A 284768-nucleotide genomic window follows, 5' to 3' on the forward strand; every position below is an offset into this window, starting at 1 on the left:
CACATGCTTTAAAACATTACTTTTTTCAAATATCCCACAAATTCACCTGAAATTCCTTAACATTTCATAATTTTATAATTTACATTCCGCATCATTAGATCTCACCATTAGACTTAACTATTGATATAATTAGTTTATGATGTTGAATATAGTCTCATTGTAATTCTTGACCATCAAAACATAGGGGTAAATATCACCTATTGTGATTTATCATGTTTGATTCAAGAGATATGATGGAAAATACATAATTTGGTTATGGCGGAATCCAAAATGGCCGCCACAGCTGTCTAAAGGCCTTCATTTATGTTGCATGTGGTATCATTGTAATCGTTGACCATCAAAACATAGGGGTAGACATCATCCTTTATGCAGTTGAATGTTTTGTTCAGGAGATATCATGCAAAATACATAATTTGGCTATGGCGGAAAGTAAAATGGCCGCCGCCGCCGACATGACGTTTTTTTTGCGATGGCTAACGTACTTTTTTGAAAGAGCACTATCCAGTGAGTAATTGTGCCAATTTTGGTGCTTGTATCCACAAGTGAACGATTTCCATAAAAAATGGCACTTAGCTGCTCCACTACCACTGCAGCAGGGACATTCTAAAACGCTTAACATGAAAAAGCTTAACATGGTTTAATCTACCTAAACAATGATCAATCAGATATCAGTCAGTTATCAGTCAGATAACGTCCATAATAATTGGACTTAGATTTTTTGACAGTTTTCAGTGGTTATGAGGAGCAATATGAGATAGAAATTTGGTAATCATTGATCATTGTTTAGGTACATTAAACCGCGTTAAGCTTCTTCCTCGCCATAGGCGCCAATGAAGAAGAAAACGTTAACGTGAGAGAACTTCTATAATCGTTGAATTTCGGTTTAGTTTTTTGACAGGCTAAGTGTTCATGACAAGATATGGCCATGAGAAATATGGTGATGGTTAAGTGTTTTTTTTTTCTTCATGTTAACCGTTTTAGAATGTCCCCTGCAGCCTGAGTTAAAGCAAATATGGTAGTGTATGTTTTGGTCATTCGATTTTCATTTCATGAAATACATAAATGAGGCAATACATATAAACATATGCATTAGGGTTTCCAAAGTAATTTTAGCCTGGGCTGAAAGCACCACCAATGGTAGGCTACACTGGCGCTGTTGCCGTGGAAATGACAACACCCGGTCTCTGAATATGAAAAATTTCTATTTTCGAGTGATTTTATTTTTTGTTATATGAAATAGAAAATGAAAATCAAAGTATATTTTAAATTTCTCCCATCCCCTTTTGACCATGAAAAGGAAAAAATGCCTTGTATTTCAATTTCAAATTTTGTATTTTAAAACGAAAATCAAATAACCATTCGTTTTTTGTTTTTTAATACCTGTTTATGAAATGAAAATCGAATGAACGAAAAAGTACACGGACCCCTACATCATCAGTTTCTATCTAATGTGAATCAAGAGGCTATATCAGCTTCGCTACCAGGCTGTCTTTTTTTTTTGTCTTCAAAAAACTTTATTATTCAAGTACAGATCCATAAAAATCCATTGAAAACATTAAATGCATACATACATACACGAAAAAGGGGCGCATGAAATTTACATTAAAGAGGTTGTAAGGCATTGTAAATGTTCAGAGTCCGGGTGGCTTTCTTATTTGTTAGTCCTTTTTTAAAGTTTCAAAATATAATTTCATGTCATTTTTAAATTGGTGAACAGCCTATCCGGTTCTTTCAGATCGTTCACATTTATAGATATAAAATTTTCAAATAAAATTAAAAGATTAAAAATAAAAAACATGGCATTTATCCAAATCATGTTCTTCATAGTAAAAAAATTCTACCAGGCTGTCTCATGGATGTATTAAGAGAACTGGGCCGTCTTCGTCCGTTCGAGCGTATGGGGAGTGACGTAAGCAAAGAAAAATGGCTGACTTGAGTGTGGGCGGGGCTTGATGTCAAGCCCCGCCTTCCCGCAGACTGCAGCGAGATACACTTGGACATTTTGGAATCGGTGTAAATTCTTAGATGGCCGAAACACAAATCTGAAGAAAATTTCAAAATCAGTTGGCTGAAAAGTGAGTTTCTCTTCAAACTTTCTTCCTCTGCAGCACTAGGGAGATTACATTTACATGGGAGGGCTACATTCTATTATTTAAGAAGAAAAAAAAAAAAAAAAAAAACCCATGTGCCCACCGTCTGAATAGGTTACGATAAGACATTTTCAAAAAAATCCTGACTGAAGCGCGATTTTTCATGTGATCTAAAAATAAAGTTGTACTTGTAGATACTTGCCCAAAGTATGTTGTACCAGATTAACACCAATCAGAACCAATGTGGCATCTTTCATTATACTAAATATAATCTGCACAAGCGGTTCACAATCCACCTCCATAACAGACAAGCAGGTGTAGTTAGAGCAATATCAGTTTATTAAGACATTGATACAATTCTGGGAGAGAAAATCTGATAGAGGGGCAGGGGGAAGAAGCAATATACTCTGGTAAGGGTATCACATGTCAGGAATTCTGAGAGAGCAAGTGGGATTAAAAAAATATGGTATATTAAATTAACACATTCACAAAAGATAAAAGGCAAGTGAACCTACAGTAATACATAAGTCTATTAAGCAGTCCCACAATACATTGCACATATGTTAGCATAACATAATTTGCAGACTTTATACAGCACTTATACCTTTTAGTCCACAAGTAAATTACTAAATGATGGAGAACATCGAATACACACATCTTAATTGAACATGGAAAAAAATACCTGATAAGAACCTTTAAGTTTACAGACCCCATAGCTGTGTAGCGCCAAACAGCCACCTGTCGAGGTTAGAATCTACAACTGTCCGAGAGGGACCACCATAGAAATCACCTCGCTTTTAAACACATACCAAAATTCTGATCCAAGATTTAGCATTGAGAAGTTTTTCCCCCTTTGAATAATATAAGCACAATGCAAGTGGACGATCGCTATCACTGCGTTTTAAAAAAAAATCTCAGGGATCAAATCAGGTCTGCCACATTCATGGGCATCTCCTCCACGGTAGTATTGTAAAACGTCTCGATATCCCGAAGAATCCTCTTGTCTTCCTCAGTGACGAAGTTGATAGCAACTCCTTTTCTGCCAAAACGGCCACCACGACCAATTCTGGAGGGAATAAGATGGGCCACATTAGACTCGAGGAGACTGAGGTGCACATAATGGTGCAATATATGATGCAACTTACCTATGAATGTAGTTCTCTCGGTTTGTAGGAAGGTCATAATTAATGACCAGGGAAACCTGCTGGACGTCGATCCCACGAGCCTGAGCAAAAGAAAGAAATTTAAATGACATTCTAGTCTAAGATGGATGGCTAAATCATTGTGCACGTCAATGTCGCTCGTATATAAGTAACAGATTTCTACAGTAGAAGAACCCATTGTGGAGAACGAGCCCTAATCTCCCAAAATGTTTGACTGCTTGGTCATAACAGGACTGTTGCAGAATTTAAAACATTTGGGGTTAACTTTAAAACCAATTATGACATTTCTTATGTTACCCATCACATTACACCTCATACTAACCAGAAGATCAGTAGTAATCAACACTCTGCTTGAGCCAGACCTAAACTCTCTCATAATCACATCACGCTCCTTCTGGTCCATATCACCATGCTGTAAAAGAGTATTTTGGTAAGGAAAATGTGCAGCATTATTACTGATGAGCCTTGACCATCACAACAGTGTATTGATCCAACAGTTTTAGAGCCAAGCAGGCAAACCGATCGTACCAGAGCAGAGACGGTGAAGTCTCTAGCATGCATCTTCTCAGTCAACCAGTCAACTTTTCTCCTGGTGTTGAGGAAAATGACAGCCTGGGTGATAGTCAGTGTTTCATACAGATCACACAGGGTGTCCAGCTTCCACTCCTGTTGATATCCATGAAAAACAAGTTATGCATTGTTAACTGAACAAAGTTAAGCTGACAAGACAAAAACGCAAGCCTGCTTATCAAGCATCTATTAAACTAAGGAGTAGCTAATGTGTAACACAGGATCTTGAGACGAAGGACACTGGACATTAAGAAAGAGGTCCCCCACAAGCCTCATTTCTGATACTGTGCATTTTAATCTCCTTCCCTGGTGTACCCATGCTTACACGGCCACATGAGCTAAACCTGTGAGGTTTGGCTCCTGCAGTTTCAGCAGGGTGCTTTAGAGAGAAGGGACAGATGACATTCCTAACAGTGAGATGCAGCTTGCTGAAATGTTACCGACTAGAGTGTTGCGGATAAGTAAACCCACCTCTCGCTCCACATTTATGTAGAATTGCTTGATACCCTCGAGGGTAAGCTCTTCTTTCTTCACCAAGATGCGAATGGGTTCTCGCATGAACTTCTTGGTCACCTCCAACACCTCTGCTGGCATGGTGGCAGAGAGCAGGACCACCTTTAGAAGATGAACAACATATCACCATAAGATCCAAGAGACAAGTCATCAATCAAGTCAAAACTTGGTGCAGTTTCGAAAGTACATTTTATACAATTCAGACCTACATGTGGCACTGCACCTTGAGACAGTGGCCAACGAACATTAAGAAAGAGGTTCGACCACATCTCATTTTCAGTGCAGTGGGTAATAATCTCCTTCCACCCTATACTCTGCTAGCATTATTGTATGAAACAAAGTCTGGACCACACAATTATAGCAAAGTTCTGTTAATGCAGAAGGGTTCCATATTAAACATTTCATTCATGTCGGTGTTGTGCTTGTATCCAAAAAGTTCTTACTTGAATGTTTGTGCTCTGCTTCTGGAAGATCTCATAGATTTGATCTTTGAACCCTCGACTCAACATCTCATCAGCTTCATCCAGAACAAACATCTTGATACATTTTGCAGCTGCACAGAAGTGTGGCGTTAAAAGTCAAGCTTTTATTTGTAAAATAAAATCACCCAACTGTTTGAGAATGCTTTTTTGTTGATCCAGACCTCTCATCATACTTACACAGATGTCCCCTGCTAAGCATGTCGTACACACGTCCTGGTGTGCCCACCACTATGTGAGGGGCCTCAGCCTGGAGCTTTGATATTTCAGCACGGAGATCGGTCCCCCCGATGCAGGCATGGCATGCTGCCCCCATGTAGTCACCCAGAGCCAGAATGACCTTCTGGATCTAATGAGGGGGAGATGGGAGCAAAAAAACCAACACTGCTTTAGGATAATGTGTGGTACAGATGGCAACGATGGCAGATGGCAAGACAGGACATTTGTGGAATAACTGTTCAAAGTGATCAGTAAAATCAAAAAGTAATCTCCATTATAGAGTCAGTCCCGAAAGATGGTATGCCATCACATCACCCAGTTTTCCACAGCAACATATGAATGTATTTAAACCACAATCATTCAATTAAGCCAGATTTAGACCGATGCAGCCATGGACAGAGACTACACCAATCTTAAGGATACCGTTTCACAATTTCTGAATTTTGAAAAGTTTGAAAAAAATGGTACCTTAGTAAATGAATCAGTGTCCTCAATATGCTGTCTAGGTCTGAGATACTGTGGAGGTCACTGTGACCTCAGAAACAGCATACCTGCTGAGCCAGCTCTCTGGTGGGAGCCAACACCAGAGCCTGAGTCTCCTTCACCTCTATGTCCAGTTGCTGCAAGATAGAGATGGCAAACGTGGCCGTCTTGCCAGTGCCCGACTGGGCCTGGGCAATGACATCATAGCCTACAGACAAATATATTTACAGTAAGAAGATATTTCTTCCAACTCAATCATTTAGGATTGAGAGAAATGTGCATTCCAAATTCTATACAAAAAATCTGACATTATGTCAGGTTTGATTGCACGGCAGTTATAGTTAACAGTATTGAGTGATCAGTTGGAAAAAAAGTTATCCCCATGAATGGGTAAGTCCCGAAAGATGGTAAAGCATCACTTCACTCACAAATAAAACAATCCACTTATCAGTTAAATATGGTTTTTGTACCTTTGATGCAAGGTATGATTGCCCTTTGTTGAATGGCAGATGGCTTTTCAAAACCATATGCATATATCCCCCTGAGAAGAGTCTCTTTCAGGCTCATATCATCAAAGTTGTCGGTAATCTCATTCCAGTTACTCTGAAGTAAGAAGAATAGTTTGAGAGTGTAAGTAAGTATACACATTCAATGCTAAAGCTGTATCAACAGCTGGGCAAAGACTATTGTCATTTTGTCATGCACTTACCTCGATAACACCATCAGGCTCCATTCCGTCTGGCCCCCCATGGTCTTTTGAGCTGTAAGAAAAAGGATAGGTAAATTTCACTTGAAGTTAACTTACAATCATAAAAATGGAAAAGCTCTTGAGGACAGACTACTAAGAACAGGCAACTACAACAATATGATACCACCACGTGTCGTGATTGATCAAGAGACGTAATGAAAAACCTAACGTTAACCTTTCACGTTAATATTAAAGCTGTAACTTCTATGCTCCAGACCAAAACTCAGCACAATTCCATTGTTTATTTAAATAGAAATGCTTAAATCAACCAGGACTGAAACCTAAGTGATTGCCACTTTAATCGCCTAAAACGTAACGTTAACAACTACGTCAGATGTGTGGCAAGCGGTTCTCACCGGGTTACGCCCAGAGTATCTCACTACAGATGGGTCCGGGGCTTCGCTGGGCGCACGTGTCAAATCCCACAAGTAGGGCTCAACTAACGTTACCTGGTGCTCCTAAATCCCACTTTAAGGGATCTGAAAAGGTTGTCCAGACTGGTTAAGACGCCCACTGTGATTCATGTCAATTTGAGTATCAAAAGAGTTACCGTTAGCCAATATGTCGAATAGTTGGGCCTGTGACGGCTCCTGCTGCCTGAGAACTGATGTTAGGCCGAGCTGTAACATAAGCCTAGTCCCACGGTTCTCACAACTACGACAGCAAAACGTTTTAAAATTATAACCCAGTTTTTAAATGAATCACACATTCGACATAAGAAAGAACATTTTATCAAAATAGCTAGTAAAAATTTGGAAATGCGGTGTAGCTGGGCAGCTAACTGCACCAAGCTAGTTAACTAGCTAGCTAACTGTTAGCAACCCCATAGCCCTCAAAGCGGTCGGGGCCTACTACCTAGCTAGCTATATAATAAATAATTCCGCATCAAACATAGTTCACACCACCATGGCAGGTTTAAGTAAACCAAGCTAAACATCGAGTATTGTTTTCAAAATAAGACGAAATGAAAGGTTCTTACCTGTTAAAATCAGCAGAATCGCTAGACATGATCCGTTCCTAACTTCAGCATGCGACTGGAAAGATCGCTGATGGCGATGCCCACTGCCTTTATGCAGCCGCACTTTTTTCACTGACTAACTTAAAATGCTCCGTTTCGTTGACAATATAGTTTCAGTTGACTGACTTAATGTTTGGATCACAATACATTGTATTCTCTATCTGCTATATACAAATTATGTTTCAATAACCGATAAAAATGTGAAAATTAATCCAGACTATATTTCTCAGCGGAAGGATATTGCAGTGATAAGTAGTGCTTAGGTTTCTACAGTGTCTCTGACAGGTCAAAACTTGTTCTGACTACGGATCTGACAAGGTTGTGCAATATCTTGAAGAGGGTTCGTGTAAGGCCGATACAAGAGCAGGTCATGATGTACAACTGAAAGTAAGAAGAAAAATACGGTAATAATGTAATACAGGAGCCTAAGAAAAAAATGACAAAAAGAAAGATTTACATCCCAATCATGAAACCACTTTTAGTTGCCAAAAAGTTTAGTGAAGGGAATGCAGGAGTAAATGCAGTGTTTTACATGATGTGTTCTTATATTATGTATTCTATCTTAGGCAACTTTGAGATAGCAGTGAGTGAGATAACTATGAACCAGAGTTCTGCTTACATTCTTTCTTTCAGAATGTCGGAGACAGGTTTTCAAACATAACAGTAAATGACAAGTATACAATCCCTCATATGTTGGCTAACTGGAGTGTGTAATGAAAGAGGTGGAGTAGAGAGAGACCTGGTATGTTGCACATCCTCAAGAAACCTGATTGGACAGACAAGCATGTCTCACCATTCTTTATGTGGCATGATCTGGTAAAGAAGTTGGGCAAGGTTTTTTCTTGACACCAGACATTATATTGTAAACTTCCACTACTTACTGACTTGAGTAGCTCTAAATTGACATAAACAATGTATTTTTCTCTGCAGTTTTCTGGTCACCTCTCGTTTTCACACTGATCCTTATTACACTATAATAACCAACATGATGTATTATACTCTTGTGTTTTCCTATTTCGTGAAGTGTTGACTTTAGTCCACTGTGACCAATTAACATGATCAGTTTCTTTCTGTATTGCCCTGTGTTCTCCAATTTCCAAACGTCTGTTTGTCTGGTGTCTCACCCCTGTGGCCATCATTTGGTAATTATTTTTATGAAAGAGTCAGTTTCTGAATTAGTCATAATAGGCCCACTTGGAGGACCTGCACCCTCTAATTTTTTATAACCCATTTAACCGTGAGTGTGTCTGCAAATTGTCCCTTTTAATGTTTTGACCTAGATGTGGATGAAGTTCATGTTAATCCCTGATTGACAAATCGTGTGGACGGATTTCCCTTTAATATCAAAGTTTGTACACTTTTTAAAACTCAACTGGAATCTGAACATTTGATCCCTCCCCCACCAGCAACAGCAGGTTTATTACCAGTTCTGCTGAGTGCACTGATTTGTCTTCCTGTAAGTTTCCGTTACGAGGCAGTGGTGGAAAGGAACTTAGCACATTTAACTAAGTACAATTTTAAAGTACTTGTACTTTACTTGAGTAGTTCCTTTATTACTTTAAAGGTTAAAGCTTTCATCCAAAACATATGAGCGCCTTTAGTACCATTTAGATTATATATAGGCTAACATATAGTTACTACCAGCAGTATTAGCTCCTCATCACAGCATACACATACATCATGAATCCAATAATATTGCCATAGCGACGACACCGCATGAAACTGCTGTGACATCATCTTCAATGCAAATTGCGGACGCTATTGAGCTTAACTATTTAAAAAATGCGGGTTTGCGCAGGATGTCCACTGTTGCGCTAGAGATGATTCTCTCTAATCAGTGGTCTGCAGTGTTTTAACTCCATCTTTTAGTATTGGCTCAGCTCTCTTGGAACCTTGAGGTGGTGGTACCAAAAAAAGTACCAGGTACCAACCAGGCACTATCTACAACTTTTGTCAATGGAAAACCAAAAAAGAGCAAGTCAAGTGTTGCAGTGAAAAAAGGCATTTGTTCGAAGTTAAGTTAAAAAATACAGAACCAAAAGAGTTAGGCCTATTCAAGGGGCCAGTGTTAGTACTCAAACAACTATCCAAGGGGGGCACATATATATATATATATATATATATATATATATATATATATATATAAAAAAGATTATTTTAGGCCTTTATTTGATAGGACAGCTTGGACATGAAAGGGGAGAGAGTGGGGGAATGTCATGTAGCAAAAGGGCCACGGGTTGGAATAGAACCCGCTGCAGCAAGGACTGAGCCTCTGTACATGGGGTGCATGCTCTACCAGGTGAGCTACCCAGGAGCCCCAAGCTTTAAGGATTAAAATGATGCTCCTATGGTGTACTGCAGGCATCATATTTGAAAAGCCAACACCACAGAACCAGCAGTATTTTAGGGAAAGGTCACCATTTAGGTAAAATAAATTGTATATTACAGATAACCCCATTCATTTGCTATACATTTCTATTTGAGGAACGTTATATGAAATTCCAACACCACAGAACCAGCAATATTATGGGAAAAGCTCACCATTTATGTATAGGCAGGCACAAGTAAGTAGCCTATGCTTTAAAGATACCTCCCATTTATTTTCTATACATTTCTAATTGAGTAGCCTATAATGTTACATAAGGCAGGAGGGCAACTGTTGGGTGTGTGGTGCTGCTTTTCTTAGTTGGCTGCCAGTAGAACACCAGTATAGCCACTGGGAACAAGCCATCTCATTTCATTTTTAATTTTTTCTTTAAGTGGGTGAAAGTCACAAAAAGCACATCTAATCATAACTCTTTGTTAATGAATTGCTGTTGTTAGGTTTACGTAACAAGTTAAGTTTTATGACCAGTAGACCTAGATGTCAGTAAACATCTGCTCGAATGCTCCCTTGTGTCCCCTTTGGAGCCGGCACTGCATGGGGCGGTTCGCTAGTCACTGGTGAACTGTCTCTGTTAAAGATTAACAAATCCCCTACTGTATATTAATGCTATTCCAACACTGCATAAGTCAGTGGCCAACTTGGGCCACCCCAGTCAAAAAAGTCTGGACACACCACTGTGCTCAGGTCTGTTTCCCTGGCCCAATTAACCTTGGTTCCTTCTATATATTTCTTAAAATACCCTTCAACACTGTCAAATAAGAGCAGTTTTGTGTCTGGCTTACAATAATTCATACAAGACATGTTTGCTTTTATTCCAGTGCAATGCTGAATGTACACAATTATTTTTCCCCTTAGGAAGACAGACAATGATAGTATTGTTTTCTTCAGTTCTGACACCAAAGCAGAACAGCAGAGTGTACTTTGACTCTAATGCACAATGGTGTAGTAGTTGGAGAAGAGTTCCTCCCCTACTGTAATGTCTCTGAGTGATACAAGGACAACACAGCGTAGAGGCCTCTGTGTGTCATGGCTGTAGTTGACATTAGGCAGATACAGGCGGAGCTCGATGGGAAATGTGTCCGGCACGTCATACTCCTGGTAGCACACGTTAGCAGGCAACTCATTAGAGCAGTTGTTCACATACTGACCAACAGCAAGTGGGTTTTGTGGACTGGCTGTCAGCCAGCTGGTGTCACTCATCATGAAAGGCCCTATTCTGTCCCTGCCACTGCATGACTTGAACACCATTTTGGATATGCCTTTGTCATTTCCATCAACCAAGACACCATCAATACACCTGAATAAAAAAGGGTTTCTGATGGACTGGAGGAGAATTGGCTCATAGGCTTGATATACTGTACCAGGGTACATGGCCACTGTAGCTCCTTTGGGTACAAATCCTTTGGTAACAAACACTCCAGTTCCTGCAAAGGGCAAAGTGCTAGGTTTCCGGTCAATGCAGAATCCAAGAGACTGTAACATGGCATCATCTCCACACACTGGATTTCCTCCACACTGGTGTTCTTCACTTGTTACCTGTCTGAGAAAGTGAGTTTGAGCTGCTCGGAGTCCCCCCGTATTTGCCCCATTACTGAGCAGGACTCTGAAGAGCTGCAGCAGGCTCTGTGAAACCTCCTCATCTGGGACCTGTTTGTCTTTCGAGCGCTCCTTTACCTGCCGCAGCGTTTTCTCATTTTTAGACAGGTTCAGTACAACCCATGGGACAAATCGGTGTCTGTACGATTTCCATTTGTTCTGAAATCTTTTTAGAGCAGTTCTAAACATCCAGATCGACGTCTGAGAGCTCGGACATGGAGGAAGAAGCTTAGTTTTAGAGTCTCTTCCGTTAAGTTGCTCCAAAATAAAAAGCACACTTGCTAATATCCAAATTCGTCTCAGAACTCTCAAACTTTAATAAAGTTTTTTTTTCACTTTACGACAAATGTGTATAATGTGTTAAATAGGAAAAACATCGAACAATTTAACACTTTAAGATATGGCTAAATCAAGGAGCGACCAAACCTATGCTTTTATTTTTGATATATGATGCTTCAACCGGAAGAACTTTTTAAGTGACTCGAAAAAACTTTACATGCATTAGCCAGCTGGATGGGAGGAAAGGGAGTCGGGCAAAGACAAACATGGTAAGAAATTACTGTTTTTATTCTGGTGCCGTGATGTAATCATAAACTATTACTTTGGGGTGATAAATATAATAAAAAAAGCTGCGCTAATGACCTTGTATTCCCTTTATATAATGAAAACAAACGTAGCTCTCGACGTTAGCATTAGCTCGCCTAGTTAGCTAGCTAGCTAAGCTTGCTAGCCTTTAAGCCAACTGACAAACAAAATTGGCCAACGTTACACACACTGCAGCAGCGTAAGCTATGTGTTGTTGTCGACAGGATTTTATGACTAGCTGTATTGTTCAATGTTATCATAAATGTAAAGATATTAGCTAGCTAGCTAGCCAGCCAGTCAACACATTGCAAGTCGGTGTATGCTGTCAGGATAGCATGTTATTGCTGTTTTTTAAATGTGTTAAACCATGGTTCGGTGTTTATGTAACATTAGCTAACAACTAGCCTACACTTCGTGGTTGTTTTGGAGTTCTGCAGTTGGAAATTTCGTTGTTAGCAACTGATATAAATGGTTATTCCAATAGATAAGTGATGTGTTTGATTTTGCTATTGCTGTTCTTTACGTTAGACCATTTGTGTGTTATTGCAACAAGTGTTTTGTGTGTCTTTGTGCAGAACAAGCTGAAGTCCTCACAAAAGGATAAAGTTCGTCAGTTCATGATTTTCACACAATCCAATGAGAAAACTGCACTGACCTGTCTGTCACAAAATGACTGGAAACTAGATGTTGCTACTGACAAGTTTTTCCAAAATCCAGAGCTCTATGTTTCAAATCTAAAGGGGGCCTTAGACAAGAAGAAGCTTGATCAGCTGTACAACAGATATAGAGGTATGGAAAGCTTATTGAATGTGTAAGAATAAAGCTCCACAGTTATAGTCAATGCAATTTTCAGCTTGTTACAGTAAAGGGATTCTATCACAGTGGAACACTGAAAATATTGAGTGTTATTTATTGAAAATTGTCCATCTGGCTCTGAAGTAAATGACAAAAGCACTCTTCACACTCTGATACTTAGATCCTCATGATGACAACAAGATCGGCATTGACGGGATCCAGCAGTTCTGTGACGACCTGGCTCTGGACCCAGCCAGTATAAGTGTCCTTCTCATAGCCTGGAAGTTCAGGGCAGCAACACAGTGCGAGTTTTCAAAACAGGAGTTCATGGATGGCATGACAGAACAGGGGTGAGAATGTATTTTCAGATGGCACCATATACTTTTTTTCTGTAAAGTGGTACTTATTATCAAACTTAACAGTGCTACTATACTATATATAATACGCTATGTACACATAGAGTTTGCTGTAAAAAAGTTTATCTGTATAGAGGTTCTCAGCTTTGTTTGGAAGATGTCAAATAAGTTACCATTATACATATGCATGCATCTTATGAATAGCTTAGTTTTACAACAAAGATGAATGTACTCCACTGAAAAAACATTCCTCTTCTTCCAGCAAAACACAAGTCTGCTTTTGTGTCTCCCCAGGTGTGACAGCGTTGAGAAGCTAAAAGCTCAGCTGCCAAAGATGGAGCAAGACTTAAAGGACCAAGGGAAATTTAAGGACTTTTACCAGTTTACATTTAATTTTGCAAAGAATCCTGGCCAGAAAGGTTTGGGTAAGAACCTTTAATGCTAATCAGCATCAACCGTCTGTTTGTTATGTTATTGTTGAATGTTTATTGACCTATTTTTGATTCTCTTACAGATTTAGAAATGGCAATTGCATATTGGAATTTAGTACTGGCTGGAAGATTCAAGTTCCTGGACTTGTGGAACAGTTTTTTAGTTGTAAGTTGATAATCACACTCAAGATTACTCTACAAACGCAAATATAATCATGTCTCATTGACTTGCTTCAACTTTGCCCAACATCTTTTGCAGGAGCACCACAAAAGATCAATTCCTAAGGACACTTGGAACCTCTTACTAGACTTCAGCACAATGATCACAGATGACATGTCGAATTATGATGAGGAAGGTTTGTACAGACACTCAGCTGAAAGTGAACCCGTTTATCACTGTGTGCATGCAAGCGCCTATGACCTGTAATTGTTCCCTCACAACTTATTAGATGAAGGGCCTCTACCCTGCTTCACACAGGCCTAGTATGTTTTTTAAGTATTAAAATATCAGATCAGTCCAGTTCCATAATCATGTCTTCTTCCATGGTAGAGTCAATTAATTTAATTAGTTTTGTGTGTTCATTCAACAGGTGCATGGCCTGTCCTTATTGATGACTTTGTGGAGTTTGCACGACCACACATCGGGACCAAAAGCACGGCAGTTTAAAGGCTGCTCTCACTAAAGGAACATCCATGTGAGGTTTCCAACAAACCACAGTGCGCAGTGAACGGAGGACAAGGGGACCGCACTGAGCTGAGAACTATGTTGCCTTTTCAACCCTCAGGACTGAAATATTTTACACAGCAGAGACTTTATATATGTGTGTGTGTATTTACATATATAAAAAAGGCATATCTCTTTGTTGGTCAACTTGTGGTGGTCTGGAACTTTTATCTAAAGTATTGGCTTTTTTGTGTGCGCTCAAGCCAACTAGAGAGGAGTCACCTCCGCTCAAAAGCAGGTAATATTAGACACACTTTTGAATTATAATCTAAACAAGAGGGTTCACGAGGGGATGTTGTTCTTTAAATATTGAATTTTAATACTCGTGTGCATTCCTGATTTTGTTTTTGTTTTGATACATTTGTGCGATAAGTCAGTATAAAACATTGATTGTAATTTTTTAAGCATAATGCTGTTTGTTTAAACAGAAATGTATAAAGATAAAATAAATGTTTCAATTTGGTATCTTTAAAACTACCAGGTCTCTGTCTGTTTCTGTGTAAAAAAAAAAAAATATATATATATATATATATATATATATATATATATATATATTCATAGAAGTCATTCTCAGTGACCCCTGGTTAGTGAATATTGTTGGTTAATATGATTTAGGGCCTGTGTGAGTTGAATTGCTATATGAATGTTATGATTTAAATTAGGAAAAATGGAAGATGTCTTTGTTTCTCTCACTGCAATACAAAGCTGCTTTGTTAATGATTCAGTAGAGCTTATGGTTTATCATTAGCAGGTCCTTAACTATTTCAATACTCTTTCAAGTTGGAGATGTCTGTATAACAGATTTTTAAGCTGAAAGTAGACATGGATTCTTGCATACAAAACCTATATATTATAGTTAATCATTCAGTAATGTTGACAGGGAATGAGCTAGATATGTTTTGAAAAGCTCAATAATGAAAAAAATGATCTGCCAAGAGTGATTATGCTTTTAGGGAGATACCGTATGCATAAGTTTAGTTAGGGTAGTGACTTTTGTATGCTTTTCAACATACCTAGCCATCTTTATACTGTAGATATGTATAATAGGCTACGTTTTGAGTTACCTCAGAGTATTGTATGAGTTGTATAGGTCAACAACGTTAATGTTGAATGCTTTTGGTATGTTTATATTAATGAAATTGAGACGTAAAACAAGACTTGCGGCACAATGTGAGGTGATGTGCTGCCTCCCTGTGGTGACAACATTTTAAGGCACGTACGGTTGCTAGGGGTGACTGACAACAGACAGCGGTTGCAACAGTTAGCAACAGCAAACTGGAGAAAGCAACAACTGATTAATTATAATCCAGCGGAAACCATTATTACTTTGAATTCTTTTGTTAGTTGTAGAGGCTTAGCTAGTCAAACTGCAGGAAAATGCCGAGCATTATTAATACAGTTTTATCCGAGATGGGCTGGGATGAGCGATTTGCTATCCCCGAAACTAACGCTAAAAACAAGGCTTTGATAGAAGAGGTGAGTGTGGCACAGTTATATTAATTTATGACACCACTACTTTATTTCAGTAACGGTTACAAAGTAACTGATGTGGTCATTGGATGTTTGACATTTAAAGGAAGTTAAATTTCTTTCAAAAATGACTAACCTAACGTTAGAATAAGAGGTTTTACTGTAAATGATGTTTATTTGACAAAACTAATTTAATGAAAAGTCACTTTAATGTTTTTAGTGTGACCAAAGATTATAGTTATATACTCTTTGGTGTGACATAATGACTCATGATTAATGTAGCTAACGAAGTTTAATATTTTAATATTAATATTTTTCTTCTTATAAATTAAACAACATGCAACACTGTTAAAAATATAAATAAATCAAGTGTCTCAGGAATTAATGCTGAAAACTGGCAGATATAGCAAGCTAAACTTTTAAAACGTGGTTCCTGTATTACCAACATGTTTACATGTTTGTAGTGTACATATTTAATGTTTACATATTTGCGTAGTTATTAGGTGAGAAAAAAACTCCTTATATTTCTGGCAGTCATGTTTCTCAGTGGTAGGCTACTGAACTGTGGCCAGTGTTGCCTGTTTGAACCTTTGTCTAAAGTAGGTTCTTCAAATAATGGAATTTGGAATTGATCAAAATCTTTGAGACCTATATTGCTCTACACTGCAACCATATTGTAACAATTACATTGTAAGCATTTAAACGGCATGGCTCTAATGCCTGGTTGTAAAGTTTTATGTCAACATGCAATGGGCAACTGACAGTGTTTTTAGGTAAATGGTGAATCTGTTCATGTGTCACAGACAAATGTTTCTAACTGCATGTAGTGAAAGGCAAATCATGCGAGATAGCTCACAAGAACAAACATGCTGCAGACTGTATGTCCTATATGTTATTATGCTTTTAATCTGATGACCTTCTGAACAACAGATTCGTCAAAAAGAGACCGAGTCGGTGCATCTGGAGAACAAACTTGAGAGAAACAAGGATCAAAAGCAGTTAATTACCGAATCCCTCACAAACGCTAAACAAGAGCTGGAAAATACTGAGGTAGGTATATCAAAACATGTTTATTATTTATGTGTCAGACAGGTGTGTGTTTCTTCTGGTAATCGGGTTATGGTTAGGGTATGGTATGGTATGGTAGTAATTTCTCGTTTTGATTTTTCTGCACATAGGCTCTGTGCAAGGCAAAGGAACAAGATGAAGCGTTGGAGAAACACCTCACCTCCCTCGCAGAAAGAGAGACAGGTCGCCTGGCACAAGAGATTTCTAAAATGGAGAATGACCATAGATCTTTAGCAGAGAGGAGGAACATGCTCGAGGTCTATACCATCCACAACACTTTAAACATAGAATCAACTATAGCTGTTGATGCCAAAATGTGCTAGTTAACCTTTGTCCATATCCTCAGAACCATATCTTCAAGACCAAACAGAAGCTAGAGGAGTTTAGGAACCAAATGAACTGGGACCAGCAGACCATGGATGGCTTTTTAGAGGAGTCAGTACACAAAGATGAGGACACAATGGCCATCATCAAGTACGCTCAGCAAGATGAGCAGAGGATCAAGGTGAGGAGAAAAGGGCTGTATTAAATAATTCTGTAATTGTTTACAACATTGACTTATCCTGAGCTAACACCCATATAATCTCTCTCGATACAGTCACTCACTCTGGCTATAGAGAAGAAGACACTGGAGGCTAATGAAAAGCGCAAAGCACTTGACAAAGAATTGACTGAGACTATATCTGCACAGGTACTGTAAGACCACACTGTACATTCTCACTGTTCATATGGCTGAAATGTGAAGTCTTTGAGCCGCAGACTGTCACAATGTAGATAATAATAATACACTACTTCTGCTTTCTGAACAGATTGCTTTGGATAAAACTACAGAAAATTTGCAGCAGGCCCACCTGGAGACACAGCAGCTCATCCACCAGTGGGAAAACACCATCAAGCAGATGAAGCAACGAGACGCTGAGATGCAGCAGTGTGCTCTGGTAAAGTCTGTGACCTTGCACTTCTGCTGATAAAAGATGTGCTGACTCAAACTAAAGCATATAAACCTCTGAACAATAAAAGCTGATGGATGTGAACGCACACTGAACGGTACACAAGTGTTTGTATTCCTGTCTTTTTTCCTTTATCCATCCAGCAACTTGCCCAAGCCAATCAGAACATCAGGGAGAGGAATTGCACCATTACAGAGAGGAAGCACTTGCTGGACACTCAGAGGAACAACAACAAGGAAACGGAGAGGAAGATGACAATGGCCAACCGACAGGCTGTAAAGCTGCGGGAGGATTTGAAGGAGCAGGAGAATAACTGCAGCAGGCTGAAGGACGAGGTCAGCGTTTCAAAGCTTCTGAACTACCAAACTTTTGTTATGAGAAAATCCTGTTAACAAATATTTTCAGTTGTGGGCACAGCTGAAAGAATTTTCAATTTCATCAGAAGAGTGAGCAAATTGATTCTCATGTGTTTTGCAGCTGGATAGTTGCAAAGGCACACTGGACAGAGCAACCTCCGATGTGGAGTCGGTGACGTCCCACATAGCCAGAATGAAAAAAGACATCCAGGATAACAATGACAAGTCAGTGAAATCTTACAATGTGTGTCTGTTGCTAAATTACCACTCTAGCTTTAGTAGACAAGCTCTGTCTGTACATGTGTGTGTTGTAGACTCAAGCAGGCCAGGGCCTACAATGTTGCGCTGGAAGAGAAGCTGAAAGTTGTGACTCAGACCGCCCTTAGTGAGGAGGAGAGAGCTGCACAGATGGACCACCTCCTCAAGGATGAGGAACACGCCATCAAGGTAAGCAGCCTGACAGTTCTGAACCATAAACTCTTACTCTGCTTTGTTGGCAACAGAGAACTGTTGTTGTACATGTTACAACTTTTTTATTTTTTCAGTTCTTCATCTCAGGACTATTTTGCATCTCATTTTTGCTGATGGCTTTTGGACACAATCAAAATATCAACTTCTGTATTATGTTGGCGTAGCCATGAATTTAAAGCTGCACTGAAAGCTCAATACATTACTCAAAATATGTTTAATGTATATTATGATTAACGGCTAATATTCTCTTAAAAAAACACAAGGATTGACCATCAAAGATGAGACAGTAAAGAACCATGCTCCTTGCTGTGAAGACACAAATACATTACCTAAACAAACTAAAACTAAATGTGAACTAGAAGATAGGGCTGGGCAAAATATATTAATATTATATCGATATCGTGATATGAGACTAGATATCGTCTTAGATTTTAGATATTGTAATATCGTAATATGACACAAGTGTTGTCTCTCCTGGTTTTATAAGCTGCATTATAGTAAAATGATGTCAGTTTGTGAACTTACCAGACTGTTCTAGCTGTTCTATTATTTGCCTTTACCCACGTAGTCATTAAATCCACGTTACTGATGATTATATATCAAAAATCTAATTGGAAAAATATTTTGTGAATGCACCAAATGTCAACCCTACAATATCGCCGCAATATCGATATCGAGGTCAACAATATCGTGATATTTGATTTTCTCCATATCGCCCAGCCCTATTAGAAGACCCTGAACTTCACACACTGCACCAATTAAAATGTGTTTTTGGAATATGCGCTACATATGACAAGGCCATTTTTATTGTGCTCAAAATTATATAATACTGTAATACAACTGTGTAACCCTGTTTTGGCCTGTGCTTTGCTATAGGAGTTGGATGTCCAGCTGCGTGACTGCAGGGAGGAGCTTTTTTCTCATAAAGAGCGTTTACAGGCCCTCAAGACCAACGAGAAGAATTCTATCGCTCAGGTTTCGAGGAGTAAATCCACCATCACCAGCCTGGACAGCCAGCTCAGAAAACTGGAGAAGGAATTAATAAGACAGCAGATGATCACGAGTCAACAGGCATGCTTAACAAAAAACACACACTTTTCTACAATCCCACTACCCAGCTTTCCCTAGGTTGGTGCTAGACTCTGCAATATGTATATATTCAGATTTTCCTTTCACTTTGCTTTATTGTGTATAGGACTCCCAGATTGTCAGCCTGGGTAGAAAACTGGCACGGCTGCAAGGTGAAGCTCACTCGGATGATAAACAAATGCTAGACGCAAAGATCGCTGAGCTGACCAAAGCCCTAGAGGAGAAGAAGGAGACGGCCAAGATGCTTACTAACACAGTCAAGGAGTCTGAGGTCAGTCTGATTGTTTGTCACCTCACCATACTATTCTGCATTTTTCACACACTGAACCAGTGAAATAATTCCATCACACACGTGTCTTTGTCCCTGACAGAATGATATTCGCTATTTGAGGAAAGAGATGGAGAAGTCAGAAGCTCAAAGGAGAGATCTGACCAACAAGGTGGAGGAGCTCTTGCTACTCCGTAACACCAATGAAAAAGAGCTGAAGAGACTCAGGCTCAGGAAACAGGTAACTGATGTCACAGCAGGTGTCATGAAATCACTTGAGTCCCTGACGTGTCGACTTGCTGTGTTCAAATTGTGTTTAGGAGATTAAACACAAATGCTTATTTTCACACAATTGGATTCAAAGTTATATCTCCCTTTGGAAGGTCATTCTCTTTATATATAAAGAATTATTTGATTGACAGAAAATGAATTGAGGCTCAGTTAGGCATTTATCAAGTAAAATTACCAAACATTTAGTGGTTACAGCCACCCAATTGCAAAATAATTTATTTTTTATTTTTCTCTTTTTCATATAATTGTAAATTAAATAGCTTTCAGTAGGTCTGACAAAATAAGTAATAATCATTTTATTTTGAGATTCCGTTTTGGAATCTGCCAACTATTAATGGAGAAAAAGTACCTAGGGCTGCCTGAAACTAACAATTATTTTCACTATCAACTATTCTGTCAAATATTTTTGGGATCAATCAGGTTGCCAGGGCCTTAGGTGACACCATACATAGTCCCAATGCCCAATTTCATTTTATAAAGATATAAAAACAGCTGATCCTCACATTTTAGAAACAGGAACCAGCGAATGGATTGGCATTTTTAGTCAGGCTAGCAGCGTAGGCTCTACGGATTGCAATGTCAGCCAGTTGCTCGGTCTAGACTGAAACTGATTCCATTAGTTAACCAGTCGCCAGGAAACCATAACTTCTCCCGGATAAGAAATAGTCCAGCACAGAAATCCATGTCAATTGCATAAAATTCACTTTTACATTTTGGTTATTGTACAGATTAAGCTAATGAATAAGCTAAGCTAACAGGCTGCTGGCTTCAGCTACATATTCACTGTATATTGACACAAGAGTCGTATTGAGCTTCTCATCTATCTCTCGATGAGAAAGCAAATAAGTGTTGTTACCAAAATGTTGGATCCTTTAAACAATAAATCGTTTATTCAAATTGTTGTCAGTTAATTTTCTGTTGACTGACAAATCAATTAATGGCCTATTCAGTTCAGCACATTATTATTTATTGACATTTTATAGATGAAATGAGTAATGACAAAATAATTAGATAATGTGATAATCAGAATAATTGTTAGTTACAACTGTAATTATCACTATTTGAATATCAATGCAAGCTGCCCAGCACTCAACCACAGATGTCAGCTGTATCTGTAGACACCAGATACCAAATAGCTGACGTCATCAGAATGATGTTTTTACACAGAAAATATCATCAACAGTATCCATAAAAAATGAGCAACCACTAAGCACTATGTTGACTCTATATGTTCCTCATCAGGACAACATGGTGGAGCACAACGTCATGAAGATAGAGGTCAAGCGTATGAGGGATCTGCTGTACAACAAGGCGGGCAGCGTGCTGTCCCTGGAGAAGAGGAAGCTGGAGCTGCAGAAAGCCATAAAGGACAGGGAGGAAGAGGTCAAGGTCTACAGAAAAATGCTCAGCCAGCAGCTCAAGATCAGTGAGCAGGAGAGACAGAGACTCAGGTAAAAACCCAGCTGTGACCCTAAATCTCACTTTTCTGCAGCCTTTGCTCATCTAGCCGACTATTGTCCATACAGTCAAAGAGATAAAACGTTGCTCTCCGTTGTGAATCATGTCATACTTGCATGAGTTTGAGAACATTTCTACATAAATAAGATCACTTTATTTAGCGATTGATTCTGTGTCAGTGCTGAGCTGAATGAGAAACTGTCCAAGATTGACATGATGAAGAAACGCTTTGAGGTCGTGATGCTTTCACTGGCGGCTCCTGAGGGGGAAGAGGAGAAATCACAGGCTTACTACATCACAAAGGTACAGTAAGAGGTCTTTAAACACACCACTGTGTTACATACAGAGTCTGTTGAAGCTAAACTGAGTTAGATGTGTTCCTGCAGTGCACACAAGCACTTTGAATCACTGCTGTGTGCTTTTCATCAGGCTGCACAAGAGAAAGAGGAGCTCAAGCGGAAGGGAGACGGTCTGGATGCTAAAATCCGCAAGATGGAGCTGGAAAATAGAGCTCTGGAGAACACCATTCAGTTGTTCAACAACAGTAACTCAGCATTTCGCAAATCCCTCAACAAAGTAAATGAATCCAGTACGTATGACCAGGTAGACTGAAATAAACTAAACTAGGAATCATCAGTAGGAAGTTATGGTATTAATGTGGTTTATTTCTCTTCGTCTGTTAAAATCAACAGAGCAGCGATCATTGATCAGAAAGTAATTCAGAGTGTTTTTGTTTTAGGTCCAGAGCACCAGGAAAAACTGAAGCTGGAAGAGCAGTTGAGGGCGGCTGAAGAGATGCTGAAGTTTAGGAAAAGACAACTCCAAGAGCTCCAACAGGACTTACAGGTGATTCCTTTTTATAGCCAGTGTAGAGCGCATTACAATTACTTCCTTAATACCAAATACCTCATCAGACACTTATCCCATAACAATACTCCTCTATTAGTGTTACATTAAGAATCCCTCCTCCAAAAGTTGTCCTACCATGGTACTGTCAACAACAAGTTATTATTTGTTGCCTATTCCTTATTTATTACTAGTATAATAGTCAACCTTCTGAAGCTCATAATAGTTAATAGTATAAAGTAAGTGTTTATGTCCATGAACAAGAATTCAAAGTTACTTACTGACCACTAAAAATGTGTGAAACATCCCTCTTTATTCTGGATTAGGTTGCATCAGCTATTTGTAAATCCATCACTAAGTCTGTGTGTAAAGTCCTGTCTAAGTTATTTTTAACCACTAACTGGTTCCAAACTAGTGATTTACTTAAACTCAGGAAAATTCTTAGCCAGTAAAGACTGTGATCATGTGTGCATTGGTTGCTAGGAAGTACTCTGTAGTGTGGTCCAATCAAAAGCAATCAACTATGTAAACAGGAAGTCACTGCAGCTGTAACATAACTTCCAAAATAATAAATTCAGTAGGCCGAACAATATATTAAACTCAATGCTAACTGCTAATGACTTTGTTCTATTCATATAGTATATGCGTACAAGGAGAAAATGTCTGAGTTAACAGATAATATAATTTTTAGGTATATTTGTTATGTATGTGAAATGTAATTCAAAAACTTCCTATTTTATATTTAAACAGCATGTGTCGACTATATCCAACTTCACTCTAAATAGGTTACACTATAGCAAGCTGACGGCGATTTTTTTTTTTTATTACAACCCAACCCATTTTTTTGCATAAATTATTTATAGTTTAACATTAAATACGTTAGGAAATAATCTTTAACATTTCCTGCGTTCTTTCAATATATACTCTTCATGTATTTTTTATTTGCCATTTTTGATGATCTTCTTTCTCTTCCTTCCTGTCTCTCTTCTTCAGTATTATACAAGTAGCTTATTGTCTTGTTTAGGTGTGTCCCTGTGAGACGATTGGGTCATGAATAAACTAGCTCAACAACTCTATCTGATCAAGTCATCCAGTAAAGTTGACCTGGTGTGTGTGTGTGTGTGTGTGTGTGTGTGTGTGTGTGTGTGTGTGTGTGTGTGTGTGTGTGTGTGTGTGTGTGTGTGTGTGTGTGTGTGTGTGTGTGTGTGTGTGTGTGCACCGCTCTCCATTTCTAGGACATGAACAATACATTGGAGAGTCTGCTGCAAGAAGAGCAGGTGGAGAAAGATAAAATAGAGCACAAACAGTCACTCATCAGTAAACTGAACAAAGAAATTGCTTCCCAGCAGGAGAAGGTTGTCAGAGCCACAAAGCAGGTTTGATGTCTCCCTGTCCCACTTTCTAAAGGAGCAATGTTGTGTGTGTATATACAGTACAGGTATCCTTGACTACAAACATTTATTAGCAGTCACCATAATCACATTTTAATTTTGTGTTGTCGTCTGTCTGTTTGTTAGTGCTCTAAGCTTACCAAAGAGATCCGCTCGGCAAAAAACACCAAAACTGAGACTTTCGAGGAGAAGGACATTAAGCTGAGGGAGTTAAAAGAATTTAATAAGAGTATCAACAAGATGCTGAATGTGGCCATGGATGACACCCCTGACCTCAGATCAGTGTTGGAGAAATACTTCTTGCAGGTATAAAACAATTGACACTGTTGTTTTTTATATTCAGAGGATTAATTAAGCAAAGGTCCCATATCATGCTCATTTTCAGGTTCATCCTTGTATTTTGGGTTTCTACTAGAACATGTTTACATGCATTAATGTTCAAAAACATTATTGTTCTCGTACTGTCTGTCTCAATATACTTCTATTCACCCTCTGTCTGAAATGCTCCGTTTTAGCGCCTGTCTTTATAAGCCCCCACCCACTCTGATTGGTCATCATTTACAGGTTTTCCACATCTGCGCTCTTGGCGTCTCTCTGGAGTCATTGCAGCCGGGCAATGACTGTAACTGCACTGTAACGGCACTTTCTACCTCTATATAGTATAGCTGTGAGGACCCAACCATACGGAAATCCTGATGGCTTATTTAAAGGCACCATGTTTGAATACAGGCTGTGTACATTTCTCTGTGGAATGAGTGTTTTGATACCTTCACAGAATTTCTATAGCACTTAGACCTGCTTTATAATAAAAAAAGGGATGGGAATCTCACTTTTTACAATATGGGACCTTTAAGTGATGACAGGCTGTGGTCATTTATAGTCATTTATGGAGTTGCAAAAACATATATGCCTTAACTTTGAGTGTTTTTCTCTCTCAGGCCCATTTGTCTCTTCCATCTCCGTCTTCTACTCCTTCCAGCCATCGGAGCTCCATAAGCTCTGCCCGCAGCTCTGCCTCTCTCAGGTCAGACTTGATCAATTCTTAATAAAACCTCTTCTCCAGAGAAGTGATAGTGGAGGTTAGAGAAATAATGAGGGCTTGTTGTCAGATGGTCGTGAGTTTGAACTATTAGACTGATTATAAACATGAGCATGAGGAAAATAATTGAATACTGCTCTTGTCAATGGAATATAATCTGTCAGCTGAGAAAGACTGTTGCACTGGTATGCTGCTCCACATTCTGATGGAGAAATATCCTGGAAAAAGATATTCACTTTTCTTTATCTGTATGAATAAATCACATATATATGTCACCCTGTGTACTTCTATCATGCAAAAGATTGTTGTGCTGATCTTCCTCTGTATCTTTATGGTGTTTTTCTCTCTGTACTGCAGGTCTTCTGCGTCCTCAGCCAGCAGCAGCCCCAAGGCCTCTGCACTTCACTCCCCCATGCTGAAGACTGTGCAACTGGGCTTGGATCTGGCCATGACCTCCCCTCCTCTCACCACCTCCGGACGTTCCAGTTCTGCGAGCATCAGCAGCAGCAGCAGCAGCAGCAGCAGAAAGTTAAAGAACCCATAATGATGGCCGATTTATTCTTTATTTACGGATGTCATGTCATACTGTATTTTAATGCATTAAAAGTCTGTTGTTGTTAATTTGGTCTTATTCGGTAACACTTTAAGATAAGGTACACAAATGTGTACACAATTTGAGTTGTTACAAGGAAACAAATAAGGAATAACCAACTGCTAGTGAACCATTAGTTAATGAGTAACTCCTAATCAAATTTTACAGAGCAGCTAATGCTCAGCTATGATCAGTTAATATGTCCTTTTAATGAAAAAAGAAGAAACATGATCCTTGTTTTTTCTTTCCTGTTTTTTGTTGTTTGTTTTGCACAGATTGGAAGAAGTACGAACAGTAATGTTACAAATGGTACATCATAGTGGTGATTATTGTTACAGTTTCAGAAATAAAACACAAATAATCCAAATGGATGAATATCTGTCAGTTGTCACAGCACATTAATAAAAGCATTTAATGACTGTAAATGAGATGCATTCTCTCTGGATGAAACGTTCACAGCAATAATAAAATAAAGAGCAAGCTAGTTGGGCTAGCCAGGTAGATTAGTACCTAATGAGACTAGTTTCCTAACAGCCTAATTACTGAAATTAGTTTTTACCAGCATTACCGCGGCACAATGAAGCCTACACGCTTAACTAAACATGCAACGTCATGAAATACAGATAATCTAGTATCTAGTAAACCCGCAATTTCAAAATAAAGGTATCTTACAGTTTTTTTAAAACTGCTTACACACACAAACTCTTTACATGTTGCACGATCTTTGACTAAGTTTTCAATTGCAAAAACAAAACGGCGCCAACCTGCACTACGAAACATAAACAGTGTTCCAGCCAATAACCGACAAGAAGGATTCGGGGGTGGGGGTTGGGGGGTTAGTACAGGGAAGGGAGGGGCGAGCTAGCCTCGTTTTGTTTGAAAATACTTCGAACATCAACAAGAAATAACGTCACCCAACATCGCTTAGAGCACCTTTAACTGATCACAAACCAATCACTGCTTTAGTATAGACCTATACATAAGTCAAAGGTCAGATTACCTTTTTTGAACAATGTGATGTGAACAATGAACCAAGTGAAGAGAGTAGAGAGTGAAGGGAGTAGGAGGGAGAGGCAGGGGATGACGAGGACAAGTTCTAGGAGGAAGAGTTGAAACAAGAGGAGGAGGAAGAAGAAGAGGACGAGTTGAAAGAAGACAAGCAAAGAAGAGAAGGAAGGAGAGCCATCTCTGCTGAGATCAGCGCCACACTTAGTGATCATGTGATCAACCCCGGGTTGACCATGAGAGAAGCTGGACTGAGAGTCAAGACAAACTTGAGTCGCTTTACAGTGGTGTCCACAGTGGTTTTGTTTTCAACAGTAATGTTTTGCCAAATACATATTTTCTGTTTCAACATTGCATTGGTGTTTACAGTGAACATTTCAACCCCTGTCAGCAGATTACTTTCAACACTTAACTTTGTATGGAAATGTAGATATATGCCTATGGAAGACAGAGCTTTAGATTTAGAGCAACAGTGTGTACATGCCATGATATATCCAAAAATGTACTATTATGAAAAAAGTGTTTCCCATTTGATACAAATGCCTTATTTTGAAGGAGATTTAAGGCATTTTGCATTTGTGTGTGTGCAGTTTTGGGAATTGTGTGTAGAGTTTTGAAAAACACGTGTAAGCAGTTGTAAAAAAAAACTAAAGTGAGGTTGTAAAATTCTTCATAATAATTTCGTTTAATAGTGTCTAAGTATAGTATATTTTGAGTCTAATAAGGCATTATATGCAGTTTCTAACAGCAAAATTTAGGCATATGGTGTTTTATTAGGGTAGCCTATAACTGTGTTTGTTTAATGTCAATAAAAACCAGGCTACATTATTTCCAGTTTTGGTCGAGTTTGATACAAAGTGCAGCTATTAGGGTTAGGGTTAAGGAGCAAGCTTGTGACCGGGAGGTCGTCGGTTCAATCCCCAGACCGACAGGATAAAATCTGGGTGGGGAAAGTGAAAGAGCAGCGCTTGTCCCTCCCTCATTACCACCACTGAGGTGCCCTTGAGCAAGGCCCTTAATCCCAACTGCTCCAGTGGAGCTGCTCAGTGGCCACAGATCAGAATGTGGTTGTTCTGGGCAGCTTCCAGGTATGAATGTGTGAATGTGACAGGTCGTCGTTGCAAATGAGAAATTGTTCTCAATCGACTTACCTGGATAAATAAACATTGAATAAAAAATAAAAAAAATAAAAAAAATTAGACTTACTAGAGTTGCTACCTTTAAAAAAAAGGTGTGACTGAAAAAGGTTATTTTAGAGCTTACAAAACACACAGAGGAAGTGTAACTTCATTCTCTGCTCAGAATGCAATGCAATTTCTCCATAATATCTGTATATAGAAAAAGCTCGTGGCCACGAATTAATCAAAACGTGGGAACTAATTGTATATCGTGGCCATGCAATAGCATTTCTGGCCTTGATATATATGTTCGGCTCCGTACAAATCAGTAATCACAACTTTAGAAAGCACTTGCTAAAAAAGGCGAACTTTTCATATTTCATTAAAGAGTAAAGGTTTTGTTTAACCTTTGTTACCTGCTTGAGTCGCTCCTAACAAGGTTGTTCTTCGAGGTGTTTTGTTCAGGTGTTTAACTGCCACACCCTCTGAATAATAAGGGTATCGCTTCCTGATACAGAACAAAGGTAACCAGCGACTCTCAGAAAGCAGACGGAACACTTTTCCACTACAGATTTCACTCTCTTTTTTGGAATAAACTTTCAACATGCTGCTGCTGATCCTGTTTGCTGGATGTCTGATCACATGTGCCGCACAGACAAGTAAGTACACAGGCTGAAATCATTGGGAAATCTAAATGAGTTAAAAAAAACAGTGTATACTGTAAGTAGGCTACATTTATTAAGCTAAAGTTTGTAATAACAAGTTCAACCGTCTAGATTTAAAATGTGGTCTTATAATTTCTTTTAATATTTTCCCAGCCAACTCCTTCACCACTGACATGAGGTCACTTCCTACTCCCTTTACGTCTCCTACGGAGCCAGTCCAGGCAACATCAGTCGTGGCACTTGGTTTAAACGGCGATAGTAAGTGTGTTTTAAGCTCGCACAATATATTTCAACTTGATGTCCAACATGATTTTAATGAATTTCCTTTTAAATATGTCCCACAGTTGTAGCATTCCTCCAGGCAGCTGTTACATCCGATCATGAGCTAAATGAAACAACAGTAGCTCCAGCCCTGCTCCAAGTAACTACCTAACCTTGTTCTCTGTCTTCACAAATCTCATGTCCTATTCTGTCTTTCATTTCTATGATAAAACATTCATAAAACTAGTTTAATATTGATTATGTTATCTAATATAATCTGTGCGGAACACAATCTGAACACATTGTAGTTAAGTGACTGTATGGTTGAGACAGACCTGAATATGATTATTTAAAAATTATTTGTATCTTTCAGCTGCACACCCTTATCGGGCTGCTCCGACCAGGTGTGGACATCAGGTTAACAGTAAAGAACATCACCAGAGTCTGAAACCTCAACTCACAAGTGTCTGTGTTTGGCAAGACTTGAAAAAATGTGATTATAAAATAATAATATCCTCTATGTGTATGAGGACGATCCTCAATGGAGTTTCTAATTTCACTTTTGGAGATACCCCTGAAAATGCAACATGCGTACTACCACTGAGGACAATATGTGAGTCTCGTTTAATTGACAAAATTAAATTGAACAAGGCCTGATTAGGTCTAAAATTATAAAAGTACAGTTACTGCATTTGCTTTGATCTATCAAAGAGAGGTATGTAAAAAGGAATAAAGTCACAAGTTTAAACGATCAGAATTTAAATTAGGATGTTTTAAACAAGACACACACATTTCCTGTGATAATGATTGTTGAAATAAACCCTAACCCCACTGTGATGTACAGGAGGGAGCTGCTGTAAAAGACACAAAAGTTATGCACCCATTTAGATGTATCCATTTTTCTATTTAAAATGTGTAAATGTAAAGACAAAGACAACTGTTTTGTGTCTATTTTATAAAAAATAACTTAATCAACTTAATACTTTCTGTCAATTACAAACAAAGTAATGCAGCTATATTTCCAGTAATATATATCAAATCACCTTCTAATTGCCAAAGACACATGGTCATTGAGATGCAGTAAATTCCAATAGTATGTAAGTGCATTGAAGAAATAAATCAGTAGCCTCATAATCAGACTAAATTGTCATTTTGTTTCACTTCACTTCTACTACTCGTATCGCTGAACAATTTGGGCAGCGATTCAGAGATGTTAAACCAGGCTAATACATAAAGATAATAAGGTTTTTTTGTATTAAAGGAGACATATTTTGCTAATTTTTTAGGTTCATACTTGTATTTTGGGTTTCTACCAGAACATGTTTACATGCTTTAATGTAAAAAAAGCAACATTATTTTCTTTATACTGTCTGACTCTATATCCTTCGCGTTCCACTTCCGGGATTGCTCCAGTGCTGCAGGAAATTCCACTGGGTGCATGTATTTTCCATTTCCTTCCGCTTTCTTTGTGTTGGAATTTTAAATTCGGTGGATTAATGAGGACTATTGACTGCTCCTCAGATCTATGCATGGTAAATTGAAACAGCTAGCTAGACTATCTGTCCAAGCTGAGTTTTCTCTCGCAAGACTATTTTGCAGTGGCTCTGTGCGGAGCTTAGCACCGCCCATGACGATTGTGATTGATTTAAAGAAATGCCAATAAACCAGAGCACATTTTCCTCCCATCCTCGAATGCTGTGTGGAGTAGCCAGACTCTCCTTCAGCGCGCTTTGGAGGAGGGTCTGGCAAAGCGAGACTAGTCTCACTATACCTGTATTCACCTTCTGTCTGTAATGGTCCATCTTAACATCAGTCTCTTTAAGCCCCCGTCCCGACAAAGCCCAGTCTGCTCTTTTTGGCTTGCAAGAAAACTGGCACACCCTTGCAAAGTTAGTTGTCAATTCGTGGGTGAAGATAAATTGACGGGGGTTTAGTATATTCTAATGAGGCCGTGTTCGCACTCGTTCCGTGACTTCACGTTCTGTACTATTTGCGTCTTTACATTGATTTTCTATGGAATCACCAAATTTGCAGGAAACGCGTTTGGTGGGAACACGCCATTAGCCTGCATGTGACTTAAACTCACATTGTACTTCATTGTGCATTGTACTGAAAAGTCACTTTTACTCATTAAAATCCAAATAGTTAGTTTAAATTCAGAACCAGGAAGTATACAACAGTGACACAACGGTTGTTTACCAGACGGGACCACAGTCGTCAAACAGATACAATTTCCAGAAACACCATGTTGTGGTAAGATGAGACAAAGGGAAAGCTTAGACAACATCAGGTGATTCATAGGTCACAGGTCAGGGGACGAGAATACGAGAATATTCGGCCAGTCTCTAACAACCAAACCTGTTCATGTATAAATATGTTAGTGTATCTACATATTCTGGGAATCTGTGCACAGAAGCTGTGTGTGAGAAGGGGAAAAAGGGAGGGGCGTGCGGGGGACAGTTCACCTCTGCGCTGCAAAGCGGTTTTCTGTTATCACCCATTTCACTGTGTGGGGAACTGGCAAATCGGCGCCCTCCTTGCAGCTGCAGGCGCCCTGCTTGCACCCCCTACTTTCACAATGAAATGGACTAGTCCGTAACGGTGCGGGGCCCGGCGCGAAAGATAAACACACGGTGACAGGACAACTCGGAAGTACACAGAGACGCGAAAATGAAACAAAGTTACCCAAGCGGCTCAAATAAAAGAAAAAAGCGAAAAGAAATGTTTTCGGCAGTAGCAGGACCTTCATCAGCTCCCGTGGCTGATGATAGTGGTGATGGTGTCGGTGTAGGCGGCAGTGACATCCACAGTGAGGAGGAGACTCAGGAGGAGAGAGACAGAGATAAGGGAGTGAGGGTAGAACCTGCGGTAAACACAACTCCCCTTAAAACACTTTGCCCCTTGATAAAACTGAGCCAAAAACTGAGTGGTGGACAAAACACTACAACAATAAAAGACGTAGGAATGCTTTACTGTATGATTGCATTAGTAGCCTATATAAACTCATGATAGACCTCTTAGATTAAAGCACAGGATCTCTTGAAATTATATATATATATATATATATATAGCTTGTTTTATGATTCATGAGGAGTATACCGTTTTATTAATTTATTAATCTTGTAAAATTTTTTATTGTATATATTGTTGGCACATTTATGTATATAGTGTATATTGATTTTAAGTTCTGATAACCTATACTGTCATATTTTGTGCAGAATTGTGTTCATTGTGGAGATTGTTCACCTTAAAAAGTGTGTTTCCTGTTGTAATTGCAATAGTTCAATAACTGGATTCTCTTAAGTGTGTTTTTCAAATGCTCTAATGAAGGATTTGTGCAATTGAGAAATATAATTTTCTCTTTCATTTATGTTGTTGGGGGGGGGGGGCGCTCGAAGGGGGTCTCGCCCTGGGTGTAATTCAATGTAGAACCGCCCCTGAGTGGACCGACTGAATGCGTAAGGATTTAAAAAGATCTACTTAGGACCTACTAGTCACTCCACATTTTTACAAAGTTGTACACTCTGTTTTAATTGCTTTTAATATGCTTGTTTTATGTGTTAGTTGTATTGCTGTATCTGTTTTTATGTGCTAAATGTGCTGGTTTTACTGTAAAGTGTCTTTGAGTAGCCTATAAAGAACTATATAAATAAAATGTTTTATTATTTAGCCTACTTTGCCTTAAAAGTGAGCAGAGGGAATTCATGTTCCTCGGGCAATTTACCCTAAGGACTAGGCTTAATTTCAAACCCTTATTCATGTGAGAATATGTTTTACAACCATATGCACAAATCTCTATAAGCTATGTCTAATTCTAAATATCTTTCTACAATTAATGTTCATACAAAACAAACATGACTGGACAAAAACTAGAAAAATAAGTAAGTGACTTCAATACACACTGTAAGCATATCTGTAAAACAATATATTATTATGCATGTTTTTTTTTCTCATTCCCAAGCTCCAAGATGCGTGACAGCACCAAAATAAAAAGATTAAGAAGCTTTGTGGCGTTCCAACACATTCTCACTCCCATCTCGTAAAATACGGACGTTTGGTCAGGTGCCATTGTCGTCGTTATTGACGCTAAAAGTCTCTTTTAGAGTCCGCTGCACGGTGTGGGAGGATCCCCCTGCCTCCCCCCGCCTCTCCACGTTGCACGGGGCAAATTCACGGGGAGAGCAGCGGAGGAAAAGCCCATGTCCTCCGCATTGTCCCACTTTATCTCCAGTGCATGCAACCATTTCTTACCATCCAAACAACTTCAATAGTAGGATTTAAATCAAACTTGTGACAGCAGTAGTGAGAAGTAATGCATGTTAATAAAAAATAAAGCAGAACACATTCAGAAGACAACGGAATAACTGTTAAACACGTTTATTTCGGATTAGAGCGGCAGCTGATTTAGCACATAAGACTCCAGGATTAATCTTAGCTGGCTGCAAAGAATAAATCTCCACTGGCTGGGTTTAATTCAACCTGCTTTTGTGCAACCAAATCAAAGCTAAATTCATCCAGGATAACTTGAATATCCCGGCTTAATCCCTTATCCTGGTTTTGTGCAACAGGCCCCTGCTCATATTATACCTTTTTACCACCCAATACCTAAAACAAAGTGTATTGTTTACACCATTTTTTTTCATTCAATTCTTTCGTTTTTACACCTCTCAGTACTCAGCAGTGTCTGTTCACTTCAGAAGGATACAAAGGAATCTTTTCTGTGGGCACAGTCATGGTAGCGCGTCATGCTCCATGACAAATGCTGAGCTGAATCTGTGTCATGGTATTAAAACAACACAAACTGGTTGTAGTCAGTGTTAGAACAAAATAATCTCTTCAGTCCAAAAGTCAATGCTGCTGTCGCCATTTAGAAAACACACCTCCAATTACATTAAACAATTGTTATGATTTCTTAAACAAAGATTATTTTAAGATCAAAATACATTAATAAGAATGTTCTACACACTTCTTGACTAGAAGTGTGTTTAAGGCTGAGTTAAAAGGGACACTCCAATAGACATCCTGATCCAGATTTTTAGTCCCTATACGTAAGGTTCGAAAAACATTGGAGCCTACGTTTCCCATGATGCAAACACATTTGTAACTCTAAGTTTTTAACACAGGCTTTCTCTTAAAAGTGGTCTCCAAGCTCAGAAAGGTCCTCTAGAGCCACATAAATCTGTCTCACAGTTGATAACTTTCTTCAGTTCCCCTTCCACGCATCTGAAGTCTGTTATGCATGTGAAGTGTGGAAATTGAGTTGCATGAACATATCCATAAGAAAGAGGCCATGTCTTCTGTACCAGCTGAAGATTCTTTCTAGTTCTATTTCTGGTTCTATTTTTCTTGTCGCTGATTATAGAACTTATGTTCCCGTGCTTGAATTAGGTTTGTAATTGATATGAATCTAGGTCACTGTTAGGGAGGCTGTACCAGCAACAACAACAAACAAACCATTGACTTAGGTAAGACTTCTGTCAAAGCATTCATTTTATAGTATTTATCTTTGTCAATGTCAACCATGAAGAGCTTCTTTAGGATTTAAAGACAAATAATTATCATTTAATCCCCTGCAAACCTGAAGCTGCCATAACACATATTTCTTATGAAGTATATTTGTCATAGAGAATTGTCTCCTGACTTAGCAGTTCCCCTCAGATATGGAACGATTTAGCATCTTTCAGCTCATTGTTTTGGTGTTATGGCCGCACAACTGTTTTGGTTCACTCTCACCGCTTCATGTTGTTTCTAGCCGCAGCAGGCAGCTGTTTTCAGCAACAACAACAAAAACCGACCCAGCACCAAACAGCAGGAAAGGTTAGCGAAGAGCTGGTGAACGTGGTAAAGCATTTAGCAAGCAAAAGAGCCAGGGAAGTCAAATAGAAGAAGAAGACAAATATCTCAAAACCTGCGCAAATAATACCAAAACTATCTGCATGTACACACCACTAGAGGTCGGTGAGATATGTAATTTACTCATTGTGATGATACTGTGTTTTACTCAAGTTCCACTTCTCTGTAAGTTCAAACTGACTTTATTGGACAGCAATGGCTGCAAACGGTATGAAATCGATCTAAAAACATTTTATTCACCCATTTTTTAAATGGTTACACAATCCATAGTTGAAAAATCTAATTGTTTAATAAAATAACTTCATCTGTTACTTCTGTTATTGATATGTTCAGTTTCCTCCACTTTCTTTCTCTCCCATGCTGTGGTCCGTGTTAAATCAATGTTGTACTGTCCTCTTTTCTAGTTTTCCACATGACCCGAGTACTGCTCTTTTAAGCCCTCTGGACAGATTGAGGCGACACTCAGAAGACGTCCACACACTTGACCACACACTGTATTCAGGCCTCATCTACAGTACCTGCCTTTAGAATGGACCTGAGATTCCTGTTTGTAGCTTCAGCTCTCCTTCTGGGGACCACACTCACCATTTCAATGGCGGACCGCACCTCACAGTGCAAAGTCAAATGGTAACGTATATTTTATTTTCTAGTATTTGTAGGTTTGATCAACTTGTGTTGAATCTAAACTGTATGAGTGTACTATGAGTGTACTGTGGGTGCCTTCGGGGACTCTTTCAGTGAAGTCTCTGTATTTTTCAAGTCCATGCTGCAGCTGTTAATGTTCACAGAGCAGATGCTGCATCATGTGGCCAGCTAGACATAATGCTTTATGATGGTGATTGGGTAGCATACAATTCCACTGTGTAAAAGGATCACATGCATGCATGTTAGACAAGGTGCTTATGAATCCAATGTTTTGTGCAGCCTGATTTCTCACACATTATCTTGGATATGGGGAGGCTACAGGACTCACATGATTCACATTAGTCATGTTTGTGCAGAGAAATAGAAAGTTATGATGACTAACATCATTTAAAATAAATCTTTTATTGATTTCTCTGGTGTTTTTGAACAGTACATGAGCCTTCAACTGAGTATTACAGTAACAGATCTAACGCTCACTGCTCTGCTCTGCAGGTTGTTTGGAATCTCGTGCGAAGATGTAACTGGAAAGCTGGTGAGCCAGATCAAAGCCTGGCAGATCGGGCAAAGATGTTTGTATGCAGGAGAGAGGTGCTCGTACGAGGTCAGAAACATCTCAGTCAACTCATTTATTGTTGAAGTAAAATAAACGTTATTTCTGTGAAAGGAATTCAATTTTCATTCAATTAGTTTAATTTAGAAGCAGGATGCAGGAAGCCAGTAGATGGATGCTAACATTTTAGAATTTCTTTAAATAAACATAGAATAACATTTTTGTTTTTAAGATTTTACACAGACCGTAATGCCTTTGGTCACTTGCCATTAACGTCTGTAGAAGGTGATGTAACAGCTAAAATGTATCAAATATAAACTTATCCTTTCATATCTTGTGAACATGCAACAGATATAGAAAAATATTGATACATTTCTGGGTAACACTTTACTTTAACACCACTATTTAGCTTGTATAAGTAGTATTTTAAAAAAAATTATAATGTAGTTGTTAGCAGAAATAAGTGTTTATTAATGTATTGCCAAAAAGTAGCATTTGATTGCCCCTACTGCAGGCAAGTGGATGCTAGGCATTATGATCAGTAGTAGTTGATGCACGGTGTAGAAAATATCCTTGACTTGACTGATTTTGAAATGCTCTGCAGCTTGTGTCGACAGCTCCATACCTGATCAAAGCCACACACACGTCTCCAACAACTAAAAAAGTCAACGACCTCCAGTTTCTTCTAGAGCAGTCAACTGTTTGCAAAATGACTGTAAGTTTTTTTTCTGAATGAGTAAACAGACTGATGCAGCTCATACAAAACCTAAACTGTGTCTTTACTTCAAAGCTACTTCCTCCTCCTCAGCTCTGTTGGACAAACTTTCAAATCATTACAGGAAGACACCCCCAGGACTTGGTTTATTTCAACTGAATGCCAGATTTCATCATGATAAATTTGATTTAACGGTGCAAGCATAAACATGTTAAAGTCTGGGTTTGTATATTTAACACAGTGTACGTTTCTTATGGCTTTGACAAAATGTTGAAACAGATAGAAAATGTGCGTGTGATGTTTTCACACCGTGAGTTAAAATGTTATTTTTCTGACTTTAAAGCTGCAGCTGGTAACTTTTATTAAAATATGTTTTTGTCATATTTGCTCAGACTGTCACTATATCGTGACAGTAGAACATCAGTCAGATAAAATGTGAAAAAATCCTGTTCCTCTGCCTCCTCCTAGTGCTTCTAATGGCAAAAGCTAGTACCCACCCCTGAAGATACAACAACCAATCAGAGAAGAGGAGTCTCTTACGCAGTGTCAATGACTGTTCATAAACTGCAATCAAACTGTAAAACTAGCAGCAATGATCAAATATGCATAAAGATTCTGTTACTGCATTGCCTATTTCTTGCCTCAACTGTTTTCAGAAACATATTTTAGGTGAACCTGGTCTGATTTGTAGTTTTCCTTCAGGCTTGGTGGAATCTTGCAAATGCCATTAGGAGCACTACGGGGAGGCAGAGGAACATATATTTCACAAATTATCTGTCTGATGTGCTACTATCACGATATAGTGACAGTCTGAGCAAATATGGCAAAAGTATTTTTATTGGACATCTGAACCTTTAAAGCTACTCAAAGAAAAATAAAAGAGCAGAAGGTTAATCAGCTTCAGTCACTGGCCAGAGGGGCTGTACCTCAAACTTTCAAACTTGTATGTGTCTGTCTGGCTTTCCTCTTTGAAACACTGTTTTCCTTCTGATGTGCAGGGAGATGCAGTATCAGAGTTCTCCAAAGATCCAGCTGATAACAGCACAAACTACTGCAGTCTCCAGAACCTGATGGATGGTAAATAGGAGTGGATTTTGTTGTATCATCTATTTCAGTGTTTAAGCGCAATAATGAATGCCTGTGTACTTTTCTCTGTTCAGGAAGTGACCTCATCAATGCTGAGGGATACAAACAGTTCAGCAATAAGTGGATCTGTCCTGGGTTTGACACTGCCAACTGCACCTTATCTTAGATGGAGATAGACCTCGCTCGCTCCAAATGTCACTTCCTGTGTGGAATAACTTTAAAATTAGACTTCAGCGGAAACTGGTTCTTAACAGTGCATTTATCTTTCTGTTTATGTGCGTTCATTATGATTTGTGTTAATATTCTATAACATGCTTTAGAATTGCAGTTAAAAGGATTTAATAATAAACTACAATTTTCTCTGAAACCAGTTGTTTTATTTGACATGAATGCAATGATATGAAACTGCAGGATGTTTTAACAGCTGATGCCCCTGAACAGTGTTAAAATAATGCATGAATGAGGTGTTTTTACAATAAATCAATTAAATAAAAATAAAAAGTACTGCTAATACTAATATGTGTGTGGTATGAGGTCTACCAGTCAATATCGAGTTTATTTAACAACTCATCTTTCATGTGTGTTCCAGTCTGGTCAACTAGCAATACATTTGTATTCATTGCAAATCTGTAAAGAAATTAGCAATTTTTAAGTGGACAGTGACTTTTATAAAATGGTTCTAATTAATTAACTAACATGATGCATTACAACATATGCAGTTTAATCACAAGACAAAATAATAAAGAAACAGAGTATTTAAAACAGATACATTCAAAACAAACTAAACGTCAAACTATGTCTTGCAGTTCATAACAGAACTAGAGAATGCAGTGCAGTAGGCTGTTTGTACATACTGTAAAAATCATGCATGATTAATGTGATGTGATTGCTGGTGGAGATGTTTTAATGCGAGAAGGGAGGCTTTTGAGAGAAAAGGAGACTCTGAAAGTGTTTCAAGTTCAAAGTATATTTATTACTGAATTTGGTCAATCAGCACTTAAACATATGAAAACGTTGACAAGGAAACTATAGAAAACATTTATTTTAATCCAACTGATTTAAAACAGATTATACTGAACTGGAAAATCTTCTCTTTAAAGATTATCTGGCTGTTTTTTGAGAAATGTGAGGCACAAAGTCACATACATACCATGCTACATCTTATAAATGGTACCATCAAATTGGTCCATTATCATTTGCAACGTATCCTCATGCAATGGTTTGTATGATATCTTATAAAAAGTTATGCTCAATTTCTGTGCGTTGTGCCACGAATGTCAAGCAACACGAGCGATCGGAATTTAAAAAAGTAAGAATTATAAAATAAGTTTGTTACATAACTTACGTACGGGGTATCGTTGGGCAAAAATTCCATAATCATTTTCAGCATGTTGAAATTCAAGTGGTCTGAGAGAAAACTACTTCTCCATCTCCTCTTGGCTCACTTTTCACTCTTTAGAAAATCTAACCTGTGACGGGAGACTTTAGCCAATCACAAGTCATTTAAAGCAACACTAGAGAACTTTTCCCGCTTCGGTCAACCTACAGGTTGGAAGCGGAATTGTCCATTACATTACATTATGCAAAATTGCCAGATCGGGTAGCAGATCTGTAGTTCGAATCAACTGGACAATGTAATGTAACGAACAATTTCAGTTCCAACCTGTAGGGGGACCGAAGCAGGAAAAGTGCTCTAGTGTTGCTTTAAGAGAGAGTGTTCCAATTGGCTGTTGTGCGCATGCATTTCCTGTGTGACAGAGCAGGGAGAGGGAGAGCTGCAGGAAGAAGTCTCACTCTACTTCAAATTCTGGCTTTTTTTTCTTTCTACCCACTGTAGCTTTAAGTACGTAACGTACGTAAAAAAGTAAAAAAAAAAAAAAAGTCAATGTTGACTTTTGCTTTCACACAGGACACGGACATGGGGCTCCTGGATGGAAGTCCTGTGTTTCTTTGACCCCATGCCTGTTGGTCATGTGTTGTTAAAAGCATAATTAAAATGGTCAGAATAAATTCCTATCTAAAAACAGCAACACAGAAATACATTAATGGTGATTATGAAGTTGTATTTGTAAAACCTAATATTGAAATCAACCGTTTTAATTGAAAGAATAATGACCCGTAAACATGGCACTTAACTTAAACTGCTCCACAGTGAAGCTGCACAGGAACCAATCCCAGAATATTGGTTAGATAGTAGTTATAAATAGTTTTTTTTGTTTTACATTTGCATATAGTAAGGTACATATGGATACCTTATTAAACTTAAATATTAGATCCTAGATAGGATGATTGAATCCCAGCCACATAATCATCATTTGATATATTTGTTTTAAACAATGTCAGGCAGAAAGCAAGTTACGTCTTCTAGTCTAAAAAATTAAATGTTAAAGGAGCTCCATATTTCTTCCATAGTTTTTTGAAATCCTCATAAAAGATATTCCTTGATCTCTGTAGAAAGGGGCATCCCATTTGTAGAAGAAAGCAACAGTTTCTCAAGTGCCTGCTCCTTCATGGTGAGTCATTTGAGATGTCAGGCCTTTTTTAACTTGACCTTGGAGAAGTAATCCTCACAAATGTTGCGGGCCTGCGCCTCGCCACTCTTTCCATGCAAGGCCTTGCTTTTCTGCGTTTGGGGAGCAATGAACGTCAACATATGGACAAGGCTGAGGCCTCAGGCAGAAAGCTGATGAGCGACGGATTGTCTGCAGCTCACTGCGTTTTACCGTCGGCTTGTGCTTCTGTCTCAGTGTCAAATTCAGTCAGGCAGCAGTAGAGCAGCATCTGGGCGTATTTGGTGACAAAGGCTGGAGGAGGAAAAGAGGTGAGATGAGGGAAGATGTGGAGGAGCAGAGGTCAGTTACAGCTGACTGTGATAATCCAAGATGATAAATGCTGTATTTTGAAAGTGCTATAATCATGTGCTACAGATATTTGACAAACTGGGAGAAGGGTGTATGATTGTGCAATATTAAACATAATAATCTTATGTATCATGTACAGGAAATGTCTTCCTTTTGTCACCTCCTCTTAACATGTTTGAACAAGGGTCAACAAACACAGGACAATAACAAGACATAAGACATTTCAGCCTAAAACGTACTGTTTAACTTGCGTATGAATTTGGGCCTCCTTTCGTCAGGCAGGTAAATGGCGACGTAGTAGACCGGCACCCCAGACAGTGCAATGCCAATTCCTATGAGAGAATTGATGGTGTCTCCGTACAGAGGGACGATGACTAAGAACAGGCTACACAGACAGTAGATGAAGGGGAAGAACAAGCTCAACTGTGGAGAGAAAAAGACACAAATCGGGTTAGTTTGTAAGCTGATGTGATGTATTATTCAAGACAATATGTAATCTATGGAAACTGTATTAACAGTGCTTCAGGTTATGTTCATAAGAGTAGGCACAACATGCAGGGGCGGATCTAGAAAAATATTTATGGGGTGGCGAGAGGGGGGAAGGAATTTTTGAGGGGTGGCAACATATGGCAGACTTATATATACTGAATTTTATCACAGTTTGATGAGAAATAGTCTGTACACACTACAAAAGGGCACAGGCTGCCATTTACAAACTCAGACAGACAAACTTAATCTCATGCAATCAATGTCCTGCATTTGAGGTTTTATGTGAAACCGTTCATATTAGGGATAAGTGACCAGACGATGTGATCTCACTTAATAGGAGATAGAAGTATGATAGAAGTAAGGAGCATCATCACAGGAAAGGCATTAAGGTAAGACCCAGGTGATGAGAGGGGAAGCAAACAGTTTTGGACTGTGTCAGAGAGGCAGCGTTGCAGGTAGCATTTGTACAAGATTAGGAACGGTCATTGATTAGTTCTAACCATCTGACTGTGTTAACACACACTAACATGTTAGCCTGGGAGAGTATTTTAGGTTAATTTGTTTATTTTTTTATTTAATCTGAGCAATAGATCTAAAATACATTCTACACAAAATATAAAAACTCATCTCCCCATCTCATCACACTTTCACACTGACAACTTTCCCTAATTATTCATATTTAAGCAAACATGAATTTTTATATTTATTTGATGTTGTTCTTATTCATATGTAACTTAGTATATATGCAGCAACAGTTTCCATACCATGTGGACCAGCTCGACTGGAGCTCGGTGATGGCCCAGGCACTCTGCTTTCCCTTTCACTGTCTGAGCCCTGCACGGTATCTTGTCTCTCTCTTTCTCCCTCCTCATCTTGGTGATGCTCTCCCTCCATATCTTCACCGCTGTGGTGTTCTCCCACCTCCTCCTGTCCCTGGTCGTCTTGGCCTTGTATTCTATCTCTGTCACGTTTCTGTTGCCCTTTTCTCTCCACCTCGTCTTCGTCTTCTCTCTCTCCTTCCACCTCTTTTCTTTCTCCTTCCACCTCTTTTCTCTCTCCTTCCACCTCTTTTCTCTCTCCTTCCACTTCATCTTCTCCGTCTACCTTGCTCAGTTGTTCATTTTCTATTTCTCTCGCCTTTCTCTTTGGTGAGAAAAAACTACATATGCTACCTTTCCTCTTCATTTCTGTAAGATTAAAAGTAATTTTACAATGTTTTCCTTGACCGACGTTGAATCAATATTAGCTTTTGTAGCCGACTTTACACAGAACAAACGTCAGACCTAACTAACATTATATGTATAGTTAGCGAAATAACGTTCTTCAACCTGATTTTTATCATCTCAAAATCAGCATCGCAACTATGCTAGCACTGTTCTTTCGTTATAATTTCATTTCTTGATAGATTGTTAATCCGTTTTGACCTCTTTCCTCCTGTGTCTCCTTTCCTCACGACTCCTGGCTCCCTCGCTTTGCGCCACTCAGTTTTCCAAACAAATCAGGCTCTTGCCGCTCTGGCGTCATCTCGTGCTGCATTCACTGCAGTCGGACATTGGAGATTCGCGCTCATAAATTGTCAAATTGGCCATAACTTTTAATTCATTGCTGCCAACTGGGGTGGCAGCAGGGGTGGCAAGGCTTTCTTTTAGGGTGGCATTTGCCACCCTATGCCACCCCGGTAGATCCGCCCCTGACAACATGACAGACCCACTAAACCTTCTCCTCAGTGCCGTAGTCATATTTCTTTGTTCATTTTACACAAAAAGATCACTGAGTTTGGGCTGTAACAAGCTCAGTAAGTTGAAGAAGATAAAGAAAAAGCTTCCTCGCTTCAGGCCAGCAGCATGCTGAAGTCTCTCCTCTGTATAGCTGCACTAACCTGCACATTTGCATATTTGTATCAAGTTTGTACAAACGTGTATTGTATAACTTGACTCAAATGTGGTACATATGCCACAGTTGTGAGTCAAGTAATACAGCTACACTTACTTTTTACATTTTTATATACTGAAACATTGTACAGCCCACCTACACACTGGGCCAAAATACACTTTAACGTCTTAATAGGCTACTAATACTACCTATATTTCTTTTTTCTATTTCTTAGTTTAACTCTTATTCTAATTATTATTCCCTTTTGCGCAGCCTTAATAGTATGCCACCCTGCTTTTCATTGTATGAGCATGTAACAAATAAAACCTTTGAATCTTGAATCCAAATGTAACTGTAGATGTATCTGCATATGATAGATATGGGGTTGAAAGTTAAATTATTACAGAAATGATCGCTTCAAACCAGAAAAAAATATTTGAAATACCCACAGGAACTGTAGAGTTGTGTATGAGCATGTGTGTGTGTATTTCAGGCCTGTGTGTAGTAATTTCTAACAAACAGAGTGTAAATTGTAATTTCCCCACTGTGGATCAATAAACAGTATAAATTATTAAAATTATAAATTATTATATGTAAGTATATTCAGTATAATCTGAGCAATGAAAAAAGCAGCACCTTCACAGGCCTATGTCTGTCTGGCTGAGTGATGCGCAGGTAGATAAGGCCGGCCACAGACAGACCCACGTAGAGCCAGTAACTGAAGCTGAAATAGTTGATGAGCTGGAACACGTCCTCCACACACAGGAAGATCAGACCCATTAACCCCTGCAGAACATAAATTCACATATTTATGTGTCTAGTTGTGACATGTGAACATTTTTTGTCTCTTTAAGGTGGCATGCACGTGTATGCATTTGATCAATCTGACGTCCATTTGTATTTTAGAGTAAGATAAATGGTCCTCACATTGAAGAGCAGTGCAGGTATTGGTGTGTAGCGCCGCAGGTGAATCAGACTCAGACTGTTTGGGAGGTGGCCCTCTCTAGCTCCAACGAAAAACAGCCTGCATGATCAACAAAGATGGAAAGTTTTTGGCAAAACATTCATCATGATATCACTATAAGTCAGGGTCTGTTCAGTACTTCCTAATTACCGTGAGGCAGCAATGACAGAAGCATTGAGTCCTCCGTAGCAGGACATGGCCACTGAAACAGGCATGATCCACCTGAACGGCCCCAGGGCTGCATTCCCAAAGGTCTGTGAAGAAGGAAGAAGAAAGAAGCACTTTATTAATCCCTCAATTGGGAAATTCAATTTTTACACTCTGTTGTTGTTACATTACACACGTAGGCCTGAAATACACTCACATGCAGTGCCTTGCTTAAGGACACCTCGGCAGTGCCAATACTTAGTCCATACTTTGGCTCGGTCCCCAAGCCTGAGCTACTCCCATTCCATGGTGAACATGGTTTATTACAGTTTCTGAAGTCAAAGTGCAAAATGTCCTGGATCAACAATTTCATAGTCCAAATCAATGGAAGTACATTTCCAAGATAAAGCCTGACAATTTAAATAGCTCACGATACTGTATTGTGTGAACAATTAAGTTTATTTAATATTTTATGTTGAATTTCTTTTGCGGGGTGCAAATGCAAAAACAAGTTCCTTCCTGAGACCATTTTGCAAAGCCACTGTCACTGTGTCCGGAGCTTAGCACTACCCAAGACGAACAATTATGATTGGTTTAAAAAATGGAAACAACCCAGAGCGTTTTTTTTCTCCTATCCCAGAATGTATGTGTGGTGTAGCCAGACCTATTTCCACAGCGCTGTGGAAATAGGTCTGGCTATGTGAGACTAACCATTTCAGGACTATATTTAGCAGCAGAGTAAATCATCTCTCTCAGGTGACTGTTTGTGTCTTACCACAGCAACGGCGTCACTGGCCAGCAATGATGGCATATCCAGAACCACATAATACGCCACGTTGGTCAGCAGGTAGATGATGGTCACTATGGGCATAGAAATGGCAATGGCCAGGGGCAGATTCCTACAACAACATCAAAAAACAACACAGAGCATTGTCTGACTCACTGAAAAGATGCAGTGACAGATTACAGGGGGTTCATGTTCAACATTTTACTCAAATTGCAATTCTAACCTTGATAGCCCATTATTTAGGATGCCAACAAAACAAACAAAAAAGGATAAAATCAATAAGTTGGAGAATTGCATGTGGCTGTGCTATAACATGTCTGATAAAAGTAATCTGAAAAGACTGATAACCTGCAATAACTGATATTTTGGCAACTTAAGGGTGGCAGACACTGTAGCTGTAACATCAGTCCTCCGAAGAGCTGAGGGTAACATAGAGTCATCATAATTCTCTGTAGGTTCATGACTACAAGCAATGCTTTTCACAAATACATCGTCATTTGATCCACTGTTAATATGAAAATATTGATTTTAGCAGCCTTAAATAATGCATAAACAAATGACTGACTCTTACTTTATTCAACTTTTACCGTTCTCTCTGACCACTCTGACTGTACACAAAGAAAACTGTGAGCAGATTTGTTGCCAGTGAGCCAGAAACAGGAAGTAAAATCAAGTCTAAAGTTTCAGACGTGTCTCTTTTTATGTCTGTGAATGTATGTGTTACCTCTCTGGATTCCGAATCTCCTCAGTGACAAAGTTGAGTGTATCCCAGCCGGAGAAGGAGAACAAAGCTGAGTAGAGGGCCAAAGCAATGGCTCCGGGATCTGTGGAGGAGCCCTCAAACGGACTATCGAAGCTCTTTGATCCTCCTGCACAAATAGAAGTCAAAGTTTAAAGCACATATTTATTTGTTTTTTCACTGATGCATTCATACTTTTTACATAATCTTACCAGTAGATATTTTCATTATTCCTACAATAATGATGAGGCAGAGCGCCATGAGTTTGGCGTAAGTGAAAATGTCCTGGACCAGAGTCCCCCACTTCACATAGGCACAGTTAATGAAGATGAGCATACCTGGGAAAACCAGAGGAAAAGGGCAATTAATGAGTCTTCCTCTGCATGATTGAGACATTCATTTAATGTATATAAACAAGGCCTAATACAGCTTCTGGTACAACTTCTGCTTTCCTGTTAGGTTGCATTTGCAAAGATAAATCATTCAGGAAACAATGGTAAACCACATTGGTTTGTAAATTCTGTAATACTGTACGTTGAATTTCAAAAGCTACATAGCTATTAGAAGCCTGCTGTGTCTCAGCCCCATGCCCAAGATAGCTGATCATCTCCTCTGTGTCATGTGGCGTGGGCCACAATCTCTATCAGTGTACAGAAACAGAAACTGACTTCTTAGTCAGACTCATGGCATTGCTTCTCTCTCACCTAAATACCACTTCTGCTAAAAACATTGTTGACACCACAAAGCCAGGCTGTACAGTCTAATTATAGTTGATGCCAGTTCCACACAGGGTTACTGAGTTCTGGGTACTGGGATCCATGGATAGCTAAATATGTGCTAGGGCTATAATACCACTCCAGCACTTGGTTGTGCCCATGTCATTCTTAAAGGAGCAGTGTTCTAGTGTTCCAGCATTGTTTCCTGTGAATCCCTCTTGTGTACGAAGGCAATTTGAATCCAGCTTGTGAATGGAAGACTCTGCCACTAACAATAAAAGCCACTCTTTAGAGAGGTAATTACTGAATGTAAATAGCTTTTTTTCCAATTCAGACCATAAATAGTATTAAACAGATATTTGATCTAAAGGGAATCTTAAGGATTGTAACTTTAAGTGTAAGGGATTTGTTTCAGCCTTTCTCAATCTGCAGCACAATAGTGAAACATGCTTCTTGGGTTGATCTAGGGGTTGAGCTGACGTCAGGAACTGGGGTGAGGCCAAAGTGGGCATCAGAGCATACATTTCAAACACTAGATGGCAGTAAAGTGAGTTTTTCCTGCCTGTATTGTTCTGCTAACCATTGCAGACTTTTATGTGTCATGAAGACAAAGCTCATTTCTAAGTCCTGCATTCTATTTTTCTGGGTGATGAACTATATACAGACACATGCATGTTCCTCACAGAGGCAGGCTGCAGCGATAAGCCGGACAGCATCATATGGCGGTTGACAGGTGGGGTAGAAAGCCTCCACCAGGTAGTTGGCGAAGGTCAGTGAAATCACAGCCTGGCTGGCTGGCTCGATCAACAGGATGGACGTCCACAGACGGATAAATGCAAGGAAGCCTCCGAACGCCTCCAGGATGTAGGCATAGCTGGCTCCAGACTTGGTGATGGTGGTGCCAAGTTCTGCATAGCACAAAGCTCCAAACACTGAGAAGATGCCTGCAAAAGCCCAAATCAGCAACGACAGGCCATAAGAGGCACTGTGCATGAGTACACCCTTCGGTGAGATAAAGATCCCAGAGCCAATCATGTTGCCAACAATTAGGCAGATTCCATTTATGAGGGAGATTTCTCTCTTCATCTGCATTTTCTCCACTTTCCCATTATTCTGGGCCTTTAAGTCCTCATCAGATGGAGTCCGTAAACCTGGGCATATTGTCTGTGACATGACATCAATCTTGTGCCTCAGATCCTCCATTAGTCCAGGGCTGGTGTGGAGATGATAGGGCAATAATTAAAGTGGATTATTCAAATATAACAGTCAAAACATACTGTTGTTCCATATAAATAGGACATGATTTGTCTTAAATATACTTTATAATATAATATACTATACCTTTAATGTCTAACTACACTTCTCAAGCCTGAAACATTAAACCAAAAATGTCCAGTGTACAAGAAAAGGTCATGCATGTGGCCATTCTTTCAGTAATGATTCCTCACGCTCTTTATGCATCCAGACATGAACAAATCATACAACTAAGTTGTTGTAATTTAAGACATAAAAGGCCAATTTGTAAAAAGAACTTACTTTATTTGTTTACGTATAGAAGATCAACAGGTATAATTTTTCCTACTGAGTCTCCCTCAGATCCATGCTGCTCCTCTGAACCAGGCAGTGAGACATTGGTCATCTTAGATGTAGCAACAGGACGGTCGATGTTGCAATCACTGTTGCCCAGCACAACCACAACGGGTGTTTTTCCAGCACCAGGCGAACCACACTCTCGTGTTCCCCCCTGTGCTATTTTCAGAGACAAGCAGATCTCGTCCCTGCCCCTTGCAGCCCTCAACAGCTTAGACAGAGGGAGCCAAGCTGCTTCTGGGTTACAGACAGTCAAAAGAATGTATGATATAAAACAGATTGTGGCATATACTGTCATTAAAGAGTATCTAATGCACTGTGATTGGCCCAGCAGCTGCTTCTCTAATGGTCACTCAGACAGGTTGCTATACATGTGTATGAGACAATAGACCTCTGGCCACGGACATGTAAAATTCCCGGTACCCCTTCTACAAAGGAGCAAGACAGCCAGACTGAAAGAGACACAAACAACTCTTTGCCTCTCGTTGAGGTCGTTTTGCGTCTGTGTTCTTTTTGTCTCTTTGTGGTTGTTCTGCATCTCTTTGTAATTGTGTAATTGTGTAATTGTGCACCTGGGTCCGTCCTCAGTAGGACTGTTCAGTAATCTACATCTATACATAACGCCCCTTGTTACTTGCCATTCAAATCAGAAGCTTTACATAGATGATAACATTATGTGAGCCAACTGTTCCAATAACGTAAATATTGCACTTGGATTAATGCTACATAAACATAAATCAAGAAGACAGTAGAAGAAAGCAGGCAGAAGTTAAAACTGAGAACCCATTTTAATGAAGAGGTTGATACAATATATGAAAAATCTAGTTTCTTTTGAAACCACAGCTACATATCAACTGAACGTTCTGTACGTCTATGGTTCTGTAACACATTATGACACCGATAATGACATGAGCACCAAATGAGGCCGCTATTTTGAAGAAGGTGATTCTACGAATATCAAATCATCACTTAACAAAAACAATGCATGAGTTTTTACCAAGAGATCACAAATGAAAATATATATAAAAAAAGATGAAACTATCATCTACAGTAAAAAATATGTTACAACATATTTAAGCTTTTTAGCATTTTTACTCAACGTTTCTTGATATGTGTAAAACGCTTTTGCACATTTCTATAGTTGAGACCAAAAGCAGAATATGAGGCACAGTTATCAAAGACAAGGCAACATTATGGAAACATATCGACCTTGCTTGGCCTTCCTGTTGTCATTTAAATGACATGATATACGTAATTGAGAAAGAATGACCTGCTGTGGCTCATTTCCCACAGTGTTTTTTAAAGTTCTTTATTGAACTGAAAATAACTTTGAACCCAATGATAGTGAACAATACAAAGGTTATTGTGTGGGGAATTTGTGGATGTAATGACAGTAAATGACACAGCTACACTACTGTATCTATTTTACTACTGCTACCCAGGAAGTAGGAAGTAAAGGCAGTGATGAAGACAGTAAGACCCTTAATGAGATGTATACCTGCACACAACATACACACTAGAGCTGAAACAGTCAGTTGATGAATCAATTTGTTAATCAATTAATGTGAAAATTAATCTTCAACTATTTTTTTTAAAAACAATTAAGTTATTTTTAAGCAAAAATACCAAATATTCACTGGTTCCAGCCATTTATAAGTGAATAGTCTTCTATGACAGTAAACTAAATATCTTTGGGTTTTGGACAAAATATGAAGATGTCACCTTGGGCTCTGGGAAACATTTTCTACCATTTTATAGACCAAACGACTGATCAAGAAAATAATTGTCAAGGAATTGTTAGTTGCAGTCCTATTACACACACATATACAAACATGGCTATAAGGAGGACTGAAAGTAACACCTGTGTCATGGAAACAGAAATAATTTGTTTACAATGCATGAAGTAATTCAAAAACTGTATTACTCAGTATTACTTATACAAACAATCTGGTGCTACTGTCTTAATGTGAAAATGTGTATTTTCTTGCATTAAGCCTTGCTAAATGTCACTGATCTCTGTATATGAGAAACAGAGTGAAAATGATTTTATAAACAGGTGTCTGTCATTTTGAGCAGATTAGGAAGCACAGCTACAATAGAAAACGTACGAGTCTAGAGAGTGATAAACTGAGCATTGGCTGCTTAGAGTGCACTTTATAAAGCAGGTAAACTAAAGGTTGCTACAAGCAAAGTCTGTTTGATCTTATATGTTCATGTGTTGCATTTCTCCTGCAGAGCAGCTCAGCAGCATCAAAAATGTGAAACCCATCGATAAACTGCAACTCTGGAAGTATCCAGATGAGTCTGAAGTGTCACTATTAAAACAACACTATTAAAAATACTGAGAGGTGAGGCCACTACTGAGAAGACCAAAAGAAATTAGATCACTTTGGTCCACTTTTAATCTAGACAAAGACATGCAGACAGACACACATCCCTCTCATTCTGAGTGTTATCTTACAATGTCAACTTCCTCTTTACTCAACGTCCCAGCGACTCTCTTTAGTTCAGCAGTAAAAAGAAAAGGAGGGGGAGGAAAAAGAGCCCGGGGAAGGGTCAAAAACTTCCCATGGGGTCACAGTCTATCAAAATCACAACTCATTCCAACACTACAGTTAGGTGAAGCTGTTAATGTCCAAGACTACATACTTAGCTTCAATACAAAGACACTGAGGGCCACATGCTCGCTCACTTTCTCAGGCAGTAAACATTATCAGGAGAGTTCACCAACATTAAGATTGAAAATGGCCACACACACACACACACACACACACACACACACACACACACACACACACACACACACACACACACACACACCTGAGCTTTGGAGACAAAAGCAAAGGAGGAGAGAAACTCTGCGATACATCCACTCAGAATGAAGGGACTTATAAATACATTTTCTCAATAAATCCATGACATTGTTAAATAAAATCATTGATTCCTTCAAACTTTTGATTCTGATTATACAGAATAAAACATTTTGTCTCTCGTGAGTGGGTATTCTTCAAAGCCAAAAGCTTAGTTTTGTACCTGTGACTCTTTTTGCTCACGCAGCCCTCAGTTCCTCCTTCTCTTTGAGGGAAAGACTGACAGAAACCACAGTGACCATCTTGACGACAAACAGAACAGGTAAGAGTTGTAGTGTAAAGTTGGCACAGTTAATAATCTGGATTGTTTTCATTGATTGGCTGTGACTGCTGCTACTTGTTCCTGGGGATATTGCAGGACGTGGACAGCAGCGGTGTGTTGGGGACGAGTGTAGGGGAGCCGATTTCAGGTGGGAACGGCTGCAGGCCCATTTGCTTGTTGTCACACAGCTTGCGGACGACAATGCGGCAGAAGTCTTCGTTGTGTCGGTGACAGTTGTCCAGGAGCTGGCGGACCTTAGCAGTGCGCGTCGGCTGGGTCTTCACCAGCTCGTAATCCTCCCGCATAAGCATGGTTTGGGCCAGCAGGGCATCCAAGCTTTGGTTCAGACAGGCCTCTGTCATCTGGGAGACAATATCCTCACGCCGTGTCGCGATCCACTGGGCAATTGGGCCTTGTGAGGGAGGGGAATGCCGCAATGGAGGAGAGTTATCTGCTGAAAAGGAGGAGAGAGAGGAGTGATTCAGATTTTGCTTGTACATTTTGGCAAAACAGTAAAAACATTAAATGTAATTCAACTTTCCAGAAATGTATGATCATTATCACCAGGGTGCGATTTTACGGGGGGGACAAAATGTATCCCTCACTCAAAGTGATCAATGCTACTTCACCAATACCATATATTATATACCTAAAACAGAAGTATTTTAAACTAAGTAAAGCGCTGTAACGTGAACAGTCTAGTGCGATAGAATGATAAAATCCCAGTGGCAGTTGCTGGTGGTGTTTAGCTGCTACAGAGCTCCGTGACGCCGGCTACAGTGCTCCGTTGTATCAGTGGCAGTTGGTTGTGTGTTAGCTGCCAATAGGCGACTGTGAGTCGGCTACAGGCACCGCCAGATGACGGTCCAGGGGCCATGGTAGCTGAGTTTAGCCGAGAAAAAGGGAGCATCATGCGGCAACGAGAGTTAAGTTCATCAGGTTGTGCTATTTCATTTTGAGATTTTCCATTGAATATTGAAGTTCATAAATAAGTGTTTTGGCATGGCTGGGAAGAGGGATTAAATTCTTGCATGTTTTGATTTGCATGTCATGATCAAAAAACATCCACCCCTCTGCTTCTTTCACAAATTGCACCCTGATTATCACCCACTACATCCATTATGCTTTAACTGCTTGTACCTTGTTGCTGAGGCTTGAGGGTGAGGTTATCCAGCTGTGTCTCATATTCAGTGACAGGCAGGCCTGGTTTGATGGGTATGTTCAAATAGTTAAGGGGCCTGGCACTCTGGTAGCCATTCAGATTGTTGCCTGTGCAGTTGTCTATCAAAGACTCAGGACGCTCTAGAGTATGAGCCAAATATGACGACAGATGCCCCTCTACATCAGAAAGAGTAGAAAAAGAGATGAGACAAAGCATATATTGTATGTTTACATAAAACCTAATGCATGGTACTGTGAGCTTATTCTTTTTTAATAGCCAGGAAATGATGCCAATACACAAGATGCCAGTTATAATAACCTTTAGAAGGTGCAGCATTGCTGCTGATGAGGGCACCTGGTAGAGATATGTCTGTGTCCTGGGAGGAACAAGAGCCTGAGCCTGAGGTGGAGCTCTCCTGTGGCAGAACAGACAGTGATGTTTAATTTACATTACTACACAGACATTGAAGACATAATACAAAAAACAGACAAGGCCTCAATGTAGAAGTGCATCCCCAACTTTATCCTGATATTTCCACAGACATTTCAGCTACTGACCGGCCAGGGGCTGAGCCTGTCCTTCAGCATGTTCAGGGATCCCTCCTCGCTTCTCTTCTCACTCACTGACTGGGCTGAACAACAGGCCGATCCTTGCTTCAACTGTGGAGGAACAAGTAAAAAGCGGAGAATGAGTCATACTGACGAGGATGATTAGTGGGGAACAATCAAATATGCCAAAAAAAAAATCAGCTATTAACCCAAATAAGACACCCTCATAAATGACTATAAATGACTTACAGCTTGTGGAGCACGGGTGCTTTCATTTTTTAGACCGAAAAGAGGAAGGATATGATGAGGGGAAATTATAAAGTTATATGTTTGACCCGTGATTCCCTCGTAGTCATAAATGTAATAATAGTAATAGTGTCCCGTTCTGCATCAATCTCTAAATCACATTTAGAAGAATATTCAGTTAAAACTGATCAGTGATGCTGTTTTGCCCTAATTTTTCTCTGTGAAGTTTGCTAGAAGTCATGTAATTTAACCCTGGTGCGTTTTATGTGGAGCGATCACTGCAGTGGACTCTGTTTAAAATATTTCCTTTTAAATGCTACATTGCTTGTTAGCAGCCGGTCATATGGTAACTTAAACCTCACCCTCTCTTGCATGTCGTTCCCCAATTTCTCTCCCTTCATTTCCCGTCATGTCTCTGCTGTCTATTAATGTAAGCATAAGTACCCTAAACACTTAAAAAAAAGAATTGTGGGAAGACAAGTGACTAACCTTTGACCTCTTGATCTCCAACACGGCCTCCAGTAAGTCGATTTCGTCAAAATTCCTCACCATGGGCTCCAGCTCAATCAAACACTCTGAAATGGCATTAAAAAAACACATCACATCTTTACTGTTTATGACGCTGAGATATCTCATCAACAATGCAGGACAAAACTATTTTACAATGGTATCACTTTTGTCCAGTCATGTGCAGTTTTCCAACAGCTCCCTTAGCTGCAGGTGTGGTCATGTTCACTAGTGATTTTAGTGCCTTTTTGCACATTTGGTTATTTAGGCTACTTTCATGTACAGATTAAATAAAAGTTATGGTCATCAAACCATTTGGTGCCAACTGAAATAAAGTTCTGTTTTATGTTTTCAGTATCACAAAAAAGGACAGATAAATCAAGACTTTCATTTCTTCTAACAATGTGGGAAAATAGACTATGTAATGCGACTGTGTTGCAGTGACTCTGCAGTTTGTGCATGTGTCAGTGAGAGAAAAGGAGATGATCAATTTCTATGAATGTCTGAATGGAAAACAACTACAAAACTATAAGTTTATAAAAAAATTCAGAAAAGACAGCAGAGAAAACGTCAATAATGTGACAAGAAGCTGATACTTAGTCATTGCTTTGTCAGGGAAATATTTAGCAGTGACTAGGATTAGTCTGTTACTCAACATGAAAAGTCATCACAAACTGTGAAAAAGGTCAAACTGGTACAGCAGAGTGCAATCCTTTGAGAGGGTGTGGTTTCAAAACTTCTACCAGAAATGAATTCCTGCAGTTTAGTTATTTGTGTGAGCTTACTGAGGAAGGAAGGTCGTTCATCGGGGTTAGCGGTCCAACCGCAGGTCATTAAAGTGATGAGAGTTTCTCTACTGGGGATGTCAGCAGGCAGACTGCCCAGACTTGTGTCAGGACGCAACCCACGTAGCACACTGAACATGATCTGCATTGGGTTGGTCACCTCTGATCACACACACACACACACACACACACACACACACACACACACACACACACACACACACACACACACACACACACACACACACACACACACTGATTAGTCTGGTAGCACCATGAAAGGTCACTCAAAGAGCACCTGAACAGAATGACAGGAAAGCGACATAATGAGAAATGTGTTACCTTCAAATGGAATCTGCCTGGATAGCACTTCCCACATAATGATGGCATAGCTTCAATGTAAACATGAAGGAGGGAAACATGCATAGAAAGTTAGTTAAATCATTCTTTCAACTGGTATTCCCCTTCAGAACTGAGGGACTTTATGACAAGCTAACCAGAGGAGGAAGAACAATGACTGATTGACCTATATTGCACATACTTCTTTTGTAAAAGTCACCACTCCCTCTTTCTGACAAATTCCTGAAATCACTATCGCTGCACTGATCTTTATTGTGCTTACAATCCAACCACATGCTAGCATGTTGTCACAACTTGCCAGTCAGGAAAACAGTACTTCACTTTATTGCGGATTGTGCTCAACAATCATTTACTTTGTCAAAGTTTTAAAACTGTGCAATGATGTCATCAAGAGTTCATCCATTCACAAATTCTGCCCAATAATTTGGTCACCGACCAATTAAACATCATAAACATAAAATATGTTTAGATGTTATAGATACTAAAACCATACTCAGATAAATGGAGAACGTACTTGTTGATGTCTGTTGTCCAACCGGTTTCTAATTACTAGTTATTGAGGTTTGGTGTCTCACCTGTACATGTCGTGTTTCACATCTGCCCGACGGCTCTTGGAAGGTTCGTACCTCTCAGGGGGCATGTAGATCACTGTGCCCCCCATCTCTGTGGGCTTGGACCCCGAGCCTTTACTGACGGACAGCTGTCGCCACTTTGAAAGGCCAAAGTCAGCGATCTGGACAGAACAATAGCAGAACATTAGCATTTTTTCATAATTCTAGATATAAGTTTTATTTATTTATTTTTTTAACATTGTTTTTCTTGGATCAGCTTATCAAGTCAATTGAAAACAACTGATTGGGGCTCCAAGACCAGTAGCTATGTTGTGGGAGAATTGTCCTGTTTATTATAGTGGGTGCTACTATGACACACTTTGTTTATTAGCACAACATGCTTTTGAAGCAGCACTTTTTCTAAAAGGTAAGTGGACTTCAATTATTTAAAGAAATTTTAAGAAATGTCAAAAAATCATGAATAATTGTGAGAAATGTCCATTATAATTTCCGAGAGCCCAAGTTGACATCTTTAGACTTCTAATCTTATGAGCGCAATAGTCCAAATCCCTTAAATATTCAGTTTACTTTTTCTTGGAAATTTTGCTTGAAAAAAAAAAAAATTTAAATCAAAAAAACTAGTGTGTCAACGTGGGAATTCACTGAACATGTGATTACTGGGAGATAATCTATTACACACACACACACACACACACACACACACACGGTAATTATGAAAGTAAGTAGTAGCTGTAACGCTCCAATGTTTCTTTCCTTTTGTCCCACATCCAGTTCATATTATACCAAATTCTCGCTGACACACATACCTTAACATGAAATTCACCATCCAACAGTATGTTCTGTGTCTTTAGGTCGTGATGTAAGAGGGGTGGGTTCATGTTGTGAAGGAAGTTAACCCCGAGGGCAATCTCATACAGGATCCTCAGTCGCAAAGGCCAGGCAAGCCTGGGGTACATGTCCTTCTTTAGGCAGAGACAACAGACCGGGTATAAAAATGTAAATATAAGCATCTGTAAATCATGTGTTTAGGCAAGTGCAGAGGGAGAGGAAGTGTTTTACTGCATTTCGATTACAAGACTATGCAATGCAAAAGCAAAAACGGAAGAGACGAAATTGACTACACCAAGACAAGTGGGAATTTCCCAAACTACATTTGTCTGCTTTCAGCTTCTCTTACCCTGCTTGTTTCAAAGTTTCATTAGACACTGTGAATACTTCCAAGTTTCACTTTTGCTTGCTGTCAGACAGGCATGAATGCCATGGCGTACATGCACATGAGTGATGAGTGATGTATAAAAGAAACTGAGCTATAGATGGAGCAGCTTGCCAAAAACAACAAAGATACTCTTTCAGTTCAGCCATTTTGGCAACAAGTGCAGAAACAAGAACCATAGAATGTTTACATGTTCTCTACATTTGTGACTGTAGCCCCTTTCACACAGCTTGTTCAAGGTGGGAATGTTTTCCATTCTGTATACTCAATACTCAATACCTTTAGTTTCTGTTTAGTTTTATATTAGCTCTCCTTTCCTGAGGGAAAAAGGAAAACAATATAAATGACTTATAGCTAAGGAAAACTGCAGCCTTTTTAATCCTTAATCCAAATTAATTCTTTAAGATCCATTAAGAGCCTCGGATTTTGATGTTAGGACTCGATCATCTGAATAAACAACTCTCAGTGTTATGAAATTACTTGATGACATATAGCTACCTCGTGGAGCAACAGGTCCAGAGAGCCATTGCTCATAAACTCGGTGACAATACAGAAAAACTCGGGCTCGTTGCAGATGCCAAAGATCTGGATGATGTAGTTGAACCTGGCTTTGTGGAGCACCTCGGCCTCCTTCAGCAGGCAGTTCCTCTCTCTGAAATACAGCCAGGTGATTTTTGTTCAACAAAGAGTTATGGGAAGACACGTCAAAGGAGATACATTTGAGTGGACAGCTATTATATCCGTCACTACACATGCCAGTAAGGGAGTCAAAAATGTATCGTAACAAAACAATATATATATATATATATATATATATATATATATATATATATATATATATATTTATTTATTTATTTATTTATTATTTTATTTATTTATTTATTTTTAAATGTGTGCCGGTTTAAATGTGAGGATTCGAGCAAGTTTCTTCACCTGAGCTGCAGAAAGGCAGAGGGATAATGTCATCCAGAGCTGCTCCATAGACACTATGGATACATCTGATTCAAATATACCTGCAAGCCTCGTATCTGATTAAAACTGACACCAATTCAAGTCTTGATGCTCTGACTTCCACCTTGACCTGCACAGTCAGTAGATGCTAACTTTTCTGTAAACATGTCACTGAAATAGTACAATGTAAGTTTCTGTTTAATTCATCTTTAAATGTACAGTAGTGAAAATTCCTTCCAAACTGTGGCCTACATTGTTACATGAGGTGGTACCTTTCTCCAACAGGACAATCGAGTTTCAGACACTTGATGGCCACAGTGGTCCTCCAGTCGGAGTGCTGCGCTTTGAACACGGTGCCGAAGCCCCCTCTGCTCAGGTAGTACAGGTCTGTCAGCTTCTGGTAGGGAATCACAGGCAAGGTGCTGGTCAGACTGCAAATGTTCACACAGCCTATAGCCGCGTGCGGCTCCATAGCAGTTTGTGAGCCTTTTACGGGAAGTCTCTGAGGATGTATCATCCAAGTCAGCCACTGAAAACAGAACTGCTCCTTATGGTAAACCCAACGAGGAAGAGCTCTTCCATTTATACGCATTCCATAATGTCGCTGATTGCTAGCAAGCTAAGCTAACGTTAACGTCAATGTAGCGGAGGAGGACGGCTGAAAAAGAGCAACTGATAAATGGTTAACTGACAAAAAACGCCGAGTACCCAACGACTATAATTAAATGTTTGCGCTTTCACTTTCCCGTGTATTCATGTTATGCTGTCAGACTGCCTCTAACCAGCTGTCACAGGCAAATAGTCAAAGAGGAACGACAACAGCAAGCTGCTGATCGCCACTGCCATTTAAGGCAGGTGGGTTTGTTGTTGCTAATGACGACACGCTTCCGGGTTTTTGCGAGATGCGTTCGATTGATTCAGACAATTTATCCGATTTTCCAAACAGCCGTCTGAACAGCAGCCGACACCAAATAGGAACTACAAATAAGAGCAAACCCAAATATGATGATGGGGTGTTTATAGGTTGTTTGAATAACTACATCGTTTAGACTTCATATTCGCATTTTTGTTTCAGTTTCGTTGGAACAAACAAACTGAACCCAACTGTTCATATCGGGATTTACATGCTGGAATTTCCCAAACGCGGGGCTTTCCTACAAAATAGTTGTTGAGGTGACAACATATTTAAGTAAAAAAGTAAAAGCTTTATGCGTGGACAATTACAGTAAGCCTCACATCTTTACATTACATTATTACATTACATTACATGTCATTTAGCTGACGCTTTTATCCAAAGCGACTTACAATTAAGTGCTTTCAACTGTGAAGGTTCAAACTCCAGACCACAAGTAGTAAGTGCAAATACAGTAGCTTTAAATAGTCAAAGCTACAAAGAGACATATGAAAGTGCAGTTTTTTTTTTTTATTTATTTATTTATATATATATATATTTTTTATCCGAGGTGTAGTCGGAAGAGAAGTGTTTTTAGCCTTCGGCGGAAGATGTGTAGGCTTTCGGCCATCCTGATATCGATGGGGAGCTCGTTCCATCTTAACATCTCTAGTAACTACTTTTAGCAATAGTAAAAAACTGTTTAATTCAGTGTTTCACTTATTTTAGCCATTCTGTTCCACGCAGAAATTTAGAATTCACACAGACAAAAGGAAGACAACGTGGAACACAAACACAAGTTCATTATGTAGGCTACAAACGTCTTTTCACATCGTAGCCTACCAAAAAAAGACAGATAGATAGATAGATAGATAGATAGATAGATAGATAGAATAATTAAAGAGTGTAGTCCTTGGCAGAAACTTGGTTATAGTAAAACTATAAATCCTAATTAAAAACGTCACAGAAATATGTGGGACAATATTGTTATATTGTTGAAGGAGAAACAATTAAACAATTAAATACCAAATAGGCTACCATTATATATATGTAATTTTCCATACGCTTCCTATAATGATGTAACTTCTTTATGGTGTTATCAATTTTGTTGTTGGTGCTTTACCGAAACTGGAAGTGAAACTTCCTGTGGAGCCAGGAGACTGGACACACACTGGAGCAAATGATTCACTGAAGCACGTGTTTGCATTTCCCCATTTGTAATCTGAAAACCCTGTCAAGCAGAGGGTGTCAACAAATCAGTAACCTTGTTACTTCTTACGTGGAGCCAACACAACGTGCCTAGAGTTTTTGATGATCCAGCAAGACTTAACAAGAACAGTCCCTGCACAGTTAGGCAAGAAACTTGAATCAAAGAAACCCTGCTGTACTTCCTTCTTCAACGCTCTGACAGAGAGGGAGAATTTGCAATAAACGGATGTAAGTAGGCTCATACACTTTGTGTGTCCTTGTCTGTTCCTGTGTTAATATGAAATTAACTCTATGCCTGTTAATGGTATCAAAAGCTCACCAAGACCACCACAGATGGCTGCCCTCTTTGTTCCAGTCCCATTCCCAGTGGACTCGACTGGAGCGTGCAGGTCCTGGACCAAAAGGGGGTCTCCTGCATTCTACTTCATCCTCACCTCCAGAAAGTATTTCCTAGGTAAGAGGAGTTAGACCCTGGGGTGCTGCATGGGGCTCCCATGCCAGATGATTCCTGGAGTAGATTCAGAGGAGGCATATTCCACACTGGTGGAGGGTGAGGGCAAACCATGACATTCCCAGAGCTGTTGATGGACGAAGATAAGCCTGGTATGAACTGTCTTTGTTCAAGGAAAGATCTGCAGGATTATACAGTCTGCTGTCTCCAAACATTGTATTTAGTCCAATACACATTAGCACACATTCATCTTTATTCTGCTTGTCTACACCTCAGTGTGAGTGCTTTTGGCATCCTGAATCAATAACAGTTGTTTTATTTTCTGTTTTCCTCACCCTTTTGTTCATTGCTTTGCTGCAGCTTAAAGAGCTGTTTCCCAGCTTTCGTCTCCCTGCCTCCTAAGCGCTGGTTCAAAGACAACTATGGTGGTGAGTTTCTAGAGCAGAGGCAGATCAGGCTGCAGACATTTCTACAGAACCTAACGTTACATAAAGACATCATCAGCAGGTGAGGAGAAAATCAGCGAGAAGTTGACATTTTAAAGAAGACCTTGGAGGAGAAGGAAAACCACATCAGCCTCCTGGTGAAGAAAGTCAAGTGAAGATGTGTCATTTGCACAGACATTGTAGAGGTATTATGTGCACTGTACACTGTATTGAAATGATTTCCTCTCACACAGATCCCTGTCACTTTCTTCAGAGAGCTTCAAGAGTCCTTGCCAGTTAACAGCAACAATAGCCACGGACACCGACACATACAGAGAAGGAGACACAGGTGTGAAAGGACCTAAGCAGAAACACGGATGGAAATGAAGACGAGCATGATGACAGAGGATACTCTGTAACTAAGGTTGGCAAAGAACCAAACCATAGTGTTGTGGCTTGGCCAATTTCAAAAGGTGTAAACAAAGTAAACAACCCTCTAGTCCTTCCATATTCACTCTTTTTGTCCTCATATATACCTTTATTTAAGTGTTGGTGTTAATGATGTTCTGACCGTTAGTCTCTAGGTGAGAGTCTGACGTACTGATAAAAGGTCATGATGCTTGCTGGAGTAAAGTGATCGTCAGTGATTCCCCTGTTGCATCCTGAAATCTATAAAAAAGGAAGAAACCCAAAAATGTATGACGCATTCTCAGATTCTGCTCTGAATCATCAACCTTTTATTTTTTTAAAGATTTGTTTTGGGCATTTCAGCCTTGAATGGAAAGGACAGCTAGATGTGAAAGGGGAGAGAGAGGGTGAAGACATGCAGGAAATCGTCCAGGTCGGACTTGAACCCTGGACCTTCTGCGTCGAGGCATACATCTCTATGTATGTGCGCCTGCTCTACCAACTGAGCTAGCATCAACCTTTTAAAGACACACAAGCACAAGCTCAGTGACGGTATTTTAATTTATGTATCTTCTTTTATTTGTATGTGCCACTGTGTGTGTGTGTGTGTGTGTGTGTGTGAGAGAGAGAGAGAGAGAGAGAGAGAGAGAGAGAGAGAGAGAGAGAGAGAGAGAGAGAGAGAGCAGGATTAATAGATTTATTTTCTGAGGATATAATAAGTACCTTAACAATGTCATTGCCATGTTTCATGTACAGGTTTATATCAACCATAAATATTCAGTTTTGTATTCACAAAAAGTGCGGAAGAATCTGCTTCTTCCCTGAAATGTGAATAATGAACTTTGTTATTAAAGTGATTTCAAGAGTTTTGATGCTATAGACAAATATGACCATAAGGTGGCAGTGTATTAGCAGTTTTCAAAGATAAAGCCTCTCCACCTGAATCAAAGAGATGCTGGGAACTTAATGTTCTGTTCTCATCACCCACAAGGACATCTCTCTAAACCCCGAACACAGTGCTCCTTGATAATGGGCTGAGATGTTTACCTCTCAAAAAGTGAATAACAGTGTTGCAATTAATGAATGAAGTGTCTGTGTGAATGCGTGTGCGTCAGAGCTTCAGTCCTATCCAACTGAAACCTCATTCATACTAGCCTCATTATCACAAGAGGCACTTTATTTATTCTATTTGTGTCACAGAACAAAGACAGACATGGACATCGAGAGGTCTGGGCCAAGCTGCATTCATACTGCCACACTGATTGCATTTGTACACAATTTTATTTGTATAGTACAATGAAAACATACAATACAAACAAAAACAACTAATTGAGAATTGAACATGAACAAAAACTGCTCCCATGCCTAACCATGATATAAAAGGCAGTGAACATATGTACAACAATGAAAAATCAACATACATTGTCAAAGGGGAAAAAAATTGCAGAGGCTTACAGAATGACTATTTTCAAAATGTTTTTTTGAAAAGCTGTAATTGGCTGATAAAATCAATGATCTTTGGCCTCACTTAAGACACCTAAGCAGTGAAATAAGACTTGGAACTTAGACACTAATGACTCATGGGATTTGAGCCAATTGACTTGGAATAACTCCTCATGGCCAAAAATGAAAGATTATGTTGTAAAAGGTGTGAAGTGAATCACATCTTCTTGGCAACAGGCAAAACTTAATTCAACCCCACAGCAGCCAATCGCATTGAACGAGCAGGAGGGAAAATGCAGGCTAAAAGGCAGACAAAATAATTACTTATTTAGGACTTGTAACAAAAAGTTTAGGACTTGACTTGGGACTTCATACCTAGGCTTGCAAAACACTGTCCCAGTTAAAGAAACCACTAACAGCATAACAAATGTATAATAAGTACTATATTGTTTTAGCTTTTATTGTATTTTTTTTTACATGTTCAAAATAAAGCCTTCATTCATCCATTCCTTTATTCATTAGTACTTATACTTTTGGGAGTGACAGCAGGATCCTGTTTACTTTTAATCGTGATGGTTTGTTAACATCTGGGTCACAGATTATGTCTTTAACAGCACTCATACACACATTGTAAACAGATGTGGGCACATACTGATAGTGGTGACAATCTTGGAGAAGAACCAGCATGTTCTGCTGTCAAGTGAATTCCACACTCATTCAAGGCCAGACCATCAGAAGCTCAGCTATCTGCCAGCAGTACATTAGTGCATGAGGAAAAAGCCAGCATCAACATGATAGAACACAGTAATGTACATTTTTTAAATCCAAAACACTAAATCTCTACAGTTATCCTTGTTGTCAGCAGTTTGGCACACAAAACAACACTACGAGGAGAAGACAAACTGACCAAAGTCAGAGATACAAGTACTTCATTAGCCCCATAAATAATGCCCCAAAAGATTTATAAACAACTGAACAAAAAACATTGGAACATCCTCCCTTACAGATAACTCCACAGGGTTTCATTGTTTATAATTAATTGCAGCACATACTATCCTGAATAATTTATCAACATGACAAGATGTCAAATACTTCTTGTAAAAATAATATTGTAATGGCTGGCAGGACGCCATTGTGTTGACTGTTCTACACTGCAGTTCAAAGGATCATGGAACTATGTTCTTAACCGTTTCTGTCATAGTTTGAGTTAAAGTAGGTTATATCTACACCATAGATCTACACGTTTCAAAGGAGTGCATAAAATCACCAGCTTTGAAAGGACTCACCCGGAAGATTAGAAGAAGTTAAATCAAATATTTTAGACAAAGGGAACATTCAGCTACAAACCCACTCTTAACCTGATGAAGGGTGGATTACATAAGAAGTGGATACAAACCTGTCCCGACTGTTTGTTCTTATATTTTATGTGAAATCTCCTGTCAGAAGGTGAGTACCCAGTAAAAATGCCAAGTATTATATTCTGCCCATCACCTAATTCACATTTTGGAGACTCCTGCAATTCCATCAAATAACCTTTACAGAGTTGGACATACAATAGTTTAACTGTGTGTTAATATAAACCTGAACCAGACCTCCCTTTTCATCAAAAATAAATAATGTGTCCTATATGAGGAGCTGTCAAAAAAGTATTTGAAACTCACACTACAGCTACAAAATGAACCATATGCCAATAGTATGACTTATTGTACTTGGTTGTGTTTCAAAGCTGCACCCAAGGGGTTGTGATAGTCTAGTGTTGAACACTATCAACTGTACAGGCTTACAAAAACAAAAAAAATTACATTATACAGCCTGTATATGTATGACCTTGTATGTGTATGACCTTTTCCCATCGTTTCCATCCACAGGCTCTTATTAACTATGCATTTTTTGATTGTATCTTTTTTATGCTGATAACTACAGTAAACACATATGTGGAATTTTTTTCTCACATTCTTCTTTGAGTGCATTTTTGTAAGGTATCTAAATCAGAAGCTAAATTAAGCTAATTTTGTTTAAGTTTATAGTAAATGTAAGACAACTACACATACAGAATAGGGTCAGTATTAATTTGTCAGTTTAAAATCAAATCTAACTAGAATTACCGCCTTGCGGTTGTATGCTTTTGCCAACCAGCCAAGTTACAGTTTACATCCATGTCTGTCCAGATAATATATGCAGTAAAGACTTTGAAGAAATTTAAATAAAGGTATTATATTATTTCATGAAACGGGGATGCTTCAAACACATCTTCAACCGGGCAGTACAGAAGATCTATACAATCACCACAATTTGAAGATAGTATCACCAATTCAGTATCTGACCAAATGTCTCCCCTTCTGTTGCTAAGTTATGGCCAGAAAATGTTTTTTGCAAAACATTATGATGTCACAGTGAACTTGTCATCACGTCATCATTTTATCCTATTAGACATTTGTGTGAAATGTTGTCATAATTAGCATAGGAAATCCTGAGTTATGGCCACAAACGCGTTTTGTGAGGTCACAGTGACCTTGACCTTTGACCTCCAAAGTCAAATTAGTTAATACTGGTTTGTGCCAAATTTAAAGAGATTCTCTAAAGCAGAGATCTTCAACTGGGGGTTCGGGATCCTTAGGGGGTCCTCAGAGTTACTGCAGAGGGGCCACCATGTTATAGTTTAATTAGTTAAAAAAAGGCTTTAGGCCACCCTACACGTTGGCCCAGGCCCAGTTTAATATGCAACTCAATTTTATACAAAATGTAGTGGGGTGCCCTTGCTCTGTCTCTCATTTAGCTAAGGGGTCCTTGGCCTAAAAAATGTTGAAGACCCCTGCTCTAAAGGCATTCCCTAGATTTTGCGTTCATGAGAATAGGACTGACATGAGGTCACAGTGACCCTTATGAGGTGCCGTTTAGGCCATATATCAAGAATGCATGCACATACACCACTTTCACCTTGCGCACACCCTACTTTTTCTTGCAAAAAGTTGTGTGTGTGAGCTGAAAAGTTGTTTGTGTGCGAGCTAAAAAGTTGTGTGTGCACATGCGCCGAAAAGTAGCGTGTGTGTGTGAGCTAAAAAGTTGTCTGTGGCCAAGCTGATATTCAAATGAAGGCCCAGCGGAGCAATGCTATTGGCTGAATTATTTTCTGATACACCCATAGTTGTATACTTAAGAGGTTGAATGCCAAGGTATTGTCAGTGTCTGTATTATGTATGACGGCTTATTAAGGCATGATGCCATTCTTTGCCAGTTCATGCCAATGGACAGACAATGACGGATCTGTTGTGCAGTGATTCTGTACCAGGGGCAATCTCTTTCCTCAGTGATAACTGTAGGTGGAACCAGGGCATTATTATCCCTACTTTGCTCCAAGGCCTGATATCCCATAAGCAAGGAGCAGAAACCTAGATACAGTGCCTGTAAAGAATTTCCACTATGTCTATTTCCTGGCTCATCAACAAAGCTGGAAGAAAAGCAGAAACCGTTCTTAAGCCATCTTGTTCCCAAAACCAACAGAAAATAAGAACTGCATATACAAAATGAAAATAATTTAGTGCAAAAACATGATTATATTAAATATTCTATAAATATTCAGCCTAAATATTCCAGGTCTTCAATGTTCCGGTTCCTTTTATTTTCTGTTCAGGAGCCAATACAATTCAGACATGTAGAGAAAATTACTTTGACAACTTTTTAGATCACATGTTACATGCCAGACAAAGCACCTGTCTGCATGTATTCTCTCTTGGAGTTGGCCAATCAGCATTTGAGGTGGCAGTCAATAAAAGGAGGACTTCTGAGAAGTGGGATTCTCTCTTGCTTTACGTTGCTGGTTGTCAGTCTTCCTGTCCTTTAAGCTGTGGCTGTTGTTTGGTAATTAAACTGTAGAGTTTTGTGAGGTGGAGGTTGAGGACCTTAGGTAAGTTGGGGTACCCTGTACATTTTGCACATCATATTTGTTGATCTTTGTATAGATACACCAGGTTTAGTGGTTTGATTTGATTTTATTTATTTAATTGTATCAAGAATGCCTTACACATGAAAAAAAGACATCAAATACAATCGAGGATAAAAACACAATAAAGTCCAGGACTTATTTCCATTGTGGTCCTCAACACATAACATCAGGACAAGACAAGAAATTCACAGAGTGTCTAATAATCAATGACATAACATAAAAACATTTTTCTTAAATAAATAAAAATAAAAATGGTAACTTGCCCTTTCATCTATTCTGCAACCCTCTCTAGTAACCAGACCTTGATACTCTTTTTAAAAGTGTTCAGGCTGGAAATGACTTTAATATAACGATCTAACTTGTTCCACTGAACTGCCCCTATATAGGCAAAGGTTCCTTTCCCTAACACTGTCTTAAATTTATAAGGACACAGGTCAGATATGCTGCCACAAGTATAAATATTGTGTGTGTCCTTATAAGACACGACAAAAAAATTGGGACACTACCAAACAATATTTTATGGATCATGGTCAGTCTTAACATAGTAACCCAAGACTCCACAGGGAGCCAGTTGAGATCAACAAATTGTGACCTACCTATATGCGATCTATGGCCCAAGTTCAGAATTACTCTTATTAATGTATTCTGTGCTGTTTGCAGCCTCCCTTTAAGTCAGTTTGTTAGGCCTTCAAACCAGGAGGTACATGCAAATTCAAAGTGGGTTAAAATTAAGGCGTTTGCTAAGATGATCATTGTTGACCTTTCTAAAAATTTAGAGTTTCTGGCTAAAAACTTTGTGAGCCCTGTGACTTTACTCAAAACCTTGTTGGCCATATTCCTGCCATCCAAGTTGTTTTCTAGGATGCAACCCAGGTATTTTACTGACGTTTTTGTACTGACCACATTATTCAAACTGACCCTAAATTCCGAGCATCTACTCAATCTGTATTTTGAACCGAACAAGATAGCCTCTGTCTTACCAAAATGTAGGGACAGCATATTGTCAATCAGCCAGTTGTTTACAGACGAAAGCTCAGAGCTCAGGGTACTCTCTAGTGTTGATTGTTGTTTATGAGACATTAAAAGTGCCGAGTCATCAGCGTACAAAAACAGTTCACATGAACAGGAGTCTGCCATATCATTAATGTATGTTAAAAATAAGGACGGCCCGAGAATGCTTCCTTGTGGAACGCCGCATTCAACTACACTAGGGTCAGACAGCACTCCCCCCATAGACTGTTATACAGTCTATGACCCCCCTAAGACCACCAATTGTTCCCTCTCTGATAGGTAAGACCTAAACCACCTACAGGTGGAGCTGTCTGCCCCCAAGGCCTCAAGTTTGGCAATCAGTCTGTCATGATTCACCATATAAAATGCTTTTTGAAGATCCAATAACACCATTCCGCAGAGATTTCCATAATCTATTTCCCTGCGTATGGTGTCGGATAAATACAATAGGCATGATTCAGTAGAATGTGACTTCCTGAATCCGGATTGGAATTTAAACATGAAGTTGTTTTTATTCATGTATTCATTGAATTGCTCATTGACCAACTTTTCAAAAATGTTTGAGACTGTGCACAAAATAGAGACTGGTCTGTAGTTACCAGGATCATGGCTGTTTCCCTTTTTCAAAAAGGTGAACTACCTTGGCCCTCTTGAGGTCATTTGGGAAAACACCTGATTCAACAGACAGGTTAAACATATAGGAGATGTAAGGGGCTATTTGGGCAGTGGCATCTCGTAAAAACCGAGGGGATAACCCATCTAACCCAGGGCCCTTAGAGCAGTCTAGTTGTAAGAGCTTTTTTTCCATCTCCCCTATCTCAACCTTCCATAAAGAAAATGAGTTGGGCAGTGCTCCAAGTTTATTATAGAATGATTTCACCCTATCTATGCTAAATAACCCAGAGGAAGGATGAAGATTTGAGACCAGCTTTTCTGCTATAGAAGTGAAGTAAGCAACCTCTTTCTTATTGAAATTCAGGACACCCTTAATTTTTAGTCCTGTGTTTCTTAGCATTTGTCTTAGCGGCCCCCAATTCTTTTAAGGTCTTCCACAACCTTTTTGGGTTATCTTTATTATTTGATATATCATTCTTATAGTGGGTTGATTTTGCGTCTCTAATAAGTTCCTGAGTTTTATTTCTTGCTTGCTTATATAAAATAAAATCATCATGATTTTTAGTTCTATGAAAAGTTTTAAGTACTTTTTCCCTGGTTTTAATAGCATCATGTATAACTTCGTCAAACCATGCACTAGAACGCTGTTTAACCCTTGTGTTGACTTCGGGTCATATTGACCCGTTTTTAATTTTTGTTTAATATCAGAAAAAATGGGACGTAGAAATAAGCGCTGAAAATGTGTAGAAGAAAAATTTTACAATTTAAAACGTTGGAAAAAGTAAAAACAAACTGCGAAAAAAAAGTCCTGTCAAAGTTGACAGGAAGACAACACAAGGGTTAACTCTGATCTGTCTGAGAGGGGTCACCTTGGTGATGATTTAAAAAAAATTGTCTTTAAACTGTGTGTGGCTCGGGAAAGGGAAGTTTGGGGTCCCCTGCTGGAGCTGCTACCCCCGCGACCCGTTACCGGATAAGCGGAAGAAGATGGATGGATGGATGTCTTTAAACTGTGACCATGCTATGTTAACACATGAACAATTTACCACCAGGGACCAATCCACCTCATCCACATGCATCTTGAAGGTTTCCTGGGAGTAATGTTTAATGGATCTGGATTTTTTTTACCAGATTTTCTTGTGCAAAAAATTATATTATGATCACTTATGCTGTAAGTAATAGTACCACTTTGAGATATTTTAGATTTGTCTGAAACTAAGATCAGATCAATGATACTCTCACAAGTCTCGGATGAGCACAGCCCGACACATTTGTGTTCATATCCCCGGTTGTTGCCGCCTGTGTAATGTTCTCTTTATCTTTTTTTTAGAGAAGCAGGTTAAGTATTTTGTTTGACTTGTTTTGTTTGTAGAGCTAGTGGTGAGCTAGGCCTAGTTTTGTTATATTAATTTATTTGGCACAACCTCCAGGTCCCATCTTCCACCATCCTGTTGTGATCTATTTCCATGTTTGGAATAAAAACCAAATATTTCACTTTTACAGTGACTCTGTCACACTTCATTGATTGTCGTGTTACTGTCCCCGAATCCATCGAAGGGGTCGTAACATCACACATATACTACTTTTTAGCTTGCGCACACACTATGTTTTAGCATGCACACACACACACACACACACACACACACACACACACACACACACACACACACACACACACACACAGCTGCAACCAAACAAAATAAGGCACCAGAATCAGAAAATAAGTGTGGGAAAATAAATTGAAGAACGGACATTAGTTGGGAGAGGGATGGGGTGATCATGGCAGGGGTGAGAGAAAAACAATGTATATAGATGAGCACAATATTTCAACAGTTGAGTGTAAGAAAAGAAGCAGCCTGGACTTTTTTGATTTGAATCCCATTTCCTGCATTTCTACGTAGGCTACATTTAGGGACCATGGTGATACAAAGTCCAGGAAATAATTAAGTTGATCATAATGATAAATTCTGCCAGAAAGAATAGTACTAACCTATGTATAAGAAAAATAATAAACCAAGAAAACATATGTGCGGGTGTGCAGGGCCTTTAATATTTCAGGATAGTTTCACAGTGGGCCTTATTCTGCTGTCATGACATTTAAATTTGTATTGACTACTTTAGAGATTTTTGTACAGTAGTTCTAAATCTCTGTGAGAAATGCCCTCCATTCATGCACACAGGGCACAAAACAAGGCCAGCCATGGAAACTGCAGGTAACCATGGCAGCAGTGCTGCCTCAAGCTGAAGTGTGAGTTTACTCACTGGTGAAACAAAGCTGGATAAACTTTGAGTTAAACGGACTAAAACAACTTTAAATGTAGCCTATATTACTATTTCACCACAGTATCCATTTTCTATTTTGCTTAAGAGTTTATTTAAATTTCATAGTCTTGTTTATACATATTTTATCAGATGTTATGTTAAAGAGGTAGGCCTACTCCTAAACTTACCAGAGCTCTGTAGTCTGCTCCTCATCTCTACTTGAGGGTAGCGGCTCAAGGCTACTTTAGCCGCCACTAGCATAACACACCCGAATCTCCAACCTAATTGTCGAAATGCAATAGTGTTGCTCTGTGGGCTTTGACAAGAAAGAATGTTAAACGAGTGCAGCGGAGTACTCGTTTAATTCTGCAAAAACATATTTTTAGACGGTGCCAAGCTGTCAAGGTCCTTAAGGATCGATAATTAATTATTAAGTAACTTCAATTTCTAATATATATCTCCTTTTGCCTCTGGCGAGACCTTCTCTTTATATGGGCATTTGTGTTTTAAGCTTACTTATACATTTCTGATGGTGAACGATAGAATGACTAGATGATAAATGACTAGGCCGAGGGATGGATAATGACAGTTAATGTAGCTATGCCACCCCAGCCCAGAATGCTCCGCGATTCCCATTCCCTATAAGCAAGGTCTGGGTCCCCGAACTAAGAGTCCCCCAAATGGCTATAGATAGCCTATACTACGGTGTTAGATGTTGTGTATTTGTGCATATAAAATAATGAACATATGTAGGCTACAGTAGACCTTTATACTGTAGCATAGAGTCACTGTACATAAATAAGGACGGCTGGCGCTGTTCAAAAGTGAAGCCAAAATATCCCGGATACGGGCACGGGCATTTTGTAATTTTGGAGCCAGAGTCTACGCAGTATTGATCTGGCAAAAATTAACACTTCAGCAACAAACAAACAGCATGATAAGAACTACCTAAAATAACAGAAAGCATCTTTAGGAAAAAAATAATTTGATATGTAGGCTACTTAGATTTTTTTATTTGGCCCAAAGCCCTTCTGCTAACATTGAGGGGCCGGTGCTTATGACCTATACTGCAGCCAGCGATTGAAATGTTTTGGAGTCTTTCTATATCACTATGTATGTCTATGCATTAACCCCATGATTAACCCCTGATATACAGCTACAGTGCAATATATTACAAAAATGTCCTCAAAGCGCTGCAGCCTGCACCTAAAAAAGATTTGAATAAGTACACCATTTTTTTTTTTAAGTACAGTAGCTACATATTAAGTAGGCTACTTAAGTAAATATATGTAACGCTCCATCGTTGGCTGGTCCTGTTAGTGTTAGCAGTTCATGTCGAAGAAGGGGAGGAAAAAACAAGCTAAAACATTGCATAGGCCTACCCATAGACATGTATATCTATGAGGCCTAATGCTGAGTTCCAGACACAATTTTTAGCCCGGAAGTTACGACTTCAAGTCACGACTCACGACCAACGGGGTAAGCTTCTCCTCAGACCGCAAACCTCCTATGGCGCCATTTTAAAGCTACAAAGCGATCACCCCCCGTTAGCATCCCATTGACTGCAATTCATTTTGACGTCACTTTGACAGAGAATAACTTTACATCTGAAGAGTTTAAAGACTCTATTTGTCCATTGTTTATTTCTAAAGAAACACAACAATGTATAAAAGGCTCCATTACCTTGTACCTCGCGTTATGGCTCCGTAGTAGACATTTTTGTAAAAATAGGCTAACGATTGTGTCATTACCACGCAACTTACTGTCGCATAGTAGAGGAATTACCGTATAGTACAGGAGAAGCGCGCAGGCAGTTTCGACTCACATTAGCTGTTTAAGTGTAATTGTCACTGCCCGATGTGAGTCGAGTGCAGATGTAAGTCGCGCATGCGTCACTTTGCGACAAGTAGCCTACAAGATGCTAACGGCTTTTTGAGCTAACACACAGTCTATGAGCTAACGTTAGCAATCAAACAATCATAGATAGCTAAAACGTTTTTGAAATGACTGCTGCTGCTGGCTACAAGTTAGCAATCAAACACAATAAAGGCTGTCACTTAATGGCGTTTTGAGCTAACGTTAGCAATCAAACAGTCATAGATAGCTACAACGTTTTTGAAATGACTGCTAGCTAAAAGTTAGCAATCAAACACAACAAAGGCTGTCACTTGAATGGTATTTTGAGCTAACGTTAGCAACCAAACAGTCATAGATAGCTACAACATTTTTGAAATGATTACCATCTTCTGTTATTGTATGTAAAGAGAAACGTTTATTATTTTATAGATTTCACAAATTTCAGTATGACACGTTATGCCGTAAACAGTTTAAATCTGAGCATGCGCGACTCACATCTGCACTCGACTCACATCGGGCAGTGACAGTAATTATTAATGTTTGTCGGTACACGATCCGTTCTGCCTGCACGATCCGTTCTGCACATGCGCAAGATAATACTGTTTTACCGAGGATACTGTCGGTACACGATCCGTTCTGCCTGCACGATCCGTTCTGCACATGCGCAAAATGTTCGCGCATGCGCGGTTGTACGAGGATTTACGACACTGCACGATCTGTTCCACGCTTCCGGTCGATAGCCAAGCTAACGTTAGTTTAGCTAACGGCTCATTCGGCTAACTGCTAGCTGAGACAGCATGTAATAACTTTAAAAGACCCTCAAAATAAAACTTGAAAATAAACGTTGACATATATAACAAACACCTAACATATATAACAGCTGTTACGTCAGTTCTACTTTACTTGTGCTCATTTAAAATACAATCACTCAATACTTGTCTGTATTGTTATTACTGTGAAGTCTTAATTTAGCTGTAGCCTGCTTTTCCCATTAAGTTTGAGTTAACGTTATTTTAGACTGAATCTAGCTGTCAGCCATAGGCTAGCGTGGAACAGATCGTGCAGGTCGTATCCTCGGTAAAACAGTATTATCTTGCGCATGTGCAGAACGGATCGTGCAGGCAGAACGGATCGTGTACCGACAGTCACCACAAACCCTTCTAGCTAGCGTTAGCTAGCGGCTACCTAACGTTAACGTTAGCTAGCGCTAGCTAATACTAGCGATTTCTAGTCAGCGACATATTTTGGGCTTCATTTAATAAACATAACATGTAGTAGGCTAGTACACAATCGTATATGTATTGTTTTGATTACAATGTGCAAAATAACTTTACGTTGCCTAATGTATATGTATTTCTATTTCTCACTGTTATGCTGCGTTCCAGGCAACCCGTAACTCGTATTTTCACAACCTTCTACCCTTGAAAGTGCCCTGGAACGGCAGTCAAACCCGTAACTTACTACTCGTGAACTCGTACCAGATCGTTGTACTCCCAGTTACAGTTTTTGACGTCACACACATAAACAACAATGTTGATGCTATACAGACGCCGGTGATTAACAGTGAGAAATATAAATATACATAAATAGGCAACGTAAAGTAATTCCGCACATTGTAAAACAGTACACATATGATTGTGTACTACTAGCTACAGGTTATGTTTATTAAATGAAGCCCAAAATATGTCGCCGAAACCGCTAGTATCAGCTAGCGCTAGCTAATGTCAACATTAGGTAGCCGCTAGCTAGAAGAGTTTGTGGTAACTTTGCCTGGAACGCTACCAAGTCGTGAGTTGTGACTTGATGTAGCAACTTACGGGCTAAAAATTGTGTCTGGAACGCAGCATTAATCACCGGCGTCTGTACAGCATCAACAGGGGTCGCCATTGTTGTTTATGTGTGTGTGACAAAAACTGTAACTAGGAGTACAACGATCTGGTACGAGTTCACGAGTAGTAAGTTACGGGTTTGACTGCTTGAGGTAGAAGGTTGTGAAAACACGAGTTACGGCAGGGTTGCCTGGAACGCACATGGATGTATTAAGAGGGAACGCAGCATACCCATAGACTGTATATAAGAATACCTCTGAGACTGATCTGTTTTCTGTTGCCAAGGCACAAACATCTCCTGTCGTGCGTGGAGCCCGTCACGTGGGGGCGCCGCGTTTCGCTCCTGGTCGTTTGTCATCCACCCTGTTGGAGGCAGAGATACCTCCTCACAACCAGAAAGAAACACGAGGGAGCTGAAGTGAGGGGTTTAGAGCTGAAGTGAGGGTTTAAAAGAGAAGAAGTACGTAATTCGTAGATTATTATCCCCCATATGCACCTGACAATCTGATATTTATGTAATGAAGGTATGAGAGACTGATGTTTACCGTGTCATCAACAGATCTCATCATCATTATGAGAACGATCAACGGCAGACACTGGTTGTGCTTCTTCCTGCTTGCCTTCCCGCTGTCCTGGGCAGAGGACACCAAGAAAGATGTGAGGAAGACTGAGAATGACACAGGTAAGGATTCAACCTCCTCTTTATTTATTTTTTTTTATTTTATTTTTTAAATAATGTTTTTAAATCATGTAAGTGGATTTGATTTGTTTTTTGTTGTGCTGTGATTGTGAGCCAGTAAAATTTCGTTTAAATGCTACACTGTGAACGAAAATGATGCAGCTCATAATATAAAGGAACATAATGACTGGATAGAAGAATATTTCTAGCATAGACTGATGTTGTTTTTCTATATAGTTCCCTTATAAAATGCATTTAGTCTTTAAATTGTTTTACAAAGTAACGTTGGTTAATAAAAGTATGAAATTAATATATTTGTAAGGAGGAGAGACAGATGTTAGGCTATCTATTTGATCATGGTTTAGTTTGTATTTAGAATTAAAATTTGAAAAAAAAGTTGGATTAATTAAAAATGAAACATTTAGAAAATGTCTTCAATTTTAAAATATTATCTTTGTCTTTTAACCAATCCTGCATATTATTGTATTATACCAATGCCCTGGTATGATTTTAAAATTTCTGAAGCTAAAAAGTTTTGGACAGCTGACAAATCATCCTGATTCTTAGCCTGAATGCAACCTGAGATCCACTGGTAGGTCATTACTGGCCATTCCTCGCTCAAACCTGAAAACTTAAAGGTCCCATGACATGGTGGTCTTTGGATGCTTTTATATAGGCCTTAGTGGTCCCCTAATACTGTATCTGATGTCTCTTTACCGAAATTCAGCCTTGGTGCAGAATTACAGCCACTAGAGCTAGTCCCACAATGAGCTTTCATTAGGACGTGCCATTTCTGTGTCTGTAGCTATTGAGGAGGAGAGGGGGGGTGGCAAGGCGGAGGGTGGGGCTGTGGCCTTGATCAACTGCCACTTTGCTCGTTTGAAAGCCATGATGTCTCTCTCTCATGGGTGGGCCAAATTCTCTGGGCGGGCAAAGCAGAGAAATGGGAGGTAACCTTGCTTGTTATGACCTCATAACAAGCAAGATTCCAGAACGGCTCATCTGGGGCCTGTTTCACAAAAGCAGAATATATAAATCCAGGATAACCGATAAAGCGAGGCTTGACCTAGTCTAATCTGTGCATCCTGGCTTGGTGCGTTTCACGAAGGCCAGGCTGAGGAGCGACTAGGTTGAGCCAGGCTGAAGTAATTCAGATAGATGCGCGTCCACGGCTTTCCTCAAAAGACCGCGAGGTCGATCACAGATTTACTGATGCCAAAATGGAGAATACACATTGTACATACTTTATACAGAGTGAGCAGCAGCTTCTTGTGGAAGTATGATGACGTGAAACACATTATTTGTATAAAAAGAAAAGAAACACGGCCGCTGTAATGAAACAGAGAAAGTGTAGCAGACGATCGCAGACTGACTGAATGCGTAAGTAGCCTAAATATATACATTAACTGACCACTGCTCTGAACTGAAACCGTCATAATCATTCCATTCAAGGATTAGGCTACTAATCATTTGCACAAATTAACAGTTGTACTCTTTGCCTTAAAAGTAAGCAGAAGATAATGTTACTCAGAAAATTTACCATGAAGATCAATTTTCTACAACGCTAGAGTATGATGCGTAAATATCTTTCGCTCTGTTTCTCCCTCTCTCTCATGGGCTATTATGGCATGGCATATTAACTTCCACTGCTCGGTTTTAATGCAAAGTGTACAACTGTTCGTTTTTGCAAATGACAAGGGACTCATTGAATGGTTTCAGTTAAGAGCAGTAGTTCATAAATGTATATTTTTAGACTATCATTCAGTCGGTCCGCTATTATCTGCCACGCTTTTTCTCGTGTTTTTATTTTTTTTTATTTTTTATAAAGGACGAGTTTCCTTCTCTACATATTATATGCCTTGCTCCCTTGTATATATGAACATAGAAAATAAAGACACTGAAGAAATGTGACTCTAAAATCTAGAAACTATAAAGATAATTAAGTGATAAATTCCATGCACACTGTAAACATGAATGGAACCGAGTATATTCATCAGTTATTTCCCCCCCAGCTAAATATAAGGTCAAAAACCATTGGGTGTCCTCTCCCTGTTGTTACATAAATGTACAGTAGCCTACATCACTAGATAGTTACTGGTCCAGTGAACTAAGACTATAATTTGGGAGGATTGTACAATTAGGATATGTTCTTTAAATTTAAATTGTACAATCTTCCCAAATTATAGTCTCAGTTTACTGGACAACACAATTTGTGTGCTAAGAATGACAAATACAATGCACATGGAAGAGGAACAAACATGATCCTTTATTGTTAAAGAATTAAAACAAAATGAATCAACTAAAATAATTCAAGGTGCATTGGTCAACTCTAGAAATGTACAGCGTTGTATGTATTGCCCTTAGTAACAGACTTCATTTAAAACACATTTGAAATTGTATCAGCCTTTTCTAATTATCTCAACAACTGCCATAATATATTCATCAAACGTCTAACAACAATATGAACAGCAGTCTGCATACAGCAATATAACAGTAACGATGACTGTCACATGAATAATTATTAAAAACTATTAAAAAAAATAATGGTCACAACTTTAAATAATAACAGTACTTAAAGGAACAGCAATATGCACCTGTTGTATTTTAATCCAGGCTGATAACAATAGGGTAAAACCACTGCTGGGTGATCAGAAAAGGCTCCAGGATTAATAAATCCTGAATGTTAGCCTGGTCGGGAGCAGGCTAGCTGCACAGAATAAATCTCCATGGTGATTTATGTGCCTCCACTTTCGTGAAACCGAGTCAAGGCTTAAATCATCCAGGATAACTGATAAATCCCGGCTTAATCCCTTATCTTGGTTTTGTGAAACAGGCCCCAGAGCTTACTTTTTCTCAAAGGCAGAACAGGATACCCAGGGCTCGGTTTACACCTATCACCATTTCAAGCCAATTGGGGACCATAGGCAGGCTGGGGGACCTCATATTAATGTTAAAAAACCTCATAAAGTGAAATTTTCATGCCATGGGACCTTTAAGGTGGGAAGAAATACATTTGAAGTCACTTTTAAAAACTATTTTAGACTTTCTTTTTATTGGTTTTACTGTTGTTTTTTTTTATTATGGTTAGTTGTTGTTGTTTTTACCCAAGATACTTTATCGACTGTACTGTACTGTACTCTTTTCTTTTAAAATTGTATGTGAAGCACTTTGCAACTTCTTTTGAAAAGTGCTTCATAAATAAAGGTTGTTATTGTTGATAGCATGTTCCAGTCCTGGGGGCTGTTTCACAAAAGCCGAATTTATAAATCCAGGATAACCGATAAAGTGAGGCTTGACCTAGTCTAATCTGTGCAGCCTGGCTAGGTGCGTTTCACGAAGGCCAAGCCAGGCTGAGGAGGAGCAACTAGGTCAAGCCAGGATGAAGTCATTTGGATAGATGGTGGTTTAGCAGGTATAATGTTTACCATGGTCACCTTAGTTAGTTAGTATTTTTTTTTATTTCCTACACTGGTTGTGGGTGATGGGAATGTTCTGCAGGTATTTAGTCCTAAACCAAAATATTGGATACATTATAATTTTGACCAGATGATAGCGCTAGATGAAAAGTCAGGATCACCAAGTTAATAACTCATAAAAAAGTTTATAACTCATATTTAGCAACATTGATGTCTGTTCCAAACTTCATGGCAATCTGTCCAACAGTTATCGAGACATTTCACCCAAAAACACAAATGTTAACCTGCTGGTGGCGCTAGAGGAAAAGTCTAGGGTCACCAAAGTCATTAGTATTCATCATCTGGGGGCCATGGATGTCTCTGTACAAAATGTCATGGAAATCCATCCACTGGTTGTTGAGATAGTTAAGTAATAGCAGTAGTTAAGTTGTACAGATATACTTGAACAGTACCATAAACATCACAATAAACTGGAACAGCAGAGCTGTCAACTACAAATATAACTCTTTTAACATACTGAAAAATGGATGTCACTTCATCCCAAACTTATTTGATGAGCCTTTTAATGTGAGCTTAATAGTTTCTATTTGATTCTCACTGTTATTCTAGCAAGAATGTGAGGGAGGAGATCACTTCCAGTTGATTAAACATCCTCCTGCACACTGAATGACAAATGATGCAGAAAGACAGGATGAAGGAGGGAGGGATCAAAAAGAAAACATTAAATACATTTTGTACAACCGCTTCTCTAGTAATATTTAATTAGGTGTTAAAAACTCTTTCAAGTAGTTAAATCAGGATGGCCATGAACCAAAGAAATAAGTCAAGAAAGCACAGACTCTATAGCTATAAATTCCACATATTAAAAATCCAGTTTATGTAAACGGGTGTTAGCACGCCAAGTTCTCTGGCAATGCACTGAACCTTTACCCGACTCCTTGTTGGTGGTGAGCCCATATGGTGGCAACCCCAACCTTGCCCCATGGGTGCTAGCACTGGCTTCAGGAGGGGGTCCCGGTTTCTTTATTTCCTGTGAGGTTAATCTTTCAATTTGTGGTCGAGTCAGACTGGTTCTTGAAGCTACTGCACCTGACAGTACAGCTCCCAGGGACACACAAACCCATTCACCACAATAAGATGCGGATTCCCAGAGGACAGGGAGGAGCTCTTGGACATCCAAGAAGCTCAGTGTAGAACTAGTGAACCATCACATTTAAAGTAGCCAGTAAGGCACTTGTCTTTTTTTAAGATGCCAGCGTCTGTTTTACATCATAATCCTATGGAGTAAACCGTGTTTTTATAAAAGTCGTTTTTTTAAACGCCTCCGCGACTTTTTTGTCTGTAGCTCAGGGCATCTTTTTGAAGTTGAAAAAAGTTCAACTTTTCTAAAAAAGAAAAAAAAAACGCCCTACGTCATCAAGCGCTTTTTGACAGCCGACCAATGACAAGCTGAGTAGCCAGACCTGTCATACTCGTTTTCATAACAACAAGAAAAAATGGAGTCGGAGCACAGCGAGTTATACGGTATGACCAAGTGCTCACTGTACAGGGAACTCGCTTTGTTTTATGTAACGTTAGCAGCACCGCTCTCTCTCTCTCTCTCTGTTCGTTCCACCGCTTGGTTTTATCTAACGTATAGCACCGCTCCACATAGCGCTCTGGGATACTGTAGCAGTATTATTATTATATAGTGTTGTTATAGCAACAAAAGACGCTCTCAATTCAATTCAATTTTACTTATAAAATCAAATCATAACAAGAGTTGTCTCGAGACACTTTACAGATAGAGTAAGTCTAGACCACACTCTATAATTTACAAAGACCCAACAATTCCAATAATTCTCTCGGCTGCTTTTTGGAACCAAAACGCTGGCAGCTTTTTTTTTTTTTTTTTTTACTACAAATGCGCTCTAGTCAACGTTTCCGTGTCAAAAAAGATGCCCTGGTATGTTTGACTGGAGGAAGACCCCAGAACAGAACGAGGCAACCTCTCTTTTGCAGGAACGCCCAGATCACATTCACACAATTACACATTCATACCTGGAAGCTGCCCACAACCACAGTCTGATCTGCTGGCCACTGAGCAGCTCCACTGGAGCAGTTGGGGTTAAGGGCCTTGCTCAAGGGCACCTCAGTGGTGGTAATGAGGGAGGGACAAGCGCTGCTCTTTCACTTTCCCCACCCAGATTTTATCCTGTCGGTCTGGGGATTGAACCGACGACCTCCCGGCCACCACTACCATGTTACATACATGTTTACTTCTCTTCTGAGGCAAAGTGCTGACCTGACAGTACAAAGAGAGGAGAATAAACAAGAAGCTTGTTGTTTGGTGTGAGACCAGAATATATATAGAAGGTCTCAAGAGTGTGGTGAGGGATTTTTCCTGGAAACTGAGTCATTATATAATAAGCCTTGTTTAATGAGTGTTTTTAACAGGAAACATTGATTCTTCTGTTATTTCCAACTCTAGTTTGGAGCCAAGCGAAGGCCAGACGACTGTTTGCGAGGCGAAACATTTCTCCGCCACAGGAAAGTAACACTCCTGTAAGCTTTCTTTGGTCCTCTTAAGGTGCCTTTATATTTCAGCAGTTGAATGTGCCAGCCAGTAGTTATCTGTCCGTGAATCTGGGGGGTGGAGCTGCCGAAGGGGGAATAATAATAATAATAATGTATACTTTATTACATTAAATTACAATGTTTTCACTCTGTTGTTATTATTATACACATTACACACAGGCCTGAATTACACACACATGCTCAGTACCTATACATGCACTAATGGAGAGATGTCAGAGTGAGGGAGCTGCCCATGGAAAGGCACCCCGAGCAGTTGGGAGTTCGGTGCCTTGCTCAAGAGCACCTTGGCAGTGCCCAGGAGGTGAACTAGCACCTCTCCAGCTACCAGTCCACCACCATACTTTGGTCCGTATGGGGACTTGAACCAGCGGTTCCCAACCCAACTCCCTACTGACTGAGCTACTGCCACACCCCAATTGCATTTGTTTGGCAGTTGAGTTCAAATATCAACAATCTTTGCGCAAAATTACTAACTGCATCTTTAAATGACAAGGCTCAATCTTTAGGGCAGTGTAAAGTTTTTGTATTTGTTGCACATGTGTCAATCCCAAGGGTCCATGGGGATTTTAACTATTTTTCCATTTTGTTGTGAGACACTTTATATAAATGATCTCTCTTGTTTCAGAAACACAAGTCAAACCTCATGTCCCCTGCACGTCGCTGCGGCCGCCTGATGGAAAGCTGCTCCGCCCACGTCCTGTGCTGCGACCCCTGCGCCTCCTGCCGCTGTCGACTCTTCAACACCATCTGTCATTGCTGGAGGATGAACCCCCTGTGCTTAAAGAAGACGTAAATGGAGCACAAAACCCACACGTGAACAGACAAAGCCCAGCACCAGGACATATACAGTGGAGACATGGGAATGAAAGGGTGAAGCCTGTATTTTTCAGTCTTCTGAGGCATGAATAAGAAAATACTCACATAAATGTTTACATAATATCCAAACACCCAACATACAGAATGTAGGTGTAACGTATGGGTGACGTATGCTTTTTCATGTATGTAGACAATCAACGTGTAAACTGTGTGTTGTGCCTTGGTTATTTCCCGCACTATTGCTGCTTTTGAATATCTTTATCACTTCTGCTCTCCTGCCATACTAACCTAAGCATGTGGTAACCCATAATAACTAGGTTTAGATTTATTTTTTTAACCTTACTGCCGTACAGACTAAATGTGGAAAAAAATAAAGCAAAATCATATGTTTTGAGCCATCAACAGTTAAAAACAGATAGTTCCGTTCCTATGTAAAAAAAATATGCATTGGAGAACAAATTTAAGTCCTGAAATGTGGACTTATTAATAATGTGGATTTATGAGTTAAACTTAGTTTATATTTTTGCTATTGAATAAATATAAGCCTATATTATCCTTGTTTTTGTGCTTTTCCTTATCGTTTGTTAAGTGGAAATATCCTAAAATGCATACTGTACATACATAAATAAATGTTGAATGACAAGTCACTTATATGTGGATTTATGAGAGGAAACCATGTTGAATTTAGGAAATATGAGACACAGCATCAAAACAATGCAAAACAAAGTAGTTATTGCAAATGTTTGCTGGCAGCTGTCTTGTGGATAAATAGGGACTTAAGCTGCTTTGTATTATTTTCCAGGACGACAATGTGGAAAGCCGAAAGATAATGAAGAAAAATCGTATGTGTAGGGGGCCAACTGTGTATCCAGGAAGAATGTGCATACACACAATGTTAGTTTGGGAATTCCAAAATAAAGCAGTTTTGCATCTCTTAAATCCTTGCCGGGCAATCTATGGTCCACATACAGTACTATATTACTTTGTCTGGGACACTGTCTGCTCCACTTCCGGTGGAAAGAGAAGGGTGTCTGATTGCAAAAATATGCACACCTAATTATATATAACAGTAGCTTTTATGTATTGATTAATCAAAGGTTCAGTATGTAAAGCCATGACCATAAAGGAGTTTAACACAACAAAGAAGTTTAAGACAACAAAGAGTGGTGTTAATAAAAAAAGTCATATTAAAATTTCAGTAATGTCTCCACAATGGAGCAACACATATAATTACAGAGAGCTGAACACATGTACTGTGTCTGATTATGTCACACTAAGTGCTCAAATCAAAAATAGTCATGCATATTTAAGGAAGCGTACATAAGGAATGGTCAGTGATTATGTCTCACATAAATGTGTCTGCAGGGAACATGATACACCACATTATCTGTGTTCTGCTGCCAGATTTTGCACAGATTCATTCTCACACATGCAAAATGTATAAAATGTATAAACTGAGATTGATACTGTAACTGTTGTGAGCCTTTCACGATGGAGAGCAGTTAAGAAGATAAGAACAACCCTTATTTATCCCTCAATGGGACATTTTTTACACTCTGTTGTTGTTACATCACTCACATAAGCCTAAAATACACACACATGCACACACAGGACCCATAGACATGCATTAATGGAGAGGTGTCGACAGGGCTGCCACATAGTCGGCGCTCCAAGCAGTTGGGGGTCACTTTTTATCTACTGTCTGTTAAAAATAGCCATTTTTTTCTGGGGCGACTCCATGTAGGCTGAGTCCTGGCAGCGGCCTGGGTTTGTATGTGACCCGTGGCCCTTGCTGAGTGTCATCCCCCCCTCTCTCTCCCCACCCTCCTGTCTATCTGTACTATATTATAAAAAAAAAAAAGAATAAAAAGCCCCAAAAAATAATCATAAAAATAAATAAATAAATAAGGAGATATTTCTCTCTCTGGGTAAAGAGTAGAGTACACAGAACAAGAGCTATCAACCTGTGTAGCCAGACTGAATGTACTTGAGAGCAGGAACTGAGACCACAAACACTTGTAGGGCAGCTATGGAATTTCTTGGTGTCAAAGAGGAAGGGAAAATAACTGCATGAATGTTAGTCAGAGAGGACATAATGCAGAAGTTACTGTAAAAAACAAAGACAGACACATTTGGACGAGGAAACAATACTTCAACTGCACCCTGGCTTGTTGATAGCTCATTTTGGCATCATGGCAGAGCTCAGTTTCAACGTGAATCATGGTTATCTGGAGGGTCTGGTTCGCGGAATGAAGGCCGGAATCCTGACTCGCACCGACTATCACAATCTGGCCCAGTGTGACACACTTGAGGGTAAGACTATTGTATCACACTGTATCATTTTTGGACAGATTTTAGTTAAAAAAAAGTCTTAGTAGGCTATAGTATGCTATAAAAATGTCATAAAAAAGTGATAGTTTGTCATAAAAAAGTCATAGTTTGTCATAAAAATGTCATAACAAGTCATAGTATGCGAATTGAGCTATCCCAGAATTGTATCTTTTTAAAGATTTCCGCTGCAGTGGAGTTAACAGGGATCAACATACCTAACCTTGAGTCCGTTTTTCAAGGAGATAACCAGAACCAGGCATTCCTTTCCGAGAGACGCATACAGTTCAAGTCAGTGCAAATTCGACAAATGACATGTATGTTTTAACTACAGCACTGTATCTTTTATCAGGACTGTTTAAACTTTGTATGACTCTGCGGTTGCATCTGCAATCTTTTATGCAGTAGGCTGCTAGGGAGCTGGGAGCACAGAGAGGGACAGGAAAAGGCTAAACAGACTGGTGAAGAGGGCTAGCTCTGTTCTGGTCTGCCCTCTGGACACCATAGAGGAGGTGGGGGAGAGGAGGATGTTAGCCAGGCTGGCATCAATCATGGGCAACACCTCTCACCCCCTACATGAGACTGTTCCCTGAGCAGCTCTTTCAGCAGCAGACTGCTGCACACTCAGTGCAAGAAGAAGCGCTACCGCAGGTCCTTCATTCCAGCAACAGTCAGACTCTTTAACACAACATCACAATGTAGCACTGCTAGCTGTTTCTGCAATATGAGCCATCACTGGGCAATATTCTGCACTATGCATATTTATTTATTTATCACTCTTTGTTACCTCCAAATGTGCAATATTTCATTTCTATTCATCCGTATATCTGTGTTTATATACTGTTTGTTTATATAAGGGCGTTTATTGTGTAAATATGTTTGTTTTATTACTATATATATATATACTGCTATAACTAATTATATTTTTCTATTTCTTATACTTTATGTATATTTTTTTCTCCTATGTCTACTTAATGTGTATTTGTGTTATTCTGATGTGTGTACATTTTTTTCTTTTGAGTTGATGTAGCACAGGAATTTCCCCAGTGTGGGATTAATAAAGTCATCATCAGCTGTAATGTCTTTAACAAGTACAGCCATGTGTGAATTATATAGGCAATTCACTTCTTCCTGTTTTTTTGTAACTACAACCTTACAGGTTACATTACGTAATGTTTTCCCTCTACTCTTCTCAGACATGAAGCTGCATCTGCAGAGCACAGACTACGGTAAAATGTTGTCTTCGTCTGAAGAGGATCTGACTGTGTCTATGGTGGACAGCAAGCTGAGGGAGAACCTGCTGACTGAATTCAGCTGCCTTCGCTCCAACGCCCTGCCTCCACTATCTACCTTCCTTGACTACATAACGTATGCTACATGTACTATATTATAAATTATACAAATGTCACATTTCCCGTATCTATCAATTTTTCTTGCTTATCTTCAAAAGACTGTTGTTTAGGTAAATATACATTTTCTTCCCTCTATTATGATAGCAGTCCATTACATTAAAAGAAATCTAATTTCACTAAACTTACTGTATGTGCTACCAGTTTCATAGTTTCTACAAAATAAAGGGGATGTAATATACAATGCCATGCAGGTGAATCCATTTACTCCGTTCTGTGTTACAGCTACAGCTACATGATCGACAATGTGGTGATGCTGATCACCGGGGCCCTGAAACAGAGAGATGTGGCAGAGCTCCTCCCGCGGTGTCACCCACTGGGAGCCTTTGACCAAATGGCAGCAGTGGGCATCGCTCGAACCCCAACTGAGCTCTACTCAGCCATCCTGGTGGACACACCACTAGGTAGATTCATCAGATAATCTGTGTTGAACACCAAAAGATGGTCAACTTTAGTGTAGTAACAGTACTAATATCCCTTCAGGCACAAAGTCATTGCAGGTCACGAGATAATTAATCATAACCTGTTTACAGTGGAAGTGGATTTTTTATGGTGGGGAGGAAACGTCTCTGAAAACCCACTTCCTCTTGGTGAGAGGAAATAAAGACAAAAAAATTGAGAAAAAATATGCTAATGGTTAGTCAACTTACAAACTCAAATCTTAGAATCCTTTCTTGTTGCACTGCTGTTGGCTGGGAGGAACAGCATTTTGTTTTGATGTATGTAAGTAGGGTGAGACACACAAGAAAATGAAAAACTAAATCTTTTTCAAAGTAAACTAAATGTATTTTTAATCTTGAATGTAACTGGCCAGCTATCCCGCTAAACACTAATCAACTGGGTTAGCGCTCGTCAGCTACAATAGCTCTCTGAGCTTCTTTCTATTTTTCTGGGCTTCTCCCTCCTTGCATTTTGTTCTCAGAGTTGTACCCCATTTTAACTTGAATTTCCACTGCATTGTATGGCACAGCACGGCTCGACTCGTTCTTTTTTGGTTTTCCATAAGTAAAAGTTCTGGATAGTACCTGGTACTCTTTTGGTACCACTGTGGTTGAAGGTTCCAATCGAGCTGAGCCGATACTAGAAGGTGGAGATAAAACACTGCACGCCACTGATTGGTCAGGGAGAACCGTCACGAGCGCAACATCCTGCATAAACAAGCCAATTTTGAACAGCCAAGCTATCGTCAGTTACGTTGAGATGAGTCAAACTGAACCTTGCAGTGGAAATGAAGCAATGAGTAAATCCACCGACCGCTATTCCATCATAATCAGTGGATTTCAAATTTTCAATTAGAAGTTATTTTAAAACTTGTCTGTCCAGGTCTTTAGTAAGTCAGAATATTTGACTTACGTTGCATGTTTTTATTTTTATCATTCATATTGAAGTTCTGGCAAATAAAAAAGTTATATATAATATCAGACTAATGATACAAACTGATGCCCACTGTGTTGTTGTGTCATAGCTCAGTTTTTCCAGGATGCTGTGTCTGAGTGCAACCTGGATGAAATGGAAGTTGAGATCCTCAGAAGCAAACTGTTTAAGGTGACTACAGGGTGACATAAGATGGCATGACTATCATAATTTACCATGATGCCTCTGTGTGTGTGTGTGTGTATGTGTTTGTGTGTTCATGAATTCTGGACTGTAGAGTTTACTACTGTGACACAACTTTTACAGCCTTTCCCTCTTTGTTAGGGGTTTTAACCAATGTTACAGACACTTAAAGCCCTTTTCATCGTATGATCAATATGTTTTTTCTTCAAAGGCATATTTAGAGTCTTTCCACTCTTTCTGCAAGACCATTGGTGGTGACACAAAAGATATCATGTGCCCTGTCCTCGAGGTATTATGACACTTTCCACTGGGCTGAATTTGTTGAAATTTTACATAGTATATAAGATAATTTTGTGAAAATGCTCTGTATGTATGTGTGCTGCAGTTTGAGGCAGATAGACGGGCCTTCATCATCACAGTGAACTCCTTCGGGACAGATCTCAGCTGTACAGACAGGAGTGCATTGTATCCATCTTGTGGCAAACTTTACCCTGAAGGGCTGAGCCTGCTGGCCAGGGCAGAGGACCACGAGCAGGTCAAAGCAGTGGCAAACTGTTACCCAGTGAGTCAAATCACATGTTTGAGGACTCCTTAACAAGGGCTGCTGTGTCGTTACTGCAGTTAACTTAAGTCATACTGTGCATGTGGTTAACATATAACTTAACCTCCCTGCAGGCATATAAAATCATTTTTGATGACCCTGAGCCAGGATCAGGTTTTAAGACTCTGGAAGACAGATTCTTTGAACAAGAGGTACTGTAAACTGTTCAAAGTAAATATTTTAACAAGTCAACCAGTGGGTGGATTGTTTTTTGTTTTTTTTACATTTCTGAAGAGCTAAAACTGCAAACAGTGCAAACACAATGCAAACATATTCTAAACATGATTCATGTGTAAACTGTTTTATCATAATTGTATGTAAACCTGTCTTTCTGTCTCTCTGAGCGGCTTCAACTTTCATCCTTAATATTTTCTCAGGTGAAGCTGAACACACTTGCTTTCCTGCAGCAGTTCCACTTCGGAGTATTTTACTCCTACATCAAACTGAAGGAGCAGGAGAGTCGCAACATTGTCTGGATCGCTGAGTGTGTCACACAGAGACAGAAGTCCAAGATACACAACTACATACCCATCTTCCAGGAAACAACTTAACTGAGCAATAAAGACAAATACATACCTATATTTAACATACAGTTGCATACAACAAGGTAATAAATGCACTTTATCAAAAACACATTTGTTGATCTCTTTATGATCCAAGTTTGGTTATGAGGATTAGTTACTAGGGTTGCGCTAAAGTCAGTCACAAATATTTTCAGTGTTTGCACTACAGAGCACAGAAAATACAAAAATGAGGCCTCATGATTAAGAATAAACTACTTGCTCTAGTTAGTGTTCACATTCACATTACTGGCACAATATCTGCATGTCTAAACAGGGCCAAGTTGTACATTAAATGAGGTATAACAATGTGTAACTATACAATAGAGTACAAAATGTAATACAAAATATAAGTGGTATAAAAGTGTAAATGTGTCAGTTTTAGCAGCTAACAGGTCATATATCACACATCTTTGCTCTTCATCAGCTTGTCTTCCCTTCATGCTTTCACTAAAACAAAAAGAAAATTGTAAAATATCTACAATATCATGACACTACAGTATCATAGATCAGAACAGTATGAGTCTAAACATGTATGTCTTCTTTGGTTATGTAATGGCTAAACTTACAGCACTGGACAGGGACCTCCAGAGGTATGTAGTTCTGCTTGCAGAGATGAACAAAAGCAGATGCTAATCTACACGGTGCTCTGGAGGAGCTCAACTCACACACCAACAAGAACTGACCAGGATCCACCTGGCAACAAAAACATTGTAAAAAAGAAGTTTTTGCTTCATCTAATCCATGAGGGAAATTTATAAGTGCAGAAGGTCATTTATGTTTTTGAAAATGTTACTCATCACATCCAGCTAATTAATTTCTTATCTTGGCCATGAAAAGGAATTTTTTGCAATTTTGCCTGTTTCTGCTGACACCATGGAGCACTGTGTGGAATCATTTGTATGGCCAAGACAATCTCTATGGAATTACATCAACAGCAGACTGTTATGAGGGGATTGGATATGGATATCTCTTTACCATTTAGAGATGTGAATGATGATGACCTTGGAGGAATAGGATTATTGGAATATACAAGTATCTGTCAAAATGAGCATGAGAAATATGAAGAGCTGAATTTGAAAACATTTGACTACACGGAACATGAAATGGAAAATGGCATAGATCCTGAGAACCATCTTTACAATATTAACAACTGTAACTGTGAGTATTATACCGATGATTAATTTAAAAGACATGTCATTATGGAAGGAACATTGTCAATAATACACTTCAACAGCAGAAGTCTCTATAACAACAACAAAAATCAAGGAGTAATTGAGACAATATGACATGTTTAGTGTAATTGCTGTATCTGAAACCTGGTTGAATGATGAGAGGGGGAAAATGTAGAAATAGAGGGCTACAAACTATTCACCACTAACAGAATAAACAAAATGGGAGGAGGGGTTGCACTCTATGTAAATAATGATTTAAAATGCAAAATTGTAGAAAGTAGGTCAACAACAATCGAAAATGTAATGGAATGCATAACTTTAGAAATAGATATTGAAAAGTCTAAGAACATAATACTAAGAACTCCAGGATCCTGTCTAAACGTATTCAATGAAAAAAATGATTGAAATGTATGGTAAAATGAATGACAGAAATATGTTTTTTGTATGTGGGGATTTCAACATAGATCTACTGAAAAAAAGAATAGAGACTTTAAGTCTTATTCCTACCATCAACCAGAATAACAAGGGACAGTGCAACATTAATAGATAATATTTTCAGCAGACATCATGAACAGAGTAATAAGTGGACTGCTTATTAATGACATTACTGACCACCTCCGTATTTTTACAGCTGTACAAAATTTCTTTAAGAACAAGATCCATAAAAATATTGATACCCACCCACTGATAGTCACTCGCCTGAGAACACCAGAAGCCAACAGGGCTTTTAAAGAGGCTTTAAATTCACAAAGCTGGAAGAACGTATACTCAAATAAGGATCCAAACAAAGCTTACAATGAATTCCTGTCTTCTCTCACTACCCTGTATGATTATCACTGCCCGATACAAACTCAAAGAAGGCAACAATATGAAGGAAAGCCCTGGGGGATCACTAGGGGACTAGAAAATGCCTGCAAAAAGAAAAGTCTATTTTATGAAAACTATTTAAAATACAGAACAAAGGATACAAAAAATAAGTATAAATTATATAAAAACAAATTAACAACTATAATGAGGTACAACAAGAAGGAATATTATAAAAACAAATGTTACACGTTACAAAGATATAAAAAAATACTAAAAAGTAGGATGATTAACAAATATAAAAGTGAGGCATGAATGGCAATGTGTATATAAATGGGAAAGTATTTTGTTTTGTTTATTTTTATTTTTGCACATATGTGGGATAATATGTATATAAATACAGAAATTAATGATAATACATTTTATATAAATTGATAATATCCTGAGGGACCTAAGAACAAAAAAAGAATAAAATAGAATGTAAAAAGGTAGGTGTAACTAGGAAATGCTTCAACCTACACCTTTTCGATCAGTATTGATTATAAACGAGTTAAAATTACACTGCATAAACTAAGGTGACATTTTTTTTTTTTTATTTTTTTTTTTTACCATTTATGTTATGTAAGTGATGTTGTGTATTTATGTGATTGATTGAAATAAATAAACTAAACTAAACTAATCAATTAGGACAAGGTTAGGCCAAGGCTGTCTGGTGGGCGCCGTGCCAGATACATGTTTTCACAGTGTCTTAGAAGCTCATGAATTACGTAACGCTAGGTACAAAATTGTTCATTCGCACAGGTGTTTTTCTACTCACCACCCTGAAACAGGAACTCAGCGGAGAATCAGGAGAGGAAAACAGGAAGTCACAGTTTACAGGGTGTGTGGCTGCTTTCGGAGAGTGCTCTGTTACACCTGGCGATTTAATACACTCCGGTTTCATCTGAAGACACAGACAAATGATCAAACTGCAGGTGAGAACTGGGTAATCTTTTGTCGACAAAACTCCGCCAACATGAATATGCAGACAGAAGATTTTAGGACTTTCTTCTCTATGTATTTGATATACAAACACTGCCACTGTCACTTGTCCTACCTGCCAACTGTAGACAAATTCCTCCAAGTTTTCAGCCTGAGATCCATCAGGCAAAGGAAAATCGTTCCCTGCTTCATTGTCATTAGTCCCCAACAGACCAGTGGACCTGCCTGTGTAGATAAAAAAAACATGTTGTTACCAAAACTAAGGATCAGTACTTATGACCATGGACTTGTTTATTCTCCTAACTTGTGTTAAATCTTTAGGCAAGGCAAGGCAAGGCAGCTTTATATAGCTTGTATTCATCCAATGTTCATCCAATGCTTGTATAGCACATTTCAGCAACAGGGCAATTCAAAGTGCTTTACATAAAACATTAAAGAGCAGTTAAAAACAATTACAAAAAATTAAAACATTAAAGAGCAGTAAAAAATGATAAAAAAATGAAATGAAATTAAAAACAAATAAAAGACGAGAATAAAATGTACAGTGCAATATAAGAACAAGTTAACTGAGTCTAACTCAGGCCTCCCAGAGGACTTATCCTTTAACTCTTTTTCTGTTGCAACTCAGGTTCCAAACCTGGCCTCCCAGAGGACTTATAAATTAAAAATTATTTAAAGAAAGGCAACATCAAAAAGAAAGGTCTTCAGCCTTGATTTGAAAGAACTGAGAGTTGCGGCGGACCTGCAGTTTTCTGGGAGTTTGTTCCAGATATGTGGAGCATAAAAACTGAACACTGCTTCCCCCTGTTTAGTTCTGACTCTGGGGACAGAAAGCAGACCTGTCCCAGACGATCTGAGAGTTCTGGGTGGTTTGTAATGTATTAGCAGATCAGAAATGTATTTTGGCCCTAAACCGTTTAGTGATTATTCCTACCATGCAACCATCCATCGAGAGTGAAGCTGCACACCTCAAGCGAGAGTTCACATGACACTGACACGCCATTCTGATTGGACACCTGCACAATGTTTGACCCTCTCCTGACAGCCACTCCATTGTCACTGTGGAACGCGTGTGTTACAGCATTGTTGCAGTTGGCCTTCACCTGTGACACACATATATATTTCTTCAAACACGTTGAGAGAAGCCATTTACTTCAGCAGTGTTCATTTTCTTCTCTGACTAGTCTGCTGCTGGAAATCACAACACTACTAATTTATATGAGCCACGTTTTCACCTATACTAACACATACCTGTCCATTGTGCTGAATGTTGACTGTGCTGTTACTCATTTCTAACAGAAGGAAGTCTGAAGTGCGCAGCAGTGTGAATGAAATCTCAGCGCTGACGTCTTGAGCGAGGAGCAGTGGGCAGGAGCCCGGGAGCTCATACAGGTGACCGTCAAATGTCACCACAAACTGATCTGCCACCAACAGAGCTTGGTCTTAGAGAGAGAAAAAAGAAAGACAGCATTGCAACCTTGATTACTGTAAGTCCTCCAGTAAAGTTGCATTATACGTATATTGCTAGAAAATGGTAGTTATTACGTATAAATGGGCTGTCCATGATCTTCCTCTTAAGGCGGTAAAGCTCAGCTGTGGGCCTGACGGAGGTGAGGGTCAGTAGGGGCCTCAGGAGCCACTCCTCCAGAAGGATCTCCACCAGTCCAGCTTCGGACACCCTGGACCAGGGCAGCGGTGGCAGCGCTACTGATGCAACCACTAAACACTCACTTCAAAAACCAAGAACACACGATTCATAATATCTTACTGGAATAATTTTCTTACATCTCTTTTGTTCTGATTTAGCAATTTAACAGCAAATGCAGAACTTTGAAGCTCGAGTCCAAATCAATTTTCACAACAACTTCATGGGACACTACCATCTAAATAAAATACATTAGTTATATGTAACACTATTATATTACCTGTTGTTCAAAAGCTTTATCGCTAATTGATTATTGTGCAGTAAGGATTGATTTATAGATTTGCAGGCATGTTAAACTGACCGTGAACTTAGTTTTATAACTTTTGTTACACACAAGCATTTCAATGACTATATTTCAGAAAGTATAGTAAAGACCTGCTTCAAATTGAAATAGTCACAAAAAAACTGTTAAAAGACATTTATATGTAACATCCAAAAACCCTGCATGACTCAACCAAAGTGAGCCCAGGTGTTACCGAGATACCCTGTGACCTTGGTTCTTATGGGAGGGATTGGCATACTATTATACAATGAAGGAGTTGTCCCTCCTCTGACATCTTTACATAATTGAGTGAATGAAAGAATAAATGAATGAATGAATGAATGAATGAACGAATAAAAAAAAGGCGTGCAGAGAGTTTGTCTTCATGTGTCTCAGACATGTGCAGTACCTGGGGGAGAATTTGTAGACAGAGGCCAGTCGTTTCCTGATTCCAGACAGAGCCATTGCCAACCTGGTCTCCGCCCAATGGTAGGTATGCTGTCCTGCCTGGTGCACACAGAACACCAACCATAAATACACACTAATGAGTGTGTTTTCATGCATATTAGTATGCTGGGTTTGAGTCTTATCTTGGATTTGTCTTGTCTGACTGAGTTACCTCAACATTACTGCCTCTCCGTCTACTCTGCATGTCCAAAGTCAGACTTTCTTTTTTTCAGCATGCTGGTCATAATTACTGTACATTTTACAAGTTTATCATCATATTTCATGTTTTACTGACTAATTACTACGTAACTTGAGTCAATTCTGCACCTGAACACATAGAAGAGAATGATCAGAAACAGCAGTTTCTAGCATGTCCAGGTTTAATTAAATCCAGAATAAGAGCTCATCCACGATTTGAAACCAGGATATTTACATGCAGTAAACATAAACAGGATACTCCAAAAACCCGATCATAACTGAGATACTACTATGCATGTAAACACACTCAATGATACCGAATCAGACATGCACACACTGTAAAAATATCTACAATGTGCCTTAAATTTGCCAAAGAGAAATGACTAATAATATCTATGGTCTAGTCTGGCTTTGCCAGACCTTCATCCACAGTGCTGCAGAGGAGGGTCTGGCTAGTCTACACAGCATTCCGGGATGGGACACAAACGTGCTCTGGTTTATTGGCATTTCTTTAAACCAGTGATAATCGTCTCCGCACGGAGCCACGGTGCCACGGTGCCACGGTGCCGCTGCAAAATAGCCTCGGGAAGGAACTTGTTTTGGTGGAACATGTGTACGTTCAAAAGTTGTTTAAGTCGTGCAACAGAAAACTCAGATTGGACAGATAGTCTAGCTAGCTGTCTGGATTTACCCTGCAGAGATCTGGGGAGCAGTTAACCATGGTCCTCATAAATCAACCAGAGTTTAAAATTCCAACACAAAGAAAGCGGAAGGTAACGGATATCCGGCCGAAAAGAGATCCGTGTGATCCGGTGGAATTTCCGGCAGCAACGGAGCTATCCCGGAAGTGGAACGTCGTGAATATAGACTACCTATTATCTATCACAAAAGAAAAAGGCAGCAGCGTGCAGCTTTCTCACCACATCCAGGGCGACGCTGAGCGTGGCGACACTGGCCTGAGCCAGCGGCCTCAGCTGAGGGTTCTCCAACAGCACAGATAGGATCTCCACCAACTGGTCAGTCCACAAAGAAACAGCCTCCCTCCACAACGCCTCCAGCCTCTGGCCCTTCACATCTTGGTACACACCTGCCAGAGTGGCTAGGGGCCCTGAGGATGGAGCACAACACTTTTTCACACTTTGTGAATTAAAATGGCTCTGTTATGAGAGCAACAGCACAAGTTTTTCTCACATTGAAGTTACATTACATTACATTACATGTCATTTAGCTGACACTTTTTATCCAAAGCGACTTACAATTGCTATATATGTCAGAGGTCACACGCCTCTGGAGCAACTATGGGTTAAGTGTCTTGCTCAGGGACGCATTGGATGATGTATCGCAGTGGGAATTTACGAGACTCACAAAAAGTGACTAAACAAAAAGTCTGTGATTGTGTAAGAAAAAAATAAATAATGTGAGACAGAAGAGATGCTTTTCATGCATCAGATTATGACGCAAAGGAAGAGAGGATTAGTTTTGAGTTTCTTGAAGAAATTAGATTTCTGCCTGTGAGGAAAAAAACTTAAGGGCATGTCTATTACAGCAACTAAATTTACTGTGCATACACAACCACAATACATCATTCTGTCATTGTAGCTGTGTGCCTGTGGACCTGTCTGTATATCAAACAGACATCTGTAGACAAGTTATTTTCAAGAAGTTTTTTATGAAAGGTATTGGCCAAACATGACAGTAGGAGATGGTGCCATCTTCTATATCTGCTTTCTCAGTGTTTCTGTTTCTGCCCTTTTCTTTCAGTGACCTCATGACAATTTTGCAACATCTCTCTGGACTCACTCCTCAGTTCCTGTTGTCCCAGCAGAGAGTCGTGCTGCAGCAGACTGAGAAAGCGAGGCAGGCTGTCGGTCACAATGCGACGCAAGGGGCCGCTCTGCCACAGAGCCAACAAACCTCCGTCTCTGTGCTCCAGCAGAGCCTCTGCTCGCTGGGAAACATGAAGGGGTACAGCGCTCAGCTCCTGGAGCAACTCACTGTCCCTGGACTGCGGAGAAAAAAGAAAAAAAAGCACATTTAAGCCTTAAAGTTAGATCCCTATAGCATTGGCTGAGCCTAAACCACTAAATATTTAAGTATTCTGTAGTATCCAGTAGTTTGGTTACCTGATGTCTGAATTCAACAAGGTGATACTGTAATGTCTTGATTCTCTCCAGCAGCTTATTCTGTAACTGACAGCTCAAGTATTGAATCCGTGCCTGTGAAAACAACAACATAGGGTATTTCAAGGTGCCATGCTTTAATATAAAAATGTGGCAACATTTATTTTTATTTTTTAAGATTATTTTTGGGGCATTTTTAGGCCTTTATTGACAGGACAGCTCTACCAACTGAGCTATCTGGGCACCCAAAATGTGGCAACTTTTGTTGTTTTGGTGATACCTCCACTGCAGTTAGACTTTCCAAACAGCCACTTGCTCTCAGCATCAGCCTCTGATTGGCTAATTCCACAGACACACTGCCCAGAGTTTCAGGTTTGCTGCTGCTGTCTCTTTTCTGCACATCCAGCATCAAACTGCGATTTGTTCCCACACATGCCACCACAGTGACGTCCTCGTTCAGACCTGGACCTGGACACGAACAGATTGAATTCTTCATAATCCTAGTTTTAATATTTTTGTCATTTTTTTTGGAAGTTTGGCAGAGATAATTCTGTATTTACCGTTTGTGTAACCTGCTGTGGTCTGAAGACATCGTCCCTCTGCCGTCCAGTTCAGCCAGATCTTCTCTCTGCGGTCCAGTCTGGCCTGCACCTGGAGACCAGACCCCTGGGGCCACCACAGGGCACTGCTCCCCACCTCCACACTCCAATTACCAATCCTAGACTATGAAGTGTATACACACACACACACACACACACACACACACACACACACACACACACACACACACACACACACACACACAAGCACACGCACGCACACACACACACACACACACACACACATACACACACACACACGTTTGTACATGTACGTTCGTAAAGACCCTCACAGATAATTATTAAAAACATGATTGTGGTTAATGGGGGGGGGGGGGGGGGTATGTGTCAGACTATTTCTTGGCTGGGATGTTGCCAAGTCAGCCTGAGACTGAATAGCCAAGAAATAGTCTGGCACATAACCTTCTGTAAAAACCACAACTGGTCCTTACACACTTACACTTATTTTTGTACAGATTAAACTAACAAGCTATAACGTGTTAATCAGTGAGTTTGTGCTAGTATGTGGATTTTGTTCCTTTTGAACACAGCCAGGCTAGCAGGTTCCCCCTGTTCCCAGTCTTTATGCTAAGCTAAGCTAATCAGCCGTAGCTTAATATTAACTGACAAACATGAGAGTGGTATCGACCCTCTCATCCACCTCTAGAAATGTTAACTTCTAATGTTAACTTTTGAAGAAGTAAGGATCGACTCTTTATTTTCCAAAAGTGTCCTCCCACTCCAGGCTGAAAACTTAAATTGGTCCTCACAAAGACAGAAATACAAAAGCTCACACACAGAGAAGCTGCGATAACAGCCACATGTGTACAGAGTGCTATTTAATCCAATTCCGATAATGCCATATTACGATAAAGTCCTGGCAGCGAAGTAATAAAACCATCATACCAAATAATATAAAAGTGACATGACATGTCATGTTTAACTAAAGTTATAACTGAGACACATTATTGGTAATTAATCCCCAGAGGGTTGTTCACCTCAGAGAACAGAGACATGTTGGAGCCCTGAGCAGTAGAGGAGTTGATCAAGGCGAAGGTGAGGCTGCACTGGTGTGGCCGTCCTGTCACCGATAGACGGGACTGTGTGTAAAACAGCTCCTCTCCTGAGTTCACTCTGTGGGATCCTGACCACGACAAAGTCTGAGAGACACACAGTGAGAAAAAAACAACAGCTGAAGAAAAGAAATAAGCATCCTGAAAGTCTGAATACTTAACAAGACATTCACGTATATTGTGAAAAATACTTTCACCCAGGGACATTAAGAGACTGTGCACATTTATCACGGTACAACCACACTTCAAACTGAAACCCCAAACTATTATAAATCATTGCATGAGAAGGAAAGCAGTGAGAAATAAAAGATGCAGATGTGTGAACTCACTGGCTGTGGGGGGCAGAGGCCAAGCAGCACTGTGTGCTCCAGGCGATCCCTGAGGTTGGTCTGAATTTTAGTCAGGAGTGTGTGTGACAGACAGGGTGCAGGAGACACTTTTTCTAGGCCAACATTCATCTGAAGGCTGTGCATTCCCCGTGGACCCCTCTAGGAACAACACAGAAAACACCAAAATCAGCCATCTGCATGAAGCGAGAATACGTCATAGCAATGAAAGATTTTAGCTTTCAGAGTACCTGGTATTTCATGCTTTGCTTGACACTCCTGTTGTCCCATCTCAGCTCTGCATTCTGTGAATACGAGTTTCCCTCCTGACCCATTGACACACAACTTTTGACAGAAGACACTGACATCTACACACACACACACACACACACACACACACACGAACACGCACACGCACAATAACAAAGTTAAATGTATACTTTATACTGATGATCCTTTGTTGCTGTCACCGACACATCAAGGACTACAGCAGCTCCTGGACCTCCTGGAGCAGTACGGTCAGAACTAGGTCCCGACAGTCAACTTTAACAAATCTAAAATCAGGATCTTCTAACAGAAGCCCAGATTTCAGGAAACCATTTTTATTCAAATTAGGAAACACTCATCTAGATCACACCCTGTATTATGATGATGGGACTTAAAATCAGTGCCTTAGGGAACTTTGGTCTGGCAATGAATGCACTGAAACAAAAAGGATATAACACATGCTATGCAATTAGAAGAACATTTTACAAAGTAGACATAGCAATTAGAATTTAGACTCAAATGTGTGACAGTGCAATCCAACCAATTGCCCTTTATTGTAGTGAAGTTTGGGGACCACTTAGCCATCAGGACCACTCTAGATGGGACAAGCATCCCATAGAGGCGCTGCATGCAGAATTCTGTCCATTTGGTCCATAGTGAACACCCGAAGGAAAACACCAACCAATGCATGCATCACAGAATTAGGCCGCTACTCCATGATTAATTAAGAAAAGGACACTTCAATTTTGGTTACATCTCAAATTGAGCCCCCAAGACACCCTAACATTTCAGGCACTACAAACCCAAGAGCTGAACACCCAAAATAGTCCCTTCTATCAGCTGGTCCTCTGACTTAATGATCGAATAACACCCAATACTGTTCAACCTCAGACCAGCACTGCTTTCCAACCACTAATCAGATTAACAAAAGATGCCTATCTGGAACATTGGATGAATCAAACCAAGACTCAAAGCAAACTGAATTGCTATCTGGCCCTAAACCATGAATATAAATTAGCAGATTATCTCTTTACTGTCAAAGATACAAAGCAGAGACAGATCCTGACCAAATACAGACACAGTGACCATGGTCTAGCCACAGAGAAAGAACGACGCAAGAAGTCCTGGTTATCAACAGAGGAAAGAGTCTGTGGTCACTGCACGACAGGTGAGATAGAGACAAGGGGGGCACTTCCTCTTAAAATGTGGCAAATATAATTATATCATAATATAATAAGAGTGCTATTAAAGAAATTTGATTAGTTAATCCTAAACCTTGCATAGCTAGATTACAGTAAAAAAACAAATGTCATGCCAATAAAGCCTTGAAAAAAAAACATTGAGAGAGAGAAATATATATATATATATATATATATATATATATATATATATATATATATATATATATATATATATATATATATATATATATATATATAAAAATTAAGTAATTGCACACTCAATAAAGACTTATTATACATAAGTATACAAGACATATGAGGAGTTTTAAACTTGAAGAGAGTCCACCAACCTGTTGCGTTGCGAATAGAGCACATGCCTGCCCCCTGCTGGAGTTGTTCTGCCACTGTTTGTTCAGGCTGACGGAGATATTGACAGGGACTGTGGTGCTGTCCCATGACAGATGGGTCTGCACAATAAATAAATGTACAATAAAACTCATAACTTCTCATTTTGTATTTAAATTACACATTACACTATGCTAAATTATCAGAATTATTCTAAATTCAGTTTAGTTTCAGTAAATAACATTATGTATGATGTCCAATACAGTAGACATATGTATAACGTATTTAAAAAACAAAATCCTGACAGATTGAAACTGTGATTTGGTGATTTATGCATTAAATGGTCTTAATATTAGAAGCTGAAAAATGTGCTCCATTTCAGCTAAAATAAATAGAGTTAAAGAATACTGTTTCAAATGTTTTGAGAGCCTGAGGTGTGTCAAATTGACAAAAAATGGCGAAACTCATATATATATATATTTTAATAGTGTAAAATGAAGAGGTAAATGTGTGGCAGCATACATGGTGGCTGCTGCGTTGTTCCCTCTGTGAGCTGTGTGACAGTGTGTGAAGGGACATCTGGCTGAGTGTGGACGAGAAGGGCTGTGTCAGCTCCAGTTTGGTCTCATTCGTCTCCTCTGATCGGCTCCACGAGCTCAGAGCTCTGACCTTGAGATAAACAAATCGCAGAAAGCGAAAGAGACTTTTAATAAAAACATCAAGACACGTGTTTACATTTAACTGGACACGATTCATGGTGCATGTCATTACATTTTGAATATGACCATTTCTTAGTGGACAAAAAAAGGAGCCGAAAATATTTATTTGAATGAAGCCCTTCGCATTTTCAGGATCATGATACACGTTGTACAGTCTGACCTGCTCCAGTCGGCCATGCCTCGTCCAGCCCACTAAAACACTGTCCTGACGGCCATATAAGGAACGCTCGAGAGTCACCTCCAAACTAGTCCAACGGGGAATGCAGTTGATCTGAACTGAAGTCAAGAACAAGAGAAAGACATCAACAACCTGTAGTCAGCCACCCTAATGTAGGCATCCTGTTAGATGTGATAAAAATGGACAAACGTCCCTGTGGTGGTTGTAACGCTCTGCAGAGTTGGTCTGCAATAGTTTACCCTTCAGGCTCTGGTTCCCCATCTCCAGTGCTGGAGGTGCAGAGTAGAGACCAGACAAGATCAACTCCTGGCTGCCCCACACAGCTCCATGTTGAACTTGGTAGCTCCAGTTCCTAGCCTCATACACCGTCCTCACTGCGACAGTCCTGGGGAGCGGCTTTAACTACAGAACAAAGACGATCACTGAAACATTATCGATGTGGGTATGTCATGATGTTCAGGGTGTGGAAAGACAAAAATGTCTATTAAAGATTGATCAAGTGCACTTTTCTTTAGGTCTGACCATTGTGTTTGGTCATCCTTGACACCAGAATTAACGTGCAATATTGCCAATAGTCTTAAATGTAAATATAATATAATATATAGGCCTATATATTTGCTATATTCATAGTCAAGAGATATGTTAGCTATAAAATACCTGTGGGTATGAGTGTTTGAGCTCTAGAACTTGTCTCCATCCACTCTCTATAGCTGCCAGTTCCCCCAGAGCCCACAGCCTCCTCCTGCCCGACAACACCTCCACCAAACCTGCAACACTGGACTGAGACTGGTTCAGCTGGAGAGAGGGAAGATAGATGTTGACTCCTGTTGTGACATGCCATGCCCCTAAAACTCTTTAATTACTAGAACAAACGCATAGATAAGTATAACGTTACAACAGGATAACAATTGGAAGTCCAGTACAAATTTTGCATAGCACTGTTACTTCATTCTCGTTTTATTGGGATTTAATAATAAGAGCGCCTTTGAGAATAAGAACCCACCTGAGAGCGGACATTGAGCTGAGAAGGCAGGTAAACCAACATCCTGGGAATATTGTGGACCACCTTCACCATCAGGTCCTTGCTGGACAAAAGAAACTCGTCACTTATAGTATGCATATGTGTTTGATTGATAGAAGACCTTCTAAATGCCGGCAGTGTGATTGATGAGGTTTCAGTATGTGTACCTATGAGGCAGATGGTGTCCCTGGATAATGAGTGCCAGTGAGGAGCTGAGTTCAGGGTTCACAGCCATGGAGCACCTCAGCTGTGACTCAGTAAGTCTTCCCCAGGCCTCCACCTACATCGACAGTTGCAGAGATGGTTAGCACAGAGAAGCAAAGTTGTGGGAATTTTAATTGGATGTGACCCTCACCTGTAAGGCAGGGCTAGTTTGTCCCTGCACAGTGTGTTTTAGTGTTACTCTGGCCTCCTTGGACCCTCCATGTGCCCCCCAGCCTCCTACGTCCCCCACCACTCGGACTCTCCAGTCCTGATAGTGAACATCTACAGCAGCGCTCCGCAGAGGACCTGCAGAGAAGATCAATACTAGTCTTAAAGGTAAACACCATAATACTTAAAATAGCCCCTCATACCCATCATGAGAAAACAGTGTCTAAACCAACCATATTTATTTTCTTTTCCAAAGAGAAACTGAAAAAGGTACTGAAAAACAACCAAAACAGCATTTACTCATCCCAAATTTCAGGAAACAACATTAAAACACAAATATGAAATCCAGTTTTTAATACAATCTGACCTTTGAACTGAGCGGTCAGGGTAGTGTCCAGAATGTGCTGTGTCCCTGTCTGATTAGAAGCTGGTAGAGAGTAGGAGAGCAGCAGGGCTAGACGTCCATCGGCCACACTGATATTCAAGCTGGAGGCGAGCAGCTTGTGTCCGTCCACAGTGAGCCGAGCCCTGGACTGAAGCTGAGAAAAGACTCCCTGGATGGAACACAGGCCCTTGGAGAAGAAAATAAAAAGAGTTTTTTTTTTTAAGAGAAGTTTTTGTATCTACTCTTATGTGCAATACACCAATATAATGCAAAGAAGCAAAACATTACGATACCTCTATATTGAGTGGCAGTCCTCGCTCCCGTAGCCACGGCCAGCTGTGCCACATGGTTCCTCTGATCTCTTTGGTCGTTAGGAGATATTTCATCTTAAGTTTCACTCCCACATGCTGACCTCCAAACTGGGACTGTAATGTCAAGGCCTTCCCCTCAGCGGAGCCAAGCTCTACCTGCACACACAGTCACTGTGATATCAAGCATCTGAGAGATTGTACACCTTCATTAAAGTGCACTGTTTAGGCCAATCAACTGTCAGTTCTTAATGGTTGATGGATTCTAACCTGGATGCTGTTGTTTGCAGGGACTCCCAGTTTCTTTAGATAATTCACTGTGTGTCTAAAATGAATCTTCACTCTGACTGTTTCGGACATCTTTGAAACCGTCATCTCTTGAGTTAGCTGTAAAACATTCTGAGTATCAACTGCAGCAGCTGTTGCATACAGTAGAAGGTTGGTATGGTTATAAATGCATAAACAGTATATCATCCTAGACTTCAGGCTTGTGTGACTTAAAAAGAGCATTTCATTCCAAGAAGATGTTTTATACAGTGTTGCCTCCTACCCTTTGGCTTCCTGTACTGCTGTGTAGTAGGTAATAGTATGAGCCATTGCCATGAATCCCAGAATTCATTGTCAATGCAGCATTAACAGGGAGACCCAGCTTTTTCAATAGGGGCACAGAGTGGTTTAGATTGAGCAATGCTTCAATTGTATCCTGAAAACACAAATAAAATAGATGAAAATAGATCAATTAAGACTACATCTTTGTACTACAAGGGAAATGTGAATTTCATTGGATTTTAATGTATACAAATGTATGTATTTCCACACCTTAGTTTTCTTAAGAGCCACTGAAGTCTTTAACTCTGTATCATCTATCACCATGGAGACTTGAGATTCTGCAAGAGTTGGGGAGACAACCAACAATGCAGAGGACTGCATCTTGTCAGGACTACCCCACTTCTACAAACAAGAAAGTAAGTGATATATAGTGATGTTATTATAGATTAAATGGGCAGTCAGATGATCATGTGGTATGTTTACTCAACCTGAATCACTGTGCAGTTGTTGTGGTACACCAGCGACCCCTGCAGGCCTGGCTGTGACATCACAGCTCCTCTGACTCCAACTGTACACTCCTCCATCTGAATGAGGGCTTCGGTGTCATATTGGGTTTTTCCAGCCCTACAGGTGACTCTCAGTCTGCTGTGCTCCGGTAAACCTTTGAGAGCAGGAAGGTTGTGACTGAGCTCGCCCTCCACACTCAGCTCCGGCCAGGCCCTTGCATTCAGCCTCAGAAAACCCCTTTTGCCCTCCACATGGGTGTCCACCGTCGCTGTCCAGATACCATGAAGGTCCTGCCACACTGATCCATTCAAATGAGCCTAAAAACAAATGAATATCTTATCTTACACAAACACTGACTGAAGATGCCTCATTATTCCACACCTCCAAGTGGTGAGGCATTTACCTATAATAGACCTTTGCAGGAAAATCACAGTTAACTTACTGTATAAGATTATGGTATTAAATACACCTGGGCTTTTCCTAACTTGTCAATATGTCTGCAGTGAAAAAGTCTACCTTAGTGCCTCAGGCAATCATTAACGTTTGTAAGTAGTTTGATCTTTTCAGTATATTTAACTTCATTCAGACCATTAACTGTAGGCTATAATCAAAACAACCTCATCAAATCAACCTGTTTGACTGGCACACATTACAAAAAATCCCAAATTATTAATGTGATGGACATACAGGCAGAGTAGCCTGACAAGCCAGACCCACATCAAGCTGCAAATTACATTTGCTGCCACTAGGGTGTGTCTAGATTTCTAGGCTACAGGCAGAGACCCAGGTGAATACAACTTCATCTGTCAAAGCTTTAGTAATCATCCACAAAAGCATACAGTACCTCTAACATTGGGCACTTTGACTCCAGAACCCAGAGCATCTGTGTCCTTCCTTTGGCCTCTACGACTCTATCGGCTTTAATGTAACATGTCCCAGCTTTAATAAACAGGCCCCCAGCCTGCTCAGGGCCTCTAGGAGCAGTTGCCTCTACAGTGATTATCTGGGGTACACCTTGGATCCTCAGCCCAAGGAAGGAGTGTGTGAGGGTCCCAGAGAGACGTGCAGGCCTGCAGGACTGACTCAGCTCCAGGGAAAGGTCCTGGCTGTCTGCCCTCAGAGATGAGGTCATGGTAAGCTGGCAGGGGACGACTGAGAGGAGGGCCTGGAGAGCTAGGGACACTGGGAGGATCGTTCCCTGTGGCAAACACATACATGAAGGAAGTTAAGTGGTGTTGAGAGACTCAGATTGCCTACTGGTGGAAGGAGAGTTGACTCTGTGACTCTCTCCACAGAGGTAACAAGTCAAATAGGGGTGATAGTAATTTAGCAGATGTATCATCTGTTATGTTGTTCTGCTCTGCTGCTATAATAAATGAGCTGTGGCTTGACCTAATGAGCTGTAAACTGTATTTCAAAGGAAACTGTGTTAACATGGACAGGTGTGAATCATATAGAAAATCCAAGTTATTCTAACTGTGATGAAAGAAATGGCAATGTATTGTCACAGTTAGAGGTAACAATAATATTTATAACTTAAACACATTTTATTTAGGTTTCCACAAGCTATATAACACAGAACTGATTGATTGTCTGACCTGTAGAGCAGGACAGTAGTTGGTCACATTTACAGCGTAGGAAGACTGCTCCTCTTCTGTCTGTGAAGCCTTGATCTTCCCCAAATTACCCCTAAAATAACAACGTCCCAGCTCAAGGCCAACCTCCACACCAGGCAGATGTGCAGTTAAAACATTCAGTATTAATGCTCCATGGGCAGGAAATCCCAGCATCTGTACTGGCTCTATAGTGTGCTGTACAGATGCTTTCAGACCAATGTGGGGGTGACAAGTTAAATGCAGACTAAGGCTGCCTTTCTGTTCCCCCTCTACCTGGAGCACGGTACTGAGATTAGTTGAGCAGCCAGAACGGGTGATGGAGATGTTGGCTGAAGTCTGCGACGGCAGGAGAGTCTATAGAGGACAAATTAAAAAGTAAAGATTAGAACCAGGACTATTCTTCACTCCTTCGAAACAAATTAGATACAAATACTGTCTTTATAAAGTTGTGTTGTCAAAAAATGAACAAGCAGACACATGTACAGCGCTATGGGTATATAACTTTATAACATTCATTAATCATCAATACATCTATTTTAAACAAATATACTGAAATACACAAACGAGACCATTGCTAAAGGGATTCACTGCATTGCATTTTACATAAAGTGCAAAAAGGTTTAATATTGTTGAGATTATGAGATGCAAAACTATGATGTCATTAGTTTTGCAGGTACTTGGTCATAAACCAAAGTACAGGACAAATTAAAGTTTTGACTTAATGATGGTGCTCGGGGAAAAGACGGAGGATCACCAAAGTTATTTCAATTTATCTTGTGGGGAACATGAATGTTGTATACCAAAATTCATGGCAATCCATCCAATAGTTGTTGAGATGTTTCAGTCTGGACCAAAGTGGTGGACATACCGACAGACATACCTAAAGCTATGCCACAAGTGTAGCTAAAATCCATTAGGAGGTTAATGCTCATTTTAACCATGGTCTTGTTGATACTTTTTCATGCAGTATTGGTGTTATCAATGCAACTTGTACTGTACTGGAAAGACAAGATTCATCTCCAAGGTGCAGATGTTTCTTTGGTTTTCCTTCTGCTGGAAAACAAGTTTCCTAGCACTTTTTCTTGTTTCCTTTCTAACCTTCAGTAAGACACATCGCTGGTGGACAAAAATGTTCCAGCTGGTCCTTCTGTCCTCTCCTCCCTTGTGTTGATTTGCCAGGAGAAGCATGGAGCACACATCGCTTTCCACCTCAAATTCAGCTTGACCAGCCGTGGTCGACATGCTAACAGTGAGCTCCCCTGGTACAGCAGTGGAGGCCAGGTTTTGCTGAAGCATGACTCTCAAGGAGGTGGAGGGCTCCCAGGCAGCAGTCAAGTCTATCAGAGCAGAGTGGGTGTTTAAAGAGACCTGTGCACTTCCAGATAGGGAGGTGTCACTGAGCTGACCTGACCCCTGGAGGTCTACTCTGTTTGGGATGATGGAGGCAAGAGAGGCCCAGTGATGCTGGAGGGTCCAGCCTACTTCAGCCTTTTGGTCATTCAGCAGGACAGACAAGAGGCACTGACAGAAGTCCTGCTCATTTTCTAATCCCAAAGAACCTTTAAGTCCATCTTTCCTTGCTTGCCCATGTACGGTTAAAGAGGTTTTATGTGGTACACCCCCCTCAACTCTCCTAACCTGCACCCACACCAGTCTCCCCAACCCTTTACACCGGACAGACAAGAACAGACTTGAGGAGATTGAGTCCCATGCACCACTGACATCTGCCCAGATGTGACACCAGCTTTCCAGCCTCATCCGTCCTGTCATCTCTGCCTTATGCTTAATACTGCGGGTCCCAAACTCAAGCAGCCCATGCCAGCCATATAGCCCAGGCCTCTCCAACCTCAGTGCCACATTTAAATCCATTCTCCAAGGGCCAACAACCAACCCGATCCCCAGTGCCCACCTCTGAGGCCCAGGCCGGAGCAGGAGCCTGAGACTAGATTTAGTGGGCACGCCCAGATACGTCAGCAGTAGCACAGAAGAATGAGTGAGGTTAGCTCTGAGCTCCTTCTGACCGTTGGAACTGTAACAGCCTTTAACTTGAGCACTGAGGCTAAAGTGAGCGAGCGACAGGCCATAGCAGAGCCTTTTGTGTGGTCTATAGGAGCGAAAGACTCGTACCTCCACAGGGCGACCCGCCACATTTCCATAGCACTGGGCTGAAAGTCGGTCTGCAGTGGTGTCCCCTGTGCAGTTCATCTGTGAAAACAAAAACCCCTGTTGGTAAAGTTTGTTTTTCAAAGAAGAAACTGAAGGAGGAGACAGTAGAATTTCTGAGGATTACTGAACTTTAGAACAGCCACATACAATTTTGTGGTATACCAAAATGCTAATCTGAGCCCTAATTAGGAAACAACGCCTGTTTATGTTGAAATAGTATTTCTGTTTTATTTATATCACAGTGTGCTGCTGGAATAGTGGGTCAACTACTTTAAAGGAATATTTTGGGAAATATGCTTATTCTCTTTCTTGCCGTAAGTTAAATGAGAAGATTGATACCACTCTCCATCCCCAAATTGAAACAGCAATATTTGTACCCTGCATGTAGGAACTAAACCAGTTAAATGAATTCTACAACACTGTAACATTGGCAAATACAATTAATTGGAGGTGCTGGTATTTTGTTACCTTTGAACAGAGCCAGGCTAACTGTTTCCCCCTGGTTCCAGTCTTTATGCTAAGCTAAGCTAGCTAGCTGTAGCTTCATATTTACTGTACATACATGGGGATGTAACAATGGAGTCAAGTGCGGTGTCCCCCAGGGATCAATCTTTGTGCCCTCTTTATTCAAATTATATATTTGGACTGGAAAAGCAAATCTTTTTATCACAGTGATACTGGTGACACAGATTTACAGATCTTCTCAACTCACAGAATTCACCACAGAGTGCCACTGGAGGTCGTTCTTGCCTGTGGCCATCACACCATATATAACTCCACCCTCTGAGTGTTATACAATTGGAGTGTCAAAACTGGACTACACAATCATATTTCCATATCACATCTCTATAATGTATATATATTCTTGGACAATTATGTGAAATAATTGCTTGTTGCAATAATTTATTAGTTACATATGCAATAGGCTACCTGACATTATTATTAACATAATATGTTTCAGCCACTTGTTCACTGCTGCTACTTATGTTCACACTGTACTCCAATAGCATTTGTACAATCCATTTAATAGCAACATAATCTTTTTAACCTAATCTTACTTTTCTTTTACTTAACTTTTTATTTCTTGCACTTTAGCTATGTTACTTTATGCACTTATAGACTAGTTTTTTCTAGTTCTTTCTTTTTCTTTTTTGCCTTAAATTTGACTGTGAGCAACTGCAACTTAACAATTTTCCTGAGGGGATCAATAAAGTATTCTGATTCTGATTCTTACCAGTGATATATGGCCTATGAATTAACTGATTCACTCAATGTGCACAATGCTCCAAAACTACGTAAAGATCATGGGTAAAGATTAAGACAGTCAAACTTCTCTTTTTCAGTCATAGGTAGAAATCTGCAAATAATAGTGTGTAAATTATGTAAAATGTACCTGTAAAGAGGAGGGTATGACTCCCTGGAGCAGCTTCATCTGTTGCCATAGAGACAATACCAACATAGCTGCGCTGTTTTTCGATCCAACGTTAAAAAGGATGTCAATCATTCTCTCATCTTCCATGTGAAGGACCAAGCCTGTGTCCAGACCTTCTGTTTCTAACTAACAGTGGAAAGAAAAACATACAAATACAGGAAAGACAAATAGGCATGTGTACATATTCAAGATAAAACACTGATGCACCTAAGGTCATTAATAAAACATGAACTTGCAAGGGTTAGAAAAATTGAAAATAGTCCTGCACCTGGTAATGTGCTTTGGCTTGTATAGAGCTTGATACACCTGTTTTCAGCAGGGCTTTGACTTGATGCTGCAGCCTGGAGAAGTACTCCCATCGTGGGGTAACCTGGTCTGTCTTGCCTCCATTAAACTCAGCCTTTAGATGTTCAGGTCCAGCCTGAAGCTCTGCAAGGACTGACAGTCGACCACCATCCTGGGCCCACCTCACCTGGGCATTACTGCTGGCAGGTACACCTGTATTCAGAAGACAAATAGACTGAGACACCAGGAGAGATCATAATGTTTGAAATGTAAAATATGTTATGTATGAAGTAATGATTTACCTGTGGCATTGAACAGGTGGAAGGAGTGAGATAGTCTGGTGTAGACCTCGCCCGTCCTTCGACCCCCCAGTCGGCGGCTTACATTCACACACAAATTCTCCGCCCCTAACCAAACACACAGCCAATCACGGGCCACATGGAATTTCTTTCCCATCATGCCCTCTTTATCTTCACCGTCTGAAGAATCTCCGGGATCCTCCTGATGCCTCAGCTCCGCACTGTACAGGGTCTCCATCACTCTAACTCTCAGCTGTCCTACAATTATATGAAGTAAAAATGATTCCTCAGGATGTTTTTCAGGTAAAGACAATGTCCAAACTAAACGCTTTCATGTAATATTAAATTAGTAATTGTATCAAATAAACCTCCACCTTCAATGAGGGTGTCAGACCGTCCCAGCACCCCGTCCAACCCCAGGACTGGAGGCAAAATAGCGAGGTTGGCCATGGAGTGCCTCAGGTCCCCGGACACAGCCAGCTGTAGACCCCGGGTGTCTTTTAGCGACCCTTTGACCTGAGCCAGCAGAGCCTCATGCCCCTGTGTATAGGAGCCATGTAGAGACACGCTGCAGGAGACAGGGAACAGTGATGCACTGGAGTTCAAAAGTCCATGAGTCCAAGAGACATTCAGCATTGTTTATTACATATATGATCATCACTGTATATCTGATAACGACAAAATGATAAATTTAGACAGTGTGATAAAATACAGTTGGATGCACACACCTATCTGAGGACATGTTGGCAGCCAGGTTTACATGCAGGTCAGTGGCAGAAGGCAGCAGGCTCTGGGATACATTCAACCTCAGTCCAATGGCCGTGTCTCCCCTAAGGAAGGAGTGGGACATCTGGGCGTCCAGCTTCACCCTGTCTTTTCCATCAACCCTCACATGTACTGAGCTACTTCCTGTACCAGCCACTGCAAACATGTTTGCAGTGGCATTTACCTTAACAGGAAAAACAACATAATGAGAAAATAGCTCAGATGCTAAAAGCAGACAATTTTTCTTATTTGTTTTTTATAAAATCAACTCGTTGTAAGGCTTTTTTTTTTATTTGACTATTTTGGGACCACTGAATGAAATAATTTGTCCAAACACAAAAGCGGCCCACCTCTAATGTTTTGGGAATCTTTGATTTGAAGGGATGGCTGAGAGAGGAATAAAGACCAACTCTTCCTGAAGTTCTATTGAGCTGTACAGAAAGCTAAAAAAAAAAAAACACCAACAAATTCATCACAACACGCTGCCGATTAAACAATAATTCAAATGCTGAGTTGGATTTACTCACTTGGCACTCCTGTCGCTCTATTCTCAGTTTCCCTCTGGCCTGATAATCAAAGTCACTATTGTTTTTGGGGTTCCAAAATACATTTCCCTCCACTATAGCGGAGGAGGGGAGCTGCAGCTGTAACAGTAATCACAGTGAACTGGTCACAAGTTTGGCCTTTTCTACTGTAAACTATACTGTACGCTGTTGGAGGTGGACTTACATCACTTGTTACAATTCTGACTGCAATTACCATACATCATACAAATCAGCAATTTTTAATCAGTAAAAAGTTGTTTTCCTGAGTAGAGAGGTCGATTTACCTGGAGCTGATGGGAGAAGTTGGCTCTAACTTTAATCGCTTGGTGACTTGAGTGCAAAGGGTTCAACTGAACTTGTCCAAAGAAAGTCAGTCTCTCCTTGCTACCGACCCGTAACCTCCCCTGTATGTCTTTCTGGGTCTGAGAAGGAGGGTGCCATATTTAAAACATATATTATTTAATACACAAATGTTGCCAATATTCCCCTAGATTTTCCACCTTAGGTATATAAGTTAGATGCATTTGCATTTAAATGCATTGTCCACGTTTTGAGATCAACATCAACAAGTATTTCACTGAAGTTAGGTCATATTTACCTGTGAATTAAATATTAAAATCCAACATTTTAACTTACTGTACATTCAATTCTCATTAAACTCTGCGTGTTTTATGTATGATTTTGGACATATTTCTCTGTAATTCAGTTTGTAATTTACACATTTACCTGGTTGCTGGTTATGGTCACACAGATTTCCGAGTCTGAAGGAATAGTGTCAGAGCTGAAAGGATGGATGAGTCCAGAACAAACCTAAATATCAAGGAGAGCCACAAAAAAATTAAATCTCTAAATACAGTGATTAAATACTCCCTAACTTTCTGTTTAAGTATCATGTGTTGAGTTAATAAATCAACATGGGCTAAACTTACAAAAGGGCTTGGTGGTCGGTAGCCGAAGGTGAGGGTGTGGATGACCTCTCTATTGCCATGAAAACCAGCTTTCGACTCCAGGATGTAGAGGCCTTTGAGGAGGTCGATGGTGAAAGTCTCCCGCAGGAGGAGAGTCTGAGGAAAGGCCTGGAAGGGCTGTCTGTGCGATATGGCGTCGCTATTAAAGTCAGCAGTGTTCTCGCTGCCATTGTTTTATTGTAATAAAATCACAACCATCCTAAAATAACATCAACAGATTAGTTCCAAGTCAATCAGATTGAGACACAGACCTGAGCTGGAGCATTGCTGTTTTCTGATACATCTTCTTGTCCTTCCTCAGCTCCTCTACTACTCCCTCAAACTCCAGTTCTGTGGACGGACTCTTCGGCTTCGAGAAAGTCATCTTCAGTATCGCTTGCTTCTTTTTCAAATTCTTAAAGAAGTTAGTAGATAGTCATTCTATTATATGCCTAAAAAGATTTAACTATGAGGGGTGAAAGTAACAACAATTATTGATAAAAATGGAGGTGATGAAAATGCATGTGAATTGAAAAATAGAGTGATACAAAATTGAGTGATTTGATGTATCATGTTTCATATAATGAAAACAGGGCCATGTTTCATAATTTTCCCCATCTTACATTCATTGAATGTATAGTTTACAGAAAGCATTTTTTTGTTACTTCAGCCCAAAATGTCAATCAAAAACCACGCCCACTCCACACAGTGGACATCTGGCAAAAATACCTGAACAAACGTACCAAGATTCGTTAAAATCCGGAAAAAAAAAGATTTGAACCCACAATTGCCACTTGTTAATTTGTTAATTACTTGTTAATTACTTTATGTTACTTGCACCCTTGAGGCCACTTCCCGGCAATTCTGTGTTGTGTGATGAATGATGAATGTAAAATGGGGAAAAGTATGAAACGTGGCTCTGTTTTCATTATATTGTGACTTTTTAAGTCACTTGATAATGTATCACTCTATTTTTCAATTCACATGCATTTTCATCTCCTCCATTTTTATCAATTAGTGTTTGTTACTTCCACCCCTGATGGTTCTCATAACATCTTGCCAAAGGACTACAGTTGAAAATTAGCCGGCAGGCTAACACTAGCACATTTACAGAAATGTTAATGAATGTGCACTGTTCTTATTAATAAATAAATGAAAAATGATATTTAACACCCATTCCACAGACACGGCCCAGTGACGCCACCCACCTTATCCACAGTGTTCAGGGCGGCAGCGAGGCTGACGTTGTGCTTGCCATAGGTGGAGGCCATCTGCAGGGTGTGGCTGAACTTAAAAGTCTCCAGAGAGAGGTCTCCTCTCAAAGGTGAAGTCCACAACGAGCTCAATGAACCAGAGGCCTTCACACTTCGCTTCCCCACCATGACCCACCCTCCTGCCTAAGGAGGAGTTGGAGGGGCAAAAGGCAAAGCAGATTTTGCAGTACAATTTTCCTAGTTGGTGCTAACAAATAAAATTCTCATTATGACTTTTTTTTTCTTTCTGAGTCAAATACAAAAAAAATTGACACTTTGAATGTTCAGATGGAGCAGCCTCTCCTCTCCTTACTTGGATGTAGGTGGCAGCTGATGTGTAGAGCTCCAGACGGGCCTCCCTCTCTCTGCCTCTGTCCCTGTAGAAACCCTCCAGCATGAGGTTAGGGATGGTCAGCCACTTGCTGGCTGTCAGCTCTGAGGTGAGCTGGAGCGTGTGGTGCTGGTGCTGGCTCAGTTTGTGGGCAGTGTAGATATACAGCCAAGGCGTGTCCATGTTAAATGTGCCTGGACGATAGTAAGCGAGACATGATGCTGACCAGTGCCTCACTGCTGGTATAGACTCCAATAATAACTTAAAAACTTAAAAATTCATATGATTAATTATAGCCATTTTACCTTCCCATTTTTTCTGCGGGGTGTCTTTGGGAGGGCTTTTCCAGTGTAATCCAGCCACCAGCGGCATCAAGTTGTTGTAGTTGACTTTGAGGTGAGTGCTGCTCTCCGACCCGAGCTGTCTCAGGTGAGAGTGCAGAAGCTGAGTCCTGTAATTTAAATTCTTCTCTGGCACCTGGAGACTGAACTGGAATAACATGATAGGGGAATATTTTATTGTATTTCGGACAGAGAAAATATGCATTAAATGCTAAGAAAATGTCCATCCAAGGATTATTTCACAGAGGGCAATGCATTTATAAATTTATATGTGTGATGATTTGAAATAAAAAAGCTTTTGGAGGCATCACAGAGGTCTGTTTACCTCCAGTGTGTAGCTGGTGTGATTTTGTGTGGATTGGTTTTTGAAGGACTGGCTCAGAAGAAGTGTGCGTTTGTTGTTGATCTCATCCCAGTGTTTGCCGTAGCTCATGTCCAGGGCTGATTTAATGTGGCTGGGGCTTTCCTCGTGCCTGAGGTGGATCTGTGGAGGCACAGAAAAAAGAAACCACGGAGAGAACCTCTGCTGTTCAGTTACCTGTTTCACCCAACTAGGAATTAATCAGTCTGAGAAGCTGGAAATCAGCAGCATAAGCATGCATGGAAGAACCACTCACTCTCACTTATCACTCAATAAGTATTACAGTAAGATTCATATTAACAGCTTATGTGACATAAACACACAGTGGGGTTCATTATCTCCAGGTACCTTGTGGTTGATAGGAGCCGTGTTGGAGCAGGAGAACTCGTGATCTGCTCTAATGATGTATGTAAGGTTTGAGTCCCTCTCACTCCTTAGTCTCTGAGACGTGTAGCACTCCTGACGCAGATACCGGGCATCACCTGTATAGGGGTCAAAGGTCAGGACGAACTGATGTTGGAGAAATATTTATGAACTACATATTCTTCCTGAAAGTGAGACGCTGCAAAACTGCTCCATTTCTTCAAGCGTAAAGCAATTTTGCTAATTGGCGGACCCTAATGGCAAGATAGGCAACGTAATATTTTTTCATTCGCTCACCTCCCAGACCATATTTGAGCCTGAGTGCGGAGCTCCACAGTGAGCCCTTCTGCTCCATCAGTCCCAGCATCCTGGTGCCGACCACACCGGGTAACAGAAGCTCCGCCTCCACAGAGTACTGCCTGCTTCTGCCATCCTGTCTGCGCTCCAGGGCCACTAATGTCGGTAATGATGAATATAGCAAAATTACTTTTTCAATATAAAACTCATGCTTTCAAAGATAAATAAACGCATATCATTTGGTAGTTTGTTGAGTACCTGACAGTGATGCAGTTTCTCTGAACACATTCTTCACTGTGGCAGAGAAGCTGGTCTTCCTACCCAGTCCACGAGTAACATTAGCAGAGAGGATCATGGGATGTCCATTAGCGGCCATTTTGGCTTCAAGGTGATACCGCGTTCTCTGCTCTGACAGGAGGGTCTGAGTGTCGACCAAACCCTAAAGATTACAAACTAATTAACATCTTTTATGACTGGAAAATGTTAAGAGTAATATCCTACAGCAGAAATCACGTTACAGAATATTTTAACACTTACCATGATATAATAATGAACACCATCAATCAACAGCTCCAGCTTTCCTGATTTTATGTTCCTCTCTTGTTCAAGATGCCCTGAGAAAACAACACATTTTCAGGATTAAACCCTGACAGAAGTTGGGATTTTGTGTTTGTTATGGTGCTTCTCTATGACCAACCTTGTATGTGGATGGTTTTCAGAGGGTGGGTGATCCTTAGCAGCAGTCTGTGAGGGTTGAATGTCAAGTCCACAGACATGTCCCTCGGGATAGAGGACTGAGGTGTGGCCAGGAGAAGGTGAATGGAGGCCTCTCTGGGGAGCCACGTTCCTCTCTGAAACATAAATTGGGACAGCTTGGGGTGTTAGCCACTGTGGGACTAAATAAAGAGATCTCCCACAGGTACATACAAAGAGAAAATCATCTCAAAGATTAAACTCATCCGTAGATCTTTGTATTTCTTCGCACCTGAGGGAGCAGCGAGTAAGCAGCCTCCAGCAGGTAGTAATGGAGACCTCTGTCCAGCTTCAGCAGCCTGAGGGAGAGGTGGACAGGTCCTGGAGCGGGAAGGGAAACACCTGTGGCAGCTAATGGGTAAGAGGCATTGGAGCACAGCTGCCAGCCGACCATCTTGGACCCTGTGAGGAAGCAGAGATCAGTGTTTGGTAAAGAATGTAACTATTACATTGTGACCATCGCAGGAAGTCAGCCGATCAATCAAAAGATTACAGCTGACTTTCACTTTATGAGATAAATGTTCTGATGCATAATTACATGGTTTTATGCCAGAAAAGAGAACAAATGGAACTAAATTGATCATAATCACATATTTAAAATCCTGCCATTACACTTACACACAAACATGCAAATATACACACACACTTACAGGAATAAGCGTGTCAGTATAACGGCACAGGCTAAAGACTAAAAAAGTAAAATTGCAATCTGTATGGTATTTAAAAAAAAGTCAATTGTCAGATCTCAATCTGCAACAAACTTTCCAACAACTTCTGTGTGTCATGTATAAAGCCATACAGAGTGTTTAAGGACTTACATGTCTTTGGTGTGCAGGTGGTTTTCTGGACTCGACTCTTCGGTCCCTTTATCTCCTCTCTGTGGTCTCCACTGAGCCGAAACACTCTGGAGCTGGTGAACACAAAAAAACACACTCTTAAGGAAAACAATATTCAAAACTAACGTACACTGTGTGTAGTTTAGGTTTTTTTTTTTTAATTCAATTGCACTTTATTATCGCTATGCTTGTCATTCCAAGATAGAGTGCAATCTTTAAACATATATGAACAGACACACTGGAGGACTTTTCGAGAGGCAAACTAATTTAAGTCCTGTACATGATAATTCATGTTGTATGGTAATGCAGTTGATAAGCCAACATGATCTGAGAGGCTAAAACAGGCACTTCTGTCCAACCTTCTCTCTCCCTCATTTTTTTTTAATAGTTTTTGGCCCAGATAATACATGTGAACCCTCTCTTAATCCTTGCAATAAATGCCCTCACTTACCTGAGAGAGATGATGTCCATGACATCCTCCGGTGTGTTAAGTGTGACCCTGACATCCCGCCCCTCCTGCAGCTGAACACTGCCATCCAGACTGGTGGAGCTCGTCAGCTCAGAGACCCACTCCACTGCAGCCTGACCCAAAGCACCATCAACCCCCATCCTGGCAGACAGCCCCACATAGGCACTGAGAATAAAGAAACAGCAGTTACACTTTGAAACCACAGGTCAGAGTTGTAGCTCCTGTTACTTTTGGTTATATGGACGTACTTGGGTTTGATGTATCCAGTCAGGGAGAAGAGAGAAGTATCCCTGTAGTTGACGTTGCCCTTCAGACGCAGCGACAGGAGGGAGGTCATGTTGATGCCCAGTTTGACGGGCAAACCAGACAGAGACGGTAAAACCAGCTCGTCTGTCATCAGCACGGCCCTATGGTTCAGCTGAACCTCATGACCCTGGAGGACAAAGAGGAAGGAAGGCAGATTGAGAGAGAAGACAGCAGTGTGTTTGTGTGTGTGTGTGTGTGTGTGTGTGTGTGTGTGTGTGTGTGTGTGTGTGTGTGTGTGTGTGTGTGTGTGTGTGTGTGTGTGTGTGTGTGTAAATGAAAAGGCGGGGTTAACAGACAGAGAAGAGACACAGCAACTGTGAGAACAATCTACCTCCAGTGTACCTTAAGCAGTTTGACAGATAGTCCTGCCACGCTCAGCGACAGCTGGTCAATTTGATTGTAGAGATCTTTGCATGTGAACAAGCTGAGCTCATTGCCAAACACCTTCACGCCGACCCAACACTTGGGCCTATTCTCCTCGGTTCTCCACCTCCCAAACAACTGGAGAAGACAAAGCACAAACATGTGTTGCAGACTGATTATCACACTCATTTAACTCATGTAATAATCTTCCTTGGATTGTAAATCTTGTATTTTATCTTGACAACTTTTAACTTTCTTATTACTTTTCTTGTCAGAGTCTTTCTTGTTGTTGCTCTATTTACTCTTTGTTGCTTGAAATGCTGGTTATTAAGGTTAAGGCTGAAGTGATTAGTCAATGAATCAATTAGTTGATCTGCAGAAAATGAATTGCCAATTGTTTTGCTGACTGATTAATCGTTTAAGTAATTTTTCAAGCAAAAATGCCAAACATTGATGATTCCGGCTTCTCAAATGTGAGAATTTGCTGCTTTTTCTTGTCTTTCAATTCTTGTAAACGGAATATCTTTGGGTTTGGGGCTGTCTATCAGACAAAAAAAAAATGTTAGTTGCCCTAATCTAGGTATCAAAAAATAACAGTATTGACCAAAAGTCTAAAATCTAAAATGTAATGTAAATGGCTACTAGTCTGCGGCAAAAACCTCCCCACCTCGTACAAAAGAGAGATGACTGTCTTACAACATTCACAGTGACCTCACCATGGCCCTGGCTTGGCTCAGATAACTGTTTGTGCCAGATAAACACATTTCTTTTTCTGCACTATGGCCATTGTCTGTTTTTCTTCTTGTCCTCCTAGCCTCTTTGGACTGCGACTTTCGACTTTGAGCCATAGATTCTTCATCAGAGTCGTGGGTCTGGTGACCAAAAACGTTTTTCAAAAGTGGTTCAGCATTTTCGACGTGAAGGTCCACCTTAATTGGGAAACAAAATGCATGCATTTAACACAGTTAAAAAATACTTTAATATACTTTTAGCAATCCAATGGATATCAAACTCACTTCCAAGAGGTTGTGAGCTCTGCCATGAAAATAAAGCGTCAGGTTGGCAGTGGCAGATCTTGGTAGAAATGATTTGGGAGAGAAAACCAAAGATGTTTCCACATTTGTAATTCCCATGCCTGAAACAGACAAAGGAGCAGAAAAAAACAGAGCTGTGGGCACAAGCGACACCTTTAAATGCACCACCGACTCCTATTCAAGTATTACAAATGATTCAGTTTATCTCAACTTGGTGTGCATATGCATGGTAGAGTTAGTTTTCCAGTCATGGAAAATTCGGACAATTTGAAGCTGAAGTGAAGCCATTATTACCTGATGAAACAGTGTAGTCTGAATAGGAGGAGAATTTCAAAAACTCAGCTTCAAAGTCTCTGCTGATAATGTTGTCAGGCAGTGACTCGATTAAGGCCTGCTTCATGGGGTCCTCACTCCTCAGGACATTAGTCAGGTGACTCCACACAAATGAGCCCACTAGAGAAGCAGAAGAGAAAGGGCTTTTACAAATATAATTTTTTAGCCATACAATTGTTGTTTCGAGAAAAGCATATTTCTGCAGTTTACGTAATAAAATGTTGTGATTCACTGTAGCAAATGCTTTAAATAGATACAGAAATTTGGTACTTATAAATTGTTTATTATTTTGGAGAAACATAGTAGAATTTAAATTGGCCTATAATTAGAAAAACAAACTGGATCATCAGCTTTTTAAAGAAACAAATGTAGCCAATTTCAAAGGCCCCATATTGTAAAAAGGTGAGATTAAAAAGCATGTCTATGTGCTATATAAAAATACTGTGACAGTATAAAAAAGCTCAATCTACAGAGAAATGCAGACAGCCGTATTCAAAAACAGTGCCTTTAAACGAGTTGTCAGGACTTCCGTATGGTTGTGATGTCACAACTATACTATATATATGTAGGTAGGGCCGTTACAGTCATTTCCCGGCTGCAATGACGGTGCAGAGACGCAAAGAGCACCAATACCAATCAGAGCAGACTGGGCTTTTTCGGGAGGGAGGCTTAAAAAGACAGGCACTAAAACTGAGCGTTTTAGACAGAGGGTGAATACAGGTATATTCAGACAGTATGAGAAAAATAGTGTGTTTTTTTTAAATTAAAGCATGTAAACATGTTCTAGTAGAAACCCAAAATACAAGTATGAACCTGAAAATGAGCATGATGTGGGACCTTTAAGTCCTTTAAACACCACTACTCAGAGATCAAGAAAATACAAGTAAAAGTGGCTGCAATAAACAATGTCTGACAATGAAAGCAGAGCAGAGCTATGATCATTAACAGGAGAGGACTCGTTTTCACTGGGAGAAGCTGCTATGAGCATCCCCTCTACAAACCACAGAGGTTTCAATCAGACCTTGGCTGGAGGTCTCGTTCCTCAGCGTCGTCTTCACCACTTCAAACACGTCCTGATCGGGGCAGTGCATGAGCTGCTGGTATGCAGCGATTCTGACCTCAGGATCCTCCTGGGAGAAGCGGTACAGCTGCAACAGCACAGATCTCTGGAGGAAGGAAACTGCTGTCAGTCACTGATGTTAGCCTGCCGATCATCTCTTCACCTACACCTCAACTCATCATGAATCAATTAGAAAGTTAGCCTTTGTGATATGAAGACTTATTATATTTACATTTGAGTGACTAAATCTTCTCTTAAAAGTGAATGTTGACTTGTAATTAATTACTAGGTATGGGACCAGTGTCCTATTTTGAGTTATGTAGAGTTCCCTCAGGCTAAGCTTTTTTCCTCACATATTCAACAGAACAATATGTGAAAGAATGTGCGAAAGACATTTCCTGATGTTATTGTTGCAAATGAATGACGTATTAGTTTCAGAATCAACTCACATCAGCTGAGCAGGGAAAGCGTCTGAATGCTTGGATGGCAGCAAGTCTCAGCTCCAGTGTAGTTGAGTGGCCGAGCATGAAGTGGTTTAGCAGAGGAATGAAGACCGGAGCAGACAGACCGGTGTTTCCCACCGATTTCAGTGCATAAATAAGCTGTTTGACGACAAGATTTATGCCTATTAGGCATTGTTTATGTAAAATAGTTTCAAAACAATCATGCTTTAGACAGTTACATCAAACCACCAGGTTTCATGTTCATGTTTCAGGTTTCATGATGGGAAATGCACCTTGTGTGCGTCTGAAAGCACCTTCAATCGAGTGGGTTGTTCTCCCTCGCAGCCCTCCTTCAGGGTTTCCTTAAGCGTCTGTATAAAGGTCTGTACCTGCGGAAGTTCACTACAGGAGGCTTGAGACCTTTGGCACAGTTGATAGACCAGAGATGATCCAGCTAACAGCGCCTTGGACCGCACCTCTTGGACCTCCAGTAAGGCCTAACACAGACAGCAAAGATACAGTATGTGCTGAGCCTCTAGGCCTTAATCTTTCTTTCACAAGTGCTATAAGAAATTATGAGGATGTTTACTCGCATGGATAGATGCAGAAGCTACTAATCTTACACATTTCTATATGATATCTCTGACATCAATATGACTAATATATCTCAGCAGTGAATACAAAGAGTAGCATTGATCAGAGGTTTAGGTCACATTTATGTCACTTAGAGGTTCCTACATTGATGGAGTCGATGATCTGTGGCGATGGATGAGGGATGAGGGCTATGGTGGTGAGAAAAGCATAAGCCTGCTCCTCCTCCAGGTCTTTGTTCCTCATTAGGTCAGTCAGTAGTATGATGCAGTTTTCAGATCCACAGGCTGGTAATGCATCCAACAATGGCTGCCTGTCCAACCAGTTATTCAACATCAGTATGAACCTCTGCTGTATGTATGCAGCCTGTGTCATGGTGTTATAAAAATGGCTGCTAGCTGTTATCCTGTTTCCAGTGTTATGCTAGGTTAACCAGCTGCTAGCGGTAGCTTTATATTCAGCTGACAGACATGAGAGTGGTTATGTGCCAGTGAGTCATGCAATAAACAATAATCCACAAGATGAGGGACTGCCACACCTAACTGAAACAAGGATATTGTTAACTATGTTACCAGTTACACCTTTGATTGACAAGTCAAAATGTCCACTATGATAAAGGTATATATTACCTAATTGCTATATTCTGTGATAGAGGATACTTAGGACTAAGGACCCTGTAAGTCATCTGTGTCTCAGAGTAGTTTCTGATTAGATTGGCTACTGTCCCACACAGACTGTCCTCTGTTTACTTGTTGACTTGGTCAGAGGTTGTGCATTTTATAATCATAACCCACAAACAAGAGTGCATTCAGCTTTAATCCAATTTTACTAGTAGCACAAGATATTATATTAACTATGACAAGTTTGGAAATGTCCAAATATCCGACATGGGGATAGATTAATGAAGAACTAAATTACTCTATTATAAAACACTGAGGAAATACTGACCAGTCATTACGGCACTTGAAAGATGCTTCCTGCCAAAGTGTCTTGAGTTGAGAGAGAGTCAGATCTCTCAGCTGGAAAGCCAACTGAAGGAACTCTTGTGATGCCTAATAGCAAATCCAAAGACAAATATGGACTTACGTTATAGGCTTCATAAAATTAAGAAAATTTACACTCTCCAGTTTTTTCAAAACTATTCCTGCTCAAGCAGAACCAATCCCCTACTGCAGAACTGTGAACACACTTTTTCATCCGATCAATCACCTGATCCCCCATACAGTAATTATATCACAGAGCTCTGGGTCTGACGGCCTCTTTTAAACACCTCCCATGTAAACAGACTATGATGAAGGTTGCCAGATTAGGCTTGACTGGCCTCCTGTGTGTGGTGGACATTAAAATGATACACAACAAATTCTCAGGGGAAGCCAACCCGCGAATACAAACACAAACAAGCCAACAGTGGTCTGGCAGGGTACGGGCTACTTAAAAGTGATTAATATTGTTTTGATGAAAAGGACGCAGCGTATAAGTGTAAGGCAGGTAAACTGAAACATACAATAAGTATGTATATACAGTCAAAAGCTGACTGGAAACTGTTGAGTCCTACCAGTTGTGGGTCTGAGGTGAGGCTACATAAAATCCTGACAGTTTGACTGGCTTGCTGAGGTGTTGATGCTCTGGCTTTTTCGGGCCTTGCAGCCCCCTCGTCCTCAAATTGCAGGTCAGTTAACACACCAGGACCTAAGGAATCTGCATGAGCATTAACGAGAACAGGCATCAAGCATGTCTGTAAAACAGTGTTAGTATAATACTAATACTAAGCGCAACTGCAAAAGTATCACTCCTGACCTGCTCCTGAAGGAGTCCCTGGCTGGGCTCTGAGGAGAAGCAGGGTGGACACTGTTTGGGTCTTCACCAGCCCTGCAGTCGTGGACCATGTTGCCATGGAAATGGCTTCAGTACAGTTGACCTCTTCCATCACTCCATGCAACCCATGCCTCTGAACACAGTGCAGCTCTGACTGCACTGACTAGCAAAAACACAAGAAAACAAACCTCTGATCATAAAAGTGTGAATAAATGCTATTGAACCAAATGTCTGATGTCGTATTGATAGTAGTGGGCTAAAAAGGACATCCTCTTATTCAGTGGTGCAGTAAAGTGACAGTAGAATGTAAACTCCCCTAAAGTGGCCAAGTCAGTGTCCACATTGGTAGCCATGTTTTTAACAAAGACAGAAGAGAGGGAAACTCACTGTATCTTCAGTTAAAGATACTGAATGGGGCCAGAAGTTTGCCAGCCTGGACTGTTGGCATTGCTTTATATCCCTGCTCTTCAGCAGAACAGGTCCTCTCCTCTCATACCTGCTGGTGCACGTCCCATACACATCGGTCTGAGAAAGAGGTGTTAAAGAAAAGTCAGATAATCACCATGTGAATGCACTATATTATTGCAAGATGATGGTAATGACGGTTATTGTCTGAAGCAGGAGTAGATGTTATATTTGTCAGACTAGAAGAAGTATGTTTGTTTTATTTTGAAATCTTCATAAAAACTGAAGATCTGCTGTGTGTACACATCTTGCAAATTGGGCATGTGTTAAAAAGAACATAGCCCTCACCTCCTTTTCTAATTCCTGTTTGGATCCCATGCGGGAGGTCTGGAGCATGCTCAGTAGAGCCCTTTTAATGTTGAGGGCCCACACCTGCTCCCCCTCCTGGAGACAGAGGGCCGTGACCTTTCCCCCCTGGAGGGAGAACTTGAGGCGCGTTCTCTCCAGTGACTCCCTGGGAAACAAAAACACCAGATGAGCCCCCTGAGACCCAAGAACACAGACAAGTGGAGCATCTGAACAGAGTATCACATTCATAGGAAAAACAGTTGTAGCATTCCAAAATGATCTGGACTTACACTTTAAATGCTAAAGGCCCGAGAACAGACAGAACCACATGCATGTATGCAAAATAACATTCATTCATTCACTATCTTTTACAGAAATCACATACTATTCTATAAAATGTAGTTTGAGTATTACCTCAAGCTCTTTAAACGCTGAACAGAGTGCTCCTTCTGAGGGGAAAGCCGCTTTATCTGTGGATTCCTAATCTGTTGGACAAGCATGTGCATAAATCATTGACTTTTTGCAGTACTTTTATTTTTTTATATATATATATATATATATATTTTTTTTTTTTTTTCCCACAAACACTTTATCAAAGCTGACCTGCATCATAAGGTGACACTTTGAAACCACATCGATATCAACCACACAGTCCAAAGCCAGTCCATTCCTGCCAGCATTGGAGCCATGAAGGGTTGTGGTAATTGTCGTGCTATACCTGTAAGTATACCTCACCCCTCTCTGATAGAACAAGTCAGGGGTAGAACGCCCTATAGACATGATTAATAACCACAAGATTAAAAGAAAATAAGTGTTTCACTAAAGCTAAATCTTGTAGTTCAAATGACTTAATGTCTTGCATGAAATAAATCTTATCATGTAAGTAATCTATTCAGTGAGCATGCATCATATTTGATATAAGCAACAAACTAGATTCTCACCAGCACAACTTGAATCACAGAGTTTTGGTTCCGTCAGAAAGCAATTACCTACTGCATAGAAAATCAGGTCAAAAAAAATCTCAATCAAAGCCTGCCAAACCTCTGAACACTCAAAGGCATGTCAACTCTGCATTCAATGGGAAATTAAAATGCACACCAAAAATAAATACATTATAGAACAAAAGCCATACAACTCACCATGTAACAGGAGAAAAATTAGTGTGACATGCAGACAATTGGGAAGTAACAAGGACAAAGCCATAGCAACCCTAAGTCACTGCAGGTCTGGCTGCCTCCAAGCCTCCACATGTAAGCGAAATGAAAACCAAGCACTGTTCACAGCCACTGAAAGGCCACGCTTGTACGTGGGCTTCCACAGTGACCCATGGTGCTCACAGCGACCAATCAGGAAATACCTTCCAAGCTGGAGCTACAAACACTCACTGAGCCAATCACTTGACACAGCACTGGGCCTCACAAAAACATTGGTTTTCTTATTTTTTCCCATTAACTTGGACAGACATAAGACATGAGCCACATAGAGAGGGACAATTCAGTTTATTGCAGAAAAGTTAAACAGTTTGAAAGCTGGCAGGCGGGTAGCATAATATCCAATCTGATAGTTATCTGCAGTGATAGCCTAGGACAAAATAACAGCACTACAAAACCAAACCTGTAATAATAATTACCAAAGTGTGTTTGCTGCTGCACATCTTCAACAATAGCCTACAATAGATTTGCTTAGAGAGAGAGAGATTATTTGAGGACACACACTCCTACACACTGTCAATATAACCATAAATACAGTACCTAACCCACATCAATAAACCTCACAACCAGTGTGGACTTTAATTAAAAGCTGATTCAGAAATTTCTCTGATGACAAACTTGAGAGAGGTAAGCATGAGAGAACACAGACGTCTACTCTTGTGGATAAAAACAGTTGGAAAAGTAAAAATTTAGGGGGCTATGGTGGCTCTTGATATAACTATATTTGCCAGAAATGTGAAATAAAAAGCCCTGCACCACACAGCCACGTTCTTCGGAATCCGAGTGTGCTAACACTAAATTACCCGTCACGCATTTTATCTCCACCGCCTTCCCCCATCATTACCCAAGCTGCTGCCACCTACTTTCCACGACTATGCGCACCCGCCGCCGCGGTCCACGCCCGTGCTGAGACGTCAGTCACTGCGTGTTGCTGGTTGACGCTGCGTTCACACACATAGAGAAAATGGTATTTAAGACAATCCTCTGAAAAATACCGTTAACCCCGTTTAACCAGTTTTCACCCCAACTTTTAGGTCATGAAATAGGCTAGTAGTAGAAGTTTGTTGAATCGAATATACGTTATTGTGCTAAAATAAAATCATACTTGTGATTTAGTGGCAATATAAAATAAATTTGAAGAACACAATTAGATAGAGCTAGATTTTCCGTTTATGTTTAATACTACGATTTGTGTTTGAGTTGTGATTTTGTTGCTGTAGGATGGTGAGTTAAATATATCACTCGATATTGATGTAAATGTAGAGGCAAAGTAAAAATACCAGTGCGACCTTTATTAAGCCATATACAGCCTATGATTTAAACCGATTAAATACACAAACACCTCCAACAAGTTTTAACCGACAGGTCCTGAATGCATCCTTAGTCCGGACCAGGGGGCGTAGGTTTGACCGGCTTCGCGGAGGCTCAGACACAATGAACCGTCAGATGGTGAGGGGCACGCATGTTGAGCCGAAGGTATTAGCACGGTTTTAGAACATTATTATTCTCATTTGTGCCTTTCTTTTGATGAACTTAATCAATTTAAAAACTACTGATACGCTATATGGCGGTAACAAGGCTCAGCTGGAAACGGTTGGTTCGTCGAGTTTGGTAAAAACGAGGTCGAGGTCAGGCTCAGACTACCGTTAAGTTAGCCCCTCCTGGTGGATTTTGTTTCGTTATTTTTTTCTAGATAAAGCCCACAAAACAAGGCAGATAACAATGTCGTTGACTGCTTCGTCTGATTATTTCGCTGCCGAGTGTCTGGTATCGATATCCAGCGGTCCTGTCCTGCACAGACCCACCCCAGTCGCCCCTGCTACCCAGTCGGCCACGGTGGGCCTGCTCCCTGGAGACCCCGACGGGTCGAGTGAGGACAGGGAAGTGCGGGAGACACTGAGGCTGGAGGGGGCGAACATGATGACGGTGGCCGGTATCCTCACCGACCTGCACGGCAAATTCCGCCCCATGTCGGCCTACTCGGAGAGCAGCAACTCCTCGTGTGGTGGAGAGAGCGGTTACACCACGTTGTCCGACCCGACCACCCCAACCATGACCCCCTCCGCCACCCCGGTGCCCGGACAGCAGCAGCTGAGGGGGGGAGGAGGAGGCGTGGGGGCCCCGCGGTCCCCGGTGAAGCGACATCAGTGCACTTTTGACGGTTGCGACAGAGTTTACGGGAAATCGTCCCACCTGAAGGCACACATCCGGACACACACAGGTACGGAGACAACAACAGTTTCGTTGCATCAGCAGTCCACATGTGTACATACACAGCTAGCTAACGACTGAATATAAACTTTGTCATCCAACTTCTGCTTTGTCGATAACATGCACGGCCATATTGTTATATTTAATATTGTAATAGTCAGAGAAATATTAGAAGTGTTATGCTCATTTTTACTATATGGGATTAGCTAGCTAGTAGCGTGGTGGTGGCAAATGTTTTCCCATTTACCCCCGACTTGGTACAATAACGTGGCCAAACAAAGAGGGAACGACAGGAAAACTCCCCTCAGAGATCTGACAAAGAAGTAAACTAACAAAAGAACTGGGCTGGACGTTAAAAATGTGACGAAGGTCTTCTTCCAGGCTGGATTTGCATATGAAATGAACGTAAGACGAAACCTTAACGTCGAGAGCAGAAAGTTCACTCTCGGGCATATAGTCTGTCCTGCTGATGGCAGCAGCAAGTGGTGTGTTTTGGCTGAAGTTTTTCTTTCCCCCCCTCCTTCCTGGCGTCTTCTGTCGAGTAAAAAAATCGTTTTTCTCTGCAATGTGTAAATTATTGATAAACGTTGTTAAAAAGAGCTGCAGGAGGCGCGTCCGATAATGGACACATTTTCATTTCTTTTTGGATTGTTTGCTGAGGAAAATCGCTAAACATGTAACGTTAGTTCAGTATCGCCTCACTTCACAATCCGTTTTATAACTATATTCTCAACTATGTATTATCACAATGTAAAAAGCTTGATGTAGTTGAAAATAGATCCACCAGTCAGGGTGAAAACAGGGCTCTACTAGCTACTGAGTTAAAACGTGCATGTGATTTTTCACAAAATGAGGGGAATCGGTGTGTTCAGGGTCACTGAGCAGGCGCAAACGGATTAAGGACAGGAAACGGCTCAAAGAAACTGGTGGGAACGCCCACAAAGAGTTCAGCAACAACAACGTGGCCTGGCTTTGTGATCTTGAAAATGGCACCGAGCATCCTACTCGCCTATCCTGGGTTTGCTCACATTACCTGCAAGAGATTAAGGCTAGTAGTATTTTAGGTAGAATAATCTGGATAATCTAAAACCTAGATATGTTTTTGTCACGTATTTAACCATGTAGAAATTATTATCTTTGTCTAAACCACAAGTAATGCAGGCAGTCGATTTGTCACTCTCTATTTAATGTGCTCATTTGAAATTTAATTTCGCTTTAGGCCCCATATTGCCTAAAACCATGTTATTAAAATGCTTTTTTTTATTTCAGGTAGGCTTTGATGTATGAAAGCTTAAATAATAAAGGGCTGCACATCTGTTAGGCATAAATTGCACATATTGAAGATGAAACGATTTGTCGATTAGGTTAATTGATTAGTTGGTAGATGAAAATGAATCAAACATGAGTTAAATAATTAATTAATTACTAAATAAACACACACAACATCAGGTATTTAAATACAGCACGTTATGCTTCAATTGCAACCGACATTTTCACTATATTTTGACATTTTAGAGCCCAAACAATAAATCTAGAATAGCAGTAGATTAATCGATAATGGAAATGACCGATGTACTGCATGGCTGCAACCCTGGCAGGGCTCAACAGTAACGGTTGCCCATGGCAACCCGATTGAGGTAACAGTTTTGTGGTCTCTGGTTGGCTCTTTTGGCAACCACCTGTTGCCATTATCTCATTGTTTCATTATTAAAATGTGTGGTATAGTTAAGAAGAAATGACTTGCTCAAAATATAGGCAGTTTAACACATGGTAACCGTATTGTCAATTTCGGCAACCAAAAGCTGATGCCTGGTTGCCAAGCCGGCAACCATTTTGAAAAGTTAGCGGTTGAGCCCTGCCTGGTTAGTTGTAATAGTTGTCTAGAATGGGAATAAGTAATTCTCTCCCAAGTGTTAGAACCAGAGTCACAAAAGGATTTATTGCAAAGTAAGTAACACTTACAAGAAATTTGCCTTGGTTGTTAGTGTATACATATAATAATAAACATTTATATGAAATAAACAAACCATAAATACAGAAACAAATATGTACATATAGCTGTTTAACATTAAGATAAAGAGGCTATGTGGATTAGTAATGAATGATATGGTGGTAAATGGTTCTTCCCTCTTTTCTCTGCCTCCACGCTGCAGGTGAGAGGCCCTTCCCATGCACCTGGCCTGACTGTGAGAAGAAGTTTGCCCGCTCTGATGAGCTTGCCCGCCACACCCGCACCCACACAGGGGAAAAGCGCTTCCTGTGCCCACTGTGCGAGAAGCGCTTCATGCGCAGCGACCACCTGATCAAGCATGCCCGCCGCCATCCTGACTTCCAGCCCTCAATGTTGGGCCGCTACAAGGGCACATCCTCTACTCCCAGCCCAGCCATGCACCATTAGGATGGTTTGGGTTGGGGGTTCCTGGCAGGAGCGCAGAAGGTCACAGTGGTTTCAAGTTAACCAGCTACAGTCAGATCCACTGATTAGGATTTAGCATTGCTGTGTTGTACTCCAAAATGTGCACGTAATAACACATACATACAACACAACCCACACAGAGCTGGATGTGAGGGGGGAAGCAGCTTCATCCCTCCATCAACACAGATGAGTCGTGACCACTATCCACCTACTCAACATAACTAGGGTTGGTAGAACACTCCAAATCTATAAGATGTGGGGATTCGTTAAGAAATGTGCTTTTCGATTCCATTTATCGTTTCCTGAACGCAAAGTTTAGACCTACTGCACTTCATTTACATTGCCGGTTACACATGTATCAAAGCACGTGTATAATGTTTACAATATGACGGACTGGAGCTAGCTTTCAAAAGTTTAGCTATGCTTCACAAAAGACAGTAATGATGCAGTGAAATGTAATAACTGCATGAAAATAAATACATGCAAGGAAAGAAAATCAGTCTAATATGACAACACATTTACTACAGAATGTAAAAGAATGCATTTTTTTTTTATGTCCTGTATCATGACATAGTGCCATTAAATTACACTTTTTATAGATCAAATAACCAGAATGAATGAACGACTGTCTGTTTTTGGTTAATCCACCCAATTAAATACAGGGCTAATCAAGGTACTTCATCACATTGATGCAAAATTCTGTGAAACAATTATGCCATAAAACAGCCCCAGCCTTTAATGCTTTTGAAAGCATAATCAAATGTAAAACCATTCAATTTTTCCATAGCACAAGAGCGAATATTTTTCTTTTGTTTTTAATCAAAAAAAAAAAATCTTCAACGTAACTTAAGCCTAAAGCTTAAATAAATAAATGTGTTTTTTACTTACAACTTACTTTGGTTTCTTTTTTTACTCAGGATTCGATTAGAATGGGAATCGTTAAGCAGATTTGAATAGATAAAATGAACCCAACCCTAAACAATAACCTCATTTTCTCAAACACTTTCACAAATTGCAGGGATTTTTCACATTTTCTGTAAGAATCTGCACATTTGTCATCAGCCAAAACTCTGGTTTCTTGTGGTTAATTTGTAGATTGTTGTTGTGCTCTTCAGTACCATTTATTTACCATGAGTAGCACAAAATTGTGATGTTTGGTAGTGAGGCAGTGACTAGAAGCCTTTAAGCTTTTTTTATAGCTTTGCTGACTCCATATAAGTTTTAGTGGTGACACATTCCTTCATTTTTATTGCATTGGTAACTATCATTGAGGCGATTTTGTAATGTTTTCTTTATATCCAATTTAACTATATATCAAATATTGATTTTGCCAGTAAGTGGATCAAGCTTCACTGTAGAAGAGCTGTTTGCACGCCATCCTTAAGTCTAGATCAGTTATCTCCCGTAAATGCTGACACATAATACACAGTACTCGTATTATGTCTAATACTGATGCAAATGTATATAAGCTTTTAATGTAGATAAATGGTAATGCTACTAGCTGCAGAATTAATAAATGTCATGAATTTTAGTCCTTATATTAGGGGTAACAGTATATTCTTGATAGGTTGGCATTGCCTACGAGTGTCAGTGTGTATGTGGTTTTATTTACATTTTTGCTAGCGACAGAACTGGGGAAAGTATGCGATATCAAAATATTTTGAGAGGAAAAAGAGATGGCATGAGGTGAGCTTGACTTTCAGCCTGTTGCCTTCAAAGTAAAAGCGTTCATCCCACTCATCGGGGGCGTGGAGCCAGATGGCAGAACGCATTTCAGGATCAGGTGTTTCGGTTGACGGTTTGACTTTCAGCAGCAGATAAACCAGGAGTCTTACATGTAGTGTTGAAAAGAAAATCCTGTTATAACTATTAGTGTGTGCGAAATTGGTCTAAAAACTACTACTACTACTCTGCTCCCATTCAGGAAAGCTATAGACCTTTATCAAGGTGCACATTTTGACTTGTCAAAGCAGCAACAGCACAGGTGCAACTAATATAAATAGTAAGTTAATAATGGCTCTTTTCTATGGAGGTGGTGTCATTGAACCAGCAGGCACTTGTAAATGTTATTTGTTACACTTGTGTTTGACAAGTCAACATGTCCACTGATAAAGAAACATTACTATGTACAAATGTGGATTTGTTAAGAACCTGTTCAGTACATTTAAGTCAACGGACACCTAAATATTCCTATATGCCAAAAAAAAGTGAATAATCCTCATGCATTTCAGGAAAAATAACATACACGAGCAAACCTCAAGTAATTTAGATATTTCAAATCTATTTGAGTACATACAGTATCCAGGTCTGATAATAGAGGTAGAATCTTTTTCTTTTTTTTCTTCTTTTTTTTTTATAAATGTTTCCACACTGTTTGTCCAGCTCATGGACATATTCTTTATCTCAGTGAACAACACTTAAGGCCTTAAACTATGTCATATCTACTTTGCACCATGTTTACAGTTGGATCATTGTATAGGTATATATGCCCTCCTGTGGGCTCATCACAGATACTCATTATGCAATATGGCACTTTTTTCTTACAGGTGAATATGGCTGAATAGTGTAATGGCTTGCACTGTATATGCTTCTACAAGCAAGCACTGTGGAACTTGTTGATAACCAATGGTTTGTAATACTGCCTTTTTGTCCAAGTGCTTTAGAAAGCGTGATACAAGAAGTGGGTAGTTTTGTTTCTGTTCTTTTGTGTGTCTGTGTGTGTGTGTGTGTGTGTTTGCTTAGTCATCCAGGCCATTTCTTGTTGTAGAATTTGTATTTTTTTTTTTCTTTTTCTAAATGGAATACGCTTCATTGGTGTTTCCAGATCTGTCGACTTTGTCTTCTTCACACTAAGATTACAAATGTCTTCCTTATTCATATGTCAAACCATCTATGTACCAATTCACTGTTGATCTCATTTTCATGGGAGCTGCACTCATGAATGCAATGCTTTTGAAGTTTTTTACACATTCCTTCTTCAGAGGTTCGATCTGTTGACAGTTTTTGGTTTCTGCTGGCAGTAACCACGAACACATGGACTGTTTAACAAAAGAACACACAGAGTATACTTGTATTTTACGTCTATAAATGGAAACATTTACTTACCTCTCACTGATGGGAGTGGCTTCCCACACTGACTCTGTCCGGGTCTCAAAGCTATAATATCACAATAAGAACATACCTAACTTATTTTGTCTTTTATCGGTGTCTTTACAAGATCCATCCAACCTGTCTTTCAGAAAGTCCCATAAAGCCATCGAGCCTTGGATTTCACAACTTATTTAGTTATCAGCTAGATGGCCTGCTATGTACCCTTTGTCCTTATCTTGTCTTTATATGCAACATCACTACTACCTGTGTAGCAGCAGAATTTCCTTTTCCATGCCTCAATGAACTTCTGTTGTTAATAGACCGTAGCAAATGAATCTCTGGGATAAATCCAGGCTCTGTCATTAAAGCCCGGCAGGAGTTTTTGTTATCAAGAGCCTCACTGCTGCCTCAAGCAGAGGCTTAAAAGGGGTATTAAAATGTAAAGAAAAATGACCTGTAGACTGTCACTTCACTGCAGATTTCAATTGAAAGAGCTCAGTCCAAATCTATTTGTTCATATCACTGAATGTGGCTTGATGACAGATGAGCGTTATCCACTTTGGATTTAATTTTTGCTGCCTCGCTGAGAAAGAAAACGCGACAATTTTTCTTGTCACCACACTAATTCAGATATGCACATTGTACAGAAATGGATGTTTTTAAAATTGATGCCTAGTTTTTACATTAATGTAATTTTAAAAAAAAATCAAGCTGTTTTGATATTTATATTCTCAGGTGTCTTACATTTTGAGCATTGGATTTTCAAATCTTTCCTGTGCAACACCTCAGTACAAGCATGGTTTATTTCTTTTGTTATGCTGATTAATTTATTCCAAAAAAATATCATTTTGTGTGGTTTAATTCATTATTCTTTTCATAACACATTTTGTGACATGGAACAGTCCTATTAAATGGTTAAATGCTTCCATTGTTTGCTTGACATGAAAATACCAGTGCTTTTTTTAAAGAATAAAAATCCTGAAGTTGATTGCTGTGTTAATCTTTTTGTGTTTTTTTTCTGCTCAATGAGATTGCACTTTAAGCACAAACAGGCATATGGAATAGATAATACATTATAAACAACATTCATTAATTTATCCTTAGTAAAATGCACAGAAATTATTTTATTTGATGAGTACTAAGTGCAGTAGCTGAATCTCAATTGTAGGTCATAATCCTAAACAATCCTAAACAAATGGCTTTAAGTAACATGTCACCATTGTTGAAAGAGTTATGAAGTAAGAATTATTACTCAAAGTTAGATTGGTGTTGTGGTAACATAATTACATGGAATCTATTATTCCTGAAGACATTTTAGTTTTGGAGAGACACATACACTGTTATTTGCCAGTCTTGGTCTTGACAGGTGGTCCTGGTGCGTGGAAGGGTGGATTACCACCAAGGCAACTGCTCCGGGACTTTACAGCTCCCAAAAGCTCCAAACCTACTGTGACTTAATAGCTTTGTGCTAATTTAATTGAAAAGGTGTTTAAAAATCAACCAAAGCCTAATATCAACTGAGATGATTATGGCTTTAAAGTGGGTCTTGGAGAGGGTCTTTGTGCTCAAATGTAATTTTTATACCTTCATTATTTCAGTTTTATGCACAAGTTTCATCAAATGAACGCAGAAGATCTGTTCCATCTTAGGAAAAACTGTACACATTGCACGGGGGGGGGGGGGGGGGAATTAAAGCTTAATAGGGGCCCAGTTGCTAATATGTGCCCCAGGGCCACCCTGATGATGTTAAACTGCCCATGGTGTGTAACATGACATAAGTCCCCCTCAGAGTTCATCTCTGTTTCCGGCAGAGAGACGAGGCACGCCACCACGAGTTGAGTGAGGAGCCACAGACCGCAACCCTACTTCCTCCCGGTCACGCGGGTGTTTGGCTCCGTCTCGGTCCCAGTCTGTTTCCACGGCCTCGTCGTCCCAGATGGTGGAGGTCTCTGTGTCGCTGAAGTAGCCAGGCTCGCCAGTGTAGTGTGTGGGGAAGAGCAGTAGAGGTTCCACTGAAAACGCTCTCAGGTCCCTCTGCTTGTAATACTGCATGTACTCGTCTCTGAAGGGGCAGAGAGGTTGATATAATGACTTTATACTGAATACAAAAGGCTCCAACTAGTATTAAAAGCATAACATTTGGATATGCATACAGTGGGTGAGACTCACTTGGGGTGCTTGTTGAACATGATAGGTAGGAACTCATCAACAGGCAACATTTTGTTAAGGGGTTTGGCCTGCAGGAGCTTCTGGGCCCCATTCAGTGACAGGACATAACCCAAGGTCCAGTAGGAGTAGCCTGGGTGCACAAGGTTACTGACTCCCTTCACCCACTGCTCTGGCTCCTTCACCTGCAGCCGCTTACGGCCTACATAACTTTATGAGGACAGACAAGTGAGTGAAAGATCCGTGGTGCCTTGAATAAAACTTTAGAAACGTAATTTGAGTATGCAAGGTATACAAGTGATGAAAAGATGAGACAAAAACTGCATTAAGTCACTAACATGAGGTCCCATTCAAGTCCCACTCTGTGTACATTCTCCATGATAGTCACCAGCCTGCTGCAAAAGCGGGGCTCAAATCTCACATCATCCTCCAGCACAAGCACCTGCTGCAGTTCCTGCTGCACCACCTAGGGGGAGACACATAACAGCAATTAACACCGAACAGCTAAACCTCTCCATACTGTCACACATCATCATACCGCCACATCAGCATCACTGCACTAGATAAGTCTTGTTTGAAACATTCACAGAAGCAAGGCTATACCTGTTTCCAGATCTTGTGGTGGCTGAGGAAGCAGCCAATCTCCCCTCTAGTCAGCACACGCTCTGAATATGGGTCTCTGTACCCAGGCAGCATGTCTATACCCATGGCCTGCAGCTGAGAGGAGTTCAAGGCTCTGTGAACAACACAAGGAAACATATTTCCTCATATTCCACAGTCAGCTATAAGACATTTAAAACAAATTCTGGCACAGCCTCATTTCCACTGTCAAGTTCTACAGCCATAATGCTAAAAGCACCAATTAAGTCTTAAATTGCAGCATCAAGTTACTTGAATATTCTGTTTGTGTGTTTTCTAATTCAGGCTACTAATAAATCTGTACATTTCAATTGACAATAGCAGGGATTTTATCAAGTAAAGAGCATAATGAGAGTGGTAGAAAATAACTCAGCACATTGATTCTAGTACTGTACAATTTTGACTACTACTAGATCCATTTTAGGCTACTACATATTACTATAATCCATTAATATGATATAAATAACTTCAAAATAATATCACTACTTTTACATTTGATAGTGTTTTTTTAATGAACTTTTATACTTTTATGTAGGTAAAAGCTTGACTGCTGGACCTTTACTTGTAATGGAGTATTGTGGTAATTCTATTTCTACTTAAGTAAAGTATCTAAATGCGTCTTCCACCACTTTATAATGATGTCGTACTTGCCGTCCACGGCTTCTGTCAGTTTAGTGTTAATGCCAAGGACAGCCAAAGAACTCAACATCCTGTCCCGCCGATCTGAGCGGCGCTTCAGATTGATCAGAAAGATCTAGAAGTGGAGGAGAACAAAATGACTGTTCACTCAAACAGCACTCCATAACTGGAAGATATTTCTTTAGCTATTATAAATGATTCTGTACCTCATCAAATCCCATCTTTCCTGGTTCTTTAGGCACAATGTGCATATACTGTGAAGGCTCCATGGTGTGGGCAACTGGAAAGTAAAGTTACACATTCACATTTCACATGAAGTATAGTAAATTTGGCTTTTCTTGCACTTTTGGTTTCAAGGGAATTTGTTGGATCTGTTCAACATCTAACTGCTGTGAAACGGTCAAATAAGAGGGGGAGAACAGGAAATGAGAGGCAGTGGGCTTTCACAGAGGAGTGAGACATGTGTCAGGACTGTGAGAGCAAAAAGGGCCAAATGCTCACACAGAAGCTAGGAAATAGTTATCAAAGACTGAAGATAGAGAGGCTGTAGTTATTCAGAAAAGGTATAGAGTGAACTACATTATATAGACAATTAGAGGAAGTGCTTACTGAGTGCCTCTGTCAGTGTGTGGGTAAAACTCTCCTCTTCTTCTTCCAGTGTCTGGTCTTGTCTAAGGGGCACTGGTAAATATCCATAATGGTCCTTGTTGCAAACATACATCTGAATCCCTGCAGCAGAGCAGATGGATTAGGGCTCAATGCAAACATCTTTTCTTTATTTGACATGGTTAGCATAGCATATAATATGACAAGAAAATGAAGTAGTAACAAATTCCTAGTATGGCCACATGTTAGAAAGTCATTATGCTATTATTGAGGAGAGTGGTGAGAAAGGGATCTATTATCAGTGAAAATAAACTTCATGTGTACTTTGACATAAAAATAAGACCACTCTTTCAGTGATATAATTCCCATTCCCAATTATTTATATCCAGTTTAGTAAAGCTTTCATACTTGTTGCCTGCACAGCTGGTGTCAGTTAAGTCTTCCTACCAGATAAGAAAAATACGTCACAGTAACAAACACACTGCTTGCTAACGACCAACTAAATGACTATCATCAAAATCACACAGGAAATTAATTGTGTGTGCAACTTAAATTAGGACACAATTTGCCAAAGGTCCGACCTGCTTGCCGTGAAGAGAAAGCGAAGGCCATGATGTCATCTAAGTGGTAGGGGTAGTGGGGGTGAGGAGGGTGGAAGGCCAATGCTTGGCTAGCTCTGCGCCTCAGGTCCAGCAGGTAGGTGGAGTGCACCATGGGGGCTGCAAAGCAGCCCTGCCGCTTCCATTTACGGATGGGAATATACTCTGGGGTTCGCCTGTAGTAGCCCTATGTGTATTAGAAGACCCAGAACAATCACTTTCCTGCAGTTTTTAAGTTCATATTTTGCACAATAAATATACATTTTCTGTTTTGGTCTCCAAAAAATCCTACCTGTGGAGTCACCCCACACCAAAAGTTGGAATAAAGGCCTTTTGATTCCAACATGGGTGCCACAATTGTCAGATTCTCTGCTATCATGTCAGATAGCACCTGGCGGTTTGTCAGCAAGTTGTCACTGTCCACAAACTGAGGGACAAAGAGGAAACAATCAGAAATCAGTATCATCAATCAATAGATCATATGATACACAAGATACTGTAATAATGGATAATTCCTCTGAACAATAGGAGTTTTAATTCTTTGTGCCTTATGGTCTTTTACTGTCTCACCAGTATGTAGTCAGTCCACAGTCGTCTGGCAGCTCTGAGTGCTGCCTGCTTTAACTTCATCACATGGGTGAACCGAGAGTCGGTCCAGTGTTTGGGAGACTGCTCATCTGCATAGGAGCTGAAAGAAAGAGGGACAGAATAATTATATGAAAATTTTAGGATCAGAGAATATCAGGTTTACGCCTCTGTTAAATAGATGATTAAACAATATCAGGGTGGTGAATAATAAATGAAGTTTTGGCCTCAGGTGATTCACCTGGGTTGCTCCATAGGCCTCCACTCCACTGAGTGGTACAGGTGTTGAACTCCTCTGAGCCACTGCTGAAGCATGGCTGTGCTGTTGTCCACACTGTGGTCAGAGGCTGCCCTGAGATGATAAAGAACATTACTAAACACTGACTTCACCTCTTTGTTTCCACTTCTCTGTGCTTTCTCACTTGTTTACTGGTGAACAGTATTTCAGAATGTGAGGAATGACATTTACACAGAACTGGCCAAAAATGTATGCTAATGTCTTCATTGTTAAATCCTATCTATTAACACTTTTGCTTATCATTTTGTGTTAGCTCTCTGAATCAAACCAGCACCTCTTCATCAGTAATTCTGTGATTCTTACAGAAAGAAAGTCTTTTATAAACCAAAACTCAAGTGCAAGTTTTCCTACTTTTTCCAGAAATCTGAACACATTTTTTTAATTAAATGATCAATGCAATAAATAAATAAATAATTGTAATTTTACCAGATGGCAATGCGGTCCTTTGGATAGTCCAATCGGTCTATGCATCCTAAGAAGTAAGGGAGGCTGTGTTGTGCGTTGCGTGCGAGGATGGTGATCAGCACTGTGGGCTTCAGCACAGAGGACTCCTGCTGGGCTGGTTGGAGGAGATGATCAGCTGGCAGCTCCTCTGTGCTGGTGTACAGGAAGAGCTTTCCTGCTAAAATCACAAAATATAATCTGAATCCCACAAATCCAGGAGGCATATTTCCAACAGGGCACCTTGATGTCTCTGTAGCCTCAGACTGGTGCAAGTGAGGGAGAGAGAGAGAGAAAGAGAGAGAGAGAGAGAGAGACTCACTCTCAAACACACACACACACACACACACACACACACACACACACACACACACACACACACAAACACACACACACAGCAGAGGAAGGGAGAGCGAGAGAGAGAGAGAGAGCGAGAGAGCGAGAGCGAGACTCATACACACACACACACACACACACACACACACACACACACACACACACACACACACACACACACACACACACACACACACACACACAGTAGAGGAAGGGAGAGCGAGAGAGAGAGATTGAAGAAAGCCTACACAGATATTAGAAGTTTTTATAATCTTTTTTTGTTTTATAATTGATATTGTTTTTGTTTATGTCTAACGTAACCATATTTTATACTTATATATTTTAAATAATTGCTTTTATTTAAAATTATTATTATTATTATTATTATTATTATTATTACCTTAAAAGGAGAGAACGTAAATCAATTTAATAACATACATGTTTTGTGCTTTTTTTATGCCCTTAGTTCAGCCTGTAAGGCAGCTGCAGCGTGCCCCAGTCTGACATTTCGCTGAAAACAAGAACATTTTCCACCCGGACGACTTATACTGTAGCACGCCGGCAAACCTGAAAACACAACTCACACATGCCGTGACATTAGAAAGTGGTTAATGAGACATTAGTAGTATGTAGTGTTCAGTAATGAACATGTTAGAAGCGTCAAACAGAGCAGATGTGTCAGAGAAACCTCCGCCTCCGAACTGGATCCTTCAGCACCCAACAGTGAGTGTGAGAGCACCTCTGCGTTGCCTTCAGAGGTCTGATGCTAAATTAATCAATAACCAGTGTTTCTTTCTTGTTTCAGTATCAGCAAATGAAGAGTCTGGAGGTTGAGGACAGTGCACAAGTACACGTAGCTTTCCTCGTGTACATGGATCTTACTGAAGGTGAGTTTGACATGATTTTTTAAGAGTTTAGAATGAGTTATTACTTTTTTTTGTCTGTTTGTGTGTCATGCAGAGACGGGGTCATCTAACATGGAAATAGCCTGAATGTATTTATTTATTATTTATTTTTACATGAATCAGTTGTGCTTTAAGAACGATCAGCTGTGTTTACTGTGCATTTTTATCTCCCATCATTATAGTTTAAATGCTGCTTCAACACTTAATAGATAATTATGTTGAAGAAATAAGAAACCCATTACTTTCAATGTAATTGATCTAATCTTCTAGTCTTGAGTAATTTATCGTAACTTATTTTATTTGTCTTTAAACTTCCAAAAAGTTAAATATGTTGTATGTCAAGAGAAAAAGACAAACACATGTTCTAAACAGTAAACGGTGAATCAGTCAAAGTCCTACATACCTGTAATAACCTTTGAAGGTCGCACTACAGTTAGCCATCTACTCAGCTAGGCTACCACTCTCTCACTCTTACACTGTGTTTCTTGTGTTTCTTGTGCTCCGTAGTGCGTCAATGGAAAGAGGTGTCTTGTGTCAAGAGTCCTGAGCTGCAGTTAGTTTTGCTGGAAGGGAGGGAGAAGGAAGGAGCACCCATCCAGACAATTCTTCCACTGCCTGCTCACCGATCTCTGAGCCACAAAAGGTAAGGAGACACTGGAGAAGCACTCAAACGTTCTGCTACCCTCCTTCTTTTGGTTTAAAGCGCCCATATTATGCTCATTTTCAGGTTCATAATTGTATTTTGAGGTTGTACCAGAATAGGTTTACATGGTTTAATAAAAAAAAAACACTATATATTTGTTGTACTGCACATTGCTGCAGCTCCTCTTTTCACCCTGTGTGTTCAGGTCTCTGTTTTAGCTACAGAGTGAGACATCTCACTTCTGTACTATCTTTGTTGCGATTCGCACATGTGCGGTAGCTAGGTAAGGATCACATCAGCTAGCTATCTGTTTCTCTAACTTCAGTTAGTACAAGGCAGGATTAGCCGAGAGACTTCTTCTAAACGAGGGTGCACTTCCAACTTTGCTTGGAATACCTGCAGAACAGGGACATGTAAGTAGTTCTTTTGTAGATTATGTAGCCCCCTCGTTTCAGCCAGTGACGTAGAAAACCCTGCAGATTTTGAACAGCTCACCCGGAGACTGAAGGCAGGTTACATTCAGAAACCCATATCTCACTCAAAACAGCATGGATGTTGTTTTTTTTCCAAGTTTGTATGCGTGTGGAAGCACCAGAGACACAAAATAACACACCCCAAATCCCAGAAAAAGTGATTTTTTTCATAATATGGGCACTTTAAAGACTTTTACTATCACACATTGTCTTCCCAAACTTACAGCTTTCTCCTCTCTGCTGTGCAGCATACGTCAGGTGCTGGACAGAGGCTTTCCCATGCTGTTGTGTGCAGTAGCTTCTGACTCCACCCTTGTCTACCAGAGGATGACTGATGGGTTGGTGACACCGGACCCTCCCGCTGGCCCCTTCCAGGATTTGGGACGCCGGCAGCACCGGAAGAGACGGCAGAAGCACTGACCAGCTGGAATGAGAAGACACCTTGGTGTTGTTGGTGAAACATAGAAGAGCAGGATGGGACAGGCAGTTGGGTCTGTTTGTGTAAGCCGCTCCTTAAAAAAAAAAATATAAAGGTGTACTGAGAACATCGCAGCAGGTGCAAATGGTCTGAACCACAGTGCCCTTCTAGATGCTCTCAGTAAGAAACAACCAGCTGCATCCAACCAGTGAAGTCGAGTGCAGTGGTTCCCAATGTTTTGGCTTGTGACTCCTTAAAACTTTTGACCCAGTATGTGGTTACATGCTTTCCTCAAAACCTTCATGCTGGACCTGATGAGTTGGATCCCAGGGCATAAACAATTTGTTTTGGATACACCACTACTAGAGCCTGACTGATACTTGATTTTTGAGGCTGATACAAATATTGGTATTTGGAAGTTCAAAAAATGTATTGATTATTAAGACATACTTCTTATTATCATAAAGATTTTTTTGTATTTTATTTTGTTAGTTCCTTTAAAGGTGCTGTACTCGATATCCAGCACATTGTTATAGCAGCAAACAAATATTTTCTATGTAAAAATATAGTGGCGTAATGGCATCCTGAGCAGAGAATGAAGTCACACTCCCTCAGTGTGTGTTGTAATCCGAGCTTCTCTGTTCTTTGTTTTTTTTAATATTTATAGCCTATATATATATATATGCACGTGCATGTGAGTTCCTTGTGCGTCGGTATCAGACGCAGAGGGCCGCTAGAAAGCCTATTTGACGAGTGGGGGAACGCTCTGTGGTAATGGCTGCAATGGTATGAGGGTTGGAAGTAACAAATATTAGTTGATAAAAATGGCGGTGATGCAAATGCGTGTTGAAAAAGTGAGTTTTAGATTATCAAGTGGTTTGATTCATTTAAAGCCGATTTGATAAAAACATTGTGTTAATGTGTGACTTTGGTGAATCCTGGCTAACCCTTTAAAACATCAAAGTCACACAATAACACTCACTAACTAACCGATCGAGGCAGTGGTAGACCAGCATCTCCCGTGTTCTGCAAGGTAAAAGTACTGTTTTTGTCGAAGGAGTCTGGTGGCTTTGAATAGTGCATAGATAGATATAATGGCTCCAGTTCCCTATCAGAAAGGGCTGTTTGACAACAATTTAAAGCGGTGAAAATATTCTAAATATAGCGTAGACTTAAAGGGGTAATAGAATGATTATATAGGGTATTTCACACTGTTCCTTAAGGTCTCCTAATAGGGTATGTAACATTGGTTGGGCTGAAAATTGCCCGAATGCTATTTTATTAGGTCCTTAACTACCCTGTGAACATGGCTCTATTTGGAACAAGAGCTTTTCTTCCAAATATGGTATGCTCATGAATATTTAGATGAGCTGCGCGCTGATTGGTTTGAGCGAACCCCATAGAAACACATTGGAGACGAGACAGCAGGTCTCATATTTCAGACACTGCAAAGTTATACATTGTTTGTCGGGCTATTTCGTTATTAAATTCACTTCTGAGACTTTTCTATGCGAGAAATCAACTATATAAAGCTCAAATATGGGCCATTTTACGAAAATTGATGGCTAATTGCAAATTTGGTAAGACGTGTTGGATTTTAGGAGCTCCACACAGTCTGACGAGAAAACGGCAACCTCCATACCCAGTGAAAGTCACCGTTTCTCGGCTACTGGACTACTGGAGCTCGGGGCTCCACTGGCTGGCTGCCAGCTGCCGGCATAACTAGAGTATATTTAGTTTGAATATCGTCACGCCACTTATATAACATATACCCCAAGGTCTTATAAAGCTAACAATGGTGTCCGATTTCAATTTAATGCATTTTTGTGAACATTAGGGATTTCGTTAGCTGCTACTGTCCCTTCAATCCTATGTGTACAGCTCGCGGCTAGCTAGTTAGCTTCACTTTCGGCATAATTAAAGTCTATTTACAGTTTGAATTTCGTCACACCACTTATATAACATATACCCCAAGGTCTTATAAAGCTAACTATGGTGTCCGATTTCAATTTAATGCATTTTTGTGAACATTAGGGATTTCGTTAGCTGCTACTGTCCCTTCAATCCTATGAATCCGGCTAGCTGCAGGCCCTGGAGTTCCATCAGGGCCTCGGCATTTTGTAGTCCAGTAACCCAGAACCGGTGACTTTGCGCCGTGGGCTTCCCTTCGTGACGGAGATCCAGCTAGCTCACAGCGAGTCTATGAAGTTGGACACGCCGGGCGGCGAGGCAGCACCGACTGCTGTCACGTAGCCTGCTGAGCTCCTGCTGAACTGCGACACACAGTCGGACAAAATTTGCAATTAGCCATTCATTTTCGTAAAACGGCCCATATTTGACCTCTACATAGTTGATTTCTCGCATAAAAAAGTCTCAGAAGTGAATTTAGTAATTAAATAACGGACCTCTGGAGATCTGCATGACCTAGCTAGATTTAGAAGACTAAGCTGACCTCAGGTCAGTGGTGGAGCCTATGCAAATGTTGGGGCATGACAAAGACTAGGAGTTGGGATGCTTACGTCAGCTTCTAGCTTTGTTGAGATTCGCCCGTTTTCAGCGGCAGTTTCAAAATGTGAGATTTGCAGAGGATAGGGGTATCAATGGGATTTTGAGCTTCTATATATGTCCTATTTACCCACCGAACTGTCGTTATTCAACTATGACAAGGTAAAATCGGTTTTGCATTCTATCACCCCTTTAAACTGATATAACATTTTTTATATGGGCCTTTTTTAGGTGGCTAAAATACATTTTGCTGCTGCCCCCGGCCACAGCCGTACATTGCTTAGCTTCTGTGTCAGGACTGTCGCCTGCTTCTCCAAACTAGGGGCGTACTGATCACAATTTACTGTAGGTAATACACTGACTATGGATAAGTACCTCATACAACCACATACCACTTCAAAATATCTGAACTATCCCTTTAATATCTCTATAAGCTAAACATTGTCAGATAATATCAGACACACCAGTGTGTCACTTGGGCTCTAATTCCTAACTGCATTGAGCTGTCTTTTAATAATCTTATCCAATTCACGTTTTCATGAGTGCCGTTGCTGATACAAGTTTTATTATGAATTAGTATGTGGTGCAGCATATTTAATACCATTTGTTAACGCAGTAATTGTATTAATGTATTCATTTGAATCATACAACTGGCTGAGCTGCAATGAGTATACTGTTGACTAAATGATTCATCCAGCAGGTTGTTCTGTCGGCTTTTCTTTAAAGTAACACGATATTGTCAGCTGTGTGGATAGCTTACTGAAAACACTTTTTATTTTTCTAGAAAAACAAAAATTCAACATGGAAAACTGAACACAACAACATAACACTGCGAAATACACAATCAGACTACTATGTGACGTAGCAGCGTCCACCCTGTGGGTTTAACACGGGACAGATACTGAAGCAGGGGACATCGATAGTCCTGCTGTGAGTGCGTTAGTGTCTTTTTAATGGTGCAACAGTGTTTTAATGAGAGGAAGGACTTAACCACATGAGACAAAGATTACAACACTTCAACCCTGAGCCTTATTCAACATAAATACTCTATAATCATAGCAGAAACAGACATGGACAGACAAACACAATGTACTGACCAACGTACTGTAGAAAAGAGGTTCAAACTGTGTCTTGGAATGCAGGAAGTTTCCAACCTGTTGACGGTTCAGGGAGGCATTAAAGGATGAAATATTCAAATATGATGCAGATAGAGACATTATTTTCACTTTGAGTGTCCAACGAGAGCACTGGTTGCTTCTGCTGTTGAAAATGTATATGTGCAACAGCCTGAATGTTTCAAATGTCTATAGGAAGTCTCAGTGACAGCCATGTGTGTATTGACCTTCCAGGACTCATCCAAGAAGGGAAAGAAAAGCAAGTAAAATCCAAAGCTCTGTGTCATCCTGTAATGGCTTCATTAAGGAAGTAAAAACAAATGTTCTCTCCATTTGGAGAACCATGAAAACTTAAAAATACTAAACCCTCTTTGATTTTGGTGGTCCTTTCTCTCTTGGTTGATACATGAGCAGGAACTAAGGTTGTGAGCAAGAGGGCAAAAAGGTGCTTGATTCAAGTCAGTGATCCATTTTTCTCAGGCGTGTACATACAAGGTACAGCCCCCCCCCGCCCCCCCCCCCCCCAACATGGTAACACATGGTACGGCCCATCCGTAACACTGCGACAGTTCTTTCATATTGGGACCAATAGATACACGACCACAGTGCTATGTCATATCGTCCTCCTCTGAGCAGTAGTCCTGGCCCTGTAAACAAAACAGAGATGTTAGTGTACGGTGCCCTTTTTAGTATTATTTGATGGTCTGTATTTTGTATTCCTAAGGCTTAGCCCAATTAAATTAGTATCACAATACGGATATATAGCATGCTAGGGCAAATCTAGTTAAAATCCAATTCATAGTATTAACATTAATAACGAATTAAATTAACTGGGCTCTGCTGTGATGCTTTACATCACACCAAAATGCGTAAAACAAAACCATTTTTTGTTATAGCAAAATATGAACATATATCGTTTGGTTACAAGATAACCTTGGTTCTCTGAGTGAAGAGACTATCTCTCCAGGGCAAGGCCACTCGGTTACCGTTCCAATCAATGTAAATCAGTGAACCCATGCACACCTGGGCCTTTTATGCCCAAGCATGGGCCACATAGTGGTGTGTCTTAAGGTGATATCCACATCAACTGCCCCAGTGGGTCAGTCCCCCGTACATATGGAATATGTAACTCTGTGGAGAGATAGTCTCAATACAATAGAGAACAATACTGTAACATGACACTGAAAGCAGCACAGCAAGTTTAATAAGAGAAAATAAACTCAAAAATCTAAATCAAACTGTATATTTCAAAATCAAACACTTCGGATCAAATAATTTTTAGAGGGAGGCCATTACATCACACAACTACAAAATATTGACGATGAAACAATCAACTCGAAGACTAACTTCCATTGTGGTTTTTGTTGTAAAGATCAAGGTGTTCTTTCTGAGCTCACCACATCACACAGATGTTGAACAATCACACAAAGACAGATTCATTGTGTCAGAGGCCAATTACTGACCATTAGTAGCCTCAAATGCAGCTACAAGACATTGTGCATTTTAACTCACTTCTATCTAAATTAGACAAATGTTGCTCTGTCACTGTTAGCTTCGCTCTCTTCACCTGCACACACACACACACACACACACACACACACACACACACACACACACACACACACACCAAGACTAAACGCAAAACATATTCTCTAGGAGCTATTGAAAGGCATTCTGAGACAAAAACTGCAGGCAGAAACAAAAGCAGAAAAGATAATGCTGGTGTTATTTTATATTTAACAAATACCATTAAAAAACGAACCAACAATGAGTTTTCAATACTTTCTGACTTCCCTGCCCTGTCTGTAGCACTCAGCACCACACAAGTTTATTCCTCCTGAAGACATAAATGTCAAAACAACAATAATAAAAAAGACTAAATAATGTCCCTCAACAGCTGACCACTGTTGGTTTTTAGCAAACATTATTAAATCAGGAGTAAATAGTGCATTTGTTGGGGATTATTTTTAGCAGCGGATAAATACACATTTGGTGCACTAGAGAGTATTTCCGGCAGCAGGACAGTGCCTGTGCTCAATATAATGAAGGAACATGTAACCCAGTGCAACAGTGTGGCTCATTGGTGTGTTTTAACAATAGAGCTTTATGTCACATGGGAATAAGCTACTGTATATCAGGCTTTAGATACACATATATTACTGTTTAGTATAATCAATTCATTGTTGTTATTTGTTTTTTCATGGCATTTGTTGACAATGAGAAAAGTATAGAACAATGCAAGCCTTATTCACAGGATATCACTTAACTGCCCCTGTATGCCATAAAACAATACAACTCATAAAGAGGCCCAGTTTAACTAAACCACTCCTGACCAGATCGAGCCACACTGCAGCACTCAGTAAAACATGTTTTCAACAATACTACTTTAAATAACCCCACAATTGGAAAGCACAGGACACAACAGATTGAGGCTTTTCTTTTTTAAGGTATCATTATGTCATCTCTGCTGTATCCTCACTTGCTACAGATGCAGTGCTGCAGTAATAAGATTAACATCCATTATGTCATTTAGCAGGAGCTTTTTGCAACCACTAAAAAACAGAAAGTAATGCGCCAATGATGGGTTGTCATTTTTTACTTTTTCAATTTTCTCATCCAACATCCTGAAGAATTCTTGTTGACTCTCTGAGGAGTGGATGCTCCTGCAAAGGAAAACGGTACAGCAGATTAGAGCCTTGCAGTATAACTTGGGACATGAAGAAGAGTTTAGATGATCAACAAAATAGACAAACTAGTATAGTCTAATACACAACATATAAATACATATTCATGATATTGTAGCATCATCAGTCCGTGACACTTACAGAATCTTTCCATTTCCGTTTGACCCTGTCTCATCCATGTGTTGACCTTTACCAAGGAGAGCACTTTTCTCCTGCAGGATATTCAAGCAAACAATATTGTGTGGTATTAATACAAAGATATTCTGTTTTTTCCTCATTAATATGCAGATGTATGCAGCACGGTGCTCCAAAATCTGATCAAATGTGTCTGAATACGAAGTTTACTCATTTTGATTACAAAGTGACTATTTGTAAGGGATAAACAGAAGCCATCTTAATATAGAGTACATGTCCCATTCTATTCATAAAAAAAAAAAAATACAAAGAGTACAAAAGAATCACGCACTGTGCTGTCCTGGCCATCCTCGCCTCCCTCTTCTCCACTGATGTACTTGACCTTCTCCACTCCTTTCATCTTGTACTCATCTGTGACAGAGTGGGAGAAAGAGAGGAGCACATCTCTTATTAATACACAACAGCAGAGGATGACCCACACACAGCCGCCCCGATCAGAGCCATCCTCTGGGTTACTCGTTCTCACAGTTAAGTACTTGGCAAAGTAATTATGTGCTTGAGTTCTCACGCTCCAGACTAAATCCTCTCGTAACAATGGTTGGAAAGCTGCAAACACATGAGCTGTCAGCCTGATTCTCCTCTTTTCTCTGCCTCTCCATCTTTTCTCTCACACATGCACAGCCCCCTCCTCGATCTCACTCCCACTCATTTAGAAAGGAGGAAATGAAAATACAGTTACGAACCAGAGTAATAACGGCCTGATGGACTCATACAGTTATAACACATCAGATTAATGCTGTGCAAGTTATTATTGTAGCTCACAGATAGTTGCAGTTTATCATTCCTCCGTAGCAGCTTTAACAACTATGACAATAATAGACATTTGTCTTGCAGGTGATGGTAGCCCCATGAACATATGGCACTGTTTGGCCGTTTGTGTGCACTTGAAATTAAACCTGTGAAAATACTCTTACTGCATGTTGACAGTGCAAGGCGATTTCTTTTTGTACATCCCAGCAGGAACTAATGCTTGCTCATTAGGGCTGGGTATCGTTTAAAAAGTACGATTAACAGTACCCTTAAAGTGATATCGATATCAATAAAGTACTTCATTTGATACCTTTTTTCCATTCAGTTGTGTGAAATGCCACCACCACTCCACCACTTGCTGCTGCGGTAGTGGGCCAATCACATGTTGCATTAAATCACAAAAATGTGGTGAATGGCTGCGTGAAAAACCATACACAGCGATTTTTTTTTTCTAGATCTGGGTTCAAAAAGTATCAAATGTTCGTTTGACTGCAGAAGTTTGGATACTATTCTGTACTGGTTTATTTTGGTATTGTGTACTAATACCCAGCCATACTACTCATAACAGCATTATGTGCTTTTTTGTACTTTCTATACCTAGGGAAAAATTGTGTTTAAAAAATGTATATAAGAGAGCGGACATGAAAATGAAATGGCAACAACTTTGACAATAATTTGTTTTTAGTGATTTTTTTTCAAGCAAAGATGCCAAACAATTACTGGTTTCAGCTTCTCCTGTGTGAGATTTAGGAGCTTTTTAACATAAATATTTGTTCTTGACTCTTGGTCAGATAAAACAATTTGAAAAACAGAAATTTGAAGATGACATCTTAGGCTCTGAGGCATTTGTCACAATGTTCTAGCATTTCATAGACCAAACAATTAGCAAAATGTTCCGCATTAATTGATAGTGAAATGAATTGTTAGTTGCAGTCCTAGACAAGATTTGGTTTTAAAATGATGGTAGCACCTATAGAGCTCTAACTGACCTTTCGTGTGAACCTGCCTTTAATAAAGCACTAATTAATGTTGCCATCATTATCTGAGAGCATCAGGGTCCCTATTCAATACTGCTAACAATTTTCAAAACTCTTGAAAAATGAAGGTATCATCTGTATTATTATTTTTTTTGTTTTTTAAATACCCATATCGATATGAATGTGGCCTAATCTTTAAAGATTCAGGTATTGCAGGCTATGTCATAAAGGAACTCCCATGTCAGCAGTGAATCACATCAATGAATGGTGGTAAATACATCATATTTACCTAAAGGCCAGTCTGATTGATTGATTGATTGATTGAAAACTTTATTGAACAACAATCAACAAGAGGTGTTCAAAAGGATAAAAACACAATAAAGCCCAAAGGCTTGTTTCCATTGTGGTCCTAACCTGAATTAAAGCAAGTATACAGACGTGGATACCACCTGGCACATAGAGGTGCATGGGAACTGTGATCAGTGTGTACAGTAAACAGACTGACCAGAAAGGAGGTCCCCGTTGCTGTAGGCTTTACTCTGGCCCTCCTCGCCGTTGGGCACAGCAGACACCTGCTTGGCAGAGGTGCAGCCCATCTCCTCCTCCTCCTCAGCTGCTCTCCTCCTCACCCCTGAGCATCACAGGAACACCTGGTGGGGGCAGATATGAGGGAGGGATATGTGTAGATCTGGAGTTCACAAACTTATTTTTTAGGGCTGTGCTCGATTGAAGGAATTCGTAGTCGACTAACACTCATTCAATTGTATCGACTAATCGATTAGTTGATTTAATCGACAGATCTGTAAATCTGAGTTTCTCCGCAGAGTCATGCAAAAGCACCACTTTAATTCTTGTGTTTACCAGAGATGTGCTCGTACGTTTCTTGGAAATAAGTCATTCAGCATGAAAAAAGCATACAACATGACTAGTCGACTAAAGAAATCTTAGTTGACTAAGACCAAAACGACGGATTAGTCGACTAATTGACTAAGAGGGGGCAGCCCTATTATTTTTATGAGCAAAGACCCACAAGCAGAAAGCCTCAGATCACAGACAGGCATGTTGATTAAGGTTTTGTCTCTGTGGGAATCTTCTCAGGAGCATCAGTCTTTATTAGAGACACCCAGTGAAGAGTGTGGTCTCTGTAAACAGCATTACCAAAAGAGCTAACCTCTTCAAGAAAAGGAAGTAGGAATTAGCCTTCATTTCGCAAGGGAAGAATTTCCCTGAACTCCAGCTTTGGAATCACTATTTTTTTTCATAATCAATTAGTCATGAAGCGCCCCACCCTAGAATTAAAACACGCGGGCATCACAATATATTCTTGAAAAGACGGTCTAGCCGGGTTGTGAATGCACATACCGGTCTGGGGAAACACCAATCAGAACGTGCGTACGGCGGTGCCAGCTGCACTGCAACAATAAGGCCCTCTCAAGCTAGGATGCCACGGTGCCAAGCCGCCGGGTCATTTCTATTAGCGAATGGGGGTTTTCTGTTGCGCTCAGAGGATTAAACTGAGGCCGCGGACAAGTGATAACATCTCCGCTGTTATATCAGCTTGTAAGAGCCGCAGCAATATGGCTAATGGATAACGATGTGATTTACCAAATCACTCGGTCGAAATGCTGAGTTTTTGAACCCATAAGGCATGGTTGATCCTAAACGCACTGGCCGCACAGCTGAGTCCAGCTGCAGTCAGCTGCTCCGCACACATCACTGATATCCTCCTCATTAGCTTAAATTTGTACATGTATATAGATAAAAACTGCAGCTACAGCCCATAACGGTGCATCACTGTGCCATCATACCATTTTAGGCAAGTGAGAAAAGAAACAAGGGATGTTAGCAGAAAATGCATTCCCTTGCTGCAAAATTTCAACCATCGTCGTCTCATTTCACAACATCGGAGTGAGGGTATAACGATCAGGGTTCAAATCATGGATTCAGGACAACTAGCCTAATAACAAAAGAAGATGCGAAAGGAGCTGGCATCCAACGGCCAACAGGAAACGCTGTGATGATATATCGCAAATACGGAACCAAGTAAACAAACAATAGCGAAATAAACCAAAATAAAGCAAAATTACCTCTCTGGTTTGTCCATGGTTCCTCTGGGTTTAGTTTAGAGAGTCTTCACTCCAGACGGAGGACCCAGACAGACCGCATCTGCACCTCTCGGTTCAATACAGGCATCAGCAGTCGAGATGTAGTCAGTCCGTCTGCAGCTGTCTGGTAGCTCATGGCCTGATAGTCTGTGAAAGTGATGAAATAGCGCCGACCGATTGGAAAATAAAGCAGCCAATCAAACAACAGCTAATGCTAATTTCGAAAATATATATATTTTTTCATAAACTATTATTATTATTCAACACAATAATCCACTTTATTTCCCATACGATTTTTAGAAGCAGCTACCTCTTTATGCGATGGAAATTTGACTACGAAGTTGCATTTCATCAGTTGCCAGTCGGACCTAATTCACCGGCGCACTAGGAACTTCCGTCCAGCTCATTCCTTCTGCATCATTAAAGTTGACATCAAAAACATACAAAGTTTTTAAAGTTCACTTGTCTCTGACAAAAAACCGACAGTTGACGCCGCCGGTTATTGACCTCCATCAATATGACTTCACTAACAATCATCGCTCGTGTAGCGGACGGACTACCGCTCGCTGCGTCCATACAGGAGGATGAACAGGTGAAATGAAAGCTAGCTTGCCCATATAGCCTCTCTAAACGACGACTACACGCCAAACTCCATTCAAAAATGTGATGTTTATTGACTGTTAGCTTATCCGCAAAGGTGTAACGTAAGATCTCCCCAAAACAGTAATACTTTTTCATTCTTGGTAGTGTATTGGGACATTTGGTATATAATTAGGTAATCCACGAAGCAGCAGTTTATTTTAATAAAGCTATAACTTTTTAGTTATTTATTTTTTTATGTAATAACATAACAATGTACGTAGTTAACTTTCTGCTGTCCACTACAAATACGCATGATTTTTACATTACATTGTCAAATGTATTAATCTCGGTCCAACAAAAAATTTGGACTCTATGTGCCATTTTAATACAAGTCTTGATATGAGATTGTTTTAAAACTGCCATACAGTTGTACTTGCAGTTCCGTTTACAACCTGTTTTTACTTATTTTTTGTCAGTCAGGAAGAGACCTCCAGCTGTACCAGAGCCAAGCCAAGCAGCTGTGCCGTAAATTGAATGCACAAAGTCCGGACCGCTGTACCCTGGAGGCCGGGGACATGAACTTCCAGTAAGTTACCACAAGCACCAAGTATTGTTCATTGAAGTGTTTCCTCAAAGAGAAAATCCATGTTACTTCTGTAATATTGCACAGTTAGTTTAGTGGTTTATTTTGATACATATATTACCCTAGACTGTATATAAAAGAAATATTACTAGGAAAAACATTTCATTATAAATAACCATTGATTTGGATTTAACTTGTGTTTTTTGTTTTCAGCTATTTAATAGCAAAGGGTGTCTGCTACCTTTTCCTCTGTGAGGCTTCATTTCCCAAAAAGATGGTGTTTGCATATCTTGAAGACCTCCACAGTGAGTTCTATGACCAGTATGGAAGAAGAGTACCCACAGTAACGAGACCGTACTCCTTCATCGAGTTTGGTAAGATTATTTGTGACATGGTAGATTCAAGAAATGTTGTGTCTTTCTGCAGAAAAAACAAAATCCTTGATTAAGCTTATGTCGTACATACATTGTTCCAGACACTTACATCCAGAAAACAAAGAAGTCATACATTGACAGCAGGTCCAGGAGGAACCTTGGCAGTATTAACACAGAGCTACAGGATGTCCAGAGAATTATGGTGGCAAATATTGAGGAAGTTCTGCAAAGAGGAGAATCTCTTTCTGGTAAGTAGTCACACAAAAATCTGTCCTGGCCAGGGTACCTGCACAAAACATAAGGGACAAAATACCAAGAAACGCCTAAATCAAATACAATTTTACTGTTACTACTGCCTATATGAAAATATTTGTTCTGTGTCAATTATGTTATGTGTCAGAGGTGTTGATTGTATTTAGTCAATTTTGTTACCCCTTTGTAGTCAGTAGTTACACAACTTGATGTCCTTTATTTAAAAGTAAATGACCAGTTCATTACATCGATACTTTTATTTTCCTCAGCTCTAGACACAAAAGCCAGCAATCTGTCCGGTCTGTCGAAGAAGTACCGCAGCGATGCCAAATACCTCAACACCCGCTCCGCATATGCCAAGGTGGCTGCCGTGTCAGTGTTCTTCATCACACTCATCATCTATGTGCGTTTCTGGTGGCTCTGATGGACTCTTAAACATGGACTTTAACATAAGGGAGAGGGTGTTTCATTTTGAAAAAACAAGAATTTTAACTGATCCTGTTACATTAATGTTGTATACCAGGGTGCCTTAAAGGGATCATATACAGCCTATCCCTATTGAAGGTAGAAATTCTTCCTATGCTTTATCCAGCTTTGACTTATGCCATGTATACAGTATAAACTGAGCCATAGCTCTGCGATGGGACTTCTTTATGTATGGAAGAAAATGCTTCATGGTGAGTTCATGTAACTCTGTTTACTGGAATATTAAGAGCAGGGTGTAGATAAATTAACATTTATAACCTGGAAATAGGGGTTTCTTTCAGAGTTCCAGCATTAAGGATAAACCATGTATGAATATGCAGAGGTTTTGTGAAAAGTCTTAACTGTGATAAAAGAATGTTTATTGTTGACAGAGTTTACATTGTAACAAAGTCTTATTGAAAATATTAAATATTTATCGAACTATAGTTTCTATTTTACAACTGTATTTATGACAAGTTATGTTAATATGAACAGACAGCAATAGTCCTCTTCATGGTATATACACACTTATAAGGCCCAGATAAGACAGAGGACGTTTAAGCAGCCTGGGGCAGCTTTTTTTTGAATGGTTTTAAATGAGAGTGAAGCTTTTTGGTTGCGGCAGGAGCATCCTGAACGCCTTGAGTTGAAAAAAACTAACTCGGAGCGGAAAAAACGGCAGACGTCATTTAACTTCACAGCAAAAGAACGGTTGACAAACGCGCTGTGTCTCATCTGGGCCTACACCAGCATTTCCATGATCACATACATACCCTGTGAAGCCAGCTCACGTTCACACAAAGAACACATTATGCAGCACAAACAACATTAAGGTATAGGAGAATAGATAGTGTGTTCCTTTGTCCATGCTCAGATGAAACTTTAGTTATTGTTATTAAGAAGGCGAGAGCACTTATTTTCTTGCCACAATTTCAAAGTTGATAAGAGATTCAAACTGTTGACTCCTGGGTTGTAGAGTTATTCACGCCATAGTTACAAGAGCAGAGTACTGTCCCTTTCCTATCCTCCAGGGTGACCAATGGATGTAAGAAAACAGTCTTATGCCACCAGATCAAAGTCGTCCCTCTGCAAAAGAAACACAATGGTAGTATAACATTAGCATTATGTTTTAGTCCAGAAAAATGATCAATGGCACTTGTAGGTTACAGGACTCTGATTAAAACACCAGATGATATTTGCATTGAAACAAAACAGTTACAGCGGATATATAAGCTGATGCTGAAAACTCACTCACCTCATCATTATAATTCATGACATGCTGCTTGATCTTGGAGGAGTCCACCCAAGTAACAAAATCTTCCATATTTCTGGAAAATGTCACAGTAACAGTGTCAAGATTTGATCACTTCAGATGCTTTTCACATGTGCCTATACTGCCTATTTCTGTTTCTGCAGAATGGACAGTTTGTGTGAAAGGCCCTCTGCGGCATAAAGTGGTTCAAACAAATTATGAGAAGACAAAACAAAGTGTCAAATCTAACCTTGTGACGAGAAAAGCTGGGTCTGTGACGATGTCTGGGCCAACACGCACATCTGATACTGAGTCAAGGTCAATACTGCAAAACACTTTCTACACTTTCACATAGACAAAACGAACCAATTTCTCAAAGGAAATTCAAGACATCACTCCCAAACAAACTCTTGCAATAATGCAGTAATGAAGGATACGTCCTTGTTCGATGAAGGTGATGGCCGTCTTCAGGTTCTGAGCCATACGGAGTTTCAGCATGATGCTGGGCAGCCTCCTCCTGCAGGGGTCACAAGTGTAAACTGAATGATATATAACTGCATCCAAGGGCTCCAGTAAGGGATAATGTATGGAATGGAATAGAATACAAATTTGTCTTAGGCATAGTGCTACAATCTGTTGCTTCACAACACAAACATGTAACAGAAAAAAACATTTTAAAATCAACATAAAAACATAAACATAAGATCCACAAAACATTCTCAGGACACAAAAGAAAGACACATTATGACTGTACAGACAATATGACATCTTAAGTAGAAACTGTAATAAGCAAAGTGCAAAAAGTGATGGTGTATTCATTGCACTTTTGCTCTGTTGTGCTAAGATTTACTGTTGGAGTTCAGCAGCTTGATAGATGTTGGAATAAACGATAGCTTAAGCCTGTTTGTTTTACATCTCGGCACACGAAATCTTCTCCCTGATGGCAGAAGTTCAAGACGATGTAAAGCGAACCGGTCATTATTGCGAATTAGAACCCTGACAGGGTGATGCAGGACTGAATCAGCCTGAAAGGGTTCAATTTCTAGTAATGACCAGCTCTTTCTACATTATCATGCTTATTAGAAGGCTACTTACTAACTAAATCAATAATTTGACACAAGATGGTCCTCGAGATTCTACGATCAGAAATAACAGACCGTAGAATGGCGTGACTGACCAATCAGAACTGAGAATTCAACAAAGCTGTGTAATAATTAGAGTATAAGATGGGTTTTTTTGGGATTATTTACCTGCAGAATGACGAAGCTGTGACTTTCTCTGTGAGGGACAGATTCTGTTTGGTGGGCATGAGACCGATACTGTACCTTATGTGAACAAACAAAAAAAAGATCATTGGGATATTGTGATTTTAAACAGATAAACCAAGACTGTCCAAAACAACAAAGAAAAACAAACACCACTGTATGACAGTACAGGAGCCTGTATTATGAAGCAAGTTCAAGTCTAGCTCTCTTTGGGTTAACATTGGTGATCCACAATAGCCGGTATCATGAAGCTGGTTATCAACCGGGTCTTTTAACTCTGGGTTTTCCTGTTCAGCTACCACTCATGTGAAAGAGTTGATCATTTAAAGTGACATCAGAGCCATGAGGGGAGTACTTAAGATTCAAAAAGCTTTATTGTCTAATATGTTGCCATGTTAGAACATTTTCTTTTGATTGAAGGCAGAGTGTGTGTGATGTGTCAGTAGCATGAGTTTTGTATATGTATTGCATTGGGAATGAAGGATTTGTTGTCTGGTGACTTTTTAGCCAGAGGCACTCTGAACCTTCTTCCTGATGTTAATAGCTCAAAGCTTTGGTGGAGGGGGTGGGAGGCATTCTGGATGATGAAGTTGGATTTTCTTTCCACTGCTTGTATATAAAGATCAGATGGCTGTTTTTGTGGAATGCCTATGATCTTAACGGCTTGCCTGGCTATCCTAGCCAGCTTTCTCTTGCATTTGTTTGGTAGGAAGCTGTACCAAGATGTGATGTTGAAAGCGATGACAGACTCATTATCAGTGACTGATAATAGGATAGGAGATGAAGAAGTGATAGCTGCATGGAAATTTATTTATAGGTGACTACATTTAGTGATATTCAACGAGGTGAAAAGTAGTTACCATGGCGATTTACCCTGGTTAAAAGTGAGCAATCTTCGGCAAACAGCAAAAACCAGAGTTAAGCTCAAAGGGAGCTGAATAACCCACTCATCTCGCTTCGTGACACAGGCCCCAGATGTTGACTGAAAGTTATTAGATAGGCGATTATGTCAAGGCAAACTATATCACACCGAGAAACTCACAGTTTTTCCAGTAGTTGATGTGTGCTCTGAGCTCTGAAGCCATCTTTCTCATCCAGGTCTCTGATTTTCTGGGCGAGATCTCTGATGTTACGACTCAACTTGTTGTACCTGAGACAGAGGAGAAATAAACACTAAAATACACTACAATAACAATTAATTTGCTTTTCTATCTACTATTCACTTGTCAGCTGCTACCATTGACTGTATATTAGACTGTGTATGTAGACTTTGCATTAACCTACATCCTGTACTTCATACCTGCCCATACTATATATATCCTAAACATTTTTGCACGTCCTCCACCATTCAGCCTCTCTTTTTAGTGTTAAACAGCTATTTTGTATATATTGTTTCTATATTTATTGTTTACATTATGTAAACGTTTAATATGTTTATGTATGCACCAACCACCAAGGCAAATTCTTTGTAAGTGTGACCTACTTGGCAATAAATCATTTTCTGAGGAAAAAAAGGATTGGCCTTTGGAATTAAAATAGCCCCACATCATCACATACCCTTCACCATACCTAGAGATTGGCATGGGGTACTTTCCATAAGATCATCTCTCAATGCAAATCAAACCAGCTATTAGGCTAACTGAAATAAAACCATGCCAATCTCTAGGTATGGTGAAGGGTATGTGATGATGTGGGGCTATTTTAATTCCAAAGGCCAAGGGAACTTTATCAGGATGCATAGTATCCTGGATCCATGAAATAACTGGTCTTTAAAAATAAAAATCTGCCTGCCTCTATGGGAATTTTATAGGGGTCATGTATGTATGTATTTTAAGGAAGAACATTTATTTATTTACGATACATTATTCATTCACAAAGAAAAGTGGTGTCCTTAAAGGTTGGATTTTTCCTATTTTTTTTAAATTAAGGCATTCAGATCAATTTCCAAAAGATGGATTTTTATTCCTCTTTTTAGTCAACTTTAGCATGGGTGTGTAAACGTATGCAAGCCACTGTATCTAGTATTTGTAAATGTCATGTAACGTTAGCGTAGCTGGCTATAACAAAGTAAAAACATTAAATAAATAAATGAATAAAAGCGTTTAAGGTGTATTTCATGGTACCCTGGGTAACATATTGACGCCTAAACACAGCAGAACAATAAGGTTTAGTGACAGTAACCAGCCGCTGTTGCTTACTTGGTGTAGTCCTCCCTCTTTTCGATGCGATACTTCCGCAACACTTTGACCTCGTGCAGGTTGTTGTCCACCTCCCAGTTGATGAAGTCCACCTTCTTCAACAACTTCTGTTCATGGTGCTTTAATTTACGCACCATTTTAAAACCTTTCGCTGGCTGAATACAATTTATTTACAAGACAGACTTCTGTCCATGCAGGGGGAAGAGGAAACACAGGAAACACGTGTTCTTCTTCTTCGGCGTCCGTTTAAGGTCGAAGGTGAAGTCAATGTGAGCTACAGCGCCATCTACAACACTTTTCTTTTTTTTTTCTTTTTTTTTTAATCAAAACAATCAAGGGTGTAACTTTGGTTTGAGAAGTGGGGGGGACACAAAACAGGGGATCTGGGGGTTCTCCGCCAGAATTTGTTTTTCTATTTGAATCCCATTTCCTGCATTTCTACATACATTTAGGGACTACAAAATCCAGGAAATAATTAAGTTGATCATAATAATAAATTCTGCCAGAAAGAATAGTAGCTACAAAACTATGTATAATAAAAAGATGTCTTACTTTGTTTATTGTATTAATATCAATATAGGGGCCAATCGCCGATAATATAGGGGGCACAAACGAGATTATAAAAAGTGAGGTCCCCCCCTGTCTCCAGTGGAAATTACACCCTAGATAACAACAGTTACTTATTTTTCTATCCAGCAGGTGTCACCAAACGCTTGGAGTATGTTGTCAGCATATGTCGATTTTTTTGTCATTCAGCAGAGAGGGAGACTCCGTCCCGACTGTATGTCTACTCAGGGTACAGCCTACCGCAACATTTTCCAACTTGCAGCGTGTGAGAGAGTTGTCTGTAGCGGTCGGAGGTTTAAAGAAGAAGACTAGCGAATGAGTGTCCGGACACCTTAGCCACCTACTCAGCTGAGATCCAGTCCGACAGGTAAGTTACTGTGTGATGGAGAGTTTGGGAAGGGGCTCTTTTAGGCATGTAGGGAAGAAGAAGCAGATGAGATGCTAAATGATCTTATCCTGTCTCCAGAGACTATATTTATATATATATATATACTTATTTTTTTTTGTCAAGACCACTTCAGGGACAGTTTTAGCAAATTAAACTGTATTATCAGCTGCAAAGCAACGAATAGCCTAACCACCAGAGGGACCTTTAAATATATATGGGCGTGTAGGAAAACCTGTTGCTTTAATTCATTCATTCACTTACTTACTCACTCACTCACTCACTCACTCACTCACTCACTCCTCTCCTTCCCACTTTGTCTCCTGACGGATCCAGATCCTGATGCTATTGTGATCGGTAATATTTGTTCAGGTCAACTCCCACTAAAACAAATATAGCCTATACGGTTTCCCAGCGGTGACAGCCAATCATCTCTGCTCTTACTAAAACACATCCACGTCACCAGCTGCAGGCTGGCTCAGGTGAATGAATTCATTTTTAGCACCTGCCCAAAATCTCAGCATTTCAGTTTAGTCCTGAAACATTTTTGCAGACCTGTTTATCTCAGTAGTGTTGTGTTACCTTATCCTGCTAAATTATCAGAATAAGAGCTACTCGTCTCAAATGTCCCAAAGGGGGAGAAGACCTTAGACATTGCTTTCTTTGACCTGAGCCCACCACATATCTGTTTTCTATATGATGCTACATCTGCCACACGCCACAAGATAAAACAGCACAAGACAACAAGTGCTGCACTGCACTTGTTGTCAAGTCAAGTCAAGGCGACAGGGTAGCTCTGTCAACGTGCTCTTTCTTTCTGCGTGCACTTTGTGCACTTTCGTGAAATATTCGGTGGCAGTGTTGGAAGATGTACTTAGGTCTTTTATTTAAATAAAAGTAGCAATACCTCAACCTAAAAGTACAGAGGTATTAGTAGTAGTAACTACAGCTGTCAAATAAATAAGGAAGAGTAAAAAGTACAATATTTCCCCTCTGAAACGCAGGGTAGAATTATATAGTAGAAAATGGAAATACTCAAGCACAAGTTATACTTAAGTACAGTTATTGAATAGATGTACTTTTCACCACTGCTCTAGATGGCAGTGATAGAGTACTATACCTCACTTTGGCGACATGGCTTGGATGCAGGTATTTTTTAAGTTGTCCAGAAACCCACTTGCAACATCTCACAAATGAAACCTGACATACTTGATTTTGTTTGTAAACTAGAACTTAAAATAAAGCTCTGTAGCTTTAAACAATGATTGGCTGCTGTGCAGAATGAGTTTTTAATAGCGGACTCACCAATGGGTAGCTGCTTATTAAGAGCTTAAATATTCAATATTCTTGCAGCTGTCTCAGTGTAAATGAGGGTGAAGATCCCACTTTAGTTTTTTACAACAAACTCCCCTCTTACTCTCTCTAAGCACATTTTAAGAACAGTATTGACTTTCATTTTCAGTTGCCAGCCATGCAAGGATCTTCACACTTATTTACACACACACACACACACACACACACACACACACACACACACACACACACACACACACACACACACACAAACAGAGAGGGATTGTGCAGCCGTGCCCCTCTGCTAAGCAGCGCTGCTACATAAGGAGGTCAGTGTGTTGAACACACCACACCTCTTTTTCTGTTAACATTTCTTTGGCCTCCGTGGCTTGTTGTAAATGCTCTTTCTACTAAAGCGGGATGCATAGCATGCATATGCAAATTATACAAGCATTTTATGACATGGCTCAGTGGACTCTGAATTATGTATTATGGTCAGTCAGATCCAGGTGCACACTCTTCAGTTTTACCTTATGAAAACCAGCGAAGGTCCCTCAGTTCTTCCCCCCACTTGAAGGGGGCTGAAGCAGACGTTTAGTATGGTTTGCCTCTCATATTCTGCCTTCTGCGGGGAAGTGGAAGTGGCTGTTCAGAGAAGAGATGCTTCAGTCAGGAAATGTAAGGCAAAAATGTAAGCCTCCAGGACACGTAGTTACAAGACTGGTAATAATTATCTCATTCCTCTCAACCTAACCTTTTTAATGCATGATAGGTTATGAATAACGAGACACTAAATACTCGGCAGCATGCTTTGTTGAGGGCTAATAGATTAAATACAAACCATGGAACTTGTTGACTACTGAAGCCAGTGATGGAAGAAGTATTCAGACCCTTTAGTTAAGTAAAAGTACAAATACAACAGTGCAATAATGTTGTATTACATCAAGGTAAAAGTTCAGCATTCAATATTAAGTTAAAGAGTTTAAGTATTATCAGTAAAATATATTTAAAGTATCAAAAAAACATGAGTAACACAGGGAATTTGCCTTGGTGGTTGGTGCATACATAAATAAACATTAAACATTAATATGAAATAAACAATAAATACAGCAACAAGTATTTACAAAATAGCTGTTTAACATAAGAAAAAAGAGGCTGAATGGTTTAGTGGAGTGGTATATTATTACATTACATTATTAGATTGTTGACACATGCAACAATGTGTTCTGTTACAAAAAGGTTTTTGTACTTTTCTCTCATCTTTGCTTTTTTGTGAAATATTGGATTATTTTACTTCTGTAAAATATGTATAATACTTCTGTACTTGAGTAGGATTGTAAATGCAGGGCTTTTACTTGTAATGATACATTTACACAGCAGTATTGATACTTTTACTTAAGTAAAGGATCTGAGTACTTCTTCCATCACTGACTGTACACCAATGATAGCCACACTCAAATGTTATTATATATATATATATTTAAATTAAGGCCTGTAAAATAGTAGCTATGAATACTCAGCGAGTACTTCTACTAATTGCAGCCAGTCTTTTGGTTTAATTACATATTTTTATGAGATACTAAAATGTAGTTCACCTTTATTGCCTCAGAGGACAAATTCACCTTAAATGGATATAAGAAAGCACATAAACACAAGTACACAAAAATCTCCGAACATTAAAATATGCAGAACTAGATTACAATGGGTATATCATTAATCAGATAAGAAATGCAATATAACAGACATTAGTTTAGTTCAAATTTTGTTGGGGCTGGGGTATTTGCTGGTCACTTGAAGTTTCAGCTTCACCAATGATTTACCAATCCCTTCCTGAAGCAGCAGTTTGTTTCTGTTGGTGGACAGACTTCTACGCTATAGTATAGAGAAGATGACAGCTGTTTTGAACTTTGAAGTTGACAGCTGTTTTGAACTTTGAGTTGTACTGCAATACACATATTTCCCCCTGTCCGCATTATTCTTATTTCTGTTCTGATCTTTGTTTTATGTGCTCCAGGACTGCAGGCTAGTCACAGGAATGCCCGACACTGCGTCAGGCTGGACTTTCTGATTAACTACCCTTTAACTTAACTACGGACTAGCCTTCCTGCTTATTCTACACTCAATTTCTCCTCTCTCTGACTCTTTAGAGACCATCTCCATTATTCTCCTTTGCATTTGACTTTCATGATTTCTCCATAGTTTTATTCTTAGTTTTGTGATAGTATACAGATTTCCCAAAGCAGAAATTGGTTTCTTGCTCAAGGGCTTCTTTATTAACCCCTGAGATTGGTAGGAGCTGCAGGGGTATGCCTCATTTCTCTTCTGAACCAGACTCACTCATTCATTATCTCTCTTTTTCTTTCCGTCCATCTTGGGCACAGAGTCCACCACGATGGTGCTGTCCTCGCCACACTCCTCCAGGCTGAAGTATCTGTCTCTGGGGGTGCTGGTGTTGCAGACCACCTCCCTGGTGCTCACCATGCGCTACTCCCGCACCCTGAAGGAAGATGGACCCCGCTACCTGGCCTCATCCGCTGTGGTGTCGGCCGAGGTGCTCAAGATCTTCGCCTGCACCCTCCTCGTCTTCATTGAGAACAGTGAGTAGGAAGAGTGATGGTGTGACAGGAAGCTTATTTGAAGATAGATTTGGTGCTACAGGGTACAAGATCTCATATAAACTTGCCCCCAATCTTCTTAATACCAGACTGGTCCTCTCTGTTGCTTCTCTTTGTCTCTTCACTCCATGTGTGGTCCTTTGATTAAATTACTGACAACACACTGTTTCTGACAGATTTCAGTGTGCAACTGCTGAAGGAGGAGATTGTGAACAAGCCCGTGGAGACCATGAAGTTGGCTATTCCTGCAGTGATCTACACACTACAGAACAATCTGCTCTATGTTGCCTTATCCAACCTGGACGCAGCCACCTATCAGGTGACACATGAATGTGCTGGTTCAGGTTCACTGGGTGTGTGTGTGTGTGTGTGTGTGTGTGTGTGTGTGTGTGTGTGATCCAGACAATCCAGTGTAATTGAACTGATGTCTGTGTGGTTTGGCATTTGCCATAATATGTAGCCTTCCTTACAATAATTTAAAAAATCTTGTTTAAAATGAGGTGAGGCATTTTACGATACCCCTTTATCAGAGAGCTTTCAGATTTTCAGAGAGAAAGAAAACCCTCCATTAGAGGTAAGTGGAGCTGAAGCTAACTAGGCTGGCAGGCCTGATATCTACTACTATCTTATTTTCTGTGGTGTGTTTGTGTTGTGCTTTACACAGGTCACGTACCAGTTAAAGATCCTCACCACAGCACTGTTTTCTGTCTCCATGCTGGGGAAGAGGTTGGGCTTCTACCAGTGGCTCTCCCTGCTCTTCCTCATGGCCGGAGTCACTCTAGTGCAGGTACCAGCAGACACTGCTCCTGCAAAGTCCCTGAGCAATTTACAAATACACAGGTTTATCTGCTGCACGAATGTGGAATATAACTTAATTGGCTCATCAGATTTAGTTCTGTATATTACTCTAATTGACAGATTTTTAGTCCTGTGCCTATCCGTGCGTGTGATGATCAGTGTAGCGCCTTCTTTGAAACCTCCATAAGCCACTGAAAGGCTGAGTCAGGGAACAATCAACACCTGTATGACGCAGGTTTTAATAATCCAGTTCCACTCCGTGATATGCGTTTAAAGATTTATTGTCCATTTCAAAACAAGAAAAAACAAAAACGACAAAATCCAGTAGCATGAAAAATAATGTGTGTATATCAACGTGGATGTGGTGAAGTTTGCGTTCACAGTGAAAGTTGCAGTTGCGTTTGCGGTCAACAGAAAATGCACTTCTTTAATCAGTGTCTTAAACTCCGCAGTGGCCCACAGAGTCTGAAGGTGACTCTGAGCAGAAGATCTTGTCTGCAAGCTCTCAGTTTGTTGGACTGATGGCTGTGCTGATGGCCTGTGTGTCCAGTGGCTTTGCTGGAGTTTACTTTGAGAAAATCCTCAAGGAGACTAAACAGAGCGTGTGGGTCCGTAACATACAACTGGGTGAGTAACTATGGCCTCTCCTGGTTTGGAAAGGTGAGACGATGGTGTGTGTGTGTGTGTGTGTGTGTGTGTGTGTGTGTGTGTGTGTGTGTGTGTGTGTGTGTGTGTGTGTGTGTGTGTGTGTGTGTGTGTGTGTGTGTGTGTGTGTGTGTGCGTGCGCGCGCGCATGGGTTTGTTTTTTATTGTTTGTTACGTAAATATGGCTATCTCTTGTTATTGTTCATGTTGTTTTGGATGTTACTGCTTCATGTGGTTTACATTCTGTGTATTGCGGGAGGGTTTGTGTGAAACTAAAATACTTAGGCCTACTGCTATAAGAGTCACACAGTAGGAAGAAAAAAAGGTATGAATACTCAAGTGGCAAACATACTGTTTATGTAAACAGTATGTTTGCCACTTGATTGGTTGGTGTTCATATATGAACACCAACCAATTAATGGGATCCAATTCTTACATGGCACTGATCAATAATACGTTTGAAATGTGTGACATAGTTTACAATAGCTCATTTGCTGACAAAATAATTTTGAAGTAATTTATAAAAAATTATTTCAGTGTCATTGCCTATTTTCTCGTAGCCTCACAAGCCAGATTAGTTGCAAGCTTGGTTGAGATTAGTTGCACCTTCTGGTTGGTGTGTCATGACCTGCTATTTGGGTGACCTCTAGTGGCAGTTAGGTGTAGTGAAACAATTTCTTAGGACAACAATGTGGTTAAAGATAACATCAAGTCCCTAAACTCTAATTTCCTGTCCTTTCAACAAGATCAGTTAAAACATTACTTTACCTTGTAGTTTCAATTTAAAAACTTCGCTTCTCTGTCTCTCCTTGTGTCCTCCAGGTTTGTTTGGCTTTGTGTTTGGCTTTGTAGGAATGATAGTGTATGACGGCCAGAAGGTCAGACAGTCTGGAATGTTTCAGGGCTACAACACCATCACCTGCACAGTTGTTGCCTTACAGGTTTGATCATTATGTTTCTCTTCATTCTGATATTTACTAATTGTCAATGAAATGCATTTGGTGTACATGCTCTTATACTTGTTTTTGTTGTACAGGTTGTCTTCATGTTTTGTGTGTTTGTCTTAATACTTTCCAACTTTGTCTGCAGGCTCTGGGCGGCTTGGTCATAGCAGTAGTCATTAAATATGCAGACAACATCCTCAAAGGATTCGCTACCTCCCTGTCCATCATCGTGTCCACACTCATTTCATATTTCCTGTTGGAGGACTTTAACCCTACAGGGTAAACACATACATGCTCATGTACACTTCCACCATAGATATACATACTGATACAGTCAGTATATATATCTATGCGCTCCCACAAGGCTTAATTTTGGTTTGCGAATAATTAGTCATTAATAATAATTACTATTTTAAGCCAGGCTAGCGGCATGGCTCTATGGATAGCAATGTCAGTCTGTTCGTTGGTCCACCACTTCGGTAGCGACTGAAATATCTCAACAACTATTGAATTGATTGCCGTTGAATTTTGTACGGACACTTATGGTCCCTAGGTGACCCTACAGACTTTGATGATCCCCTGACTTTTCCTCCAGTGCCACTATGAGGTCAATTAGCCTCTTGGGGAAACTGACAATATTTCAGGAGTTCTTGGCCCCGGACACAAGACTGCCTTTTCCGTGAGGTGGTCAAATTGTTTCTTGTTCGAGTCAATACTTTTTGTAGGTTTTTTTGTTCCAGACGACATTTGGAAAAAACGATTTCCCATCAGCCTCAGCTGTACTTTGTGTTTAGTGCTAATTAGCTAATGTTAGCATGCTAAAATGCTAAACTAAGATGGTAAACATTGCAAACATTAACATGAAATGTATGCCATGTAAGCATTGTCATTGTGAACATGTCAGCACGCTGGCGTTAGTGTTTAGCTCAAAGTGTCTAAGCACCTGGTCTCTGTCCAGAGCAGTGTTGTAATGTAACAAAGTACAAATACTTCACTACTGTACTTAAGTAGAATTTTCACGTATCAGTACTTTACTTTGTTATTTATACTTCCGGAAACTTTTACTTTTACTCCACTACAGTTTCTAAATAAAATGTATACTTTTACTCCACTACATTTCCCCTAAGCATCTTAGTTACTTCTTACTACAAAATAAAATCAGAAGTAATTTGTTACACTGGAAAAAAAGCAGGTTGGGCGAATCATTGCTCCTAAATTGCCAAGATAATGCACCCTCCATTCCAGTTGGTGACCTAATGCCTGTATGTTGCCAAGTGGTAAAAAAATAAATAAATAAAAAACATAGGCCAAAACTAAAGAAGAAGAGGAGGAAGCAGAATGACTGATAGTGTCATGAAAGCACCTGGTGCAGGCTCTGCCGTCATGGTAACAGACGATGGTCACCCCGACGACAGTGGTGATGAAGATAACATTACACACCTTTGGCCATAAAGTTCATAATCAAAGTCTTTTTAATTTTTACTTTTACTTCTAATACTTAAGTACATTTAATATCAGAAATTACTTTTGATACTTAAGTACAGTAAATATTAGATACTTTAAGACTTTTATTCAAGTTATATTCTAAAAGGATACTTTTACTTCTACCAAAGTCATTTTCTGGTAAGATACTTGTACTTTTACTCAAGTATTGCTTTCAAGTACTTTATATAAGACTGGTCCAGAGCAACGGGATCTGTTGGTCCAGTTTATACTGTCTATGCTAAGCACAGCCTCACGGAGACGGGGCCCATTAGCATGGTTGTAGACTTGTTTACATGACATGAGCTGAGTACACAATTGTTTGTTTGTTTATTGAATTCACTTTTAACGCCTTGTTATTTTCTCTCTTTTGTTTCCTGTTCCCGCCTTTCTCGCAGTGTATTCTTCCTAGGGGCAGTGCTGGTTATTGCTGCCACATTTCTCTACAGCAGTGAGCGCAAACCTGCCAGTAGCAGCGCCATCAAAGTATAAACAGAGACCACTGTGAAATGGGCTCCCTGACTGAAGTGATGACAGGCAATCAACATAGACCGAGCAAGACTTGAGTTTGAGTTTGGCATGCAGAAATTAGAAATGCGGGAAATTTGGATGTGATTTAATCTGTTACTGCCAAACAACAACAACAGCTCAAGGCTGTTGAGGCTGAATGTTCACCATTACTCCTCTGGAGAAATGCTGCTTTGTACAAAAGATGGGGGTCAATAATATGAAATACGTTTACTTTGTATCTTTTTAAGGTGTTTTTATAAAGTACAACAGTGGAGCTAACTTTCTGACAAGACATTGTTGACTGAATTATCCCATTGAAGCGTACTGTGAGTGCAATTTACAGGGACAAGGAGGAGATTATGATGAATGGCCTCATAAGTATTTAAAAACAGTTCAATATACTGTGTGCCTATGTTTATTCATGTAAGATATGCAGAAAGGGGTGTACTTACAATACAAAAAGGGCATTTATGGTGCTGACGGCGCCTGCCTCAAAAAGAGCAAAATCCTAGAGCTTCCATCTAGTGGTGGAATGAGGTGCAAACTTGTCGCAAAGAGGAGGTGTTATCTTTGGTCAAAGATGCTGAATGTCATTTTCTTTTTAATATGAGATCAGATAAGATGGGAATAACTGCTTTGACCTTGCTGCTTACAGTCTAAGTATTTATATCAAAATCACTCATTCTACTGTTATTTAAATGCAAAATAAAGGTCTTTATGAAAGAACTAATTAATAAATGAAGACATTTTTTAACAACCAGCTCTGCCTTGATCTTTTTTCTTACTTCAAAGTGAAATGAATGGCTACATTGGAGCTCTAAGTGTGTATGTTTGCACACTCTCTCTCACACACACACACACACACACACACACACACACACACACACACACACACACACACACACACACTAATGCATTCACACAGAGCTAGGCTTCTTTTCAGCTCCAGTTGCAGTGCACTCTGAAAAACCAAACCAGTCTCTATAGCAACAGATGGCTGAATGAGCTGCGGTGCCATGACAAATGAAGACACACTGTATTAATATAACCTATTTTAACCTCTTTGAGTACTTTACATTTACAATAGCCACTTTTATTTAACAATGACCCTGACAAATAAAAGAGATCGAGGCGAGCAAAAATACACATCTTTCCTATTATGCCAGTTTTTCTCCTTCTGGTTTTGTTTACAGTCACAGATAATCTTTGCATAGTTGTGGATTTCAGAGCAGATGAGTGTATATGAATAGAGATAGTGTGTGTGATGATGTGGACAGACAGGGGGAGAAAATGAGCAGGCAGATTGGGAAGGTGAGGTGTGAACCTGGAGAGAAGCACAGATGGAGGATGAGTCGTGAGTCCTGTGTGAAGTGGCAGGCAGGGTCTTGGAGTGAGCCCAGGATGAGCCACAGGACAGACCATAGCCATGACACAGGAAACCTTCATCTGTGATTATCTGCAGAAGCCTACTGCAAAATAATATATGTTAACGATATGAGGAGAAGCTGTGATATACAGTACATCCAGTGTTAAATAATGGCACTAATTCAACTCAATCATTTTAAAAATGCAGTCTGGTTTAATTCCTCACCAAGGAAACTATTAAGAGTAGATTTAGGATTCCCTGATTGTAGGAAGATTTATGTAACTTGGTAGTGCAACATGGCCTGATTAGTGCCACATCAAATCTACCGTAGGTCTGAGTACAATTTGGCCCCATTCCAACTGTCACCCTCTTGTTTTAAATGTGATGTATGGCACTTTTCCAAGTCATTACACTTATTGAAAGCATAGCTGACATTATTTATTTAATGTATTAACAGATCCAACTCCTTTCTCTAATAGTTTGTCACCCATCTTAATAAAAAACCTGCTGCACGACAAAGGCGAGGGAGTTGAAAATAAAAGAAAAAAAGTTTGGTGTATTAGCAAAACTCCAGTGAAAAAACAACAGTTTTTCTTCCAGACTTTTATGCAAGGTGGGTGCTCTTAATACAATCTGATTGATGCATGAGTTTATCTTAACTTAAAAAGATTCATATAATACTTTGCCTCTTTTAAATTCTTGAATACATCCTTTAACTCTGGTACTGAGTGTGCTGAAGGCCTTTGTTGGCACTATCGAGGTTTAACCAGCCCGCAGGGATTCTTTTGGCTGACTTTTCAATCAAAATGTCTTCAGGTATCAAGTTATACGAAACAAATGCTAACTTTAAACTTCTCAAGGACAGTTTTTTCTTGTGTCTCTCTCACTCTCTCATGCAATAAGATCTACATAAGGATGCAGGATGCAGTTCTCGTTGTGATCTAATACCTCTGTGGTACATCTAAAAACAGCGTTCCTTCTTCGCTAAAAGCAGGCAGAACTCTTTAATGCAGTCCAAAACGTGGTGGCCAAAAAAGCCTTGATGCAACCCGGGCCCTTGACACTAGTTTGTTGTAGACTTCCATTCTGACACCGTGCTGTGTCAGATCCCAGATGTAATATCCACTCTGGCTTGTTATACTGGTCAACTTAAATCTTTCAGGGATAATGAGCCACTGGCATCTTGAGCGGAGGGAAACCATCAGTTCTCTCTTCTCTGATAGGCTTCATGACTTCATCACCTTCATATCCCCTTTTCTGCAAGAGGGAAAAATTATACTTTTGTCTGTGCAACCATTTGACCCTCTTATTTTGGCGGTATGACCACTAGTGGCGCCCCTCTCCGTGGCCTCCACATTAGCACTTGGGCGTCGTTGGCATTCGGCCTCCCCAGCGCGTTGGGAGGGATGGGCTCTTGGTAGTTGAGGATGTGTGGTTGCTCCTGGTAGGGACGACCCACCAACGAGGCCCGAGAGCCCAGAGGCATGTCAGGGTCCACAGCAATGTCCACCCGCATCCGCCACCGCACCGTCTGCAACACGATGCGCTCCTGGAAGAGGAGAGCAATGTTAACATGGTCGATACTGTATATATGTGTATGTGTATGCATGGTGCAGTCTTCTATTTTAAGTACATGAGTAGAGTTTTCTTAAAGTTTAAGTTCATTGTGTATCATGTCCTATGCTGCTTATAGAGTGTAGTTAATGTGCATCCTAATAAATGGTGTGTTAATTCAGTTTTGTTAAATATAGTTTGAGCTTAATTGACACAGAAGAAAGTTTGGCGTAGATACATAATTTGAATGCTCAGATAGGTATGCTCTTCTTCTGCTCTTAACTTATTAACCAACAATTAAGAAAACAAGCCTGACAACCTTCTCTATAATATCCAAAAAAGAAAATAACTCAAAACATGCCAATACATGAATACTGTAAGAATTTAGATACACATTTTAAGCTTGACTGACTCTGGATGGGTCATTGCAGGGGCTTTATTCAGTAGATTTGAAGGCAATGATGAGGAACTTTGTAACTTTACACCAGAAAGAAAAAGTGCAGGGGGAGATGATTACATCACTGTCAGTGTGTGTGTAATGAAAAGAGCAGTGTCTAAAGATGTATATCAAATTTCCTCATTTAAACTGGGCAAAACATATTTGTGAATGTGAAAACACTGGAAAAAAATAAGATATTAATTTGATGTATGTGGGAACAAACTGTTTCATCTTCAATGTCAGGCTGCTCTCTGTGTTTTTGTCCTACCTTGGTGACGGAGTTCATGGCTACCAGCCAGGTGATGAAGCTCTGGTCCCTGGTGATGTGGGTCAGCATGGGCGTGTTGCTGTTGCTGATGGGTACTGCCCATGTCACGCTGGGGTAGAAGTTGTCATTCATGCTGACCGTCAGACGGGACGGTTTGGACGTAGGTCCGGTCAGTGTGACTGTCTCGGTGGTGTTGCCGTACCAGGGGTAGCTGACGCCATCTGAGTCGCTGATGGCCTTGACCCGGCCCTCTCGCAGCTCCGGTAACTCCCAGCTGGACCTGCGGCAGTGGACGGAAGAGGACATAGTGAGAGGTGTGCACATGCAAACACTATATCCACCTGAACACACACACTGAGCTCATTCAGTGGCACAATGGTGATGTCTTATAGATACACTTACATGCCAATATCACCATAGGTGTTGTAGAACTCCATCTGGGTACAAGCCTGGATCCAGCCCACCACCCAGGTTTCATTGCGGGGCACTGGTGGCATCACAACACCTGCTGAGGCCCTAAAGTAAGGCGTCTTGTAACGGAGCACAATCGGTGAGTTCTCCTCAATGATGGTAGGACACTGGTCAATAGAGGCTGACACCTCGTACACCACAATGTTCTCCCGTCTGATGCGGGGCTTGCATGCGATGCTCTGAATACAGCCCATAGTGCAGGCGACAAGCAAAATGAGCAAAACCAGAGAAGAAGGGAGCAAATGATACCTGGCCAGTATGCACATCAGTCCCCTCCGGGGTCCACCCTTGCCTGAAGAGCAGATCTAATCTTTTAATTGCCCATCATCACTGATTGGTTGGGGAGGGGAAAAAAAGGACAGAAAGTGATGGGAAGTTTTACAGTCACCATTGATCAAACATAAAAGCGTCCACCGTCATATTTTCAGGATGATATGGGGGTGAGCGCGCAGTGGGGCCTGGGGGGGAAGTATCACAGATCTCCGCAGCCTCCTCCCCCCGGTCTGCCTGCTTACTGCCGCACTGCCCTTGGCGCTTGTCCCCAGAAACTGCAATCCGACCTCCCCTGGGCTGCTGCTGCTTCTCCGCCGTGCGTCCGGAGGCTCCTCTATTTCTTGTCAAGTCCACACGCCCGGCTGCACGTCGGTGCCCCTTGATCCTGCTGCTCTGCTCCCGGCTCTGCGCTGTCATGTCAAGTGGCGACAGGGCAGCAGGTGCGTCAGAGGAGGGGGGTTGGATGCCTTTTGTTTGCTTGGCTTTCCTGTAGCCCTACATTCGCGCGGCGCCCTCAAAAGACAAAAGCTGGCTCTTCATCACCTTGACCTACATGAAAAGAAGCTTCATCAAATAAGCGAGGATGTGTCTAATAAAGGCGACAGAACAGGGCTACAACAGGCTATTTTAACGTTTTCCTCGCGATGTGCTTCCATTCTTGGGGATGCATTAATGGTGCATCATGAATGGAGGCAGCGAGGCAGCATAAACGTGCAGAAAACAGTGACTATACCCAGCCGCTCGAGCGTCTCTCGGTTAGTCGTCTCATCGTTATGTCTCCTCGAGCTGGTGTAGAGCATCCTTTTCCAGCCGCGGGTCGCCTTGTTCGGAGGTGCTGATGCTAGAGAGGCAGGGGAGGGGCGTCACCCGACCTCTGCATTGAAAAAAAAAAAACAAGTGCAAGTGGGCATGGCTACATGATGCATCACTCCTATGTGAAAACCCATTGGTCGCTGAAGTCAACCGCGGAAGTGGTGTCATTTTGCTCATCCACTTCCTACCCTCCGATATTGACACGCATTCACCGGCCAACTCGGCTTATTATATTTGTCGCCACCCCACCGGTTCACGTCTGTAGCTGCTGGTGCTGTTTTATGATCGGTCGTTTGTTCGGTAACGTGTCTCAGAGGGTGCCGAGCTTGCTGTACCGGGTGTCGCTAATGATGAAGCCGCAGGTTGTGTTCGTGCTGGGCGGGCCTGGCGCCGGCAAAGGGACCCAATGCTCCAAAATCGTGGAGGTATGAGAGATGGAAAATAAAGGACAATGAAACCTACCGACTTCGGTGGTTAGGATTTAGCATATCGTGGTGAAAATGGTATTTAGTGGATTTTAGGATGGTTGTGCCTTTTAGTAGAGCCTTTTTTTATGAGGTAATTCTACATTTCAGTGACTTCCGGTTGTCCTCTAAAATGAACCTGTGTAGCCAGCTAACGTTAGTTAGCCACACAGGGTATACAGTTTATGTGCTGGAATACAGAAGCTACAAATTACCATTTCAATATTTTTAAAATATTCAGAAACTCCCAGTATTCATGTACCGAGTCAAAACAGTAAAAAATGCAATATATTTTAGCCCACTGTTTAATGTTGTAACGTTACAGTTAAACGCTTAATTAATGTCTAATTCGCTGCATACAGTACGAATGGAGACAGCAGGAGATACCCATTGACATTTGTTCTATGTTGTAGCCTTGACTCATCTATGCAGTTGAAGTTATGTAATGGTCAGTATACGTGTGGAGTGGGCTTGGTCACCATCGACTTTGAACAAACAGAAACAGATGGTGACGTAGACATGTACTGGCTGAGTCATTAGTCCAATGGTCTTGGTTTGACAAAAAGTTATTTTTACAAGCCACCCAAAAAGTTTGAAAAGCCAGAACTCTACTTAAGGATGCTACTTTGATTTTTGTCTGAAAGTCAAACTCATGAAAGCTCATGAAGCTGCAGCTCTACTGGGGGGCCAATAAGTCTCTCTTATAGAGCTTCTATAAGAGAGACTTTATAACTACTTCTGTTTATGGATGTTACTGAGTGTTGGCTGCCGTGCTTTAAGTATGGTGCTGAGGCCTGAATGCATAGAGGCTCCTTTCATTAACTACACAAGGTCTGACTTCTTCCCAGCCTGTGAGTGAGAAGATGTTAGCCTGTCTGTAAAGGCTGTCTTCTCAAATGCAGATTTTTAGAGTCAATAGAAATATATACAAACTTTTTTTTAAAAATGACCATCTGCGCTTTCTCCTCCCCAGAAATTCTTGATTACTAGCTATAAAGTGCTTTGCTTTGAAATACCATTTTCATCCCATGAGGTCAACTTATTATATTTAAAAAAATGTTTGTGTCTCTCAGAGCTACAATTACACCCATTTGTCAGCTGGGGACTTGCTGAGGGCAGAGCGGGCTAGAGAGGGGTCAGAGTTTGGACAGCTCATTGGCAACTACATCAAGGAGGGCAAGATTGTCCCTGTGGAGATCACCATCAACTTACTCAAGAAGGTATGCACCAAATACAGGCTGTAAATCAGGTTTGTGTTTGCCTGGCAAGAGACAAATTTGGATCAGTCGGCCTGGGGTCAGACACTTTTATTCAGGACCTGTTTACAATTCAACGCAACTCATCTTTTGTTTTTGGATATACAGGACTTGAGAAAAATCTGTAACTCTGATCACAGATTTTAACAAAAAAGTTCTTTGAATTTGATTCTACTCTCTTATCTATTCATGCCAATATATCTGGGCAGCACTTCTCTTGTTTAGTGCTGAAACAACCAAGGCGATTTGTGAATTCACTGGATATTAAACAGCGACAATCAACACATTTTGAAGTCATTTATTAAGTAAATACACAAAACATTTGCTTCTCCTATCCTCGTTAGTGTTTCTTCCTGTTTCATATACTTTAGATTGAAATGTTTTATTTTTTGGACTGTTGGTTAGACATAAATAATTTAAAGACAACTTTAGGAACTGGCAACTTGTGATTGTCAATTGTCATTATTTTTTAAATGAAAGACCAATGAATAACAAAAAAGAATCAGTAGTTGCAACTCTATTTTTGTTTTTGACAAAATAATACATTTTATTGTCTGACATGGATACTTGCTAATGTTTAAATGTCTCTTGTGTTTTGAAACAGTTTTCAATGCTAGCAAATAGAGTAGATATTGTGTGTCATTGTGTATTTTGATTGGTCTATGTCATTTATAAACATCTATTTCAATGAATTCACATTAGGAGTAAAATATTTCTGTATTGTTGTTCTGTTTCGTTAAGGCAATGGAAGAGACCATGCAGAAAGATGAGAAAAAGTTCCGTTTCCTCATAGACGGTTTCCCCCGCAACGAGGACAACCTTCAGGGGTGGAACAATGTCATGGATGGCAAAGCAGATGTCAAATTTGTGCTTTTCTTTGACTGCGGCAATGAGGTGCGTCATGGAAACTAGCTGTTTTTAGATCAGAGAACAGAGAACTGAGCTGATATCCTCAGAGACTTGTTACACCAAGCATACGATCTCTGTCTTTTTTGTCCACAGGTTTGCATCGACAGATGTTTAGAAAGAGGGAAAAACAGTGGACGCACTGATGACAACAGAGAAAGCTTGGAGAAAAGGTACCATCCTGCAACATAAACAAAATATGTCACTTTAGGCTTTAACAGTACTAAACCCCAGAAGAACGCACTGCTGCCTTTAACCATTAATTGATTTAATGAACTGATTTCTGTCCGTAATAAAGTACAACAAGCATGTCTGATCGGTATAGATTTATCTGACCCATATAGCTGACTGTGGGTGCCTGCACATGTTTTTAACCTCATTTGTGTCTCATTTGAGTCCCCTGTGTCATCTGACCCCAATAACCAGGCATATTTTTCTTGCAGAATCCAAACCTACCTGCAGTCCACGCAGCCAATCATTAAACTGTATGAGAAACACGGAAAAGTGCGCACTGTAGACGCCTCTCGCTCTGTGGATAAGGTGAGTAAATAGCATCGCCTGTAGGAAAGCATCTATGAGTGCTAACCATAGATTTCAGAATGGACATTTTGTGTAACATAACAGTTTGGTTATGTTTGTTTTAAGGTTTTTTACCTGGATGTTATTTCGTTGTTTTGACCATCTCTCCTTTCAGTTCTAACATTTTACTTGTTATTAATTGCTGAGATCTGGGGATCGAGTAGTCTGGTTTACCGGATGTACATTCTCCTCCATTATCGACTTGGATGCTTAATCTGTGCAGAACGATGCATGTGCAGAGTTTGACACTAGAAGGCTGTTTTCACAATCATCTGCTGATGGGGGGGAGGGGGGGGGAGTTTTCTCTGTGCTCACCTTAAATCTGAGTTTAAGATGTGTGTGTACCAGCTGATTTTGTGACTTGTTAGTAACTAATTTCAAAGCCAATCGTGGTCCAATGTGCAACTTACTGAAGTAGGAGACTTCTTGTGTCTAGGTAAACTTCTGAAATGAAAAAGGAGTGGATGACATTTTTAATTTGGTAATCAAACCTTTTTTTGAAAAAAGCTATTTTATGTTGTATTAAAACTTTTCTGGAGGAGGTCTTTAAACAAATCCACATATCATTATCATCATTTTATTTTAAAGTGCTCATATTATACTCATTTTCAGGTTCATAATTGTATTTTGAGGTTGTACCAGAACAGGTTTACATGGTTTAATTTTCAAAAAACACCATATTTTTGTTGTACTGCACATTGCTGCAGCTCCTCTTTTCACCCTGTGTGTTGAGCTCTCTGTTTTAGCTACAGAGTGAGGCATCTTACTTAATACTTAATACTTAAATGATTACCCAACTTCATAGTTGTAAACGTCCATCAGATTTAGCAGGAAAACGTTAACATTAGTTTCCACACTTATAGTGGTGTGTGACATTAGAAGTGTGACCAAGGATGATGGTGACATTTTGGGCTTTTGAACTTGTTTTTCACTTCCAGACACATACTTCAGATTAGAGCTGAAACTATTGATTTAGTAGTCAATTGACAGAAAATCCATTTGCAACTATTTTGGTAATTGATTAATTGCTTTTATTATCAGACAAAAGTGCCAAACATTCACTGGTTCTCTGGTATTTTTTGTAAATTGAATATTTTTTAGTTTTAGTTTTTAGTCTATAAACATCACCTTTTTATAAACTTAATGATAAATCAAATAATCATAATCCTTAATGAAATTAATCTTTAGTTACAGCCCTACTTAAAATGGGGCTGTAACTGTCAAATGGGAATTTAAAGTCTGTCTGATGATATGACAACTTCTATAGCCGAGTCAACTCATTCCCAAATCTCACCAGTGAAGCTGATATGTAACTAATCAGAATGGTGCCCGAAATGAAATGTTCAAATCCTTTTCTATGTGTTTTTACTTGTGATCAGAGTTCGTAATATAGGCAACACTTCAGCTTACGTTGGTTAGTTCAAGTTTTAAAAATGACTTAGGCTGAAGCTGAAATACCGACTTTGTTTGAGTACACCTATGTTTGTCTTTCAGGTGTTTGCTGATGTGAAAGCCATTCTAGACAAAGAAGGTTGAGTTTCTCCAGCTGCCAACTGCATTCATTTACCTTTTTAGTTTTCTTTTTATCGACCAGCCAGTACACTATAATACGTTTTTACTTTTGGTTAATAATTTTTTTGTTTTCCATCTCTTTTGTAAAATGTTGCACTGTTTGTTTGTGAATGTGTGTACAATATGTATTGGTATGGATGAGAAGTAGTGTTGCCTAGCAGCTACTTGTGATCAACATGCTATGCTTGGAAGAGCTCACAGCTCGTCTGCACTCTTTCATCGTAGTTTGAGGCCTTTGCATAGGAACAAATTGTATCGTAAGCATAGAGAAGACACTTTTTTTGTCAAAGACACTTCTAATAGTGGAAGTATCTTTAAAAAAAAATGGTATATTGTATATCACTAATGTCTTCAGTGTATCATGTCATTGGAAGCAGCCATAATGCTTCAGACCAAATAGCTTGACCTGATGATGGCAGGCTGGGAATGATTTAAGACTGACGGAACATCCAATAGCCTCCAAATAAAATGCATAAAACATCTGTCTCATGTTTAATGGTCAGTACTACAGGGACTGTTGCTTTTGTGCCATTTAGAGTTATCCGGTATGTATTTCTGTGGTAGATGTCCCATTCTTCAATGCATATTTGACTTTGTACCTGAACGTCTTGACATGCTCCATCACAGCTATGACAATTGGGACTAATCATAGAGAAAACATAAAGGAAAAAAAAAAATGAACATTTTGTCAAATTTGTACTGCATCAACTTGAAGGGGGGGGGGGGGCTAAAACTCAAAAGTAAAAACTTATTTTTTTTTCTTTGTCTTGCTCAATTAATCTAAAACATTTATTTAATATGTGAGGGTTGTATATTTATATATTATGTGCTTTTTTGTTATTTGTGTAGTATTGTGCTTCAGTCCAGTACTTAAAAAGATTTGGATCAAGTTATTAATTGCTACACAAGAATTTACAAATTCACAAAACCCCATGCACTTGGTCACTTTCAACATTAGCCAGCAGGGGGCGCTAGACATCACTGTATAATGCCAGCACATCTATCTTAGTTTTTTTCTTCAAAAAACTGTCACTTGGATTCTTTTTACAGAGGATGGAAAATGACTCCTCAGTAAATAAGTAAATGAATGCTGAAATAAATATTGACTGTATAAGTAAGTGAAGCATTTCTGTATTTATGTCAGCATTTATTCATATATTTAGAATGCTATTTACTTATTCAAATTTCTAATTCATATATTTCAGTATATTATTTAATAATGTATTTATTGATAAATAAGGCATATTAGTTTTATTATATTATAGTTTTACCACTTTTCCCCACACACAAATAGAAGCTAATCGATTGGCTAACTAAACCATCGGTGCTTCTCCAAATGCTAATGCTAAGTCAAGTCAAGACACATCTTTACTTGAAAATAATGAACACATTTATAGCAACAAGTGCTGCATAATTCATTTTTAATTTCATGTATGTATATATGTACAGTATATAATCTGGAGTAAGACATTTGCTTACACATTACTAATATTCCTGAGTGTTTTTTTTAGCTTGAGGCCTGGTGAATCTGCATTCTAAGAGCTACACTCAACAGATAATCAGCTTCCAAAACAGTACCAGACATGGGTGCACTTGACAACAGGGCAATGTACCAAATGTGAAATGCAGCACAACAGCAGTTTATAACTACCGGGGCTTTCATATAGTTCAAGTTATAACGCATTAATAGTTAGTCTGGGAAGGTAGCAAATAGAGAAGTGTGAATGTAAGGCACTATTAATACACTGGTTTGTATGAGTGAACTATAATACATATAGTTGATAAAATACGGTCAAACTTTAATGATCCAGCTGACATGCATCATTGCAGCACCAAAATGTAATAGAATACAGCAAAGAAAAATTTAGAATATAAATAAAAGAATAGCAAGTGCTGGGCATGGATTCAAACAAACAATTTCAACATGTCAAGCACATTTTAAGTAAAAATATTTGAATGAAATGTATGAAAATATATGAATTACAGCATTATGAATATGTGCAAAATACCATCAGGCTAGAAATTATTGAAAAAAAGAAAATATCTACATAGCAATTTTTTTAAATGAATGACAATATGTACATATTACAATACGTACCACAAACTACGAAATGGCAAAATAACAAGCCCTTGTGTTAAAGACAAACTTAACGTAAATATATTCGTACTCTGCCAGCAGATGGCAATCTGAAAATATATATTATCTTATTTACAAAAAAATAAACTAATGAAAAATAACTGCATGAACTGTGACCACATTATTGGGCAAAATGCATACCAATATCTAAAGCAAAACTGTAACAGTGATTCACAATCCAATGAGAGAGAGGACTGTCCTTCAATGCTGACATTCTTTTAAGATATTTGCATTTAAAGAGAAATGCCTGCTCAAATTTTCACATTCAAAATGTACATTTTGTTGTTAGACAATCACAACGAAAGCATAAACTTCTACAATCTTTGAAATACCAAAGAGCTTACATAAAGTAATGTGCATCATTTACGAATGCATGAAGAGAGAACTTTGTTTCTCTTTGAAAAATATAAACATCTTTTGACAACTTGGCAGCCGACGCAAAAAGAAAACAAAAATGACACACAGCGAGACTGTAGTGGGCTCAGCAGGAGTTCACCAGGCCTGTGTTGATGTTGCTGGGAATCCTGCGATACTGAGCCTTGGTGTTAGTGACTGCGCCGTGCTTCTGTCGCAGATGAAGCCTCAGCTGACTCTTGTGTCTGAAGTGGAGGTCACATTTTTCACACTAAGGATAAGAGACAAAAAATTTAGAATCACTATTTAAAGGGACGGTTTCATCCCCCAACCCCCACAGCCACCGTTCATAGCTCTCCAGGATTACTACTCAGGATTTATAACTATTGATAGGCGCATGGAGAAGGGATTACTCTCTTTTTAGCCAGCAGACACAGTGGATAAGGAGGAAGGGACTAACGAGGAACCTTACATGATAAGGCTTCTCTCCAGTATGAATGCGCATGTGGCTCTTGAGCGTCTGAAGGTGGCGGAAGTGAGTTCCACAGATTTCACAAGGGTACGGTTTTTCTCCTGTGTGAATTAACACATGGGCGCGAAGATGGGCCACCTGAAGGAGAATTAAAACATATATTAAAACACATACACTTAAAAGCAGTGGTTTGACATTTGCAAAGCTTTTTTTTTCTCACCTGGACAAATCTGGAACCACACGTCTCACATTTGTATGGCTTTTCTCCAGAGTGAATGCGGGTATGGGTCTTGAGGTTGGCTGGCCGGTTGAATTGAGCGCCGCAGATGTTGCAGTGGTAAGGCTTCGCACCTGGAGGAAAATCAGCAGGTTGTGCAATGACCAAAACAGTCACATCCAGGAAGTCAACTTGATTGTACTTTATAAAGGAAGTTTCAATCTTACCGGTGTGAACGGTCTTGTGGCTGGCCAGGTTGCCCTTGTAGCGGAAGGCAGCCTGGCAGAAGTCACATTTGTATGGCTTGTCACTGTGCACCTGGGCCATGTGTTCTTTCAGGGAATCTTCATCTGTGAACTTGGAGTCACACCCATTGCAGAAGTATATGGTGCTTTCTGCACAAAGAAGCAACAAAATCAATGTGAATTTAACACACCTCTGTGGTTTTGTTTAAAATAATCCTGTGAAATCATTTGTTATAACTTAAATATAGTATGGCACTTGTGGAGTCCACTTACCACAGCTGTAGGAGGAATACTCTGAGTGCATTTTGGTGGTGTCATCTCGGCTGTAAGAGTCAGGAGAAAGGTGACCCATTTCCATGCACTGAGGGCTGTCGCAGCCACAAGAGGAGCATCTGTGGTAGCTGCACACAAAAAGATGACCACAGAGTTTAACTTTATTGAAACGATAGCCCCTTGAGATGTAGCATCTTATTTTCGAGGGGGTCCTATAAACACAAATACATAGTTATAAAACACATACAAACAGAACAGCGTTACATAACAAACATACACTGCAAATACACAGATACAGGCAGCTTGCTCACACTCTCACCCACAAAAACTGTTTCAAGAAGGACAGTTGAAATAAATACATTTAAAGATGAACTCAACCCAGTGAAAGTGCCTTCTGGATTTAGGCTGCAGCCAGTTAAGTGATTCATACATAAAACAATGGTGAGTTCTGTATAGACACCTCAAAATAAATCTACATAGAGAATTAAAAACAACATTAAGAGGACTAGATTAGTGTCAGAGGTGTTCTGATAGACAATATCAGCGTCATCAATAATAGGCAGTATCAACTGGGAAATTATTCTTTTTCTAACTTGAAATGTAAAAAATTAATTGAGCGATAAAGTGAACTCAGACAGCCATATGTTTTTTAAGTAATAAAATCAATGTGGGGCTTAAAGGAGAGTTCAGGGTCAATCCAAAGTCCAAGATACTTGAACGAATGAACTCTCTCAAGGGGTGACCCAATCATCATGAAAATTAATATGCAAATCAAAAGGATATGTTGGATTGTGTTGTGTACCAAACACCATGCTGCAGGACTTCTTCTTATTCAATAAGAGTCTATTGTTATAAAAACAGTTTTGAACCAAATTAAAGTCAAACTGTAAGGAATTCTGGATTTGTAATAAATCAGAGTAAATAACAGTATCATCAGTCTAAAGATGAACATGACAGTTAGAGCATATTTGAGGTAAGTCATTAATAAAAATAAAAAGGAGGGGTCTAAAGGTGGAACCTTGTGGTACACCCTTTTCCACAATTGCTATTCAGACTGAAAACCTTGAAAAACAACAAACTGGCGTCTATAAGATAGGCATTAAACCACAGGAGAGCATTTTAATTTAAACCAATAGAGTACAGCTTATCCAGAAGGAGATAGTGATCGACCATATCAAAAGCCTTAGAAAGATCAATAAAAATTGCGACTGTGAGTTGGCTTTTATCAAAGGATGAGAACACATCATTTGTGAGTTTTAGAAGGGCAGTGCTGGTAGAGAAATTTAGTCTAAAACCAAAATAAATCCCACAATGAGTTGGAGTTTTACCTGATGGTGCTACAGGTGCTGCTGCTGCAGCTGTCGACACTCTGAGACATGAGGATTTCTTCTCTATGCTCGTTGACTCCCTCTTCTACCTGGACCTCATTGTGTCCACCTGCTACACCACTCCTGCAGGGGCTCAGTGAGGGCGACATGGATATAGCTTCAGTGCTGCCACTCCGAGCCTCCTTTTCATTCTCATCAGGAGTTTGGTTCATAACGATCAGCTTGTACTTCTTCCAATTGCGGGCCTTGGCGTCTTTGGGGCAGTCTGAGGGCTGTCTGAAGCTCAGTGTGGCGTTTCTGCTGCTGTTGGACTCAGTGGGCGAGTTGGGCTGGCAGTCAGATCTGAGGGGGCTTTGAGGGCTGCAAATCACACCTTTGCTAAACCCTGGAGACAATGTTAGCCAGCTGGTTTGTGGGTGCTGAATGCTATCTTCCTCCATAGGAGAGACAGGCCTTTGAAGGCTCCTGTGGGCTCCATCTGGTCGGATGATAGTGGTGGGGAAACTTGGGTGAGATGGCACAGGGTTGGAGATGATGATAGTGGACTCATTGTGAGCCATGTTGGCACTGGGTACCTGCGAGCATCGTTTCTGGGACAAAGCCCCTTCTCTGGGAAGGTCGCTGACCTTATGGGAACCTTCTAGCTTCCCAGCAGGGACGTGGGGATCACCATAGACGTGATAGGAACCAGAGGTGTTGATCCCCCTGAAAACGTTAGGGATGTAGCTCCTGCATTCGTGGAGAGGGGATGAGGATGACTTGTGGTTGTTTGTAAAGTCTGGCTCTTTCTCATCAACAGGCCTCAAAGCAGGGATCTCCTCAGCCAGATGTGATGAATTGATCTGTACTTCTTCAATCGGATGCCTGCAGAAACATTTTCAATGACAAAGTTATGTAGTTATTAACTCCAACTCAGATCCCTTTCATTTTTACCAAGACATTAGAGTGTGTCTTGTCACATTTTCTATTTTCCTTTACCTGGACTTGATGAACCTGTGGCAGGTGTCGACCACATGTTCCATCTGGAGGTAGATGGCTGTGTTCATGGTGGCCAGGACCAGACTGTCCTTAAGGTCCAGACAGGATGTGTACATGAAGTCCAGCAGGATGGAAAAACCCTTGGGGTCCACTTTGGGGTCTAAGCTGATGGCACTAAGGTTTGCGTTTTTGGGGTCCATGAACACAGAATAAAAGAAGCCACTGTAAGACGATAAGAGAGAGGGTTGCACAGATGAGAAAAAATATTTGGTAGGAGGTATAGATTATAGGGTGTGGCTGTGTAAGGGACAGTGATTCACTTGATTCACAAAAAATATGTATTATATAATTATATATATAATATGGTCCCAAAGGCAAAATTTAAAAAAAGAAGAAAAAAAAGTCTGTAATCATGCTGCCAAACTGTCAGATATTGTGATGGTGCATACCTGCAAGCCACCAAGATGGCCTTGTGAGCATGAAAATGCTGCCCGTCCACCTGTATGGCGACATCAGTCAGGATGTTCCTGCTGCGGAGGCGGTTAAAGTTGAGCAGGACGTCACCTGCATGGCGTGTGAATTGAATACAGCCATGTGCAGTCGTGGCCATGCTGTCACAATCTGAACAAGGGCAAAAATAATAAATCGTTCATTTTGATGACTCTAAAATTGATCCACTGCTAAATACAGGCACACAAGAGAGGTGCACATACTGTAGGCAGAGTAGAAAAGTAACAATGTGGGTATTTTTATTGTATTTATTATATATGTTTATTAACACGGAACAGGTATAATAAACATACATTTCAATACTTGAAATATGATGCATTATAAAGAGATATAACTAAAAGCTATTTTTATCCCCAATCCCTGGGCAGGTGAACAATAATACAAACAGTATATATATATTACATAAATAACTGTTCATTAGTCACTGGATGTATATGGAATTTACAGTTGTGATTGTTTGATTAGTTTATAATGGTTTATACAATTAAAATTGATGATTTCATTCTTGATTCTCCTTTTACCAACTTGTTAGCATCGTGGAAAAAGAAAAAGAATCTCATGAAGTTTATTATGGAATGGAATGGAATTTTTTGCATATTGGAACCAATATAAGCATAACTCAATCAGATTTTCAGAAAAATAAATTAAGTCACATTATTTTACTATGGATAAAAATAATATATGCACTATAAGGACATTACAAGTAAGTTTTACTTTGCAGCCTATATGGGCTTTAACTTTGCTAAATTCTGGTACACTGAGGATGATCATCTTAAGACCCAAGAAGTTAAGCCAAACTTAACTCACATGGTTAGCCTATTTAACAGTCAGTAAATTATACATCAATGAACACTCATTATATAAAATGATAAACTTATCTAATACATCTGCCTTCAGAGGTTATAATAAAAAACAAGCTTTGAACCTTAAGTGTCTTGACAGTGTTTTATCAGAGAGTGGCGCCATTGCAAAGAGAAAAGTGAAAGGGAGTTACACTACATCTTTAATGATAGCGTTATTACATGGGCTATGATTAATATTTTAAACATGCTATTATTGAAAACAGTGATGTTTTTTTAGTTGGTCAACATCTGTATATAATTTAAAACGGCGCTAATCATAATTTTGAGGCGACAACAAATCTTAGCCACAGACAATATATATATATGCAAACCCGATCCTAAGTATAAGGATAACAATAATGTGGGTAGCCTATATAATGTTCTCATGTCTGCGCTCGCTGCAGTTTCACGGCGTGTAACAGCAGACCAAAGTGCTGGCAGCCTGTAGGTTGTAAACGTGTTTGACGTTGAGCACATTCCGTCCTGGCTGTTCAGATTAGGTTGCCAGTACACAGAGAGGTTTCCTGTTCCCCGATATAAGTAGAACTCATCTCATTTAACCTATTAACATTTATTTCCTCCTACTCAACGAATTTATCGAGTTATCTTAACTTCAGATATTAGACTAAACTGAGACAGCATGATTTCGTAGGATGTGACTCCAAGGAGTGGTTATTTTGTTGCTGCGTAACTTTGGCTCTAAACCACCGAGCAGGCCAGCACAAGTCCGTTCAAGTTTAGAAACAGTGTTAAGCTGCCATGTCTGGGGACGGTTCTGTACTTTAATCATGTTTTTTAAAGAGTGTTTGCTCGATTGGAAATAAGGATAGTTATAGGCTCTGTCTTAGAGACATTAAGTGAAGTGAAAAGATTGTTTCTCGATATAAGAAATGCGCAGAGAAATTTAGATGTGACAGAACAGTTGCGCCACTTTTGTAGCGTAACTTGACAAATGCTATATACAAATATAACAATAACATGTCTAAATAATATTGAGCTATAACGTTAACTAAAAACTGCTGCCTTAACGAACAGTAAAGGTTAATGTCGCAAAACTGCTGCTTTCAGTCTAACGGCTGCTATGTAACATTACAAGTGATCAAATGTAATCCGCACTTCCGTCTAAAACACAATCAAAAACAGTGCAGCTGTCAAAGTCAACTCTCATAGTTCAAATCTGTTAAAATTAGTTCACTTCTAGTGCTAAAAGTTTTCACAAAATATTAAAAAATAGTCCAGCCCGGGAGCAGCCACATGAGCATCTGCTACTTCACAACACTTCTGACCTAATGCTGAGAAAATAGGAAGGAAAAAAAGTCACCTTGTAAAAGTTTCCTCGAAACTCTGTGCATCACCAGTTCTGAGAATCCAGTTCTAAGAAACAGAGCAGCTCAATTCTCGGAATTTCAACAGAGGGCCGTACCATTATCTGCTGGGCGGGGGAGCTGCTTACCGCCATCTGTGTCCTTTCAACCCTCTGCCGTCAGTATTGTACGGCATAATATATGGCTGCTCAATTATACTTATTAATTAACCATATTTGTAGGGTTGGTACAGAATATGTCTAAGATTTCAGCAGTTTATTTGTTTGTATCCTAGTTGGTTAATCTCCCCTTTGTAGTGGATGGGTCCAAGTGCAAGGTCAGCTGACCGAGTTATAAATACCGTGGGGAATATGAGAGCATGTTGTCGCTGTAAACCCCATGTGTAAACCTACCTGAGGTGCTATAAAGAGTTGAGAAAAGTCAGTCATCTTATCTTCTAATAATTTGAAATAGAATTCCCCCATATTAGGGTTTTCTTCTTTAACATCTCCCCATTATGTTTGTGCTTGATTTAAACGTTGCTCGATTTGACAGCTGCATTTTTTTAGCAGTTAATGCTGATATAACGGTATAGTTTCTGCTTTGGCCTGGAGCCATGCTTCATCTGTTTAAATTGATTAAGAAGAACACTTAAAAGTAATAAATTTCCTGGCAATATGTTTACGGGAATACTTTCTCTTAAAGTAGCCTACATTTTATATAGCCTACGTTTACAGTAAACATTTGATTAGCCTCCTGGGGAATTTTGCAATACTGACAATTAACTTTGTGCTAAAATTGATCTCACATCTGAGAGTATGTGCGTCCTATTTTTAATGTCACGCACGTTATAGATATCAGTGTGTGTGTGTGTGTGTGTGTGTGTGTGTGTGTGTGTGTGTGTAAAGTCCTCAAGTCTCCAAAAGGCTCACTTGCACTTGTCTATGTTCGCACCACTTCCTGTCTAACATCACAGCTGTATATCTATTCGTAACACAGAATCCTTATATGAGTATACTTACTGATGAATGAGGCAACAAATCAGGAACTAACTGCTCTTTAATGAACAACTGACGTTCCTGAAAAACTGCATCAAGAACTAATGCATGTAATAAATTATGTAAACCAATATAATGATAAGATGATGAAGAACAGACTGCTATGTTAGCTATAATGAACCAGTGTGTAATGACATGTTCCTAGATATCTGACCACTTTCCTAATGACTTGTTCCTGATTAACACCAATTCCACTGCTAAATGTCACAAAACCAGTACTTGTTATATATTTGTTAGTATTTTTTGTGTCCTTCCAGAAAAATGGTGTGGTCCTTACTAGTTCCTTGGTAACTACGCAGATTGTGTGTGCCTCATGCAAAGTGTTACCTTAATCTATTCTGTAACCTGTTTAAATGTACATATAACCTCAGCTACCCTGCACAGTATGTTAAACTGTACCTGGTAATGCAGCCAGCAGGCTTTTTCTTTAGCCAAGTGCATGTTATCATACGGTATCTAACAAATTATGAAGTATTATTTATGTTTTTCAAATGAATTTTTGTTTGAATTAAAACATATTCTGTAAGTACTTTTGTGTTGAATTATAGCACATTTCAAGCGAGCACATACAACATGATGATTTCCCCCTATTTTACCTTCCTGATTCAGTCTAATCTATTGGTGAAAAACAAAAGGGTTTTCAATTATTACAATCATTACAATCTGTTGGCATCCCCTTTCACCCTCACAGTGAGCTGCAGTGAGGCTTTGCTAATATTACCACATGCCTATTATCAACAGCGGTCTTGCGCATGCATATTTTCAACAGCTCATATTGCCACTGCAAACACCTTTGTTTTTAACAATGCATTGATAAACTAGCTTCCAATTCAAGTTTCAATTAAATTTTAAAAATCCTACAAGGAACATTATCAGGGCCAGAACTGGGTACAATGTGTAGGTCATATTTAGCAACATTAAACACAAGTAACAATACTAATTATATTTGTTTAGCCTATTGTTCATAGAAGTTTTCTACATATATTATGTTACTGCTATAATTATCAGCCACACATAAAACTGTCCAAAATAACCTTTTAGGAGAAAAACAGCAACCTTTCCCATCATTATTTTTACTGTATATGTTGCAGAAAAGTAAAATGCTCAGACTGAATTTTCCCCTGTGAAATAAATGTGCAATGCAGCTCAACAGGTCTAAATTACAGCTGTCCAGGTGGCTATGGCAACAAAGAGGTCTATTTCTAGTTAATGGTTTCACTGTAGATGTTTTTTCCCCTGCGGTTATCTTTAGTGGCCAAAGTTTCTGTGGGTTGTTCATCTTCACATCCTTTAAAAGAAGCAATAGTTTCTGATCTAAATGAGAAGACACAAAACATGTTCAGTCAGTAGGGGAGCCTTGATTTCCTGGTTTAGTTGTTTATTTGCAGGCAAGAGGATGCATAGATTTGATCAGTTAGCCTTTCCTCTGCTCATATCGATGCAGCACATTTACGTCACATTAGGGTTTAGCTGCAGTGCAATAGTAGATAAGCTAGAGCAGATGTGAAACATTTAAGACTCAAATCAACACAGTCACACTAACATGGTGTTTCTAATTTGATTTGCAGAATGAATGTCTGCCAGTTTGTTTTCCTTTCATGGAAGATCTGATTCTTTCTGGACCACAAAAAAATATATCACCTCAATCTGCTGGAAGCGGAAATAAATGTGTCAATTAAACTCTCCACTCCAGTGACTTATTATTGTACTTCCACAATGTATTGGGGCTTTCAAGAGACAAAGTAAAAAAGAATGGTAAAAACCAAAGCCGCAGAGGCTGAGATATCCAGACTTTTAATCCCTTGTGGGTCAAGTTCCAAAAATACTGGATCCTACATTTCCCATAATGCAACTCGATAGTCAGTTAGACACTCCTTGCCAGGTAAATTCTCACTTATTTCAAAGTCCATAGTTTCCTCCAAATTTGTAATCTCCGAGCCCACTCCGAAATAACCCTGATGCCATCACTATGACATCATCAGGATTATTTTCTTTTGAAAGCCCATGGATGTTTTATTAGTATAAGCCCCTTTAAAAGTTTTCACTGACTGAGGAGCACTAGTAAACTAATATCAGTGATATCATTGGTGGAATGCCCCTTTAAAAAGATTTAAAAACACAAACGTTGGCGAAAGAGCACCAAAATAAAACATGTTATTTGTTTCTGATCATGTGTGCCTGTGTCCTATACGTCAGTCCTTTTTCACTTTCTGCAGGGCCCATCTGAAGAATGCCTGTAATGAAAACAACACTGCATGGGATTTTTCCAACTGACCCCGAAACAAATTTGTTGCCGTTCTTCTCTGCTTCTCGGGCTGGCGAAAGAGGCTGTGCTATGTGTTAACAAGCGTTCCCCCACCCCCTCTCGTGAACTCCACTGACCCGGGGCCGAGAAGCAGACGGATATCAATGTGCCTGTCCAACAAGACCAGGCACATGGTTGCCTGGCAGGGATCAAAGGTCACGTCAGTAAAATATGAAACTAAAACTAGCTCAGTCTTTGCAGACACATAGCCTTAGGGTGAAAAGAGGGAAGTATTCATTTGAATTTGGGGAGTAGCATGCATGAGAGAAAAAAAAGACAAGATAATGACACTGTTGTTTTCCATACCACAAAAGTACAAAAGTGCCACAGAAAGGCAACAAAACAATAATACTATGAAGCTTGTTAGTGATAAAAGTGTATAAGGGTGAAACAAGATGCATGGAAATACCGGACTCATTTATTTATAGCACAAAGTTCAGTGTCATTTTTCAGCAGCTGTTGATGAAGTATACACACTGCACACAACCCATGAAACACTGATAAAAAGGGTTCCCATAGTGAACTTTGAACTGCTTTCATGCAGCCTGTGTGTGACTTAGTGAGAAGTATACTGTATATTTAAACTGCTGGTGGTATGTAGTTTTTACATAATAACAGGTGAACTTTAGGTGACCCGGATGCATATATGCAATATACCACCGTGTCAAACTAAGGGTAAGTTATTTTAAATACATTCTGACTTTTTATGAACCCCAAAATTATTGATTAATTTTAAATTGGGGAAATAACATAATTGTTAATTGCTGCCTGAAGACACTGTAAAAATGTAAAAAGAACTCATATCAGTGATATTCTGAAAACTTGATGACATCTTGGTCTATGATTTAGTCACCAGTTTAGTGTGAATTTAAGTAGGCAGCATTCTGACATGCAGCTGGCAACATTAAAACATGTTTTAATGTTGATGGAACAGACTGGCAGCTTTCTGTCAAGTGAAACATGATTCGGTATATCTGTCAATATTTCAGAACACATCTGCATGTCTTCCGTGTGAAGTTAAGTTTCGTGAAAAGTACAGTTTGCTCCTTCAACATCAAACAGGAAACCCTGCTCTTTATTACTTTCATATCTGTTGTTTCCACAGCCTGGCTCGACACCAGAGATGGGGAGTTTCATGTTAGGCCATCGAGTTTCCTCTCAGTGCTTGTGATACAAGTCCTTTGTTTTATAATCATACTTTATTTTGGTATGTTTTTTTTTTTTTTTTTTTTTTTTGCTAAAAGGCTTCACCACATTTTATTTTTATCAAAGCTGGAGTTTTTGTTGTTGTGCGCTGTGAATTTTAACAGAGCATTGCTGTTCCATCGAGATCATAACAGCAATGAATTAAAAAGAGTAAACGTTAGTGATTTATGTTACATCAAGCAAGTTATTAACAGTGACAATTCAATAACATTTAAAACAGTCATTTAGGCTCAACATTTCCACTCCACTGAGTTCCTGAGAACTTGCTGAGCCAAAAACAGGCCAGTTTGCAGTGTTTCTCAACGCTGACCAAAATATAAATCACAGAATTTTGGATCATCTCGCTGGTTTCAGGTCACATGAGGACAGAGACTCATGGACTCGTGATCCGACCTCAAATAAAATGCTCAGAGGGGATACATGAATGGTGGCTTTGTTGCACCTCAAAGAATGCATCCTTGTATTTGTAGGTGTCTAAATGGATTGTACATGCAGAGGAAAGGTCAGTGCTGAGGACCACTCTGTTCATTGAAACATATGGAAAGTTATGTGTCACTGCCTGGGGCTTATCTGGACAACATACACTTGTGTAGTCCAAGTTTATTGAAAATATATTAATGGACAGACCAGATTTGTCACCATAAGGCTCATCTGACAGCACCGGCCTAACAAGATTGCTTTTAAATCTTTATTTTATTTGCTTTAATTTCTAATGTTTTATCCTAAAAAAAGAATTGAGCATCAGTGTTGGGCAAGTTACTTCCAAAATGTAATACATTATAGATTACTAGTTACTGTCATTTGAGAGTAATTAGTTATATTACAATATTACTGTCTCTGAATTGTAATGCGTTACACTACTTTTGCATTACTTTTGAGTTACTTTCACCAAAATAACAGGGGAAGTTTGATTTGGCAGCTAGCTTGTGAATTTCACCACCGGATCAATAAAGTCTCCTCTTTATCCACTTTAATACATCATAGATTATTCATATTTTGTATAATTAATATAAATATGCAAAGTAACTAAAGCTATAAAAAATAGATAAGTAAAATGTATAATAGGCAAGTAGGACAAAATGAAAATACTCAATTAAAAGTACGGCATTGTTGTAAAATGTTTGTTTATAGCACTTGAATAAGAAATTCATGTTGTTTAGTTTAAAACACTCTAAATGAAATGTTCAATTATAGTGTGATTAAAACTCACTATTTACATTATTTACAGTACTTCATTTACAGCTGATTTGTGAAAAGGTAGCCTACACAACCTTATTTAACAGTAATTTAATATTACTGCGAACCGTCACAGGAAGTGCTTTTATTTTGAAGTAGGCTACACGGAAGTTGTCTGTTGTGTAGCCTACTCTTGCTAGCTTACTGAGATGCAACATGTCCGTCAGGCTGAAGTTGTTCACTTTCTTGTTTGTAAAACTGCAACATATTGAACAGTAAATGGTCACAGTAAAAGACAAGCGCTTTTGGTCGTCTTTCGAAGCCATTACACTACAGGCATAGTTACTCTCCACGGCTGATAAAATGCAATGATATTTACGTGTAGCAAGCCTCAACATTAATTCCCGACATGTTTATATCTGTCAGCCGCTGACGTACCGTCACCTGTTGGGACATACATGCTGTCCGTACCGTCTCTGGCTCTGACCACGGGAACAGAAACAGGACAGCTCACTTCAACGCAGCGTAATAACTCCTGAAAATAATATCCATCTCGCAAATGTATTTGTCTCTGCAGTCATCTCAACCATCGAATACAGCGACAGGAAAATAATACGGCTTTTTTTTTTTTCCTGTGAAGAAATGTGTCGCGGTGTTGGTGAATTCTTAAAAAAAAACAATGCACCACTAAATGTTGCGTTAAAATGCGTTGTAACTCGCGTTACTGAGACTGTAACGAGTATAATACCGAAAATGAATTAGTAATGCGTTATATTACTGCGTTACAGCAAAAAGGAATACATTACTGTAATTGCGTTACTTTTGTAACGCGTTACTCCCAACACTGTTGAGCATATATGGAATGTGAGGCAATATGTGTGCAAAGTAAATCTAAACATATTGCAACACTCTACATGATATCTGTGGAAAAGTACCAGGGGACACCGTGTCACTGTGGCGGATTCCCCTGTTGTTTTACGACTAAGCCTCATGGAGGAGGATGAAGAGGGGGCAGGGCTGTGTGTGTGTGTGTGTGTGTGTGTGTGTGTGTGTGTGTGTCTGTGTGTGTGGTTATGAGAGTATGTGTGTGTGTGTATGCATGTGAGAGAATGAGGGACGTTATTGATGTGATTGTGGTTGCCTCTCCAGTGGTTTAGATTTGGAAATTCACTTTCACAATAGAGCAGCTGGGAACATTTGGATGAGGACAATGAATGGGGAATGTCTTTCACCTCAACAACTACCTTCACACTTTTCACAAAAACTGAATGGAGAAACTAATTAATTTAAGGTAAATTGACTTGAATGCTAATAGATTGGAAGTAACAAATTAAGTACCACACTAAAAGCCAAGTAATTTGTACTAAAATTCTGCAGTGAAAATCATCTTATTGCCCGACTATTCAACTCAGTATTTTAAGTTACAATTACTACATTTTCCAGTTTCATTTAGTGTTATTTGTGTCAAGTCAAATATTTAAGTTGAGAAGTGTTTCATAATGTGTACACAATGCAGTCCATGTATGAACATTCAAAACACACATTGTTTGTTGTTGACATACAAATCCTTTTCCATCTTAAAAATATGTTTTTGTATATACAGTATTTTGTCAGTGCAGGCCAGCTCTACACTTGGAAGCTGATTTTTTAGATCACCTGTTGAATAAAGTAAAACAAGTTGTTGATACACATTAGCCACTTTCCGACCGGAGGGATTTTTGCAGTTCCTAGAACATAAAATTCCTAGAACCCTTTTTTTCTCGTGTTCCGACTGGACCAATTTGGGGATTTTTAAGTTCCTCTGGCCGCAGTTCCTGTAACTCTTTCAGCTCCTACTTCAGGGCACGGTCTTTTCGCTGTTCCCTTTTCAGCATAGGAACCTAGGTCAACGAGGGTCGGGTTTCTGGTACAGACAGACCAACAACGGGACAATTTTAACAATTTTCGCCATCTTATTCATCACTAAATTCACTTCTGACAACGTTTTAGGCGAGAACTGTTTAGATTTCGAATATAGGCAGTCTTGCGAAAATTGATGCCGAATTGACAATTTGCTTCAAAGTTTTCGGAGTTGAGAAGCTGGAGGTCTCTCAGACCGCTCTCGTAAATAAGAGGCTTTTATTTCGCCGTTGACGGTTAGATTGTTTAAATATCACAACACATGTCCATCATAAGATTAATGGGAACCTGTGGTTAACTGTCTTTTCGGAGTTAAACTCCACCTCGCTGGCCGGCTGTCTCACACACACACACACACACACACACACACACACACACACACACACACACACACACACACACACACACACACACACACACACACACACACACACGTCCACAGCGCAGCAGGCAGAGGTGGGGGAGAGAGAGATACCCGTTTCTCTTCGGGAGACTTGTTTAAATTATGACAAATATGCTATATACATTAGATTTAGTATTTAATTCATACTTTTTTTGGTGTATTTATTTTCTGATTTTAACGCTATAAAGACCGTTGCCGTGCTTGCATCACTCCCTTACCCCTCCTACCAGTCCCTATGGCCACTTGGCCAGTGCGAATGCAAATGGCAAAAATGGTTTTGGGGGAGAGTAGTTAGTAGATCTGCTTAGAAGTGTACTTTTCCTATAACTAAGTTCCTGTAACTACTTGGTCGGAAAGCGACTATTGGGTACTCTATCCATCCATCCATCCATCTTCGTCCGCTTATCCGGTCTCGGGTCGCGGGGGTAGCAGCTCCAGCAGGGGACCCCAAACTTCCCTTTCCCGAGCCACATTAACCAGCTCTGACTGGGGGATCCTAAGGCGTTCCCAGGCCAGGTTGGAGATATAATCCCTCCACCTAGTCCTGGGTCTTCCCCGAGGCCTCCTCCCAGCTGGACGTGCCTGGAACACCTCCCTAGGGAGGCGCCCAGGGGGCATCCTTACCAGAGACCCCAAACCACCTCAACTGGCTCCTTTCGACGCGAAGGAGCAGCAGCTCTACTCCGAGCTCCTCACGGATGACTGAGCTTCTCACCCTATCTCTAAGGGAGACACCAGCCACCCTCCTGAGGAAACCCATTTCGGCCGCTTGTACCCTGGATCTCGTTCTTTCGGTCATGACCCAGCCTTCATGACCATAGGTGAGGGTAGGAACGAAAACTGACCGGTAGATCGAGAGCTTTGCCTTCTGGCTCAGCTCTCTTTTCGTCACAACGGTGCGATAAATTGAATGTAATACCGCACCCGCTGCGCCGATTCTCCGACCAATCTCCCGCTCCATTGTCCCCTCACTCGCGAACAAGACCCCAAGGTACTTGAACTCCTTCACTTGGGGTAAGGACTCATTCCCTACCTGGAGAAGGCACTCCATCGGTTTCCTGCTGAGAACCATGGCCTCCGATTTAGAGGTGCTGATCCTCATCCCAGCCGCTTCACACTCGGCTGCAAATCGATCCAGTGAGTGCTGAAGGTCACAGGCTGATGATGCCATCAGGACCACATCATCTGCAAAAAGCAGCGATGAGATCCCCAGCTCACCAAACTGCAACCCCTCTCCACCCCGACTACGCCTCGATATCCTGTCCATAAATACTACAAACAGGATTGGTGACAAAGCGCAGCCCTGGCGGACCCTGGGTACTCTAGGAACAGTTAACAAATTGGACCACATTGCCAGAGGTGGGTTCTTCAGTTTATCCATGACAACACTGCCTTCCAGGATGATCCCTGCTTCTGATGGTTTTAGGTGAGGATAAATATTCTAACAAACTGTGACATTACAAACAGTACTTAAATTGTTTAAGTAGAAGATCAGGGCAGAGCATCCTGACAGGGTAACAGAAGAAGACTGTTGATGCACTGGACACCTCCCAGACATCAATCTGGAAGTATATGGAGATGGCATGTTGCTGAAAAGGTGTATTTACTGAAATATGCATGCAGATCAGGGGATCCAGACTGCCTCTGTTGCAGTCATGAAAATGTGTTACTTGTAGTTTCATTTAAAAATTATTCTAGCAATCTTTTCAAACGTTTGCACACATTTTCAAGGAGTAACAAAAAAAATGCTTGCAGTGCATGTTTGTTTATGTGTGTGTATCTGTTTTATACATACCCCACCACTATACACTGTCCTTATCTGCTACATACTGTAGCAATATGGAAGTGCCAGCAGTCAGTCAACCAACCAATCACATGCACATTAAATGCATTATGATTATTATTTCTATTTAGAAAACGTATCTTGTGACTCTCGTCTGATTGCAGTGTGTCTCCCTACATTTTTGTTTTCTCAACAATGTGCTGTTTTTACCCATTGACATGGCAAAAACCTGTTTGGTTTGTCCTCTACTTTCCAGAGATACTGTAAAAGCACAACACCAACCGAAGTGGACAGTTGTTTGAATGTCACTGAAGTATAAATAGTGGCTCTAGATGATGTTGGCAGGCAATCTGCTGGTTTTTGTGCATGCGTGCTCAACATTTTGTAGACAATGTAGGAGAAACACTAATGTGGGACTGCAGGAAAAAAAGAAGTTGAAATTATTGTGAATGAGGAGAAAATATAATTAAGGGGCAGAAGGTCATTAGTTGATGTACGGCCTTATGTTCAATATCAATATAAATGTATAATTTCATTTAGACAAGGGGATTTAAAAAAATTATATCAGACAACTTCATTGATGATAAAATGGTTCACATGTCAAAAGAAGAGCTTAAATATGTTCCAGTGTATGGAGCTTCATAACATGAGGCCATAAGTTCTGATGCTATATTGGATTTTATTATTTTTTAAGTGTAAACAAGAATTCCTTTAATAATATAATATGATCTAGAATGAGCGAAACCCAACAATGGTATCAAAAACTCCCAAAGAGTTAAATCAGCTCCTCTCTGACAAAACAAAAAAGTGGACATTAGAAGCTTCACAAAGGAAGGCTTGAACTGTATTCCTGGCGTGATATTTTTGAGATGTTTTTATTGTGCCTGCTCCCTGAACAGTTCACCAGACTGCAAATACACACGTCCTTTTTTGTGTGTAAGTCTGGTGGGTGCACTCCTTTGAGACGTACAGTAATTGCTGTGCAGTGATTCATTCATATAAAATATTTACACCCATTCACAATTCCTGACAAACATTTGGATTTCATGGATTTACAGCATGTAATAGTAAGTAGTATTATTTTGACATCATTTTTATTATTATGCATTAATATGTATATATTATATTATCCACTGTATCAAAAGTGAGCACACTCAAACCAGCAGAGAAGTTGCTGATTGTACCTTTGAGGTTAGGAGCTTACTCATAGAGAGCAAGGAGCTAATAATATTAGTTGTAGTCTGGCTGCATAGCTTATCCACTGGGGCAATTGTCATATGACCAACACGCTGATTAGCAGCTAATCCGAATGTGACATGTGAATAAGATACCTTTGAAGAAGCCAGAGGCTCATCTTGTCCCATGCTGGTGCATCAGTGAAAAATAGCAGACAATCTGAATAGAGTTGGCAGAAGTCTGCATACCAAAGAAGAGGAAAAGTGGGAACACAGAGCTCTGAGGACAAACAAACCTTTATTCTAGATTTGCTAAGGTTATACAACAGTTATTTCTGTCTTTATTGTCAGTCAAAGACTTATGTTACTTCAGGCAATTTTAGGTAAGGAACTGTACGAAAATTATTGGGGTGATTAAGAGAAACATTGCAACACAATATCTCACAGTAATATAACACTATTGAATTGGTACAATTCATTTTGCATTGATAATATAAAATGTGCAAAGAATGTATGATGGTGTACTCCAATTCAAACTTTAACATGTTAATGGCATAATGATCTTCACAGTTACCAAATCGTAAAATATAAGGAGCCAGGACAGTGACTTTACATTTTAGCATTGAAAAGAAAATGTAGCATTAAAAAACCTGAAATTTAAAAAAAAAACTCCACTTAAAAATAACACACGCTTGAACAAAAATTCAAGCTTCCAATAAAGAATGATTGTGACATATTGTTTATTGTTAATTTTATGACCATGCATTGACAAGCGTATTACTAATCTTATTGATTGGTGTCATTCTGGTTACTGTCACAACTGCAGTAGGTCATAACTTATCTCAGGCAGAGTAGTAGTTCAACTCTGTCTCCATTGATGACGGGAGACGTTTGTATGATAAGACAGTGCTGCCTCAAGTGCTCCCATCCCCCCAAGGTCAGGGCAGGAAGTTATATACACACTTACAGATTCATACACACACACACACACACACACACACACACACACATCTAACATTCATTTCATACACACAGAAACTGCAGTAGTGACGCACACATAAAAACACTGGATAAGATGTTCTTTGACCAAGACGGTCACAGTTGAATGTGCTGCATGTGATCTGGGGTACAAACAACATGAGTTGTTACGTAGGTAATAGTCTCGCATTACCAGACCTTCCTCCACAGCGCTCCAGAGGTAGGTCTGGCTAGTCCACAAAACCTTCCGGGATGGGAGAAAAACATGCTCTGGTTTATTGGCATTTCTTTAAACCAATCACAATTGTCTTGGGCGGTGCTAAGCGCCGAACAGAGCCACGATGCCGCTGCAAAATAGCCTAGGGAAGGAACTTGTTTTAGTGGAACGTGTACGTTCAAAAGTTGTTTTAGTCGTGCAACAGAAAACTCAGATTGGACAGATAGTCTAGCTAGCTGTCTGGATTTACCCTGCAGAGATCTGAGGAGCAGTTAACCATAGTCCTTATAAATCAACTGGAGTTTAGAATGCCAACACAAAGAAAGTGAAAGGTGACGGACAGCTGGCCGAAAATGTGGGACATCCGGCGGAATTTCCGGCGGCACCTGAATAATCCCGGAAATTACGTCGCCGATATAGACTACGTAGGTAAGAATAGTTGTTGTAAATGATCCAGTAGCATCTTCACACATAGATGAGTGAAGATAGACCTTATCTAATCTTGTATGTCCAGCATGAGTTCAAATACAGTACTCCTTTAGAAAGACAGGAACTTAAGAGTTAGGATGGCACTACATGACACTACACTGTAGTTAAAGCTCCCATATTATCCTTTTTTTCAGGTTCATAATTGTATTTTAAGGTTGTACCAGAATAGGTTTACATGGTTTAATTTTCAAAAAACATCATGTTTTTGTTGTACTGCACAGCTCTCTCTCACTGCTGCAGATCCTCTTTTCACTCTGTGTTCAGGTCTCTGTTTCAGCTACAGAGTGAGACATCTCTTGTACTATCTTTGTTTGTAGTCGCACATGCGCAGTAGCTAGGTAAGGATCATGTTAGCTAGCTGTTTCCATAGACAGTAAAAGAAAGGCTGTTTCTTCAACTTTGGTCAGTTACAAGGCAGGATTAGCCGGGAGACTTATTCTAAACAAGGGCGCACATGTAAGTAGTTCTTTTGTAGATTATGGTGAACTTGTGTGTGTTGTAGCAGTGCTTTGCTATTGAGAACGAGGTAGCATGCTAGCGCTAGCATGCTAACGGTTGCATTTAGCCAGCTCATTTTGGCTAGTGACGTAGAAAGCCGTGCAGATTTTGAACAGCTCGCCTGGAGACTGAAGGCAGGACACATTCAGAAACCCGTATCTCACTCTAAGCAGCATGGATGTTTTTTTTTCCCAAGTTTGTATGCGTGTGGAAGCACCAGAGACACAAAATAACACCCCAAATCCCAGAAAAAGTGATTTTTTCACAATATGGGCACTTTAAATTGTACTGCTTAATCGTAAATCTTCTTGATCGATATTTCATTAAATGCTTCTGTTTAAATCATTAAAGTCTCCCAAACTTTCTTTACATATCCAGACTCCTGCTCCTGAGTTTTTCCCAAACAACCTATCTTCCCAAAAAACTTAGACAACCCTCCCTTCAGCAAAAAGAAAACATACATTACCCTTCTGCTTTTTCAACCCCCTCCCCTCCTAATAATTTTTGTACAGTCCCTAACGTAAAGTTTCAATAAATCTCTTTAATACATGCTCTCTGCATTCAAAAAAGTGTGCAACACAAGGTATTGTGCGAAAGTACTGCACACATGATAAATGTAATAACCATAACCATCATCATCTTCTCTTTTGAAATTCTGAGAAGAGGAGAAAAACACAATTAAATTACATTGCAACCGGAGCAATCGTTCCCCAAGTGTTACCTAAACATAATGTCTGACATTTCCACTTTAATCTTTTACATCTCCCCTGTTCTTGCTGTCTGTGGAAATCGCTGTCAGCTTTAGCTGCCTGCTGGTAACCATGAGGAGACATTTCATGCATGTTCATGCCACAGATCCACCCTTGACCTTAAGCAGGGGTTTGCGTTTGAAGCATAAACCACACAACATCACTGCATGATGTTAATGTACAAGCCAGAGGTGTGGACTCGAGTCATGTGACTTGGACTCGAGTCAGACTCGAGTCATGAATTTGATGACTTCAGACTCGACTCGACAAAATGTACAAAGACTTGCAACTCGACTTGGACTTTAACATCAATGACTCGTGACTTCACTTGGACTTGCACCTTTTGACTCGAGAAGACTTGCTACTTCCCATGAAAACTGGGGAAGAAAATGTTCACACGGCCGCGCCGCTCTCAGTTTATCTGCATCTGTGAAAAAAATGTGCACCACCTGTATGCATGCAGAGAGCACGCGCGCTGCCTGCACGACATCCAATCACTGTAGTCCCACGTTGTTTTGATTCGACAGCATCTAAGCAGGCACATTGCAAGACAACCAATGAAGCACAAGCAACAACGAGCCAGTTGGCAAAATGATACCGAAGATAGTTTCGTTTGGCTATAACAATTACGAGGTAGTCGACAAAAAAAGAGTTGCAATTTGCAAAACATGCGGGTCGAAGATTACAGACGGAGCTGCCACAACGTCCAACTTTGTTCGACACCTGAAGTTGCACAAAGAAAGGTAAGTTTTGAACGAATGCTAAGCACCTTATCGGATGTATGTACCGTAACATACTAGCTGCTGCATATTTACTGTCTCAACGAGACAGTAAACGCACGTCTCCCTTGCTGGTTCATGCTTACAAAAATAGGGATTTTTTAACCCTGATTATATGAGGTACATGAATGTAGCACACTCAGATGGAAAACCTCGCCAACATCATGTCAACGTCCGTTTTAAAGTAACGTTACCATAACACAGTCACAGTAGATCCACCATTAGCCTTCCCTTTTCATATCAGGGGTTGTATTCGCTATAACTACCGCCTCGCTATACATTATCCCGCTTATTACATGGCTACCTATCAAATAAATCATTACTTTGACACAAAATATTGATTTAAAAAGGAGTTTATTGATTTAAAAACGATTGTATTGCTTCCGCTAAACCGAACTGCGTCCATAGCAACGCTCTGTTTTTCATGGCAACGGTCTGTTATACTTCGCAGCGGTCTGTTATCAAGAAATAACAGGCCGCATTCTACATTGGAATTCAACCAAGCCATGTAATAAAATAAAATAATAACGATTATAGTAGTAATGTTCAGAGATGCAATAGATTATTATAGTGCAGTTCTTAACTAATGGGAATATTGTTTAGCTTATTTTTGGTTTAATTTGGTTTACTTTAATTATTTAATTTATTCAATTATTTTGTTTTGCTATACTTTTCATGCCAACTTGCCATGGCCCCCCTAGCACTCCCTCGCAGCACCCAGGGGTCCCCGTCCCCACTTTGAAAACCACTGCTATAAAGCATATGACTTCAGTTTCTTGAGAGAAAGGGCTTTCTTATGACTTTTGAAGCAGTGAAAATATTCTTAATATTGCATACACTGAAACTGAAATGACTTGAAATGACTCAAAACTAAAATGGTAGGACTTTGGACTCGACTTGAGACTTGTTGGCTTTGACTTGTGACTCGACTCGGGACTTGCCTCATCTTTGACTCGACTTGACTCGGGACTCGAGGGCAAAGACTTGAGACTTACTTGTGACTTGCATAACAATGACTTTGTCCCACCTCTGGTACAAGCTATCCAGTCACTGTCTCCAGGAGGTCAGTCCAGACGCATGCTAATGTTGGACAACTGTATTATAGGGGGCGTCTCTTAGTTACCCCCAGACGGTACGTTATCGCCCACTAAAGCACATTTGCAATATGAGTGTTGTTTGGTTTTCAACCTTTGTTGTTGTTCTAAAAGGGAAAAATCTGGCCTCAAAAAACATGTAAGGGAACAAACAGAAAGCTACGCTGGTTCTGTATTTTTTTAAAACAGGTTATTGCATAACCTGTGTTAATGTCAGACAGATGGGTATTTTAAACTTTTTAACTGCAGCTCAGAAAATATGATATTCCCCAGCAGTGGGTGTCTGCCCCTCTCTGCAGGGTTGTGTGGGAGATACACATGGTTTGTTTATTTGTCTGACAGTTCAAATATATGTGCTGTTAGTCTCAGGAATTCTGGTGGAACATGGAAAAAAGGGAGTGTCATTCACAGAGCAGATGGTATGCTTTTAATCATCCATATTGCTCTGAAGCTTTTCATGTTTTAGAACTTGGATTCTTTCTTACACACCAAAAAAAAACCTGAGTGCATTATATATATATATATATATATATATATATATATATATAATTGATTTATCAATGAAATTTTAGGTTACTAGGATCGTAAAGGTAAATCCACCCTGGTGTTTTGCTTTATAGGCCTGTATTTTTTTAAATGTTATTTAATAAAACCAAGCTTGACTTTTTTTACAAGCTTATTGATGCACCATCTTAAATAAAATACTGAAAAAAGTGTGATTTCTTGCAATTTGTTAACAATTTTGTATTAATTGCAATTACTATTGCTATGTCTCTTGTCTCTGCAATTTTCTTTTCACAACAGTTGAAGGAATATTTTGACATTTTGGGAAATATTATTTGCTTTCTTGCCATTTCTGTCTCATGTCTGTATGATAGCTACAGCTACAGCTAGCAGCCATGTATCTTAGCTTAGCATAAAGACTGGAAACAGGGAAAAAATCTGGCCTGGCTCAGACCAAAGGCTAGCAGCGAATTGTCGTTTTCAAACTTTGTTTTGGTAAGATTAAACAAAAGAGATATAACGTGTTGGTTAAGCCCATTTCACACATGCACTGCAAACCTGAAATTATTTGGTTTCACCCTGCCAGCTCCCTAAATCAAAGTCTGTGTAATGTCCGATTGAGCCCAAAGTTTAAGAATTCACAGCAAGCGAGTGGGCGTGTTGATGCTGTTTCATGTGGCTTGTGCAAAACCGGAAGAAAACAAACATCCAAGGGTTAAGAACAAGGGTGATTTACACAAACACTGCAATAAAAATGTCGAACTGCAGAGATGACGAGATTCAGGAACTTTATTTGGTAAGGTTCAACCCCAAAATTGTCAGACAAATTCAAGAAAGGCAAGAGACTTGGTTGTTTATGACCAAAGTACGAACCGGCTACGTGATGCGGTGTCATCCGCATGATGTCCAGCCTTCTGCACGCTCTCCAGCACCACCCTTGGCCCAAACCAAACTGAGTATTTCCAGTAAATGAGACTGCATCTGACACAATCTCTTTTGTGCTACATGTGTGAAAGGGGATCTCGGAAACAATATCGGGACCTGGTTCCTTGCACATTGTCCGGAATTCATTTGTTGAAAACAGCTTTAGTGAGCTTTAGAGGTGCTGGTAGGCCAGTCCGGTGCCATGTCATTTCTCCGATGCGCTATTGACCTCTCAATAAAAAAATTCCCTTTGGTCCTACAGCCCACTAGTCCGACTTCCCTTTGTTTCGAAAAAATTAAACACTCCCATTGTTCCGACCATATAGGCTTTTGTGGATCACCTCCCATAAGGTAACGTAACCCTATCCCCTGACCAATCGGCTATCCTAACTTTAACCACTCAAGGTCAAATGCCTAACCCCAGCCCAGTAGCAGAGTGGCAATCGGGAGAGTCGGGATTTTTCCCGGTGGCCCGGTAGTGTTTTGAGGCTGCGACGCGAGGGCCGGTCTGATAATAGTTATACATCGCAAGTTCTTAGCAACACCACCCGGCGGCCTATTGTGCGGCCGCTGCCCAGCCACTGCCCCTGCCCACGGCTGCTGTTATGGGAGGTGATCCACAAAAGCCTATATGGTCGGAACAATGGGATGTCGGAGCAGAGGGTTTAATTTTTTCGAAACAAAGGGATGTCGGACTAGTGAGCTGTAGGACCAATTTTTCGGGTTATTGAGAAGTCAGAACAATGAAGCGTTGGAGAAATGGGCAGTCCCCGGCCAGTCCAGTCTTAAGGCTAAGCTAAGATAGCCGGCACTGGCTGTAGCTTTATATTCAGCAGACAACCATAAGAGTATCGATCTACTTATCTAAATGTCGTCAAGAAAGCGAACAGGCGTATTTCCTTAAATATGGAGCTATTCCTTTAATCGTGTTGTATTTTGTGGTGCACTAGACTCAATCCTCTTAGCAATTTCTATAGTTCACTATTTCATGTAACACCATCATGAATACATTCATTTTCAGCAAACTATCATCAGAGTTCCAGGCTTGCAGTTGTTTTGCAGTGATGTGATGAGTCCACTGTTTCTGTAAGCCAAAATAACAATCATGTAAGCATGAAGAAAGCCTAAGTGAGGTCCAAAAGAATCATGGAAATCTGAACAGACCGAAGCCATGGATAACAACATAGCACTTTGAAGAATTGGATCCCAGCAACCAAAAACCTCAATGAAGCAAACATGCAGCAAAAAAATTCAACTTGTGCAGCATGCAGGCTGTGGTCCAATGTTGTGGATTAGGAGGCACGGCACATTAAGTTATTGTTTATTGTGACATGAAATGTACTTGCAGTTGAAGATTGTGTTAAAAAATCAATGATGAACAAATATTTATTGTTGCATCAATACTGTCTGGCAGTGAGGTAGTTTGACCTTTAACTTTCTGTTCAGCTCACTCTGTCCTAGACTCTGATATAAACAAAGCGTTGAAATAACTGGAAGGTGCTATAATTGTCACGTTTCCTGTTGTGGTCATACAAATTTAAATATGTTTTATCTGTTGCTCTGTAATCTCTTAATGTAGCAAATTCTTTATGGTGCTGTAAACAGGCTTTTTTTTGCATAACTGATATAACCCTTTGCTCACAGGCCACCTGGTTTTTGAATGATATGCAATCTGTTTGCCTTGTGTGAACTATGGCTCACATTCCCACCATTCAAGGTCAGACTATACACTGAGATGGTAAATCGAGTTTGAGACGTATGACCTGAAATATGATATAGCAGTGCCCTGAAGTGGTGAATGAAGGATTTCTCTCTTAATTACAAGATGTTTATAGTATTGAATATTGTGGTTTTATTTTGTAAGCTGTGTTTATTTTGCATGTATTCCTTGGGTTGGGATTTAAGAAAAAAAGAAAGAAAGAACCCAATCATGTGAGTGCAGCCTCGTCACAACCACACCTTTCACACAGGGGTCAAGGAATAGAATTCCAGGTCATCGCTTTGGTTTCACAAGACTCGCCAAGGCACAACCACAAGTGTAACCCGAGCTAGAGGTAAACAACTGCTTCACACAGGCGACTGGGAGGTGTGAAAGAGGGCAGCGCCGTACATGAGACAAATCATCAGGGGTTATTTGAGTACTGGCCATGTCGTGGGAGGGCCCCGCTGTCTCGGCCCTGCATTGGACACCTGCAAATGACAGATTTCCAGGACTAGTCAGCGTCCGCCATCTAGATCAGTTTGCTTCGAGTTGCAGTAACACGGACGACAGACAAGAGGAAGTAAATATAATAACATCACAGGTGGCCTCTGGTTGTAAGCGTCATCGTTCACTGCTGAATCCACAGTGAACTCCTACTGTAACTCCTAAATGCAAATATTGATTAAATATGTAGTAGTGTGTTTTAAAATGACTATTTTCCTATAGTAATATGGGGTTGAATATTTGGATAATAATTAGATTTTTGCAAAAAAAAATACATAACTTTATCCTTACAACAGGTATGGGTGAATCTTTTAGATGTAAACTATAACTCTTGCTAGGAATTAAGAAATGTATTGAGGGTCTCTTGATCTGGGTCCTGTGAGACCTGTGAGAGCTGATGAACCTTGTCCAGGTCAAACAGTTCACAGTCTGCCCCAGGAGATGCGGGTGGATTGAGAGATCACATTCCTATGCCAGGATACAAGAGAGGATGGAAACCATCACATTTAGCCTTGCTTTGCTTGACAGATGGATTGAAAACACACTTTATATTATACTGGCATTTGTTCTGGCTGTATATATAATGTGAGACTGTAGAAAATGCAGTTTACAGTAGTGTGAGATAACATTAAAGTCATTGCTGCAACATTTGTCAAGGTGATACATTCTGGTGGATGGTGTGCTCCATTAAAGCGACTATATGTAACTTTTTAATGTTTCTGAAGCGCTATAATTTTTCATACAATGGTCTTAAATGACCTGTAACCAACAGAAAACGAGACTAACAGTGAAAAGAATGCCGTTTTTATATAGTTTTTTTTTTAGTAAGGCCTTTGCCCGGGTTTGATTTTTCCTTCGAAGTCGATCATGGCGCTACAGTAACACATTCTGATGGGTCACAGATTTCTTTGGAACACCAGAAAAGTCTGTGTTAGCGTATCCAGCCAGTTGAGCCAGGTAAAAGGAAGTAGGAGATTTCTTTGTATAGGCCTTATGGTATTTAGGGCCCGAGCACGAAAGTGCTAAGGAACCTATTGTTTTTGTAAGGATTATTATTTCGCATCACTCATTTTTGAGGGGCTTAGCATGCTTGAAAACTCACAAAAATTTGCACACATGTCAGACCTGGCAAAAACTACAAAGTTCTGTAGTGATTGCGCTTGCGCGTTGCCAGGGGGCTCCATAGCGCCCCCTAACGAGCTTCGGAATTCTGAAAAAAAAAAGAAGTTAATATACCAAATTTTGAGGGAACATAGCTCTCATCTTGAAGTCCATGGAGGATTTTTTTGAAAATTTTCCACCTGACAGGTGGAAAAATTATTTTTTGTGCGAAATTCTTCATTTTATGAACAGGTGTTTTAGGACTTCAGGATGCACGTAAACTCTCAAAGTTGTGCAGCCATGTGCATAATAGGAAATTCTTTGATCTGAGTTCACATTTAGGCTTGCGAGTGGTATGGTTGCTCTATAGCTCCCCCTAATTGGTTTTAGGCCCATACTTGTAAGCGGGCTCCATAGCGCCCCTTAATGCGTGGAAAGCCTTAGCTTGGACATATTGCTCCGATATTCACCAGATTTACTACACATATTGCTCTAATCATTGCAGACATATTTCCAATTTACCTTCATTAGCTCCGCCCAACCAGAAGGTGGCAATTTTTAATTTTTTAATTTTTCATGTGTTTTACATTCTTTCAAACTCCTCCTAGACGGTGATTCTGATCTTCACCAAACTTTGCAGGTACTATCTATAGACCTTGATGACAAAAGGTTATTAAAATTATTTTGATAGTTGAAAATATTCGAAAGTTACTTCCTGTAGGTGGCTGTTGAAACAGTTGCAAATCTTGGCCACAGTTATTCCAATGATCACAAAACTTGACACAGTTGTTCCTCATAGCGGGTTGAGCATGCATGCCAAAGTTTGAGTGAATCGGCCATTATATGGCGCTGTTTAAATTTTTTTTATTAATTAGCCACATCGCGATAAATGGGAAACCTACTTTGTCTAACTCCTCCTGGGCCGTGAGTCCGATCTGCATGAAAACTTGCATATAGACTAGTTATCAAAAGAATTTTGATAGCTAACACAATGTGCAAGTTATAGAGGACCAACTTCCTGTAGGTGGCTGTCGAAACAGGAATGGTTGTATCTTGGCAAAAGTAATTCCGATTTACATGAAACTTAGAATGTGTGGTCTACATGTGATATTGAGCCGCCCCCTATACTTTAGCCACACCCATGTACACAGACCACGGCCACTTCCATAACTTGTGAACTGTTTAAGGTAGACTCTTGTGAGAGGTATCATTGAACTCAGCAAAGAGTTCCCTTTTAATTGGTGACGGTTTGCTCCGCCCCATATGCTCAAGCCACACCACCTTTAATAACTAATGACCCGTTTCTTGTGCACTATTGTGTGAGGTATCATTGAACTCTGCACAGAGTTCCCTTTTCATTGGTAACGATATGCAGTGTCTGAGTGCCGCGCAAATGCACGGCCACAAGGAGCGGCGTCCGCCAGTACCCCCGACGTGCTGGGAGGGGCGAGGGCCCGTTCATCGCTGCTTGCAGCTTTATTAGGCCCGAGCGCCGACAGCGGCCAAAGCCCTATTGAAACTGAAGGAATTATTATTCCTTCTTTCTTCCGGCAAATTAATCGCCTTTTTGAGGGGCTTAACATACTCAAAAACTCACCAAAATTGGCAGTCACATCAATCCTGGTGAAAATTTACGTATTTTAAGGGTTTCGGGAATAGGCGCACATAAATGGCTTGCTAGCGCCCCCTACAAAGTAAAAAAAAAATTGAGTCCCTGCAGTACGTTTAACGTAGACTAACGAAACTTGTTACACATATGTAGCATGTCAACACGTACAAAAAAGCTCATTGGAGCCATACCCTAAACCCAACAGGAAGTCCACCATTTTTAATTGAAAGTTCAAAATTAGTGCGGTTTTGGCCATTTCCACGTCGTACTTTAACAAACTCCTCCTGGAGATTTCATCCGATCAACTTCAAATTTGGTCTTTGCCATTAAGACGTTAAAGATGAAAAATTATTAAAAGAAAAACTTTTTGTCATAACTTGAGTGTATATTGTCCAATTGGCTCGAAACTTTTCAGGATTCATAAGAGTCCAACCCTGACGACATCTACAGGCCGATATTGGCTCAAAGTCATAGCGCCCCCTAGTGGCAACAGGAAGTAGAACTAAAAGTCAAAGTGCTATACTTTAACGAACTCCTCCTAGAGATTTCATCCGATGGACTTCAAATTTGGTCTGTACCATCTCAACACCTTAAAAATTAAAAGTTATTAAAAGAAAAACTTTTCGTCAAACGGTGTGGGCGTAGCGTGGCGGCCATTTTGAGCATTTATCAATGAACGAAGAAGTTGTTGTAACTTTAGTGTACATTGTCATATCTGCCCGAAATTTCTCACGTTTGACAAGGGTCCAGGCCTGAGGACATCTACAGGGCAAAATTGACTTTTGGTCATAGCGCCCCCAGCTGGCAACAGGAAATCCGCTTTATATGACAAACATCATCCGATTTACATGAAACTTATAATGTGTGATACTGAGCCGCCCCCTATACTTTGACCATGCCCATGCACTTAGGCCACGCTTATGGCTTTTGAACCGTTTAAGGTAGAGTCTTGTGTGAGGTATCATTGAACTCAGCAAAGAGTTCCTTCTTCATTGGTGATGGTTTGGCCCTCCCCTATGATTAAGCCACGCCCCCTTTCATAACTGGTGACCCATTTAAGGTAGAGTCTTGTGTGAGGTATTGAACTCAGCAGAGAGTTTCTTTTTGATTGGTAATGGTTTGACCCGCCCTCTATGCTGTAGCCACGCCCCTTTTTTTAATAACTTATGACCCGTTTGATGTAGACCCTTGTGTGAAGTATCATTGAACTCAGCAGAGAGTTCCTTATTCATTGGTGATGGTTTGGCCCGCCCCCCTATGCTTAATCCACGACCCTTTCATAACTGGTGACCCGTTTAAGGTAGAGTCTTATGTGAGCTATCAATGAACTCAGCAGAACTGTCGTGGCGGCTTGTTCAGAATACAATCTGATATTGTACTAAAATAGTTCACCGAAACGTGTTTCTGAAAACATTTTAAGCGAGAAACAGGCCATGCATTTGCTGAATCTGTCTTCATTTCAGATCAACAAAGGTCAGTTTAAAAGATTTTCGTCAGATTTTGAGAGACTCTAGTCATGTTCATTCTGCTCCCCGTTTCCGGGTTAACACTCTACCAATCAGATGGGTCATTGGAGTCCGACTGCCGGCAGTGCCCACCCCGCCGATTATACATGTCAAATCGGCCAAAATGAAGGACGATGGCCCCTCGGACGGATGACGGCACGGAACACACCGAACAGACTCGAGTCACTGACCTCGCCAGACTGTCCAACGGCCGATTATCGGCTCTGTGTGTCCACACCTTAAGAGAGCAAATGAGACACAATGTGCATTACTGCATTATAACACGTGACAACTGAGCAAACATGCAAAGCAATGAGTATTTTATCGCTAACGCCTAAACACTCAGGTTTTTGTTCCACTCATGCACTTGCTATGTTTTTATATGTCAAACTCAGCTGTTTTTTTTGGTTGAAGGAACAATTTCACTGCTTTACACTCATAGGCGTAAATCCCACGGGGGTCGGGGGGGTCAGGAGCCTCCCCCATCTAAGGGTTGTCCCCCCCTAGAAATTTCATTAAAAACCATGCTGTGTATTGTAAATAACATAACAATGTATACTTAAAATATCTGTGTAAGTAGTAAAACATTACAAACCCCCAAAAATGCTTTTTAAGTTTAGAAACATTTTGAGTCCCCCCTCCCTTGCCTCACAGTGGTTTGGTCCACCTCCTGCTGTACGTTACCCACACACAAGTCCGGCGAACCCAAGGCGGTAAGCGTCTCCTCACAACCCTAACCTCCTATGGCGCATTTTGATGCTAATAAGCACTCATCCCCCGTTAGCATTCCATTGATTGCCATTCATTTTGACGTCACTTTGACAGCGAATAACTTTACATCTAAAGCGTTTAAAGACTTTATTTGTCCATTGTTTATTTCTAAAGAAACACAACAATGTATAAAAGGCTCCATTACCTTGTACCTCACGTTATGGTTCCGTAGTAGACGTTTTTGTAAAAATAGGCTAACGATTGTGTCATAACCACGGGACTTACTGTCGCATAGTAGAGGGATAACCGTATAGTACAGGAGAAGCTCGCAGACAGTTTCGACTTACATTAGCTGTTTAAGTGTAATTACTAATGTTAACTAGCATTTTAGTTAGCAATAATTAGCCTGTGTCCATGTTATCTCCTTACATATACCTACGCTCTCCGTCTCTGCTAGATTGGGAATTATTGAGATTTCTCTTGGCACAGCTACCAGAAGACTTACAACTTTCAGACAGGTTGCTCACGTCACATTTACGTCGTCTCTCTCAGTTGGAGGCTGCGCAGTAACGCTCAGCGCTCACCGGAAAAGTGCTTCCGTCCAGAGCAGCGGGATCTGTTGGTCCATTCTTATATACAGTCTATGGGCGAACCACGGGAGAGAACGAGAGAACGTACTGGTAGTTGGATAAGTTTGATTCGCTACAGTAATGTTAGTTGTGGAATGTAGTAAGTAAGCTGTTCAAGGCTATTTTATTCACATTAATTAAACATTGGATGAAGTTTTTCTTTTCTCAAATAGAAATGATGTTGAGTAATTAATAAATTAGTCATGACAAAAAAGTGCAACTAACGTTAACATGCCGATAAGCCTAACATTATGTGTGTGAACTGATATTAGGGTTAATATTGAAGATCTACAGTTGTGTTTTGCTCAATATGATGTTAAGTGGCTGATCAGTGGGTTTGCTGCAGTTAAATATATATCCTTGTGTCCCAGACGACCTAATATTTATGTGGAGGACACAAGATCATTTTATAATTATAATATGACCGCGTGGTGAACCTATGAATCTAACTCATATTTAGACATCTGACATTAAAGATCTGTGTTGTTGTTGCCCAGATAAAATGACAGAGAAAAGAAAAACAGACATAAGATCATTTTTCAGTACACCAAAACGCCTATACAATAAGTCCTCATATCAAGACAATTTGGTAACATCTTTATAAGAATGGGTGCTTATGGAAATACTAATGTCACTATGTCACAGGCAAAGGAGACAGAAAGACCTGAGGAACAGGGAGACCAGGGACAGTCAGGTGTAGAGTCTCAGGTAAGTGTGTTGAGCTTAGTTAATATTTTTGGAGGTGTGTGGCAGTCAGGGTTAGCAGATGAGCTTTACCAGTGGCTCACTAATTTACATTATGATCAGCTAATTTAACAAGAGTCTTTATAGAAGTCTTGCTATTTGGTTGGATGAGGTAGTTACTACAAGTATGGAAAACATATTTTTTTCATTGAATCAAGAGAAACACTGAAAAGAAGGATAATGGTAAAGTCTCCATGCTACACTGATGATAGTGTTAAGGCTTTACTCTGTGTACACATATCCTCTACAAGTATAATTGTGGCTGTATTATTTGTGTCTCCTTAAAAAATTGTTCTTCAGAAATTTTATGTTTTATTGTCCCCCCCCAACTGTTAGATGAGATTTATGCCCATGTTTACACTACACTTTGTCAGGGTTGGGGACAGAACTCAGGCGCAGACTGGAGTTGGTGCAAAAGAATCTTGTTTATTGAGATAGTGAGGGTGAGCTGGCAGTGGGGAGTGCTGGGTCCGAATAGGGCTGGGCTGGCAGATGATCTTGAAGATAGGTTATTGCTGGAACACGGAGCAGACAGGTCGGAACAAGAACAGGAAACTAGACTTGGAACAAATAACAAAGGCTGGTGAAATAGCATACTGGTAGTAAGCAACAATCCGGCAGGGAGAGGAAAGTCAGACTGGTCTTTAAAGGTAGATGATGAAGCTGATGAATGGCAGGTGCGCTGATTTGGAATGGGTGTCAGGTGTGGGGTGAATCAACCACTTAGCATTTAGCATCATAACATCAGCAAATGTAACATATTCACTGGTCATATCTGGTTGTTCACAACACAGCATTAGGAAGCTCGGGTGGATTTTTAAGCCGTCAAAGTCTCTGACATTGACATTGAAGACTGCAGTAGATGATGTTTATAGATTATGTAGATGATTTTAGTCTCTACCAACTCCTGAGGGAAGTTAGCTGCTTAATGTTCCAATTTGCTCACCAGCTAGTCACTAACCGTGTCTGTCAGCTGTTTGGTGCTTAGCAGGTTGTGTACAGTTGGCTTATCAGATATTTTTTAATGAAACAGCTGTCTGCTGCTGCTGGAAATGCTGCTGACGAGAGCGTTAACAATGAACCAAAACAGTAACGCTGTGGTCTGTATGACCAAAACAATGAGCATAAAAAAGCTAAAACGCCCCATAGTGCTGAGGAGAACTGCAGTTTGGTGATAATTATGTGTCTAAGTGACTCCGTTAATATTACACATAGTCATTTGATCCATTTTAATATAAAATTATTATAGCAGTTTAAACCGTAGAGGTATTGTTCATCTGAACATGCATCAGATTAAAATGGCGGCACTATATTTTATATAAACAATATGCTCTTGAGTATTTTTGTGTCCTTAACATAAAATACAAATTAATGTATTGTCTCCTTATTTGACATTATGAATGTGCATGAACCATTTTATCCCTTATTTTGTTGCCTAAAAGCAAAAATAAAATATGTTGGGGGAACATTAACTATAGAGGATCTCCCTCATGAAAAGTTATTGAACTGAACTAGACTCCAAAAACTATGGGCATTTATCAAAGAAGCCTTACGCAAGTGTGTGTTTCCATAGAGAAATCCAGACAGAGTTTGGATGTTAGAGGAAGTAGTGGGAGTGGGAGTCTCACTAACACCATCACATCTCAACAGGCTCACAGATTTTCATTAATCTCCCCTCAAAGTGAGCCGTTGGCTTTGTATCCCCTAATGGTTGCAGGTGTGGCTTAACAGTTCCATCTCCGACCAGTCAGTGTGTCATGCTGTATGTGTGTGGTCTCCTAATGCAATATCTCCACTGGCTCTGTAGAACCAGCAAGACAGGCTGCCAGCACAGCAGCAACCACTTAGATTTTTCCACAAAAGGATGAATCACTTTCGAATGAACACTTAGTGACACGTGGCTTAAAGGCCAAGATTAGCCTTAGCAACCAACGCTCTCTGGGGTCCATAATCAATGCTGGGGAACGAACACCCTGCTGTTTACCCGAGCTGTCTCCCCTGATTGTCCTGTCCACAGCCCGGAAGGATCAAACAGTAACCAACACAAATTAGGACAGTCAGATGAGCTCACAGACATTTTGGGAAATAGGGAAATATACTTATTACACTTTTGTTTCTGAGAGTTAGATGAGAAGATCAATACACACTCAACTCTACCACAAGCTAAATGTTAGCTTAGTCTATCAAAAAGACTGGAAACGAGGAAAAAACAAAGGCGTAGATTAAAAAGCAAAAGTGTAAAAATGACTTTTTCTCTTTTGCTTTTGCACGAAAACCCTCTAAAAATAAGCCGTTTCCCCATTTCCAGTCTTTATGCTAAATTAAAGTAAGCTAACCGGCTAAGGTAAGTTAACCGCAGTTATAAGACATCTGATCAAACTGGATTTATCTCAGGGCAGCAACTTTCTGGTAATTGACACAAATTATACATACATCTCTGATGGATCACTGTCTCATGTGTGTCTCTCTTGATGCTCACAAAGCATTCAACCAAATAGGCTGGTTATAGCGAAAGGTAGATGAGGTATCAAAACCTTAAGCATAGATTCCCCAAATCTCTTTTCCCCCTGAACATCTGTGTGTCCTTATTTGTGCATTTGATCAGTGGTATATTCTGTATATGGAAAATATGGTGTTGTGTGTTGTGTGTTGTGATCTGTGTCATGTGATGTGAGCAAATTCATATGTTGGAAAAGTTCAATGAAAAGATTTCTAAATAAATGAGAGCGGTATATCTTTTTTTTTAATCTTCTGTAGTCTTTATGAGCTTGCCTCAAAGAGACATACAGTTTAAAGTGAGTTTCCCTGAGGCATACTGGAGGTGGATGGAGTCAAATCCAAGCATCAGATACAGATAGAACATTTTGGCCAATTTCAGACTTAAGTAACAGCACCAGTGTGCTCACAGCTTCCTGTTGTCATCTTCCTGTGATTTCCTGTCTGTCCTCTGAGTGACACTCACATGTTCCTCGTAAATTAAATCAGATGGGAACACTGCGTACACACTGTGCCCGGCTTGAATTGAGATGTTATAAGTTTCCCGTGACTACTTTAGAACTAATTGTAATTGATAGTTTTGTCTGTAGAGTTCTTTTCATTAGCAGCAACCTTGTTAGAGGCTGTGTGTTCATAGACGACCACACTGAAAAAGGGGAGATGGTGGATGGTTAATTTACAAATAGGCAGTTAGTGTATACTAAGGTTGTCAAAAGTATATATGCTTTATTTATTTTGGGCATTTTAGGCCTTTATTTGACAGGACAGCTGAAGACGTAAAAGGGGAGAGAGAGGGGTAATGACATGTAGCACGGGTCTCGGGTCGGAGTTGAACCCAGGACTGCTGAGGTGAGGATTAAACCTCTATATATATGGGTATCTGCTCTACCAACTGAGCTATCTGGGCACCCAAGTATCTATGCTTTGATACTTTTTCAATAACACGTGTTTAAAACGATACAATCTCTGTTAAAGTGCCCTTTTTTGCTTGAGCACCTGCCACCCAAAATGTCTGTGCACGTCCCTGACTCTTTCAAACTGCGTATGGCATGTGAGTGTGTTTCATGCTATGCTTAGGGAAAATATTACTTAAAGTGGCTCTCTTCAGACCCTTTCCCTTGTTTTGTAGGTGCAGATTCTTGACTATATCTGACCTTATTGTGAAATGCAGACATTTGTATAATATTAATAGTGCCTATATGAATTTCATTTTAACTCATTGGGTTTTATTATGTGAATGTGCAGTCTACAGGGTGCAGATCATGAAGCTCTCATCCAGGGACTCTCCGTTAAGGAGACCACAGTAGGAATTCATGTCATCAAAGACCTGGATGCCAGTGTATAAACCAGCGAACAACTGTCCTCAAGGCCAAGATGGTGTTGCAATATTTGGATAACTGCATTTGTGCCTGCCATTTTGTCTGAACCTAAACTACCTTCCTGAACTCAAGTAAACCTAGAAAGCACTCCAGTAGGTTGTCATGGAGCTGGAAAGCAACACACTCTCCAGAATCAGTATCAAATACTATTATTGTGCTGTTACCAATGTGTAATGGCTCCCTCACTGATCATGGACTCTTTGTGCTTAGCACGCTAAAAGCTTTGGACATGCACTTTAGGTCATCACACATGGATTTGAACTGTCTTTTGCATGTCACCTCCCTCCTGCTTTTCAAATGTTTCTTTTTTGTTGTTCCTTTTAGACATGTGGTGTTCCTCTTAGCTCTTAACATTGGTGGATGTTAATTTTACTCTCCTGATATTGTCCTGCTTTACTAACTGCTTTTGCCACACTTTATATATGCGTCTCCTGCACCCAAAAGATGATTGATTTAGACACTTACTTATGCCACATTACGCATTTACTTAAGCTTTACCATGTAATTTGTTACATTTTCCATAGAACGCAAGCTGAATGATTATCTGTAACCTCCTTCTAATCTCTCAGCGGCCAGAACATGACTATTTGACCTGTGCAGCACTGATGTAAGTTCCACTAGTATGGCTTTTGTAATTGACAAAATTTAAAATGTCTCAACCAATGTGCTTGCACAATGGAAACAGCAATTAGTTTTAAAATTGTGAAAGGTCACTTTTTTTTTTACACTGGTTGAAGAAGTATTAGATCATTTACATAAGCAACGGTTATCATTATTATTAATTACATGCTTATTTTACACTTGATATCTTATGTTTTGGTGTGCATACATTTTAGTATGATAACACAAACCCGTTCATGAGAATGCGTTGCAGCGGCTGTCAGATAGCACAAGGCAATGCTATTAGTCAGGCCAAGTCATTACACATACGTTGTTTTGTAACCAGTTTGCAAAAGCAAGTGTTTTAACCTCAGACCATCTCCCCTGTCATCATTTTAGGGCTCTCAGATTGTTAGTTTTCCTTGAAAATTGACGTTTTATTATTATTATTATTATTTCATTTTCAAGATTCTGCTCTAAAAAGGGTGAAATCGTGTACGGGTGAAATCTTTTTTTTTTTTTTACATTTTAATATCTTATTTTTTTAAATACAAACTAAGGGCCCTATCTTGCACCCAGCGCAATTGAGTTTGTACACCGACGCATGTACCATTCCTATTTTGCACCAGACGCACAGCAGACTTTTCCCTCAACAGATGCACATCAGTAAATTAGGGAATGAACTTGCGCTCCAGGGGGCGGTTCAGCAAAAAGAGGAGGCGTGTTCCGGTGTACCGGTTTAGCTGGTGATCATGTTAACTGGTGATATTAGAATGAAATCAGTGAATATTCAACAAGGACCTGCCCTGTGTTCTGCTCTGCCTCCGCTCCTCGAGTGCCAGAGGCTCATATTTACACGAAGTGTTTGCAAGTGAGACAAAATAATGCATATCGCTGAAAACATCGCCAGTTTATGTGTAATACATGTCCGTTCAAGCATTATCCACACAAATACGACACATACTGTATGAAAAAAATAAAACGAAACAACGCACTAGAGATCTAGCTGGGATTCGAACCTTGGATGTCAGGGACAAAAAAAGTTGACAGACTAGTTTCTACATCATCTATACCACTAAACTACACTCTGCTGAAATGATTTTGTGATTTCTATCTATATATTGGACTTTTAGTCTAACTTAACACAGGTTAACATATGAGAGAAATATACGCCCATGTTAACTGGTGATATCACAATTTAATATGGGAAAATGCAAGCCTCAAAACAGTAAATTAGGTTCATCTTTGCCTCACATACCAAAACCTAAAAATGAAACACGTCAGTCATGCAAAAACGTGATCATTTATCACTGTTATTGTGGGCCATCTCATACGAAGAATGTGTAGGCCTATCTTAGCACAGTCTCTTTCAACCTATGCCACAAGTCAACTGATTATAGTTGTGTTTATGACCTTGTTTTACATAACATTTTCATGAATCATGGATGTGTTGATGACATAAATGAGGAAATATCAGAGGACTTAAGGAGATGTGATGTTGAACTGCATGTGCTGATGCCACCCAAATGCCCCAGCAGCAGCACGGGAGAGGAGAGACAGAAGAGCTGCATCGTCTATAGTGATACACTTCTTTATTTACATTTTGTCAAAAAGAAAAATCAATAGCAAACGTCGGTCTCCTCGGCAGTGAACTGCTCCTGGCGTGCGCCCATGGATGTATTAAGAGCGTGCGCCTAGCAAAGCCGCCATTATAATAGCAATCTGCCATGGAACAAGCGCGTCTGCTTTTAAAGGGAATGTGAGATAACACTCTGATTGGTTTATTGCACGTTATCACCAAACCACACCTATGAGTAATGTAGCTACTTCAGACCAACCCATTTTAGATTTGCTTCGGGCGCTAGAGTCATTTATCCCGCCGGTATAATAGCAACAGCGCCCGAGATCCGCCCACAAAACTACTTGCGTTTTGCGTTTGATACTTGCATTTCAGATCGTTAAAATAGGGCCCTAAGTGTTTTCTGACATTTTTCATCTTATTTTCTTCGATTTTAGTTAAATTATAAATATTATATGTGTGTGTGTGTTTTTTTTTTAAATATAAGAAAGGCAAGGAAGTGTTTTATCAATAGAGAGAAGACTGAAAAAGTGGGTCTTAAGAGACTTACTGAGTTAATTTCAATCCTTATCCAGTTGGATGATTGAATGAATTTCATATGACTGCATAGAAAAAAGAAATCTAATTATGAGCCTGTATCTTTACCTATTTTTTGTTGTTGCTTTTTATGTTGAAGCACATTCAACTTCCTCTGTTGGCCTGATGAATGTGTGGACACATTCTTCCTCCAATACACATAATTGCCATAATAGGTTTTTTACTTACTTAAAGTCTCCATCAGTTCCTCATGTTTTTGGTGGCCCCTGTCTCTCCCAACACTCTCTGGCATTTTACGAAACATCAAAAACTGCTGCTTGTATGTTCAAAGCAGTTGTGGAATCCCACCATCTTACATATGTATGGAGGATGCACAGTGGTGTAGTGGTCCCTGGAGAAGTGGGTATACTCTCAGTTTTCACCTTTTTTTTTTTTTTTTTTAAAAGTAGTCCAGAAAAAAGCCCTGTTTTAGAAACAGTGACATGTAAGACTATGATTTAGTTTACCCAAAAATCTGTCATTTCTATTTGCTCACTATTATAAAATGATCATGACTTGATTAGGAGCAGTTTGTAGTTACTACTGGTCACACAAGCAGCCTGGATGAATGTAAAATGTATTTATCATGAGGCAAACATGGTGTTATCTCTTCTCCTCTAAATGTGCAGTCATATTGCCACTGGCAATTTGCCAGTAGTTTAAAATAATGATTCATTTGGAAACCACCTTAAAACTTACCTCAGAATTATGTCTTCCATCAACTGGGGTGGCACACCGCCGCTTGTGTTATTTCTTCAGCTGTTGTTTGGTCTGCTGCCGTTATTGTAGTCAAGTGGCACCGGCACCTGAGGATTTTTTTTGTTTTTTTTCACTGGCACCTGAGGTATTAGCGATATTTTCCTCGGCATGACCCGCCCTACTCTGCCTCTGATTGGCTCATCAGTCCTCATGCCTAAAGTTAACCAATCTAATCAGTGAAAGCAGCGAGTACCAGCCAATCAGAGGCAGAGGAGGGTGGGTCATGGCTTCACTATCCTTGAGGAAAAAATGGGCAATCTGGCTCACAGATATTACTGAATGGTGCGCATCAGGGGGGATTTAGAAGTGGGTATACGCAATGCTGACTGAAAAATAAGTAGGTATACGCCGTATACCAGCGTATACCCTGGACTACACCACTGAGGATGCACAATCCTACTAGCAAGGACTACTTCTTTTCCACATGTCACCTCACCCACTCCCACATTGATTATATTTTGTGCTCCAGTGAACTTAAGGCAATGTTCCACACAATAGCAACAGAACCAGCAATTCTGTCTGACCACAATGCGCTGATAACCACATTCCATTGTGATATGTTAGGAGAAAGATCTAGGAGATGACAATTTAATAATTCCCTTCTTCAGAACATAATCTACAAAATAAATTGTATAGAACTACTTACATGTCCCTGTTCTGCAGGTATTCCACGCAAAGTTGGAAGTGCGCCCTCGTTTAGAAGAAGTCTCCCGGCTAATCCTGCCTTGTACAGGCCGAAGTTGGAGAAACAGATAGCTAGCTCATGTAATCCTTACCTAGCTACTGCGCATGTGCGACTGACAACAAAGATGTTATCACTCTGTAGCTAAAACAGAGACCTAAACACAGTATGAAGAGAGGAGCTGCAACAATGTGCAGTACAACAAAAATATGGTGTTTTTTGAAAATTAAACCATGTAAACCTATTCTGATACAATCTCAAATTACAATTATGAACCTGAAAATGAGCATAATATGGCCACTTTAAGGCTTGTTTTTCTAAATCTACACAAACTCTTCTAGTCCAGTCGAACAGAGCTAAATGATTTGCTAAGAAGGAGAGCTGAGTTCATAATGCACAGTGAGGCAAAGTTACTATTTTAACAGCTGTAAACCAAGCAAATTGCTAGCTCTGAAATTAAAACAAAGCGAATCCAGAGCTACTATCAACAGCATTTGCACAGATCGAGGTATCTCAACCAATCCTAAGGATATCAGCGTCACTTTCAATCCTTCTACTCAAAGCTGTATGAGTCCTCCTGCAACCCACATCCGACACAATGCCAGAAGTTCCTAAAATAACTAAACTTGCCTCTTTTTCACCCAGAGGAGGCAGAAGAACTGGGTCAACCTATAACGTTAGAGGAACTTAAATCAGCATTAAAAACAGTTAAAAAAGGGAAAACACCAGGGTTGGATGGAATTCTATCAGAACTTCTTCTACAGTATTTTGACATATTAGGACCTACCATTTTACAAGCTTTAACTTCAGCCATAGAGAAGGGTACTTTCCACCAACAAACCAACACCACGCTGATTTCCGTTATGCCAAAGAAGGGCAAAGACCCTACGGAGTGCTCAAATTACAGGCCCATCAGCCTTATCGGGACTGATATTAAGCTTTATTCCAAAGTCCTGGCTCTCCGCTTAAAGAGCTTTATCGAGAAGCTATTCGACCCCAACCAATCAGGTTTTATACCCAAGCGTCATGCTGCAGACAATATATGCAGACTATTTCATGTAATAGAAGAAGCCAAAAATCTTTCAACAACGGCAGCAGTTTTATCAGTGGACGGGAAAAGGCTTTCGACCGCCTAGAGTGGAACTACTTGTGGCAAGTAATGGAGAGGCTTGGTTTGGGGGCCAAATTCATTGACATGGTGCGTACTTTATATGCAAATCTCACGGCCATAGTCTCAACCAACGGATTGCACTCTCAGACATTTCCCATTAAGCGGGGCTCGTGACAGGAATGTCCGCTCTCTCCCATGCTGCTTGCAATCTCTCTTGAACCGTTAGCCCAAGCCATAAGGCAAAATAAAATCTGTAATATCCAGATTAAATCCAGTAGCAGCTCAATATCATTATTTGCAGACGATATTTTGTTGTACATTGCTGATCTTGAGGACTCTATTCCAAAAATTCTTAAGATCTTCAACGAATTTGGCTCAATCTCCGGCTATAAAATTAACTGGAATAAATCTAATCTTCTTTTATTGAACAACAGGCATGTGGCATCAGCCATTAGTGTCACAATACCAACCCAAAGCAAAATTACATATTTGGGCATCACCATTCACGGATTGCTACAGCGAGTATGAACTATGAAACTGTATTAAATAGTGTTCAAAGGAATCTGGCCAATTGGTCTGCGCTGCCGGCATCACTACGCTCCATGATCGCTGTTGTTAAAATGAACATAGTTCCTCGTGTGAATTTCTTAAGTACAATGATCCACTTACCTCCACCGATAAATTTCTGGAAGAAACTTGATACCTTAATTCGGCAATATATTTGGAATAATAAACAACCTAGACTAAAATACTCTACCCTGCAACATACCTCAAACACGGGAGGCCTGGCCCTCCCCAACCTTAAAGTGTATCACAGAGCCTTTCAGCTACGGGCCCTCAGAGTGTGGAGAGACCCCTCATCTACAGTGCCATGGAGAGAAATAGAGCAAAACCTCACTGGAAGTCTAAGACTGCAAGACCTTGCTTTTGCAGGTGTGTGTCCAAAAAAAATTATGATAGCCTATGGCCCTATTATCACCAACACATTGACTAACTTTAAACAGGTTGAGGAGCAACTAGGCTACACCAACAAGTGGCATTTGAACACCCCAATCTGGCACAATACACAATGTCTGGCAACAAACCCTTTGCTTGTAGGCAGTGGAGTGACAGAGGCATTTTTACGGTAGACCAGCTATACAATGAGAAAGGTATGTTGAGTTTTGAAGATCTAAGAGCTAGGTTTGAGGTCCCTAGGACATCCTTTTTCTTGTATTTGCGCTTAAGATCAGCCCTAAAATGTTATGAAGTGCCATGGGGAGAAAGTCTTGAGCCGCACCCATTCATTAAATGGTTTGTTGATTTTCCTGCGAGAGGATTAGCATTCAAGATCTATGCTAAACTGATGCAAGTATCCGTAGGGGAACTCCCAATAGCGAGAAAATGGGAGTGAAAGCTGAGCCCTGAGGGGAACGCAATTAATTGGGAGACAGTTTGGGACAATATTTCCCATTGCTCCAAAAACCCAAATCACCAGCAGATCCACTTCAACATATGCCATAGGACATATCGGATGCCTCAGAAGAGATACATCTCCAAAGTCATTCCTACTCCCTATTGCACATTCTGTCAACCTGAACAAACTGGAACTTTCTTGCACATGGTCTGGGAGTGTGAACAGGTGCATGAGTTCTGGAATAAAACAACATCAATAATATCCGATGATAGGATGTCGAATTCCTATTGACCCGATTGTTTTGTTACTTAATGACGACTCTAAATTACATCTGCTTGGGAGACAGAAGAAAATTTGGTCAACCGCAACCGAAAAAATGATAGCTCAACACTGGCTCCCCCCCCCACTCACTTTGTATAAAACAGTGGTTGGCGTATTTTCTGGACATAGTTATGCTTGAGCTCTCTACAGCAAGGATTTACAAAGCCAAATCATCGACTATAGACCTATGGAAAGGCGCAGCAGCACAAGTATCAGTCCTAATGACCTCAGCAGCACAAGAAGTAGAGAAGAGTGACTAGGCAAGGTGTGATTTTTGTTTTTGTTTTTGTGTTTCTTTTTCTTTGTTTATTCGTTTGTTTTGCTTTCCTCGAGACCGCAGAGTGTGGGGGGTGGGTTAGGGTCGTGGCAGCCATTGAACGAAGATACGTGTGGATTGACAGTGTTGGGACCGTCCAGGAGTGAGTTAAACATTATCTTGTCAAACAAAGGATTTCCAGCCAACATGTGCTCAGAGACAATGGGCCTGAGACAAAGAAGGCCTACCTGGAAAATTCCGATCCAGGTCTCCTCAGGAAAGATGGTTCATCACCCATTTTCTAACAACAGCCTGCATGCAGACCTTGCAGCCTAAAAGTCGCACCTAGGTGTTACTGCACAAAATGGCTGAAACACCAGGAGGTCCTGCATTCCCATTGGACCAGTGGACCCCAAACACCGCATGGGTCCTGAGACTATAAAACTGGCTTAGACACCAAAATCTTCGTCTTTCATAGCAACCCCGTTGCTGCAGGAAGCACGCAAGCTTGTGCCAAAACTTCCACTTTCGCTAGAAAGTGGAAGTGTTCTCGAAGAACACCACTGGATCCTGTAACACACATCGTGTTTCAAAACTGCAGAGAGAACAACACGTTCTCTAGAAGGAAATCGGACACGTTTTTCTTCTCAAGTCGACTCTAGCTCTCTTCCTTCTGCTCTTTTTGGAAGGAGAGCTTCCTCTGATCTGCTGACGAGTAGACACGGACCCCCGTTTCTTTCGTGGAAACCTACGGACAAACGGACTGAACACACAGTAAGAAGGCTTACGTCTGGGCAGAGATAAATAGTGTGTTTTATTAATGAGTAATTTGCTATTGCTGCTACTTTGTGTTACCATTAATGTGATCTGATTAATACAGCGCTACTGCTGCGCGTGTAATGTATTAATCTAGGATTGTGACCGCAAATCTATTCTGTGAATGTACTCTGATCACGGTGCATTGTTGATATGTTGTGTTGAATATGTAGCTAGCTTGTTCAGGCTGTAAATGCTACTTTCTGCTTCTCCCACTGCTGAGGAGTTTTAGGTACTGTTAGATCCAAGTATATATATATCTTTCTTTCCTACTTCTCTAACCTTTCTCTCACACACACATATATGAACACATAGCTAGTTACACACACGTGCTAAGGTGAACAGCTGGCCAACAGCGAGTCACATAAACTGCAGAGCGCGCACCGCTCCACAGTTCTGCGCTCCTGTGTGTCTCCCTCTGGTCAGCCACACGTGTGCAGACACGTTAGCTTAGCAGCTAGCCTATTGTTGTTAGCACATAGCTTAGCCTGAATGAGCTAACGGCTAATCTTAGGCCTAGCCTATCAATACCGCCCTCTTGGGGTGAAACAGTTTTGTGCAGCTCACAAGAGTAGCCATTTTTGTAGTCTTTGGCTAGACTACACCTCGTCACCCCCTACTCTTTCACACTCACTCTCTCACACCCACACACACACACACACACACACACACACACACACACACACACACACACACACACACACACAGAGGGTCTCCCACATGCTGTTTTGTTTTGCTTTGTTTTGTTGTACTTAAAAGAAACGTATATTGGTTTTAATTGATCAAAGGATTATTGATTGGCCATTGATAATTTTGAAGTTAATAAATTCTACTATACGTTAATTAGCAGTTGTTTGTGATTATTTGTGTATTATTGTATTAATTGCTGGTTAAACACAGGTCAGTGCTCGGATTTCACCCTTCCACTGACAAATGAGACTATTCCACAGTTCAATATTGGCCCCTGAAGTTTCAGGGTGGTGCCCCGTTTTGATTGTTTGTTGATTTGATAAAGTTATTAATAACCATATTCATAACTTTATTAATATTGATAAACATCTTTGATAATATGCCAATAATCTGATCTGTACCCCTACGTGTACCCAACAACAGCATGGTACTGCATGGTGACATTGCTCCAAGTGGAAGTTGACATGATCCCATGCTGGCTTCCCACCGCTGAGCATTGCCATATTTTTTTGTTGGAACTTCTTTTTATTTCCTTTGTAATCAAACTGTACAGTCAACTATTCAGAAACAGAATACAGGCATAAATGTCTTCGGGGGTCAGTTCATGGATTTCAGCATCCTCTTACTGTAACATCCACTCATAGTTCGCAGGGATGAGCAACATTCATCCAGCAACACAGGGAAGAGATAAATGTAAACAATTTGAAACAAGAGCATTGCCATTTATTAGACTTCTCTGCTGTATTTTTCCTGCATACCACTCGTAACTGCAATATTCAGAAATTCAGACTAATAGGCACATTTAGAACACTTTATTCAAATGTATATGTGATACAGCAGCAATTATAGGAAATACTAAATCCCCAAAAAAAAATCCTCAAGCCAGCAGCTCACAATAGTGAGAGTGCTAAAGTCAGTGTGTGTCTGTAACAGAGATATCATTTCTGGCTTTCCATGTCTCATGATCAGAACCATGTGTCCGCCACGTGGAGGGTTTGCTGTATTTGTGTAAGGCTTAGGGAGAAACATTTCAATATCTTTCTGGGGGATGAGCGCACACTGAGTAACACCACATAGACCACCGTATCTGTGATGGTTATGAAATATACCGGATGCTACATGTGGATGACGAATAATTTCAAATTATGTCTTGGATGCTGGTAGAGTTCTATTTATTACACAGTTTACATTAAAAGAAAACAAAATAAGTAAAACAAAAAAATCAACAATTAATCTGATAAATGAATGGCATGGATTGTTTATTTAACATAAATAATACATGGAAATAATTTGTGTTGTTTGATATTTAAAAAAAAAAAAAAAAAAAAAAAGGCCAGCAATGTAGGTGGTAAACATACATAACATTGGCACATTTGAATTTTACTTTGATCATGTTTTTGAGTTTTAATTGTTTGCCTTTTTGGAGATATAAATCAAACTCTGTTTCAAAGCCAAAGCATTGAAAAATAAAAGCATTCCATATTCAGATAGTTTTGAGGTTATGAAGGAAATATTAATGATGTTCTCTATGTTCAGGTACAAAATGGTATAAGGGCCTCATACACTGTATGTCTTGACAAGATATCACTCCAGAGACCCTTATTGACCTACCTGAATAGGTTTCTTGAGGTAGGGTTGCATTACTCAGGAAAGCAGAGGTGTTGGGTCTTGAATTCAATTGGCTCCCACTCTTCATTAGATGGGAGGAGGCAGGGAGCCAGAGCAGCGACGCCTGGCAGTGTCTTTGTGTTTAAATCACTTATTTTGGCCGTGCTGCGCTGGATATTTTGGAGACTCCTGCTAGAGATCCAAAATCTGCAACTGCCAAAATGAGAGAGAATGTGGAAATAGTTATGAGATACAAGGACAGGGAAATTTGCAAAAATGTTTTGCAGTTGAAAGTTGAGTGAGGAGTCGACTGAGATTCATGTAAATGTTGGACTACAAAGGCCTTGAGTTTGTTGTTGCTGAGTTGAAGGAAAGTTTGTCTGATGGTGACAGCTTCAATGCAGTGAGCAGCAGAGAGCAATGTACAGCAGCTTTTGTATTCATGTTGATGCTTTTTAGTGAAAGTTTTACATTAAGAGTGCATGTAAGTGTCTCGTTTGAGGTTTATTATATCTAATTGTACTGTATTTTATTATACTGTATGTTAACTATCTAATAACCGTCATTGTGTAGTATCACCGATTTGTATTACGCTTAAAGTGCTCATATTAGGCCCATTTTCAGGTTCATAATTGTATTTAGAGGTTGTACCAGAATAGGTTTACATGGTTTAATTTTCAAAAAACACCATATTTTTGTTGTACTGCACATTGCTGCAGCTCCTCTTTTCACCCTGTGTGTTGAGCTCTCTGTTTTAGCTACAGAGTGAGGCATCTCACTTCTGTACCATCTTTGTTGGGAGTCGCACATGCGCAGTGTAAGCACTGCTAGCTAGTCAGTTGCGGAGTATAAGGGCGTGCCACGCTAGCAGCTATGTGTTACAAAGTGACAACATTTGTCATGGAAGTAAAGGCTGGACTACAATAGAGCTGTTTGGAGCAGTTTGTGAACAGTGTTTTCTCTGGAAGATGTTAAGTCCCTTTGGGGTGGACTGGGCTTTTTCACTTTGTAAACCTATAACTTGCACAAAAAGATATATAACACAATAAAGGAAAGGGGAAAAGCCAAAAAGCACAATATGAGCACTTTAACTTAACATTGGATTACAATATGACAATTGTGTCATAAAATAATAATCAACTTTTATCAAGAATTTTACTTACGTGCATCACAAGCATCACACACTGTACATACGTCTCCCTCTTCTTCATGAGGTGCAGCGAGTGGAGACACTGAAACCACTGTTTACCCCTGACAAATATGGAGGAGGAGGCCATGGTTCCCATGGAGACACTCATCTGTTTTGTACAGAAAGTGATCCAGGTGTTGGAGCAGGTCAGCTGTGTCTGAATAAGTGTTATTGAATTGTAAGCCGCACCGCTATAAGTTGCACACACATGCATATTACATTCATACACAAACACACGCACACACACACACACACACACACACACACACACACACACACACACACACACACACACACACACACACATATACACACACACACACACAAACACATACACATACTTGGTACACAGCCACAGACACGCACAAGAAAGATTTAGACTTCCTGCCGAGTTGAATGAAAAAACCTCTAAATTAAGCTGATCTCATTAAGTTAAGCTCAACGGATCATCTGGCCTGGGTGTATATCTGTGTCCCTGTTTGCACTGTTCTGTGTGTGTGTGTGTGTGTGTGTGTGTGTGTGTGTGTGTGTGTGTGTGTGTGTGTGTGTGTGTGTGTGTGTGTGTGTGTCAATCAATTCCACTCATCAGGGCAATAAATGCACAAGCAAAGCCTTCACCAGGAGGTCAGACTTACTACTAAGAGAAAATATATTCAAAATATCCAAAGTGCAGTAATAATCCTAACAAGTGAGTCAGCAGTCAGGTTGTTTTCTTTTCTGTCTACTGTATGCAGCAGTGGGACCCCTGAGGTGAACATGAGATAAATGACATCAGTGGGAGAGAGAGGCAGTTCTTATAGTGTATTTAATATGTCACAGACAGGTCTAAGGTTTCGGAGGATTGGACAATAAGGCTTAAATCAATATCATGATATTGATTGATTTCTTTTTACAATTTATATCATAATAAAGCAAATGTACACACAATCACATATGGATGTAATCAAACTGGCCACTGCAATAAACATTCACATTCAACCACATTCACAATATAATATGATATGATGGTCCCAGACTGTCTCTGGGTAACAGGCAGCGCTTCTGTGGTGTCGCAGCTACTGAGTGCAGAGTGGATCAATAGATCAGGAAGGTACTGTGCTTTGCAGCTTTCACTGGGGGATCTCTGCCCACACTGCAGGAAGTTCTACTGACAGAGTTTAAAATCAAGTGAGAGGGGACCTCTGCTGGTTGGCCACTGGAAAACTTTGCTCTAATAAACAGCGGTGGAAGACGCATTGTCAGCATGTCTGTAAGTAAGTCAGTAAGTAAGTAAACTATATTTATAAAGCACCTTTCAGAACCAGTGTTACAAGGTGCTGTACAGGGCAACATTGAATAAAAATGGACAGTTAAATGGGAGGTGACAGTACAGTATTATCCAGTTAATGCAAATCTTCATTATATGTCCCTTATGTGATTATTTTAAGTAGGGAACAGTTCACTGCTATTCAGGCTGTGGTAACACACAGTTATTTATATATCTCTCTATACAAAAGTGGTAAAATTCTTGATCTAAAGGGAGAGTCAGTGTACAGTAACTTTAGTCATTGTAAAATTGTAACAACAAGGTTTGGATTTCTGCAGTGTGAGATAAAGCTGATCTCTAGCGTTGACAGTAGATGAGTACGTCACCTCATTCAGTACTTTCATCATGGGCGATTTTAGACCCTTTGTAGTGGGGCTCAAGCCAGACTCCCACCTTTGGCTGAGTCTCTATCTAATCTGTCAGAGGGAGAGCAGGAGTGCGGTTGTAAAGTTTAACGTATCCGTGTCACATTCTAATTAGGGTCTGATCCTAGAATCGCCCCTCACTTTCAGGATGTTTTTTTTTTTTTTTTTAACATTCAAGAGGCCACCAACGATACTGGAAAACTGAAAGGATTTTCGCAGCAGCAGTTCAGTTTTCTGTTTTTCTGATTTTGTACCCGCTCATTGATTTTCCTGTGATGTCTGGCAGCTGCACTCTGCTGATTACTGCAGTTTGAGTTAGAGTTTGGTCCAGATCCAGAGCCAATAATAGTGGGGAAGCCCCTGAGTTAAGTGCTGCTCTGTTGTTGCACTTCATTAGTCTGAACGTCTAGATGTTTTACAAAGATCATAAAAGTGTCATTCTGAATGGGTTTTATTGCAGCATATCCTCATATTTCATGGGCCATTTGCTGGAATGCAAATGGAACATAAAATAGCATTGGTGCTGCAGATTACCATACAACCATGCCTTCAGTGTTTTCTGCTTGGAGCAGCTGTGTATATAGTAACTTTGGGCAAATAGGATATGAGTAATTATATTCATTTAGGACTGTTCTTAAGGCTCTCTGAGGGTAAAGTGCACAGAAGAGCAAAGGTCAAATGGAGTACATGTTGTAGGTCACTGCTGTTTATTGTTTGCATACTTATTTCACTCCTTAGACCTCATACTCTCCTACTCCAAGAATTCCAAACATTTATATTTAAGCTGCTCTGACTCTCGTCGTCACACTGACCAGCAACAGTGTAACAACAGAAGAGCCTATTGTTTTTGGACCACCAGCTTTTAAAGTTATGTTAAGTAGAGCGAGAGTCAGAGCCATATAGAAGTGTAAATAGTGTCATAAAGAAAATTCGAAATGGTTCACAAAGTAGAAGCTTAACAGTTCAGAGAAATATGAATACAAATATATAGTTTCTTTGCTAATTTTGTTAATTATTTTTTAAATTCATTGAGGTTGTAGATAAGGTCACTCTATGTGCATTTCTTTGTTTGTCCTTTGTTTCCTTTGTTATCATTATCCAATTAGTAGTATTCAGTTATTATTGAATTGTGTTAAATATACTGTTTTTTTATTAATCGGAAATATTCAAATTGTTGTAGTATTGGATTGTTTAATGAATTTTCAATCACATGATTTCCTTTGCTGATTTATGTAAGGTAAACATGGTTGTAAAAGAGATGTGTTAATGTTATACATATATATATATATATATATAGTCTAAACCATTATATTAACGTCTCAGAACAAACCTCATAATCTCATTATCTGTCTGTAATTCTTGTCTAGCATGTAATTGATGGTGTTGATAATAGCTTTTATGTGTATAACTCTCACATTAAATTATATATTTATTTCATTGGTGTTCTGTAATTTCCTGAGTTTCATGTCAGGTGTTGAGCATTGGATCCAAAAGTTGGCCTCTGTTGTCCTCTGGTGGCCACACATGATCACTTTTCACACAGTTGCTTACAAAGTTTACACTTTATTTTCTCTCTCTTGTAATTTTCTGAAATGTACATAGAAGAATCATATAAAGGAAGGATACATTCTATAAAGGATATATTGTTTAACATTGCACTTTGAATCATATATTTACATTGTAGCTTGTAATTTCAAATATTGTGAATCTTCTTTAAATGCTTTTCAATTCACTCTCTCTGCTCTTTATGAATGTGAATGTCCTTTTGGTGTACATCAAAATGACAAAGCAGTATTATTGAGAGTTAGATGAGCCTAGATTAGTTTCTTGGAAGTACGTAAGTAGTAAATTGAACATTTATTCATGTGTCACACATCAAATATGAGAACTTCAATGGGATAAGCTGCATTATGCTAAAATCCCACAGAAATGCATTTAGAAAAGGCAGACCACAAAAACAGACAAAAGAAAGTCTTTTAAAGTCATGGTCAACATCTTAACCCCTAAGGTATGAGGACAACACAACAACAGGAATTATTGAAGTGCTCTATGCTTTTTGGTTTTTCCCTTTCCTTTATTGTGTTATACAGTATATCTTTTTGTGCACGTTATACGTTTACAAAGTGAAAAAGCCCAAAGTCCACCCCAAAGGGACTTACCATCTCCAACAGAAAACACTGTTCACAAACTGCTCCAAACAGCTCTGTTGTAGTCCAGCCTTTACTTCTGTGACGAACGTGCATCACTTTGTAACAGACGTTATAATGCTCGCCTAGCTGCTAGCATGGTACTCCCTCATGCTCTGCAACTGACAAGCTAGCAGTACTTACTGCGCATGTGCGACTTGTATTCACCTCTCCTCTCTGTTTGCTCCAACATGAGTTTCTAGTGTCATATTTCTGTTTCTGGAGAGGGGACCGTGTACACTGTCCTGTACAGTGACCACTGGGTGCTTGTTGCTCATGAAGGAATACAATCTTTTGTTCAATCTACTGTTGCACAAAGCAACTCAGAATAAAATCAGCAAGAGAGTGCTGGTTGCATTTTGAAATAATTTTGAAATTTCCTGAGTGGCACATAACCGGCAAATATGTCAAATAAGTAACTGCGTTATTTCTAACACACAGTTTTTCTATATGAATTTTGAACAGTAAATAATGTAATATAGAGGATCATCCTCCTGGTGGTCCAGGCTTATAAGGAGCTGACCATGACCATGTAACTGTAAGAAACCGTGGTTTGAGTCCAGATGGGGACCTTTGCTATGTGTCTTTCTCCATCTTAGTTGCGTATTTTGTATTGGCTTTGTTGTTTGTCCTTTTTGGATAAACAAGTTAAATATAAACTTTTTTATTTATGAATCCGTTGTACAGCTCCCTGGTGTTTGAGCAGCAGACTGGAGGATTACCAGATGGTGGCGCTCTCTGCTGCATAATCACTGCACAGTGTGTGTTTTAAGTGGCACAATGGAGACAACTGTGTTTTCATAAAACAGAAGATAAAATCATGTTGTGTGCGTGTACCGGTGGGATGAGAATGTTAAAAATGACCTATCATTCTTCCGTATGGAGAATCACACAGTTTGAGGTGTAGGTGGGTATACATGATTTGAAATCTGGATGCATAAACTCTCATGACAACACTGTGAAGAGGCATGTTGGGACAGGAGCCGGTGGTTTGAGGTATGCCTGTGAGGAGCCGCTCCCCGGCTTTTGGTTTAGTTTTGTCTTCCCTGAGGCAGCACGTTTCTGTAGCCATCACTGCTACATGTTGGGGGGGATGTGCTTTAATGCATCACTTGCCTAGACATAGGACTACCTTAACTCAGGAACAGTAGCACATAAGCCATGATACCTCTTGTTTTTGTGTCCCTATTTACAGTAGAGCCTAGTATTTCTGTTGTATGTCCTCCTATTGTCCAGCTTTTCGTGTGAATGTAGGAATGACTGAGCCCTTTTTTTTTTTTTAATAAGTCCATGTATTTTTCACCTGTTTTAAAGATATAGCCTAGAAGGAATGAGTGGGCTTGTGTATGAGTCACACAGACAGGGTTGGGAATTTAGGTACCGAGAGATACTAACACATAGTTGGTTTTGGGCTTTTATGGGATTTGAACACCAGCCTTGTGTTACACATTAAACAAAACAAAACCTGAATACTATTAAATAACATACAATGTTAGGAAAGTAATGAGGATTTTATTTTAAAAGATAGGCAAGCATAATGGCAAGATTTCAAACAAAGCAAATTCCAAAACTGTCACACCCTCAGCAGATTTATACTAAATGGGTAAAAACTGTTGTCATGGAGTGTATTTACCAACAAATAAAAACATACACCAAATATAACACCTGCAAATATACATGTTGCAAAAAAATCCAAATGATATACAGAAGTAAATTCCCTGTAAAGACAGCAGTCTTCCTTGAGCGGAGGCTGGATGGAGTGATTGTTCTAGACAAAGTTCTTGTCTGGCTGGCCGGCAGAGCGGGGCGCTGGGTACCGTGGAGATTTCCCTGAGCCCTTGCTGGAGCAGTTGCAGCAGAGGAAGCTTCCTCCTATAATGATGAGAGCGGCAGCTCCCCATCCGACAAACAGGGCACTCCCGAATTCATACCTGTGAATAAGTCACACATCACATTGATACTTATGTGGACAAATTTACAAGCATTGCAAGTCCTCAAGTCCAAATAGAACCTGATTATATTATAATCTGTCTGATTCACAGCAGAAACATTCAAACATCACAATGAGTGGTTTCAAGCCATTATTGTCCAGTTAATTACATTAACATGAAAGAGTATGCTTAAAAATTAAAGGAATACTTTGACATGTTAGAAAATCTGCTTACTGGCTTTTATTGCTGAGAGTTAGATAAGAAGATTGATACCACTCTCAAGTCTGTACGGTAAATATGAAATTACCGCCATCAGACAGTTAGTTAAGCGTCCGTCCTCCGTGTCATTACGCTGCCACAGTGATACCTGATAATTGGTGTGAATTCCAAACTAAAGGGGCAGAGAAGGAGGATCTCACTTTGAATTAGTCGGAGTGAATGGGTCGTAGAATTCCTGGGCTATTCTCTGACCATACCAAGACGTTCCCACCAGAGCAAGCACACCTGAAAAAACCATGAGCAGAATTTTCTTTTTAAATATAGTTGCATTATACAGGTTAAAACGTGCAGGTCTGGGCTGTATCATCTTTATGATCCTACAAATTCACTACAAGCCAAATCATGTTGAAGAATTGTTGCAATATAGTGGTCAAAGCAAAACATACAGTAGTGTGATGCAACATCTCTAGGGAAAAACAATGTCCCTACAAGCCAGATGATGTACAAGCAGTGTGTGTCCTTGCATGTGTGTGTGTGTGTGTGTGTGTGTGTGTGTGTGTGTGTGTGTGTGTGTGAGAAGTGAATGGACTCTGACCAGCGATAATGAAGATAACCCCTCCAGCTAGAGCCACTTTGTCCTTCTGCTCCGGTTGTTCTGACATACAGGTGGTGCACCTCATGCCCACCATATCCAACATGATAGAAATAAAGCACATCATGATGGCGCACAGCATCAGTCCTCGTGTGCCCTGTACAATCCCTGGAGACAAAGACATAGCACAGGATCGCTTGATTTTAGCAGGTTTTATTCAATTTCAGGGCTTGGTAAAGTTATTTATTTAATTGGCTTTGACCTTTGACCTTATAAAGTCAAGTAGAGTACCTCTATTTCATATGTATCTCAAATAAAAGCTTAAACAAAACCTAAGCTTAAAAAAATCTCTTTGTTGGATGTCAGTGGTCTTCTTGTTTACAACAGACACAACACAGGCAACATGAGTCACATCCAGCTGAGATGTGCTGAAAACATTCCTATCTGATGACGCTGGTATCAACCTTTTATGCTATATAACCGGGATCTACAATGTTTTTAACCCAAGGACCCCTTAACTGAAAGAGAGATGAATCAGGGACCCCCTACTAGGCATGGGCCGGTATGAGATTCTGACGGTATGATAACCTTCAGCAAAAATATCACGGTTTCACGGTATTACGGTATTGCAATTACAGCTATAGATGTATTCATTTTGAAATGTCTGGGGGAAAAAAAAAATGTCTCCATTGAACACAATGTATTATATTTTGAAACACACTGCACACTGGCAGGGAGAGGGATTCCTAAACTGCACTTTATTTCCTTTAAGACTAAAAAACAGCTCATATCTTAGCAACGGTATGAAATTTTAGTGGTTTTGAAACCGTGACATTTTCAAACCCTGGTATACCTTGAAACAGGTAACCGGCCCATGCCTACCCCCTACTACATACATTGTATAAAATTAAGTTGCATAAGGAACTGGGCCTACAATAACTTGTAGGGCAGCCTAAAGCCTAAATACATACCTTTTTGCATATAATACTAAGCTATTAAAATAGCCTACTAATTGTTGGCATGATTTTATAAATCATGTTTTAATGTTTAACATACATGTGGCACAGTGAATCTTTAGGATTACCTGTATCTGTGGATGGCCTTAGTGACTACCTTACCTATAGGATAGTAAGTCTATCATCAGTGGGGATTTATATTTGCTAATAATATATTGGATTTATGTCAAGACTTTTTAATTTTTGAAAAAACTTGGCCCCCATGCATAGACTCCAAGGACCCCCTAGGGGTCTTGGACCCCCTTTTGAAGATCCCTGATATAGAAATAAAAAATCCATTTACACAGATACATTTGTATTTGAGATCAAACACCGTCCACAATTTGTATTTCAGTTTGAATTGATTTCAAAAAAGAAGAAGTTTCTTTTTGATCAGCCAGGTGCTGGTATTTGACTGACGTGTCTCTGCATGCAAGGCAGCGATGAGGGCACTTTCTTAAACCCATAGGGAGGTTTGAATGACCAAAGAGACTTACACATTCTTGTTTCACAGCACATCAGCACATGAATCTTAAACTTCTAAGATTGAGAAATCTCATAAATTCATGATTTCAATTTCATGAAGTCACTATCAGAGAAAAAAAAAAAGAATATAACTTTATTGTTTTATAAATCCACTATTCGTTGTCCGATGACACATTTTGTACCCACGCCCATATTTTTGTAGAAGAAGAAATTGATTTAGGACACTTTAGGCCTAATTGTTATATGGTCACTATGCTGTGTCTGACATGGTATAATAGATAATATGATTGATAATGAGTTGTTGGTCTTTGCAAAGGAATCTTATAAAAGATGTAAAGCAAATGTGGCCGGGTTGGCTCAGTGGTAGAGCAGGCGCATGTGTACTGAGAGGTTTATGCCTCTACGCAGAGGTCCAGGGTTCGAAACCGACCTGTGACGATTTCCTGCGTGTCTTTCTCCTGACTGTCCTGTCAACAATTAAAGATGGAAAAGCCCAACAAATAATCTTTAAAAAAATATGAAAACATGATATGTAAACAATATTACCTGGTAGCTGGAGAAGTGAATCATACACTTTACACTGAACTTGACCTGTGCTCTGTGATGCACAGGTCTTCCACAGCCCTTCATACAACGCCTGAGCTGTGATTATGTTGTCTCCTGCATATGATGAAGCTTTCCATTCCACCATGACTGTGGATGCTATCAAGCCAATGAAGCCCAGGAAGGCCAGTGTGAAGCCGAGAAGCTGTATGCCTGCGTTGGCCATCGTTTCACGTCAGAAACTAAAAATGGGAAATGATCAAAGTTAGAAAAGTTCCAAAATCCTTCTCGATGTAGTTCCTGGAGGTTTGGGGTGGTGGATCTGATGCCAAACAGTGCTGTCTACCTGAACACCCCAGAGGAGAGGGAGGATCTAGGAATGCTATCCCCTCCGACTGAGGTTAGGAAGAGCAGGACGACACCTAGTGGAGAACACAGTGAGACAACACAATTTTCATATTTTGTATTTACACTACAGCTGAGGTTGTGCCAGTTTCTGTACATCACAAGTGTGCTGTATTTTTAGAGCAAAATGTATGTGCTATTATTATATAAATAACAACAACAACAACAATAATAATAATAATAATAATAATAATATTTTATCATCATCATCATCATCATCATATATCTATTATAATGTATAGTATAAGATGTATACACCCTTGCCTTGACTTAAAGACAAGCTTAATTTGGAAACACTGCTGTCACACCAGGCTTTTCATTAAAAAAAATTGAAATGGCCCAGCTCTCCTCTTAATGCCTCTCTAGTCCTGTGTTATTGTGCTCTACTGTATGTGAATGTTTTTGTTTTTTTATGTGACTGTGTGTTAACTACTCTGCTCTGCTGTTTTGACCAGCTCTCTCTTGTAAAAAAAGATGTCTCAAAAGACTTACGGGTTAAAGCGATACTGCGTAGTTTCTGTTTCCCCCATGAGGAATTCTAAGTAATGACAACAATACTGTCGGCGTGTCCACATGATACAAGCCTTCCATAGCCAAGGAGAACACAGAGGATTAAAAAACATGATAGACTCTTCAGAAGAGGTAATTATCTTCACTTGAGTTTCTGCACGCCAAAGTCGCTGGAGGACAAAATATTCTGAACATAGCCATACTGAGAAATACAGAGAGAGTTGTGTGGAGCTGATAGTCTTAATTAGCTTTGTAGCAACTCATTTGGCAATGGCTTGAATGTGACGGACATTCATTAATATCAAAAAGTTACGCACTAAAGCTTTAAATAAATAAAATTAAATGAATATGATTTTTAGTAGTGGTATCAGTAGTTGTATTAGTAGTAGTAGTAGTAGAAGTAGTAGTAGTAGTTGTTGTTGTTGTTGTTGTTGTAGTAGTAGTAGGCCTATTTGTTATTTCTGACTGTCATAAGAGAAAAATAAATAACTGGAATGTGATGAAAGCACATTGCCTCTGGATTTGTCTTGTCTTGGCAAATAGTGACTCATCTCTAACAGACTTGTGCTGAAACTAACATACACAAATGCTCTTTATTCTACATGTTGCAGCCTATATTATAGCAACCAATAAAAGTCAACTATTTTCTGCGCTGTGAGCTCATTTGCTGAATTCAAGAATTGTGAGCAAATGAAACCGTGGCAGGAACTGGCCGCTGACCAAAGGTTTTGTCTTGCCTAATTCAGACTTGTTGTCGTTTGCACTTTGTGTCAGCTGGCTTGTAGATCCACAGGGACATTTGTTTCAATGCTACGGGATCCCTGTAACACAGAGGTATGTTGGATTTCATTTATTTAAATAGAAAAGTACTAATTTTTCTCGGCAACATCGTCTTTGATTTCCTTTTCATTCATAGAAACCTTCTTCGTGTTTTTGACAGTGAAAAATGGACAAAGAATCTGGCCTGATTCTGTTCCTGGTGCTGCTTCTCTGTCACAAAGGCAACACACAGTCACACAACTCTTGTCCATACACTTGCCAGTGTTTCACTTCAGTCCAAATACTGTGTGCTGATGAACGGATGACATCTTTACCCATGAACACGTCCAGGCAGGTTAAGGACTTCATTGTAATTAAATCAGCCGTGGCGTACCTGTTCCCCCGCACTTTAGAGGAGAGCCCCCAACTGGCCAAGCTTATCTTCCTAAATAATGCACTGCGAAGTGTTAACTCTCAGGCTTTTGAGCATCTGACTGAGCTGCAGGAGTTGGAAATCAGTGGGAACCCCTGGTTGGAACATTTATATTTGGGGACTTTTTCAAAGCAGGGAAACTTGACTAAACTGCTGCTTAACTTCAACAGGTTCAAGACTGTGCTTCCTGGCATGTTTGACTCTCTCAAACAGCTTGAAACACTGCAGTTGAAGGGCAACATCATATCAGATCTGCCCCCATTTCTTTTGCTAAACCTCCACAATCTGCGTGTCCTGGATTTGTCCCAAAATAAGCTCGAAGACGTAAAAGGGGAAACTTTTTCTGGTCCAACGAGACTGGAGATCCTGAAAATTAACAACAACCTCATCAGCAATCTTACATCTGACACGTTCCACAATATTTCTCAGCTGATAGAGCTTCATTTGGAGGGGAATAAGATATCAAAACTTGTTGACAATATCTTCTTTGTGTTAACCGAGCTGAAGGTGCTGAACCTCCGTGGAAATCTTCTCACAACCTTCAGCGATAAAGTGTTTGGATTCGAGGCCTCAAATTTGAAGGAGCTGAACCTAAAGGGCAACAGATTGACTGAGCTGTCTTCTCTAAGCAGTTTGACGTCTCTTACCGACCTAATCTTGTGCTCTAACGAGCTCTCTGACCTTCCTGAGGACCTTTTTAGAAATGTTACAGCCCTGGAGAATGTGGACCTGTCTGAAAACCAGCTCACCCTGCTGCCCGCAACGATCTTTAATGATCTATTTAGAATCAAGGCCATTCACCTACATAAGAACAACCTGAGCAAGGTGGACGCCAAACTGTTTGAGGACCAGGTGCTCATTCAGCAGCTCTACCTGTCTGACAACCAGCTGGAAACTCTCCCATTGGGCCTTTTAGACCCCTTTGTCCTCCAGCACACAGTCAGACTGCACGGGAACCCCTGGAAATGTGACTGCCACATGTGGTACCTGCATGACTGGGTGTTGAGAAACAACCAAGACGTAGAGATGGTTGACAGGATGTTCTGCGCGAGCCCCAGTTTTTTGAGAAGACGGCCAGTCGTCTCCATCGACAAGGACCAGCTGGTGTGTCAGGTGTCTAAAGATGACACGCCTGATCTCAGCAGCTGCAGCTTACAATTGTCAAATGACACTGTGATCATCAATTGTAAAGTGGATAAATGCTCTCCACTCACTGTTAAGGTACAGTTTCAGGAGGATGACCGCAACGTTACAGAGCATATTTTGAAAAATGAGCCTCAATGTAGCAATGAGACAATGATTGAGATCCCTGTTCAGTAGTTTTTTCTCTTAATCAGACTTTGTTCTCTGTGCAAATACGTTCTCTACATTTGGTCTTTCTTCATACAAAGAGAGTCATATTATATGTTCCGACTGTCGAAGTCAATACCGTAAACAAACTTCCAACTCAGCTGCTGATAACCAGCAAACATGCATGCTGCTGAATGATAAGAGGGGTGGATGAACCCTTTTCTTGTAAAGTTCAAAGTTCACCCCACTACTTTTTAAGATCACTGCTAAAAGGATAAGTGAGTAGCATGTTCATTATCTGTTTACATGTTGGATCTCCAGTAGATGCTTCTGGCTCCCTTGTTTCTGTACACAGGCATTGTCAAACTGAAAAAATCATCAGGACAGCAATTGCAGAATACTTAGAAATGTTTGAATATGTCTTTTTATGGGCATGTCATGTTTTTTTCTTGCAGTTTTAAATAAGTCTTGCAGCAGCTGCCAGTGTAAAATGTCAATACAATGTATTATTTGCTTCTTCAAATGATTAGTTTAATTAAAACATTTACATCACTTTGAAAAGGCAGGAAACCTAGTCTGTTTGGCAGTGGTGGAGGAAGTATTCAGATCTTTCACTTAAAGGGACAGTTCATCCCAAAATCAAAAATGCATATTTTCCGTCTTACCTCTAGTGCTACAGTATTGATCAGTGTAGATTGTTTTGGTGTGAGTTGCCCAATGTTGAGATGTCTGCCTTCTCTCCAATACAATGGAACTAGAAGGCGGCTTGTGGTGCTCAAAGCACCAAAAAATACATTTGAAAAACTTGCAATGTCTCAATGTCTCTTTCTAGAAATCACTTTTTTTCACAGACTCGGTTGTGAGCAGTTATATGTAGGAACTATTTTCTTTCCACCATATCCTTTCCATACCACAATATAAAAATACTCAAAAGCAATTGAAAATGTTATGTGAGTAAAGGTGTGGAAGTATTATCAGCTAAATGTACTTAAAAGTAGAAGTAGAATAGCTTGTTTCCTTATTATATTATTATATATTATGATATTGAATTATTATTACTGATGCATTAATGTGTATGCAGCATTTTGATGTTGTAGTTGGTCAAGTTGAAGCTAATAATCAACTATTTAATATGATGTTGGCTAGGTTAATCTATAGCAATACATCATATGAGCTCAACATCCCTGTTATTATAGTTGTCATACACGTTTAGTGTGTAGTGTAAGTTTTTTACATTTTTATTGTATATAAAAATATTTATTTTTATATACAATTTACAGAATATATATATATATATATTCTGTACTCACTGCTGTATTCTGTATATATACATAAACAGATCACTGGTGTATTACCACAGACAGTCAGAAGGTGGCACTGCTGTTATTAAAATAAATGAATGGTGACACTGGAGATATTTTGATAAACTCCACATTTACAAAATACGAATAGGACAGTCATATTTAACAAAACTGATGAGCCATTAGCCACGAGAAAACCTCAAAGTCAGAATAAAGGATTATGCCCCACCACTATGCCATACACAGATTATACTGATTATTCTCGTATGTCCTCAGTGCTGTGTAATTTTGGTTGGACTGCAGCATGTGGGACAACAGATGAACTGAATGTCTTGTCTCAGGCACCTCATCTAAAGATAGATAAGAAGTTTCTTAACAATAAAGTTTAGCAAGACATTGATAGCCTCTACACACTCATGGTACACCCACACTGGTGTTTTAGGGATGGGCAACTTTCACCTCTATCATTATTGATGCAACGAGTTTGATAATCTCACTTAATCCTATAGCTGTGCCTGAGCAGAGGTCTAATCAACCAGAATAGCTGACAACTGCGTTGGTGTGCAGGACCTTTGACGCCAGTATTGTCAGCTGAGTTGTTATCTTATCTCACACAAAGCTCTCTTGGTTTTTGACTTGTCAAAAAAAAAAAATCTTAAAACACCCAAGTAACACATTTTGCCAACTTTGCGACAAAAATCTGGCGAATGCAGCTGAACTATCTTCTACATGCACACACAGGAAATAAGAAGTAAATAAGCAATAAGGGAGATGGCTAATCACAGTGAGCAACAGAGGAGTGGAACTCGCTGAGGACGTCCAGTGTAAAATACAGGTATTAAACAACACACATTTTTCACAGCACACATTTTGTCTTGTCATCTAAGGAAAAGCGCACATGAATGTAATAACACAAATTAAGTGTCCCAATAAGAAAGCACTCATCAACCAGGTCCCTGGAACCAGCACACCTACCTTTAATGCAATCGTTATTTATGTTATTAATTACACCTGTGCTGTTCCTGTAATGACAGTAACAGTTCTTCAACCTGTTTTGGCTTGTGACTCTCCAAAATTAAGCAATATCTGCATGTGACCACTCGTCACAGGTTGAATGTCTGAGTTGTGAGCATTTCATCAAACGGTGAAAGTTCCCTACTCATATTATTTTATCTGAATGTTTTTAGAGGTTATTAGAGGCCTGATGTTTTTTTTCTTTCTTATTTCACAGCTTGTTAATTACGCTGCGACCCCTCAGAATTACCCAAAGGTTGGAAACCACAGTGATAAAGTCAAAATGTCTGCAAATGTATGAATGAATTAAAAATACTGGATGAAGCCCATGTAAAATGTGGGTCTCAAATTAGTCTCTGCATCATCAGCACGCTATTTACAGTTAAATGTTTAATGTTTATTTAAGTAAATTAGATTTTCACTTGAACTTTTGCGCTAAATAATGACACATGTATGCTATTGTCACAGTAGTATCAAATGCCTTTATTATGGTAGACATTTTGAGATGTCACAGGTGGAAAAGCACAGGTGGAAATAATAAAATCAATGATGGCTGGATTCCATAGCTGCTCCAATTTCAGGGTCCTGGTGTTGTGCATGCTGCCCGACTGTCATACTGTCATGGCTCACTAGCACACTTGAATAGAATGGAGCCATGGTTAATGTTATTAGCAACACCTGTGCTTTTCCTGCTATGAAAATTCAAAATGTTTGGTGTGAAAAAAGGTTGACTCATATTTCTGAACAACTTTATTGCACCTGAGGAGGAAAAGAGACAGAAAGCGAAAGGATGTCAAGCAAAAGAGACCAAAACCAGCTGTTTTCTGTATTTAGTTAGGAGATAAAACCCCTACAGTGTATCAATTTTTCATGGAGAATATGTTCTTTTGTGAATTGTTTTCATTCATATGGTTCTGTTTTGAGCGCCGTCCCAGAGGACTTGTTTACAGCTCTGTGTATCATCTCAGGAATCAGAAATACAACTCTGACTTGCAGTTTCAGTGTGTAATCAGATACACAGATAAAAGGTTTCTGGGCCTCCTTTGTGTATTTATGTCAATCTTAACAGTGCGAGGAAGGCTCAGATGTTTGACAGGCTGTCATACAGTTTGTCCAAGTTTTGATGTGCTTGGTACAAATGTGGGAGGGACAGGGAGTTTACTTCAACTTATGAATGTGATGAGGGTAATATTTAGCATTCATTTTTACCACAGTGTGCATTATACAGAGCTGACAGAGATACCACAGACACACTGTGTACAAAATTATAGGGATACCACTGGAAATAATAATTGCAATACATTATATGATGTTGGTTTGGCTGATGGGTTTGTCTAAAGTGTCTTACAATCTTTTTGCATACATTTTGAGGTTCATTGTCTTGTTCAATATCCAACACAACTATCATAATCATCCACACAGCACCCAAATGTACCTGTCATCAAGCAACGACACTCCCATAGATTCCCTCTGCAAGGGAATTGAACAAGTAAATGATTGTATGAGCCCGGACTTTCTCCAGATAAATGCATACAAAACTAAAATAATTGCCTTTGTTGCAAAAGAAGGAAGGCTGAAACTAAGCGCTCTGAAAACCAAAAACCAAGTCAGAAATCTAACAGCCACGTCAAATCAATTACAAAGTCTACATTCTACCATCTAAGAACCATAACAGGAATCAGAGGATTCATGCCCAGGCAGGACTTAGAGAACCTAATCCAAGCATTCATTTCCAGCAGATTGGATTACTGTAACGGTCTTTTCTCAGGTCTCCAAACAAAAAACGAGAAAATTGAACACATCACACCAGTTCTCAGGTCTCTTCCAGCGTGTCAGAGGGTGCAGCTTAAAGTACTCATGCTGCTTGTCTATAAATCTCTCAATGGCTTAGGACCAAAATACATCTCTGACTATCTTTTACCATATCAACCCCCTCGGCGTCTCAGGTCATCAGGTAAAGGGCTGCTTACTGTTCCCAGAGTACAAACTAAACATAGAGAAGCAACAAACTTCCAGGAGATTTTAGACTTATACAAACTTTGCAACACACCGGCCCTATTTTTGTCAATAACCTAGCTTGGAAATTAGTAACTTTGCCTTCCAAGTGAATCTTTCCACCCACCTCCCCGCAGTATCTTGAATATGTGTGGCTGCATGCATACAAAAACTTATCAAAATTAACCAAAGACAAATTATCAGTAGTGGCCCATAGAGGTCCATAGGGGGGCGACCCTTCTGGCACTTGCCCAAATTCCAGATGGCCGGTCCGTCACTGAGTATATATATACATATATAATTGCATTATCTTACTAGAACAATAACATTAAGGGCATCGCTGGGGTCCTCAATACAGGTAATAGTGGAAATAACATACTAAATATAATAGACGTTGCTCTTGACTTGAATTTATAACTAAGTAATTTAACTTTTTATGGCTTAAAACATGTCTGAAGGGGATATGTTATAATCATTTACTAATGCTTTATGGAGCAGTTATAAGCCATTGTTAACAAGAACTTTTCGGTTGCCAGGTTGTGATACTTCTTTCAAAATTTTATGTTGAGTTTTTTTTTTTTTTTTTTTTTACTTTTTCCACTTTCTCTTAAGCCATCACATTTGCAGTTATAAATTAGTTAGTTTTTAATAAAAGGTAATAAACCATTCAATTTACAGCTATAAATGTAAATTAAAGGTCAAGATGCACAATAAACCAACAGCGAATGTTAGCACATCATCTATGTTTATTGTTAATGAGTCATAAATAAAAGGTTCAATAATGGGGGGGGGGAGAAGCATTCAAATTAGCTCTACCTTTACCAGCTGCAATTTTAAAGTGATGTACACATTAATGCATCAATAATCTAATAATATATATTATTCTGCATAATTAGTACTTTTGGTATGTTATGTATATGTTGATACGGTTGATACCAATGTACTACTAAGTAAGATTTTGAATACAGGACTTTTACTTTAACAGCATATTTCTACACTGTGGTTTTGCTACTTTTACTTACATACAAGATCTGAGTACTTTTTCCACCTCTGTTAATGGCTTACAACAGATCTATACAGCATTAGTAAATTATAATTAACCAGATTATTGACAAATAATTACAATCAAAAGTTTTTGGCTCAATGTGGTTATATTTATCAACCATTTATAAAAGGTGACTTACTGGAAAGTGGTCTCAAAAATCGTGTTGGAATATTATGTAAAATGTGTTACAGATTAAAGTAATGCTAAAAAGTATAGGGATGATGTCAAAGTTTTGAGCTTTGTAGACATTCAGATAAAAAAAAAAAAATCCGTAATTTATTCTTAAAAAGGCACCACTAAGTTAAACAGCAACTTTTATTAAGTGAATTAGCTGCTTCACATCTTCAGTTTATTAGGACTAGAAAAAAAATGTTTGCCCGTGCGTGCGTGTGCGCGCGCGCATAGCAGATGGAGAGAGTGAGCTCGCGGTGCAGAGAGCGCTGCTGTGACAGTGGGAAGCACAATCCGCGTGTAGCCAGCGCGAGGCAAAGACCTACTAACAAGCTGTGAATTATGACTGGACGCAAAACGGTAAGAACAGCCCTCACAATGTCACCTTACTGTTCTTATAATGTGTTTTAAATGTTTAAAGTTTTATAAACCGTGTTGCTATGGAGACAAGTGACAATGAAGATGTCACTAGATTTATGCTGTATTTTAGTTTGTAGTAAACGTTTTAATGCGGATTTCGTGTTTTTACTGTTCAGTTTGATCACCTCAAAATCAACTTTTTCTATTTTGACAATGAGCAAAAATAAGAAGCATTAAGATGTATAGATCACTGTAAATGTTGGCAGCTGTCTGTAAAGTACATGCAACTCCAACTGGCACATGAACCATTGTTTGGTGGACTTGCAACAGCTTTACAACCACTAGCATGCCAAGAGTTTATGATAGGCTAAATGAGAAAAAAAAACTTTCCAAAATGGAGGAAATAGCTCTTGACTGTTGTTAAAAAAAGTTAATAATCAGGTTTAGTTGTACCTCTGTATCGTGGATTACACAATAACTTGTTTTGATTGTGCAACAAGGATTTGAGGAAGGCAATTAATAGATTTGCCGCTCTATACTGTAGTGAACTCTTACCCAAATGTGATATTTTCCCCCTCTTATTACTTATGGGACTCTTCCATTCCACTCCTCTGCAGAGCACTGATTTATGTAATGTTGATGGAATGAAAAGTGCTGTGCAGGGGGTGGAAATCTGGCTTTCTGGAAGCCAAACAGATGAGGAGGCTTGTTTTAATCATTAGTCTCATGGTATCACTAACATGGAGCTTGTGCTGGGGATTCATGGTTTATACTCACAGGCCTCTGCCAGTGCACCCATTGCACAGAGGTGTGTGCAGTAAGTGCTGAGTCACATAATTTCATCATATACCTCATTTAATCATATATATGTGGCATTTAAAGGGGGTAATAAACAAGATTTGTACTGTTCCGTAAAGCACAAAATGACTTAAATATGCCTTTGAGAGGTTGATCAGGTTGTTGATCAGTGCTCAGCAATTATTTAACCAGATGCTCAGATTGTTTGTTCAAGTGCTCAGCTACGAGCAATGAGACAGCAGCGAGCCAAGATTTGTTTCGCCCCAAAAATATTTGTTTGCCCTGGCAGTGTATGTCCACCTCGATTTCACACCAGGGGGAGAAAATAACAAAAGCATTTCAATTTTACTGGATTGTTTTCCTATGCTGACTTTTCAAAATGTAAACATCTGTTTCATAATGAAGTGAATTTATGAACCCCAAAACAGAGTCCATTGAGCCTACAAGAGAGTTGTGAGGTTACTTGTCATTGATTCGATGACTAAATTAATTTAGTCAATTTGTCACTCCACGTATGTGGCAAGAAAATAAAATAACATTGGGTGAGATGAGGACATACTGCCAGGGAAAGCACAGTTTTATAAGGCACACACATTTTGATGCAATACTTTTGTCCAGTTCATTCTTGACCTTAGAAACAGTCGTTGAATCTGCTGAAGACTGTGTGATGCTGACAAATGCTCCCAAACAAGCGAGTAAGTGGACCTCAAGTTTAGATGAATTTTCATGACCTTGGAAATAGTAGTTTGAAAAAATACCTTAACCACTTACAAGCTTTTTCTGGACCTTTCAACCACACAACCATCATCAGCGAATTAATTGTGACAACTCTGGAAAACCTGGAAGTGGACCTTGAGTTAAGATTATTTAGATACTATTTAAGATCCTGATCTCTTCCCTCAGTGACTGTTTTGGACCTGTAATCAGATCACTAAGGGCCCATCCCTTGTTTTTTAGCACCTAGAAAATCTTTGCGGTAGCACAAGAAATGAGAGAAAAACACCTAAATATTAGAACAAAAGTGTATTCATACTTGTCTGCCTCCAGTTAAAGGAACAATTCAATAATTAGGGAACTAATATCTGCTTTCTTGCCGAGAGTAAACGTTAGATGAGAAGCTTAATACCACTCTCATATCTGTCCAGTAAATATGAAGCTACAGCCAACAGACAGTTAGTTTAGCTTAGCATGAAGACTGGAAACAGGGGGAAACAGCTAGCAGCTCCAAAGCTTTGTAATTAACACGTATATTGTCTGCATAAAAATACATATGTAAAAATGGCAATTTGTGTTGTTATAAGGGAATCACATTTTCTTTTACTATTTCTTGATGAACGTGAATGTTTATATGTCCTATGTTTAGGGTTTCGACTGGTTGTCTGGCAAAATCAATCTGAATGCAAGTGGAAAGTAACTAAGTACGATTACTCAAGTTCTTTACTTAAGTACAGTTTTGAGGTACTTGTACTTTATACTTCTACTGCTTTTCAAAACGAAATACTGCAGGCTACTTTTTACTTAACTACATTTTCTTTGACAGACATAGTTAGCCTATTTTTTACACAAAAAAACATATGATATGCTTTTATGATATGATGCAGTACTATAATACTAATCTACCTAGTGGTACAAAAATGTATTTAAATGCTCCTACATGGATTTGTTAGTGATAAAAACAGAATAATATAATGTGCTATGATAATAACACACTTTAAAAGGGGCCATAATGAGTATTTTTACTTTTCACAGTTTAAGTATATTTTGCTGCAAATTCAAAACACCACATGCAGAAGAAATAAATTAAGTTCATGAAAGTAGGGAAATGTTGGATTACTGGAGCACTTTTGATTATGTAATCTTGTTACACCCTCTTCTTACTATATACTTGCATAAAACCAGCTGATGAAAACACCTGTGAAGACAAATTTTCTTTTGTTGACTTTTAGTAAATTTGATTGAAATTTGAGCAACATTTGGATGAATGCATTTTATTACTGCAATTCCCTCTGGTGACCAATAGAGTTCATTTAAAGTCACAGCTTACTTACTAATACCCCTTTAATACTTATGTTTACAAAGATGACCTAATGTATTTAATTAAGGGCTCAAAGTCAAGAGACTCAAATCATATGGGACTTATTAGTGTTAGGCAAGAAACACATTTGCTTTCTCTTACATAAATATTTGTTACCATGAAAAAAACAGCCTGGAGTCTGAATTTGTCACATCCGATCTCAAGGTAGTTTGAACTGCTGTTTTATGACAGCGGTGCCTTTGTTCATACTGATGAAATGGTTCGTCACTTGTTTTTCTCAGCTGCCCAGCCCATACATACCTTTCACGGACATTAACAGTGATTGTCCTACAAGCAGAGCTCATTTTGGTTTGGTTCAGAAATATTATTCCTGGCTGAGAGGTGCGTGCTCTTTTGCAACACCCAAGGGTGACAGAGCTAGGTAATAGGACCCGCTGTGAGTAACAGAGGTAACTGTTTCAACATTGTTTCTGGTGTGTGTTAACTGCAGGCTAATGTCTTTTTTAAATTAAATTTACTTGATAAATTATTTCAAGTCCCAGAACTTTTCTTCTTAGCACAGTCCAGTAAATGAGTGGGATTATAAAAGTTTCATTAATGCACAGAGGGTAGTTTATCTCTACATGATGATTATAAACTCCAGACTCTTGCTTGGGGTTATTCTCACAATACATGAATATAAAACAAATGTATTAAAGCAATGTGCATGCATGTACTTATATGTGAGTGTAGCCTCTTTGATTTGATTCCATATTTAGTTGCATGCAAACCCTTTCTTCTTCCTGGTTAAATGATTTGTTGGACAGTGGTGGAAGAAGTATTCAGGACCTTTAATTAAAGTTGCAATTCCACAATGTAAAAAGGTTACATTACAAGTTAAAGTCTTGCATTTAAAAGTAAAACTGTTAGCAGCAAAATAGTTGGTATGGAAAGTAACCATACCAATAATGTTCTTTAACTGCAAATTAACCAGTAACTACAACATCACATAAATGTAATTTAGAAAACAACTTACATTTTTAATGTGTATACTGTGTGTGTGTATATATATATATATATATATATATATATATATAGAGAGAGAGAGAGAGAGAGAGAGAGAGAGAGAGAGAGAGAGAGCGAGAGAGAGAGCGAGAGAGAGAGAGAGAGAGAGGGAGAGGCTACAGGAAATTTGGGGCAAATGTGCTTGGCTCGAGAGACCACTAACTGCCACACAACGTCAAGTGCCCTGAGTGTGGGAAAACAACAATGTGCATCCAAAGTTAATTGCTCGTTGCCCAGCCCTACTGCTGCAATTTGATTAGAAATTGTCAAGTACTGTTGTCGTCATTAGCTAGCTAGCTAGTAGTTGTCAGACATTAGTATTTCCTTTAAGGAATAGAGTAACTGTGGTCACCATGAACAATGTGGATGATCTTTTACAGCACACATTTAAAAGTATGATTTGAGATTAGTAAACACCGCTGGTAAAAAATGACCAGATTTAATGCAGTTCTCCGGGACAAAAAATTGCTAATGTTAGCTAGCTTAAGAAGACACTTTTTTGCTTCGAAGGGGATGGTACCTGGTCAAAAACAGGGTTTCAGGATCTCAGGCATCTTTCGGAGAGGATTATCAAACATGAAAGTAGCAGGAAAACAAGGTAAAATTGGGCAAACAGCTAGCTAGCTAACGTTATAACTGACAACGCAAACAAATGGGGAATTGAGCAGTTTAATGTTTAATGTTAACAGCAAACTGAGGAACGTTATATGCTCTGTAGGATTATCACCTGTGTTAAACTATGTGTGGAATGTAAAAAATAGCGCATTATGTCAAATTGTGTAATTTTCTGCTTTAGGATCTTTGCAAAGTATTTGTTGCCCCATGTGTTGGTGTCCTGATTAATGTAAGTCCAATATTCTCTCTCCTGTTTGCTCTGTTTTTAAATATCTGTCTCTTTATTTGCTAAATGCCCCACTGTGTTCACCAGCTGGTCTTCATCTGTCTGCTGTTTGGTGTTGGGCAGGTAGCTAGTGTACAGTGGGTTTATCAGAGCTTTTTTTTGCTGAAAACAGCTGCCTGCTGCTGAAAACTGTGTTGATGAGAGCGGTGAGAGTGAACCAATATAGTAAAGATGTTGGCCGCACAACCGAAACAATTATTCAAAATAGACAAACACTTTTTAAACTGTAGAGTTGGTGGTCATTCTCTGTGGGTTTGCAACTACGAGCGACCCCTTCAATGTTTACTGGTACTGGCAGACTTGAACCCAAAAGCACAACAATGAGACAGAGTTTGTAAAGAAAGTTCTGTTTTTTTAAACAGTTAAGGCAGGTTCAAAACCACCCAGGCTAACAAATGCAAGGAGGGGCAGGCAGAACCCAGGTCCAAAAAACAGGGTCAGAACAGGCAGATCAGGAAAATAAACTAAGTAACACCAGAGACCTTGGCAGTAAAACAAAAGACAATCTGACAGGGACTAAGTGAGAGTGGACTGGTATGTATGGTGAGGGACTAAGTGAGAGTGGACTATATATAGTGAGGGACTAAGTGAGAGATAGCCAGGCCTGATGAAGAAGCAAGATCTGAAATGACAGGAGAGTTAGCGATAAAGCCTAACCAGATGAAAACAAACTAAGAGTTGGTAAAAAAAATGTACGACAGTCATTTACGTTTTAATATAACAAACATTGACTAACACAGCTTTAAGAAGGAGATGCACCTGTGCGTTCTAAGACAGTTTGATAACCTCTTCATCCTACTTTATGAAGACCTGTTTTTTGTTCTAGAAAAGTTTACGGTTTGGAGATGAAGACGCACAGCTTTTAAAAAGGATAACACAATAAAGCTAATTAGTTTTTTTCCCATGAGGTCTGAAGTGGGAGGTCAGAGTTGCAGCAGTTTGATTAAATCAGTGCAGCAGCAGCAGCAGCAGCAAACTATATTGGTAAATAAACTCAACAACCAAGAGGAATACTCCTTACAAAATGAGAATATTATTATGGTAAACTTAAAAGTATATGTCTTACAGAGCATGTTGTCACAGCCAGTAGCAACATAATGTAGGCTACTGTTTTTGCATGAGTTAGTGTTGGGACGCGTACACTAAAGAGAGGGCCATGCAGAGGGAGTTGTTGCAATACAGTTTAAATATTATTACTGGGAACAACCTAAAACTAACATACAAGCATAACAAATGGAGCAGTTAAATTAAAGAGATCTGTCAAGATTAATGACGCCTCGCAGAATCGGCAAAGCAGATGTAGCCTACACATAGCTTTCCTCGTTTCATCTGCTCCCAGAGGAAATACGAATTTACATTTCAAAGTTTTAGTACAAAAAATAAGAGGGTTTCAAAGGATTCAGAGGTCCAGTTGGAGACACGAGGAGAAATGTTTAATAGGAACTAAAATCTAAAATGTTTTCAGTGTTGCTCGGACCGAAAACTGTTGTTTTAGCAAGAATACATGTTGTAAAGTTACAACCCTAACCTGGAACAAGTGTATTTTTACAGTATTAATTCATTTTTGAGTGATTTAATAAGCTTTTTATCCTTTACCGTACTCTCTTGGCTTCTTTCCCTCCTCCAATTCCAAATGTATTTGCAATATCACTCCAAAACTTTCACTGTCCTTTTTTAGAATCTACTGTTGTCTGCTAACAGTGGTATGGCACAAATCAGGGACTTTTCAACACATCCATTGTCTCACCTGTACAAATAACTAAATCAGGAAGCAAGGAAACAAATGCATCAGTACTGGTTATTAGGTTATTCAGTAGTTTTTGTAACGCAATTTAAGAAAGTATTCTTTTCAACATACTGTACTTATGTTTTTGTATGACAAAGGTGAAATACCAGAATGTATCTGTGGTGTAGCCAGACCTTACTCCACAGTGCTGCAGAGAGTAATCTTGCACTGCCAGCCTTACTCCACAGTGCTGTGGAGTAAGGCTGGCAGTGTGAGATTACTCTCTGTGTGGCTGTTTCTCAAACTGAAGGCAATGCTCCATTCATCAGCAAGCTAATTATGAAAGTATTTTGGGTAGTTAGGCACGTTACATACCAATATTAAACCACTATGAAACACTACTGGCAATTTTGTCAAGGGCTGCTTTTCCTCTGATTGTTTTCTCTTTGATGATGTTTGTTGTTGTTGTTGCTGATTTTTCTTTTATGGTAGCTGTATTTCACTCTTTTAATGACACAATTGCTTCAAAGTTCACTGTTCACCTGACAACTAGTGGACTAAACCATGTGAACCTTTTAGAGGGGGGAGGCTTCTGAGAGGCTCTAATATTATTTTGGGTACATGAAATAGTCATGGGCGTAAATCTGATCTAACAGTAGGGGGGGACAATAAAATGTTCATAATGTAAATTAGTGAGCCACTGGTAAAGTTCATCTGCTAACCCTGACAGCCACACACCTCCAAAAATATTAACTAAGCTCAACACACTTGCCTGAGACTCTACACCTGACTGTCCCTGGTCTCCCTGTTCCTCAGGTCTTTCTGTCTCCTTTGCCTGTGACATAGTGGCGTTAGTATTTCCATAAGCACCCATTCTTATAAAGATGTTACCAAATTGTCTTGATATATGAGGACTTCTTGTACTTACTTGGCATTTTGGTGTAAGCCTACTGAAAAAGGATCTTATGTCTGTTTTCTTTTCTCTGTCATTTTTAACAACAACACAAATCTTTAACGTCAGATGTCTAAATATGAGTTCATAGGTTCACCACGCGGTCTATAATTATAAAATGATCTTGCATCCTCCACATAAATATTAGGTTTAGTCTGGGACAGAGGATATATATTTAACTGATCAGCCACTTAACTTCATATTGAGCAAAACACAACTGTAGATCTTCAGTATTAACCCTAATATCAGTTCACACACATAACGTTAGGCTTATTGCCGTGGTAACGTTAGCTGTAGTGGGTGCATTTCTATCCAACAAGCTATAAGCTAGGTAACGTTACATTATATTACACTAACATAGCGAACTTTTTTGTCATGACTAATTTATTAATTACTCAGCATCATTTCTATTTGAGAAAAGAACAACTTGATGTTAAGTGAATAAAATAGCCTTGAACAGCCTACTTAATACATTCCACAACTAACGTTACTACCAGTTCGTTCTCTCATTCTCTCCCGTGGACCGCCGGACTTGTTGTGTGTGGGTACAGCAGGCAGCGGACCAAACCACTGTGAGGCAAGGGAGGGGGGACTTAAAATGTTTCTAATCTTTAAAAGCATTTTTTGGGGTTTGTATTGTTTTACTGCTTACACAGATATTTTAAGTATACATTATTATGTTATATACAATACACAGAATTGTTTTAGTGATATTTCTAGGGGGGGACAACCCTTAGATGGGGGGGGGTCCTGACCCCCTCGACCCCCCTGCGATTTACGCCCTTGGAAATAGTCCGTCAAACTATTCATTCAGCCAGCAATAACTTAGTTCCACTATTCCCCTCACTATTACACTCCTGTCTGCTAGTTCTGTAAAATGAATTCTCCCATGACATCATATGGAGGAGTGCTGCATGAAGAGCTGGAAAGTATTGCTTGATGTAGTCCTGCCTGATCTGAACGTAGCACGATAAAAATCTGCTAGATGCAAAACATAATCTATTTTCATAAGGTTCCACAGACCAAATACCACCCAAAATTTATTTTAAAAGACACGTAGGAGTCAGTTAGTACCCACCAAACCAGACTCAACCCATTGCAGAAGAGTTTTAACAGACGTCTTGTCAAGCTGCTCCTATTTCAAGACGTTGGCAGGCTGTTGAGTCCAACTCGAGTCCATAGGCGCTGCTGCTATTGGCCTTGCTGTATCTGGTTCACGGACTCTGCTCACACTGTCTTGTGGTTTGGACTGAGCGACTGTCATTTCACTGGAATTTCCTGCCATCTGCGCTCAGTCAAAGTTTCTCACAGATGCACACCTGCTAGTAAATCTTTACGTCTGCCAGGAGGAGAGCACAGAGGGATAGGTGAGCACTGATGAAGGAAGAAGGAGAGATCTACACCCACCTTTTGGCTTCAGTTTAGAAATAATGAAGAAAAAAAAACTCACTTGTTTGTGTAGGAAATGTGATTTTGTTTGAAGACAGCACTATTGCTGACACTGAGACAGAACTATGAGAGAGCCTGTGTTAACACCAACCTAAGAAAATAACAAACATTCACATATCCAGCACTCATAAGTAATTTCCTGCACTTTCAGTCTCATGGTTATATTTATTTGTTACGAGTACTTAAGTCTTATTTTAAAGAAAAGTTCGATATTTTGGAAAATACGTTTATTCGCTCTTGCCAAGAGTTAGATGGTTAGCTTAGCTCTGCATAAAGACTGGAAACAGAGAGAAACAACTAGCCTGACTTTGTCTAAAGGTAACAAAATCCATCTACCAGCACAGATTTAGTATTACAGTATGTATTATGTACATTACTGGCTGCTGCAGAGGCTGATTATGGTTGTTATGACAATGGCTGTGGCACATATGTTTATAATGGGTCTAACATAAACTAAACTAAGCTAAAATCTATAGCTGTTTGGGGCGCTTTTACCACAGGACAACAAGCAGTTAACTATTTTGCCTAATGGTAGTCTGTTCTTGGTGTTTTCTCCCGTAAGCCAGAGTGTATTTCACCAATGTTTCTGACAGTGAGTTGCTGTGACTTAGGTATGTGACGCAGTTATGTCATGGCAGTTGTATTGCTCAGGACCCAAGGAAGCGCAGTGTGAGTGTGAAGTTGATGAGATGAGCGATTCTCGAGAAAGCTGCAAGCTGCAATACAACAGGCCAAGCAACTGGGGGACTGCCCATTTCTCTGACACTCCATTGTTCTGACCTCTCAATAACCCTACAGCCCACTAGTCCGACGTCACTTTGGTGGCGAAATTACGAATCCCTCTATAGCCACTAGGGGTGGAATGGTACACAGAAGTCACGGTTCGGTTCAGACATCACGGTTCGGTACGAGTTCGGTAGAATGGAGGGAAAAGCAAAACAAAAATGCAGAAGGCAATTTTTTTTATTGTGCATGTCTCAGGCTGTACCACCTAGTGTCATACAGTCTCTCCCCTGAGCTAGCTGCAACAGCCTGTTTGTGTAAAGTGGGATGTAAACAGTAAACAATAAGTACCCCACATCATCTCCAGATTCCATCTGTAACTTGTAAACAAAATAACACAATCAGCTATAACTGAAACTGAAAATACAGCATCTCTGTTCTCTGCAAAGATGAACTAAATTATCTGATTAATGCAATGTTATCACGACGTCTCCCGGCCACTTTTCACCGCAGAAAGCTGCTCCCTGCCTGGCTAAAGCTAACCCTAATCTACAACAGCAGTCTTATCCACCACTCTCTCGTCTGTACTACTGTAACTGACTGGGAAACCAAAGTTTTCCCAAACTTCTTATAGAGGCCGGCGGGTCCTCTAACTCTTTAAACTGCATACATAGGCGGAGCTTCAGAGCTAAGGCAGAGCTAGGTGTCCTTAAAGAACCCGCGTATCTAACAGTAGTTCCGCATTACATTAGTTCCACATTACGTTAATTAATTTGCACGCAAGTTTTATTTATTTTTATACCGTGTATTCTCCGTGTAAATTCATGTACCGAACCGTGACGCCCGTACCGTTTTGGTTCAATACAAATACATGTACCGTTCCACTCCTAATGGCCACACCAAGACCCGCCCTACGAAGCAGCTCAATTGGTTGGGGTTAGGCATTTGACCTCGAGTGGTTAAGGTTAGGATAGCCGATTGGTCAGGGGACAGGACCTGTACAAATGGGGTTATGTTACCTTGCGTAAGCATGGACACCTGGCCAATAAATGCTATTGAAGGGCGGGTCTTGGCGTGGCCATAGTGGGATTCGTAATATCGCTGGTGGACTTCGGACTAGTAGGCGGTAGGACCAAAGGGAATTTTTCAGGTTATTGAGAGGTCGGAACAATGGCGCATCGGAGAAATGACATGGCACCAGCAACTGACCCGTTCCGAACAGGCATGTTTTGAACGGTCAATGCACTAGTGTGAAAAAATTAAGAAAGAACATCCTGTAAAAATGAACAATAAGAAAAACTCTGCTGTAATCTTGGATACACTAGATTTGACATTTCTAAAAGCGTTATTTAGAGTATCAACACTCTCACCATAGAAGAGCCCCAGGAGGATCACTGTGTCTAAAGTTACCAGCAATTCAAGCCTCTTGCAAAGATGACATGCATGATTTCTGATCCAATAACACATTCTTATTTTGTGCAACATGAGACTGTGTTATTCACCTGCTCCCACTGATTTTACTTTGACCCAAACTGCCTCTCAAAATCTGGAAAGTGCCAAAGAATTTTTTCTGGCAACAATCGAAAAAAAACAAAGTAGCCTGCAGTATTATAGAATTGGGAGTGTTCACACATCAATGATACAAATGATCACATTTATCAAAATAACTGAGAATTTACCAGTGCAGATACTGAGTTTTAAAGTCTTCAGCACAGTGTAGCCACATTGATCACGTACATGACTTGAGGTCAAGCAGGGTTAAAACACTTATAGGATGTGTGTATGCTTCAGGACATTGTTGATATATTGAGGTGGGCGATACCACAAAATATACCAAGTAATGCCAGACCCAGAATCATAAATATCGATAAGATACCAATACTTTTTTATTTTTAAAAGTGACTGCTGTACTACCATGTAGCTTAGAAAAATGTTACATGATTTATTTGGCAAATTTATTACTATAAGGCTATTTCCGAACACATTTTAATCACCACTGAGTATAAAACATTGGGTATAATGACTGTTTTCTTTGTTACAGAGATTATAATTATTTTACACTCACATGCATGTTAAAATCCAAGACTATGGTATATAACAAATATTGGATATATCCAAAAATGTGGATAAGATAAGTTGGATTGTCTCAATACCAACATGTCTCCTTGTCCCCCTGGTAAACGTTGAGGTTATTTGCTATGTCCCTCGATTGGATCGTGATTTGTGGCTTATTGTTCAGAGGGAATTACTCAGAAGAAAATACATTTTGCCTTCCCCTCCTGCATCATGTCTGTCTCTTCCAGCTGGAGTATCGATATAACCAGGGATGGAAGAGTAATCCCCTGCTCTGTTTGGGGTCTTGTGGTGGTTTTACATTCCTCACTTCATTTTCAAGCTGTTTTTCCACAGTCATCAGTGGTTTTGTCACCTGGACTTTGCGAAAAGCCTCCAAATTTAGACATGACTTAGTGGTATTGGCATTAGTGGTATTGGCATCAGCATTGAAATGGTATTGCGGCAGCTTCTGAAAACTCACTTGGATGGTGCAGAGGTTTTTAGCTTGGTATGTCTTTGAATTTCTGGAAAACTTGTCATCGACACCTTTTTCTGTAGACTTGGCTGCAGGAATCCGACTGGCACACCAAGTCGTGATGTCCAGAAACGAGGTGGCAACTTGCAGGCCCTTCATGAGTGGCGTTAATGTCTTCAGACTCCTGGAACACCTGGACATTGGAGTGACCTTACTGTCCACAGGTGTTTGACTTCCTGTTTGTACTCAAGGTCAACGTTAAGTTCTCGTTCAACCTTTTATGTGAAACTCAGCTTCACAGGTCATTCAGTCTTCATGCGAAAACCTATGTTTTATAGATATCTTGAGTTTGTTCTCAGCGTTATTCACATGAATGACTTTGTACTCAGTCCAGTTTTGGGGGGACGGGGGGGTGGTATCGTTCACCTAATGAACAGTCTGTTTCTTTGTGCAGCTCTGCAGCTTTGAGTGTCAGATCAGCAGCTTCAGGTTGGGCCTCCAGTATAAATAAATGTTTCAGGAGACTCCACCTCATGATCCTCTTCTCAGCTGAAGCGGTTTGACAGCTTGTGTTGCTGTGAAATCTTTATAGTGGTCAAAGACGCAACAACAGAACATTTTGCTCAGCTGTTATGCATATTACATAGAAAGTACAGCCTGTTTTGGAAGAACAAACTCCTCTCCATATCCTATAATAGTCTGACCTAAATTGACCCCCTATTGTTTGAACAGAAAATCCAGCTGTTCATCCCAGATTGTGTTCCAAACTCATGTGTTTGATTTGAAAAGATGACGTTTATCTTTTCATTGCATTACTTCTTTGACTGTGAAGCAACTTTCTTTTTGAGTCATGCCATATAGATTAATGTATTCAGAGTTGTGTCTTCTGATGGCGATAAGGATAAGGTAAACTAAATGTGCAGGGATTTCCTACCAGTTGCTATAAAAAAGATTGTCTGTGTAAAAAGCCTCAGCTGTAGTGGTGGATGAAAGAAAAAAAACATTGCTGTTTAGGAGGGTCAAGAGGGCCTGAAGGTTTGTGTGGTTTCACACTTTCTGTGTAACTGAATTAGGTGATGAAAACTGTCTGGGACACAGCTACAGACATATAGTATAATGTATTTGTGTGTAGATTATTGTATTTTGACAATACATTACAATGCATTGGTTTGTCCAAATCAACAGTAAGTGCAACCTCATCACATACGTGTGGTCCTCCATGTTTCCTTCCACTTCTTCAAACTTGCCGGGGCCGGGAAGCTACGATACCCATTGCAGCATTAGCAGCACCTGTGAGTTTATCATGTGACAGCGAAAACGCGAAAGGCGGAACAGTATGTCCTGTATGTCTCTGACCGGCTAACATATTTCAAGATGGCGCATGAATATGGAGCATCTACCCCAGTTCATGCGAATGCAAATGTAAAATTTCAAGCCAAAAGGAATACTTGGAATTGATGGTGGTGGTAAATATTCATGAAAAAGGACAAGTTTGTGAACGGGCAACACAGATTTTGATAATGAACTAAACACGTTACACACTGGACCTTTAATGGTTTGCCAATACCAACATATCTGTAATAATCTAAAATTGGTAGATTTTATTTGCCATACCGATATATCAGTTGGGCTTAAATCAGAATGAAAGTTTATGTCTGAGGATATTGAGAGTGTTATAAAGAGTGTGGAGGTCACAGGGGAAGCAACGGTTGCCCTAAAGCTTTGAGAAGTGGAATTGTATTCGCAAGGTTTGTTTACCTGAAATGTTTGAAAAATTGTGGCTGGGGAAAATGAGTAAGTAATACTCGTCTGTCTCTGAAAAACTACTCTCGCTTTTAATCTCCACCTGCACAGTAGAAACTGTAGTGTTTCTGTAAGTTTCAAATGTGTGAATGTGTGTAAGAATGTAAAGCAGGAGGCTGTGCTAACTCAATTTCCTTTGGATAAATAAAGATTAATGACCAGAAAGAAGATAGTAAATTGTGATTTATTAGTACACTTATAGACCACAAAATTGGTTTCACAGGATTAACCTGTTTTGATAATGGAGACCCTGAGGCACAACTTATTTAGAGAAGTGTAAACTCTCACCCTCCAGCCAACTTTTTCTGTTACAGGGAACTTACAGGGACTCTCATGTCATTTATAAAAACACAAGCAACAGTTTTGAAACTAGTTACATAATTCACATGTTTTCTTTAATGGTCAGCCAGCCACATTTATGAGAGTTTGTTCTCTTGCAAACATATTGTCCTAACCTAATATATACTGCACCTGTGAGTATTTCAACCCACAAAATTTGTCCCCATGTATTTCTTTAAATCCAGGAACTAAGATTTACAACACTTATTTTCCCTCTCAAACACATTAAATCTCATATGATTTATATAGAAATGTAATAAAAAGCAACATCAGGATTGCAAATCAGCACCTAGGAACACATGATGCTAATTCCATATGTCTTAGGGGTTCTGTTATTAGTAGTGATGAGAAGTTTCATACTAAATAAAATGATAGTTACTCCTTGCTCAAAATAAATGACAAAACCAACTTTACATGCACCAATGCATGCATATAAAGCCATATCTGATTACATACTATACATACAGTAAAGGTGGTGTGTATACCATCACCTACCTGGCAGAATAAATTACCAAATCTTTGCAAAAATTATTTAATGTTTATTTGTATAGGAACAGGCATATGACTTGGGCCAACATACGACAGCATTTATAACCTAAGCTAATTTGCAATGCCCTTCCCTAGATTTAACTCCCTTTATAATTCTTCATTAAAACATTTGAAAAGTTTTTTTGAATTTGTTTTATTTATAGGTGCCAAATCCAGAGGTACCTAGCATTACACCTGCATTATTCTGTTGTTGTTGTTGCTGTTGTTTTTTGGCCATTTGGGGGCAGCGGATCAAGCTATGAACACAACAGGTATTATCATCTATTCCCATTTGTCACTACGAGCAACACCTGTCACATTACACATAGTCATTTGATCCATTGTTAATAAAAAAATATTGATTAGTGCAGCTTTAAAAGCTTTTAAAGCAACACCCCAAAACAAGTTTGCGGCTATTTCAATGTACCCAGTGCCATGGATACGCATTGTTAAGCCTCTGTCCTGATTGACAGGTCGGCATGTTGCCACGTCCCTATCATGCTGTATTGACGAAGACTTGAAACTAGTGATTAAGGCCATAAACTCGTGAGAAAAATATTTCTTAAGGTAATAAATCAAGTGAGAAATAGGGTAATTTCCCCATAGACTTAGATATAGAAAGACTACTTTTTTGGAGACTGTGGAGTCGCACCCTGCTGGAAATAGATAGAATGCAGGTTTAAGGCACCTTATTGGCTTCACTTTTCAGGCACGGAAGTTGCCGCTTGGTGCCTGCCTAGCCACTGTGCAATACCATCAAGGGTAATTTAGGAAAGATAGGATTAGGAAACTGGATTTTGTTGTGTTCACATCTCTCTCTTCAATAAGGATCTTTTTCCCATGTTTAACTTGAACCAAAAAGCACAAAATAAGTTTGTAATTCAAGAACCAAAGTGCTTATTGTTGAGACAAGTACACATTTGCTTGTCCTAAAATGCCACAGCTGTGTTTAGCTAACCTCAGCAAGTGAGTCTTTAAAAGACACCACATGAGATGAGCCTGCTATTTTATAAGGTTTGCTGGCTCAGTTGAGGCTTTGTGGGACATTTTTCTTAGTTTTACTGTCTAACTCTTCTTTCTGGATCAGGACCAGAGTGGTTTGTGAACAGACACTGCTAAAATAAAATCCCCTTTATGCTATATTTGCTGCTGTATTTCACTTGGATTCAGACGGATTTATGGCAGAGTGGATGTTTACACAAGTCTTGGTTTGTTGCTGAAAAGCACCAGTTAAAGATCATTATCATTTATCAAATGATTGATTGTTGTGAATTTAATGTTTTGTTTGCATCTGAAATCCCACTGTCTGGCCTCAAAAACTCTAATATTGGTTTTAGTTCTCAGATCACCTACTATGTTGCAATTTTGCAAAGTTTCAAACATACCAAACCACTTATGCTACACTAGAATCAATAATACTGTTCAACTTGTTGACACACGGACACATCGCAACCTCTCTAATTAAGATTCAACCACAGTTCCCATGACTGCTCTGCTACATGACTCTGGTGGGGGGGAACTCCAGCGATTTACGGGAAGAATCATAAAACTGTAAACCAGACTATACCAGGAAACTTTCGGCATGAACCTACACTTAGTGACTCCTTCGTCAGCTAATATAACTACAGAAGTGAACTTACTCATCATCTTAGCTGTGTCTGGTTTCTGGCTCATATAATATCCATCCCATTGAATCTTTCCGATGACTAATTACACGTGGCGGGGATCCTGTAAATTAGATCATCAATATCTGGCAGATGGCAGAAAACACTGGAAATAAGGTCTTTTCTAATAAACACTCAATGACTATTGCACAGTAGAGCTACTGTATATGTGACAGGGGTGGGGGAACTTCCGTTTGACCCACTATTTTCCAGTCTCCCTGTCCTGCAGGACTAGCTAGCAGAGAGATGTGGTCCATTACTCGTCCTCTGTTAACAAGCATCTGGACCAGGTTCCAGGCAATCGGCTGCTACACAACGCCTGGCTGTTTGCTACAAGGGTGGCCTTAATGCCTGAAGGGATGAATCAGCCCCGACTGTTACAGCAGCTCAAAGGAAACCAAATATACACTCGCTGCAGCGACAGACTCAGAGCTGTTTGATTGAAGCCTGCTGACAAGAAGGTCGGACACGCTGTTTGTTTTGGTTTTACTTCATCTGGGACCTTCTCTGCTGGTCATCTTGGTCCATTTGTTGTTAATGATTGAACACAGAGTTGCTGATGGCTGGAAATGAGGGAATAACTTTCAGAGTGTGACACATTTTGGGTTTTATGTTTCAACCCTTCGAATGGCATGGCAAGTTGTCACAGCAGCTGAGTCATAGCTTTGCAACATTGCAATAAGAAAATCCTGAGGGAGTTTAGCTAATATTAGTTCACAACAGTGGTGGAATGTGTTATGTGCATTTACTCAAGTACTTACTTACTTACTTATTTACAGTAGCCTTTTGTGGCTAGTATTATTGCGGAAATGTACTTAAAGTATCAAAAGTAAAAATGTAGAGGAGTAAAAAGTACATTTCCCTCTGAATTGCAGTGCAGTAGTAGCATCAAATGGTAGAGTGCAAGTACCTCAAATTTGTACTTATACTTGATTAAATGTACTTAGTAACATTCCACCACTGTCCATAAGGAGCTGTGTGAAGTCTGATGAAGTGATTTTACTTGAGTCAGCTATGATGAGCTTATATAAAAAAAAAAAAAAAACATAATTTGGGAAGGCTTTGGCTTGTGAGCTCTTACAAAGAAGTAGTGTCTAGTTGGGACATCATGACCATTTCAGATGTCTAGTTGTTAGCACTTTTACCAAAGAGACATTTCCCCTACAAACTTCTCAGATGGGTTCATTTAAATAACTGTTCAAGTCTCTCAAAATATATACAGAAAAGAGAAAAATCCAAAAATGAATACAGATTTATCTTGTGACCCTCAGGAGGGACCCGACCCCAAGGTTGGGAACCACTGGATTAAAGTACTTTACTGTATGTCAAGAAGTTAAAACTAACACATCAGCTAATTAACTAATACATTAGTATCAGCAATCTAACAATGTAAAATATGAGCCACAGGAGACATTCTTTTTACTTTTGATACTTTAAGAACATTTTGCTGATAATACTTCTGTCTTTTTACATAAATAGGATTTTGAATCTTTTACTGTAATGGAGTATTTTTTTAAATTTTTTTATCAGTACATTTACTTAAGTAAAGATAGGTATTTCTTCCCCCGCTGGTTCTTAATGCTGTTATGTGATATGTTTCAGAAAGTGTTTTGTATTTGTGTTGTTTGTCTCTCAAGATGACTCATGTGGGTTTGGTTTCTTTCTCCAACAGCGCAGCATGAGAGATGACTGACTACGCTGCAGCTTGGAACAAATGACAGAAGATTACACATGCTGGGGTTGAAATGAGAAGATGCCAGCAGCTGAAAATGAACCTAATTTGATTACATTTGAGAATTGAAAGATGCTGGAGATTGGTTTCCCTCCAATGGATTCCTAAAGTTGTTCCAAGAGAATCGGCGTCAACGATTTTACTGAAAGGATCTCTTGGTGGAAGTCAGCGAGCGGGGGGCCAGGATGTGGCCCCCTGACCTCGGGCCTCCAGACGTCCAGCTGACTCTTCCTGGTTTTGGCAGTGTGTTTGAGGATGCGGAGGACCTTCAGGCGCCACTGTCATCTGGTGGCTTCTGTCAGTCCTCGATACATTCAGGTGGTCAGGGTGTGTGCTGTCTTCCAAGGTCTTCCCTGTCCCTGTCCTCGCTGAGCCGGGACCTCACCTCCCTGCTCAGCTGTAAGACCGCTGGATCCCACATAGAAAAGCCTATGGAGGACTTTGCTACCACAGCGCACACAGATCCTAAAAACAACACCCAAAGGTATAGCTGTTACCCCCAGCCCTCCCTCCCTTTATCCTATGTGCTCACTAGCTGTGCCACTTCGCCCCCCTTTGGCTCGCCACCCTCCTCTCTTTCCTCTTCCTCCTCTTCATCAGCTTCATTTTTTACCTCTTCGTTGCCTCTTTCTGATGCACCTGGTGGAAACAAGACTCCTAATCTACAACGAAAGATACAGGAGGAGTATCGCTCAATAAAACAAGAGCCTGCAGATGATTTCTCGCCATGTAAGAGGGAACCGTTTCAAGTTAACAACCAGCAAGGGGAGATGTTTTATGCGGGCCAGCCCCTCCAAGGTCAGGACAGCACCTCACTTAATTTCCCGAGGCTTAACGGACCCATAGGCCACAACCCCACAGTGGACCAACAGGATCAGCCATGCCACTGGATCGACTGTAGTGCCACTTACAGCAGTCAGGAGGAGCTGGTGAGGCACATCGAGAAGGTGCACATCGACCAACGCAAAGGGGAAGAGTTTTCCTGTTTCTGGACCGGCTGCGTGCGGCGCCACAAACCCTTCAACGCCCGCTACAAACTGCTCATCCACATGAGGGTCCACTCTGGAGAAAAACCCAATAAATGCATGGTGAGTTTGTTTCTGCCCTGTGGAGTATACCTGACCACTAGAGGTGTTATAGAGCAATATATTTGGAGTAATCAAACTGCTAGTCTATATCCACGACCTTCCACTTCCGGGATTACTCTGTTGCCGACGAAAATTTCGCCGTATGTCCTTCTTTTCAGCCGGATGTCCGTTACCATACGCATTCTATATGTTGGAATTTTGGACTGTGGTCGATTTATGAGCACTGTGGTTAACTGCAGGGTAAATCAAGACAGGTAGCTAGACTATCTGTCAAATCTGAGTTTTCTGTTGCACAACTAAAACAACTTTTGAACATACACATGTTCCACCAAAACAAGTTAATTCCTGAGGCTATTTTGCAGTGGCAGCGGGGCTCATGCGGCGCCAGAATGCTGTGTGGTCTTACTAGCCAGACCCTCCTCCGCAGCACTGTTGAGGAAGGTCTGGCAATGCGAGACTATCAAACTGCCAAACTCTGCAACGCAGCTTCACCAACACTGCTGCAATCATTTCTTTGTCAATCAAAACTAGGGATGCACCGAATCCAGATTTTTGGGGTTTGGCCGAATACACTGGTTAAGATTCTGCCGAAACCGAATACCGAATCTTAGCCCCATCCTCAGTCCATTAACACAGTAAACACATTAATGAAGTAAACAACGTCCACAGCCTCTAAAATAGTTAAATGTGTAACCAAGGGTTTCTCATATCGTCTAGACTCAGGTTTGGCTTTAAAATAAAGACACAGGCTTCCAATGCCGGAACCAAGACGGCACTGCACGTCTCACTTTATTCCACCCCGACACAGTCAACCGTCAGAAAATACAACACTTTATTCACTTTAGTTTTTTCTGTCACAATAAAAGCTCTATGTTTACTGTAACTTCCTCTTAACCTTCAACTGAGAGGTTACACAATAAAATACCTTACAAATGTAACAACTTAATGTTGAATTCACACGCTCTTTTTACATCGTAGGAAAGCACATCACTATCGCCAGATGAGTGACAATTTAGTTTGTCAAATTTTCGCTAACCAGTGTATGATGAAGGCATGTTGGGTGGGTGAAATTAGAAAGCTAACATAAGCGAACAAGCAGCAGTCGCTCCACTTCCATTGTAGGGAGACTCCGAGAGAATAGCTGTGACTGTTTTTGCCGTACCTGGGGTTGCTGCGTTTTGGCTGCTGTCTGTGGATTCCTTCATGCACGGCTCGTATTCTTTCGGATGTTTCATACGCAGGTGTTTTGGCAGCGGCAATGTTGTGTGTTGTTGGGGTCCTTGCCGCCGTGGGACAGGTCGCCATTGCAGGTTGGGCATGTGGCTCAGTTTTGGTCGCTTTCTTTTGGCTGGGGGTGCAGCCGGGTGGCGCTTTTTCTGCTCGCGAGTTCCATTTTCACTTTCTCACAGCCTACTGCATTGAACGGTCCACCTACATTACGTCGACCAGCGTAACGCGCGCATTGCAAGCGTAGGGTTCGGTTCTGTGGAAAAAAAATCTAAGGTTCAGCAGAAACCGAACACTGTCAAAAAGCCCAATATTCGGCCGAATCCGAACCCGAATCCTGGATTCGGTGCATCCCTAATCAAAACTTCAAATGGGCCATTTAACAGGTTTTGAAAGGCATTAACATGTTTGCAGTACGTCTCGACTTCACTCTGCAGCCGATGATCAAGAGTCTGTTAGACAGAGAGATGATCCAACGGTTTCCTCTCCTTACGACAGGTTTTCCCTTACTCATGCATGCCAGAGGAAGAAACATGGCAGCGTTGAATGAATGGAAGATGTGTCTGTAGCACTGAGTATCCAAAAACCTGCTGATCGCCCTGTAATTATTCTGACAAATGCAATTAATTTATAGTTATTAAGTAGTGATGTATTAAACTGACAAATCATTAATTCCTATGAAAACTCTGTTCCCATAGAGAAACTTGTTCCTGCCTTTTGAAGTCTCTTGTATTCTGAAACATGAACACATAGTTTTAATCCCTCAATCCTGGTTAATACGGTGACTCTTGTGGTTACCCTGGTAACAGCAAGTGAGCTTTAAGACTACAAGTCCCAGAAGTTTTGGGGCAGCAACACTTCTTTTTGCTACTTTGTCAGAAATATAACAGATGAGCAGCTGATGTGAACAACAAACTAATATCGTCTTTAAAAGGAAGTCATAATGTCATGAGCAACCACAATCTGATTTATTACAGAGCTACAATGATCAATTAATTAATTAAATGAGTCGATTGACAAAAAATTAATCAATCAATCAGCGATTTTGATAATCGACTAATCATTCCGAATCCAAATCCCCATCCCCGAGAGTGAGTAACTCTCTCCGTTATTCCCCAGCGACTCTTTCGCTGTCATCAACCTGAGACTCCGATTAATAATTCATTCAGAAATCTTCACTCAGGGACAAGCTCCCTACTTAAGTGAATTAGTTCATTAAAATGACCTAATATGCTGCCAGCTTGTAAATACATTACTGTGGAGAGTCGCCTGCAAAGAGATTAATAAAATGAAATCAACACCAAAAAAACCACACATGAATAATGTAATTTTATTTTCATTCAGCACTCATGCCAAAACATGTAAATTAAGTCATACCTAGTGCAGCAATGGAAAAATGAATCCCTCACATGAATGTAGTCAGTGTGTGTTAATGAATTCAGCCTCATTTACCAGCTCGTTATGTCAAGTCTCAGATCAGACAGGTGTTACTCAGGCTGTAAACACGAGTTCCCAAAGCATATATATATATATATGTGCCATAGACCTCCATTGTTGTCAAAAAACAAACATGGAAAGCATATTTATGAGCCACGGTGCTGCACTGGCTGACTGGTTTTCTTTATTACAATGAACTAAAGTTTCTTATGAGTCAGTCCCACATACATCGCCAAGACTGTCCTCCCAAGAAAAATGACAGCATCAGTTGTTTCAGTAAGTGCTCCAAAACGACGCAGAATGTTTAAATGTTCAAGTCCTCCAGCAGCCATATTATAGCAGGCACAAATGAGGAAGTCAGGTGACATTGTTATATAGCAAAAAAGGTTGAGGTGGTTGGATGGGTCAACAAAATGTTGGCCTTTTAACACGAAAGACCATTGTTTGTTTCTCGTTTCCAACCGACTGTCCACGTTGAGTTTCTTAAAGCATGTCCACGATTGTCCCCTAACCTTAGCCAAGTGTTTACTACTGTCTCCATGAAGAAGAAGCTCTCATAACCTTAACAAAGCAGTAATTTTAACCCAAACCATGGTCTTTCCCTAAACCTAGCCAAGTTGTTTTGTGCCTAAACCTAACCAAACCATAACCATGGTGTTGTCACATCATAAAGTGATTTATTTTTTACCAGTGATTTGTAAGGGTTTTGGAAGATGCAGACAAATGATGTCGTCCTGCTGATCATCTATGTATCATTCTAAAGGGCGGTTACAAACAACGTATTTTGATGTTTAATTTGGCCGACCTTCTGCCGAAAATACCTGTAGACAATACTCACTGAAGCAGTAAATGAGTTTTAATCCGCAGCTGAACACAGTCCCCAAAAAACGCAGTATCCATCCTGTCTGAGTAATGTTTGCTAAAAACTAGTGCCCAGCTATTTTAGGAAATCACTGGGCCTTTTCAAAAAAGGAAACACTTGTGACCCATTTAAAATAAAAAAAAAATAAAAAAAAATAAGACATCTTCGTCGAACCCAATGGGCTTGGAGCTCAGAGCCACAGACAGTAAGTCAGAAAGTTTTGACAGATGGACTAACACATTGTTGTCTTTGTCTTTTCATGGGATTTGTTGTTTACTATCCCCAGCCTTTAACCCTGCGTACACACAGTAATAAATCAAAAAATTTAAATGGGAAGCATGACAAATGACAATACAGATTTTAAGAATTAAACTAAATGTAAAGGCAATATCAACCTAAACCTCTTTAAATGTCTGACATAGTAAAGATTAATGTACAGTTTCTTAGAATCTGTTTTCCTCTCCCCATTTTTATGTAAAAATAAAGGAAGGTTTTTTCTTTTAGTAATAGAGACACTATACTGTACATGCACATGCTGTTATGACAAGGATATAAAGTACATAAACTAAATGTAGTAGTAATAAATGTTTGTATTTCTACTCTGTCAAAGACTTTAGGAATCTCTTTCTATTTAGGAGCTATATATATTCGTAAGGCTGGGGTTACATTAGTTTGATTTATGAAAAAAAAAAAAAATGTTTTAACTACAGTAGCCATAGGGTAAACTGACAAGCAAGATTAAGGCGCTTGAAGTCTTTCCTCCTTTCAAACACCTTAAACTAAAGTGTTTAGGTTTGTCTGCTCTGTTCATAAAGCTGCAACATTTTCAACATGTTGCTGTATGTCCTCCGTTTCCTCAGTTATCTGTGTGCTAATACTGAAGATGTGTATTCTTAAGCATTTTAATATTTCATTAAGTGGTCTTTTTATGGCTTTTGTTTGTTTGTGTTTTTTTTTTTGTCAAGGCAATTTCAAGCTTTGGATTAATTAATCACTATGATGTAGTATTTTTATATAAAGACTTATTAAACTAAACGAGGTGACTGACATTTACTGTCTCATTAACAAAAATGAATTTTGGGTAGAAAAATGTTTTTTAGAAAAGTTTTTTCCTCTGGATTAGTTTAAAAAGGATGAAATGTTTTATTCTTGTAATTTAGTTACACAATCAGACCTGGATCTCATTTGAAGACTCGTTAGCAAAAAGGTATAAATCCTTTTCAGAAACAAAGCTGTACCTGAATTAAATTGTTTTAATGTCTCTAAAGTATATAGGGCATTCATCTTATTTAAATGTCATGTTATTCTTTATCGTTCTCTTTGTTAGTAGATGACATTTATTTCTATCTTAATTAAAGATTAAAACATTCAAAACACATTGATAACATTCATAAAGTGAATTCATACATTTTTGAATCACCACTCCCTGTTAAGAGTCCCTGAGGTTTAAATCGACCATATTTCCATTTCAACTTTGACTTACATGCCGAATGAAAACATTTTAAGTCTGAGAGTTGAGATTGAGTGTGACACAGTAAAGTTATAAAGTTTTAGTTTACTGCCTGCAGTGTGAAGCCTGCTGATATTTGCTTCTTGTCTGGCTTGAGCCCAAAAGAAACGCTTTTAGCGGAACCTACCACGGTCTTTTGTGGGTGCGTGCGTCCCTGCATGTGTGTGTCTGTGTGTGTGGTTTTGTTCCAATTTGCTATTTGGGAGAAGGCCGTTACCTGAAGTTTATATTAATAACCTAAAATGTATGAATTTAAATTGTGATATATTACCTCTTTACTAGTTATTTCTGTTGGATCAGACTTCAACATCACTCTTCTGTTATGTGGAAATGTGATTTTTATTATGAGTTAGTTACAGACTAACATACTTTTAAAGATGCAGAAGAGATTTGTTTATGATTTGTATAAGAAGACAAAAGATCTGATTATGTTATAAATGTACTGGGCCTCATGAGGCCACTTTGTAGCCCTGACCTGACTTACCTTTAAGCAGCCTCCTACTCTTACCCAAGAAAACCTTTCAAAGTGCTCATATTGTGCTTTTTGGCTTTCCCCCTTTATTGTGTTATATATCTTTTTGTGCACATTATAGGTTTACAAAGGGAAAAAACCCAAAGTCCACCCCAAAGGAACTTACTATCTTCCAGAGAAAACACTGCTCACAAACTTTATTGTAGTCCAGCCTTTACTTCTATGACGAACGTGCGTCACTTTGTAACACACGTTATAATGCTCGCCTAGCTGCTAGCGTGGCACTCCCTCATCCTCTGCAACTGACAAGTTAGCAGTACTTACTGTGCATGTGCAACTCCCAACAAAGATGATACAGAAGTGAGATGTCTCACTCTGTAGCTAAAACAGAGAGCTCAACACACAGGGTGAAAAGAGGAGCTGCAACAATGTACATTACAACAAAAATATGGTGTTTTCTGAAAATTAAACAACATAAACCTATTCTGGTACAACCTCTAAATACCATTATGAACCTGAAAATGAGCATAATATGAGCACTTTAATATTAGATGTCACTCTCTTCAAATGATGGATGTGTCAGGTTGTAGTAAGACCCGTTTGTTTATATTTTTCTTGTCAGTTTGAGGGCTGCTCCAAGGCGTTTTCACGTCTGGAGAACCTGAAGATCCACCTGAGGAGCCACACAGGAGAGAAACCGTACATCTGCCAGCATCCCGGCTGCCTCAAGGCCTTCAGCAACTCCAGTGACCGGGCCAAACACCAGCGCACACATCTGGACACGGTGAGTAACACACAGCCACACACACACTACACGTCTTTAAGATGGCACTTTACATTTTAAAAGCACCTTATTTTACCATGCAAGTTTATGTATAATATAAAGCCAGTGTACAATACATACAAGTTATACGTATCAGTTATAGTATTGCACACAGCATCCTTAGTCAGCAGGAGCACACAGTAAAACATACAGAGAGAGAGATACATTGAGCGTCTTGTCCACTTAGTTAAGACTGTGATAAATGTATCACTTAATTGACATATTTGATGCACAAAGAAATTCAATAAACCATGAAACACTGCGAATGAGCCAATATCAAGTTGTTTCTCCCTGTATACAGTTTTTTGCTCTTTGTGGTGTGTTAAAAAAAAAGTTTAAAAAGCTCAGTTAAACAGCAACATTTCATGTTACTGTATTTCATGTTACAGTAACCGAAAACAGTTTTATTAGAAATCAAGCAGGGTTTTAGTAGAATTTTAAAGGTGCAATATGTAATACTTACTGCTAGTGTTTAAAATAGTTACTGCAGTACAAATTCAAAATACTGGAGAGAGTCGTCTCCCCTGCCCCCTCCTCCCTAGACTCAAAGTTCACGTTGGTTGCCAGGCTGAGACCGGAGCATCCACAACAATGTTGCTAGATGCTTGTCTCACGTAGCCAGACATTACTTCACAGCACAGCGGAGTAGCTAACACACTTTTTTCAGCTTAGAATTACGGTAGGAACCGCTAAAAACCCAGCAACGTCGCCATGCTCTCCGCTAAAAATAATACTACCATGCCGTCCTCTCCACCTGACTGAACACACTTTATTGGCTTAGAATTACAGCAACAATCGCTAAACGCACTGTAAACTCACGGCCCTCCCAGCCCCCCTCTCTTGGCTTAAAATAACTCACCGTTGTTGGCTACAGCCGCTGAACAGGCTACATGTTGTAAACAGCCATGACCCGCTTGCCTGGTCCTCTGGTAACGTTAGCAGGGTTAACATGGTGGCGTTAGCCAGGACCAGTCGGGATCACTTTACTGGCTGTATCTCAATTGTTTTTGCGAGTAACCAACTCTATACTCTGTACTGTACTCTGTACTCTATATAATTCAATGTGAGTACACGAATGTTGAATGAATGACATAAAATGCCCGTTCCTTGTAGCCGTGATAAATTAGCCTGAAGCTAATACTTAGCTACCTGTTCAGGAGGAAATTAGCCAACTCGGCGTCCTTTTGGGCTCTAAGCTGTCTCCATCTTTCAAATACATCTCCAATATTTACCCGGGGTTTGTTAGCTATGTCTCTGGTCACGCAACTGTTAGAAACATGCCGTTTTTTTTTAGGTCAGGTAGAATCTATCTCTGTTGATCATGTTCGTTTGTGTGCTGTTTTCATGGCTGTACTAACGTTAAGCTGTAGCGCGCTGGCTTTACGTTTTTACAGGTATATCTGGCAACCCGGCCTGGCTGTCAAACTGGGCAGTTGAAAGCAACACACAGGCCAAAACACACAGGCCAAAACACACAGGCCAAAACACACAGGCCAAAACACACAGGCCAAAACACAAAAAGAAGAAAATACTGGCATTAGCATTGTTGTCAGAAAAGATAGTTTTTCAACTTAGCACGTTTCCTTAATATATGATGACGCATTGCGATCATTTTTGGATTTATTACAGTAAATATATTACATATCAGACCTTTAAATAAAAAAACTAAAAAAAATCTTGGGATCTCCACAAATCACGAGGGTACAGTTTTTTTTCATTCAGAACCATAGCTTTTGGCGACAACTATGAAGCTATGATTCATGCCAACTGCATGGATGAGTGAATATCAAAATCAAAGAGCTTTACATTCCGCAGTGGAGCATTTAAGGAATGAAATTGAGAGTCTCTCAACATCTTCTGCTTTAGAAAACAGCAGATATGAAACTGACAGAAAAATGTATCGGGGGTTGTTCATAAATGAAGGCTTCTGCGGTAAAAGAAGTTATGAAATCCACCACTGATGCAACCTGAGAACAGAAAACACTCTTCTTCCTTGAAATCCAAACTTTTAAACTAAATTTTTAGATACTTGTATTTCCATTTTATGGTGTTTCATACTTCTATGTCACTGCATTTCAAAGACAAATATTGAACCTTTTACTCCACTACATTTATCTTACAGTAGTAGTAATGAGTCACTTTGAAGATTTTGTGTCAGCGGTCAAGTGGCATTGTGGGTAATGTAGGCACCAAAAGGACGATGTCTCTGGTTCTGTTGCATCGATTTGGTTACTTGGGTGCAGCGCTAAATCGGTCATAGTGCTCTTTTAAGTAAAAGATCTGAATCCTTTCCATCAGTTTTTGCATCAAGTCACTGGGAACATTTACGTATACTCATCTATGACTGAATGACAATAAGCCGTCACTTGAACATGTAGATGAAGCAACGTACGTATCCCATGTCCGAAATGAGCTGTAGAGTATAAAACCTCACTCCTGTAGGCTTTACACTGATTTTTTTGTGATCTATAAAATTTGTTGGTAAAAAGGGTTTCACTTTAATTTAAAGTGCCACTGCTCCCCTCTTTCCGCCTCTTTGTGCATACAGTATAGAACATTATTTCGGCTTGTGAAACTACATACCTGCTGTGGATTTATTCTAAAAACCACAGTTATTTTTACTCCTGCTGACAAACGATGAGGACTAAGCAATAATCCAGCAAATCAGATCTCTTATTACACGGGTGAGATGGAGCTGTACGTTGCACTCCAGTGTTGTTACAACAAGAGGAAAGTTATATTTCTCCTTTTTGTGGTTTCACGCTGGCTAATGGCGGCTTTGCAGTTGCGTCACAAATCAAGGATCAGACCTATCTGGCGCCATCCCGGAGCCCCAGATGTGTCCCAGAACTGTCTGAATGTAAATACTTGCTGAATATAGTATAACAACCAGCCAAGAAAAGACTGGTGTCAATACAAGTTATTTAAGTTTGACTAAATATCTTGTATTGTGTTACTAATGTTATAAATAACAATCATGCTATGAAAGATTTGTTTCCAAAATGAGGTCAGTCTCATGCAGACTCAAACTCTCAACTCAAATTTGCAGCTTACATAACCTGACAATCTTGCTTGTTTTTTTAATTTTTTAATCAGTATAAAGACACCTCACACCAGTTTCTGTATGATTTGTCACCTAGTGCATTTTTAAAACTGTATTGATTTTCAGTATAACATGAAAAGTATAGCGTTATAATGTGAAAAGTATCACGTTATAAGAATAAATTATCACTTTTGCAGCCTGGTCTCACAGAATTACGTGAAATGATGGCAAAGTGTTAACACCGCATTACGTGGTGGTGGCATGGAATGTGTGAAAATTTCGTGTGTCCACCAAGGAAAACAATGTCAGTGTAAACTCAATGAGAAGATGACGTAGCATTAAGAGCGACTACAATACTGCCCTACAAAACAAAAAGGCAGTAACTGCATTTTTGGTCAAAAACATCTTATCTCAAATGTGTGTCGTTTTGGAGAAAAATGGTAGTCGTTTGTACAGTAACTGCAAAAAGCCCTAGTGAAACAAAGCAAGAATACAGTAACTGCAAAATAGGGGTAAAATATCAAATTAAATATGAGGATTGATATGTACAAAGAATAAGCTAATATAAAGTAACAAAAACAGCCACATGTCCAATAATCTACCTACAACTACTTAGCTGGATGACAGGATAACTTGATAACAGCTTAGCAATGTGAGACTTTAAGCAGCCGTTTCAGCACCAGAACAGCTTCCGGGTGGAAAATATTGACCTAAAATGGTCAAATTAGTATTGGTTTTGGTATATCCATGTTCAGGAAAACAAATGGTTCCAAATATTTCAAATACAGTGTATCTAACACACCCAGAGCCCAAGTTGTGGTAAAATAGTTTTTGAAGAATCTGTAGTTACTGCCTTTTTCCTTGGTATGGTGCCACATTTTTGGTAAGTAATACAAAGCAAGAATACAGTAACTGCAAAATAGGGGTAAAATATCAAATTAAATATGAGGATTGATATGTACAAAGAATAAGCTAATATAAAGTAACAAAAACAGCCACATGTCCAATAATCTACCTACAACTACTTAGCTGGATGACAGGATAACTTTAAAGTCATTTTTCTCAGTTCTGCACTCTGCGTAGTTACTGCCTTTTTGCTTTGTAGGGCAGAATAGTGAGTAGTATGAAGGGCCGAAAATCCGCGTAGGGAGGTTGGTTGGGGTGGTGGATGGGTCAAACAACACAGGACTTTCACCCAGGAGACCAGGGATCGTGTCCTGCGTGTCACGTTACCGTCGTTTTCTTCTTTTACTAAACCCAACCGTCCTGTTCTTCTTTTCCTAAACCCAACCGTCCCGTTGTTGTCACGCGCCCCGTTATTGTTTTCCTAAACCCAAACGTCCCGTTCTTCTTTTCCTAATCCCAACCGTCCCACTGTTGTTAAGGGGCCGTGTTCATTTCACAGAATTCTTTTGTGGGCCCATCACAGAATTTTCGGCGATTCCGTGAAACTGCCACAGATTTTGAGTTAAGGGGCCGTGTTCATTTCACAGAATTCTGTGAGATCAGGTTGCACTTTTGACGTGAAACTTTTCGCATTATAACGTGATAGATATAACTTGATAAGTTTGTATGTTGAAATAACGTGAAAATATCTTGTTATTACGTGAAAAACATCTCGTGATTACAATAAACTTTTAACGTAATAACATGATACTGATTTTTTTTTCAGCACTACGGTTCCATAGTGAATTGATAAGTGACCAATCAAAACAGCAAATGAAACAGTTTTTTTCTGTTTGACTTTGACTCCTTTATCACTTAAAGCATTTCAGTCATAACATCTTGAATTGCAACATTACTACACAGGAAAGCTTTATTTAATCTGTCCTGTCGACATATTTTTTTTTAAATATTTGTATCATTTTGACAATGACGCAATTGCACACTGACAGGTATATTCATCAATTTATGTCCTAATTTTTAAGCAGCTGACATAACAATCACTATGCATGCAATCGCTAAGCATACAAGGACAGTAAGAGTTTAACACTTCATTATCCTTTTCACCACCCAGGGAATATTGTTTAGAAACAGTTTCATAACAGCAGGATATTGCCAGCATGTAATGTCAGGCTCTATGAGGAGCCCTTGCTCTGATGCCAGATCTGTGTTAGAGTAATTGCACATCTGAAATGTATTTCTGTCTTTAGATAAATACAAACAAACACTTTGGGATTAAATAAAACAACAACAAAAAAAGCAAACGGACAATAAAAAAGAAAAGAAAAAGTGCACTAATTCAATCCACCTGGTGAAACACTCCGTAATGACAAAGGGGAAAAAACCTGTAATGAATTAGATTCATGGAAATGAGCTCATTTATTCACTTTTACGTACAACTCTGATGAGATTGTGAAATACAGGCGACACAGTCTCCAAGAGCAGAAACTTCAAAGCATCTTCCGTGATATTTATTATAGTGTCTTTTATTTTGAAATGACCTTTGAACCTTTGCCTTGAAGGGTTTTCTCCATCTAGAAATGACCTGCTAAAATAAATGGTCTTTTTATTTATATACTGATTGCAGGTAGATGATAATCTAAAGGTGACCTTATAAAAAAGTTAACGTATGGCTGAACAGGAGGACGTCTATCTGCACTGTTCCTCTTAACTCTTCTCTCTCTTCCTCTCCTTAAGCCTGCAGACGAAAGGTAAATATACTCCATTTTCAGTTGAGGAGTGCGTTATGTAAAATGTTGACATAATCTTCGTGTCCTTCCTCTCTCTGTTTGTACAGATGTCATGTTAAGTTACCTCACCTATCCTAAATGTTTGTATGTATAATACACAGGACTACTGTAAACCATCCGGATGTGACTCAACTAAACTTGTACTATTATTTGTAACCACAATTATATTTTGTGTTTGACATCATATCCATAAACCATACCATGTGTTGAATGTTGTAACCTGATTTACAAAGTCCTGAATTTGTGTGAGTCTTGATAGAAAGTATATTTAAATAATAGAGGGTTCAGTCTGTACCAATATGTCCAGTGGTGGAAAGTAACCAAGTACTTTTATGCAAGTACTGTACTGAAGTACAATATTTAGGTACTTGTACTTAACTTCCATTTTATGCTACTTTATAATTTTTACTCCACTCTATTTATTTGACGCATTGTTGGTGTGGTGGCATGTTTTTCAAGTATACAGAAAGTGTCATGTTTTGGATATATGTCAGATTATATTTTTGAAACATGAAAACACACTTCAGAGTACTCCACAGTATTGCCTTCTACATTTCCCTCGTAGTTTTCTCTCCTTGTTTTTTTTCCTCACTTCTCTTTTCCTCTTTTTGTCATGGTTGGTTAACAGAAGCCGTACGCCTGTCAGATCCCAGGATGCACCAAACGCTACACCGATCCCAGCTCGCTACGAAAGCACGTCAAAGCTCATTCAGCCAAAGGCCTTCAGGAGAGGGAGGTCAAGGTAACAAAAGCAGTTATGTTCTTACACGTTGGACATTTAGCTGAGGACAGAATACTGATCACTAACATCTTTAATAAAACCTCCCTGTGTTTCTAAAACTAGATTAGATCAGATGTGGCAAGTGTATTAATAAGAGTCTAGGTCAAAAGGGGTTTATATAATCTGTTTTCCTTTTTATTATTACTTTCAGTGGTATTTTTTATGCTGTCATTGGACAGGGATAGTGGAGAATGATGTACAACAAAGGTACACCGCTGGACTCAAAACACTGGCATTGCGGTTACATGGTCAGGGTCCTTAACCGCCATGACACCACGAAGCCCCCATAAACTATTTCTTCATTAATTGACATCATGTCATCTTGCTCCTTGACCTCAGATTGACAATGAACTTCTATTAAGTTTCATTGAAATTGTATATTGTACGTAAATTAGATCCATTTCCATCCAGTGGTTCACCCTAAATTAGTGAGCTGATGTTTACTAATCTTGGTTTCAGTGCAGTTTTAGGATGATGCTAATACTGTTTCAGAAGTTTTTCTGCCATGACAAGTATAATTCAACATAAAAACCACAATTCATGACTTGAATTGATTTCATGAAAATGGTCAAATTTAAAGATATATATATATATATATATATATATATATATATATATATATATATATATATATATATATATATATATATATATATACAGTATATTAAAAAAATGGGTTTAAAATATAGTCAACTTCAGTGTCATTTGCCCAAACGGATATTATAGGTGCAGAAGCAGGGTTACTCACTGAGAGAGGAGAATGTTATTCAATAATTAGATAAATGTAAAATAAGATAGAACTTTATTTAATCCGAGGGGAATTGATGTGTTGCAGTACAAAGTAAGAAAGAGTGCAAATATCAAACGGAACAAAACAAAAGTATAAACAACATTAACAGTAAGGATCATAAGGGGCTTATATCTCGGATTGATTGGATGAGGATGACAGCACACACAGAGTGAGAAAATATTACACTCAGACCTGCTACTTATGGAAGGGCAGAAATACAAGTATTAGATATCACATACAGGATGACGTTTGAACACAGTAGTTTATGAGAGAAAAAATGGAAGGGACAGCGATCCTGATTGTGTAGACTCGAGAAGAGAGTATGAAAGAATAGAATTAAATTTAATTAAAAGGAGTGAAATGGTTCTTGCCTTTCGGAGAACCTCTTTAACAGAGAGGAATTTCTCAGGGGTCAGAGGTTCTAGGTAGCACCCTGTGGTTCTAGGTAGCACCCTGTCTCTGCATGTTTCTGAGAGAAAGAGATGGAGAGCAACAGAAGGAGAGAGTAAGCATGTTTATGACTCAGTAGGATAAAATACAACAAAACAAAGTATTACACACACTTCCTGGAAGTCAGAATAGGGAGCCTATTGTTCAATGTTATCTGGGCCTTGTTTGTTTTCTATGGACCTGAGTGACACTGGGGCTTTGTGTGTATTCCCATGCCTTGTTTGGTTTAAACAGAAACACGTGTGCTTGTAAGTTGTGACATGGCTAACACGCCTTGCACTGCAGTAAACCCTGTGGGGCTAAAGAGGACTTTGAAATATTAAACATGCACTTCATAAGTTGCTCACGGTTATACATTTCTTTCAGCTGATGCATCACAGCTATTGAAGTTTGTATCTTCATAAACACTGGTTTGGGCGCATGTTTTCCGCTGATTATTCATACCTCTCTTGTGGTTCCTGGGTGTCCTTCGCAAGCTTCTCAGCGAGTCCCGGAGCTGTCCATAAGTTGTTTTGGAAAGTCCTGGGGGATCCTCTGTTAACGCTGGATAATAAAATAAATTGTCTTGCCTTAACTTTGTTAGAGCATCTTGGAATAAGATTGCCTAACAAGATTTCTGGATTTTGTACCTCAAGAAGCTGGATCGCAAGACGAAACTAGAACCAGGCATCTGGTTCAATCATCATCTCTGTGAAAAATGAACAGTAGAAACTGCCTGCAGAAATCTCACTGTTTTCAATTGATCTACTGTATGTAATCAAAAGAGAAGTGAATCATTTCAAAGCTTAGCTCCATGGGAGCTGTGTTGCTCAACAGCAAAACACAATTGGAAGACAAGTAAGCTGCAGCTTTAACATAATTACTCTCATCCCTACATGCAGGCAGGCATCAGCACATGCTCACCAACGTAAAAACATGATACTAAATGTACCACGATATACTTCTATATGAACATCTGTATTTGGTCTGTTTGACAGGTTCAGGTGCACACAATGCTGGAATCGGACATATTGAGCGATTGTCTGGCAAGGAAGCATCTCCACCAAGGAAACGGCTCACCTTTACCCAGCTTAGATGACTTCACAGGTAGAAACGGTAGCAAATGGAAATCTGTGTTTAGTCTCCAACACCTATCTGGAAATTAGTAAAAACAAAGAAAAGGGTAATTGCCCAAACACCTGGGCTGTTAAGCTGTCTCTCCCATTTTCTCCCATGGCCTCATTTGCTCCTTTTCCTCTCCCATTCCTTCGATGATAGCTCATCATGCCAGTGTTTACCTTGTCCAATTACCGGGCACTGACTGCGGGCAAGTTGGCCCTCTTCCCCACCCGTCCCTCAGCTTCTCCAAACCGGTTTTCCAGCCAAGCTCTTTTTCTTTCCCTTTCAATGGCTGAACCGGGATCAAGAAGCTGTCAGGTACACTGAGGCTCAGTTGGCAAAAGAGAGGGGAGAGTGTCCAGGGGAGCTGTCCATGTCTATTACTTCAGACTACTTGCAGTTTTACCCAGAAGACTTTGAGGGAAAAACCTCAAACGGCACACTACCAGCTATGTTTTTTTCAGGGTGAAACAAGCATGTCAGTGTTTAATTTTAAAGATGTCCCAAGAGGACTTTCTCCTTATCACAAATGGCCAAATGTTACTTTCCAACTGTTATGTGTATATACCTTTGTATGTACATTACTGTATGTATGCTGGATTTATGGTGACATACTGTATGCTATCATCATCAGCTGCCCTTAAACTCAAAGCCAAGTGTTGAAAGTCCTGCTTGTATTTGTGTTACAGATTTAAATGGGCACCACCAAAAATGTTTTTAGTATTAAAAAAATAGGTTACAAATGTGTCTCTGGAAACTTTGTATCTTGATTATTTGCAGGGAGCGACAGCTGTAGTCAGCTTGGATTTGAACTGTTACAAAAGACTTGACTTTTACTGTGAGAAAAATATTAAAATGTCCATAAAAACATGTCAAACTACTCTTACTGTACAGGATTATCTACATTTCATCTGTCCATGTGTGTGCGCAGTTAGTTGCTTAGCCGTAAGCTTTGACGAAAGCTTCTGTGTTTGATTTGGTGATGAAATTATTAGTTCATTAATGGATTAGTGATGATCAGAAAATCAATTGACATATTCCAATCATTTGTAATAATTCCTTTATTATTAACAATTTGTTGTTGTTGTTGATTTGTTAGTTTGTTTTGGACTGTTGGAAAGACAAAATTTGGCATTTGGAAAAATTTGATCAACATACTTTACAGTATGTTATAGACTAAATGATAAATTAATTAACAAAAAAAAGTGACAGATAAATTGAGAATGCAATAATCATTAGGTGTAGCCTTAGCTTGGAGGCAAGGATATTAATTAGAGTCTAGCAAAACGGGTTTATATAAACTGTTTTCCTTTTTATTATTACTTTTAGTGGTATTTTTTATGCTGTCATCGGACAGGGATAGTGGAGAATGATGTACAACAAAGGTACACCGCGAACAACATAGCAACAAACTGCAGCTATGTATTTAGCCATATTAGTATAAGCGTTGGGGACATGGGGAGCATGAAGACAGACAGTGTAGAAGTAGAATATGCTGCAGTGGCAGTTTGGGAAGTTTCTATGGCCGTTCTGATAATCTTTTTTTCAAAACTGGGTTGCTGTTGTAAACCTAAGCTAACTGTAGCTGCACAAAACTCCACAAAGAAGTAATCCCTTATGAATCTATGTCTCTCTTTCAGGTGTGTACGCAAACAGCAGCTCTGTCCACAGTAGGCCAAATTCGGAGTTTCTCCCTCCATCAGCAGACACCTGCTCCAGGTATCGAAGCTTGGAGGGAAACGCCAACAGCCCAATATCTTCAATTACAAGCGCAGGGAGCATTCGAGAGGGGTGAGTGTAAGATCAGTGCAAGTAGATCAATGACGTTAAATATGCTGCAGCCCTAAAGTCAATTATTTGTTTATTAAATAAACAGTAGATACATGGGCTTCCTCAGCAGTGCTCCTTGAAACTTTGTACAACTTGCCAATAAATGTTACGTGCTTTGCTCATGGGCAGCTCAGCAGTAGTAGTTAATTAATAATAGTTAATAGTTAGTTAATTTTCACATTTTGAGTTCCTGTTTAATGCGCTTGTTTTATTTCTTCATAGAGTGAAGTTACGAAAAATGATGCAGCTGTTAAACAATAAATGTCAAAAAATATGTTTTATGTTCTCACTGTCATGCATTTTGAAATTAAATTGCTTTATTTCTTGGAAAACAGAGTATTTTACTACTACTGTACTAGTGATGTACCCATTACCCAGAGGCAAACTTAAATGGTCAGTTCATCCAAATCACTCATCCAATTTCCCTCTTACCCCTGGTGGTGTCTGGCAAGGATTTGAGTTATCTCCTGCAGGGACTTCTGCTGCCAGCCCAATACAATGGAACTGAATGGGATTCCTTTTGCATTTGGCAGTTTTCATCCAGAGCTACTTTCTATGAAAGTATAGTGAAAACTGACCCGATCTTCTGCTCCTCTGTGCATTTTCAGGTGTTCACCCCAAAGTCTTTTATTCGTTTGACGGATCTGGTATGTACTAAAGCATTTTTTAACGGTTCAAACCTTCTAAGCTGTTCACGCCTGCGCTATGCTGAACCTCGAATACATGGACGCCATCAAAGCCCTGTTGTGATGTGACTTTTCTTTGCCTCTCTGGGACTCAGCACATGCCCAAGAACAGAGAGTGATGTGAGCTTGTGCATTCTTAAATAAACCAGAGACATTATCACCAGAGATTTGAGTTATGGCTTTGTGGTTACACTGATTGGGTAGTTGGAGGCCGCAGAACGTATGTGTACTGTAAACTGAGACAAATGTTGTCTAGCCCAGTATAAAAGTAGATGTGAGACTAAAAAGATACAGCTGAAGGCAGCAGTTTCTGGACAATATGGCTTCAAATCATTGGACATTGAAGAATTGCCCATAAAATAACTTTTTTTGGCACAACAGTAACAACAACAGCAGTCTATCTAATAAAAGAGAATTGATACGGGCCAAAATAAAATGTTTGGTGGTTTAATAAGTGATATAAAATCTTCACATACAATGCACATAGTTTCACATGAAATTGTCCAGTATTCCAGTGTTCAAATGGGCTTTAGGTCTTGGCAGATGAGTTAAGATGGGTTCTTCTCTCTGAACACAAATGCAAACCTATAACCTTGAGCCTGAAGTTTTGTTATTGACCTTGGAAACAACAGTTTGACAAAAGATTCTTAGCAGAAGGTCCACTTACTGGAAAACCGGATTTTTTTTTTTTTAAGCTTTCACCTGAAAACTTTCAGCCACATCTCATAAAAAAGATAGTTATGTAATGTTACTGTTAGTAGTAATAGTATTGTGTATTGTTTTCTGAAAAAGTGTTCAAACAGGCCTTGAAAATTATTGAAAGTGGATGGATTAAGGTCTTTTGTAAATTCTGGTTAAAAATGTATGTTGGCTGAGGATGTTTTTGAAAATGCTGGGTTTTTTTTTAAAATGAATATAAAATGATGATACAAAAAAAAAAAACACATTCATTGAAAAAGGCAGTTTTTAAAGGGTTTCCCATGGATTTTTATGGAGACAATCATGTTAAGGTTTTAAACTAACCAATGTCAATTTAAAGTCCTTTAAGTTAAAGGTCCCATGGCATGAAAATTTCACTTTATGAGGTTTTTTAACATTAATATGTGTTCCCCCAGCCTGCCTATGGTCCCCCAGTGGCTAGAAATGGTGATAGGTGTAAACCGAGCCTTGGGTATCCTGCTCTGCCTTTGAGAAAATGAAAGCTCAGATGAGCCGATCTGGAATCTTGCTCCTTATGAGGTCATAAGGAGCAAGGTTACCTCCCCTTTCTCTGCCGCCCAGAGAATTTGGCCCACCCACGAGAGAGGGACATCATGGCTTTCAAACGAGCAAAGTGGCAGTTGGTCAAGGCCACACCCCCACCCTCCACCTTGCTCCCCCCCCTCCTCAATAGCTACAGACACAGAAATGGCACGTCCTAATGAAAGCTCATTGTGGGACTGGCTCTAGTGGCTGTAATTCTGCACCAAGGCTGAATTTCGGGAAAGAGACTTCAGATACAGTATTAGGGGACCACTAAGGTCTATATAAAAGCATCCAAAGACCACCATGTCATGGGACCTTTAAAAAAAGATATATTTCAAAGTGCACATACACATATTGTACCTACATTTGTCCAGTGTTTCCATGTGTTGATTTCAAATGTTTAGGTCTTAGCAGAGGTGTTGAGATGTTTTTTTCTTTTCTGAACACAAATCCATCTTATTGCAGAATCTCTCAGCCTCCATCTCCTCAAAGTCTGCAGCCAGAGCTTCCATGAAGCTCTGCACAATCTGTCCATTGACGTCTCTTTATAGACACTGAGGATGTCATAGAATCCCACTGGTGCCCGCAGTACACGACGGCCTGCCAAAGCCAATACCAGACAAGCACTTGTTTTTCCCCCAAATGACTTAGCGAGACATTAAACACGTGAAAGTAAATTATCTGTGCTTCGCAGCATCAGGCTCTGACCTCATAGCCATGCGCGTGTTTACTCTGGCTGAGATGAGCCATTTCGACTTCTTTTAATTATTTAATACTTGAGGGATTCTGAGGCCTGCGCTAAGGCTTGTCCATCAGCGACTATTTGTGACGTGCAGTGTTTGTGTGTTTTGTGGTCGGGGAGAGCTGGATTGGCTTTTTGCAGCAGCGTCTCCATCAGAAACAGGCACACTAACCGGGATGGCTCTCACACAGAAACACTATTATACAATTTGAAGGAAAGAGAAGTAATGAAGTTTACTTTGCAGAAGCTCCGACTGACATCGGATCCAAATAGACGCTTTAACTGAAATGTTTTGACATGTCCACACATTTTTTGTATTTACTGTATCTCTAACATGCAGTAAGTGTACTCTAGTTTCTCTAAGTACTTGATAGGTAGCGCTTAGATCACATTAAATCTCCTTCTGTGTTACATACATTTAACATGATCCTCTCTGTGATCCAGTAAATCTATGTCACAGCATCTTTCCTCTGCCAAAACTGAAAACGGATCAGTTTAGTGGGCACAGGCTGGCACCTTTTGATAAACCGACTCATTCCCTCTGATGCTGCTATTAGAAAAGCAGCCATGGGTTGAATGCAGTATAATGTGCATATAAACATAAGAGCTTAAATTCTGCAAGCAGGATTCTTCTCATTCCAGATATAAGGAGGGCAGCTGGCTGCAGTTAGTTAGAAAGAAAAGAAAAACGATGAAGGGGTTTAGCCAGTAAAATATGATCAGAGAAACAGTTTCCTGAGGTGGTGCTGACAGCCACTCCCTCAGGCGCAGGCTCTCTGTTAAGCTCATGCATCTGAGAAGTTTTGGGTACACCGGCCACAAAACGACAGATCGACCCAGCAGGGCCGCGCACGGCACGGCTCAGACATCCCAGCTATGTTGTTGCAGAGTCGCAAGAATGTAAGCCGTGCAACAACCGCGGTTGTTTATAGTTAAGGTCAGCTCTGATGGTTCTGGGGCCACCGAGAGGGAATCCAGAGAAGTGTTGAATTCTTGGGGCTCACAGTCATCGCAGCACATTCATTTTAACAGTCGTAGCCTACTATATCAAAGCCCACTTTGTTTACATAATCCTATACAAAGCCTGGTCTTTATTACCTTGGTAAGCCGCAGCCATCTGTAAGTTATATCAGTTTGGGTTTCAAAAAGTCCTTCTGATTAATTTTGGCTTTTATTGTGTTTCTTCACTGAATGCAAAGACTGTTAAATTAAATGTAATAGCATTTGACATGGGAAATGGGTAATAAAGAGACCTGGGGATGATAAATGATA

At 39.8% G+C, this 284768-nt stretch overlaps 22 protein-coding genes, 1 long non-coding RNA gene and 4 other non-coding genes across 35 annotated transcripts in view; 12 read left to right on the forward strand and 15 right to left on the reverse strand.

Moving 5' to 3' along the window:
- Window positions 1-2411: 2411 nt before the first annotated feature.
- eif4a2 (eukaryotic translation initiation factor 4A) lies at window positions 2412-7519 on the reverse strand. The gene is made up of 11 exons (XM_031294404.2): window positions 7245-7519; window positions 6227-6278; window positions 5988-6120; window positions 5586-5725; window positions 4996-5164; window positions 4780-4889; window positions 4295-4438; window positions 3782-3919; window positions 3576-3665; window positions 3236-3315; window positions 2412-3156 (listed from the first exon to the last, which is right to left on the reverse strand). Exons 1-11 carry the CDS (start codon window positions 7271-7273, stop codon window positions 3012-3014), a joined length of 1230 nt encoding a protein of 409 aa, XP_031150264.1. The 5' UTR covers window positions 7274-7519; the 3' UTR covers window positions 2412-3011.
- Window positions 4032-4217, reverse strand: LOC116046256. Its single transcript, XR_004104083.1, has one exon. It is a non-coding gene; the product is annotated as a small nucleolar RNA SNORA81 (small nucleolar RNA).
- LOC116046257 lies at window positions 4544-4721 on the reverse strand. Its single transcript, XR_004104084.1, has one exon. It is a non-coding gene; the product is annotated as a small nucleolar RNA SNORA81 (small nucleolar RNA).
- On the reverse strand, window positions 5277-5351 carry LOC116046258. The gene has a single exon (XR_004104085.2). It is a non-coding gene; the product is annotated as a small nucleolar RNA SNORD2 (small nucleolar RNA).
- On the reverse strand, window positions 5870-5943 carry LOC116046259. Its single transcript, XR_004104086.1, has one exon. It is a non-coding gene; the product is annotated as a small nucleolar RNA SNORD2 (small nucleolar RNA).
- A 2937-nt stretch (window positions 7520-10456) lies between the features above and the next one.
- Window positions 10457-11547, reverse strand: setd9 (SET domain containing 9). Its single transcript, XM_031292937.2, has one exon. It carries the CDS (start codon window positions 11452-11454, stop codon window positions 10597-10599), a length of 858 nt encoding a protein of 285 aa, XP_031148797.2. The 5' UTR covers window positions 11455-11547; the 3' UTR covers window positions 10457-10596.
- A 67-nt stretch (window positions 11548-11614) lies between these two features.
- On the forward strand, window positions 11615-14136 carry dcun1d1 (DCN1, defective in cullin neddylation 1, domain containing 1 (S. cerevisiae)). The gene is made up of 7 exons (XM_031294432.2): window positions 11615-11813; window positions 12426-12639; window positions 12827-12995; window positions 13296-13426; window positions 13516-13598; window positions 13692-13788; window positions 14023-14136. Exons 1-7 carry the CDS (start codon window positions 11811-11813, stop codon window positions 14097-14099), a joined length of 774 nt encoding a protein of 257 aa, XP_031150292.1. The 5' UTR covers window positions 11615-11810; the 3' UTR covers window positions 14100-14136.
- Window positions 14137-15401: 1265 nt separating this feature from the next.
- On the forward strand, window positions 15402-25676 carry ccdc39 (coiled-coil domain containing 39). Its single transcript, XM_031294354.2, has 20 exons — window positions 15402-15632; window positions 16557-16676; window positions 16805-16951; window positions 17041-17199; window positions 17293-17385; window positions 17504-17632; window positions 17788-17979; window positions 18122-18225; window positions 18315-18447; window positions 19348-19542; window positions 19667-19831; window positions 19932-20069; window positions 21362-21570; window positions 21757-21880; window positions 22007-22166; window positions 22317-22423; window positions 23659-23799; window positions 23941-24120; window positions 24753-24838; window positions 25211-25676. Exons 1-20 carry the CDS (start codon window positions 15534-15536, stop codon window positions 25395-25397), a joined length of 2868 nt encoding a protein of 955 aa, XP_031150214.1. The 5' UTR covers window positions 15402-15533; the 3' UTR covers window positions 25398-25676.
- A 13847-nt stretch (window positions 25677-39523) lies between these two features.
- On the reverse strand, window positions 39524-47707 carry LOC116046150 (Y+L amino acid transporter 2-like). Of its 2 annotated transcripts, XR_004898337.1 has the most exons (11): window positions 47455-47707; window positions 46602-47131; window positions 45415-45540; window positions 45188-45332; window positions 44452-44575; window positions 43680-43783; window positions 43493-43589; window positions 43202-43351; window positions 40444-40627; window positions 40000-40147; window positions 39524-39961 (listed from the first exon to the last, which is right to left on the reverse strand). XR_004898337.1 is itself a non-coding variant. In XM_031294395.2 (10 exons), the coding sequence occupies exons 2-10, from the start codon at window positions 47119-47121 to the stop codon at window positions 40053-40055; spliced, it is 1545 nt and encodes a 514-aa protein (XP_031150255.1). In that variant the 5' UTR covers window positions 47122-47131; window positions 47455-47707; the 3' UTR covers window positions 39958-40052. The 2 variants fall into 2 exon arrangements, 1 of the variants encoding a protein (XP_031150255.1); XM_031294395.2 differs by having other exon boundaries at window positions 39958-40147.
- A 570-nt stretch (window positions 47708-48277) lies between these two features.
- On the reverse strand, window positions 48278-57858 carry LOC116046139 (receptor-interacting serine/threonine-protein kinase 2). Of its 2 annotated transcripts, none has more exons than XM_031294371.2 (11): window positions 57257-57858; window positions 56532-56685; window positions 55627-55782; window positions 54824-54981; window positions 54231-54280; window positions 53889-54050; window positions 53086-53171; window positions 52360-52461; window positions 52121-52217; window positions 51781-51978; window positions 48278-51091 (listed from the first exon to the last, which is right to left on the reverse strand). In XM_031294371.2, the coding sequence occupies exons 1-11, from the start codon at window positions 57574-57576 to the stop codon at window positions 50712-50714; spliced, it is 1863 nt and encodes a 620-aa protein (XP_031150231.1). In that variant the 5' UTR covers window positions 57577-57858; the 3' UTR covers window positions 48278-50711. The 2 variants fall into 2 exon arrangements, with proteins under 2 accessions (XP_031150231.1, XP_031150230.1); XM_031294370.2 differs by having other exon boundaries at window positions 48278-51094; window positions 57257-57857.
- Window positions 57859-59048: 1190 nt separating this feature from the next.
- LOC116046191 lies at window positions 59049-62019 on the forward strand. Its single transcript, XR_004104062.1, has 3 exons — window positions 59049-59313; window positions 59400-59539; window positions 61570-62019. It is a non-coding gene; the product is annotated as an uncharacterized LOC116046191 (long non-coding RNA).
- An 11616-nt stretch (window positions 62020-73635) lies between these two features.
- asip2b (agouti signaling protein, nonagouti homolog (mouse) 2b) lies at window positions 73636-81720 on the forward strand. Its single transcript, XM_031294447.2, has 4 exons — window positions 73636-73789; window positions 73889-74011; window positions 79895-79968; window positions 80627-81720. The coding sequence occupies exons 2-4, from the start codon at window positions 73903-73905 to the stop codon at window positions 80792-80794; spliced, it is 351 nt and encodes a 116-aa protein (XP_031150307.1). The 5' UTR covers window positions 73636-73789; window positions 73889-73902; the 3' UTR covers window positions 80795-81720.
- A 1107-nt stretch (window positions 81721-82827) lies between these two features.
- LOC116046163 (V-type proton ATPase subunit d 1-like) lies at window positions 82828-87303 on the forward strand. Its single transcript, XM_031294417.2, has 8 exons — window positions 82828-83130; window positions 84342-84513; window positions 84780-84958; window positions 86020-86099; window positions 86323-86400; window positions 86497-86673; window positions 86787-86864; window positions 87090-87303. Exons 1-8 carry the CDS (start codon window positions 83010-83012, stop codon window positions 87261-87263), a joined length of 1059 nt encoding a protein of 352 aa, XP_031150277.1. The 5' UTR covers window positions 82828-83009; the 3' UTR covers window positions 87264-87303.
- LOC116046125 lies at window positions 87276-125005 on the reverse strand. The gene is made up of 74 exons (XM_031294342.2): window positions 123691-125005; window positions 123493-123543; window positions 123155-123321; window positions 122966-123036; window positions 122552-122717; window positions 122186-122323; window positions 121781-121961; window positions 121539-121681; window positions 120932-121035; window positions 120131-120296; window positions 119686-119889; window positions 119399-119551; window positions 118911-119055; window positions 117851-118009; window positions 117539-117657; window positions 117239-117451; window positions 116502-116660; window positions 116102-116286; window positions 115836-116018; window positions 115367-115458; window positions 114781-114950; window positions 114493-114646; window positions 114333-114409; window positions 114054-114234; window positions 113796-113951; window positions 113484-113617; window positions 113100-113258; window positions 112739-112922; window positions 112416-112627; window positions 112058-112246; window positions 111122-111264; window positions 110832-110991; window positions 110629-110712; window positions 110187-110324; window positions 109885-110001; window positions 109708-109800; window positions 109321-109541; window positions 108967-109160; window positions 108596-108850; window positions 108277-108506; window positions 107970-108134; window positions 106538-106615; window positions 104393-104764; window positions 103639-103992; window positions 102776-103111; window positions 102558-102689; window positions 102289-102441; window positions 102009-102125; window positions 101724-101897; window positions 101413-101617; window positions 101029-101183; window positions 100841-100953; window positions 100656-100737; window positions 100310-100447; window positions 99892-100054; window positions 99635-99750; window positions 99278-99424; window positions 98761-98877; window positions 97214-97330; window positions 96966-97124; window positions 96562-96723; window positions 95525-95687; window positions 95245-95432; window positions 94968-95060; window positions 94645-94849; window positions 93765-93952; window positions 92609-92706; window positions 91778-91962; window positions 91484-91674; window positions 91167-91335; window positions 90348-90457; window positions 90069-90194; window positions 87842-87968; window positions 87276-87722 (listed from the first exon to the last, which is right to left on the reverse strand). The coding sequence occupies exons 1-74, from the start codon at window positions 123752-123754 to the stop codon at window positions 87712-87714; spliced, it is 11523 nt and encodes a 3840-aa protein (XP_031150202.1). The 5' UTR covers window positions 123755-125005; the 3' UTR covers window positions 87276-87711.
- Window positions 125006-125192: 187 nt separating this feature from the next.
- Window positions 125193-132467, forward strand: zgc:153115 (uncharacterized protein LOC768186 homolog). The gene is made up of 2 exons (XM_031294433.2): window positions 125193-125983; window positions 128127-132467. Exons 1-2 carry the CDS (start codon window positions 125485-125487, stop codon window positions 128369-128371), a joined length of 744 nt encoding a protein of 247 aa, XP_031150293.1. The 5' UTR covers window positions 125193-125484; the 3' UTR covers window positions 128372-132467.
- Window positions 132468-132505: 38 nt separating this feature from the next.
- Window positions 132506-137719, reverse strand: LOC116046140 (procollagen galactosyltransferase 2-like). The gene is made up of 12 exons (XM_031294372.2): window positions 137438-137719; window positions 136955-137065; window positions 136699-136816; window positions 136421-136555; window positions 136111-136315; window positions 135533-135652; window positions 135130-135203; window positions 134932-135038; window positions 134249-134381; window positions 133984-134111; window positions 133649-133855; window positions 132506-133541 (listed from the first exon to the last, which is right to left on the reverse strand). The coding sequence occupies exons 1-12, from the start codon at window positions 137677-137679 to the stop codon at window positions 133265-133267; spliced, it is 1857 nt and encodes a 618-aa protein (XP_031150232.1). The 5' UTR covers window positions 137680-137719; the 3' UTR covers window positions 132506-133264.
- A 632-nt stretch (window positions 137720-138351) lies between these two features.
- tsen15 (TSEN15 tRNA splicing endonuclease subunit) lies at window positions 138352-141280 on the forward strand. 2 transcript variants are annotated; one of them, XM_031294443.2, is made up of 4 exons: window positions 138352-138511; window positions 138594-138675; window positions 139201-139336; window positions 140036-141280. In XM_031294443.2, exons 1-4 carry the CDS (start codon window positions 138431-138433, stop codon window positions 140112-140114), a joined length of 378 nt encoding a protein of 125 aa, XP_031150303.1. In that variant the 5' UTR covers window positions 138352-138430; the 3' UTR covers window positions 140115-141280. The 2 variants fall into 2 exon arrangements, with proteins under 2 accessions (XP_031150303.1, XP_031150302.1); XM_031294442.2 differs by having other exon boundaries at window positions 138354-138511; window positions 140058-141280.
- Window positions 141281-143480: 2200 nt separating this feature from the next.
- Window positions 143481-150860, reverse strand: zgc:55943 (uncharacterized protein LOC406337 homolog). Its single transcript, XM_031294448.2, has 6 exons — window positions 150541-150860; window positions 148959-149103; window positions 146998-147077; window positions 146673-146743; window positions 146447-146510; window positions 143481-144494 (listed from the first exon to the last, which is right to left on the reverse strand). Exons 2-6 carry the CDS (start codon window positions 149047-149049, stop codon window positions 144456-144458), a joined length of 345 nt encoding a protein of 114 aa, XP_031150308.1. The 5' UTR covers window positions 149050-149103; window positions 150541-150860; the 3' UTR covers window positions 143481-144455.
- Window positions 150861-150911: 51 nt separating this feature from the next.
- sec22ba (SEC22 homolog B, vesicle trafficking protein a) lies at window positions 150912-153260 on the forward strand. The gene is made up of 5 exons (XM_031294436.2): window positions 150912-151150; window positions 151617-151726; window positions 151937-152097; window positions 152199-152345; window positions 152619-153260. Exons 1-5 carry the CDS (start codon window positions 151076-151078, stop codon window positions 152771-152773), a joined length of 648 nt encoding a protein of 215 aa, XP_031150296.1. The 5' UTR covers window positions 150912-151075; the 3' UTR covers window positions 152774-153260.
- Window positions 153178-157793, reverse strand: imp3 (IMP U3 small nucleolar ribonucleoprotein 3). Its single transcript, XM_031294439.2, has 7 exons — window positions 157530-157793; window positions 156374-156481; window positions 155317-155391; window positions 154504-154583; window positions 154317-154368; window positions 154070-154142; window positions 153178-153900 (listed from the first exon to the last, which is right to left on the reverse strand). Exons 1-7 carry the CDS (start codon window positions 157664-157666, stop codon window positions 153874-153876), a joined length of 552 nt encoding a protein of 183 aa, XP_031150299.1. The 5' UTR covers window positions 157667-157793; the 3' UTR covers window positions 153178-153873.
- Window positions 157794-162150: 4357 nt separating this feature from the next.
- Window positions 162151-167528, forward strand: slc35a3b (solute carrier family 35 member A3b). Its single transcript, XM_031294425.1, has 7 exons — window positions 162151-162371; window positions 162566-162708; window positions 163054-163176; window positions 163640-163814; window positions 164655-164773; window positions 164922-165055; window positions 166657-167528. The coding sequence occupies exons 1-7, from the start codon at window positions 162167-162169 to the stop codon at window positions 166748-166750; spliced, it is 993 nt and encodes a 330-aa protein (XP_031150285.1). The 5' UTR covers window positions 162151-162166; the 3' UTR covers window positions 166751-167528.
- A 279-nt stretch (window positions 167529-167807) lies between these two features.
- Window positions 167808-171999, reverse strand: fam78ba (family with sequence similarity 78 member Ba). Of its 2 annotated transcripts, XM_031294429.2 has the most exons (4): window positions 171873-171999; window positions 170798-171688; window positions 170396-170675; window positions 167808-169683 (listed from the first exon to the last, which is right to left on the reverse strand). In XM_031294429.2, the coding sequence occupies exons 2-4, from the start codon at window positions 171130-171132 to the stop codon at window positions 169441-169443; spliced, it is 858 nt and encodes a 285-aa protein (XP_031150289.1). In that variant the 5' UTR covers window positions 171133-171688; window positions 171873-171999; the 3' UTR covers window positions 167808-169440. The 2 variants fall into 2 exon arrangements, with proteins under 2 accessions (XP_031150289.1, XP_031150288.1); XM_031294428.2 differs by having other exon boundaries at window positions 170798-171999.
- A 106-nt stretch (window positions 172000-172105) lies between these two features.
- On the forward strand, window positions 172106-177410 carry cmpk (cytidylate kinase). The gene is made up of 6 exons (XM_031294431.2): window positions 172106-172377; window positions 173490-173636; window positions 174414-174566; window positions 174675-174751; window positions 175022-175118; window positions 176652-177410. The coding sequence occupies exons 1-6, from the start codon at window positions 172234-172236 to the stop codon at window positions 176691-176693; spliced, it is 660 nt and encodes a 219-aa protein (XP_031150291.1). The 5' UTR covers window positions 172106-172233; the 3' UTR covers window positions 176694-177410.
- Window positions 177411-178510: 1100 nt separating this feature from the next.
- On the reverse strand, window positions 178511-185507 carry bcl6ab (BCL6A transcription repressor b). Its single transcript, XM_031294368.2, has 9 exons — window positions 185407-185507; window positions 183183-183354; window positions 182734-182955; window positions 181756-182619; window positions 180428-180555; window positions 180137-180304; window positions 179913-180043; window positions 179693-179830; window positions 178511-179491 (listed from the first exon to the last, which is right to left on the reverse strand). Exons 1-9 carry the CDS (start codon window positions 185435-185437, stop codon window positions 179348-179350), a joined length of 1998 nt encoding a protein of 665 aa, XP_031150228.1. The 5' UTR covers window positions 185438-185507; the 3' UTR covers window positions 178511-179347.
- Window positions 185508-231938: 46431 nt separating this feature from the next.
- On the reverse strand, window positions 231939-235566 carry cldn1 (claudin 1). Its single transcript, XM_031294437.2, has 4 exons — window positions 235216-235566; window positions 233192-233356; window positions 232797-232881; window positions 231939-232377 (listed from the first exon to the last, which is right to left on the reverse strand). The coding sequence occupies exons 1-4, from the start codon at window positions 235436-235438 to the stop codon at window positions 232215-232217; spliced, it is 636 nt and encodes a 211-aa protein (XP_031150297.1). The 5' UTR covers window positions 235439-235566; the 3' UTR covers window positions 231939-232214.
- A 1164-nt stretch (window positions 235567-236730) lies between these two features.
- On the forward strand, window positions 236731-238693 carry zgc:153913 (carboxypeptidase N subunit 2). Of its 2 annotated transcripts, none has more exons than XM_031294394.2 (2): window positions 236731-236961; window positions 237044-238693. In XM_031294394.2, the coding sequence occupies exon 2, from the start codon at window positions 237074-237076 to the stop codon at window positions 238637-238639; it is 1566 nt and encodes a 521-aa protein (XP_031150254.1). In that variant the 5' UTR covers window positions 236731-236961; window positions 237044-237073; the 3' UTR covers window positions 238640-238693. The 2 variants fall into 2 exon arrangements, with proteins under 2 accessions (XP_031150254.1, XP_031150253.1); XM_031294393.2 differs by having other exon boundaries at window positions 236735-236961; window positions 237068-238693.
- A 5672-nt stretch (window positions 238694-244365) lies between these two features.
- LOC116046141 (zinc finger protein GLIS1) overlaps window positions 244366-284768 on the forward strand; it is a 43522-nt gene continuing 3119 nt past the window's right edge. Inside the window, exons 1-6 of one of the 4 annotated variants that reach the window (XM_031294373.2) lie at window positions 244366-244495; window positions 262660-263807; window positions 269938-270099; window positions 276503-276616; window positions 278873-278990; window positions 280634-280784. In XM_031294373.2, coding sequence (XP_031150233.1) covers window positions 262905-263807; window positions 269938-270099; window positions 276503-276616; window positions 278873-278990; window positions 280634-280784 — 1448 coding nt within the window. In that variant the 5' untranslated portion in view covers window positions 244366-244495; window positions 262660-262904. Of the gene's footprint in view, window positions 244496-248784; window positions 248971-262659; window positions 263808-269937; window positions 270100-276502; window positions 276617-278872; window positions 278991-280633; window positions 280785-284768 lie in introns of those variants that run through there. The other 3 variants (XM_031294375.2, XM_031294374.2, XM_036005323.1) reach the window with 3 other exon arrangements.

The sequence above is a fragment of the Sander lucioperca genome, chromosome 9 (genome assembly GCF_008315115.2).
Source record: "Sander lucioperca isolate FBNREF2018 chromosome 9, SLUC_FBN_1.2, whole genome shotgun sequence".
NCBI classification, from domain to species: Eukaryota; Metazoa; Chordata; class Actinopteri; order Perciformes; family Percidae; genus Sander; species Sander lucioperca.

Bases quoted from the DNA above. Each gene is read 5' to 3' on its own strand.
- asip2b (XM_031294447.2), top strand. From the start codon at position 73,903: ATGAGAACGATCAACGGCAGACACTGGTTGTGCTTCTTCCTGCTTGCC. The intron at 74,012-79,894 runs GTAAGGATTCAA...TTCCAACTCTAG, and splicing joins GAAGACTGAGAATGACACAG to TTTGGAGCCAAGCGAAGGCC. The intron at 79,969-80,626 runs GTAAGCTTTCTT...CTCTTGTTTCAG, and splicing joins CACAGGAAAGTAACACTCCT to AAACACAAGTCAAACCTCAT.
- bcl6ab (XM_031294368.2), bottom strand. From the start codon at position 185,437: ATGCACAGAGTTTCGAGGAAACTTTTACAAG. The intron at 183,355-185,406 runs GTGACTTTTTTT...GCCCTTGTTCAG, and splicing joins TTCGAGGAAACTTTTACAAG to ATTGTGACAGCATGGCCACG. The intron at 180,044-180,136 runs GTAAGATTGAAA...ATTTTCCTCCAG, and splicing joins CCACAAGACCGTTCACACCG to GTGCGAAGCCTTACCACTGC.
- fam78ba (XM_031294429.2), bottom strand. From the start codon at position 171,132: ATGTGCATACTGGCCAGGTATCATTTGCTCCCTTCTTCTCTGGTTTTG. The intron at 170,676-170,797 runs GTAAGTGTATCT...CCACTGCCGCAG, and splicing joins ACCTATGGTGATATTGGCAT to GTCCAGCTGGGAGTTACCGG. The intron at 169,684-170,395 runs GTAGGACAAAAA...CTCCTCTTCCAG, and splicing joins CCATGAACTCCGTCACCAAG to GAGCGCATCGTGTTGCAGAC.
- zgc:153913 (XM_031294394.2), top strand. From the start codon at position 237,074: ATGGACAAAGAATCTGGCCTGATTCTGTTCCTGGTGCTGCTTCTCTGT.
- cmpk (XM_031294431.2), top strand. From the start codon at position 172,234: ATGATCGGTCGTTTGTTCGGTAACGTGTCTCAGAGGGTGCCGAGCTTG. The intron at 173,637-174,413 runs GTATGCACCAAA...TGTTTCGTTAAG, and splicing joins CCATCAACTTACTCAAGAAG to GCAATGGAAGAGACCATGCA. The intron at 174,567-174,674 runs GTGCGTCATGGA...TTTTGTCCACAG, and splicing joins TCTTTGACTGCGGCAATGAG to GTTTGCATCGACAGATGTTT.
- eif4a2 (XM_031294404.2), bottom strand. From the start codon at position 7,273: ATGTCTAGCGATTCTGCTGATTTTAACAG. The intron at 4,890-4,995 runs GTAAGTATGATG...ACTTCTGTGCAG, and splicing joins GCTTAGCAGGGGACATCTGT to CTGCAAAATGTATCAAGATG. The intron at 3,157-3,235 runs GTAAGTTGCATC...TATTCCCTCCAG, and splicing joins CGAGAGAACTACATTCATAG to AATTGGTCGTGGTGGCCGTT.
- zgc:153115 (XM_031294433.2), top strand. From the start codon at position 125,485: ATGTCGTTGACTGCTTCGTCTGATTATTTCGCTGCCGAGTGTCTGGTA. The intron at 125,984-128,126 runs GTACGGAGACAA...TCCACGCTGCAG, and splicing joins ACACATCCGGACACACACAG to GTGAGAGGCCCTTCCCATGC.
- zgc:55943 (XM_031294448.2), bottom strand. From the start codon at position 149,049: ATGGGCTGCACCTCTGCCAAGCAGGTGTCTGCTGTGCCCAACGGCGAG. The intron at 146,511-146,672 runs GTAAGTGTCACG...TTTCCTTTGCAG, and splicing joins AACGGAAATGGAAAGATTCT to GAGCATCCACTCCTCAGAGA. The intron at 144,495-146,446 runs GTAAAAAATGAC...TTTTGTTTACAG, and splicing joins TGGATGAGAAAATTGAAAAA to GGCCAGGACTACTGCTCAGA.
- sec22ba (XM_031294436.2), top strand. From the start codon at position 151,076: ATGACTTCACTAACAATCATCGCTCGTGTAGCGGACGGACTACCGCTC. The intron at 151,151-151,616 runs GTGAAATGAAAG...ATTTTTTGTCAG, and splicing joins CCATACAGGAGGATGAACAG to TCAGGAAGAGACCTCCAGCT. The intron at 151,727-151,936 runs GTAAGTTACCAC...TTTTGTTTTCAG, and splicing joins GCCGGGGACATGAACTTCCA to CTATTTAATAGCAAAGGGTG.
- LOC116046163 (XM_031294417.2), top strand. From the start codon at position 83,010: ATGGCAGAGCTCAGTTTCAACGTGAATCATGGTTATCTGGAGGGTCTG. The intron at 83,131-84,341 runs GTAAGACTATTG...TACTCTTCTCAG, and splicing joins CCAGTGTGACACACTTGAGG to ACATGAAGCTGCATCTGCAG. The intron at 86,865-87,089 runs GTACTGTAAACT...ATATTTTCTCAG, and splicing joins ACAGATTCTTTGAACAAGAG to GTGAAGCTGAACACACTTGC.
- LOC116046140 (XM_031294372.2), bottom strand. From the start codon at position 137,679: ATGCCTCCTGGATTTGTGGGATTCAGATTATATTTTGTGATTTTAGCA. The intron at 137,066-137,437 runs GTAAAATTACAA...TTATCATCTCAG, and splicing joins AAGGACCGCATTGCCATCTG to GGCAGCCTCTGACCACAGTG. The intron at 135,204-135,532 runs GTAAGCACTTCC...TTTACTTTCCAG, and splicing joins CACACTGACAGAGGCACTCA to TTGCCCACACCATGGAGCCT.
- cldn1 (XM_031294437.2), bottom strand. From the start codon at position 235,438: ATGGCCAACGCAGGCATACAGCTTCTCGGCTTCACACTGGCCTTCCTG. The intron at 232,882-233,191 runs GTCAGAGTCCAT...TGGTTTTTTCAG, and splicing joins GGTTATCTTCATTATCGCTG to GTGTGCTTGCTCTGGTGGGA. The intron at 232,378-232,796 runs GTGAGATCCTCC...ACTTATTCACAG, and splicing joins TTCACTCCGACTAATTCAAA to GTATGAATTCGGGAGTGCCC.
- dcun1d1 (XM_031294432.2), top strand. The intron at 13,427-13,515 runs GTAAGAACCTTT...ATTCTCTTACAG, and splicing joins TCCTGGCCAGAAAGGTTTGG to ATTTAGAAATGGCAATTGCA. The intron at 13,599-13,691 runs GTAAGTTGATAA...CATCTTTTGCAG, and splicing joins TGTGGAACAGTTTTTTAGTT to GAGCACCACAAAAGATCAAT.
- LOC116046150 (XM_031294395.2), bottom strand. From the start codon at position 47,121: ATGGAGGATCTGAGGCACAAGATTGATGTCATGTCACAGACAATATGC. The intron at 45,541-46,601 runs GTGAGGAACATG...TGGTTTTCCCAG, and splicing joins TATCGCTGCAGCCTGCCTCT to GTATGCTCATCTTCATTAAC. The intron at 45,333-45,414 runs GTAAGATTATGT...CTATTTGTGCAG, and splicing joins AATAATGAAAATATCTACTG to GAGGATCAAAGAGCTTCGAT.
- tsen15 (XM_031294442.2), top strand. From the start codon at position 138,431: ATGAACATGTTAGAAGCGTCAAACAGAGCAGATGTGTCAGAGAAACCT. The intron at 138,676-139,200 runs GTGAGTTTGACA...TGTGCTCCGTAG, and splicing joins GTACATGGATCTTACTGAAG to TGCGTCAATGGAAAGAGGTG. The intron at 139,337-140,057 runs GTAAGGAGACAC...TCTGCTGTGCAG, and splicing joins CGATCTCTGAGCCACAAAAG to CATACGTCAGGTGCTGGACA.
- LOC116046125 (XM_031294342.2), bottom strand. From the start codon at position 123,754: ATGGCTTTGTCCTTGTTACTTCCCAATTGTCTGCATGTCACACTAATT. The intron at 119,552-119,685 runs GTGCATTTCCCA...GTCGTCAAACAG, and splicing joins TGCTTTCAGACGCACACAAG to CTTATTTATGCACTGAAATC. The intron at 114,647-114,780 runs GTGCGAAGAAAT...TTTATGTTTCAG, and splicing joins CTTACTCGCTGCTCCCTCAG to AGAGGAACGTGGCTCCCCAG.
- imp3 (XM_031294439.2), bottom strand. From the start codon at position 157,666: ATGGTGCGTAAATTAAAGCACCATGAACAGAAGTTGTTGAAGAAGGTG. The intron at 155,392-156,373 runs GTGAGTTTCTCG...TGTTCACATAAG, and splicing joins CATCAACTACTGGAAAAACT to GTACAGTATCGGTCTCATGC. The intron at 154,369-154,503 runs GTATCCTTCATT...ACTCAGTATCAG, and splicing joins CACCTTCATCGAACAAGGAC to ATGTGCGTGTTGGCCCAGAC.
- ccdc39 (XM_031294354.2), top strand. From the start codon at position 15,534: ATGCCGAGCATTATTAATACAGTTTTATCCGAGATGGGCTGGGATGAG. The intron at 15,633-16,556 runs GTGAGTGTGGCA...TCTGAACAACAG, and splicing joins ACAAGGCTTTGATAGAAGAG to ATTCGTCAAAAAGAGACCGA. The intron at 19,832-19,931 runs GTCAGTCTGATT...TGTCCCTGACAG, and splicing joins ACACAGTCAAGGAGTCTGAG to AATGATATTCGCTATTTGAG.
- LOC116046139 (XM_031294370.2), bottom strand. From the start codon at position 57,576: ATGCGTATAAATGGAAGAGCTCTTCCTCGTTGGGTTTACCATAAGGAG. The intron at 54,982-55,626 runs GTATGTGTGTCA...TGTTCTGTCCAG, and splicing joins ATGGTGAATTTCATGTTAAG to ATCGCTGACTTTGGCCTTTC. The intron at 54,051-54,230 runs GTAACACATTTC...GTGTGTGATCAG, and splicing joins CAGGCAGATTCCATTTGAAG to AGGTGACCAACCCAATGCAG.
- setd9 (XM_031292937.2), bottom strand. From the start codon at position 11,454: ATGTTTAGAACTGCTCTAAAAAGATTTCAGAACAAATGGAAATCGTAC.
- slc35a3b (XM_031294425.1), top strand. From the start codon at position 162,167: ATGGTGCTGTCCTCGCCACACTCCTCCAGGCTGAAGTATCTGTCTCTG. The intron at 162,372-162,565 runs GTGAGTAGGAAG...TGTTTCTGACAG, and splicing joins CCTCGTCTTCATTGAGAACA to ATTTCAGTGTGCAACTGCTG. The intron at 163,815-164,654 runs GTGAGTAACTAT...TGTGTCCTCCAG, and splicing joins GGTCCGTAACATACAACTGG to GTTTGTTTGGCTTTGTGTTT.